The 241006-nt window shown below is 43.3% G+C and overlaps 4 protein-coding genes across 25 annotated transcripts; 2 read left to right on the forward strand and 2 right to left on the reverse strand.

Moving 5' to 3' along the window:
- Positions 1-4332: 4332 nt before the first annotated feature.
- Positions 4333-123272, forward strand: RNF19A (ring finger protein 19A, RBR E3 ubiquitin protein ligase). 4 transcript variants are annotated; one of them, XM_075920297.1, is made up of 12 exons: positions 4334-4672; positions 8004-8150; positions 63345-64113; positions 76554-76762; positions 80059-80203; positions 81080-81242; positions 95527-95641; positions 98665-98826; positions 101482-101695; positions 106060-106203; positions 106660-106859; positions 123000-123272. In XM_075920297.1, exons 3-12 carry the CDS (start codon positions 63494-63496, stop codon positions 123113-123115), a joined length of 2088 nt encoding a protein of 695 aa, XP_075776412.1. In that variant the 5' UTR covers positions 4334-4672; positions 8004-8150; positions 63345-63493; the 3' UTR covers positions 123116-123272. The 4 variants fall into 4 exon arrangements, with proteins under 4 accessions (XP_075776409.1, XP_075776412.1, XP_075776411.1 ...); XM_075920295.1 differs by lacking the exons at positions 4334-4672; positions 123000-123272 and adding exons at positions 4973-5074; positions 6371-6414 and having other exon boundaries at positions 106660-108906; XM_075920294.1 differs by lacking the exon at positions 123000-123272 and having other exon boundaries at positions 4333-4672; positions 106660-108906.
- SPAG1 (sperm associated antigen 1) lies at positions 114814-205377 on the reverse strand. 17 transcript variants are annotated; one of them, XM_075920284.1, is made up of 21 exons: positions 205077-205353; positions 202047-202117; positions 201591-201662; positions 201330-201471; positions 200128-200287; positions 198865-198990; positions 195010-195071; positions 191546-191664; positions 190321-190426; positions 188126-188256; positions 187300-187406; positions 182954-183110; positions 170152-170562; positions 169669-169768; positions 166787-166939; positions 154897-155072; positions 145187-145328; positions 143481-143607; positions 131420-131584; positions 128733-129107; positions 127899-128576 (listed from the first exon to the last, which is right to left on the reverse strand). In XM_075920284.1, exons 4-21 carry the CDS (start codon positions 201467-201469, stop codon positions 128445-128447), a joined length of 2889 nt encoding a protein of 962 aa, XP_075776399.1. In that variant the 5' UTR covers positions 201470-201471; positions 201591-201662; positions 202047-202117; positions 205077-205353; the 3' UTR covers positions 127899-128444. The 17 variants fall into 17 exon arrangements, with proteins under 17 accessions (XP_075776407.1, XP_075776399.1, XP_075776402.1 ...); XM_075920287.1 differs by having other exon boundaries at positions 202047-202126; XM_075920292.1 differs by lacking the exons at positions 127899-128576; positions 201591-201662 and adding an exon at positions 114814-122432 and having other exon boundaries at positions 202032-202117; positions 205077-205357.
- A 1468-nt stretch (positions 205378-206845) lies between these two features.
- Positions 206846-215460, reverse strand: POLR2K (RNA polymerase II, I and III subunit K). 2 transcript variants are annotated; one of them, XM_075920300.1, is made up of 4 exons: positions 215413-215460; positions 209749-209812; positions 207415-207507; positions 206846-207021 (listed from the first exon to the last, which is right to left on the reverse strand). In XM_075920300.1, exons 2-4 carry the CDS (start codon positions 209807-209809, stop codon positions 206999-207001), a joined length of 177 nt encoding a protein of 58 aa, XP_075776415.1. In that variant the 5' UTR covers positions 209810-209812; positions 215413-215460; the 3' UTR covers positions 206846-206998. The 2 variants fall into 2 exon arrangements, with proteins under 2 accessions (XP_075776415.1, XP_006122483.1); XM_006122421.4 differs by lacking the exon at positions 215413-215460 and adding an exon at positions 214433-214772.
- Positions 215461-215577: 117 nt separating this feature from the next.
- Positions 215578-223924, forward strand: FBXO43 (F-box protein 43). 2 transcript variants are annotated; one of them, XM_075920299.1, is made up of 5 exons: positions 215578-216688; positions 219274-220820; positions 221535-221637; positions 223199-223387; positions 223487-223924. In XM_075920299.1, exons 2-5 carry the CDS (start codon positions 219298-219300, stop codon positions 223733-223735), a joined length of 2064 nt encoding a protein of 687 aa, XP_075776414.1. In that variant the 5' UTR covers positions 215578-216688; positions 219274-219297; the 3' UTR covers positions 223736-223924. The 2 variants fall into 2 exon arrangements, with proteins under 2 accessions (XP_075776414.1, XP_075776413.1); XM_075920298.1 differs by having other exon boundaries at positions 215578-216684.
- The last annotated feature ends 17082 nt before the right edge of the window (positions 223925-241006 follow it).

The following is a 241006-nucleotide window of genomic DNA, read 5'->3' on the forward strand; positions in this document are numbered from 1 at the left end:
ATACATATGCACCAGCAGCAGACACAATTTTCTACACTCTGGGTGCTAGTGGTGCCCATCCACAGTCTGGCACCTGAGGCAGCCGCCTCAGTTCGCCTCATAGTAAGGCCAGCCCTGTGTATGATCATGAATAGGAGTGATCTTGCCCCCATAACAAAAACAAAACAAAACAAAAAAACAAACAAAACAAAACCCAACAACAAAAGACCCCAAACCAAAACACTACAACCAACCACACTCTGAATCATTTACATGTACACAATTTATATCGAATGCATTTGACCTCACCATTACCACTGAAATGGCCCAATGCTTGAATAAGATTAGTTCAGGGATGATGAACAGTTGGCTGCATTCTTCCACCCTCAAAACTGATTTCCTAGAGAATTTTGAAGCAAGTTCAAGTTATGGTCCTTATTTTGAAGTTGTTAAATGGCCTGGTCCAGTATATCTAAAAGATCTCCCAAAGTTAAGCAATGAAGACTTTGGTTGACAGCTATGCTTCTCAGATACAAATTGGAACTTTCAATGTTAAATGGAAAGCTCATCTGTGCAGGAGACAGTTTTCTCCGGGGTAATATCAAGACTAATGAACTCCGCCAGGAACTAAGGGCTATCATAAACCTTACTACATTCTGTTCCAAGTGCAAGGTGCATTTCTTTGACCTTGTCTTTTCTAAAATAAACATATAGCAACATATGTATTTAAATCAAATAAACCCCCAAATTACCGCTTTCTACCAACCTGAAACAAACAAACGCTAAAACCAATACCCTACAAAAACAAGACAGTCCACTGCACATGCTTCTCTCCCTGGGGAGCAGATGAGAGAACAAACAACATGTGACAGATGTGTAGTCATATTGCTTAATGCACTACTGGAAGGCAATCAGATACTACAGTGATGAGTATGATATCTAAACCTATGTAGAACAGAATATTCCTAACTGCAATATTTAAGAAATAAGTTTTTCCAGTTACAGACTAACAAAGCTATCCACACAGCTACCCCTCTGAAACTCTTGCAATATTTGACAGTCATGGAGGAAAGGTCCAATTAAAGAACAATTCTGGAAAGGATGAATATACACAGAATAAAGAAAGGCTAGAAAAAGGCAGGATGAGTGGCAAAGCACATCCATGTGTATCGTATTGAAAGTGATTCTTGTATCTCTGAATAAGATCATAGAAAAGTAGAGGGATATGATAGCACAGGAGTGGAGGCCAGGAGTGGTAAAAAAGCAAAATAAGTGAGTTTTGAGGACAGGTTTGCAGAAAAGTGAGCACACTTGATAGAGATTATGATTCCAGACATAGGGTGTGTGTCTAGACTGGCAAGATTTTGCGCAAAAGCGCCTGCTTTTGTGCAAAACCTTGCCAGCTGTCTACACTGGCCGCTTGAATTTGCGCAAGAGCACTGACTTTGTAATGTACAAAATCAGTGCTTCTTGCGCAAACACTTTCACGCTCCTGCTCAGGAAAAAGCCCTCTTGCGCAAGAGTACTTGCTCAAGAGGGCCAGTGTAGACAGGGAAGAATTGTTTTGCGCAAAAAATCCCCGATGGCTAAAATGGCAGTCAGGGCTTTCTTGCGCAAAATCGCGTCTAGACTGGCCACAGGTGCTTTTGCGCAAAAGCACTTTTTGCGCAAAAGCATCCTTGCCAATCTAGACGCGCTTTTGTGGAAATACTTTTAACGGAAAAACTTTTCCGTTAAAAGTATTTCTGCAAAATCATGCCAGTCTAGACACAGCCAGGGAGTAATGTGAAAGAAGGCATGAAGGTCAGAGTGAGAAGAAGAGATAAATGGAGAGACAAAACAAAGGGAATGGACAACTTGCATAATGCAGTGGGTAGACAGGAGATGAGATATAGGCAGATGAAGTGCTAACCAGAGTCTTGAAAGTGAGGCAGAAGTGTTTGAACTTTGTCTGAAAAAAGTCTGAGTATTAGTTAAGGAACCTGAATGCTGTGATACGGTAGAAGGGGCAGATGATTACTTGGGTTGCCAAATGTTGAAATGTGAGAGACCAGAGAGATTACAATAAACCAAGCGAAAGAGAACTGAGGTTTGAATCAAGATTTTGACAATGAGTACAGAGAAGGGACAGATTTGAAATTCTGCAGGAATTGATAGAAACATGAAATACTAGGGATGTAAGTGACTAATTGACTGTCCAATAAGCAAAAGTTTATTGAGTAGTCAACACATTAGTTGCTCCCTCCCCCTTGCTGCCTCTATCTCAGGGTATGTCTACACTACCCCGCTAGTTCGAACTAGCGGGGTAATGTATGCATACCGCACTTGCTAATGAAGCCCGGGATTTGAATTTCCCGGGCTTCATTAGCATAAGCGGGGAGCCGCCATTTTTAAATCCCCGCTGCTTCGAACCCCGTGTAGCGCGGCTACACGGGGCTCGAACTAGGTAGTTCGGACTAGGGTCCTATTCCGAACTACCGGTACTCCTCGTGAAACGAGGTGTACCGGTAGTTCGGAATAGGCACCCTAGTCCGAACTACCTAGTTCGAGCCCCGTGTAGCCGCGCTACACGGGGTTCGAAGCAGCGGGGATTTAAAAATGGCGGCTCCCCGCTTATGCTAATGAAGCCCGGGAAATTCAAATCCCGGGCTTCATTAGCAAGTGCGGTATGCATACATTACCCTCCTAGTTCGAACTAGGAGGGTAGTGTAGACATACCCAGAAAGAGGCAGCGGGTAGACGGGGGTGGGGGAAAGAAGAGGGAGTGCTGGGGGGGTTGGCTTAAAAGCTGGTTCCCCCCAGCTCCATGGGACAGAGCAGGGGTGCAGCGGCGATGCTTCCTCTTTGAAATGTAGAAAAGCCCCATTAGGGGCTCTTGTGCATTTCCAAAATTGAAATGCCACCTGGAGCTTGAGGCCAGCGGGTCCCCAGCTGACCCCAGGCTCCATGCAGCACTTCCTCTTTGAAATGTACGAGGCGCCCCTGCGGGAACTCTTGTACATCTCAAAGATGGAATGCTGTGTGGAACCTGGGGCCAGCGGGTAGTCCCCCACTGACCCCAGACTCCATGTGGGCGCTTCTTCTTTGACATGTACAAGAGCCCCAATTTAAGAGGAAGTGTTGCATGGAGCCTGGCATCAGCGGGGGATGCCCTGCTAGCCCCGGGCTCCACCTGGTGTTTCAATCTTTGAAATGTATATTTCAAAGGCAGAAATCCAATCGACTATTTGATTGATTAATCGATATTTAACATCCCTATGAAATACATGCTGACAGTGTGCCCCTGATTGTGGAATTGTGCAAGAAGAAACACACCTTTTTTAGAATAATTTTGAAACAGGTTATTTTAGAAGCAACAATATGAGGGACAGAAATTAAGGAAAATACTATATTTTGCAGCAGGTAGCTGGTGCTAATCAGCACTCAACAATGTTGCCCTACAGAAACGTTCCAATAGTTCATTCTTCTCACTGAATTTTTACATGTTAATGGGTATGAAGTCCACAGAATAGTAAATAATTACTTTGTGTTGGTGCTGCTGCTGGCAAAACTGTGAAGTCCCTGCATGCTTGTTCAGTAAGTCAGTTTCATGCTTGGATAATTAACATTAACATTGCCCTAAATACCCTTGCAAATAAATTAAACTGCTCCCTTTCCTCCTTTGTTTTCAGTTACAGCAGGGGTGGCCAAAATGCAGCGTATGGAGTTCTACAAAGCAGCTCCAGGCTGCTTGGCTGGAGATAGGGCATCACATGCTGGGAGCTGTAACCTCCTAAATGGGTTAGCACTTTCTTGTTTTGAGTTTTTCTAGTGGGACCAACTGATGTGGTATGGTATTGCCAAGTAATGCTGTGTCACTAGGCCTCCTCAACACAGCAACAATCTACTACTAGGTGGCAAGTCAGGACAAGACAGGATTCTGGTTCCAAAACTGGGTGGAGGAGTGCTAAGTGGGGGCTGCCTGCGAGTGGTGCTGGATGGATGACTGCGTGCACAGCTTTAAGGCTTCTTCCTCCTTATAGACAGGGAGCACAGCCAGCTCTTGATTTTTATCGTGGATCTTAGGATATTTGGTGTTTTCTCTTAAAGTAACAGCTCTTGGTGCTGTGTTTGTATTTTACAAACCAGGGTATTTTTTAGACCTAATTGTGATGGGGGGAAAACACATGAAATGATAAAATAGGGTCTCCTAATCCAGCAGGTAAACATAATCCCCCCCCCCCCGGAAACTGCTTATTTTCTAACTGTTCATCATTTGAATCCAATAGAAAGTGTGATTAGGGGGTGGGTAAGGGACGACTTCTGGCTTTTGAACGGCAAGAGGCCTGTGCTGTGGCTGAGGGGTGGTAGGCAACAAGTCCCCGCGATGGGAAGTCAGTGAAGCTATTTGGTGTGCGTGGAGCGAGGTGGGGGCTAGCAGCCGGTGAAACGAGCCAGCTCCCCGCAGCTCACGTTACCCCGCCCGCAGCCAGGCGGCAGGACGAGCGGCCTCGGGGCACAGGGCCCCGCCGAATGCGAGCTCCCCGCGTGGGGGTGGGGGCTCGGAAACCAACCAGCCCGGCCCGGCGCAGCCCAACTCGGCCCGCCCCGGGCCCAGCAGCGCCGCCTCCTGCCCCGCCCGCCTCACACACAGACGCTCGCAGCACGGGCCCGGGCCGGGCGCAGCGGGGTCGCGGCGGCTGCGGAGTGAAAGGTATCGGGGTGGGCCTGGCGCGGCGACAGGGGCCCCTGCCGCGCGGGGAGCGGCCCAGACGCGGCCTCCGTGGCGTGCCCGGCAGGGCGCTGCCCGAAGCGGGGAGGCGCGGGCGGAGCCGCCAATACGCGGGGCACCTCGGGCCGGGGTCTGTGGTGAGAAGCCGGGCAGGGAGCGCGCCCCCAGGCCCCGGCCGGGATCCCCGCTCCCCCGGCGCCAGCAGCGGAACAGCGTCCTGGCTGCCGGAGGCGGCGGCGGCTCCTCACATTACTGGCGGGTGAAGTCATCGTGTCCATTGTCTCCCGTCAGCTCCTGGCCGGGCCGCCAGCGGGGGGAGCCCGGGCTGCGGCGCCAAGGGGGGCCCGTCCCTCCCTTCCTCCCCCGCCGCAAGCTGTGCAAGGGGTGGGTCGGGGCCGCTAGCGGGGGTCGGGGCTCCCGCAGGGCGAGGGGCCAGGCCACTGGGTGGGGAGACGTTACCAGCCCCCTGTCCCGCTTTGCCGTTAATCCCCAGGCGGAGAGAAGCTGTAAGACGTCCCCTCCCCGCCCGGAATGGTTGTGGGGAGCCTGTGGTACCCCCACCGGAACGGGCCTGCTGCCGACACTAACCCTCCCCCTCTTGAACCCTAAACATTGTCCCCGGTGCAGAGCGGGAGGCACACGAATGCCCCCGCCGCACGAGATTGGATTGCACCTACTTAAAGCCACTAGCACGGTGGCGTAATGGGACTCCAGGTGCTGTTATTGGCATGTTTAACATGTAGACCTGTTCGGAGTGTGTTTAAGTGTGTTAGTGCCAGTTGTTGCCTTGTCTACACAGGCATTTCACAGTGGGTTTGTACTGGTGGTAATGTAGGAGCAGATTTTCCCCAGGAAATCTGGTGTAGACACAGCCATAGAGCCCTAAAATTAGCAGGCGAGGGTCTGGGTGGAGTAGGAAAATAGAGCTGGAAACAGATAACCTTAAAATTAAATATGCCGGGGAGGGGGGTCCCCTGGAGGTCCACCTATAAATAAGGACATAAGGAGCAGGTCTGTTTCAGAGTCTCCTATGTCTTTTGGTTATAAGAGACAGATGTAGAATGCTGAAGCAAAATGCAGGACAATGTAGCACTTTAAAGACTAACAAGATGGTTTATTAGATGATGAGCTTTCGTGGGCCAGACCCACTTCCTCAGATCAAATAGTGGAAGAAAGTAGTCTTCCACTATTTGATCTGAGGAAGTGGGTCTGGCCCACGAAAGCTCATCATCTAATAAACCATCTTGTTAGTCTTTAAAGTGCTACATTGTCCTGCATTTTGCTTCAACTACCCCAGACTAACAGGGCTACATTTCTATCACTATGTAGAATGCTGGTATCTGCATTGAGCAAACAAGCAGGAGAGGAGATTGGCATTGGTATTCTTGAGGATTCTTAATAGAATTTGACTATTTCCACATGGTGGGCACAGCAGCTTTCCTTTCACTTAAAAGTTTTAACTGGCATTGTTTTTGAGTAGTGTTTTATATCAGCTGTTACTCAAAATGGGATGCTAATCGCCAAGGTCAAATTTATGAAAAAGGGCAAAGCACTTTTGTGGAGAGGGGAATTGCAATACTGAATGCAGCAAATAAGTCTAATCAGGACCTTAGATTTTTTTTAAATTATTTCCATCAATATTTTTCATTTCTGTCTCTTTCCCTCACCCCCCAAATAAAGCTTCCAAAAGTATTGCCAGTGAAAAGGGTGGACTTCAGCATCTGGTGAGCTGCTTTTCACTTTGTCCACTGCAAAGGAATGTTTCCAGTTTAGTATTATGATTACGAATAAAGTGTTCTAATTAACTTTTTTCAAGAGATCTGTCTGTTAACTGACTGGTGGATCAAATCTGAGGGATCCAAATGGGAGTAAAATATAAAATGGAATTTGCTTAAATTGGCAAAATTAATTTGCATCAACAGAAAAATGATGATGGCCATATGTAGCTGAACTGTTTTGCTAAATTTTTCTCTTGTTCAGCTGTGAAACTGTTTAAAACAGTTTAGGTAGCCAGTGCAAGTGTAAATGGAGTTAAAAATCAGGAAAATATGCAGGCATTTTGTTTTAGGTATTCCTGGAAAATTAGTATTGTTTTGCATTTTATTCAGATTCGAAAATGAAAATAAGCCAGTCAGTTTCACTTTCTTTTGTACTGGCAGTAATGCTCCTGTTCTTTGTGACTACAGTTACACAGAAAAAAGGCTTACTTTTAAAAATAAGTTTCTCTTGAAATCAGAGAATCTGGTAAACATTTGTAATATTTTATCAAATCCTTTTAAAACAAAATATTAAGATAGAAAGTAGCTGTCACTTTTAAATGGTTTGAAGTCTACTGCTTGTCTCTGCATTCCCAGCCATTTTTAGCTTTTCAGAAATGATAGGTTTGATCATTAATTCTAAAAATGGAACTGAAATTTTTTTAAATAACTGTGTCTTATATACATAAAATGGCAGAACTTGTCATTAGAATTCTTACATTTCTATTTAGCGATAACAGCAGTGGATTAGGAAGAGGGAAGATATTTGACAGATGTAAATGTGTACATTTATGTAGTATGTCTGTCTTAACCCTTGAGTTAACCCTTTCTTATTTGTCTGTTAAGTAGATTGCTCTTCCATATGTTTTATGGTCCATTCGCTCTCCTCACCCCATTTGTTTGCAAGACAACTGAAAGCCATCTTAGCCTCAAAGTAGGATTTTTAGTAATGCAGTATGCTGTTAATGAGCCACCAGACTTTGGAGAATAAATTTTAACAAAACCTGAGCATAGACACACAAGCACTTAAATTCCTAAGTACAGGCAGTCCCCAGGTTACGTACAAGATAGGGATTGTAGGTTTGTTCTTAAGCTGAATTTGTATGTAAGTCGGAACTGGTACATATTGTAGGGGAAACTCTAGCCAAACATTTCTCCAGAGCTCAGTTTTATTCTCCCACACCTCACTTCCCTCAGTCCTTTATTCTTAAGCTGAGGTGTCTGCTGAGAAAAGCCGCTCCACGTCTCCCTGGTCTGCTGCTGGGAGGGGTTGGGGGAGGCGCTAGCTTCTTGTCTCCCTGATATGCTGGGGGGAAGCAGCTACTACGGGGTTGCCTCACCCCGTTTGTAAGTAGGGATCCGATGTAAGTCAGATCCATGTAACCCGGGGACTGCCTGTATTTGGTCTGACTCCTAATCTGTAAGAGGAGTCAAGATTCAAACTGGTTATTGCTAATTAAAGTTCTTCAAAGAACCAATTCTGAGGTTCATGTTTATGGTTGTTTACTTATAAAGGAGCTAATTTTTATTTTCCTTTCCCTCTGCATTTATTTCAGCTGTAAGTTTCCATTGTCACTTCTGCGTTAGCTGATGGAAGATATGTAACTGTGGATGAGCCAATGCATGTACACAACTTCAAGATAGGAATGTTGTATTGCTAAGTACATTTGACTTGCACATGGAGATAAACTTCCACCAAGAAGGTAACAAGAAACTTTAGGCTTTATTATTTTTCAATGACTTGTGATATCTGTTGTTGTTTTCTGTACTTCGAGGTTATACAAATACCTAGTAGAATACAAATTTTTCAGTATGTTTGATTAGTGGCAGAAGGTGACTTTTTCTTTTTCCCCTCTTAAATTAAAGTGTTTCTTTGACTCATGAGTTTTATATGCAATTTGCCTTCTTGATACTCTGTTTTAAAAAAAATCTTAAATCTTTCATTTTCAAGAAACAGCTGTTTCTCCCGGTAGCGTGTTTTGTTTCATTTGTAGATTTTCATTAGTCTGTGCCATACAATTGACTAAAAATACAAAAAATGGGAAAAATTCAGTAGCTGTGTAAGTACTACACATTGAACCTCTCTTAACCTAGGAGTGGGGCTGCCTGGTAGTGCAGCAAAAAGCCTGGAAGCCTCTCTCTTGCTCGGTGGAGTGTCTGGTGAGACCAGGAGGTAGCGGGACTGCCCAGTGAGGCTGAAGCCCAAGCAGAAGTGCCACCTGGCGGTGCAACTGGTCCTCAGCCCAGGAGCTGCCCCTAGACTGGCAGTGGGGCTGTGCGTGCGGTGGCGGGGCTGCTATGGTGGGGTCAGGAACCCTACATGCAAAGGGGCCTGCGACAGTAGATGGGCTGCAGGGAATGGTGGCAAGGAGGAGGGGGCAGAAATTACCTTTCTTGATCCAGCAAAGTCCCTGATCTGGGACTGGTCAGGTATCAAGGGTTCCTGACCAGAGAGGTCCAACCTGTATGTATGAACTTATCAAACATAAATAAGTGATTCCAGCTAGAATCCTCGAAACTAAAGATCATTGGTAAAAAGAATACAATGGGAATCTCCTATAGCTACTAACCTCAGTACTTTCCTTGTTAGAAGGGAAGGTTTGGTAACATTATTAAAGTATAACTAAATTCTTGGGTTCTGAAGAGTTTTTGTGTCTGGAAACAGATAACTTTTGAACACTTGTTGAACAGACATATTTTTACTTTCTGTAGCAATGTATTCTATATACAAGTTCTGTGGTAACATGTTAGTCTATTGATGTTTATTTTTTCATCTGATCACTTCTAATCTTCTAACCCTTACACATGAGTTTCTCCTTGTCTGTCAGAGAAGCAGTAGCCAGTTTAAATGAAGAGTTTTTGTGTGTCTGGAAGGGGGTCTGTCTATCTGTCTTCAGCAGCTTTCCCCTCTTTAATTGTTTCACTTTTATTTTTGGCAGTTCTCATGCATTACCTGTAATAAGTTTTACTTTCAAAATGGTGCTTCAGTACTACTCAGCATTTTTTCCTTTAGTGAAGCACCACTCTTTTCATTTTTTGGCTCAAGAAATGAAAAGAAAGAAGACTTACATGTGCTTCTAGCTCTCTTTGGATCAGTAGTGTATTACCAGAGCTGCAGGTTCTTTTATGGCATTTACACTAGGCTGCCATTCAGAGGAACCCAATGGGTCTTCCCCTGGTCGAGCCCCCAGTGTGTGCATTACCACATATTCCTCTGCTGAGGTATTGGAAGGGCAAAAAAAAAATCCCAATTCAGTCCTTTTTAGGATTAGGTGGATATGAGATAGAAAAGGCATGGTGTGATTTTTATAGCTGAATGAAACTTTTCTAGCAGCCAAGGTTGAACCTTGGGAGGGAGGAGGGGTTTGAGCATTGGCCTGCTAAACCCGGGGTTGTGAGCGCAATACTTGAGGGGGCCATTTAGGGATCTGGGGCAAATCTGTCAGGGATGGTACTTGGTCCTGCTGTGAAGGCAGGGGACTGGACTTGACTCAATGACCTTTCAAGGTCCCTTCCAGTTCTGTGAGAGAGGTATAGTTCCATATATTATTATTATTTTAACCTTCACTCTAATCCCTTTACTTGACTTTCATAGAAGGTGCAATAAACATAAATCTAAGGAAGCCACAAACTCTACCTTCAGGTAAAGGGTTTGTTGTTGGACATAGAAAAGGCTAAAATGCTTCCATTCCCTTAATCATTTTCCAAGAAGTGAAAAGTTTAGTGACCCTCCCTCCTTTGAAAGGATTGCCTGCTGCATGACTATTACTCTCCTGTTAGAAAAATAGCTAAAACACTGCATATAGTCCTTTACAAATTTAAAAATAGCTATAAAAGGATTTTTTCTGAAAAATAAATATCAGTACAAATTCTCCTGATGTAATAGTTCTAGCCAAAATCATGTTTAGTACATATGTGTAATATGGCTAACAGAAATTTTAGTAATTTGGTATATGGAGCTGTTTTTTCATGTTTTACCACATATTCTCTCTGGAGGTCGGTATATCTTGAAAGCGAACCACAGCCAATGGGAGCTGCGAGGCTCCATGCCTATGGTTGCTTGGTAAACAATGTCTTGTGGCCTGCCAGAGACTTATCTGGGCTGGCCTACAACCCAACTTTGAAAACCCCTGCTCTAGGGCACCCCACCTTTACTCTTCTGTGGTCTCAAGATGTACCCTGGTTAATTTTAGGCACCCCACCCATCCTTTCTTATTTTTGAGAGCTCCAGGCAAAAGGCATTTACCCATACCCTGTTCTCAAGGCTAAGGGTATAATCTTCTGTGGGATCGCAAGGCCTTTTAGCAGTGAAAGAGCCTTTATATGCTAATATTCTTTAACCTCCATTTGTTACAGTTACTCAAACAGAGTGCACATGTTAAGCATGGAGTGCTAACTAGGGATGTTAATGAGTAGTCGATTAAATGGTAAATGGGTGATGCTTACAGGGTAATGGTTAACTGGTACCCCAAAGTAGCCCCACCAGGCCCCCCGCTCAGGTCTCCCAGGTAGGTATGTTAAAATGCATTTAATTAAGTAACTGTGTAGCCACTGAAAATTTCAGCGGTTACACGATTACATGCGGTGGGCTAGAGTGGGGCAGGCAGCTCCTCGGGAGCCAATGTGCATGGAAAGCTGGCTCCTTGCATGTACCAGGAACCTGCATGTAACTGTGAAGGCTAATTATGCACAATTGCATTTTTAAATCCCTACTCCCAGCCTATGCAGGCTGGGAGACTGCACAGGGGCTGGGAGCTGCAGTGGCTAGGAGCAACTGGGCTGGAGTAGCACCTGTCTACACTGGGGGCTGCTCTGTCTTGATCTGATTCACTGGTGGGAGCACTGTGTTTACCCATTTAACCAATTAAACTGGATTTTACATCCCTAGTGCTCACCGCTCCCAATAAGGCAGATGAACTTTTCCTGGTGATCAGCCAGGAAAAGAGTGTTGAGCTCTGGCAGCTCTGATCTTGGTCTCTGTCCTCAAGTTGATTCCAAAAATTTCCTTTTGGACCCCAGTTTATGCAGTAATAGCTAAGCAGGACTCAAATTTATCTTAACCAAATCATTTTAAATGGAAGTACAGGCAGTCCCCGACTTACGTCGGATCCACACTTACGAACGGGGCTTTCTCGCCCTGGAGCTCGCAGGCAGAGGTCCCGCCTCCTCAACCTCTGGGGCGAGAAAAGCTGCTCCCGGTGCCCCTGGTCTGCTGGGGACCGTCTCCAGCAGACCAGGGGCACCGGGAGCAAAGCCGCAGCCGCGGCGGGTTCCCGCGCTTCTGAGGCTTTGGCAGAGCAAAGCCTCAGAAGCGCGGGAACCCGCCGTGGCTGCGGCTTTGCTCCCAGTGTCTCTGGTCTGCTGGAGACAGTCCCCAGCAGACCAGGGACACTGGGAGCAAAGCCGCAGCCACGGCAGGGTCCTGCGCCTCTGAGGCTTTGCCAGAGCAAAGCCTCAGAGGCGCGGCACCCCGCTGCCGCTGCGGCTTTGCTCCCCGTGTCCCTGGTCTGCTGGGGGGGGGGGGGGGCGCAGCTAGTGTGCCCCCCCCCCCACCAGCAGACCAGGCTTTTGTTGTGGACCCTGGGGCAGAGCAGCTGGGGCGCTGCCGGTTGGTTCCGCAGCGCCGCTCTGGGCACTACTGGACCAACCAGGCAGCACCCCAGCTGCTCTGCCCCAGGCGTCCTGATTCAGCCGCTGCTGGTCAGTTTCAGCAGCGGCTGAATCAGGACGCCTGGGGAAGAGCAGCTGGGGTGCTGCTGGGTTGGTCCAGTAGCGCTGAGGAGTGGTGCTACTGGAGCAACCCAGCAGCACCCCAGCTGCTCTGCCCCAGGCGTCCCCAAGTCAGCCGCTGCTGAAACTGACCAGCGCTGACTACAGGAAGCCCGAGGCAGAGTTGCTCTGCCCCGGGCTTCCTGGAATCAGCCGCTGATCAGTTTCAGCAGCAGCTGACTTGGGGACGCTTGGGGTTCTTAAGTTGAATCTGTATGTAAGTCAGAACTGGTGGTCAGTTTCAGCAGCGGCTGAATCTGGATGCCAGTTCCGACTTACATACAGATTCAACTTAAGAACAAACCTACAGTCCCTATCTTGTATGTAACCCGGGGACTGCGTGTACTACAAAACTGTATTGTTCACCAATCCTGGACCATTATGAAACAATTCTTTATCCAGTCCTACCCCACCAATTCAGTTGATATAAATCTTGCAAAATTAGTTAAGCAACTGACAGGAACAATCAAACAACCAGACAGAAACCATATAGATCAGTAATAGAGAAGAAGAGACCAGAAAGGCAAAACAATGGTGTCAATTTCACATTGACAACTTTGGTAAAAGCATTCTGTCTGGCAAGGAATCAATCAAACAGTGTTCTTCAAACATCTTAAGAACTGTTTCTTTATCTGGTGATGATGGGTACTATTGAGCCTTTTTTAACAGCCTAATATTTCATTGTTTTAATGTAGTTTAAATGGGACATGATTTTCTGATCCTTGGTTCATTGCTGCTGCTGTCCTAATGTGGTTGCAGAAAAAGACCTTACAAAATGCGCTGAAAAAGAAAATTGAAAGGTGCCCATCAGAATTATGAGCTGGTTACAGTTTTGCTTATCATAGCAGTTCATTTAGGTTTTCTAAGTGGTTCTTGCTTGGACATGCACTTAATTTTATCTAAACAATCTAGAAAATACTCTGTAAAACACTCACTCGCTTTCAATGTGTTAATTGTCATAGCTCTGGATTTCTAAAGTTGTGAAACAGTGTTATAGCCATCTCATTTGTAGTCCACTAGATTTTTTTTTTCTAGCAAAATGAGGGATTGGGGGAGATGGGCTTTTCTTTTAAACTAAAGCTCACTGTCCTTTTCTTTAATAGTCCGACATATTTTGTGGAGGAACTAGACTATGCCCTAAAAGCTCTTTTGGAACAAAGGCTTTTCTTTCCCATTGCATCATTTCAGAATAAAAGGTGTTCCAACAAGAGAACTATCTTTGAAAAATTTGCGTCTGAAATAGGAGAGCCATACCAATATTCTATGGACTTCTTTCATTTTGTCCTTTTCACAAGTCTTTAGTGTCACTCCATTTTAAAAAAAATCCTAAAAAAACCCAGTTTTATCAGTTGACCTCTTAATCAGATGATTTCATTGAGAACAGATTGGCTGTTTTGATGGAGCTTGGGCAAAAATTATTTTAAATCCGCAATGCCTTCTAGCTTTGAGGAAAGGGTACTTTACAGAATTTGACTCTTTCTCAGGTAGCAAAAACTTCTTAAACTGCTAAAGTTCCAAGACTTCAGCACATGCATGTTCCTTTTTCTGTACAAGTGGTTCCTAGGAGCTAGCTTTACCCATTTACTAAAATGATCAACTTGAGGTTTATAACCATTATAATTCACCTGTAAAGCTGTTTCTCCAAAAATTAAAGACTAGCAGTTCGGACTGGAAACTCTTCTACATGATCCTAGATTATTGAACATGAGGATTTTGTAGTGCTTGTCAATTTAAGGAAAGCTTTATGTCATTTCTATCATTATAGCACCTGCGTATACTAGCAGTATTATTTTATTGCCTTCTTTCCCATAGAAGCTCATCAGACTGTAGAACCTTTAACCTCAATCATGACGACAGTAGTAGCATATCAAAAAGGGCAGATGTTGACGGAACCCTACCTAGATACTTTGCTCATCCAGTTCCCTTTCTGTGAATGAACAGAAGGAGGACACAGAACTTCCATTATACTTTAGTTAATTACCATAGTGGTGAACAGGAATAAGAGGGAGGGAGAATGCTCACTGATACACTATTCCAATAAGTCTTTTTCTGGAGACCCCGATAAGACATTAAAGTAGAAAATGTTTTTCCCTTAATGAAGAGAGTGGCATAAACTGATAGCCTTGGTCCTCAACTACCCTAGTTCCCCAGAGCTGCAAATTTCCTTTTCAGAGTTGAGGATTTGGTACTGTACACTGTCCAGACTTCAAATGCTGAAACTCTTTCTGTCAGTAAGATCTCCTCTTGCAATCCCCCTCATTCAGTGATAAATGTATCTTTTAATAGTCAGACATGTTAAAAGAGCCTTCTTGGTTATAATTTGATTGATGGCATGTTATAACAAACAAGAAGGCTGTTTGGAAATCCACTTAGGCATCAGCATGACCTAGGCCCTTTGCTTCATCAGCGTCCTGGAGATAAGGATAGTAAGGCAAGTTGTCCTGTCTTCTAGTCACATAAAACCACCAGGACATCTAACTTTGAACAGACAGTAAGGCCTTGGTAACCTAGCCCAATTGGCAAAGAGATTAAAGAGTAAAGCCCACTCAGAAAGTGGATCTTTTGATCAATTGTGCAGAAATTTCCTCCCTTTCCACATCTGCTCTTCATTGCTGATCTGCAGACTCATTTAGATGTGAGTTTCAAAGCTAAATTCTTTAATCTTGACCGATTCGTAATGAATCCTCAAGGAAGATTCCTTTTGCACAAAGGAGTCCTAAGGTCCTGCACCAAATACTCCACTCCTGGAGGTCTAAATCAGTATGCATTTTTTATCCTGTTGCCATTCAGTCTAGGAATATGATGCTTATTTGTTGCTTTTCTACAGGGAGTACTTTGTACTTGTTCCAGCTTCCTGTCAGAAGTGGTCTTTTTCCCTCCCTTCTCCATAAGGATATAGCCGTTTACTTTTGTTGTTTTTATAAATTAAATATCAAGATACAGTACTTGTATTCTTTTTTAATATTAGGAGAAACCTAAATCATGTCTCCACAGGAAGTCAGAAACTTTGTTCATTCAATTTGAAGATCATAAAAGGAGCTGCCACATTCAAAGCCAAAGTGCTGCATATAAGGCCAAAGTGCTGGTGTGTCTGGTAATATGTAAGATTCTCCATTCAGCCATCCTATGCATCCTATGCTAAGAGTATATAGAAAGGAAAGGTGCAAAGCTAGCAACCGATATGTCTTCCCTCATTTTCCATAACTGACTTGAATGTCCACATTGGAACTGGTATTGCATTTGGTCTTTGGATGCCAAGAACCTTTTTCATAGAGTTTCTACCTGACTGGTTGTTCTTGCCATCTTTGCCTGTTTTTCCTTTAGCTGCTCACGTTTACATTTTCTTGTGGACTTCTAGTCACAACTCTTACTTGTACTGGTAGCAGAGAGACCCAGAAAAATGAACCGTTCTGCCATCTGACACCATTGCAGACAGTCAACCGGAGTAAGAATACAAAAAAGCCTCCTCGACTTAATGAAAGAATACAAAGTGTTTCCACTATTAACAATTTAAGTGACCATTCCAGGATAAAGTAGCCCATGAATTAACTAAATCATTTTCGGCTATGGAAAACGCAAGAGGAACAAAGAGAAGGATGCATGCTGCCTTGAAAGAATGCAAAATATCTCAGGCACGGTCTGCAGCTTGCCTGGAAGAAAGAACAAAATCTCTTGTTTTCTGCACTTGTTTGGCCAGATCTTAGAAAACAGCTATCCCGTTGCAGATAAGCTTCTCGTATACTGCCAGTTCAAGGTATTAGATGATATATGTTTTTTAAAAAAGGACAAGAATATGTTCAAACCATGGTTTCCACCATACTTGTAGTTTTTGTTTTCATTGCCTGCAGTATGACTAGTGTACTTTTTAAGCCAGTGTTCTGTTTTCTATGGATTTGCATGAGTAGTCATGCAATAATACTGCCATACATTTTTAAAACCTGATAATGCTTTTTTAAAAATTATGTGACTGCTGTTGCTGGGGGCTTACCATTCCTGAAAGTAGTGCCAAGATATATGGATAACTGAGTAGTAAACTGCAGCATGCTGTTTTCTATAGGCTATATTCTCTTTTGGCTAAGTTTCTTTGACTTCATTGAAGTTATGCTTTATTTAGTCATTTTTGTTTCTTGATACATGCATTTGCTTTGTGCAGCCAGCCACCAGAGCAGTGCAAAATAGTAAGAAATGCTTTGACGTGTCTTAGCACTCGTGAAATATGTAGGCAGTTTTGATCATTTAATTGTATAGATTGAACCTCCAAAATGCAGGATTCTCTGGTCTGGCAACATCCGTGGTCCAGCAGGAATGCAGATGTTGCTGGATCAGAGAGCCCTGACATCTGGAAGTGTGAACCCCGTCCCTGGTGAGCCCAAGTCAGGTACGGGAGAAGCAGGACCATGCGGCTGGGTAGCTCCATCTGCGGGGAGCCGTGGCCGGGAGGGGCAGCAGCAGAACCAGTGAGCCCCGTCCCCGGCAGGGATCCCTGGTTGGGCAGGGGAGAAACGAGGCAAGAGAGGCTGGGGAGATCTGTCCCTGGGGAGCCCTGGCTGGGCGGAGCAGCAGTGGGGCTGGTGAATGGCAGAAGCATAGCAGCCAACAAGTCCTGTCCCTGTGGAGCCCCAGCCAGCGGGGCAGCAGCAGGACTGGCAAGCCTCATCTCAAGTGAGGATTCCCAGTCGAGTGGGGAAGAAGTAGGGCCGCAGAGGCTGGGGAGCTCCATCCTGGGGAGCTCCAGCAGGCCAGAGTCCAAGTCCAAGCCCTACAGGATGGAGCCCAGTGGCAGTGGGGTGGGAGCAGCGCCAACTGCAGGAAACGAGAGTGTCCTGGGAGTCCAGTGGCAGGGGGACCTCCCGATATCCGGCAAATTCCCTCATTCGGGCTGGGTCAGGTTTCGAGGGCGCCAAACAAGGGAAATCTAATCTGTAGTGTGTTTGGGCATTGAAAGGAAAATAATTTCACTATGCTTTAAAAAGTTCAGAGAGGAAAATGTTTAATGAGAGCAGGGCTTGGAGCTCCATCTAGCAATGGAAGTTAAAGGAAGCTTAAGCAGATTGTTAGGAGACACTCAATCCTGAAAAAGATTGACACACATGCTGAACTACACTAATGCAAATAGTCTGTTTCATCTATGACCCGGTTTGTGAAGTTAAACTTCTTCCTAGGTGCACACTTTTCTTGATCAAAATTATTTTAAAGAAGCTGTAAGAGATGAGTGATTGGAAGATAAACAGTATTTGAGTCACTTCCAGTTTTGTGCATTTAGTTCATTAGTCATTGATGTGTGGACCCAGTGTTGCATTCATTAGTAGCTGATTTGAGTACATAGTGCTCAAATCACCAGACAAGCCAAACTAAGTAATCCAGATATGGATTTGAGCAATAATTCTTCTTTGAGTAATCACATGCCTATGTCATAGTAGGGGTCTGCATGCCTCTTACAGAATTGTCAGAGAACTTTTTCCCTTAGCATTACCCATGAGAGTGGCTTGAGTGCCGTCCACCATTGTGCACCACTGCCTTCTGGTATCAGAGGGAAGAGCTGCTCAAGTTATGTCAGTTTCTTCTGACTGCTAGAGAGTGATGGTTATTGAATAGTGATAGAAATGTAGCCGTGTTAGTCTGGGGTAGTTGAAGCAAAATGCAGGACAATGTAGCACTTTAAAGACTAACAAGATGGTTTATTAGATGATGAGCTTTCGTGGGCCAGACCCACTTCCTCAGATCAAATAGTGGAAGAAAGTAGTCACAACCATATATACCAAAGGATACAATTAAAAAAAAAAAGAACAAATATGAAAAGGACAAATCACATTGCAGAACAGAAGGGGGATGCGGGGGGGTGGGAAGGGGGAGGAAGGAAGGTAAGTGTCTGTGAATTGCTGATATTAAAGGTAGGGAGAGTGGGATGTTTGTGAGTTAATGGTATTACAGGTGATAATTGGGGAAACTGTCTTGGTAATGGGTGAGAAAGTTCAAAGTCTTGTTAAGTCCTTGTTGGCAAGTGTCGAATTTTAACATGAATGACAGTTCAGAGGATTCCCTTTCAAGTCCAGATCAGTGGCACAGCCATGGGTACACGCATGGCCCCACAGTATGCTAACATCTTTATGGCTGACCTAGAACAACGTTTCCTCAACTCCCGTCCCCTTTCACCCCTCCTCTACCTACGGTACATCGATGACATCTTTATGATCTGGACACATGGCCAAGAAACACTGGAGATATTCCACAGAGATTTCAACAACCTACACCCCACCATCAACTTCAGCCTGGACCATTCTACACGAGAGATCCACTTCCTGGACACCACAGTACAAATCAACAATGGAAAATTAGACACCACTCTCTACAGAAAACCCACCGACTCATACAGTTACCTACATGCATCCAGCTCCCATCCAGAACACACCACACGATCCATCGTCTATAGCCAAGCCCTTCGATACAACCGCATCTGCTCTAACCCCACTGACAGAGACCAGAAGCTTCAGGATCTCTACCAAGCATTTATAAATCTCAACTACCCACCCAGAGAAATAAAAAAGCAAATTGAAAGAGCCAGACGAATACCTAGAAACCATCTACTTCAAGACAGACCCAAGAAAACCAACAATAGAACACCACTTGTCATCACCTACAACCCCCAACTTAAACCTGTCCAACACATTATCAATAAACTACAGCCTATATTGGAACAGGATACCATACTCAAAGAGGCTCTGGGAGACAGACCCATAGTCTCCTATAGACAACCACCTAACCTCAAGATGATTCTTACCAACCACCACAGGACATACCACACCAATACCAACCCTGGTACCTTCCCTTGCAACAAACCCCGTTGCCAGCTTTGTCCACATATTCATTCTGCTGATACCATTATTGGACCTAACCAAGTGAGTTATAAGATCAAGAACACATATTCCTGCGCATCCAGAAATATAATCTATGCTATCATGTGCCGAAAGTGTCCGTCTGCTATGTACATTGGACAAACATCTCAGACACTTCGCCAAAGGATTAATGCCCACAAAACAGATATCAGACAAGATCTCAAAGAGAAAACAGTTTCTTGCCACTTTAACCAGAAAGGACACTCTCTAAATGACTTAGCCACCTGCATTCTGCTACAAAGACCTTTTACATCTGCACTTGAAAGGGAATCCTCTGAACTGTCATTCATGTTAAAATTCGACACTTGTCAACAAGGACTTAACAAGACTTTGAACTTTCTCACCCATTACCAAGACAGTTTCCCCAATTATCACCTGTAATACCATTAACTCACAAACATCCCACTCTCCCTACCTTTAATATCAGCAATTCACAGACACTTACCTTCCTTCCTCCCCCTTCCCACCCCCCCGCATCCCCCTTCTGTTCTGCAATGTGATTTGTCCTTTTCATATTTGTTCATTTTTTTTAATTGTATCCTTTTGTATATATGGTTGTGACTACTTTCTTCCACTATTTGATCTGAGGAAGTGGGTCTGGCCCACGAAAGCTCATCATCTAATAAACCATCTTGTTAGTCTTTAAAGTGCTACATTGTCCTGCATTTTGCTTCATGGTTATTGAAGTGCTTCCAGACAAGTTCATTTACTTCGCTCTGGCTATGTCTACACTACAGGGTTTTTGCACAAAAAAAGCAAAAACCTCAAGCATGTTTTTGCGCAAGAAAACCTATAGTCAGATGACAGAACAGAGGCCTTTTTGTGGTTTGGTATACCTCCTCCTACGAGGCATAACTCATTTTTGTGCAAGAACTCTTGCACAAAAAGATGTGTGTGGACACTCAATGGGGGTTTCTTGCGCAAAAAGAGCCTATCACAAAAAGCACAGGTGCTCTGATGGCAATCAGAACTGTCTTGCACAAAAGTGTCCATGCAGTGTGGATGCACTTTTGCGCAAGAAGTTTTTGTGGAAGATTTCTTCCACAAAAAGCTTCTTGCGCAAAAACTGTGCAGTGTAGACAAAGCCTCTTTGTCTATGGTATTTTTCTTACGTAGTAGTTATAGATGGATTTTACCCAATTTCATTTTTGGTATTAGAACCATACCTTGCTTTCTGGGGTCCAAGCCCTGTTGGTTATATGCCAGACTGGTGCCAGTCATTGACCCACATCCCAGTTGCCCTACTTGTCACTGAGCTGTGATATCCCTAGACAGTAAATTTCACTTTTGCAGTGGGTTTAATACACAAAGACAGAGCAGCAAAACTTGCGTGTTTTGTTATGAAAGTGGCACTTCCCTCTTTCCCCTTCGGAGTTGTCAAGTTCAGAGCATTCTTAGAGTATGGCACTGTTGGAGCACAGTGCGCCTCCAAGGAATCTGCAGCACCACATTCTCTGTCTCCACTACCAATGAAGAGACTTGGATCTGCCAAGGACACAATATCTCATTACTTACATCCCTACTGTGGACTCTGCAGTATAAAGCTTAAATACTGAAGAGCCTGCAGTGAAGTCTCCCTAGGAGTAGACCTGTCAAGTTTAGGATTAGGGACAGTGTATAACCTGCAATGGGGGTATGGAGGGTAATTGGCTGGGCCCACCACAGACAGGGCTGCTCCAGTGGGCCCCACAGGGCTGGAATAGCTCCCTGCCTGAGGCAGGCAGGAAACAGTTCCAAGCCCCACCAGTTAACCAAAACCAGGCTAATTGGTTAACTTTTTACATTGCTGTTAAGAAATGTCAGAATTAAGGAAGGTTGTGTGTCCTTAATTCATTCCCCTGAATGGCTACAATTTTTAATTACATATAACGTGTTTTTCTCAGGTTCTTTGAATCATATAGTGGACACTTACAGAGCAGTTAGTCAATATTTTGTTTTCTTCTTGTTCAGTATGTGACTGTCTTTCTCTCTGCATGCAATTATTCAAAGACTGCACTGCACAGATTATTGAATTTCCTTGGTCTTTGTGGCTCTTATCACTACAGTATTTAAGTGCTTTACAAATATTTGTTTATCTTCACAAAATTTGTGTTAACTTCACTGTACAGATGAGGAACTGAGGACAGATTAAAGTCAAAATTATTCAGTTTGAGATATTTAAGACCTGATTTCCCCCCCCCAGAGTATTTAAAGGGCTGGAGTATGCTCAGTGTAGATAGAATCTTTGGAGATTTTGTTTGTTTAAACTCTAAATATCTGCTGAGCATTTGTGAGCTGATTTTTTTTTTTCCCCCCCTGATGCTTATAATGGGACCAAATTTCCCTGGATGTTCACAGGGATGGCCAAAGGCATGTCCTTGACACAAGGGTCCCCTGTACCAAATTTCAATTCTCTGTTTCCGAGTATGGAGATAGTAGAACCTTTCAAAGAAAAGGTTGCAAACATATTGTTTTGATGTAGGCAAAATGCATTTTTTCTTGCACTTGTTCTTGGGACTGGCTGACATTGTTAGTAACAATTAAAAACAATTATGCCTGAGGCAGATGCTCAAATGGTTGATGTTTGGTGAAGTAATAAGCAATTTAAAGTGGAGTCTTAAAATGTGAAGTGTAAGGCAATCTTAACAGGTAGCACTTTCGTTCCAGCCTAGTATAAGAAATACTGTTGTTGAGCTGTAGAAGTTGGGTGAGTCATAACATATTTGATTGCTTGTTACACTGGCTTCCAACTTGAATAGTGCAAGATTATATTTTTTTCCAGTTTAGTGTATAATTATTTGCTTAGCCTCCCTTCAGCCATAGAAGGAGCTGTTGCTTAACTATAGTACACTACATCCACCCATATTGTAATCCTGCTGTTGCCTTTTGGAGATAGCCAGCTTCGTAAGTGCTGCTTCACTCCATCATGTGTTGCACTTTGCAGCCATTTAAATGTACAAAGTAGTACGCTATTTTCACATGGCAGCCCTAGATCATACAACATAAAAAAAGTCATATTGCGAGCTCATCAGCTTACTCTGATGTGAGCCATGAACTGCAAAGTAAAACTTGCCAAATATTTTATAAAGTTCTAAAATGCAAATATAGCACAATACTTTGAAACAGAGCAGGACAGAAAATAATCCATAAAATAGTTTTAGAAGTCAAGAAAAAGTACAAACACTCTTCTTCTCCACTCCGTATATTTTTTAAAGTTAATATTATGTATTTATCTTTAAATACATTATAATCCCTTTGTCCACCTTCAGTTATCCCTATTAACCAAACAACCATTACAGCAGGTGATCTCTCCTGTGGCCATAAATTGGTGCTACAACTTTGCACATGTGTATTTTGGGATTATCTGAATTTTTGATTATCCAATCTGGCCCCCATCCCAAGTGATAAGATGAGGGGTTCTCAAACGTCCTTGCGCTGCCACCCCCTTCTGACAACAAAAATTGCTATGTCCCCAGAAGGGAGGACTGAAGCCGGAGCCCAACCATCCCTTGCCACCCAACTTGGTTTTGGTTGTGGTCGTGGCGGGGAGGAAGGAAGCCAATGCTAAAGTTCAAGGCCTTCATCCCCAGGCAGAGGGCCTGGAACCTGAGCCCCGTTCCCAGGGCTGAAGGCTATGTACTTCGGCCTTGGGCAGTAGGTTTTGGATTTGGACCCAGGCAAAACTAACGCTAGCCCATTAAATGAGATTGCAACATACTTTGGGGTCCTGACAATTGTTCCCTCTAAGTTGCGTGGCAGCACACAGGTGATTAATCTGTGCATGGAGCCCTGAGCCTCTGACTGAGTGGAACTGATTGATCACCTGTGAAGCTGTTTGAGAACTGCTGGATTAGGAAAATTGGGTTCTGTTGTACTTATTTTTCTTTCTCCATCATCTATCTTCATTTATTCTCATCAGGCTTTTCTGTTACCTTTCCATTTGCATTTGAGTTATCCAGTGATTTGCTAAAGAGTAAGGTATTAAAATATCAGTACTAATTTTAGTTTTCTGTAAACTACCTCATTGTAAAAAATTCGCAGTCCAAATGCTTTCATAAAAATTAAAACATAAATACAGCCCAAGCCCCAAAATGTTGTGCAATGTTTCTTAAACTTTTTAAGACCCCGAGGAACACCAAACAATTTTTTTTTTAATACGGAACACCAAGGATTTTTTGTTGGGGGGTGGGGGGGAGTTGCCTGCCCCTTTAAGGGTGGCCATTTTGAACTGTCTAGGTTGGACATTAGGAAAAACTATTTTGTTAGGAGGGTGGTGAAGTACTGGAATGGGTTACATAGAGAGGTGGTAGAGTCTCCATCCCTAGAGGTCTTTAAGTCTCGGCTTGACAAAGCCCTGGCTGGGTTGATTTAATTGGGATTGGTCCTGCCTTGGGCAGGGGGCTGGACTTGATGACCTCCAGAGGTTTCTTCCAGCTCTATGATTCTAACTCTGTTCTCTGTGGCACACCTCCGACTGCTTCGCAGCACACTGGTGTGCCACGGAACACAGTTTAAGAAATACTGGTGTCTGCAGTGTTTGAGCATTTAAAAAAAAAAAAGAGCTACACTAGTCTGTCTAGTTCAGTATCCAGTATTTCTGGAGGTGAGTAGTGCCAGATTCTTCAGAGGGAATGAACAGAACAAGTCAACATCAGGGCTACGTCTACACTGGCCCCTTTTCCGGAAGGGGCATGTAAATTTCACTAGTCGTCGTAGGGAAATCCGCGGGGGATTTAAATATCCCCCGCGGCATTTAAATAAAAATGTCCGCCGCTTTTTTCCGGCTTTTAAAAAAGCCGGAAAAGAGCGTCTAGACTGGCCCCGATCCTCCGGAAAAAGTGCCCTTTTCCGGAGGCTCTTATTCTTACTTTGAAGTAAGAATAAGAGCCTCCGGAAAAGGGCACTTTTTCCGGAGGATCGGGGCCAGTCTAGACGCTCTTTTCCGGCTTTTTTAAAAGCCGGAAAAAAGCGGCGGACATTTTTATTTAAATGCCGCGGGGGATATTTAAATCCCCCGCGGATTTCCCTACGACGACTAGTGAAATTTACATGCCCCTTCCGGAAAAGGGGCCAGTGTAGACGAGCCCCAGGTGATCTGCACCCTGTGTTCTTGTTCCAGCTTTTGGTAGTCAGAGATTTAGGGACACCCAGAACATAAAGTTGCATTCCTGACCCTGTTCTTGGCTAATAGCCATTGATGGATTTATCTCCCCTGAGTTTACTGATGCTTCTTTGAACCTAGTTATAGTTTTGACCTTTCACAACATTCCTTGCTAACAAATTCTACAGGCTGGCTGTGTGTTATGTGAAGTAGTACTTCCTTTTGTTCATTTTAAATGTGCTGCCCGTTTATTTCATTGGACAACAATTGGTTCTTTATCTAGCACAATGGGATTTCTAGTTGCTACTGTGGTCCATATAATAAATTAAGTTATTTAACTTGAAGGTATTTCCTATTTATAAGGCAAAAAGTATATCCAGACTAACGCTCATTCCTTTGTACTCAGTTTATGGTTGTGGGTTAGTAACTGTAAAGCACTTCTGTGTTCTGGTTGACATATTTAACTGATCATCTTAATTGCACTGATAGTAGGAACTTTCTTTGTATAAGTAAGATTTCATACAGTGATTTGTTTAAAGTGCTAAAGAAAACTGATTGTAACACATTTGTGGTGTTGGTTGTACAGGAATGGCCCAGCTTTTACTCAAGTTTCAGAGGGGTAACCGTGTTAGTGTGAATCTGCAAAAGCGACGAGGAGTCCTGTGGCACCTTATAGACTAACATGTATTGGAGCATAAGATTTCGTCGGCAAAGACCCACTTTGTCAGATGCATGTAGTGGGCTTTCCAGAGGCGGGTATAAATATACAGGCATAAGAAAAGAGTAACAATCAAGAGTAAAGCTAGAGATAACGAGGTCAATTCAGTCAGGGAGAACAAGGCACACTTCTAGCAGTTAATGTGGAGGTGTGAAAACCAGGAGAGGAGAGAGTGCTTTTGTAGTTGGCTAGCCATTCACAGTCTTTGTTTAATCCTAAAATTATGGTATCAAATTGCAGATGAACTGTAGCTCAGCAGTTTCTCTTTGAAGTCTGTTCTTGATGTTTTTTTGTTGCAGGATGGCTACCTTTAAATCTGCTACTGTGTGTCCAGGGAGAATGAAGTGTTCTTCTACAGGTTTTTGAATATTACCATTCCTGGTATCTGATTTGTGTCCGTTTATTCTTTTACACTAGAATAGACTGTCCATTTTGGCCGATGTGTATAGCAGAGGGGCATTGCTGGCACATGATGGCATATATTACATTGGTAGATGTTCAGGTGAATGAACCCGTGATGGTGTAGCTGATCTGGTTAGGTCCTGTGATGGTGTCGCTGGCTTGTACTGTGGAATTTTCATATTTATTTAACTGTACAATGGGAGGAGATGTATATTAAAGCTGTTCACCACTGTGTGTGTGTGTGTGTGTGTGTGTGTGTGTGTGTGTGTGTGTAAAATAAATATATATATAAACTTAATTGTATAAAACGTTCCTTTTAATGTTACTGCCTTTCAAGTGGAATTTATATATGTGCTTGAAATAAATGGCTTCAAGTAAACAGTGAGGTTCCTGGCTTCAAGGAGAATTTCCTTCAAAAGCAAATAACTATTTTGTGTTTTGCAAGTAAAACAACTTTTTTAAAATTTTTGCTACATGCTGTCTACATCTAGATTGTAGACAGAGACATTTTTCTTCCTAGTCCTTTATAGAAGGAATTATTATGGGAGGAACACCACTAAATTTATTCCCATATATCATGTTATGAAGTTTAAAAAGCCACACTTGCTCGAGGAGATGAGTATAAATGCAGGAAAGAGACAGTCCACCAAAGTTTTTCTGTAGTGATGTTGCATGTTGTACAGTGGGTATGTCTGCATAAGGGAAAGTGGACTAGAATAGCTATGCCAGCATAGACCCATAGTGTAATACAGCATACACTGACTGACAGAAGGGATTTTTCTGCCTGTTCAGGAAAACAGAGATCGTAAATCATACTTGCATTTCTGTTGACATAACTTTGTCCATGCAAGCTTTGTCCATCCTGGGTTTATATTGGTATAGTTATATCAATTAGTGGTGTGGAAACTAAAGGAACTCAGCACTATTTGTTAACTAGTGGGGACTGGAGCAACTCCGCCCTGCTGCAGGCAGTGGCCAGTTCCAGCCCTGCGTGGGGGCCCACCAATGACCAGGGCTGCTCTGGTTGTTCGGAGCAGCCTCTGTCTGCGGTGGGCCCAGGTGTCCTGCAGGTCGGGGCTGCTCCAGTATAGTTGAAGCAACCTCTGCCAGTGACGGGGAGAGAGTGTGTGCTTCAGCCCAGCGGGAGCCCCTCCCCTTAGTCAGTTAACCAATTTACCAATTAAACCGGATTTTACATTCCTTCTCAACACCTTTAGTTTTTAAGTGACTTCAGGTAGAATTTTAGATATTGATAGATATCTTTTGAAAATCAGGTCCCATAATGTCTTTGGGATACTCAGACACTGAGGTTATTTTTATCTCCAATCAATCCCATTGTTAAAGTTGGGTTAGCAAATCATACTGCTTTAACATCATGTTATAATCGTTCAAGAATTACTGATAGTTTGTTTTCTTCAGATTTAGAAATTCTGTGTTCTTTCCAAATCGTTAGTTCAGGTGCACTTCACTGCAGTTTGTGGAAATATACTTCTTTATGTGTTAGACCTATATAATATCTTACTGTGTCACCAAGCTGGTTTGTTATGAATTAAGTATATCAATGTGAGAATCATATTTAAGTATAAAATGATCTCTTAGGTTCAGTAATTTTGCTAGGTGGCCTTTGATAACTTTTCAGTTGGGGTGCCCTGATTAAAAAATTAATGGAGATTGCCTATCTTCTAGAACTGGAAGGGACCTTGAAGGTCATTGAGTCCAGTCCCCTGCCTTCACAGCAGGACCAAGTACCATCCCTGACAAATTTTTGCCCCAAATCCCTAAATGGCTCAAGGATTGAGCTCATAACCCTGGGTTTAGCAGGCCACTGCTCAAACCATTGACCTATCTCTCCCCCCAATAGATTCTGTTGTAATTTCAAAATCACTGAGCTGTTTAGAATATGAAGACTAGATCAGAATATGCTCCATTTAATTTATCTAAGCCAGTGTTTCCCAATTGATGCTCCGTGGAAAGCAAGGGTTCCGCAAGAACCCGGCACTCCTCCGCTCCTCTGCCCCCTCTTAAAGAGACGGGAGTTGGCTTTTTTTTTTTCTTGACAAATTTTACCCTGGCAACCCTAGGGGTTCCATGGCCAAATAAAATGGGGAAACACTGATCTAAGCTATTTAATTATTTTAAAAATGATTACACTGGGGTGGTTTTACTTCAAATCGTTCAGCAGGTTTTATATCTCCACAAAATAATTATTTTCCATTTTATAACATTACATACAAAAACTTAACTGCAATGGAAAAGTGAATACATGTTTTCTTTCCCCCAGTAGGCTATAGTTAATTACTAAAACAGGCATGTGTGGATTATTACTGCTAAAATTAGAAACTATTCATAGTAGGGACAGTCACTTTGTTTTGCAGAATGCTAGCACAGTAGGATCCTGATCCATGATTGGGTCCTTGGGCAATACTACTACAGTACAAACAATTAGTGATATTAAAATATAAAGTAAATATTAGCGTTTGTATCTTCTGCAGGCATTCATGAATTAAATAAGTTACTCAAACGTTGGAATTTTACAAAGCTTGTTGGCTCTAACCAGTTTAGAACTACAATAGACTATGGATATCTCTAACTATTCTTAATGTACAGAATTTTTAAAAATCAGACCCCTTAAACTTCATAAGTACTTTTCTGTTCTTTTTAAAGAAATAAGCCAGTTGCCAGGGAAAAGCAATTCCGTCCCTATTGTAATGTTAGAACTTGCACTGCGAGTATTATAATAAGTCTTGCACAAGTTAATTGCCAAAAGAGATGATTGTAGGCATCATCAGTGAAGGCATCATTGAAGTTAAAGGCATCATCATTGAAGATACTGAATTAAGTCAGTTTTGAAGGGTTGCTCAGTACTTCCTAGGATCAGACCTTAGGTTGCTGTGATAGTAACTGATATCCTATCAGTTACTAACAAACACAATTTCTAACAATAATCTTTATAATTTTTCAAGTGAAATGATGAAATTTTTCCATGAATTTGCAAATGTATGAAATTATGTTCAGTTACATCACTTTCAGAGCTGAAATGAAGTTTCACATATCTTTATGGTGGGATAAGCTCATTTTAACACTTTTCTCCTCCTTCTATCACTCTGAGTACTCTGAATTTTAAGAAAGTCTGCCTTCCTTTCCTGCTGAGCATGGTACAATTGAATTTAAACAGACTTCACTTCTTTTCATTATAGTATGTTTGTTCCTGACGCCAATAAAGGAAAGCATAATCTGAAGAGTTCTGCGTGTCGGGATGACCTTGTTCTGACTGCATAAAAGAAACAGGCACACACAGTTGACACATTTTAAAATACTGAAGTAGAGCCTAGTTCTACAGAAAACACTTTTCTGCTCCTCCTCAGTTGCCTACAGAAGTAGCCATGAAAACAATATTTAGATTGTTTTGCCTTTTCTTTTTTCCAAACCTTCATCCTCTCTCCTGCATACTTGCAAACATTTAACAGTAACAACTGATCTTTTTATTTGACTTTTGTGAGATAGTGAAATGTCTGACTTGCATTGTTCAACCAAACTCTGAACAAATGAAGACAGTCTCTTCCCCTTCTGGCTCTGTAGGCAGAGGGAAGAGCACGCTCATGGGACAGTATTGTTCCAAAATAGAACAGTCACATTAAGAAATGCACCTTTTGTGTAGGCATTCATCCTTTATCTCCTCAACTCTAGACCTATATTTAAAAAAAAAACTAGACTGTTTTCCCCCCAAGGTTTCACTCTCTCTCTTTTTTTTCTATAATATCAGAGCTTTAGGTAACCTGATAGCTTTTTAAAATACAGCATTATATTTTTGTAAACAAAATTGTGCTTTCTCATATTTGCAGCAGAGAGTCTGAAGTTTTCTTTCAGTAAATATTTTTTAACCGTGGTTGAGGGAGAGATTAAAATGTCAACTGCTTTATTGACTTCCTGAAATAAAACACATTCGTGTGAGTTTGGAAGACCCACTAGATCTATGCTCTGACTTTTTAGTAGCTAAGAGCATATTAACTTCCAAGTATTTAATTCTGAACATCAGGTTCTGTGTTTAAAATACACAAAAAGTTGCCTAGTTAAATGTAAGTCCTTAAACTTTTTTTTACAGCAGTGTGCCGTGAATTGCATACGTTTCCATAGAACCTTGCTAAACTGTACTCTTTGTATCTGTACAAAAATTGGTTGTTTCTCATGGGTTTAATAGCAGATGCTGGAATGAGATTCTATATTAATAAGGCATTATTTTTATAAACATACTAAATGCACTTAGTAATGTACTATGAAGTATAATAAATGTAAAGAAATTTGTAATTCCTCACATCTAACTCCCATTATTATTATTAACAAGGCTCGCTGAACCGCGGCGAGCCCCGCTTGCCAACTGCGCAGATCACCTGAACCCGGCTCTTCCAGGTTGCAATCTATTCGCCACGGGCGAGTATATTGTATTATTTGTCGAGCCCTGATTATTAAATTGGTCAGGGTTTGGGTCATATTGTACTAGGTAATATACTGAAAATACAATGAAATGAAATGCCTGTATCAGAGAGCCTGGAATTTAAGAAAAAGGCATAAAATGAATACCAGCGGGGTGAGAGGAGATAAGGGGACAGGATGGGATGGGACAAAACAGGAGAAACAAACGGATACAATTTTAAAAAGAAAGTGTATAAGTAGAATAGTTGGCTATCTCCATTTGTCCTTCATCTGCCCATAGTTAACTGACTGATTTCTTACACATATCATAGTAGATGATGATGTTCTCTTGCTAATTCACCAAATTGAGATTGGCAGTCATTAGTTTGATGGAGGGCTAGCCGGACGGCTGCTTGGGGCACCAATCTATGGGGGGCACCTAATGGCAGCTGTAAGGGGTGCCGCATGCCCAGGGCTGGGGGTCGCTTGGCGCCCCTTAGAGCTGCCATCAGGCGTGGTGCTCCCAGGGCCGGGGGCCGCACGGTGCGCCTTAGAGCTGCAGTCCGGCACCGCGTGCCCGATTGCAGGTGTAAGGTGCGCCGGGGGGTGGGGTTGCGCATGCGCCATGTGCCTGAGGGCGGAGCCGCGCATGCGTCGCACACCTGCTGCCCGGGGTGCAGGAATGGCTCGAGCCGGCCCTGGTTTGACACTTACGTTAGAATGCTAATACTGAGGGAGCAATGGTGCGACAGTAATAGAACAACTTCATCCCCCTGTCTCTCACTACCCAGAGAATAGGAGTGGAGTGGAGTTTAGGCTAAAGCATAGCCTTGGTTGGGTATACGCCTTCCTGGAAAACAAGCAACTCTTAATAATGTATTCAAGGCTAAAACACGTTTATTTCATATGTTTAGTGTAAGCAGACTTGCACTGCTTGTGATGTACCTGGTCAATCAGTTTAATGGATTATATCTTCACAGTATTGTATAGGCATGAAAGGAGATAAAAAGCAGATGAGAAATGGAATCTTATGCCACAGGTATAAAACTCATATTTTAATGTGACATTACATTCGGTATTACATGTACAAAAGTCATCACATTAAAATAGGATTCCCACTGCAGTTGGAATTTAACCCTCTAGTATATATACAATATTTCAGGAATTTAGGAGAGGGCCAAGTAATGGTTTCTGGGGGGAGCGATAGCATCAGATTTTTTACTTTTTGCGCACTGAAAATTCGAGCCATAATGTTACATATTCAGTTTAACTTTCTCAACCGGCCTTTTTAAATCTCAGAACACAGATTCCTCACTGAAGACTTTTTTTTATATACACTTAACTTCAGATGCAGATTTTAGCATATAAAGAGATCTAAGCCAAGGCTTCTTAAAGTATAAAATAGTCTTCCTTTTCACACGCCTGATAACTCAAATGGCTGAACATGCTTTACCAAACAAGTTTCTTACAATATTTAGAATAAACATAAATATTTTAGTGGTGTTTTTCCAGAAAGATTTAAATGCCCCCAAAATGGGTTCTTGAAAATAATTTCTCTGAACAATAGTACCAGAGTTGCTATTAAAATTTAAAAAGTAATTCCAATATTTCAATAACGTTTGTGAATTTATAGACATCACTAGATGTTTTGTATCTGGTCAGAGTGGCTGGAAGATAATTACTAAACAGAATTTCAGACCGTAAAAAAATCATTTATAAATTAGTGCAGTACATGGTAATTTGCTTAGGAGTGAAAGATATGTACTATCAGTAAAAAAAATTAAGTTGCAGAATTAGGGTACAATAGGGTTTTTTTTGTTTTGTTACAATGAGAGAGAAATAGGAAACCGATCACTTTGCTCTGAGAAGCAACACATATTTCCAGCTATGGATTTGATCATATCACCCAGTACTATTCTTGACCACTCCCATAGATCATTTTGATATTCATCAAAATGTGTGCAGTTTGAGATGGCAGTTTATGATGGCAGTTTATACAGACAAAAATAAAAACATAAGCAACCCTTCCTGCTCTCCCCCAATAATTTCATGGTAGGACCAAGCACTTCCATGGTGTGTTTCAACTTTTCAAGGTTTATTATTGCGTGTAGATTCATTTCCTGTTTTTCTGTAATGTGGTGCCAAAAGTAGAAATATGTTACCTCTCCAAATTCTTTTGTTTGTTGTTTTTAATTAAATCTAGCAAGCTTGTAATTTACAGGAAGAGTTTAGGATTTCTAATGAAGAGAAAAATACCCCCTCGCTTCAGATACAGTGTCTTTACCCACCCAGTCCTGGCTCTCCACACCGAGTCCAGGAGCTACCTCTGCTGCAGCTCTGCAGTTTAAATGTAGTAAGAGCCAGGCAGGCAGGAAGCAGCCTGGCTCCTACTACAGTTAAACTGCAGAGCCGCAGAAGGCGTAGGTCCCGGACCCAGCGCGAGCCAAGCTTGCTTAGTCCCAGCTTGTGCCAGATCCAGCAGTCCCTGTTTGAAGGAGATTCCAGCGGGGAGCTGGGACCCCACACGAGGAGAAGAAGCTGCCGAATATTGAATAGCATAAAGCATTATGAAAATAAGATTGTTCTGTATTAGGAATATCAACGTGTAATCAACTATACAATTAACCGATAAGACTATGCTTATCGGTTAATCTTGTCAACTGCACACATTCCTCCCCCCCACTTGCTGACTGTATCAGCAGCAGCAGCCAGGGGGAGAGGGAAGGAGGAGCTGCCTGCCCCCCTTGCTGCTTCCTCTATAAGAGACAGCAGTGGGAGACTGGGGGTAAGGGAGGCTGCTGCGAAGCAACCTCTGTCTCAATCTGTCTCCAAGTTGCAGCCACTGGGTTCTGTCTTTTCCTCTCATCCAATCTCAGTGTTCCTCCCTCCCTGGTTCCCTGTGCCAGTTTCAGTTCTTTCCCATCCCACACTTCCTCTCCATCCTCTGCATCCAATCTAGGTGCTGCTACGGTTCTGTCAGTACACACCAAAAATTCTGGTATGCAAGTGCAGTTAGCAAAACTACCCTATCCCAGGAGACCATCTTGGTTACGACAGTCTTGCAGCGAGGGAGATGAAGGAGGTTTACTTATGCAGCCTAGGATGCTCATCACTGCTCTAGTGCCACCATGCTTTGGAGCAGGGACTTGAAATTTGACAGAGTTGTTGCCCTAGAGTCAGAAAGCGGTATTTTGTCATCACTGTGAAGATCCACACACATTTAGCAGAAGGATAAACCTTTGAAAAATCTGGCACGTGTTCAGGGGCGTGTTTGGCAACTAAATTCTTAAAAGATTATTTCTGCCTTACACATGTTCCAACCAAGGCTGTTGAAACTGAGAACTTTCCTTGCAGTGGCTCCTCCCATGTGCCAGAGGGTTGCTGAGATTCTGGGCTCCAGAACTGAGTATTAGAAGACTCTCACAAGTATTAGAAAACTCTTGCTGGTGTGCAGGCTGTGAGGAAGCAGCTTGTTTTAGAGGGAGGAAGGGAACAGGGCCAGGGAGCTGATAAGGGGAGAGGGTGATGAGAAAATGCTAAGTAAGGGGCAGACCCAGAAGGGAACATGCTGGGGGAACAGCATCAACAGAAGGGTTTGTATCCAGTAGAACCCTGGAATAGAATAGAATTCCTAGGTTCCAACATTAATCTGTCTAGCAAATAGCTTTGAAACCCACTGGTAAGGTGTTTGTCATCTTTTAGGAACTGATGCATATAGTAGTAAAGCTATTATCCTTTAACATTTTCTTCCTTAGTCAAATTGTTGAGGTCTGTATTAAAGTTCTTGAGTTCCCAACACTGCTGATAATCATTGTGGGAATAAGGATAGATTCCAGATGATGGAATGTGTGTTTGCTTTGGAGGTGGTGGTGGTTAAGATTGAAAATTACATATCTCCTCCCTATGTTAAATTAATGGTAAGGCAGTAAAGCCAAGCGCTCAAAAATTAGGGTATGCTGCAATTAAGGGTCCATGAAACCAATGTTCTGGCCTCTTTGAGCCATATGCATAATGGTGCATCTTTAACTAGAGGATCACATACTATTTTTCTGAAAGGTTACCTGTTACATTCAGTGCTCAGGATGGTTTAGTAGTGAATGAGGCTATTCTTTGAAGAATCTGTGCCTCAATTAGTTCAGAAGTTAGAGCAAGGGTTCTCAAACTTCATTGTACCAGGACCCGTTTCTGAAAACAAAAATTACTTCATGACCTCTGAAAGGAGGACTGAAGTTTGAACCTGAGGTTTTATATTTCCTTTTAAAATAGGCTGAGGTACCTACTTACACAATGACATTTGTGGATTTTGGAACTGATGTTGGAAGAGGTGCTCCTCTAACCTCTTGCTGCTATTTGACATCAGACCTTCCCCCTCCTTTTTACCTGTTCTCCTCTGCTTTTTAAAATCATTTGCATACTATGATATCATTAGTTGGATGAAATGAGTGAATACAGTAAACTTCCGATAATCCGGCACCTTTAGGACCCAGGGGGTGCCGGATTATCAGATATGCCGGACTATCAGAAGGGGGGGCTGAGGGGGTCTGGAGTGGGGTCGGAGGGGATGCCACCCCACCCCTCATAGCCCCCCCTTACGATAGTCCGGCTCTGCCCCAGGCATCCCTGATTCAGCTGCTGCTGGTCAGTTTCAGCAGCAGCTGAATTGGGGATGCCTGCAATAGAGCAGCTGGGGTGCTGCCGGGTTGGTCTCGCAGCGCCAAGGGGCAGCGCTACGGCACCAACCCAGCATCACTCCAGCTGCTCTTGGGGATGCCTGGGACAGAGCAGCTGAGGTACTGCCCGGTTGGTCCAGTAGCGCTGCCCCTCGGGGCTGCGGGACCAACCCAGCAGCACCCCAGCTGCTCTTGGGGACACCTGGGGCAGAGCAGCTGGAGTGCTGCCGGGTTGGTCCCGCAGCGCCGTCCTTTGGTGCTGCGGGACCAACCCGGCAGCACTCCAGCTGCTCTGCCCCAGGCGTCCAGATTCAGCCTGCTGGTGAAACTGACGCTGCTGGTCAGTTTCATCAGCGGCTGAATCCCAACGCCTGAGGCAAAGCAGCTGGGGTGCTGCCGGGTTGGTCCCGCAGCACCAAAGGACGGCGCTGCGGGACCAACCCGGCAGCACTCCAGCTGCTCTGCCCCAGGCGTCCCCAAGAGCAGCTGGGGTGCTGCCGGGTTGGTCCCGCAGCCCCAAGGGGCTGCGCTATGAGACCAACCAGGCAGCACCCCAGCTGCTCTGCTCCCGGCTTCCCCGATTCAGCTGCTGGTCAGTTTCAGCAGCAGCTGAATGGGGGAAGCCTGTCCGGCTGCCCCAGCACTTCGGGGTTCTTGATGGTGCCAGACCATCAGGAGTCCCGGAGCATTGGATGCCGGACTAATGGAGTTTTACTGTATATGAGGTTGCATCAAGAGCTCACATGCCAACAATACCATTTGTGTATAGACTTGCTGCTACTGGAGTTCTATGACTTTGGAGGTTGTTTGACCTTTTACCTGAAGCCCCTTCTGTGACGGCGCGTTGGGGGTTCCCCGTCTCCTGCACCCCGAAATGGCACAAACAGACTGCACCAGTCAGTGGAATTGAGGGTGGTTTATTGCTCCTCCAGCACAGCGCAGCACAGATGTAATCTGGTTACAGGAACTGGGGCTAAGAGGCCTCAGTGCCCCCCCTTGAGATAGGGGAGTCCCAGCCCCCTCCCCAGCTCCTTATGCCCTGCCTTCCAGATAGGAACTAACTAACCCTCTCCAAGCCCTGCCCCCCAGCCAGGGCAGCATCCACCTTCCTTTGTTCCTCTCCATGGGGGGTGTCTGGCCACTGGTTCAACAAGTTTGGCATTACCTCTGCCTAGTGAGGCTTTCCCTGCTGGGTCTTGCTCCAGACAGCAGGGGTCACCACAGCCCAGCAAGTACCCCCACTAAGTCACACCTTCATCTCTCCCTCTTTCTCTTTGTCCCTTCCCCTTTTTTCGACCACCTGTTCTTAGTTGTTATACAGCACTATGACATCACAGGTAAGTGGATTTGCAGCTGGTAGTAGGAAGATGTAATCTATAGATCAGGAGTGGGCAATGAAAGGCATGCAGGCCAGGCACAGTTCTTCAGGATTAGTCGCCAAAGGGCTCCCAGATGCTTTATTTACCTGAGTGTCCACAGGTATGGCTGATCGCAGCTCCCATTCGCTGCAGTTCCAGTGGGAGCTGCGAACGTCTATACCTGCAGACACTCAGGTAAATAAAGCTTCTGGTGGCCACCAGTGACTAACCCTGGTGAACCATGTCTGGCTTGCATGCCACTTATTGCGCACCCTTGCTACAGAATGTGTGGAGATTGTATCCACATTGTCAAAGCTATTACATTTTAGTAGCAATCTCACTGGCCAGTTAAATTTAGCCTCTGCCTTATTTTCTACTGTATTCACTTTAGTAATAGTCACTAATCTAATTGAAGGTGTTCTGAACTTTAGTAGGAAAGTCAGCTGATCAAAAATATTGTACTTATAATTTAGTGTAGATTAAAATGAATACAAGTAGAAGTGTGTGTGTGTGGTGGGGGTAAGGGGGTTGTTAAATGTAACTGCTGGTTTGTCAAGTATGAAACAATGTCAGCCTGACCCACAGTTATTTAAAAAGCTTTGCTCAGCATACATTATAGTTTGAGTTAAAGCTGTTAGAATTAGCAGACAAAGAAGGTCTTAGGATCCAAGACAGAACAATTCATTATTGAGTAGTAGAATTGTGACACCAGAGTTAGCTTGGCAGATCATTAACTTGACACATTATTATTTGTATTAGTACACATAGTGCACTTGTATCAACTAAAATATTCTAAGCGTATCTATCTGCTTTTTGTTAAACATAGTCCCTTTTCATGACTAACGTCACAGTAACGGAACATACTTCCCTGGTAGCTACGAGGTGAATCTCTTTATTGGTCTAGCTGAGAATTGTATCTCCTTCTGTGAAGTATCTTTTTGTAATCTTTGTTGTATATTTGTAACAAACTGTTACATTTTGATCCTTTTTGAATAACATTTTGTATAACATGCAGTGATTGAATGCCCTTTTATCGGTAGAATAGTTCTGGGCAATTGCTAATTGTGAATTAACAAGGTGAGGGAAAGGGAGGTGAGAGAACTTTTCTGCTTCTGTATCATCACCACCCAACAATGAGCATTTTTAGGCAATAGCAGACCAAATGGCAGAAGATTTGGGAAAACAGAAGAAGAACAGCATTGATCAAATTTGTCCCAACAGGCTACCAGACATCCTAGATATGATATAGTGCAGTGGTAACTGACAAATTTATATAAACATTATGCATTTGATCCCTCTTATACTCAATAAGCACATGTGATCTTTTTAAGCAAAAATTTTTTTAAGTGTTGCTGGTTAAATAATTACTGTTTGATGCATTTTATAATATTTTTGATTAAATTATGTGACAGTTTTTTTCAGATTCACAGATTTTTATAGAGCCAAGTGAATAATTTTAAAACTTCCATAAATTGAGCCCCTTAAAAGAAAAGAAAATCTCCTGTTGACCATTTCACAAAGTATACAGTTTTAATAAGGACAAACTTGAATTTTGCAGATCGTTGTCAAACTCTAAACCTTAGAATTTCAACAGGAAAGTCACATTACAATTGACGATTTTTAGAATCTTTTATTTATTTTTGTAATTTTCAGGTCATTATTTTACACACTTTTATATGAAATATTAGTTAATTTGAAAATAATGAAATAAATGTGATTACCATGTTCACCATGCTTTCAGTCTGTATGCAGATGGGCCACTAGATTTTAGCAGAAAGTTTCTGTTATCTAATGTTGAAGTTTAAGGCCTAGTAGAATTCTATTTTATTGCATGTAAGTTCTTGTATAGCATTTTAGTGCCATATAGCATTGCATTAAGCAATGTGACTAACATCTGGCACTTGTGATTCATTTTTTTCCTCTTATCCCCATCTCAGCAGGGGAATTGTGTACATTCTAAGTTTTGATAATTAAAAAAACCCCTAAATTGGTATCTACTGCTATGTGTTTATGTTGGGGAAGACAAGGTTAAAGACGTATATCTGGAATTTAGGCGCAGAATGTGAGTTTGGTGTAGTTCTTGGTTCCCATGGATGTTTCTTCCATAATTCTCAGTGAGAAATGCATCTCTTGCACAGTTATAATTACCCTTAAAAGCTGGCTCCCGCCTGCCCCCTACCACTCCTGCAGCTGCCTCTGATAGAGAGGCAGCAACAAGGTTGGGGGGAAACAGGTGGCTTCACAGGAGCTGATGCACATGGGGAACTGGCTTGAAACCATCACCTTCCATGCTGCTCCCTCTCTATCAGAGGCTGCATCATGGAGTTGTGGGGGGCGGGGGTTGCTCCACAGGATCCAGTGCTCCTGGGAAGCTGGCTTTTAAGCTGAACCCCCAAGCACTGGCTTTTGCCTGCCCCCCACAATGTTGCCTCTATGGGAGGCAGCGGGGGCAGGGAGGGAGACAGGATGGGACAGGGCAGCTCCACAGGAACCAGCACACATGGATTCCCCCTTCCTCCCCTTGTTGTCTCTGATACAGAGGCAACAAGGATAGGGGATTGTATGTAGTCATTTGAATTAACTGATAAGCCTAGGCTTATCGGTTAATCGTTTACATGTCTATGCTAACATTCCTAGTGTGTGGCGGGTGTGCCACAGGCAGGAGCTGATCTGGCTGGACTGGAGCAGCCTGTCTGCGGCCCCGGGCTGCTCCAGGCCGGCTGTCCTTTAATCAGTTAACCAGTTAAACATCAGGTTAACCAATTAAATGGGATTTCACATCCCTAGTTGTCTAGGAGATTGTGTCATGACAAATGCTGATCTTTGTTATAAAATACCAGAGGTTTCAGTAACTCTTTGATCAGTCATTACTATAGATGTGAAGTCAGGAAGGAATTTATTATAGCTTTGTAATTCCAGAAGTTTGATATTTCCGTTCAAGATGTTAGGAAAAGTACTGATGGTGAAGCATTTGTATTTATACGGGACTAAACTCTGATTTATTAGCTAAATTGCAGCCAACCTGTGTATAAGCGTAATATTTCGTGGTATTTTTATGATTAAGAATGAAATGCAGATGAACAAATTCAAAGGCACAATCTTTAACTCAAGCAATGTAAAAAGCAATAAGAATGGACTGTCAGCTTTAATTTGGCAAAATGAAAAATAATCTTCGTACTAACTAAAAACCTGCACCAGATCTCTCATTATGTTCTTTTTCTTTGGGTTTTTGTCAAGACTGGATTAATGAAGTAGTTAAATTTTTGGTCCTTTTTGTAGGTGCCTTACGATCAAGATTCCTATTGCCCTAAGAACCTTCTCAGAAAAGACAAGCTCTATTTAAATTTCTTAGCACCATTTTCCACATGGTCTGTATATGTAGCTAATTAGGATTTTAAATGTTGAATTTGCTGTAGATCCTTCTTTAGTGTTCTAACTTGGCCTACAAGAAATTCAAACAAGAAAGAATTTCTTCATTGATACAAGATGGCTGCTTTTGCACTGATGGGGGAGGAACAGTTTGTGTTTTTGTTTTAATGAAAGTATTGCTACAGTTGGGTTTGTATTCTACTTGTGCAGTTTTAGATTGGTAACATTTTCCTGACACATAGCTAATTAAATGAGTTAGGACACTTTGTAAGTATTATATCTCCACACAGCGCAGAGGTGAAAACACTTGACCATAGTCACAGAAGGATTAAATATACACAGGCATCTGGTGGCTTAGGCAGGAGAAGGCTCTGCCTTCCCAAACTGCCACCCCGGCCCCGCCCACAGTCTGCCCCAGAATGCCTACTGTAGGCATTCTGGGAGCAGAGCGTTACCCCCCCCCCCCCACCAACTCTCCTCCCCCAGTGCTCCAGGAGCAGCGCTGCATGCACACTCTCCTCACCTCTCTTCCCTCCCGCCGTGCTCTAGGGAGGTTGGGGAGTGCTTGGAGCGCTGCTCTGCTTCTCTGCCTCTCTCCAATGCCTGCAGCGCTGCTCCTGGAGCACTGGGGGAGGGGAGATGCTGGGTGGGGGGGGGGGGACTGCAACGCTCTGCTCCCAGAACGCCTACACTCTGCCCGACCTTCTCCCCTCCCCAGTGCTCTAGGAACTGTGCTGTACGCATGCTGCCTGGCTTCTCTGCCCCTCCCCAGTGCTCCGGAGAGGCTGGGATGTACGTGGGCACTGTGGCTTCTCCTCCCCTGGATAAGCGCATTTGGTGCACTGCCCTGCCTCTTACCCGCCCCATGAGGGGTTGGGCCTCAGCCAAAGGGGTGGGGCTCTGGCCCACCTTCCCCAGCCTCAGCTGCACCAACAGCCCATGCAAATATATGCTTGTCATGTTTTGGAGTTTAATGGAAGAAAAATCCAAATTGTGCATAACAGCTTTTATTTGCAGCGGTGCAACATTGCACAGATTTATACATTTTAGTTTTCTCTCTGCCTTCGCTAAATAACTGGCTGATCCCCTTTTGACTTTGCTATGTGTTCATGTTTATCTGTTTTCAGCAGGGGCGGGCAGTAATTTCTGATATGGGGGCCACTCCAGGGTTTTCGAAAGAGGTCAAGGGCCACACACTTCCATAATATTAATGGAGAGATGCGGGCTCTGGGATGAAGATTGGGCGCAGAAGGGAGCTTTGGTAAGTGATTGGGTTGCAGGAGGGCCTGTGAGATCTGGGAAGGGTGTTTGGGTGAAGGAGGCAGCTGTCACCTGGGGCCTGGCATTGGGTGCAGGGGTTGAGTTGTGACTTAGGGCAGAAGGGGTTGTGACCTAGCACAGGGGATTAGGATGCAGGGTCTGGGGGGGTGTATGGTCTTAGGAGGGGGCAGAGGGTTTGGTTTATGTGAGGTAACAGGGCATAGGGCTGGGCTGGGAGGAGGGACTGGGGGGCAGAGGCAGGTTCTGGCCAGGAGACTTACTTGTGAGACTCGCGGCCATCAGTCCAGCATGTTCCTCAGGCAGGAGCATGCCCTGCCCCCTCACAGGCTGCAGAGCCTGAAGGGAGGAGGAAAGGGTGCTTCGCGCACTGCCTGTTCTTGAAATAGGCAGCTGAGGCTTAGTCTTTTTTTCCCGCGGCCCGGTACCGGGTCGCGGCCCATAGTTTTGGAAACGCTGCTGTAGTGTATCAGTGAATAGTTAAATGTTTATTTTAAATCTTCATGTCATAATTGGTTCTTCATGGAGGACTTGAAAATAGATGCATAATTCTGTTGCATATTATAGGTTTGCAGCCATTCTGCAAACGGGGGACAGGATGGAAGAAGTTGGAGAAATAGTTGTCAGATGTCTTGAAGAATGGACATATGAGTGATGGCAGGACAGGAGGTGATGCAGAGTGATAAGGATGGCTATGTATGTATGGAGGGCACACTTATGTAGAAAACCTGAAGACAAGGGCAAGAAGCTTAAATGTGCTGCCTTAGGAAAAGGGAGCAGTGTATGGTTATCAACAGGTTAGGAGGGTGATCTTGGCAGCACATTTTGTGTGGATAGGAGTGGACAATGTAGGAGTTGGGAAGCCCATAGAGGAGGAGGTGACAGTAAACAGGAGATGAGAGCCTAAAAAAGAATTTTAGCCTTAGGAATGAATATAAAAGAGTGTATTATGTAAATGTTATGGAAGACACAGTGGTCAGATTGGATATGGCCTGTGTATGTGGGTAAAGGGAAGGAGAATTGCAAATGCATAGGGTACTTCTCCAACTTCTAGTCTGTCCTCACATGAAGTCAGTCTGAATGCATTATTTGCAAAGTGTCCATCAGCAATTATCGTCAGATAAATCTTCACATCCAGTAGAAATCAGGCTAATTAAGCACATTTTTGTGGCATAGTGCAGAAAATAGAGAGTTGAGCAAGGGATAAAATTAATTAGAGAACATGTTTGTATGTTAAGAGGTTCCTTACAGACAAATATAAAACATGGATCCTACTCAAAAGAACTTACAATTTAAATTCAGAGTAACATAGCTCATGAGTGATAAATGTTGGTAGGCACAGAGAAGAGAGTATTATAGATTATAAATTCTCTTATTTCTGTTGATTTGTGATGTATGCTTTGTTTTTGTGTTTTGGTTAACATTAGGGATGTAATAGTGTAGCCAGTTAAATGATTAACCAATAAGCGCATGTTTATTGGTTAATGCTACCAGATAGGTGCAGTCCCTCTTCCCCAAATCACCCCTTCCCACATACCTCTGTGAGTAAACTTTTCAGCAGGCTGTCCCGGAGCCTGGATCAGTCCTGGCTTGCGCTGGATCCCAGCAGCTACCCCGCTGTGGCTGTATACTAACAGTGATTTAGGAGCTGGCGGACAGGCAGCCTGGCTCAATCGTTCCCAGCTTGTGCCAGATCCCAGGAGGGTACCCCTGATAAAGTTTGGAGTTTGCAAATAACACAAATATTGGGAAGTGTTAAATAATACAGGGCAGATTGTTGATACATAGTGATCTTTGAATCAGGCCAACAGTGTGTGTCTGAACACAGCTAAATATAAATGTATACATCTAGCACCAAAGGTAGGCTATACTTACAGGACTGAGGACTCCTGTTCTGGGAAGCAGTGATTCTGGAAAAGATTTGGGGGGTATGGTTGGTAGGAATGTTAAGAAGCATGTAATTTATTCTTAATGCCAGGACCTGGCATCAACCCCGCTGCACCTCTGCAGTGCAAGCACTAAGAGCTGGCCTGTGGGCAGGCTGGCTCAGTCCTGGATTGCTCCGGGACCTGGCAACTACTCCCACTGGCGCTCTGCACTAAAAGCACTAAGAGTCAGTGCAGGGGTTGATGCTGGGTTCTGGCACGAGCTGGGACTGAGCCTGCCTGTCAGCCAGCACACTAAAAAATTTACTTGGGGAGAGAGACAGGGAGTCTTGCACGTAGTCAATAGCGTTAACTGATAATCTCCCGCTTACAAGTCAACCGGTTAGTTGACTGCACTGTTACATCCTTAATGGTTGAATAATCAGCTCAACATGAGCTCCCACAGTGATATTGTAGTCAAAAGGCCTACTATGAGCTTTGGATGCCCATACAAGGACATTCTAATAGGAGTGGTGAGGTTATCTATCTCTGTACCTGGCACTGATGTGACTGCTGCTAGAATACTATGTTCATTTCTGGTGACCACATTTCAAAGATATTGAAGAGGGTCTAGAAGAACATGACTGCGTGTTGCAAAGCCAGGGAGGAGTTTAGGCTACCTCTGTGGGGCTTGCCTGCCCCATTCATCCTTCTTGTGATGGATGGTCCTTCAGCTTCCACACACGTCTCTCCCTGTGCTCCTCATTGTTTCCTCTTCCATTCTGCTGCACATCTGAACTTTGACAAATCACCTTTGGTCAGTTAGATTAAAACTTTCATCTGGCAAACCACAAAGAGTTAACCAAGAGAGGTTTCCATCAGAAAAGCTGACATCTGTGCTCCTCACAGCCCCTCAGGAATTGACTCCACTGGTCCACTTCAAATATCACAGATGCCAAAGATCTCTAGTGGCAAAGTGGCTCTTGAGAGGCTATTCTCATCTAACAGCAGCTTCAGCCTGCAAAATATCTGTGGTCTGCTGGCTGAAAGTCTGTTTCACAAGCCGTAAATAATTTGTCTCATCCAGATTTGTAGCAGGGATTGTAAAGGCATGCAGAGGGACCTGTGGGGTTGGAGTAAAGTGATTGTTTGCCTCTGTTGTCTTTACAATGTTTTCATTTAAAAATAAACTAGAGGGCTGCACCACCTGCTCGCTGTACTTGCCAACCCCCTCTCTCTCTGGGGGTAGGTGTCTGGCTGTGGGGAGGGTGAATGGCCAGGGGAAAGGGGACAGGAGCAGGATAGGGGTAGGTGTCTGGCCAAGGGGAGAGAGCAGGAGCAGGCTGAGGGTGTGGGGTCTTGGCAGGGTGGTGAGTGAGGTTGCTGGGGGTGTGAGGTCTCGGCAGGGTGGGGAGTGAGGAGACTTGGGGTATGAGTTCTCAGGTTGGGGGGGGTATGCGGGAGCAGGCTAGGGGGCACGGGGCCTCGGCCAAGGGTGTGTGAGCTGACTGGGGGTGCAGGGTCTTGATTGAGGGGCTGTGTGTAATGGGGCTGAGGGTGCGGGTGGGGGGGGAGGCCTCACAGTAGGGATGTGATAGTTTAGTCAAAAGCTTATAGGTTAATGCTATAGACTACATGCATTTCTCCCTTCCTCCTGCCAGTGTATTTTTTTAGCAGGCTGGCTAGCAGCCTGGCTCAGTCCTGGATTGTGACGGCTCCAGGACCTATCCCTAATGCTGCTCTGCATTTAAAGTGTAGTAGGAGCTGGGTAGGCAGGCAACCAGCTCAGTTACCGCTCAGGCTGGGCCCCGGAGCTCAGATCCCCTAGACAGGGGCTGCTGACACCCCACACTGCTGCCTCTTTATCATAGGCAGCAGCACAGGGCGACAAGTAGCCAGTCCACCAGGGGAGCTGGTTTTTAAATTCTCTCCTCGTGAAGCAGCTCCCACGTGGCACCCCCTGCTGCTGCCTCTGATACAGAGGCAACAGTGTGGAGTGGCAGGGGGCTCCTCGGTAATGAGGCCAGAGTGCACTGACTGCCGCCCCTGCCCCCGGGGACTATAGAAATAGTCAACTAACTGATAAAAATTCACGAGGTTGTTCAACTATTCAATTAACTGATATTTAACATCCCTACCTCGTGGCTTGTTGGGGAGGGAGCGGCTCCTGCCCTCCCTCCCCCCCCATGCTAGGAGGGGAGGGTGGGTGAGTGGTTCCTGGTCCCCCCCTGTGCAAAGGGTGGGCTCCCCCCCCACAAGGGGGGAGGGCATGTGGCTCCCGACCTATCGCACCGGAGAGGGAGGGAGGGAGGAGGCAGGGCAGCTGAGGGCAGAGCAGGCAGTAGGATACAGTCACTCTATCATCCCACAGGAAAAAAATGTTATGTATGGAGAGAGAGAGAGAGATGAAAAACCTAAGGAAAATGAAATAGGCACTATTTGCCCTCAGCAATTGTAACTCTTTTACTGAAGGTTTGCACGTCTTTGTTTTTTCTCTTGTTTCCAGTGGCCTCCTGCAGTCCTATCTCATTTTAATTCAAAGTACTTGTACTCTATATGGCTGTATAGAAGTGAGTGCACGTCTCAAATTTTAAATGATCCTTTTGACATTTAAAATATCTATTTCATTTCTAAAAGTTAAATGCTTATTGCACTTCCTGCTGTTCTCTTCACCTGCCTTCCTGTCCCTCGTACACTGTTCTGACTTTATTTTCAGCTTTATTTTTTCCTCCCTCCCTTCTGTTTCCTGTAGAATGTCTTCTTGATCTCCCCCACCCTCAAAATAAGTTCTTATATTAGATTGTTCTTATATTAAAGACTCGAACACTTATTTTTGGTTGCAAGAAAGGCTATTAAATCAGATGTAGCTTTTTCTAGCTGAAGGGCTTGAAAAATGGGAGAGATGTGAACACTTGCAAGAAAACGATATTTTATCTGCTGTTCACAAGGCAGACACAAACCCTTATTGATCTGTACCCATATTTATTCTTTATATTTCATTTTCATTATTAAATTGCAATCCGCATATATACATTTTAAATCATGTTATTAAATGTTATACTAAAAACTGGCCCTCCAAGGAGGGATTCTGAGAGTTTAGTTGAATTTTTTCATCCGCCTTCTACTTTGGAACTCAGGCTGCCTTTCCCAGCCACTGATTTCTCAGTGGGAAAAATACTGCCCCCATTCTAAAGAAACTAGATAAGATAAGAAATAAATAAGAGGTAGATAAATTCATGGAGAATAGGTCCATCAATGGCTATTAACTGGGATGGGCAGGGATGGTGTCCATAGCTTCTGTTTATCACCCATTCCCAGCCCTGACAAGGAGGATGGATCCCTTGATAATTATCTGTTCTGTTTATTCCCTCCAGAGCACTTGGCACTAGCCATTGTCAGAAGACAGGAAACTGGGCCAGATGGAGCTTTGGTCTGACTCAGTATGGCCATAGGTACATTCTCCACAGGTCCAGAGAGCCCACTTGAAGTAGAACTGGCACAGCTCCATATATTGTGTAATTTAGACAGCATTTACTCCTTCTGTGGATGGAACCCTTGGGGCTCCCTTCAGGCTGTCCTATCCATATGGAGGAGAAGCAACTGTGGAACCAGAGAATTAGGCAATATAACAGCAAGAAGAAAACTATACATTCTTGTTTTCTATACCAAACTGTTTTCTCTGGAGGTGGGTGACGGGAGGGATCATGTGAGGGTTACCTGTTGTGATCCCTCCCTCTAGGGCATTGGCCACTGTCAGCAGACAGGATACTGGGCTAGATGGACCTTTGGTCTGACCAGTATGGCTGGTCTTATGTTCTGATATCTACAGTTCCATCAAGATTTACATGATTAACCGAAGAAACACAATCATCTTAATTCTTGCTCTATCTTTTCCTTCCTCTTCAACCCTGTCTGTTTTTCACTCTTTGATGCTACAACTGAGGACATTCTGTAAAATTAAACTGCAATCTCCTTGGGGCCAGGATTGTCTTCTGTAAAGCACTTCGCTAATTGTAAGAGCTCTTTAAACAAATAATAACAGGAATATGATTATCTTCAACCACTACACATCCTGGCCTGCTTATATTTTAGCAATTCCATTGCCTCACTTAATTGTGGGAATTATTTTTTAACCCAGAAAACTAAAGTAAATAAAGTAATTTTCTGAAATGTTGATTTGGCGTCACATGTAGAGATTTGCAAAATCCAGATGTTACCCCAGAATTTTACTTTTTAGGTCAAAGAGCTGCCTTTTAAATTTTAGTTCTATAGGTTTTTAAACTAAGAGATGGGGGAAAGCCGATTGGTGCGGAGATGCACATAAATTGGATGGAGACTTCTCTTAGAGGAGAATCCATTGATAGAGATTCTCTAAGCTGTAGTCAGAAAGAGAGGAGGGGAGAGGACAAAGCATGGTCCAAAGCAGACAAACAACCGCATATAAAGGAATCCAATGCATCAGGGAAGGGCAGACAAATAAGCAGTGGCAAATTTTTAAAGTGCTTCTACACAGATGCTAGGAGTCTGACTAATAAGATGGGTGAACTAGAGTACCTCGTATTAAAGGAGGAGATTGACATAATAGGCATCACCTGGTGAAATGAGGAAAATCTGTGGGACACAATCATACCGGGATATAAAATATATCGAAAGGATAGAGCAGGCCTGGTGGGTGGCGGAGTGGCACTGTATGTAAAAGATAATGTAGAATCAAATGAAATAAAAATATTAAGTGAATCAACATGTTCAATAGAATCGCTATGGATAGTAATTCCATGCTCCAATAATAAGAAATGATCAGTAGGGATATATTACCAACCACCTGACCAGGACAGCGATACTAACATTAAAATGCTGAGGGAGATTAGAGAGGCTACCAAAATAAAGAACTCTGTAATAATGGGGGACTTTAATTATCCCCATATTAACTGGATACATGTCACCTCAGGAAGAGAAGCAGAGATGAAATTTCTCAATGGCTTAAATGACTGCTTCTTGGAGCAGCTGGTACAGGAACCCACAAGGGGAGAGGCAATTCTCGATTTAGTCCTGAGTGGAGTGCAGGATCAAGTCCACGCTACAGGACCGCTTGGGAATAGTGACCATAATATAATAACATTTAACATTCCTGTGGTGGGAAAAACACCTCAGCAGTCCAGCACTCTAGCATTTAATTTCAAAAAGGGGAATTACACAAAAATGAGGCGGTTAGTTAAACGGAAATTAAAAGGCACAATGACTAGCGCCAAATCCCTACAAGCTGCATGGAAACTTTTTAAAGACACCATAATAGAGGCCCAACTTAAATGTATACCCCTAATTAAAAAACATAGCAAAAGACCTAAAAAAGAGTCACCGTGGCTTAACCACCATGTAAAAGAAGCAGTGAGGGACAAAAAGGCATCTTTTAAGAAGTGGAAGTCCAGTCCTAGTGAGATAAATGGGAACATAAGCACTGTCAAATCAAGTGTAAAAATGTAATAAGAAAAGCAAGAAGATTTTGAGGAACAGCTAGCCAAAAACTAAAAAAGAAATAACAAAATGTTTTTTAAGTACATTAGAAGCAGGAAGCCTGCTAAAAAACCTGTGGGTCCCCTAGACGATCGAGATATAAAAGGAGCAATCAAGGACGATAAAGCCATTGCGGAGAAACTAAATGATTTCTTTGCTTCAGTCTTCATGGCTGAGGACGTTAGAGAGATTCCCAAATCCGCACCGTCCTTTGTGGGTGATGAATCTGAGGAACTGTCCCCGATTGAAGTATCATTAGAGGTGGTTTTGGAACAAATAGAAAAACTTGATGTTAACAAACCTCTGGGACCGGATGGCATTCATGCAAGGGTTCTAAAAGAAATCAAATGGGAAATTGCTGAACTATTATCTATGGTTTGTAACCTATCCTTTAAATCGGCTTCCATACCTAATGACTGGAAGGTAGCCAACATGACACCAATATTTAAAAAGGGCTCTTGAGGCGATCCTGGCAATTACAGACTTGTAAGTCTAACTTCAGTACCGGGCAAATTAGTTGAAACAATAGTAAAGAATAAAATTGGGAGGCATGTAGAAGAACATAATTTGTTGGACAAAAGTCAACATGGTTTCTGTAAAGGGAAATCATGTCTTACTAATCTATTACAATTCTTTGAAGGGGTTAACAAACATGCAGACAAGGGGGATCCAGTAGATATAATATACTTATATTTTCAGAAAGCCTTTGACAAGGTCCCTCACCAAAGGCTCTTGTGTAAATTACATGGTCATGGGATAAGAGGGAAGGTCCTTTCTTGGATTGAGAACTGGTTAAAAGACAGGAAACAAAGGGTAGGAATAAATGGTAAATATTCAGATTGGAGAGGGGTAACTAGTGGTGTCCCCCAAGTATCAGTCCTGGGACCAATCCTTTTCAATTTATTCATAAATGATCTGGAGAAAGGGGTAAACAGTGAGGTGGTAAAGTTTGCAGATGATACCAAACTGTTTAGGATAGTCAAGACAGAAGCAGACAGTGAGGGACTCCAACAAGATCTCACCAAACTGAGCGATTGGGCAACAAAATGGCAAATGAAGTTTAATGTGGATAAGTGTAAAGTAATGCATATCGGGAAAAATAACCCCAACTATACGTACAGTATGATGGGGGCTAATTTGGCTATGACAAATCAGGAAAGAGATCTTGGAGTTATCGTGGATAATTCTCTGAAAACTTCCACACTCTGTGCAGCGGCGGTCAAAAAGGCAAATAGGATGCTAGGAATTATTAAAAGAGGGATAGAAAATAAGACACAAAACATCTTACCGCCCCTGTATAAAACTATGGTACGCCCACATCCTGAATACTGTATACAGATGTCATCTCCTCACCTCAAAAAAGATATTTTGGCCTTGGAAAGGGTTCAGAAAAGGGCAACTAAAATGATTAGGGGTTTGGAACGGGTCCCATATGAAGAGAGGTTAAAGCAACTGGGACTTTTCAGTTTAGAAAAGAGGAGACTGAGGGGGGATATGATAGAGGTATATAAAATCATGAGTGGTGTGGAGAAGGCGGATAAAGAAAAGTTATTTATTAGTTCCCATAATAGAAGAACTAGAGGACACCAAATGAAATTAATGGGTAGCAGGTTTAAAACTAATAAAAGAGAGTTCTTCTTCACACAGCGTGTAGTCAACCTGTGAAACTCCTTGCCAGAGGAGGCTGTGAAGGCTAGGACTATAACAGAGTATAAAGAGAAGCTAGATAATTTCATGGAGGTTAGGTCCATAAAAGGTTATTAGCCAGGGAATAGAAATGGTGTCCTTGGCCTCTGTTTGTCAGAGGCTGGAGAAGGATGGCAGGAGACAAATCGCTTGATCATTGTCTTCGGGCCACCCTTTCTGGGGCACCTGGTACTGGCCACTGTCGGTAGACAGGCTACTGGGCTAGATGGTCCTTTGGTCTGACCCAGTACGGCCGTTCTTATGTTCTTATGTAGGTAAACTATAGATCGTGTTAATAAATGTATTCCATGCTGCTCTGCTAGAATTTGTCCAGTATAGAAATATTAACACATATATGTATGTATATTAATATATATTAATACTGGATTACTTCCCACAGACTTGTGTGTTTTTAGTCAGGATTAGACTTCCACATAGAACTACTGTATTTTCGTTTATTGTTTAAAAAAAGTGTACTCTTGTCAGTTTATCATGAGTTTAAAGACATTTCACTGACTTTGGCACTGGTAGTAGAATTCCATTTCGGACAAATTCAAGTGTACTGTTAATACTCTAATTTTCAATTTTTTAGTAAAAACGAGTAACAAGTATTTGGTTCACATATAATGCAATAAGTATATTCTATTTACAATAAAAGATGAATGGCACAACTTTCTGACATGAAGTCTTATTTTCCTTTGTAAAATGGAAAAATGCTAGTTATCAAAGTTCTGTAAGATTGTTTTATAGGAAATAGAAGAATTCTACAAAGACTTTGTTTTCACTTAATTTATAGATTTACATACAGTTACTTAATAGCTATGGGTATGTCTACGCTACCCCGCTAGTTCGAACTAGTGGGGGTAATGTAGTCATCCGCAGTTGCAAATGAAGCCCGGGATTTGAATTTCCCGGGCTTCATTTGCATGAAGCCGGCCGGCGCCATTTTTAAATGCCGGCTAGTTCGAACCCCGTGCCGCGCGGCTACATGCGGCACGGAGTAGCTAGTTCGGATTAGGCTTCCTAATCCGAACTAGCTGTACGCCTCGTGGAACGTACAGCTAGTTCGGATTAGGAAGCCTAATCCGAACTAGCTACTCCGTGCCGCGTGTAGCCGCGCGGCACGGGGTTCGAACTAGCCGGCATTTAAAAATGGCGCCGGCCGGCTTCATGCAAATGAAGCCCGGGAAATTCAAATCCCGGGCTTCATTTGCAACTGCGGATGACTACATTATCCCCGCTAGTTCGAACTAGCAGGGTAGCGTAGACATACCCTATGTGTCTGACAAAGTAACCTTCATTTACTTCAGGAGATGTGATATTTTGCATCTGAACACGTTTTTTTTTTTTTTTAGCATCAGTTTGTCATAGGCCATAGATGGGCAAAATGGCAAGTCAAATCATATATGTCAGTATATGTAATGAAGGGCTATAGTTATGTTGTTTCCAGGATATTAGAGAGACTAAGTTGGTGAGGTAATGTATTTTATGGATCAATTTCTTATATAACAACTTATTATAGAAGGAATTGTAACTTTAACCAATGTGAAGTGAGGCATGACACAAAAGAATAGTAATAATTCAACCAGCAACAGTACAATTTTGTTGAATTTCAGCCATGAATTTAGTACTAAGATATATGATGCTCTGAAGTAGAAGCTCTTCTTAAATATACTTATTGTAGCATTTTAAATATTGTACTTCAGACACAGTCTATAGGGTTGCCACCTCTAATTTCAGGTAACCAGACCCATATCACCCCACCCTTGCCCCTTGCTTTTCTTCCCAAGGCAGTGGCTCACTGGATCATCTCCACTTCCCTTCCGCCTGTGAGCTGTGCTCCTTCTGCTCAGGGGCTGAGATGGGAATGCAGCCCGACAACCTTCCAGCGGGTAGGAAACAGCCTTGGCTGAGCAGAAGCTGGCACATGTTAATGACTTACCTATTTCCTCATGCCTAGTGATAACCGGACTGTTGGTGTTCAGTCTGTACACTGGTCACTGCCAAGTCCCCTTTTCAACCAGACTTTCCAGGTGAAAATAGGGCAGCTGGCAAGCCCAAGCATCCTATCAGTAAAAAGGCAGAAAAAATTATGTTTTTAACAATGCATTGAATAGATTTTGTTTATGAAATTCCTCTTTACCAGCGCCTTGCGGCCTTCTCCAGTTTGCAAAAGAGAAAAAGGTTTCCTAGTTCATGTTGTTTACATCCGTTTGAGTGTAAATGGACTGTTAACTGGAAATGCAAACAATAGTATGAAGCTGCAAGGTGGTGTTTTTTTTTTTTTTTTTTAAATAGGCCTTCCTTTACGCACTTTGGCAACAAAGTTACTATGGAAATGACTCTCCTAGATTTTTTTCAACCTGCATCTTGCATGTAAATGCTAATGCCATTGCAGTAGAGGAATGATGAAGTTATTGTAAGATCTCAGGAACCTGTTCTTGGTAAATCAGTTTGTGAGTGCATAATACAGTAGCTTAAATACTTTGTTCCATTTAGTTTATTAGTATTGTTTATGTGTATTGAGTCACTTCAGAATTTGTTTGCACAATTTATATAAATCTTATATTTAAACAGTCCCATAAATGCAGGACTTGAAATATACCAGGTTTGAAAGCAATACACTTAAAAGCATTTAACCATGGTTCTTGGTGCTAGTGAAATCAGCTCTAATTTAATTAATCTTAAGTATTTGCACAACATAGCAGTCACATATTGGCTTACAAAACTGTCAGTACAATGGAAATAAATAAATACTAATACTAAAAGTATAAAATGTGTGTGGGGGTAGTGAGATGTTTGGTTTTCCCTAGAGTAATCACTGTGTGCTGTGTTAGTGGCTGTTTTGCTACTGATTGAGGAGAGGTTATTTTTAGAGGGTGTGTCTTTATTTATTGTTACAAATGTGAGAGAAGCTAGCAAACACATTTGGGGAAGCAAAACCATGAGGTAAGTGGCTGTCTGTAGTGTGTGTTTGTGTTTGTTTGGGGGTTACTTGCTAGTTGCCTGAAAGAAACGGTGTGCTGAGCTTGTGTTTATCTGTTTGTATGAAGATTAATGTGCTGAGCTGTTTGTTTGAAGGACTATGTGCTGTGGCTGGAAGTTGGAAGCTGTGAGCTTCCCAATGAGGATTTGAAATCTAGAACCTTCTGATCATTGGTCAAGCCTTAGCCAGAGGCATGGCTGTCTGCAAGGCCAGGACTTTATAAAGCCTGTTAGTAAGTGACCAGGGAGGTTAGTAAAGGGGCAGCTAACGGAGTTTTGTGAGGGAATTGGAAGAGTGCGAGGTAAACTTGCCATTCTTTACAACTTTTAAACTAAATTAAAACCAAAACTATCTGATTTAAATAAAAACCCTAGTAATAACCTAATTATAGGAGAGAATGCAGGCAGAAGCCCAGGCAGCAGAGTGGGGGCTATCCTGTTTATTGCACCCAATGTAGCATGTATGATTACCTGCCCTATGGACAGGTGGCATATGTGTGCATTCACTGCAAGGAGCACCTGGCCCTCAGAGACCACATACTGGCTTTGGAGGCCAGGGTGGCTGAATTGAAGGAGCTAGAGGAGGCTAAGAGGTACGTAGATCAGGGCCATCCTTAGGCATAGGCAGTTGCATAGGGCACCAGTATTTCTGGGGCACCACTCTGTCGGGACGGTCGGGAAGCAGTGGAGCAGTGCGAAAAGCTGGCACTCCCCCATCCCCTCTGAAAGAGAAAGCGCCGGCTAGCCAGCTGCTTAAAGAAGCAGCAGACTTGTTTCCTGTTCCTCCCAGGTGACGCAGAGGCATACGGAGGCGGGGGCAGAGGGAACAGTTGCTCCGGCCGGCACACCAGGGGGTGCAGGACAGGAGTGACTCCACGGGACCCATAGCGGGGAGGGAAGCACTTCCCCTCCCCAGAGGAGCAAGCGCGAGTTACCTGAACAGCGTGGGCTGTGGAACTGGGCAGCTTAGTTCCGGGGCCTTTCTGTATGGTGCGGGCAGGTCAGGAGACCCGGGTCTGCACAGTTCCGACTGTGCAGGCAGTGTGCTCGCCCCACACCCTCTCCTCTCCTCCCCCTGCAGGACAGCATCACAGAGGTAAGTTGCTGGGGTGCAACAGCCCCTGCTGCTCAGGCAGCATGCATGCCAGCTGTTTGGGAAGGGGAAGTGCAGTCGCACAGGTACTGGTCCTAGCTGCCCCTGTCTCCTGCCCAGACCTCCAACAAGTAACCTGTCCCCTCCCCCGCCAACACTGTCACCAGTACCACCCTGTCCCTGGCGCCAGCATCCTTGGGATGGCATTAGTGAGGCTTGGGTGGTGGGTTGTTTGGTTTTTTTTGGCATCTCACTGACTTTTCTGTGGGTCAGTGACCCTTGCCTCAAAACCGGTTCCCTGCCCCTCTCATAAATAAAGACAATGCTAAAACCTTTTGAGTTTAACATAATATTTTATTTAAAAATGAAGCCTGGCCAACATGCCCCCAATTGGGGCCAACATGCCCATCTCACTGCAGCATCATAACACTCCTGCACCACCTAACCCCAAATCTGAGCCTATCATACACTGGAACCCCTGTCCTGAGCCTCTTACATCCCCAAACTCCTGCATCCCCACATCCTCTGTCTTCTGCCACAACATTCCTGCACCATCCACACATGGCAAATATGTGTCCTGAACCCATCAGACTCACAACCTTCTTGCCCTGAGCCCCTCACATATCCAATCCAAACTCCTGCACCCTCACATCCACAAGCCTGTGACTTGCTCAGCACCCCAACCTTCCAGCTGAGCCCAACACTCCCCAGCCTGGAGCCTCCTCCCCGAGCCAGCATCCCCTTCTCCTACATCAAAATTCCCTCCCAGAGCTTGCACTTCTCACCCCTTCCCAAACCCAAATCCCTCATTCCCACCCCAGAGCCTGCACCTTCTGTCTCAGCTCAGTGAGAGTGTATAAGGGCTGGGGATAGCAAGTGATGGAGAGGAGGGGAACAGAGAGGATGGGTCCTCAAAGGGGTGGGGTCTCGGGGAAGGAATGTGATTGTAATGTATTGGTGGGTTCCTTTTTTTTCCCCCTGACAAACCTAGCGGTTCCTTGAAATTCTGAAAAGGGTCCCATGGCCAAATAATTGGGAAACACTGCAATGGAGCAGGGCTGGGTCCTAGAGAGAGCCGAATGCACTGCCTGCAGCACAGTCTGAGGGAGGGGATTGGCTGCTGGGGTGTCGGGGGGGGGAGGGAGTAGGAGTGGAAGAGCATGTGAGGCATAGGGGCACCAGTTTAATAATCCCGCGTAGGGCACCATAAACCCTAAGGATGTTCCTGACGTAGATTGAGGCTTTCCAGGACACTGTAGAACTGTGCCACCTCCAGTTAGACAGCCCCAGTGCTGTTAAGGAGGCTGAAAGGCTCAGGGAAGGAGAACATTTAACTGGAGCAGAGGGAAATGATCCCATAGTTGGAACTCTCCTTCCAGAGCATGTTATGGTATCCTCTTGCACTGAGGATACATCTCTGGGAGAGGGAACTCCAGTCATTAGAAAAAGGCAGATGTTCGTAATGGTGGATTCGATCATTGGAAACATAGATAGCTGGGTTTGTGATGACTGAGAGAACCGTATGGTGACTTGCCCGCCTTGTGCAAAGGCTGTGGATCTCTCGAGACATCTAGATAGATTTGTGTGTAGTGCTGGGGAGGAGCTGGTGGTCGTGGTACATGTAGGTACCAATGACATACAGAAGAGTAGGGGAGAGTTTCGGGGGGTGAAATTTAGGCTGCTAGGAAATCCAGGATCTCTATGGTAGTGTTCTCTGAAATGCTTCCAGTTCCACATCCAGGGCCAGGTAGGCAGGCAGAGCTTCGGCATCTCAATGCGTGGATGAGACGATGGTATAGAGAGGAGGGGTTTAGATTTATTAGGAGCCTGGGGAAACTTTTGGAACAGGGAGAGCCTACACAGGAAGGATGGGCTCCACCTAAACCAAAATGGAGCCATACTGCTGGCACTTAACATTAAAAAGGTTGTAGAGCAGTTTTTAAACTAAGAGCTGGGGGAAAGCCAATGGGTGCAGCGGAGCACATGGATTGGACAGAGACATCTCTCAGTGTAGGGTCTATTAATAGAGATGCTCTATGTTCTAGTCAGGAGGAGAGGATGGAAGTATGGGTCAGATCAGATGAGACCCAATCAAATGAAAAAGTGTCTAACACATCGGGAAATGGCAGACAGAGAAATAGTGACCAATTATTAAAATGCTTATACACAAATGCTAGAAGTCTAAATAGTAAAATGGGTGAACTAGAGTGCCTCATTTTAAAGGAGGATATTGATATAATAGGCATAATGGACATTTGGTGGAATGAGGACAATCAGTACGACAGTCATACCAGGGTACAACATATATCAGAAGGACAGAACAGGTCGTGCAGGTGGGGGAGTGGCACTATATGTAAAAGAAAATGTAGAATCAAATGAAATAAAACCCCTTAAATGAGCCAAAATGTTCCATAGAATCTCTATGGATAGTAATTCCATGCTTCAATAATAAGATGATACCAGTAGTGTTATATTATCGACCACCTGATCAGGACAGTAAGAGTGACTATGACTATGATTTTTGAAAAATCATGGCAGACGGGAGATTCCAGAAGACTGGAAAAGGGCAAATATTGTGCCCATCTATAAAAAGGGGAATAAGAACAACTCAGGAAACTACAGACCGGTCAGTTTAACGTCAGTTTAACGTCTGTCCCAGGGAAGATAATGGAGCAGGTAATTAAGGAAATCATATGCAAACACTTGGAAGGTAATAAAGTGATAGGGAATAGCCAGCATGGGTTTGTGAAGAACAAGTCATGCCAAACTAATCTGATAGCTTTCTTTGATAGGATAACGAGCCTTGTGGATAAGGGAGAAGCGGTGGATGTTATATACCTAGACTTTAGTAAGGCATTTGATACGGTCTTGCATGATATTCTTCTTGATAAACTAGGAAAATATAACTTAGATAGGGCCACGATAAGGTGGGTGCATAATTGGCTGGATAACCGTAGTCAGAGAGTTGTTGTTAACGGTTCTAAATCCTGCTGGAAAGGGATAACAAGTGGAGTTCCTCAAGGGTCTGTTTTGGGACCCGTACTGTTCAATATCTTCATCAATGATGTAGATATTGGGATAGAGAGTACGCTTATTAAGTTTGCAGATGATACCAAACTGGGTGGGTTTGCAACTTCTTTGGAGGATAGGGACATAATTCAAAATGACCTTAGCAAGTTAGAGAAATGGTCAGAGGTAAACAGGATGAGGTTTAATAAAGAGAAATGCAAAGTGCTCCACTTAGGAAGGAACAATCAGTTCCATACATACAAGATGGGAAGCGACTGTCTAGGAAGGAGCATGGTGGAAAGGGATCTAGGGGTCATGGTGGACCACAAGTTGAATATGAGTCAACAGTGTGATGCTGTTGCAAAAAAAGCAAATATGATTCTAGGTGTGTTGTAAGCAAAACTCGTGAAGTCATTCTGCCGCTCTACTCTGCACTAGTTAGGCCTCAGCTGGAGTACTGTGTCCAGTTCTGGGCGCCACATTTCAAGAAAGATGTGGAGAAATTGGAAAGGGTACAGAGAAGAGCGACGAGAATGATTAAAGGTTTAGAGAACATGACCTATGAAGCCAGGCTTCATGAACTGGGCTTGTTTAGTTTGGAAAAAAGATGATTAAGGGGGGACATGATAGCGGTTTTCAAATATCTAAAAGGGTGTCACAAGGAGGAAGGAGAAAATTTGTTCCTCTTGGTTTCTGAGGACAGGACAAGGAGTAATTGGCTTAAAGTGCAGCAGGGGAGGTTTAGATTGGACATTAGGAAAAAAATTCCTAACTGTCATGGTGGTCAAATATTGGAATAAATTGCCAAGGGAGTTGGTGGAATCTCCCTCTCTTGAGATATTTAAGAACAGGTTAGATAGACATCTGTCAGGGATGGTGTAGATGGAGCTTGGTCCTGCCTTGAGGGCGGGGGGCTGGACTCGATGACCTCTTGAGGTCCCTTCCAGTCCTATGATTCTATGACTCTATGATTCTATGAAATGTTGAGGGAGATTAGAGGGGCTATCAAGATAAAATACTCAGTAATAGTGGGGGATTTCAACTATCCCCATATTGACGGTACATGTCAGGACGGGATGCAGAGATAAAATTTCTTCATACCTTAAATGACTGCTTCTTGGAGCAGCTGGTTCTGGAACCCACAAGGGGAGAGGCTATTCTTGATTTAGTCCTAAGTGGAGTGCAGATTCTAGTCCAAGAGGTAATTATAACCGGACCTCATGGAAATAGTGACCATTATGTAATAAAATGTAAAAATGTAACATCCCTGTGCTGGGAAAAACACCTAGGCAGCCCAACACTGTAGCATTTAATTTCAGAAAGGGAAAGTAGACAAAAATGGGGAAGTCAGTTGAAACGGAAATTAAAAGGCACAGTTGACAAAAGTAAAATCTCTGCAAGCTGCATGGAAACTTTTCAAAGATACTCTAATAGAGGCCCAACTTAAATGTATACCCCAAATTAAAACACACACAGTAAAAGAACCAAAAAAGTGCCACCATGTCTTGGCTTAACCAAGTAAAAGAAGCACTGACAGATAAAAAGACATCTTTTAAAAAGTAGAAGTCAAATCCTAGTGAGGAAAATAGAAAGGAGCATAAACTTTGTTAAATAAAGTGTAAAAATATACACTAGAAAAGCCGAAAGAGCATGAAGACCAGCTAGCCAAAAACTCAAAAAGTAATAAAAAACATTTTGCTAAGTACATCAGAAGCAGGAAGCCGACTAAACAACCAGTGGGGCTCTTGGATGGTAGAGATACTAAAGGAGCACTCAAAGATGATAAAGTTATAGCAGAGAAGCTAAATGAATTCTTGGCTTCAGTATTCACGGCTGAGGATATTAGGGAGATTCCCAAACCTGAACCATTCTTTTTAGGTAATAAATCTGAGGAATTTTCCCAGATTGAGATGTCATTAGAGGAGGTTTTGGAACAAACTGAGAAACTTAATTTCACAAGTCACCAGGACCAGATGGCATTCACCCAAGAGTTCTCAAAGAACTCAAATGTGAAATTGTGGAACTATTAACTGTGATTTGTAACCTATCCCTTAAATCAGCTTTCATACCTGATGACTGGAAGATAGCTAATGTGACACCAATATTTAAAAAGGTCTCTAGAGGTGATTCTGGCAATTATGGACTGGTAAGTCTAGCATCAGCACTGGGCAAATTAGTTGAAACTATAGTAAGGAATAAAATTGTCAGACACATAGATGAACATACGTTGTGGGGGGAAAGAGAGCACGGTTTCTGTAAATGGAAATCATGCCTTACTAATCTGCTAGAGTTCTTTGTGGGGGTCAACAAACATGGACTCCAGTGGATATAGTATACTTAGATTTCCAGAAAGCCTTTGACAAGATCGGTCACCAGAGGCTCTTAAATAAAATAAGTTGTCATTGATAACTGGTTAAAAGACAGGAAACAAATGGTAGGAATAAATGGTAAGTTTTCAGAGTGGAGAGAGGTAGTAACTAGTGGGGGTCCCCCAAGGTCTGTCCTGGGACCCATCCTATTCAACTTATTTATAAATGATCTAGAGAAAGGGGTAAATGGTGAGGTGGCAAAATTTGCAGGTGATACCAAACTCAAGATAGTTAAGACCAAAGCAGACTGTGAAGAGCTTCAAAAAGATCTCACCAAACTAAGTGATTGAGTAACAAAATGTCAAATGAAATTTAAGGCTGATAAATGTAAAGTACTGCATATTGGAAAAAATAATCCCAACTATACATACAATATGATGGTAACTAATATTTGGCTACAACTACTCAAGAGAGATATCATGGAGTCATTGTGGATAGTTCTCTGAAAACATCCACTCAGTGTGCAGCAGCAGTCAAAAGAGCAAGTAGAATGTTAGGAATCATTAAAAAAAGGGATAGAGAATAAGACATAAAAGATCTTATTGTCTCTATATAAAACCATAGTACGCCCACATCTTGAATGCTGCATACGAATGTGGTCGTCTCATCTCAAAAAAGATATACTGGCATTGGAAAAGGTTCAGAAAAGGGCAACAAAAATGATTACAAGTTTGGAATGAGTCCCCTATGAAGAGAGATTTAAAAGACTTGGACTTTTCAGTTTAGAAAAGAGGAGGCGAAGGGGGGATATGATAGGTATGTAAAATCAAGACTGATGTGGAAAAAAAATGAATAAAGAAAAGTTATTTACTTATTCCTATAATATAAGGACTAGGGGTCACAAATGAAATTAATAGTTAGCAGGTTTAAAACAAACAAAAGGAATTTTTCTTCACTCAGTGCACAGTCAAACTCTAGAATGCCTTACCAGAGGATGTGGTGAAAGCTAGGACTTTATAAGGTTTCAAAAAAGAGCTAGATAGATTTATAGAGGTTAGGTCCATCAATGGCTGTTAGTCAGGATGTGTAGGAATGGTGTCCCTAGCCTCTGTTTATCTGGAAATGGGTCACAGGAGAGGGATCATGTGAGGATTACCTATTGTGTTCTCTCATGTGGCATCTGGTATTGGCCACTGTCGGCAGACAGGGTACTGGACTAGATGGACAGTTGGTCTGACCCAGTATGGCCATTCTCATGTTCTATGTTCTTATGATATGACCATATTGACTTAGTGTTTCTTGTTGTACATACATGGAATGAGATCTTGCTGTCAGATTGATGAGTTCTCCTAGTAGTCAGTCTTCCTTTGAAGCCTTCCATGTTTTATCTTGCGTTCTAAGTTTACTGGTCTGACTGTTGTGGGAAAGGTTTCTAGACATGCACCTAGGCATGTTCTACACTAAACAGGAAGGTCAGTGTAAGATATGCAACCCCAACTACATAAAATGTGTAGCTGGAGTCAGCTTAACTTAAGCTCAGCTTTGGTGGCATCCAAACTGCAGGAGGCTAATGGGAGCAAATGCTCCTGTTGGTTTTCCTGGCTCCTTGCAAAAGGAGGAGTACCGGAAGCTGGCTAGTGCTACATTCAGTGTTCAATATATGGGTCTATACTCTCTACTTGCTAAATCAAATACCAAAAGATTGACTTCCAGAGCACGGATCTTCAGTTAAGTGTAGACATACCTCTAGTGTTCAAACAGTGATTGTTCCTGTATCTAGAATATAAAATGTGTTATGCCATTGGCTCAAGGTTTCCTGTTCAATATGCCAATATTTAACAGATTCCTAAGGCTCCTAGCTACCAAAATGTGATATATTACTAATTGTATTTGTTTATACATTATGAACACCCTACACATTTCTATTTCTTCTTCCTGTTTATTTTTAGCAGTTATCTTCAGTATCATGCATTAAAAACCAGTTGCACTCCTCCTTTTCCATATTGAGATAAAGTTTGCATCACTGAGAAATAAAATATGAAGACCAATGATGTGGGATTTGACAGTTCACCTTAGCAAGCCAGCATATCCAATTATACATTTAAATCTCCCAGGAAACACCTCCCATTTTCCCTCATTATATTATCAGGTGCCATGTTTTCTGAGATCCACATAGTCCTCTGAATGGAAAAACCTGTGGGAAGGATGGGAAACGGAGATATCCTTGCTGCTGCGTTTTTCTATAACTGGCTCCTTTTGCTAGATGACAGTGAAAAAGGGACATTGTGGATCTTAGATGCCATGCTCCCTCCCAGTCTCATTGAGCCTGAGGAAGGGAGACCCATGCTGTCTTGCACGGGTGACTGCTGCTGTGCTGGTTCCCCTTTTGCCTGGAATCAAGATCCAGTGAAAGAGCCATGCCGACATCGGCTGGGTCTTTTAGCCTTTTATTTTAATTTATAGTAAATTTTGTAATGTGGTATGACATCACCATGGACTTGGCTCTGGCGGCTACAGTTTCAAGCTTAACAGAGTGAAAATCACGTTGGTTACTTGTGTTGTCAGTCAGGCGGAGTCCTCCCGATAAGTTCCTAACAGGTCTCTGGCTCTGTTGATGATGATAACCAGAATGCTGCTTGCATGTGTGCTCAATGGTGTCGACTTATTCAGCAGACCCTGAGAGAGCCTCCACAGACCACAAATCAGATAAGGATTGAAGGTGCCCGGCCAGGTTTATTGTTAAGCCAAGCACAGTAATAGTTGTCAGTAGACTCTACCGAATCACTACACACATGTATTCATTACAGTGGCCTCAGCAAAACCAGTGGGAAACTCCCACTGCTCCCTGTCTGGACAAAGACTGTGCCCCCCAAAACAACATTTTCTATAGAGGTACAAACAAGTTACACATCACTCCTGATGTGTCAGGTTACCACTCTCTGATGCTTCTTAGATCTCGCCCATCACCCTGTACCTCGTGGTTTGATTAGATCATATCTTTCCATCATGCTGTCATTTTAGACCTTTCCTGAACCTGGGTCTGTATCTGTGTGGAGTGTGTACCAAGATCTTTTTTAATGAGCTGGTGTTACCATGTGCTTTCAACTCATGACCAGTACCAGTTTTTTGTTGTTGTTGTTGTTGTTTTTACACCTGGGCCTATTACCAATTATTGTTTTGCACACTCAGCCCTGTTCTGTGAGCAGGGTCCTGTCTCTTGCTCGCAGCTTAGCTTTGCTTTATGTTTTGTTCATTGTTAGCTAGGTATCATTTATTTCCTGTTGTCACGTAATCTTACGGCATTGGGTTATTTTTTGGTCAGTCATGTCTGTCTGTCTTGTCTGCAACGCCAAAAATAGCTAGGCTAAAGTCTTGCAGGCATCAGCCTACAGATTCTTGCATTTCAGCTTCTCTTACTTGTGTCTGGTACAGAGAGAGGCAAATATCGGTCCATGGACCAGATCCACTGTTATATTTACCTGCACCTCTCCAGGTACAGATCATTGCAGCTCCGATTTGCCGTGGATTGCCGTTCCCAGCCAGTGGGAGCTGCGGGAAGCAGCACAGTCTGGGACACCACTTCCCGGAGCTTCCATTGTCTGAGAACAGTGATCTATGCAATCACCTATACCTAAAGAGGCGCAGGTGAATATAGCAGCAGTGGCCCACCAGAGGCTGGCTACTCCTGGCAAACTGCTGCTGTTTTATTGCCTACTCTTGATTTAATACATAACTAAAATCATTAGCTACAGTCTCCTGTCAGCTGCTTAGTAGACGAGACAGAAAGAAACTGAAGGAAGTATAGCTTCCATATCCTGATTGGTTTTCAACATAGGAATCCCATGTTTGTTCTGCCCTTCCTGCCCTGTTTTCAGAAGTCCACAGGTCCTGAGTGGAAGGATATCCATATAAAATCATAGAGCTGGAAGAGACCTCAGGATGTCATCAAGTCCAGCCCCCTGCCCAATGCAGGACCAATCCCAAAATTTTATTTTATTTTATTTTATTTTATTTTATTTTATTTTGTTTAGCTAGCTATAATACTTCTATGATTGTTTTCCCCAAGCTATAAAGTATTGTAGCCTTAATAGGTTAAACACTATAAATCCACCAATTACATTATATTTCTTTGTGGAAGAGTTCTTTATATTTTATTTTCTGTCATTTTATCATTACTTGTATTATGCTGGTACCTATGAGAGCTGTTGCCCTATTGTCTTATTTGCAGCATAGTGTAACAAAAAGACAAGAACTTGCAATCTTGGTAAATGACAAAGATGCAACAGGTGAATGAAACAAACAGGCCAGGCTGTTGGAGAGAAGGAGGATTTAGCAGTAGTATGTATAATATGAGTCATAAGGTGCTCAGCCATTATGTGCTCCTTTTTATAACTAGCTAGAGGACTGAATGAGTATGGTTTTAACTTGTCTTTTTTTCCTCTCTCTCTCTCTCTCTCTCTCTCTCTTGCTCCTTCTCCCCTCTCTCATTCAGAGAATTTCTATGAAGAGTTGGCAGGAAATAAACAAGTGTGAAGAGAAGAAGTTGCTGCATGAAGACTGACCAGTATAGGATTACCTGACATCATGACTTAGGGTATATCCTCTTGTATTGAATTGAGCCTTAAAAATGATCAGGATTACATGTTAACTTTTAATATACTTCTGATGAATGTCCTAGACATGAGTTTGCATCGGCAAATGGGTTCTGATCGGGACCTGCAGTCTTCTGCATCCTCAGTGAGTTTGCCTTCAGTTAAAAAGGCACCAAAGAAAAGAAGAATTTCGTTGGCCTCTATCTTTCGGAGGAAAAAGGACACAAAACGCAAATCCAGGGATTTAAATGGAGGCGTGGATGGCATTGCAAGTATTGAAAGTATACATTCGGAAATGTGTACAGACAAGAACTCCATTTTCTCCACATATACCTCTTCAGACAGCGGAACCACCTCTATCAGCAAACCGAGTGGAGACTTTATGGAGTGTCCCTTGTGTCTTTTGCGGCACTCTAAGGACAGGTTCCCAGAAATAATGACTTGTCACCATAGGTCTTGTGTGGATTGCTTACGTCAGTATCTCCGGATAGAAATTTCTGAGAGCAGAGTTAATATCAGCTGCCCAGAATGCTCTGAACGATTTAATCCCCATGATATTCGTTTGATATTAAATGACGACATCTTGATGGAAAAATACGAAGAATTTATGCTTCGACGATGGCTAGTTGCAGACCCGGATTGTAGGTGGTGCCCAGCTCCGGACTGTGGGTAAGAGCACTTTTTTCTAATTTCTTTCCCATCTGATCCCAGAGGACAAATTGAACTTCTAGTAAAACCACTGTCACAAAATCTATCTAGTAAAACCACTGTCACAAAATCTTCCCCCATTATCCATCTGCATTATTGTTTGAATTTGTAAGAAGTAAATTACAGTAATTCTAATGTAGTAATAATTTCCACATTATTGATCTCTTAATCTCTAACTAAGAAAATTGTGGTTAGAAATTGTTCTAGTTTGTGACTAGAGGATACACAGTATATCAGGTGACAAATTAGGTAAGGTGTATGGAGCTCTAAGTATTGAATGTCAGGCTATTTAAAAGGAGGGATGAACTGCTGTGCCTTAAAGCACAAGCACTTTATGACTATTAGACTGGGGAAAGCAGAATTCTCTTAACAATGACAGCAACAAAGTCCTTCAAAAAAAATCCTATTATAAGCAGAATTCTGACCTGAACAAGGGAGAAGTGCTAGAGACTCTACACAAGGGACATTACCATTGCTTTTTATTTTAAGGGTAAGGCACATAGATATTGTGGTGAAGTAACAGTTTAAAACTGTAATAGTTCATTTGTTGTGATAATGAGATTAAATGGTTTTAGGTTTTTTTTTGAGTTATGGTAAGTACATCCAACAAATTAATTTGCTGAGTTAAACTAAAATGTATTATAAATATCTATTATTTAAAAAACCCCTGAGAAATATGCTTGTAAATATTTTTAATTAGCATTTTCTTCACTGACTGACCAACACCCATCTTCCTGTTTGGTTCTTAGACACACCAAATGCTGTTAGGGCCTCCAAGCATCTGTTTTTGACCCAAGTGCCTGCTTGAAAAGAGATGCTGGTGGCACTGGTCAGCACCGCTGACTGGGCCATTAAAAGTCCAGTTGGCAGCACAGTGGGGATCTCTGCCTCCCCTAGGACTGCGTGGCTCTCTGAAGTGGCCAGTGTCTCCCTGCAGGCCCTATGCACTGACTCAGAAGGCTCCATGTGGTGTCTGAAGTGCCAGCTCCGCAGCTCTGATTGGCCAGAAATCACAGCCAATGGGAACTGTAGGAGAGATGCCTGAGGGTGAAGGCAGTGCATAGAGCCCCCTCACTGCCCTTGTGCCAAGCTCCTACAGGGATATACCAGCTGATTTCGGGAGTTGCTCAAGGTAAGCGCTGCTTGGAGCTTGCACACCTCATCTTCTCCGACACCCCAGCCCCTGCTCTAGCTCGGAACGCCCAGCCCCCCTCTCCTCCCGACCTGCAACCCTAGCTCACTAGCTCTGAAGCCCCCCCCCCCCACTCCTTAACTCCTTCCCAGAACCAGCAACATGTCCCCTACACACACACACACACCCACCCACCCACCCACCCACCCACCCACCCACCCTCTCCTTGGCCCCAGCTCTGAGGCCCCTCCTTTACATCAATCCCTCATCCCTAGCCTCAAACCATATCCTGCACTACCATACAGAGCCCTCAGTCCCTGCCAAGAGACCACTTCTGTACATCTAGTCCCTCATTACAGGGCACACCCCAGAGCCTACACCCCCAGCCAGAGCCCTCCTCCCACACCCAACCTCCTGCCTCAGCCCAGCCCCTTCCTGCACCCCAAGCCTCTCATCACTGGCCCCCACCCAGAGCTCACATTGCAGTCAGTGCCTTCACCCCCTCCCACACCCTAACTTTCTGTCCCAAATGAGTGAGCCAAGGGTGGGGAAGAGTGAGTAATGGAGGGAGGGGAGGAGAGAGTGAGTGGGGGCAGAGCCTTGGAGAAGAGGCAGGGGGCAAGGCAAGAGTAGAGGCAGTGCATGTGACATGGTAGGTTGAATGGAAGAAGGGAATGTGCAAATTTGTACAGAGGCTTGAGGCCAAAAACAAGAAGTCTGCTTTTGATTAGGGGTGTTAAAATGCAGATAATTAGGTAACCTCTGGAAATCTCAGATGTATACAGTTACACGCACCCACAGCGTAGGATGGCAGCCAGCTCCCAGCATGCACCAGCTCCTGCCCTCAGCTCCGCTAAAGGGAGGTAGGTAGCTGCTGCCCCATGCTTCTGCCTCTGATACAGAGCCAGAAGTGCAGGGTTGCAGCCAGCTCCCCAGAACCAGGGCGTGAGCCTGCATGTAATCATTAATGGTAACCCATAAGCCCAGGCTTATCAGTTAACCATTCAAATGGTCATACTTTTACATCCCTACTTTTGATGTAGTGGTATAGGGGGAGAAAGTATTCAATAGTTTATGTATGGAGAAGTACTTCTATTCATGAATTTTGAAATTGCTGTTTCCTCAGTAGAATAATGTATTGTAGAATTTTTGTTAATTTGCATTTGTGCTAATTCCATACCAGAAATTTGCATGCAGTTTCTCCTGGCTTTTAAGCAATGATTTAAGAGCAGAAACAGAACTGCAGTGAGAATGCTAGCCTAACAGCACTGCAGCGAATGTGCTTGTGTAATCTGGAGCATTATCGTAAATAAGTTCTGCTACGCTTTTGTTATCAAATTATCTCAGTACATTTTGTGACCTGGAGGAGGTTGGGGGAGAGAGGGTATTGGCCAATGGGAGCTGAGAGATTAAACTTGCTAATAAGAATAAATTTGCTACTTCACAAAATGTAGCTATTTATCAAACACGTCTTGGATAATGCTTTAGGTACCTTGCAGAACAAAGACATTTTCCTTGACCAAAGGAAGTGGGCTTAAAAACAAGAGGGGGACAGGGGAAGAAGGGTACAGGAAGGAACCCGGAAGGATAAAGGCAGCAAACTATAAGATGAAAAAATAAGTAAAGTAGTACATACCAAGAGTTTATTTACACTAAAAATGTTACCCAAAAATTCTCTTGTAGGAATTTTAGGCCCCTGATCCTGGAGATATTTATATGCATGCTTAAATTTAAGTGTGTGGGTAATAACATTGACTTGAATGAAAGTTCTCATGTCTTTAAAGCTAAAAACGTGTACAAGTGTTTGGAGGATCAGTATCATAGAACTGGCAAGTCTTCTTCAGTTCTTATCGATTGTTGGTTTAAAGCTGTTGAAAAGCAGGTTTTATGGACATAGTAATAAAAATGAATCTAGTGATAGTTCCTTTATTTGTACTAGAGCTCCCACTAGTTGGAAGTTTTACAAAGAATTCTTAGTGTAGACAAATTTATTTTAAAAGGATCTTACTTTTTTGTGACCATCCTTTTATTCCCTCCCCTTTTGATTGTTCAGTTCTGTGATAAATTTCTTGATCACTACTGCAAGTTAAGGAACTTCTTCAGTGCTCCTAACTTAGCCTTTTTTTTTTTTCAATTAAAATATAAACCACTGATTTAAAATTTGCTTGCATAATAAAAACTTAGCAAATTAAAATGAATACTTGTAAACGCTGATAGTTATTACTTAGTTCGTACTGAATGGTGTACAGAATATAAAGAATAGCTTTACATGTTTGTCATCATGCATTGCCATGGTGTTACAGTGTTGTAAGTGTTGCAGGGGAATGTGTACATCCAAACAAACTCCTTTTTTTGTGTGTGTGTGTTTGGAAAACTTTTATTATATTCAGTATGAACCCTCTTTTAATGAACAACTGTATTTTGGAATATTAAGTATCTTTTAGAAGAACATACTTTGTTTGCAAATTTAATCTGGGTTTTTTCCATCTAGAGCCTCTCTGATTAATTGTATCAATTCAGTGCCACTGAATTTTATCAACAGTGGGTTTTGTAAAATGCTTTGTTTTAACTGAAAAGTGCCATTTGAAAACACAAACGTTAAGGATGTTCACACTGTGTCTTAGGAACACATCATTATGAACAAATGTACAGTACTTTAGCACATATACTTCTGTAGTGCTGAGTGTTTTCATCTGTTTTTCAATTGGAACACAGTATCCGTTGAGCCTAACTAATTTTCTGTATTTTATAGGTGGTGCTAGTAGCCCTACCTGTTAGGTTTGTCTGACAATTTTCATTATAAGATCCTGTTTTCAGTTGTTTATAACTTTTCTAAACTTCCATCAGTTGGGATAGACTTTTCTATGCTGGGTATCTTTGGTGTCAAGAATGTGCCTTTTGCTTTCCAAGTGAAAATCTCCCGAATTTAGCTAAGTTACCTTTTTAAAAATTCATGCTCTGCAGACTTTCTAGGGTTGAACGGCTAAAATATCCTAGTATTGTATTCTTCCATGGTCTAGCACACAGGCAATAATTTTTAATGGGAGGCTACTCCAAAATTTTAAGTGATCAACGTCCACACTTCTGTGGAAGGAGTGCGGGGTCTGGGATGGAGGTTGGGTGCAGAAGAGTGCTTGGGGTAGAGGAGTGGGGTGCAGGAGACGGTGTGGAGTCTGAGAGGAAGTTTAGGTGAAGGAGGGGGCTGTGATCTGAGGCAGGGGAATGTGGTGCAGGGTTTGGGAGGAAGTACAGGTGCAGGAAAGGATTTTGGCCTGCAGGAGGGATGTAGGAGGAGAGGGTGCAAGATCTGGAAGGGAGTTGTGACCTGAAGGAGGAGATGGCAGGCATTACAAGCATTATCAGAGAGAGGCAGCAAGGGGAGGGGGTAAGATCCGGTGCTGGGGGGAGCTGGCTTAAAAGCCGGTTCCCCCCAGCACAGTCTCTGTGGAGAGAAGGGCAGGAGCACAGCAGGGAACTGGCGGCACTTCTGCCTTTGAAATGTAGCCAGAGCAGGGCTCTGGCTACAATTCAAAAGCAGAAGCACTGTGGAGAGCCTGGGATGAGCTGGGGACTCACAGTCCATCACTGGCCCCATGCTCCCTGCTTTTGAAATGTACAAGAGCCCTGGGAGAGCTCATGTATATTTCAAAAGCTAAGCACTGCAGGGAGCATGGCCAGAGGAGGACTCAAGCAGTCCCCCGCTGGCCACATCTTGCTCACCCCTGTTGTAGCACATTTCACCTTGTGCTGACCAGATGGCACTTGTGCCATCCTCACACAGCAAATGAACATGCTCCAACCCAGGCAACAGAGTTCCCTGAAATGCTTTCTCCCAGCTGCTCTGAGCAGGGACAGGGTCTAGGCACCGGACCTGTCTGTCTTGTCATCTCACCCTTTTCACTTCCTTGGTACATAGGTAGTAGGCGGAGTAAGCAGTCCCATTGAAATGCAGAGAAGAAACAAGATTGGACCATTATAGAGGTAAAGAGTAGATCTGGAGAAGGAGTCTGGTGACAGTGGGACTGCCTAGGTGGGGAGGTTGGGAGTGTGAGCCAACAGGAGGCTGGAGCTGATTGGGCAGGGAGTATAAGAATTCTGAAATCTGGGATTAGGGATCCACTGAAGAAAACCAGAAATATTTTACAAATACATCTGTGCTATTTGAGTGTACAGCAAGAACATTGTATTGAATACTTGTAAGTTAAAAATTAAGTGGAGTGATTGCTAGGTGCTCCATAGTAATTCTGGTATTGCAGAAAGTAATTACAAGGATAGATTTCTAAGAAATACACTCTCTCCAGATGAACAAACATGCTTTTTAACTGTTACATGGTGCAGCACTAGGCATTCTCTTCTACATCTGTGCTTTGACAAACTGCAGAGTATAAACTTGCAAAATTATAGATGTATTTTTCTCAAATTAGTTTATTGCTGTGGAATGTGTCACAATTCAGGGCAACTGTGCCTTTGTTCCTCCTTTCATGGTGTCTCAAGAGCAGCCACTCAAGGCTCCTGGCTCCTCAGCTGTCCCTGTTCCTGGGTGGTGAGCTGCATCTCTCCTTTCTGAGAGGGGTTTTTCCAGGCTGCACAGTTTTTCCTGCTTACACTGTTAAATCTCTAGCAAGACAGTGTTATACTTAAAAGAAACACATGGGATCTTTTTATGGGGGATATGGCAACATGCCGTATTTATTGATAATATAACAAAGTAGCATATGCATTTTTACACGCATGCATGCGCACACGCACACACCACCCACCGCTGATGGAATAGTTACCAGTCTGTTGCTTGGCCCAACCTACTGGCCAGATAGGTCGAGTGCGAGGGAGGGAACCGAATTCTTGTCAGTTCAGACTGATGCTCCACTTGGTCTTTGAAGGACAGAACCCGAAGAACCATACCAGACACCCATTCCTTTATAGGATTTTCCTTCCATGCAAGTCTATGCATTTTGCCTCGTCAGGCCTTAATCAGTCACTTGGCATCACAATCAATCTTCCTACCACATAAGCTTTATCGGGAAGAAGTTGTTCTCTCAGTCATTTGATATCCGTATGCTGACGACCTCTCGGGGGTGTTATCCTTCCAGCGAAAGTTGCTATTGGTTCCCTATCAAGGGGTGCTTGCCACTAACTTCAGGGTTCGCCAGTCTGCCCTGGTAGTCTGCGACTTCAGTGTGTTTTCACTTAGTTGATGATTATTTGGTGCTTATGAGTCTCCCGCCCCTCCTCTGTCCCTTTGAGCATGCAGTGGCCTTCACACTTACCTCTCCTAAAACATTCTCTCATTCACACAAACAATACATTTACAGAATTGCAGCATGGAACAAAGGGGTACTTCTAGTCACTTTAACAAAGTTACAAAGTCTTTCAACATTAAACTTCTTTCTATCCATTACAAGGCCTCATCTAACAGTAACATCACTATGTAATACAATATTCCATCTCTTCTCTTTAACATGCTAACATCAAACAGAGCTAAAGCTAAGTTAACAAAGCTGCCTGGCCTGTCTGAGGCCTACATCTTGTATTTAAGTTTAATCCAAACTTTTTGCTACAACATACATTTATTATAACTGACTTCTTAGTTACAAAATTCTAATTCCAGTGCTACACCAGACTGCCTGAAAATTAATGTATTCAGGGTTGTAGCAGTATTGGTCTCAGGATTTTAGAAAGACAAGATGGATGAGAGAAAATCTTTTATTGGCCAATTTCTATTCAGGAGAGACATGAACTTTTGAGTTTACACAAGTTCTCACCAACCTTGCCTCTTTAAAAATTGTTATGTTTAATTTCACTGTCCTGGCTGAATTCTACTTTGGGGAATCAATATTGCCAGACCCAAGCACACAGAAATCATGTATCTTTAAATGCATTTTCAGTTCTTTTATGTTTGGCTTCTGGTTTTTTCACTTAGAATTCATTTGGTTCACATTTTCAAGCTTTGTTCACGATAGGGATGTCAACGTGCAGTCGACGATGCGATTAACCGACAAGCCTGGGCTTATCGGTTAATCTTGTTCACTACACGCACTCTGCCCCTTCCCCCGCTGCCTCTGTATCAGAGGCAGCAGGGGTGGGTAGGGGTGTGTGTGGAAGCTGGTGCCCGTGAGGAGCTGGCTTTAAGCAGACTCCCTGTGAGCAGTAGATCCATCTGTCCCTCCTCTCCCCCATCTGCACTTTTGCCTCTGATAGGGTATGTCTACACTGCCACCCTAGTTCGAACTAGGGTGGCTAATGTAGGCATTCAAAGTTGCAAATGAAGCCTGGGATATTTAAATCCCGGGCTTCATTTGCATCTTGCCGGGCGTCGCCATTTTTAAATCCCCCTTAGTGCGGACTCCGTGCCCGCAGCTACATGCGGCACGGAGTAGGTAGTTCGAATTAGGCTCTCTAATTCGAACTACTGGTACACCTCGTTCCACGAGGAGTAATGGTAGTTCGAATTAGAGAGCCTAATTCGAACTACCTACTTCGTGCCGCATGTAGCTGCGGGCACGGAGTCCTCACTAAGGGGGATTTAAAAATGGCGACGCCCGGCAAGATGCAAATGAAGCCCGGGATATTTAAATCCCGGGCTTCATTTGCAACTTTGAATGCCTACATTAGCCACCCTAGTTCGAACTAGGGTGGCAGTGTAGACATACCCATAGAGAGGCTGCAGTGGGGCGGGGGGGGAGGGGAGGCTGGAGCTGAAATGTGTGGGAAGAAGGCTTTCAAGCAGGCTCCCGACATGTACCTGCTCTGTGGACCCACCTCTCCCCCCCACCTCCACATGGCTAGTGGGGGGGCAGGCAGGGGAGCAGCCTCTATCCATAGCAGCCCGGGCTCACTACGGACAGAGGGAGGTCCGTACCAGCAGCCACTGTCGTGGGAGGTCCAAGCTCTTCACAGACAGAGGCTGCTGCTACCCCGCTGCTACCCCGCGGCACAGCCTCTGTATCAGAGGTAGCAGGGGCAGGAGGTGGGAGCTGGTCTGCGCAGGTAGCTGGATTTTAAACTGGCTGCCCTGATAGACTGGCTCCTGCCTGCCACCCTGGGCTGCTGCCTCTGATACAGAGGCAGCAGTGCAAGTAGCAGGAGGCTTCCTGGATGTGGAGCTGGGAATGTACTGGCTGCCGGCCCCGCCCCTGGAGACTATTGAATTTCATGCAGTTACACAACTGTTCAACTACATGATTCCTAACATCCCTAGTTCATGACCCTTATACATTTTATTATGAAATAAAAGCAGATATCATTATATTATTCCAGAAGCTAGGGCTTCAAGAAAAACATCAAATATCCCAAAACTCATAATAAAATTAAAGGAGTCTGCAGTAGTGAGGAGTTACCGTTTGCTTCTCAAAATTTACCCTTTTATAGGCTTCAAGGCCAGAAAGGAGTGTTGTGATCTGCTAATCTGACCTCCCGTACATCCCAGACAACACAACCTCTCCCACTCACTCTTGTACTACAGCCCTGAGCGCTAGCTGAATTAAAAAATTTCAGGTTGCAAAGAATACACCATTACTCTAGTTTAAACCTACAAATGTCCAGTCCTCTGTGCTGCAGAAGTAAGCAAAAAATCCCCAGGGTCTCTGCCAATCTGACCTGGGGGAAAATACTTTCCACCCAAATATGGTGATCAGTTAGACCAGAGGTGGGGAGGGGATCTGGCCTGCAGCTTGCCTGGTTCTGGCCTGTAAGGCCCAGCCCTCCCCTCCCCAGCATCGTGGAGCCAACACTGGCACTCAGCTCCATGCCCTTCTCTCCCCTCTCCCCATATGGCAGGAGCACTAGCTCCAGCTTCTCGTTGTAGGGGCAAGCCCCGGGCCTCACGGGACAGAGCCAGCAAGCTGCAGGATGGAGCCAGTCTGCAGACTCTGCTGGCAGCAAGGGAGGAAGTGGCTCTGGACCAGAGGTAGCGGGACCGGCGCCCAGGAGCGCAGCTTGGACTGGAGCCCAGGAGTGCCGATTGGGCTGATGGTGAGAGTGCAGCCCACACCAGGGTCAGCACACTGGGGAGCATAGCCCCCAGTCAGGGCTGGGGGCAGCAGGCCTGTAGCAGGAAGCAGGGCCAGCTTCCAGGAGGGGAACCTCCCCTGGTCTGGCAAACTCTGTCATTTGGGATTACTCAGATACTAAGGATGCCAGGCCAGCGAGGTTCCCTCTGTAGTTACGTTTGAAAATCTTTAATGTTAATATTTCCATGCCAGCATAAATATTTTCCCCCATAAATATAATGTATTTTTATAGATATACTGATTCCCTCATAGATATACTGATTTTTTTCATTCCTCCAGACCTACTTGAGGAACTCAAGAGCTTCAATTTCCTTTCTTTCATCCTTCCAATCTTGTCCAAGCTGTGTTGTATCTGGATTGTCAGTATTATCGGAGGAGATGTACTCTCTGTGAAACCTGCAAGACAGCAGTTTTTACCTTGAGTGGATTAGCGAAACAGCAATTTGCATCTATCTTTAGCATTCTGAACATGCTATTTCTTCAGTATTCTTGATCTTCATCAACCTAGGAGTAAGGGAACGGACAGGATACTTGAACTTGGATCTCCTTTGTAGCAGCATATGTTGTGCTACCGTTAGACCTCTCTGGGCTGTACTTAATTTGATTTTTGTGGCAGTATGAAGATAATTTTGTTGTAAATAAATGTTGTTATATGCATTCTGAAAATACTAATGCACTCAAGTGCTGTGATAGCCTTTAGGTTTTTTTTAAAAACATCCAATAACTTTTTATGGTAACTATACTCATGTAAATGTTTTGATTGTCATTAGAGACTGTAGGCAAATGGACAGTTGAGTTTACCAGTTGTTTAGTCTTTGCTTGACGTAACTGCAGTTCATGGAAATTCTTAGAGGCAAACCCCGATCCCATGTCTCCGGGATGCAGAAAGCCCTGAACAGAAATTGTGTGACTTGATGGACATAGAGGGAAGAGAATGAGGTTATATGGCATTTGCTATTTTAAAACTCTGTTTTAACATTTGGGTATGCTCTTAGGCCTGGATATTTACTGGTATTAGTCTAGGGATGTGGTAGTGTGTTCGAGTAAATGGTTAACCGATGAGCCTGGGTTCATCAGTTAACTTTCATGGTTACACGCAGCCACTGGGCCCCGCTTCCTCTGGATCAGAGGCAGAAGCAGGGGATGGGGGAGCTGGCCCCCCATGGGCACCAGTTCCTGTGGAGCTGCCTCCCCGCCCTCCACTCTGCTGCTTCTGTATCAAAGACAGTAGCACAAGGGTGACAAGTTGTAGCTGGTGTTTGCAGGGAGCTATTCCCCACATGTAAATGTGTAACTGCTGACATTTTCCTGAATACAATTTTTTAACATCCCTAATTTAGACTTAAAGAGCCTAAGTGTCATTTACAAAAGGGGTTTAAGCTCTTAAGACAAGTCCCATTGTGGCTCCTAAATCAGTTAGGCCTACAATGCTGAGTGCAGCAATGCCTAAATACTTTAAAAAAGCTGCCTTACCCTTTAGTTGCTAACCCCAGATGCATATTTGCCCCTAAAAGAGAACTTGTTTTTAGAAATTTAATTTGTGTTCTGAAGAAACTTATTAGATATCCAGAAAAGCAATATATTATTTATCTTCTTTGTAGGTGCTGCATCAGTGTGTCATACATGCTGGAGTACTGACTTTTCCCCCAAGAAATAATTGCTGCAGGACCAAACCACTGCATTATTATAAATCATGTTTGTTTGTTGTTGTGCGTAGACAACAACTGAGATTGGGGACCAGTTATGCTACGCACTGTACAAATAGAGTAGTAAAGAGTCCTTGCCAGAGATAGTTTATACTATCATTATATAAGACAAAGTAAGGGAAGGAAAACTAACACAGAAGCAAAGTGCTTATGTGAGGATGGCAAACATTATGTTAACTAGCCAATTAGGGTAGGTCTACACTACCACCCTAGTTCGAACTAGGGTGGTTAATGTAGTCATACCCTACGCTAGTTATAAGACGGGATTTTCATGTCTCTCCTCCACGTTGCTCTTCTCTCCTGAGCTTCCGGTCTCTCTCCTCTTCCTCTTACTGCCTTCCCCCTCCCCCCCTCAGCTCTCCTCGGCCTTCTGCCTCTCTCCGTCTCTCTCTTTCTCTTTCCCTTCTCCCCCTCAGTCTCTCTCCACTCTCCTTTGCACTCTCGTCCAGGTCATGCCCTCTGGGCATGTACATCACCGCTCTGCCCCCCTTCGCCTCTTCGCCATGTGCCACTCAGCTGGGCCATCGTGTGGGAGCAAGCAGCGCAAACAGCCTCTCTCTTCTCCTTCTACTTCCTTGCCCTCTCTCTCTCTCTCAGCTCTCATCCACCTCCTGCCTCTCTCTCCATCTTTCTCTCTTTCTCTACTCCCCTGCCCTCCTCTCGCTCTGTGTTTCTCTTCTCCTCCTGCTGCTTCTCTCTCACTCTCCTCCGTATCCTCTGTGTCTGCTCCACTTTCCTCCTTTTGCATCTGGCACCCTTTCCTGATGTCAGAGACGCACGCTTGTCCAGGCCCCACCCCCTGGCTGTTCCCTCTGGGCAGTGCTATTGCCTCCCGCTGTGCTTCTCGGCTGACTTCTGCGCTGCTCAGCCGGGTCGCCACGCGGGAGCAAGCGGCCGTTTGAGGTCCGTGCTCCCCATGCAGAACCCTGTGCTGCATGGGGAGCACGGACCTCAAACGGCCGCTTGCTCCCATGCAGCGGCCCGGCTGAGTGGCGCAGAAGTCAGTCGAGCGCCATGGCGGGAGGCAACAGCGCCACCAAGAGGGAACAGCTAGCGTTTCAGCATTACAGAGTCACAGACATTGGGCTATTTTATATATATATATATATATATATATATATATATATATATATATATATATATATATATATATATATATATATATATATATATATATATATGATGCTACAATTGTTATTTTGTGGGGCAAAGCTGTAGAAAAATATTTTTAGTATATATCTGTCCCTGCTTAAACTGCTCTTCTGCAAGAGTTCTGCCAGTTTAGTTTCTAGCTGCTCCTCCCTGTAGTTCCCCCCCCCAAACCTAAATTGCAGGGGAAGAGGTGACTCTGTGTCTGTCTTAGTGCCTCTGAGGGATGCTTTGAACAGTTCTGGGTCTCAGAAGGTAGGTGGGGTGGCCTTAGCTACAGTCCCCATTCTTCCCCAGCAAAGAGTACATGCTTAAGCTGCTTTTGTTAGTGCCCTTCCAGCTTGTCTAGAGATACTATTTTTGTATTAACAAAAATCTTTCTCCCACTCTTCTTGATTATTTAAGATATGCTGTGATTGCTTTTGGCTGCGCCAGCTGTCCCAAACTTACCTGTGGGCGTGAAGGCTGTGGAACTGAGTTCTGCTACCATTGTAAGCAAATTTGGCATCCAAATCAGACCTGTGATGCTGCTCGCCAGGAAAGAGCCCATAGTCTACGCCTGAGAACAATTCGTTCTTCATCTATTAGCTATAGCCAGGAGTCTGGAGCAGCAGGTATTTATGATCATGTGTGTCTGTAGAATGTCTTTGTAATACAATTACAGAACTATGTACCTGATGAATATTATAAACCAAGAAACATATGACTTCATTAGCTCTGTCCCTCATTCCTTCTTTTTCATACCTGTTCCATAAAACCGTAAAATATTAATACAGCTTTATATTAATTTAAAAAAAGCTGAGACTTTCTAATATGGGAAATTTTTGGTTTTCAATAATTGTAAAATCACAAAGATGCTAGGGATGTCATAGTGTGAACGTGTACATGGTTAACCGATGAGCCTTGGCTCATCTGTTAACCTTCATGGTTACACACATCACCTCCCCACCCGCGCTCCACTTTGCTGCCTCTACTACAGAGGCAGCGGCATATGTGGGGGCAGATGGTTCCATGGGAGCTGGTACACATGGAGAGCCAGCTTAAAAACTGGCTCCCCATGTGCACCAGCTCCCATGGCACTGCCTACCCCTCCCCAATCCGAGTGTAAACATGTAACTGCTGAAATTTTCAGCAGTTCAAAATTTTCAGAATTTTACCTAAATAAATACATTTCAATAATCCTAAAAGGTGCAAAGCTGACAGTTTCAGTTGTTACAGGCCTTTTAAGGTTTTGAATTCTTGACTCAGTTTGTAGTTTAAAACTGTAATCTTCAGTGAACTTGTAGCCAGGCATTTTGGATTACTTCTGTCTGACTAGAATCACACTCTTCCCACTTGTCTAGCTTCCATGGCTAAAACAGTTTTTTTACCCTGTCAGTGGAATTTTTGACAAGGTTTTAAAAACTGGTATAATTAGACTTTAAAAAGCAGGGTGCTTATTGATTTTAAAAAAGTGTTTTTTCAGGCAGGTCTGCTACCAATTCCCATATCTGGTAGATTACATGTAAGAATGTTAATCTGCATGAGGCATGCATCAAGGTAATTTCTACTAATCGATAAAGTCTTTCTACACTGGGCAACCAGAAGATTTCCGATAGACTTAGTCTTCACGCGTCTGTTATTGCAGCTCTTACTGAGTAAAGAGGGAGATTTGATTAATCAGTGGAGCAATGATTTGGTATCGCTAAGAAATGCCTGTTTTGTCTGACACAAACTTGGTCAAATTAAACTATTGCTGGTTTATTTCTCCGACAGACTAATTAGACATATGGGAGGAAAGATTCTCTACTGTATCATGTGTCTAATTATGTCTTCCTGATTCTGTGACCTAATTGTAGCCTATGGACAGCCCTGACTTAAGCAGTCTGGATCTGGTCCCCTCGATACTATAACAGGGGCGGGCAAGATATGGGCCACGGGCTGAATTTGGCCTGCCAAGCCTTTTGATATGGCCCGCACCCGCCCCACAGCAGGGAGCAGCACCAATAAAAGTGGCTAGCTGCTCCATGTTGCTCTCTGATCTGTAGGGAGAAGGGTGGGAGGTAGAAGCTTCAGCATGCTGCACCCGCCACCACCCCCCAGCAAGATCTCTTAATTTCTATAGGCCGGAAACCAGCGAATGGGAGCTGAGAGATTCTGCTGAGTGTGGGGACAGTGCAGTATAATTTTTCAGGTCCCATTGGCCAGTTTCTGACCAATAGGAGCTGAGAGATTTTGCTGGGGTGGGAGGCACCATGTGAAGCCTCTCCCTCTTTCCTCTCTTTCTTCAGTGCAGAGAGCCATATACATAGCCAGTCAGTGGCCTGGGCTGGGGAGGAAGCCTGCTTGAGAGTGCTGCTGACTAGAGCCTCTGACACCCCAGCCCTTCCCTCCCCCCAATCCCTCCCAGATCCCACACCCCTCCTAAACTTTCCCCCAGGCCAGAATCCTTTTGTACCCATATCCACATATGGACCCTGCAACCCAATGCCTTGCCCCAGTTTACCACCCAAACCCTCTGCACCCTCTTCCCTCCCATCCCAGCTCCAGATCACCTTCCACCCCCTCCTATACCTCTTCCCCAGGCCAGAATCCTCTCTTGCACCCATACCACCTACCCAACCTTGGACCCCATTTCCTTGCCCCAGATCGCAGCCCTCTCCTTCACCCAAATTCCCTCTGATCTCACACCCTCTCCCAGCCCTCCACCCTGAGTTTACTTCACCCAACCTCTGTCACAGACCCCACAGCCCTTCCATAGAAAAGTGCCGCACTTGACCATTTACCAAAAATCTTAGAGTGGCCTCCCCTCATCAAATATCATTCCCCACCACTGGAATACATGCCAGTCGGTACATGCTGTCTATTGCCATATTCTCATCAATCCCTATTCCTGTGCCCCAGGGAGGATGGTGTAGAAGCTGGTTATGATGTTTCTACACCTGCTGCAGATTCTCCCATGCCAGATATATCTACAGCAGAGAGAATCTGCAGTTTTTCACAGCCTCATTTTCTCCATCAAAAGCCTATTGGCCTTCACCTTTCTTCTGCACCAGCAGGTTATTTCTGGCTAGTTAACCTGTGAGGTGTGCTTTACATAACTAATGTTGCTACACACAGGTGATTTATAGTGCTATGGTGAGTAAATTGCTTGTCCTGTAATTCTGAATCAGAGTAGCAGTCTCGGAAATAGTCTAGGTCATAACAGAATCTTGTCAGTATGCCATGCCTTGTCTTTCCTATCATTAAGGTTCCCCTTTGGGAAGTGCTGTCCCTCACTTGTCTGTGCAGAAATAAACTCTTAGAGATATTTTCAGTGGTAAGTTCATTTAAGAGCATTAGGCAGATTCTGATTTTTCTGAACAAATATAAATTAACATTTTCTGGTTTGGGAAGCAAGAGCATTAAGGGAGGCCATGCAGTGGAGTGAAGCAGAAGAGTGAAAAAGAGAACAAAAGATATGGAATAGTGAAGGTGACGTGCATAGTCAGTGTGAAGAAGAAATAAGGATTGGGGAGTGAGGACTCATGAGTGAAGATTATGAAATGAGGAAAGGATTATATGCAGAGTTTGCCTGTCATCATTCATGTTTATTAATGTGTGCCTATTTAATATCTCATTGATTTTGAAAATCTCTCTTAAGGGTGTGTGTTGTCTGAAACACTTGAACTATTTAAATATGATATATTTTCTATGTTTTAATTTATTATTGTGATTAGTTCTAGTTTATAGATGGCTTGAAATGGTCATGATTAAAAACTGCCTGTAATTTAGGATTTAGTGAAGCATACTTTTATAACAAAGATTTAGATAGGTCTTCTTCAGAACTACCATAGATCAGTCAAATCTCATAAGTATTTTTTTTCCTGCATTTAGATGAATTTCACTTTTTCATAGAAATGGTATGATCCTCATGTTTTGTTTTAAACAGCTGATGATATAAAGCCATGCCCGCGTTGTGCTGCTTACATAATAAAAATGAATGATGGAAGCTGCAACCACATGACTTGTGCAGTGTGTGGTTGTGAATTCTGTTGGCTGTGCATGAAAGAGATCTCAGATTTGCATTATTTAAGGTATGTTTAGGAAAAATGGTTATTGTCAAAGGGTATATGAGACAAATATTTTCTCATTTTGTACGTTCAGCAATTACATACATCCTGTTTCCTGATTTTACATTACATTACTTTCCCCTGTTTTGACTTCTTGTAACTTCAGGAAAAACAGGTATATTATACTAATGCAGGCTGAGTTAAAGTTCTGATTGGATGGATAATTGTTCTGTGCTAAATATGTAGGGCCAGGTTCTCTTGTCAACCAGAGGCAATCTTGTATCTCAGCAGAGCAGAGGAAAAGCCTCTAGTGTATATGTATGAGAAATGGATTTTTTTTTCATTTAGGTACTTAAAATAGTCTATTTGTTAATCTTATTTCAGAAAATAAAAATCAAATGTTCTCTAACTTTGTTTCAAGTTCAGAAAGATAGATGCAGCTCATATTTAGTGTCACACAATGAAATGCTGTAGATCGGGGTTCTCAAACTTTGTGATACCGCAACCCCCCTCTGAGTTGCTCGCGACCCCCCAGGGGGTCAGAACCCACAGTTTGGGCAATGCGACTGTAGATGTTAACAAAGCTACTTTTATTGCAGTCCTAGGTGCTGACCATTATTTTTGAGTGTTAACTGGATATAGTCGGAAGTCATAGTTTCAGTGTAGAAGTGACAACTTGCTTTAGCAATGAGCAGCACAAGACTATGTGGTGTATGATTCATAGTGCCTTGCAAAGGACATTGGAGCATCTGAAAGGTCAAAAGAAATAAGTTTGTAAACAGTCACCATCTGTGTAACATAAATTTTATTAGATATTGTCATTGTAATGTCTTATAGTAACTTATCATTGGCTCATTTCTAAGCATCTGTATGTATTTATTTACAATTTGTTTCTATTAGCCCATCAGGCTGTACGTTTTGGGGAAAGAAACCATGGAGCCGTAAGAAGAAAATACTATGGCAACTGGGAACACTTGTTGGCGCTCCAGTAGGAATTGCTTTAATAGCTGGTATTGCTATTCCTGCTATGATTATTGGAATCCCTGTGTATGTGGGGCGTAAGGTAAAGTGCACTGTGCTTTTTACCGTGCTTCTGGTTTTAAAATGCAACACTCTTGAACATATGCATTGATGTGCTTTCTGTTGGCGCTGTTCATGATTCCTTGCCAAATATGTTCAGGCATAACTTGGAAAATGGTTATCAGCTTCATTTTATTTGTCAGAAGCCATGTTTTTCAAAATGAGGTTCTTCTATTTGCACACCCAAAACCAGTTCTCAACCCTTGCATAAGAAAAGAAGAAAGACTAATTTTGAATGTCCACACAATTACTAATAGCTCTTCCATTTGTTTCTCTGTGTTCTTATAAGAGCCTTATCACTTAAGCTCTACACACATGCAAATGAATTGTACATCAAATAAAGAAGCTTCAGAGGGTAGCTGAGTTAGTCTGTACAGGAAAAAACAACAAATGGTCTGGTAGCACTTTATAGACTAACAAAACATGTAGATGGTATCATGAGCTTTCGTGGGCACAGCCCACTTCTTCAGATGACCACTCATCTGAAGAAGTGGGCTGTGCCCATGAAAACTCATGATACCATCAAATAAAGGACAGCTCATTTCCAGTAGAGCTAGGGGAGTGTTAGTACCATTATACTAGCACTAGTGATACCTAATCTGGAACATTGTGTGCAATTCTGAGCTCTTTTGTTTGAATTCAAACTGGATGGGGTGCAGAAGAGATCTACTAGAATGATTTTAGGAATGGAAAACTACCTTATTGAGAGGAGACTCCAAGAGCTTGACTTGTTTAGCTTAACCAAAAGAAGGCTATGGGGAGATATGATTTCTCTGTACGAATTCATCTGAGGAATAAATACCAGGAAGAGAGGAGGAGTTATTTAAGTTAAGCATCAATGTGGGCACAAGAATAAATGGATATAAACTGGCAATCAGCAAGTTTATGCTTGAAATTAGGAGGTTTTTAACTGTCAGAGGAGTGAACTTCTGGAGCACCCTTCCAAGAGGAGCAGTGCCTACTAGCTTCAGGACTGAGCTTCATAAGTTTATTGAGGAGATGGTAGATGGGACTGCCTACATTGGTATCTTATAGACTAACTGAAGTGTTGGAGCATAAGCTTTCATGGACAAAGACTCCCTTCGTCAGATGCATGACTAACACGGCTACCCCGCTGATACATTGGTATGGAACTGATCTGCGACTGCTAGCAGCAAATATTTCTGACAGTGATAGAGACACTGAGGGCTTTGGGTTACTGCAAGAATTTTTTCTCATGTGTCTGGCTCCTGGGTCTTGCCCACATGCTCCATATCTAACAGATCACCATATCTGCAGTAAGGAAGGAATTTTCCTGGATCAGATTGGCAGAGATTCGGGGAGGTTTTCATCATCTTCTGCAGTTTGGGGCAGGGTCACTTGCAGCTTCATTATAACTAATGTTGCTCAGGGATGTGAATAATTGCAATGAAAGTTATACTGATCTAAACATTGGTGTTGACCGTGTGTGACAAAGGGGGATTGCATTCGCTCTATTCTCTTGTTATGGTACATGTCATTTCTACTGGCCTGTGGTAACTCTGTGTACGTGCATGTGTGTGCCTCAATGTCCCTGGGCAATGCACCAATACCTAGATGGTGGTGGGAATTTTGGTGACAGCCTTTCCCACGTACACAATGGCTGATGCTTTCTGTAACCTGAGTGTGAGGTGAGGGGATGTAACCAGGTGACACTTTTTTTCCCAGGAAGCTGGAAAAGGGGGAAGACAGGTCTGGCTGCAGAGCAGGGCGGGCTGGTGCATGTGTGAGTTAGTCTTGCTGGCTTGAGGTGCAGAAAGGGGAGGACTGGGCCCTAGACTCTGGGCCCCCTTTCCACAAGATGGATTGTACTGACTGCTTCTGGTTACTGTGCTGACAAGTCTGTTCTACGCAGTTTCCCTGTGGACTAATAAACCATCTGTTCTACCTGTTGGCTGAGAGTTGCCTCTGACTGCAAATGGAGGTACAGGGCCCAGTGACTTCCCACACCGCAATGACACAGTGCTATGTCCGTGAAAGAACGTTTCGCACTGACACAGCTACTGTCTCTATTGGAGGCAGGAGTTAAGCCAAAGGGAGCGCTCTGTCCTTTTGGCTTAGAGCAGAGGCAGAGAATCTCTTTTTGGGTTGGGGGCCACTGATTCACAGAAAAATCAATCAGGGGCTGCACACAAGTGAAAAGCAAACAAACAAAATATTCACTGACATGGCCCCTAACAGAGAAGAAGAAAGACACTCCCCACATTCCCGCACACTGGAGCCTAGCAGGGCCCAGGCTAGTAGATTCTGTGTGCTCCAGCTCCACAGGGAGACAGAGGAGTGGCTGAAGTGCCAGGATAGGCTCCCTAATGCTGTGGGGAGTCCTTTGCCTCAGAGGCTGGATCCAGGCAAGCCAAGGGCCAGATGTGGCCCCGGGGCCTAAGGTTCCCCACTCCTAGATTAGGGTATCTCAACCACCAGCACTACAGCAAAGCAACTTCACCAAAGTGTTGTAGTCTAGGCATAGTCTGAGTCTAACTCTGGACCATAAGAGCTATGAAGAGTTTGGTTGCCAAGTTTTGTGGCACAGTTTGCACCAAGGCCTTGCAAATTCATATAACATTTGCTACAGACAAACACGTGGCCTGGAAAATTTCTAAAGTATACAGCAGGCCATAAATAAAGGGACTGGCCCTGCAAACTCCTTATACGTAAGATAGCAATAAGACATAAGGGAGTTGAAATATCCCTGTCCTCACGCTCATCACAAATGGGCACACAGGCACTGGGCACAATTCCTGCCCTATCCTTCTCAGTTGAACCTTGGTAAAGGCTACACTGCTGAAACCCCTTCTCATCTCCCACTTTATTAAAACTATGGAAAAAATAAGTCTCTAATAAGATTTTATAATTTCTTAATATTTAATAAAGATTATTTTAAAGAAGAAACAATAATTAATCTTTCTTTTTAAGTTGATTACAGCTACAAAATAATATATGTAAAAGGCAAAGTGTGCCTGTCATGGCAGTCTGTTCACCCCTTTAAAAGACTACGATAATGTTATACAAAGTATGCCTTGTGAGGTATCATTTGAAAACTCACAATATGCTGACCATTATTATCCTGGTAAATATATATGTGGCAACATTGTATGTAAAGTTATAAAATTCTACTGTAAGACATTACTGAGGCATATTCCAAGTTTACAGTAAGTAGCAGGCACAAATTAGTTACTTGAAGACAAAAGGCAAACTGATGCCTCAGTCAGGTGTCCAGGTGTCAACAAAATCAGATGAAATATCACCTGATCAAGCGACCATTCTTTGGCAGGAAAAAGGTTGTAAGCAAGGATTTTACCTCTTGACCGACCTTCCCCCCCCCCCCCCCCCAAAAAAAAAAAAAAAAAAGCTGGAAATGAACGTTATGGCTCCTGAACCTAAACTGGAGATGGTTTTCTAAGAAAAAAATATAAAGAATGAGGAATAGAAGTCCTAAATCATCTTTCCCTTCATCTTCACTCGTGGCATCTACAACACTTAAAGGACAAAGAAAGCGTCATTGGACTGGGAAGGGATTCTGGCTGAAAGATTCAGCCAGTAAGACTTTACAGCATATGGTAAGAGACCTTTTTTAAATTCACTTAGCCTATTAAGTTAGGTATTAGTTGCGTTTTACTTTTACTTATTTCACTGTAACCAATTCTGAATTTTAAGCCTGATTACTTGTCATCACTTACAGTCTATCTTTCTGTAAAGATAGTTGCTTTATTACTTTATCTAAACCAGTGTGTATTTGGATTGAAGTGTTTGGGAAACTTTATTTAGGACAAAAAGATTTTCTATTAATGAAACAATGGACTTTATATGATCTTGTATTGTGCAGGAGGGTGCTGAGCAATACAAGATGCACTTTTCTGGGGGTCAGGAGTTTGCTGGTGTTGCCCTGCATTGTAATACATGGGTTGCTATGTATAGCACTTACACAGTATAGCTGGGAGTGATTTACAAGCTAGTGGCTGTGTGTGGGCATGATAAGAGTGGTTTCTCTCTCAGCGAAGCCGTATAAAAGGCACACTGGGTTGGAGAACTGAGGGGACACAGCTGTCTCTCAGTCCAGATTGTACCCTGGGGATGCCTCATTGGTACAACAAGGGGCAGGGTATATTCACAGCTGCTTGTTTTGAGTGAAGTTTACACTTTAAGCACTTTAGTCTCAAGTGTGGTGGCTGGAAACTGTCCAAGGAGGGTTAGTTTGTTTTTCTTTTTGCTTATTTCAGGTAAGGAAAATAGAGACAGTAAAGCATAACAATGAGTGAAAGTGACACAATTGCAAAATTAGAGCTGGCCAGAGGGAGTGCAGCAAAAGGAGAGAGAGAAGAGCAGGACCAAATGTGGAAGGCAGAGATGAGACTGAAAGAAGCAGCTGCTACATACGAAGCTGCCTGTAGAAAAGCTGTGGAGCTGAAGGAACAGGAAGTTGAAGAATCCCATAAGTGAAGCCATTAAGCTGAGACAACAAGAAGCTTAAAGTCAGAAGAGAACCAGGGAGCTAGAACAACAAGAAGTTGAGGAGAAGCAGAAGAAATATAATCTAGAGCTGATATAAAAACGTGACAGCATCAATCAACATCATCTCCTGTCATTGAGGAATCCACAGCTAGGGTCAGCTGGGTCCTGCATACAGAGAGACAGATTGCACTGAGGAAAACATCACCACTTTAGAAAATTTGTGACACACTCGTAAGATTCCAGAGGAAAAGAAACTCCCCATGCTGGTTGCAAAACTGTCTGGTAACGGTTTGAATGTATTTAACGAATTTCCAATTTAGTAAGCGGTGATAAATTCTTAATTTAAGCAATCTGTTTTACAGAAGTTTCAATTCACTCCTGAAGTGTATAGGGTGAAATTTAGAAATCTTAAAAGGAGTGTTGGTATGAGTCATAGTGAATATTTGTAAGATGTGTGACCTAATAAGAAAATGGGTAAAAGGAAAAGGTGTTTGCTTAAGAACATTTCTTGAGCATATGGTCTGATGTAAAAAATTGCTCATTGAATAAGTCTGTAAAATTGTTCTCCAAGATAGCTACACAAGTTCATACCTTCGTGCAAGCCCAGATGTCTCATGAGTAGGGCCCTATTAAATTTACAATCCATTATGGCCAGTTTTATGTTGGTCGGGAGACTAAGCACTCCCTGCCATCACTTTGTCCCCTGTCTCCCCTCCTCCCTCACCCCCCAGGCAGAATCAATCCTCTACTGGTAATCCCCATCATAGACCTCCTGTGAAGGTGCCACCAGTGTAACTCCACTGATCATCCAAGAAATCAGTGCCCTAAGGTGAAAGAAACTAAACCCTAAGCCAATCCATATTAGTGCAGCTGTCACAATCACAGAACACCAGAGGTGCCTAAAGTTTATCTGAAGGATTGGTACCTGACCCTGCAGAGCTAGATATGGAACATATTAAGTTTGTCAAGATAAATGACAAGGAGGAGATCAGGTGGGAGAGACTCAAGTGGTAGTGGATTGCTACTAGATATTTTGAAGCGCTAACCCTGTCTTAACATTGAAGCAGAAACTGTAGCAAGAGCCATTCTCACTCTCTTTAGCAAAGCTGGTTTTCTAAGGAGATGGTACCTGATTGTGGGTCAGATTTCATGTCACACCTATTCTGCAAGGTATAGAAGTTATGTGGGGTGAAACAACAAAAAACTACTTCATATCATCCAGATAGCAATGGTTTGGTGGAAAGATATAATGGGACCCTAAAATCTATTCTGGGAATATATGCAAATCAAAGGGGTTCAAAATTGAGATGGATTGTTACATTCTTTGGTAATAGGAGACTTGGTGTTAGCATTAAGCCCTGTGAAAAGGTACAAAATGCTGAATTCTTGGGAAGGACACTTTGAGGTGATAGATTCATATGTTAAAAATCCTTATGGTAATGCTGTCACACAGCTAGTACATGTATGACAGTTCACCCTCCCCCATGCTTTATGCACATTTATGTCCATAAGTCCATTTCATAACTCAAAGGTGCTTTGAGCAAATTATTTCATGTTAACCTGTCGATCTTCATGTCGTAATCCGCTGGGTATGTTTATCTTATTTTGGTGTATGTATCACTGTTGTGTGTAAAATTAGACATATGGAGTAGAGAACACTTTATGGGTTTGAAATGTGTGAATGAAAGTAATCAAGGGAGGCCTAAGTGTTTGGGAAATCATGCAAATAGCCTTCTGTGATTAAGTCTTAGCAGTAGTTGGTAGGGAACGACGAAGTGATTCCTTATGCTATCAGGGAATTCATTATAAAAAATAGGAAGGTAGGGAGTCTTTTGGTCTTTGGTTGGCTGGACACACCCGAGGAGGGTGAACCAGAAACCCCAGGGGGAAATGGAGCTTTTCCTTGGTTTGAAGGTGCACTTGGAACAGAAACAGTTTCAGGTGAGTTCATAGTAAGTTTGTGCTGAGGATTCAAATGTTAGAATTAGCTAAGATTTTTGTTACTTTTGATTTGTAATCTACTTTGCTCTGCTTGTTCTCACTTAAATCCTTCTGCTTGTACTCAATAAAATCACTTGTACTTACTATCAAGCCCAATGTAAACAATTATTACCCGGGGGAGTCATCAGTGTGCACATTCCCCCTTTCATTGTTAAAGGGGGCTTACCCAAATAATTCTTTGGGATTTGATCCAATTTGGGGAGTGGTATCCCAGGAAGCTGGGCCCTAAAATGCACTTTCCTTGGACTAGGGATGTGAAATTTAGATTAACTAATCGAATAGTCGAAGGGATTTCCATTGACTATTTCATTAATCAGTAAGGGCGCCTCCACCTTTGAATTGTAGCAAGAGGCCCTACTGGTTCAAAAGCAGAAGCTCCGCTGGGAGCGCAGGGTCAGTGGGGGACTGGCCCTGCACTGCCTGCTGTGCCTCAGCCTTTGAAATGTACATTCCCTGCAAGGGCTCTTGTACATTTCAAAAGCAGAAGTGCAGCAGAATCGGCATGAGCAGAGACTGCTTCAGTCCTTGCTTGCACTGTTTCCTGCTGTGTGTCTACCTTCCCTGCCCCCTGTGGAGCTAGTGCTGGGGGGAACCAGCTTTTAAGATGGCTCCTCCCAGCACCGGCTCCTGCTACTCCCCTTGCTGCCTCTCTCTCATAGAGGAAGCGACTAGTCGCATCACTAGTCAACTATTGGACAAGCTTATGCTTATCCAATAGTCAACTAGTCACTTACATCCCTACCTTGTACCTGAAGAGATTTATTGTCTGTACTGCTTCTCAGGGGGTGGGGGCAGAGATCTCAGCTTGGTGCCTTGGCTGCGGGAGACCAGTGGAGCTGGCCCAGCAGGACTGAGTGGTGAGAAGCCCCAGGGAACAGGAAGGCAAGTGACAGTGGCCTTGTCAGCACCCCAGGAATCACCCCCAAGAGGTCGTCTGTGACCTCACCTTGTCCCAACATGTACACACACTTAAAGCCTATCACACCAGGGAAGCTGTGGTAAACACAATCTGCTGTGTAGAAGGGGAAACTGAGGCACACCATCTCATTGATTTGATGACTGACTGACAAAATGACTTAATTCTGAAATGCATTGTTGTCTGCAGTGAGTTAATACCAGTTGAAAGAGCAGAGGTGTTGTCAGTGCAAAAATACTAAGAGGTGTTTTCTAACAAGGAGAATACAAAATTGCTAGCACACAAAAACAGTACTAAAGGACCACAGCGACCTCCCAGCAGATAAAGTATTAGATTTTGGATTAATTAAAGAGTCTGACTGCTCTGATGCATCACCTGTGTTCTTGATCCTTAAGAAAAAAATCACTATAAGGGTTTGTGTTTGATTATAGAAAATTCAATGCTGTTATTGTACCAAATATATATTGCACCTAGAACTGATGATATGCTGGGCATTTTAAGGAAAGCTAAATATCTTAATTCTTTTGATTTAATTCAAAGTGATTGGATTTATGAGGATGCACAGAAAAAAATTACTTTAATCACTGATACAGAACTCTGAATTCACAGTGTTACTGTTTGGTGCAAGTAATCCGGAGACCACATTCCAGAGGCTGGTCAACAAAGTTTTAAATTGTATACAGTAGGCACGTGAATGGTTAACTGGTAAGCATCACCTTTAATGGGTGATGCTTACCAATTACAGCTAACCGGTGGGGGCTGGAGCAGGCTGGGGCATACAGTCTGCAAGGCCACCAGATCCGGGATGTAGATGCAGCGGGGAGCCCCAGGCAGGCTTGCCTTACCCCATCTGCACACTACTCAGAAAAGCGGCTGCTGGGTCATTTCTCTTTCGAGGAAGCAGACCTAACTGTAAAGGCTTCTAATGTAAAATTTGAGCAGCAAGAGTCCCTTCTTTAAAATGCTGGGTCATACAACACTGGGTCATAGGGGGAAGTGTCAAATATCCCCATATCTTTTGAAAGTTGAAGCCATTGTAAATTGGCTGGTACCCCAAACGAAAAAAACAGGCCCAATCTTTCATCAGTATGGTAAACTGCCAGAGATTATATGATTCATTGACATTGTATCTCCATTCACAGATGTATTTAAAAACACCCAGCCCAAATAGTCATTTGGGTTATAAAAGCATACCAGAAAAAATTTGATAAGATAAAATCTTGTCTGAAAAGCCTGCTCCAGCTCGTCCTGATTTTCACAAAATGTTTGAACTGTCTACAGATGCATCAGATGTTGGTCTGGATGCATACAGGATAACAGCAAGAAGCCTTAAGTAAAAAGTTGATCTCAACTATTCTGTCTCAGAAGAGGAATGCTATGCTATGGTGTGGGCAGTTAAGCAGCTGAAAACCTACCTTTTGAATAGAAAGTTCAGGTCTTAACAGATCATTGACTGCTGATCTTGCTAAACAACCAAAGCCTCAAATTCCAAGCTTCTACTTTGGAGCTTCATACTTCAAGGGTTTGATATGGAAATTGTGCAGAAAAAAGGAAAAGAAAATGTGGTGGCAGATGCTCTGTCTAAGAAAGAGGATCCTGACCTATTGCCCATGGATCATCCAGTGGCTAGCCCTCCTGCACCTTTTTAAAGGAGGAAGCATGACAGTCTGTACCCTAATGTTCACCCTTTTTAAAAAACTATGGTAAATTTTATACAAAGTGTGCCTTGTGAGATATCATTTGCAAACTCATATGTTGCTGACCATTAATGTAGTGGTATAATAGGTGTGGTAAAATTGTATGCAAAGTTATAATATATACTGTATGACATCACTGAGGCATATTCCAAGTTTAGAGAAGCAGGCACAAACTGGTTCCTCAAAAACAAAAGGCAGATTGAGACCTCAGGCAAAATGACAACAAAATCAAACGGAATATTACCTGGATACATGGCCATTCTTTGCAGGAAAAAGAGCGTAAATGAGGAATTTACATAAGGGCGGGGGGAGCTGAAGGTACCTATCACACAGACTTTGTCTCCTGAATCTAAGCTGGAGATGACTTTCTAAGAAAAGTATAAAGAATGGGGAACCGAAGTCCCAAATCATCTTTCTCTTCATCTGTATTCATGATATCATCAACATTTCATAGAATCATAGAATACTAGGACTGGAAGGGACTTTGAAAGATCATTGAGTCCAGTCCTCTGCCCTCATGGCAGGACCAAATACTGTCTAGACCACCCCTGATAGACATTTATCTAACCTACTCTTAAATATCTCCAGAGATGGAGATTCCACAACCTCCCTGGGCAATTTATTCCAGTGTTGGACTACCCTGACAGTTAGAAACTTTTTCCTCATGTCCAACCTAAACCTCCCTTGCTGCAGTTTAAGCCCATTGCTTCTTGTTCTATCCCCAGAGGCCAAGATGAACAAGTTTTCTCCCTCCTCCTTATGACACCCTTTTAGATATCTGAAAACTGCTATCATGTTCCCCCTCAGTCTTCTCTTTTCTAAACTAAACAAACCCAATTCCTTCAGTCTTCCCTCATAGGTCATGTTCTCTAGACCTTTAATCATTCTCGTTGCTCTTCTCTGGACCCTCTCCAATTTCTCCACTTCTTTCTTGAAATGTGGTTCCCAGAACTGAACACAATACTCCAATTGAGGCCTAACCAGCGCAGAGTAGAGCAGAAGAATGACTTCTCGTGTCTTGCTCACAACACACTTATTAATGCATCCCAGAATCATGTTTGCTTTCTTTGCAACAGCATCACACTGCTGACTCATATTCAACTTGTGGTCCACTATAACCCCTAGATCTCTTTCTGCCATACTCCTTCCCAGACAGTTGCTTCCCGTTCTGTATGTATAAAACTGATTGTTCCTTCCTAAGTGGAGCACTTTGCCTTTGTCTTTATTAAACTTCATCCTATTTACCTCAGACCATTTCTCCAATTTGTCCAGGTCATTTTGAATTATGACCCTATCCTCCAGATTAGTTGCAACCCCTCCCAATTTGGTATCATCTGCAAACTTAATAAACATACTTTCTATACCAATATCTAAATAGTTGATGAAGATATTGAACAGAGCCGGTCCCAAAACAGACCCCTGTGGAACCCCACTTGTTATGCCTTTCCAACAGGTTTGTGAACCATTAATAACTACTCTCTGAGTACAGTTATCCAGCCAGTTATGCACCCACCTTATAGTAGCCTCATCTAAGTTGTATTTACCTAGTTTATTGATAAGAATATCATGCGAGACTGTATCAAATGCCTTACTAAAGTCTAGGTATACCACATCCACCACTTCTCCCTTATCCACAAGACTTGTTATCCTATCAAAGAAAGCTATCAGATTGGTTTGACACGATTTGTTCTTTACAAATCCATGCTGGCTGTTCCCTATCACCATGCCACTTTCCAAGTGTTTACAGATGATTTCTTTAAATACTTGCTCCATTATCTTCCCTGGCACAGAAGTTAAACTAACTGGTCTGTAGTTTCCTGGGTTGTTCTTGTTTCCCTTTTTATAGATGGGCACTATGTTTGCCCTTTTCCAGTCCTCTGGAATCTCTCCTGTCGCCCATGATTTTCCAAAGATGATAGCTAGAGGCTCAGATACCTCCTCTATCAGCTCCTTGAGTATTCTAGGGTGCATTTCATCAGGCCCTGGTGACTTGCAGGCATCTAACTTTTCTAGGTGATTTTTGACTTGTTCTTTTTTTTATTTTGCCTTCTAAAACTACCCCCTTCCCACTAGCATTCACTATGTTAGGCATTCCTACAGACTTCTCGGTGAAGACCGAAACAAAGAAGTCATTGAGCATCTCTGCCATTTCCAAGTTTCCTGTTACTGTTTCTCCCTCCTCACTGACCAGTGGGCCTACCCTCTCCTTGGTCTTCCTCTTGCTTCTAATGTATTTATAAAGTCTTTTTGTTTCCCTTTATTCCCGTAGCTAGTTTGAGCTTATTCTGTGCCTTTGCCTTTCTAATCTTGCCTCTGCATTCCTGTGCTGCTTGCCTATATTCATCCTGTGTAATTTGTCCTACTTTCCATTTTTTGTATGACTTCTTTTTTATTTTTAGTTCATACAAGATCTCATGGTTATGTCAAGGCAGTCTTTTGCCATATTTTCTATCTTTCCGACACATAGCTTGCTTTTGGGCCCTTAACAATGTCCCTTTGAAAAACTGCCAACTTTCCTCAGTTGTTTTTCCCCTCGGTCTCAGTTCCTATGGGACCTTACCTATCAGCTCTCTGAGCTTACCAAAATCCGCCTTCCTGAAATCCATTGTCTCTATTTTGCTTTTCTCCCTTCTACCCTTCCTTAGAATTGTGAACTCTGATTTCATGATCACTTTCACCCAAGCTGCCTTCCTCTTTCAAATTCTCAACCAGTTCCTCCCTATTTGTTAGGATCAAATCTAGAACAGCTTCCCCCCTGGTAGTTTTTTCAACCTTCTGAAAATAAAAAGTTGTCTCCAATGCAGTCCAAGAACTTATTGGATAGTCTGTGCCCTGCAGTGTTATTTTCCCAACATATATCTGGAAAGTTGAAGTCCCCCATCACCACCAAAGCTTGGGCTTTGGATGATTTTGTTAGTTGTTTAAAAAAAGCCTCATCCACTTCTTCCACCGGGGTAGGTGGCCTGTAGTAGACTCCTAGTATGACATCACCTTTGTTTTTAATCCCTTTTAGCCTAACCCAGAGACTCTCAACACTTCCGTCTCCTATGTCCATGTCCATCTCCACCTCACTCCAAGTGTGTTCATTTTTAATGTATAAGGCAACACCTCCTCCCTTTTTTCCCTGTCTATCCTTCCTGAGCAAGCTGTACCCTTCCATACAAACATTCCAATCGTGTATTACCCCACCAAGTTTCTGTGATGCCAACAATGTCATAATTGTACTTATTTATTAGCACTTCCAGTTCTTACTGCTTATTTCCCATACTTCTCGCATTTGTATACAGGCATCTAAGATCCTGATTTGACCTTGCCTCCCAGTTTTGCCCTGATCCTCCTTTCTCTCTGCCATTGTAGCCCACGCTCTCTCCCATTTCCGACCTATCTCCCAGGTTTCCATGTTCTCCACTTACCTGTGGGCTTTGCTCACCTGTCCCCATCGAACCTAGTTTAAAGCTCTCCTCACTAGGTTAGCCATTCTGTATCCTTCTGTATTTGAAGGACAAAGGAAGCATTGGACTGGGGGAGGGATCCTGACTGAAAGATTCAGCCAGTAAGACTGCTAGAATGTAGTGAGAGAGACCTTTTGCTTTGAATTCACTTACCTTGTTAACCCCTCCAATGCATTATACACAATCTATAACCCATCTTAGAAAATGACCCCTCACTCTCAGAGGCCTTGGGAGAAAAGCCTTTTCTCACTTACAGAACCCCCCCCCCCCCCCCAACCTGAAACTAATTCTTTCCAGTAACCATGCCACACAACCACATCATATGTATCCCGGAACCCAGCCCTGCAACCAACCACATTGCCAACTCTGCCCACATATCTATACAAATGAATTCATCACTGGAGCCAACAACATAAGCTACCAAATCACAAGGTCATTTGACTGCACATCCAGTAATTTGATCTATGCCATCAAATGTCAACAATGCCCCACTGCTATATATATATATATATATATATATATATATATATATATAGGACAAACTGGACAGTTCCTATGGGATAGAATCAATGGACACAAATCAGATATACGTAAAAGGAACATACAGAAACCTGTTGAGGAACACTTTAATCTACCTAATCGCTGTTTAAAAGATCTTTAAATGGCTGTCTTGTCACAAACCAATTCTACTAGCTAAATACACAGAGAGGCGTTGGAATTACAATTCATCTGCATGTTCAATTCTCATGGTAATGGTCTCAATCGTGATGAGGGATGGTTGGGACACTATCAACCTAACATTCAATGAAGGTGCAAACAGATTCCTGTTATTGCCTTTGATTCTTATCTGCTTCGTTTTAACTACCCGATCTTCAGGTGTTTACTATTCCCAGTTCTGCCTTCCTGTTTTTCCCTTTGATATTTCTATACCCTCTGCTTCTTGTTTCCCACCCTTCTCCCCTATTTATTTTAGGTCTGCACATCCTAAACTCAAAACTCTGGTCATCTGAAGAAGTGGGCTGTGCCCACGAAAGCTCATGATACCATCTACATGTTTTGTTAGTCTATAAAGTGCTACCAGACCATTTGTTGTTGTTTAAGTTTATCCTGTATAGATTAACTCGGCTACCCCATGAAGCTTGTTAAGTAGGACATGAGTTGCATTTTATCTTTTTATTTCATTGTAACCAATTTTGACTTTTATGCCTCATTAATTGTAATCACCTTAAAATATTTCTGTAGTTAATTAACGTGTTTCATTGTTTTATCTAAACCAGTGTTGGTTTGAACTGAAGTGTATGGGAAATAAGATTTGTACATGTAATCGTCTATTAATGTTTTATAGGAACTTGTATTGTCCAGGAGGATGCTGGGCGGTACCAGATGAACATTTTGGGGAGAAAGTGCAAGTCTGGAAATTTGCTGCTGTTGCCCTGCAGTGTAATTCATTTGTGGTTTATTATAGCACAGAGTGTATCTGAGAGTGATTTAGATGCTAGTTGCTGTGCGTGGGCACACCAGGAGTGGCTTCTCTCACAGCAAAGCAATATTAAAAAAACACCCCAGGTTGGAGAATTGAGGCAACACAGCTGTACATGAGTCCAGACTGTACCCTTTAGAATGTCACACATGGGAATTATAGGGATTTCTAATCCTTATGCTTTTTTTGCAGCAGTTTATCAGTGATGTGCAATGTATCCTGAAACCCTCTTCTTCCTTTCTTCTTCCCTCAAGATTCACAATCGATACGAAGGCAAGGACATTTCGAAACACAAACGAAACTTGGCTATTGCAGGTGGTGTAACCTTGTCTGTAATTGTTTCTCCAGTTGTAGCTGCAGTAACTGTAGGTAAGCAAATACTACCACTGCATAAGAATAGTATCTTGCAACCAAGCATTTGAGAAGACGTTTACACACACATTAATAAATGAATTAGAAGTATTAACTCCATTTTATAGATGGGAAAATGGAGGAATAAAAAGTTATGACTTGCCCCAGATTACACTAAGGCTGTGTCTACACTACACAGTTATTTTGGAATAAGCTATTCCAGAATAGTTATTTGGAAATAGCTTACTTTGAAATAGCACATCTACACTGCAGGGAAGCCTCAAAATGAGTCCGAGGCAGGCTTCCCTACTGGGCCCCAGGAGGAATAACTTAGCCCCTTACCAGGGCCATTTTATTTCGAAATGGCAGAAGTGGAGCGTCTACACACACCTTATTTTGAAATAGCTATTTCGGAATAGGCGTTATTTCTTGTAGACTGAAGTTTACATAGGTCAGAATAAGCCGTCTGTTATTTCAAAATTATTTCAAAATAATGGAATTGCTGTGTAGACGCTCACATAGTTATTTTGGAATAACAGCCATTATTCTGAAATAACTTTGCAGTGTAAACACACCCTAAAAATTGCACTGAAGCAGAGACCAATGTCAAGACTTTAAAGATGCTGTCTCTAAATGAAAAACTGTAGAACACTTCTTTACTCTTATTTTTATATTTCACAATTTAATCTTTTTCTTTGAAAAGAAAATCTCATTTAAAACTGTTTTTAAAAGTTATTCTAAAAATGTCACCATGGGTCCTTATGTGTGTGCCAGTGATTCAAGAGCAAATTTGCTCAATTTTAGTTTTTAAAATGTATTTAAAAATTAATCATTAAAAATTAATTAATAATATATAAATAATAATTTATATCTGCCACCGCAACCTCAAGTTTAGTTTTTGGGAGAAAAATTGTTTTTTTCCTTCTCTCTCATACTTTCTGTAGATGACACTGAGATTTGCATTAGAAAAAAGTAGGGTTGCAATTGGGACTAGCAGGAAACTCCAGCCAGTTAAGAGCAGAAGCAACCAAAGCAGGGAATTCTGGACCAGTATTTCTCAAAGTGGGCCATGGGACTGCTTTAGGAAAGACACTAGTGGGCCTGTGCTGCTTTGTTTACTTTAGCCACCGAGCCTCGCAGTCCTGGTTCACCATTGGCTCCGGTTTGCCGTTTCCAGCTATGGGGAGCTGTGGGAAGGGGTGTGCCTGGAAACAACGAACTGGAGACAATGGGACCTGTGAGGCTCTGTGGCTAATATAGAGCAGTGTGGGCCCACTAATAGCGTTCCCAAAGCAAGCATGCAACTCACTTTGAGAAACACTGCTCTGGACAGAAGAGTTCTTTCTCTCTCTCCCTCTCCCTCCCTCCTTCTATTTTTACCCCGCCTATTTTAAAATATTCAACTTCCTCTTCCTTTCACTGATTACCTGTCTGCTCTAACCCTACCCCTGCCACAGTTTCTTCATCCCAGCCTCAATTCATCCTATCCTCTTACTGTCTTCTCCTGACTCTGTCCATCTCACTTCCCTTCCCTGTGCTTTCCCTGGTTTCTGTAGTTTACCCTCTCCTAAGTAAACTCTCCCACACAAAACAAAAATCATGGAATGCTATTTACTGCTATCACATTGTTCATTCTGCTCATGCTGCCTGTAAATTCTGCCCCTTTCCTCAAGCTGGGTCTGTCCTTTCTGTTTTGTTTGTAAACTCTTCAGGGCAGGGACTGTTTACTCTGTGTTTGCGCAATGCCTAGCACAGTGGGTCCCCAGTATTGACTAGTCCTGTCATTACTGTAATAAACATTGTTGCTGTTAAGTCAATGGTACCGTTGGCTGTAAACGGGGAAAAAAGAACCAAGTTTGTGTCTCAGATCCTAGTATAGGTTTGCAAGGCTAGCAGGAGGGAAGATAATATTTCTCCTACATTGCTATCTGTTGCCCTGGACTTTACTCAAGGGTTACAGCTCTTCATTCTTCCTTCACAGAGATAACAGGTTTTTTTTTTTCTCCACTCCTTTTACTTTTGATAGCCTCTTGGAGCTTGTTGTACTACCACACTCCTATCTAGTTTACTTTGCCTCTGAGAGTAGTGTTACGCATGCTGCTCTCCACAGTAGAGCTCTTGAATGAATTTCCAGAGAATTGGATTTTCAGTAATGGGAACCTGTTGACCTTCCTTTTAGAGCAGACGGAAGAGCCTCTTTACTGAATCTCTGTTGAAGCCGGTTTTTTGCTCCACTTGGGTCAGTTTGGACTGGTGTGGCCTGCCGCTTTTACTACCCTCTCACAGGCTTCCATCAGCAAAGCTGCAGAATAGTCCAGTGCATAGTTCTAGAGTGCCTGCCCCAAATAATTCGCTCTCACAGTGTAAGCGAAAGGGTGCTCTGTGTGTGAGTGCAGCCTAGTGCAGGCTGCTTTTCTTTAAATAATACTTTTCACTGGCTTTTGCCCATCAGTTCACTTGGAAACTGAGATAATTTTATATGGAAACAGTGAGATTCATAAACCACGCAATGACTCTCTGACTTTAGTAGGACCAGGACTGAGCCCTTAAATTGGCATTGGTAGGCATTTCTGGGTTTAATTTGAAATAGCTCCATGCTCTTATATCCGAAAAGTTTTCAATAATCTCCTTTCTCCATTGTTGGTAGGAGAACCTTCTTTGATTGATCCCAGATGGGTGGTGTGCATGTGCGGCATGCCCTAGAATTGGAAGGTTTACATAGCAGTGCCTGTTGACGTGCACATGTACCCTGCATCCTCCTTGTGTTTACTGCTGAGGCTATAATAGGGTGTATGGGTTCATGCTGCTCTAATTCCTTCCTCTTTTGCTACCTGGAACAGCTTTCCTGTTTCACTCTACTTTAGTGACTTGCCATCTATTCTCAAATCTCACGTGAGCACCAAATCCTTTCTTTCTCTTCTATAGGTTTATTTTAAATGTGCATTATTAAATAATATAGTTACAAAACCTGGGATAGTCTTATAAAAGATGCTGAAGGAAATAATTATATTGAATATAAAGATTTTCCTCCTTCTTTGTAGGTATTGGCGTGCCTATTATGTTGGCTTATGTGTATGGAGTTGTTCCCATCTCCCTCTGTCGCAGTGGAGGCTGTGGGGTATCTGCTGGCAATGGAAAGGGTGTCAGGATAGAATTTGATGATGAAAATGATATAAACGTTGGTGGAACAAATGCAGCAGTAGGTAAGAGAACTCAGTTTTTTCTTTTTTCTGTAAATTTAGTGTTTTAGTGTAATAGTTGCCCCACTTGAAACCCTAGGACACTGGAGCTCTTTCTTTGCCGCCAGTAAGCAGTTGCTCAGTCTGGCTATGTCCCTCACCAGTTTCTGGCTGCCAAAGACACTCAGCGACACCAAGGAGAGCCTCTGATCCTTGTCTGCCTCAACATCTTCATCTACGATTTCTTCCTTGGGGTTAGGTCCTCTGTTTACTGCCTTGATGTCCTCTGAAGTATCCATGGGGTGGAGGTGGGGTCTCCATGCAGGAAAGTGTCCTGATCCTTATAGAAATGGCAGGTCTTCAGAGAAGTGCCAGAACATCAGTTCCCTTCACAGACCTTATGTTTGTCTGAGTTCTTTAATCTTCACTCTGCACTGCATGGGCACCTAGGAAGATATCATGAGACCATTGCACACTGAGCCAGCCTGTAGGGTAGGAGAGGAGTCTGAGTGCTTAGGCTGCATAGGGCACCACGATTTGCAAGGTCGGCCCTGGGTGGTGTACCTACCTCACTGATTGCATCAAATGCCGCGGTGATCATGTGGATGAAACCAGATTGTCACTATCATCTCCAATAAACTCACACAGAAAAGCCAGCCAGTAGGAAACGGGATTTAAATTTTGTGGAGCTTGCAAGGGAGAGGAGCAGGTAGCTGGTCACTTGGCTGCAGGGCAGTGGAGTTGCAACTGCTGACCAGAGCTGCTGATTGGGAATTGTGGGCCACTTCCTGCCGGCCAGAATTGACAACAAAATGCCTTGAGGTATCTACAGTGCATGCTTGTCAATCACAAAGGGAGGGGAAAAGAGATGGAGAAGTTCTCTGTTGATGAAAATAGCCATGTTTCCTGACAAAAGTTGCGTTGAAGTGTGAATGGTCACGAAGTTTTCTTTCCCAAAAGGCACTCTTCTTGGACAAAACTTGCTAGTGTAAACAAAGCCTTAGTGATGAAAAGCATTCTACTGCATTACCATTCCCTTTGTAACAGCCACGCCCGTAGAAATAATTTAACAGTGAAAGTTTTAGTCAAAATAAGCATATTTTAATTTCTTGAGCCCTGATCCTTGATCTGTGTGAGTGGACACTTGCATGAAGCCTCTTTATATTCATAGGAGCACTGCAGCAGCAAATGGGTCATTTGCAGTGTCCAAGTCCATAGCTTATTTAGACCTAATGAGAGAGAACTAATACCTAAGTACCTAAAAGGGTCTTATAAGGAGGATGGGGGAAAGTTGTTGATAGGACAAGAACCAATGGACTTAAATTACAGCAGGGGAGGTTTAGGTTGGACATTAGGAAAAACTTCCTGTTTGTCAGGGTGGTTAAACACTGGAATTGCCTTGGGAGGTTTTGGAGTCTCCATCGTGGAGGTATTTAAGAGCAGGTTAAATAGACATCTGTCAAGAATGATGTAGATCAGTGTGGGCAAGAGAGCCTTCATGGGCCAGATCCGGCCCGCCAAGCTGGTTGATCCGACCCACAGCTGCCCTGCTGCACCCCTGCCCCAGACCAATCACGGCCTGGGGATTGGGGGAATGTACAAAGTCTCCTCCCCCAGTCAGGGGCACAGCTCCTACAGTGAACCACCAGCTGTTCTGAACAGCTGGTGGTTCACTCTAAGCGCCATGTGCCCCTTTCAGTGCAAGGAGTAAAGACTTCATGTGCTGCCCTCCCTGTAGGCCCTAATTGGCCTGGGGGTGGGGAGAGCACACAAAGTCTCCTGGTGCTGCCTCAGGCGTGCAGCGCCTAGAGGCAACTGCCAGCTGTTCAGAACAGCTGGTGTTTCTCTCTGGTGCGGGGTGAGGCAAAGACTTCCCGCACTCCCCCACCCTCAGGCCAATCAGGCTCTGTGGATGGGGGAGCATGGGAAGTGTCCTTGTCCCACCCCTTCTGCCTGAGGCCTTGCCCCTTCCAGGACCACTTTAAAAATTTGTGAAGTAGCCCCCCCCTTCGACAGTTATTGCCCACCCCTGATGTAGATGGTGCTTGTCCTGCCATGAGGGTAGGGGACTGGAGTTTGACCTCTTAAGGTCGCTTCCAGTTCCAGTGTTCTATGATTCTATGAAATGCTTGTGTTTCTTTTCGAACAGCTAGTACCGACAGAGCTAATGCCGCTCCTCACTGGGGCTAGTTTAATTATGCCAGCAAAGAGCAGTTACATGAGAGACTTTACAGTGACACAGCATTAGCAGTATAGCCGTGCCCCTGTAAGGTCTGTAGTGTGGACATAACCTAATAGTCAAAGCCAAATCCTGTCAGATGTTCTGCTGCTTTTTGGAATTTTATTACTCTTTTTTTAATCAGAGTGAGACCCCCCCCTGGTGGCAGGTTGCTACAGTTAAGGCAGGTTACCATTCCTGTGTAGACTCAAGTATTTTAAAGCCTTTCAGCAACTTACCAAAAAAATGTATGGCTGTACCCTCTGGCAATTCCAACCCAAAGCCTGTTTCGTTTCGTATTGTAATCTTCCCATGGTGCATAGCATATGTTTTCACAAACTTGTCTGGATTCTTTCTCTGGCACTCTGTGTTATTCCAGAAGCAGTTTTCTGATCCACATTTAAGACGAGTTAAAACTTTTTATTTCCCTTGACTTTCAAGCCTGTTACATTTTTATCTAGATACCACTTCAGTCGCAGAGGCACGTAATAATCCTAGTATAGGAGAAGGAAGTGTGGGAGGACTGACTGGGAGCCTGAGTGCAAGTGGCAGCCACATGGATAGAATAGGAGCCATTCGGGACAACTTAAGTGAAACTGCAAGCACTATGGCACTAGCTGGAGCAAGTATAACAGGGAGTCTGTCCGGGAGTGCAATGGTCAGCTGTTTCAACAGGTAAGAACCACACTTTCTGTTCTTCTGGTACCTAACTTTAAATGTGAGGAAGGTGCATATCAGGAGCAAATTACAACCCACGAGCCACATCTGTTCCACCAGAGCCTTCTGTCCAGCCACCAACCTCCTGCCCAGGGAGGCTGGCCCTGGCCCCTCCCCCCAGTGTTGGGCAGCGCAGCCCTGATGCTCCAGGCAGTGCAGATGTGAGCTCTTGCCACATGGCACAGCTGTAGTGCCACCCTTCCCCTGTTCTCCAGGATGCAAGGAGCAAGGTGGGGTGGGGATTGAATAGGGGTCAGGGAATCCCTGGGGAGAAGTCAGGTAGGGAGCAGAGGGGATCAGATAAGGAGTGGGGGAGCAGGGGGTTGGGGATGGGCCACACCCTGCTGTTTGGCAAGGCTCAGCCTTCCATAGTTTTCCCTGCCTGGCCCTTCCATACCATTTCTGAACTCTGATGTACCTCTCGGGCCAAAACATTTGCCTACTCCTGGTATATATGGAGGAGTAACTATTATTCTTAGTATTTAGATCAGTTCAGATTTAAAGTAAGCTAGAGTAAAGTAAATTAATGATCGTTTCCCATAATTTACCTGTATCCATGATGTCTCAATTTTTAATATCTTTAATAAGTGTGTTGCTTGACAGGTTAGTCAAGTTGCTATAATTGTTGACACTAACCCACATTTAAAATACCCAATGAAAAACTTACCAGCATCTGTCTAGTTTTATAATGAGCATTTTAATTATCTCGTCAGCACTTTCACATTGTAATTTTTAAAAGAATAAGACTAGTGTGCACATGCCTAAACTGAGTAACTGCACAGTTATATTTGTCCTCACCTCATTATGTCCCACCTGAAATGTAGATAGTAAGTGTTCTGGGGTCCAGGGACTGTGTCTGCTTTTTGTGAAGTATCTAGCACACCTTTGGGCACAAGGCAATAATAAATAACAAGCACAGTGATACAGTTTAGTTTACCAATATTATATATGGCAAGAATATTTTGCATAACACTTCGTTCACTTAAACAGTTAAATGTTAGTGTGCAAAGTCACACTGAAATCAGAGGGATTTGACTAATATCCATGCTGCAATCTGTACTGAAAGCCATCACTGCTTAACAAGAGTATTAATGAACATAAATACTGAACATGTCTGACAAGTACTCTTCAGAATTAACTGTTTTTAAAAGGCAGAAAACCTGCATAATGTAGGGAGTAAATTATACCAACACCTCATTTTAAATCAAACTAGTTTTTGTATGTGAATAAAAAGGTGTGGTTGAGAGGATTTTTCTGATGGGGCTGAACGTGGAAATGGCAATTGTAGCTGTACTGCTGTCTTATATAGATTACCCTCTTGGCTTCTGAAATCACAAGTCAATTCTGAAATGTGTGCCTCCCAGAGGAGGATAAATTCCATATGCTGAAGCAATGTAAGATGCAGTAGTATCTTCTGGCTATTTAGTTATTTGTAACCCAGGTTATAAAATAAATTCTTATCATTTGATGTAATTATGACTCATTATGAGTCTTGTGTATGCCCACCAAAGTCAAAAGAAAGAATCCCAGACACCACATATGTAGGATCAGGACTTTGCCATTTATAAGTATTATAATTGTCCAAAATACAAAGTGTTAACAGTATTATAGTACCCACTCACTCTACCATCAACTAATCTTCATATGTCTGTATAACAACACAAACCATTTTCTTTTACTGGTAACAGCATGGTGCTATTATATAATAATTGGCTGCTTCACCTTCATACCAGATCCCAGATATTGTTACCATTATGGCCTCACATCACAATTACCTTAAATTTTCCAAGAAAGACTCTGGAAACTTCTTTTGGGACTCATAATGTCACTGCTTAACTGATCTCCAGAGCAGGGGTGGGCTATAATTTTTAATGGTTGGGGGAGGGGAGCATGATATGACTGGAAGAGGTGCGGGGTCTGGGATGCAGGTTGGGTGCAGGAAGGAGCTTGGGGTAAGGGATTGGGGTGCAGGAGGAAGTGTGGGTCTGGGAGGGAGTTTGGGTGAAGGAGGCAGTTGTGACATGGGGCATTGGACTGAGGTGCAGGGGTTTGGGGTGCATGATCTGGGGGGAGATACGGGCTCAGGAGGGTGGCAGAGGGTTTGAGTTATGTGGAGTGGGGGAGCAGAAAGTTGGGAAAGGGAGGGACTGGGGTGCCAGAGGCAGGCTCTGGCCAGGAGACTTACCTGGGTGACTCCTGGTCAGCAGCCCAGCACATTTCTCAGGCAGGAGCCTGCCCCACCCCCACACAGGATACAGAGTTGTTTGAATAACTACAAGCTGGGCAGGGGAGGGGACGTAGTGCTTCGTGTGCTGCCTGTTGTTTAAACAGGTAGCTTCCATTGGCTGGTTTCTGGCTAGAAACCAGGCAATGGGATTGTGCTGGGATCCGGGGACAGCGCCTGAAGCATCCCACTTCCCCTTTGCATGCTTACAGTTTTGAAAGAGAAATGATCCAGTAGCTGCTTTTCTGAGAGGTGTGCGGGTGGGGCGAAGCAAGTAGGGAGCCTGCCTAGGGCTCCCCACTGCATCCGCGTCCCGGATCTGGTGGCTTGGTGGGCCGAATGCGGCCTGTGGGCCGTATTTTGCCCCAGCCTGCTCCAGAGGAATCACTTCTGAGCAGTCTGAACCACTTAGCTGCTTTGTTGGCCATGTTCTATTCTCCACCCCAGAGAAGGTGGAACATCTCTTGAGAAGTGTCAAAGTCCAGCAGTGAAGGGGGAGCTCAACTTGTTTCTTTAACCCTGTTTTTTTCTTTCTTTATTTAACCAATTCAGAAATCCAGGATATGTTGAATTGGTATGGACAGGATAGAAATCTTCTCCTTTACAGCAAACGAAAGTGCTTTTTAAACAGAAAATCACCAAACCTTTGCTGCCAGTCCATAGTCAGACTATATGAGTAGACAATAATTAAACTGAAATAAACACAAATGTGTATTAACCTAATTTTTCTGTACATACTTTGCTCACAACTGAATGTGGCTGGTCTGGTTTCTATAATTCTCCTCTGATTCATATAAAGCATCGCTACTGCAGAAAACAGAACAAGGAATGCAGCTCCTGGGCCTGCATTCCTTGATGAGCAGTATCTTCTACTGTTGCAGGAGGAACTAGGGTTGCCAGGTGTCCGGTATTCAACTGGACAGTCCGGTTTTTGGGCCCTCTGTCCAGTAAAAAAAAATTCAGAAAATACCGGACATATGCAATGTCTGGTATTTTCTGGTTTTCCAGCTGGAGACCCAATGGAAGCCTAGCGTGGATGGGGGGAGTGACTGGGAGGCGGGGCACGATTGGTACTGGGAGCCTCTGATTGCCTGTGACGTAGGAGTGATGCCTTGGGGAGGAAGAGAAGCCCTGTCCGTGCTCCTGAGTGCTGTTCAGGCATGTTGTGGAGCAGTAGCTGGACTGGCTCGTGCTTCGGCGGGACCGTGCGACAGGCAGCGCCCTGGGATCTGCATGTGCCCGGGTCAGTTCCGCTCCCCGCTGGACGATTTCTTCCCCCCCCCCCCCCCCCCCCCGGGTCAGCCCTGCTCCCCCTGAAACCCTCCTGGCAAGCCCTGCTTCCTGCTGGCTGGTTCTCCTCCTTCCGATCTCCCCTGGCCAGTCTCGCTCTCCCCAACCCCCCCGATATCCCCCAGCCAGCCCCGCTGCCCCCTCCCCCCTCCCAGCCCTGCTTCTCACTGCCCAACCACCTCCCCTGCAACCAGCCCTGCTTCTCCCCCCCCCCCCCCGATCTCTCCCTGCTGCTCCCACCCCTGTCAGCCCTGCTTCCCATCTCCACTCCCCTCCCAGCCAGTCCCTCCCCCCCACGTCCCCGGATCAAGTGTATTTTTTCTGAAGCTACTTGGTAACCCTAGGAGGAACATGGAAAATGTAATGGCTTGAACTTAGATCTTGGAAGGTAAAAAAGTTCTTTGAACTTTTTAAATTGTGGTAATAATCTCTTGGTTACTATACAGTAGAAGTGTCTGCAATAGGACCATACCTTAGTCTGGAAAACTCTCATAATGATCAGTTTTCCTCCTTGGCCTGCACCATATTCTTTTGGTTGGAGGTTCATTTTTAGTTTGCAGTGAGTTTCATTTTTCAGAATTGACAAGACAGCATTTGTGACTGATGGAGCAAAAGAAAAGTGTCCATTTCAGTAAAGAAAAGAAGTGTCTTGCAGTGCTGGGGAGATACTTGTCAGCTGTTCTTGATAAAACATGGTGAGGGATGATACAAGATGACACTGACACTTAACCCAGGAACTTCAGCTGTGGCAATAATATTATAAAGGTAGCTTCTGAAATGTTCTTGTATTTGTTTTACTCTCTCCAAGGCTGGAAGTTCAAGCAGATGTTCAGAAAGAACGATACAGTCTGAGTGGAGAATCTGGCACAGTTAGTTTGGGAACAGTTAGTGATAATGCTAGCACCAAAGCAATGGCAGGATCTATTCTGAATTCCTACATCCCATTGGACAGGTAAGAACCATATGATGAGAACAGAGAAGACTAATGCGTCTAGTTGATATGAGATATTACCAGTATATTAGGCCAAATGACTTACCTTCATAGAGGATTTCATCTACAAGATTTACCTCTAGGATTACACATAAATATGTATCTTATGAGGTGTTACATGCTGCCAGGCTAATGATAAACAATTGGGTGACCCTGTGTTCCCATGGGAATACTGTCATGATAGCATAATAAATAGTTAGAGCTCAGATTTTATTTGGTTTTAATTAATTTTGATTTTTTAAGAAAACCCTTTAAAATGTATAAAATTATTCCTTTTAAAAAAAACCTTGAATATTCAAGTTTAACATTCTTGTCATGTCATGCACATAGAATCTTGAGCATGTTTTGCTTTGATGATTTTTTTTTAAGTTGTCTTAAAGATGGAGACTTAACCTAACCATTTATTTCATGTTTTAGGGAAGGCAACAGTATGGAGGTGCAAGTGGATATTGAATCGAAGCCTGCTAAATTCAGACACAACAGTGGAAGCAGTAGTGTTGATGATGGCAGTGCTCCAGGTCGCAGTAATGCTGGTTGTTCGTCTTCCTGCTTGCCAGAGAGTAAATCTAGTGCCACCAAGTGGTCCAAAGAAACAACAGCAGGAAAAAAATGTAAAGGTAAACTGAGAAAAAAGAGTAGCATGAAGATAAATGAGACCAGAGAGGACATGGATGCTCAGTTGTTGGAGCAACAAAGCACAAACTCCAGTGAATTTGACTCTCCCTCTCTAAGTGACAGTATCCCATCTGTAGCAGATTCCCACTCAAGTCATTTTTCTGAGTTTAGTTGCTCTGATATGGAAAGTATGAAAACCTCATGTAGCCACGGTTCCAATGATTACCATACTCGCTTTACTACAGTTAGTGTTCTCCCTGAGGTAGAGAATGACCGTTTGGAAAACTCTCCACACCAGAGTGGAATTCCTGTGCTTGCTCCCCCTGCCCCAAGCACGGAAGTTCCACAGCTGAGTTACATTACTGAAGAATGTGTTAATAATGGAACTTCAACTGATGTAGGTGTAGGTCTTGGTGAAACACTGAAAGAAACAAATAATAACCATGCTGTGGAATTAAACACTGCACTTCAGACTGAAATTTAGACCTACAAGTGCTGCAAAAATATTTACCACTAAAGAACCCTGTCTGAAAGCTGGTTGAACTACATGTGACTACTATAAGTTTCTAGTGGCCAGCAGAAGCAAGGTTTTGATGCAATTACATTTTATATATGCCTGTCTAGTAAGGCAGAATGCTTCATGTGGATCTTTGTTACAGACCTGTATGAAGTATATGAAGGCTTTAACAAGTGCATTACAACAGGACAATAAGTTCATGTTTTGTATTGTTGCCACAACTTTGCTTGAAAGTATATACTTGTGTAGTCAGATAAAAAATTGGCTCAATTATAATATGTTAAATGCTAAATTGAATAATATGTCCTATACTGTTCACTTGAAAAATGTGGGGCTTGGGATAAGTGGGTTTTAGGTCAGCAGTAGTAACTTAATGAGACCGTTTTAGGGTGAACACTAGTTAGGGGAAACGAGAATGTCGCAGAGACCTTAGCGGTAATAAATACTTGTCAGTAATAAATATTTTTCTGACCATTTTGCCTCATAACTGGACACAAATTTCAAATGTTTGCATTTAGAATGAATCGCATATTCAGAGCTGGATGCAGCCTGTTTCAGGAATGCTTGTATACTTGTACACCTTGAGCAAGGTTATGGCATTTTGCATAATTCTGACATAAAGAAAATCGGTACTTACTATGTGGCAGAAAGGTGACATTTCCTTATGAGGAACAATCGAGGTAATTAAATTATATATGCATCAGATGGCAACAGATACAGCTACTATATACTATATAAAAACTGTAAAATAAGAATCCATTGATTTACAAACATTGCAGAGAAAGAGATACAGTCATCTTTCATTTGTGGAAGAACAGTGCCCCTTTGATTCTTGGTGCCTTTGGAATAGACTAGGTTGTAAGTGCCTGGTCGTTTGAGGATTTTACTGTAATGTTTTCCAGAATGTCCTCTTGGGCCACCTTGGACTATAAAGGAAAACTTTATAGAAAATAAAATGACTGTGGTAGATAATGTGTATAATAATAATTAAGTATTAGCCTACCAAAGACTCACTCAGGCTTTAGTGGATAACATTTACATGACATCTGTTTGCAAAACACATGAACATCTTCTGTCACAGAATTAAAGCACAGTGCAGAGCTTGCACAAGTACAAAGGAGAGGTTCCAAATCTGGCTGGCTTTTCCTTTTCCTTTTGCTTATGGAAGATATACAATAAACACAAGCTGAAGTTGGCAAAAGCGCCTGCACTATTAAAATTTTTGCTGCATAATTCATTAAACTGAAAAAAATGTGGCTACCAGAATAACAGTTAACAATGTTCTGTCTTGTGTTCCTTGTAAGTATTGCATTATGGTGCTACCAGAAGTTTGGTATGGTAAAAAGAAAAATGCCATGGGCTGCAGTTCTCTTCCATGACTTATCCCCACCAGTTTCATTAATATGCTTATAACACTAGTGCCAGTTATGTTATTTGATAATGCTTGTTATGGTATTTGTATATTTGCAATTCAGTTTTGCTCAATAATATGCGTGTAAACTGCATACCTGAAATAAATGTCTATGTAATAACTTGTAATTGTAATTTCTTATAAGGCCAATTGTGCACTAAATAATGTGACTGTTCATCAGTGATTCTTCTGCAAGGAGTGGTGCCCTCCCCTTTCCCATTGCCTTTCTTTGCAATCATTTTGCTAGGGATAGCTTCAATGGAAGTTGAAGGTTTCTGGCACCTCATAGGATGGCACCCAAAATATTTTTTCATACTATTGCAAGGTGACTTCACTATTTTCTTCTCCTCCCTTGCTTAAGTAATGACTTGCATTGACACTTCAGGAGGCAGAAAAGTAAATTGCTGACTCAAAGGACAGAAATGTCATACTTGTTTGTTACAGTCAAATAATTAAAAAGTGGGCTGATGGCTAACTAATCAAATTTCTGATCACATTTTATTTTGAATTTTATTTTGGTGAACATCAGGATTGACTGAACTATGATAAATTGACTGAAGTTAAGCTGTCACTGTTCAGCTAAATGTGAAGTTAAAATTATATTTTGGATTTTATTTTCAGAACTATTCTGAAATCGCTCCATCATGGTCATGAATTCAAGTGCAAAAATCACATGGCTGTCTTTAGTCATATCTTCTTGAGGTCATAGATTCTTGTTGCATTTAACAAAAGATTGTAAACCAGTTATTGGCTTTTACTTATTCTAAGATTAACTTTGCATTCATCGTTTCATATAATAGCAATAAAGTAACTGCAATCTAAGGGTATGTCTAGACTACATGCCTTTGCCAACAGAGGCATGTAAAATAGGCTACCTGACATAGTCAATGAAGCGGGGATTTAAATATCCCTGGCTTCATTAAAATAAAAATGGCCTCTGCGCCAGCTCAGCTGATCGTCGGCACAGCGCGCGAGTCAAGACATGAATCGGTTGACAGGGGAAGCCTTTGTCAACCGCTCCCTTATGCCTCGTAAAATGAGGTTTACAGGAGCGATCAACAAAGGCTTCCCTTGTCGACCAATCCGCGTCTTGACTCGCGGGCTGTGCCAACAATCAGCTGAGCCAGCACAGCGTGGCGGCCATTTTTATTTTAATGACGCCGTAGATATTTAAAACCCCACTTCATTGACTATGCTGGGTAGCCTATTTTACATGCCTCTGCCGACAGAGGCATGTAGTCTAGACATACCCTAATACTGCTGCTGGAACTAACCACCATTGATGTCCCTTGAAATTAAATTCCATATTTTAAAATTCAGGTATGTTCTCTAAGCTGTTTTACAATCGGAGCTTAGTTTTGTATTAGAAGGAAATTGAATTCCTACTAAGGTCCACTATATTGGAGAATCGTTGATAATTGTATAGCAAAAACATGTAGAGTATGGATTAGCATTTTATTATTTGATGGTCACAAGTAAAAAATAATTCAGTATGGAAACTTCAAGATGACTTTTACTCTTGTTCCAGTGACTTGCACTGGAATTTTTCCATTTTTGAAAATTGTTTGTGTTTCCTATAAGTAGATAAATATTAATTGTCAAAATACCTGTTCTGTTCATGTTTGGATATGCTTCTCAATTGGAACATTTGAAATGTTGCCCAAAAATTACACCATAGATTAACTCTGCAAAATTATGCTCCATGAGAAGAGCAGTTTTTTGTGACAGGTTGTAGAGATTCCGACTCCCCCTACAGCATCGCCCATTGTCGATTTTGGGGAATTGGCTCTGACGGCGGTGGCGCTATTCTATTCGGGTCACTGTCCTCCGACAGTGCCCACACAGCCTGGGCTTTACCCCTTCCGGGGATAGTTTGGGACGTCCGAGCGCGGGCAGAACAGTCTGGTGCCCCCTTGTTCCGCGCCTTTATTGTCGCCCTCTATGACGTGCTTTTCTTGCCAGTTCCCGGCGGCACATGTCTAAAACGCCCCTTAGCTGCTCTGGGAGGGCGAGAAGGGGAGAGAGGGGCCCAGGCCGACCCTCACTTCTGGGCCCCAGCCCAGGGCCCTAAAGGACATGGACTGGTTTTGGTCCGGGTCCGGCTGACAGGGGTGTCCTGCCAATCTGTGGGGTTCTTATATGACCCCGCCCTGGGCTACTTCCTCTCCGTTCCGTCTCCCCTCCCCTGCTGCTGGCTTACCCGGCTCTCCATGGGCCAGCCGCTCGTCGCTCCGGACGACCTTCTGGACCCCGTTGCTCCACGGGTATCCGCGATGTCCTGCCTTCCGCGGCCGCTGGTGCTTGCCCTCACCCATCCTCCGGGGTCAAAGGCTCCAATCTCAGCCGTTTGTCTCCCCGCCTCATCCCCCCCTCCTCCACACAGCCCGGGGTGGCGTTTAAAACTCCCAGTGTGCCCAGCGCCGGAGGGGGACGTCATCCTGACGTCACCGTCTAGCTCTGCCCCTCCCACAGCATCCGTGCTGCAGCTGCCGCGCCTGAGGCTGCCAGCTGGTCTGCGGTGCGGGAACACCCGGCACAATGCCGGTGCACGCTTCCCCGCCACCCGAATAGGGCACTTGCCGCGGGGGCTTTAGTGCAAGGTTGCAGGGCCCTGTCACACAAGTAAACATTTTTTTTATTATAATAATTGATTTTTGTTCCCCCCCCAGCAATATCAAATTTTTCCTACATTTATACCAGGCTGAAGTAGTTACTTGTTCAAGCATAGAACCTTTCTTGTGAGTGTTAAATAGAGTATGGTTTGTATCAATGAGAGGGAGATACTTGGCCATTTATTTTTGTGAAAAGGGGAGTGATAGGGAACAGCAAATATTGACTGGAATGGAAAAGAATCACTGCTGCTTTGCATATGTAGCGATAAGAAATCCTAATTAAGAAGATGGCCAGGAATCTGTGACTCTGCTGATAGGGACTATTTGATTCTTGCTGTTCCTATGATATTACATAAATTTCTGCCCTCCCGCCCTCATTATCAGAAAGACTGTCACCAGTTGGAGGAAATTCACAGAAAAATGGGCTATAATGACTTTCTTTATAGATGGAGAATATGTAGAGCATGAATAGACACTGGGGATGTAGAGGAGATAATTGCTTTAGTATTGACATTCTAAAATTCAGAGGAGAAATTGTGTAGTAGCACAACAGTAAAGAGTACATGAATAATGTGGCTGGAGCAGACATAGCTTACATTGAATTAATGTGGGGTCTGTACCTTGATGGGAGACACTCTCCCATTGACCCATTTTTCTTTTCTCATTGGGAGAGTGCAGTGTCAACTGGAGAGCAATCTATGGTCGATATGGCGAGTCTTCATTAGACCCACTACATCGATCACTGGTGGATCCATTGCAGAACATCGATCCCAGCTATAGTATAAACAGAGTCGAAGTTGAAAAAATATGTAGACTGAATTCAAACAGCAAGAAGTGGAATTATTCTTCTTAGGGAAATGGAGGATGTCTGAGCACTTAAGCTGGACAAAGCATTAGAGAATTTAATATAGGGAATAAGTCTGCCCTGACAGAAGACTGGAGTAAATGAACTAATAAAGCTCCTCTGTCTGTGTCTTGTAAGGATAGGTAAAAGACATATTGGTCAGTGTTTCTCTAACAGGCAATAATTTATGCAGACAGTTCATCTATTTTCTGTGTGGGTCAAGAGATGCCAATGTTTTGATTCAGAATTGCTATACAGGCAGTCCCCGAGTTACGCGGATCCGACTTATGTCGGATCCGCAGTTACGAATGGGGCGTTCCTCTCCCTGGTCTCCAGCAGACCAGGGAGAGGAAGCAAAGCGGCGGAACACGTGGGCAGCGGACAGGGCTGTCCGCTGCCCACACGCTCCGAGGCTTGGCTCTGCTTTGCCCCCCCCCCCGTCCCCCTGGTCTGCAGACCAGGGGGACGGGGGGGGAGGGGGAGGCAAGGCAGAGCCAAGCCGCGGAGCGCCCGGCCAGCGGACAGCCCAGACGCGTCTGGGCTGTCTGCTGCCCGCGTGTTCCGCCGCTTTGCTCCCCGTCCCCCTGGTCTGCAGACCAGGGGGACGGGGAGCAAAGCAGAGCAAAGCCACGGAACCCGAGGGCAGCAGGACAGCCACGGCGCGTCTGGGCTGTCCCGCTGCCCCCGTGCTCCGTGGCTTTGCTCCGGACACCTGTGGTACAGCAGCTGGGGCGCTGCCAGTTGGTCCCGTAGCGCCGCTCTGGGCGCTACTGGACCAACCGGGCAGCACCCCAGCTGTTCTGCCCCAGGCGTCCTGATTCAGCCACTGCTGGTCAGATTCAGCAGCGGCTGAATCAGGACGCCTGGGGCAGAGCAGCTTGGGTGCTGCTGGGTTGGTCCAGCGGTGGCACTACTGGACCAACCCAGCAGCACCCCGGCTGCTCTGCCCCAGGCGTCCCCAAGTCAGCCGCTGCTGAAACTGACCAGTGGCTGACTACAGGAAGCCCCTGCCCCGGGCTTCCTGGAATCAGCCGCTGATCAGTTTCAGCAGCAGCTGACTTGGGGATGCCTGGGGTTCTTAAGTTGAATCTGTATGTAAGTCAGAACTGGCGTCCAGATTCAGCCGCTGTTGAAACTGATCAGTTTCAGCAGCGGCTGAATCTGGATGCCAGTTCCGACTTACATACAGATTCAACTTAAGAACAAACCTACAGTCCCTATCTTGTACGTAACCCGGGGACTGCCTGTACACAATTTCATTTCAACAGTTGTCTAGATCAGTAGTTCCCAACCTTTTTTTTATACCAGGGGCCGGCAAACCCATTCACAAACTTTTGGCTGGCCAGTAACAATTTATTTGCATGTTCATTATGCAAACCATGAATATGCAAATAAAATGTTATCAGTCTAACAAAAGCCCTGGTTCCCAGGGCACCCCCGTGCCAGCCCTAACCTCAAGAGCTCTCCTACCCCTCAGCACCAGCCACTGCTCCTAGAGTCTCCTGCACCCGACCCCCCAGGGCCAACCTCCCACCCTCAGAACTCTCCAGTACCAGCTCCCCATCCCAAACACCTCAGTGCAATCCCCTTGCTCCTTAGAGCCCCACACCACCAGACCCCACAGTGCCAGCCTCCTGTTTCCAGAGCCCCACTGCACCCAACCCCTCCATAGACCTTCTCAGTGCCAGCCCCCATCCCCAATATTAGTCCCATCCCCAGAGCCATCGTGTCAGCCCAGCCCCCAGAGCCCTCCCACTACTAGTCTCACTCCTAGATTCCCCACCCCAGATGCCCTGGAGCCCCCCCAGCGTCAGCCCCCTGCCTCTTAACAACCCCACCTCTTAGAGCTCCCTAGTACTAGCCTTACACCCAGAGCCTTCCAGTATTAGCTTTGCCCCCAGAGCCCCTCAGTGCCAACCCCCTCCCTCTTAGAGCCCCCCCAGGCCTCCCAGCTGAGCGCTGCTGCCTGGGTCACGGCTGCTCTAAGGCTGCCGTGCTGGGCTCCGCACGGCCTTCCTGCCATGCAGCAGAGTCTTTATTTTAAGCTAATATCATTAACTTTCACAATGCTCAATAAAATTTCTAAGTTTAGAGCATATTTTATACTAGAGATAAATTCTTAGTGGTTCTGCAGTTTCTCTTTTTAATCCTTTTTGTAACAGTTCTAACAAGATTTTGTATTAGATAAATGCTTATTGCTCTAATTCAGAAGTCTAGGGACCAGTGAGACCCCGTCATGGGACCTAGTTAGGAGATCAGGACCTAGGGGTCATAGTGGACCACAAGTTGAATATGAGTCAACAGTGTGATGCTGTTGCAAAAAAAGCAAATATGATTCTAGGTTGTATCAACAGGTGTGTTGTAAGCAAAACTCGTGAAGTCATTCTGCCGCTCTACTCTGCACTAGTTAGGCCTCAGCTGGAGTACTGTGTCCAGTTCTGGGCGCCACATTTCAAGAAAGATGTGGAGAAATTGGAAAGGGTACAGAGAAGAGCGACAAGAATGATTAAAGGTCTAGAGAACATGACCTATGAAGCCAGGCTTCATGAACTGGGCTTGTTTAGTTTGGAAAAAAGAAGATTAAGGGGGGACATGATAGCGGTTTTCAAATATCTAAAAGGGTGTCACAAGGAGGAAGGAGAAAATTTGTTCCTCTTGGTTTCTGAGGACAGGACAAGGAGTAATGGGCTTAAAGTGCAGCAGGGGAGGTTTAGATTGGACATTAGGAACAAATTCCTAACTGTCAGGGTGGTCAAATATTGGAATAAATTGCCAAGGGAGGTGGTGGAATCTCCCTCTCTGGAGATATTTAAGAACAGGTTAGATAGACATCTGTCAGGGATGGTGTAGATGGAGCTTGGTCCTGCCTTGAGGGCGGGGGGCTGGACTCGATGACCTCTTGAGGTCCCTTCCAGTCCTATGATTCTATGATCATCATGGGTCAACTCTTGTGAACAAGGAGGGTAAAAACGTAGACCTTCTGGGGGGGGAAAGGTTTTCTCCAGACCTCAGGACAGCCAATTATCAAGTGCACCTGGCTAAATATAATTTCGTGAGCTAAGCTAAGACTGAAGGAATTAACAACAGTATCCCACGGCAGGATCATCCTCATTTCCAAGTTCTGATGGAGAAAGGAAAACTTATAACCAGGACCGCCCTGCAGACTGCAGTCAATGTGGCTCTTGAGCCATGGCTAATTCCATTGTTATGCAAGGGATGTCCTGACTCCATGTCTCAGGATTCTCCAGGAAGCTTCAGAATGCTATCAGGGTCCTCCCCTTTGATGATCATCTCTTCAATTAGAAGACAATTGAGCACCTACACATCCTGAAAGACTCTAGGGCTACCCTTGAATCCTTGGGTCTAAACACACTTGCCCACAAAGAACATCCATAGGCAATTGACCTTTTTGTGGGATAGGGTGCAACACTTCTACCTTTAGAGACCCCCTTTCCCTATGTTCTCCTACATCAGCATTGACATCTCAGTTCCAGCCTCCAGCCTGATATTTTTTGAAGTGAATTTGGGGAATCACTGAGCCTCCATACCCCATTCAGGGGTTGTCTGGCACTCTTTTTTGATACCTGAAGAGCAATAATGGGAAATTGGGCACTGAATATCATCCATTGTGGCTATACAATTGGTTTTGCAATGCTACCTCCTCCACAAAATACCTCCTCATCCCCCTTTGGGGAACACTCTCATGACGATGTTCTCACTCAGCAGATGAAGTCCTTACTGCCATGAGGAGCAGTAGAATGCATTCCTCTACAATGTCGAGGGACAGGTTTTTACTGAATCTACTTCCTCAGACCCAAAAAGAAGGGTGAGTGGAGATCAATCCTTGACCTCCACCAACTCAACTGCTTGATTCGCAAACTCACATTTCTCATGGTCACATTGGCAGGGACCATTTCATTTTTAGAAAAGGGCAGATGGGGTCACCACTCTTGATATGAAGGACATGTACTTCAAGATCAATATTCATCCCACCTACGGACTTCTCAGATTTACAGTGAGCTCTGACCATTTCCAGGGTGGTACAGAGTTCTACCCTTTGGGATAGCCATTACCCCAGTGTCTTTACCATGGTATTTTCCATGATAGCAGCTTAAGCCTCTTAATCTTTTCTTACCACAATGTCTTGCTCACCGGAAAGCTTTCGCATTGACCTCTGATGTTCCATATCCTTTCCTCACTTGGAATCAGTGTTGAATATTGAAAAATCCATTCTTACCCCCTAATCAATCTTTGAACTTTATCGGGGCAACCTTGAATGTTGTCATCAAAGGGAGTATGTACCCACAGACAGGTTCCAGATCATGAACAATAAAATAGCCTACACACAGACAATGCGCAAACCTTGGGTAAAGTCAAAATATGTCTTGTTCCTCCATAGTTTTGGACACGTGTACCTCCATTTGCAAGATTCCATCTTCGCTGCCTTCAGGCATGCCTACAGTCTGTTTGCTATGGAAGCCACCATTCTATGAACCCCACACTGACAGTTCCAGCCAAGGTCCTGTCTTCCCTCCTATGGTGGACAAATCCACATCATGTATGCATAGGAGTCCCCATTGCCCTTTCTTCACCAAACTGTACTGCCATTACAGATGTGTCCCGTACTAGGTTGTGGAGCCCATAGGAGCAACCACGTGGCGTAGAGGATGTGGACATCTTGAGAATCCAGAATGCACAATATCCTGGAATTGAGCTGTACCAAAAGGCGTATGAGTCCTTTCTTCCATTCATCTGCTCTCTCCATGTCCTCATAATGTTAGACATCACAATTGTCTTCTACATTGACAAAAAAAAGAGGTGTGAGATCTGGCTCCTGGGGTGCAGAAGCAGTCAATGTCTGGACCTGGTCTATCAGCAATCAAATCGCCTATCCACAGCCTTCTTTCCAGAAACACTGCACATGCTCACACACTTCCTCAACAAATACTTAGGCCAGGTCTACACTACACCAGAAATTGGGCTTAAGATACTCAATTCCAGCTACGAGAGTTGCATCACTGGAGTAGAAGTACCTTAAACTGAATTTCTGAGGCAGCCCCACTGCAGGAGGTCAGTGGGAGGAACTCTTTTGTCAACTTCCCTTGCTCCTTGCAACCCTGTGGAGTACCAGGGTCAATGAGCGTTCTATCAGCTTTCAGTTTAGTGGGTCCTTACTAGACCCACAAAATAGAACCCTGGAATATCTATCAGTGGAGTGTTGATCTCTGTGTAAGTATAGACAAGGCCCCAGCAATCGACCATGAGTGGGAACCTAATGACATGGTGCTTCATGACTTTTTCTCATAATGTGGAACCCCAGGCAGGGATCTGTTCACTTCCCTGGCAAATAAGCGTGCCACATACTGTTCCGGGGAGCCCTAGGTTACCACTCTCAGCGCAACACTCTCTTTCCGCGGTGAAATCAGTTCAACTATGCATTCCCTCCATGACCAGTCCTGCCATGAGTACTACACAAGATCTGACAGGACAGGGAAACAGTTATCGTGCTTGCCCTTTTCTAACCCAGGTAGTTTTGTTTCTCCAACTCCCCAATCTCCTGCACCTGTCTCATTTCCCAGTTATCCTCCCTGAGCTCCCGCCCCAGTGCCGGGGAAGGGTTAGACACCCCAAGCCACTACTGCTTCACCTCAGGGTATGGTATTTGGATGGTGGTCAGTCCTAGAAGAGGCATGCTTCTTGGCCATGTGAAACATTCTCTAGTAGCAGGAAGGACTCAACTCAGAAATTTACCAATCTAAATGGAAACATTTCTCATCCTGGACAAGGAGAGGCATTCTATCAGAATTGATGGGTATCTCATTCCTATGCTATATCCTATCTCTGAAGGCATCAGGCCTATCCCTCAGTTCCCTGCAGGTCCACTTGACAGCTATCAGAGCTTTCCACCCCTTATGGAGGACTATGCTATTTTCACAAACATGCTAACCACTCAGTTCTGGAAAGACCTTAAAACTTCCCCAGTACCTACAGCAGCATGGGTCAGAGGGCACGCCACCTCCACCCAGAGAAGTTCCACATGGATATCGCGCTGTATTCAGCTTGGTCAGATCTTGAACTGCCCCCCTTCAGTGATATGAGCACATTCCAGGAGAGCCTAAGCCATGTCAGTGGCATCCCTTCAGGACATTCTAGATAACTGTAAGGCACCACATGGAGCTCTGTCCACACATTTGCAAGCCACTACAAGGTGTATATGCTGCTACATTTGGGATGGTTTACTTCATTGCTCAACCCTATGGTCACATCCTCCTACTTAGGTACTGCTTGTCAATTACCCACAGGAATACAATCGGAGCCATAGTTTCAAAGAAGAGGGAGGTTACTTATCTGTAACTGGAGATTCTTTGTGATATGTGGTCCTTATCAGTATTTCACTACCTGCCCTTCTTCCCCTCTACTTTGAATCTTATCTGATTTGTGGTGGTGAAGGAACTGAAGAAGTGGTGAGTTCACACTGCCTTTATTGCCTCAGTTGGGGGCACAAGGTAAACCAGAGTGCATGTGAGAACCAACAAATGCTAGTTTCAAATGTTCTGTCTCCTGAGGCATGGTGCACATGTGTAACCCACTGTAGAGTACATAAAGGGACTGTACAACTTGAAGAAACCTCCACTTCCAGGTAAGTAACAACCTCTTCTAGGTTTCCTCCTAACGCCTGTTCTGCCTCTTGTGCTAGTTTTTGTAATTAGCTTCTGTTGCTGTTAGAGGTCAGTTTTCAAAGCATTATTATTACGCAATGGAGACTTTCTACAGAAATGAAAAGAACAGGAGAATCTATGAAACTTGAGATCTCTGACATTGTTGAATTTCATCACTTCCTCAATTAAGTACCTGGATTCTATTCCTGGCAGTGCCAAGATTCCTGTGTGACCTTGTTCAGTTTCACTTATGATGCACAAGATTTATTTCAGCCTGCTTGAAGCATTCCTTCATTGGCTACAAGCCACTACTGGAACTGAATCATAGAAATGTAGGGCTGGAAGGGATATCAAGAGATTATCTAGTCCAAGACCAAGTAAATCTAGATCATCTTTGACAAATGTTTGTCTAAGCTGTTGTTTAAAATTTTTAATTATTAGTCATTAATTTTTTGTGGAAGCCTGTTCCAGTACTTAACTACTCTTATAATTAGATTTTTCCCCTAATATTGAATGTAAATTTCCCTTGCTGCAGATTAAGTCTATGACTTCTTGTCCTACTTTCCATGGCTATCAGAATGACATGTGAACTGTGTCAAAAGCTTTGCTAAAATCAAGATACAGGCAGTCCCCGGGTTACGTACAAGATAGGGACTGTAGGTTTGTTCTTAAGTTGAATTTGTATGTAAGTCGGAACTGGTACATATTGTTGGGGAAATTCTACCAAACATTTCTCCAGAGCTCAGTTTTATTCTCCTACACCTCACTTCCCTCAGTCCTTTATTCTCAAGCTGAGGTGTCTGCTGAGAAAAGCCACTCCACGTCTCCCTGGTCTGCTGGGGGGAGGGCGCTAGCTTCGCGTCTCCCTGGTCTGCTATCACCATTTGTAAGTAGGGATCCGATGTAAGTCGGATCCGTGTAACCCGGGGACTGCCTGTATATCACATCTGCTTCTGTCCAGCCACTATGCCAGTAACCCAGGCAAAGGAAATTAATTTGGTTTGGAATGAATTGTTCTTGAGAAATCCATGCTGGCTATTACTCACTACCCTATTACCTGCTAGACGTGCGTACAAATAGTTTAGTAAGTTGTTTCAGTAGCTTTCCAGGTATCAAAGTACGGCTGACTGGGTTATACTTCCCCACGTCCTCTTTAAAGATAAGTACTGTGTTTGCCATTCTATACTCAGGACCTCATGCATGAGATGTAAAGTTTCAAGATTGTTTCAGCCACTCCTTAAGTAATCTAGGCTGAATTTTTTTCAAGCCTTACTAACTTGAACACATCTGATGTATCTAAATATGCTTTAATCTGGCCTTTCTTTAGTCTGGCTTGTGTTCCTTCCCTTTTGTTAATATTAATTGGGTTAAGCATCTGGTCACATTTAACCTATTTAGTGAAGACAAGCAAAATAGGTATTAAATTTCTTAGCCTCCTTGCTCTCATGTTATTAGCTCTGCTTCCTTGCTGAGTGGTGGATCTACAGATTCCTTAGTCTTTCTCTTGCTTCTAATGCATTTCTGGTGCGTTTATGTCCCTTGGCAGGTGTAACTCATTGTATGCCTTTCCCTTTCTGATTTTGTCCCCACATAGGTGTACTTTTCTTCTGTACTCAGCCGTTTACCCGTTATTCTACTTTTGATAGGATTCCTTTTTTACTGTCAGGTAATTAAATGAGTTGTATCGACAAAGCATTCTTACCTTGTTGATCATTGTCTATTGAGTTCAGCCATCACAAGTATCTGAGGTATTTTGGCATTTCCCAGGTGATACTCAGTGTGGAGCTCAGGTACTAATACAGTGGATGTGGGGCTGATTTTCAATGTCAATGTAGTAGTTGACTGTGTCTTTGCTCAGAATATTGTGTTGCTCTGCCCTGTACTTTAAAAGGTTGGAAGCAGCATTTCAAGTTTAAATCGGTTGCTCAATTTACGTGGACAGAGATTTATATTGTGTGTACTAAGCTCTTGACCATGAGCAGAGACTCCTAGATGCTAAGTCTAGTCCACATATTTTTCCAAGATACCAGCATTATACAGGGGATAGAAAACTGGGAGTTAAGAAAGGAGAGTCTGCCACTGACTCACTGTGGCACTTTGGGCAAGTCAGTTGATTTGTCTGCTTCATCTCCCCAGCTGTGTTTCCCTTTCCCTAGGAAGTGCTTTGAGCTCTGTGGATGAGAATTACTTTAATAAAGCTAAGTGTTTACTGATCTTGCTGTCTTTCCTATAAAATGTAGCAGTCCCTGCCCACCTGCTTTGTGAAATTGAAAGTATTTGAGACATACAAACTGGTGAGACTTAAGGCCCTTCCCCTGAGCCCAGGAGCTCATCCATTTGTGAAGCTGTGCAGAAAGCACCCTGGAAGGGCCTGGCACTTTTGTCAGTTCAGTTCTCAAGCTAGAGAACATCTTGGTCCCTTGTATATATTGTACAATTATTAGGGATTAAATGGAGTGAATGTTCCCCAGAGATTTGTTTTGACTGCATAGGAAAGGTCTTTCTCATTTTCACGGGCTTCTGCTTCCTAAAGGAACTCCACACAAACTGCCCAGCTCTAGTTCAGTCCCCATTTCAATGTAAACACAGCGTATTAACACAAAGCGAACACAAGCACAATAGGTCTCAAGTCATAGTGGGGAAGGTGTAGGTTGGATATTAGGAAAAACTATTTCACGAGGAGGGTGGTGAAGCACTGGAATGGCTTACCTAGGGAGGTGGTGGAATCTCCAGCTGTTGAGGTTTTTAAGTCTCGGCTTGACAAAGCCCTGGCTGGGTTGATTTAGTTGGGATTGGTCCTGCTTTGGGCAGGGGGCTGGACTTGATGACCTCCTGAGGTCTCTTCCAGCCCTAGGATTCTATGAGCAAGGAGCGGCAGGATCATGCAGGGAAGGGGCTGGCAGTAACGGCGAGAATGTGTGCATTCGTGGGGGCTTGTCACATTTTCTGTTTTATTAGTCTCCTTTGAGTGCTGCTGTTTCTGACCCTAGATACAGAAAGAGGGCAGGGGAAGGGGCTCCAGGGCTGTCTGTTAGTCATACAGGTGGAGGCTGCTGACCTTTAACAGTGGGCCAGGGCTCTGCAGGTCAGTGCATATTAGACAGGGACGGAGGGCAGGACTGGCACTGGGCCACTCCTCCAAGGAGATTTAGGATGCAGCTTCTTGTGTCCTTTCCCTGCTGGCAGTGTAGGGGCCTGTCCTAGTGCCCTTCCCCCTCTGCCTGGCGGGGGTGGGGGTGGGGGTGAGGAGAGAGAGCCCTGTGTGGATATCCAGATTAACGGATGTGCAGGGCTCTGATTGCAGGAGTTAGCTGAGTCTACTTCATGTGACTGCTTTTCCCCACCAGCAGTAGTGGTGTCTCAGTTCCTTCTGCAGCCGCTGCTTCACTTGCTTTGTGTTCTCATTACCTGATGTGATCCCATGGCTGTGGCTCGAGGAAGAAGCCAAATCAGGAGTGCAGGTGGAGAGAATTCTCACCCCATTGGGGACCAGGGTTTACCTCATCCCGGGCTGGACTCAGTCTCCTTAGCCCTGTGAGAACCAATGACAAACAGGAGGTGGGCTTTGTGTTATGAGCAGGACAGTTGTTTTCAATCTGCCATAGTGTGACCATATTTTAAACTAGTTTTGGTTCCTTTCCCCCATGCAGCCATAAAGAAGTGGAGGGTGATCGTGCCTTTCTTCTGTCTGCTTCTGATGTAGGCTATTTGGAACCACAGTTGCACGGAGCCAGTCAGTGTCTAAGCCTATTTTAAGTACAGAGACTGTCACTCTGATCAGTAGAATCCACCAATGTAGAATGAAGTGATTGTGCTTATTGGGTATTTCTAGAGCAAATGGGGTGGATGCACAGAGGACAGGAGGGGAGGTTGGTAAAATAAACAGCTTTCCAAATAGAGCAACCTGACATCCAGCTGATGAGTCAAGCTCTTAGGCTTTAATGGCTAAGTCCTGGCATGGCTCCTGTGCCAAACTGGAATGAACCAGCTGTGCAGTGCTCCCAGTTGCTAAATATTGTTACTGAAAATCTCTCACTAGCTTGTACAATGCTGTTACCACAGATGATTATTCAGCATTTGTGTTTCTATGTGACTACAGGGAATAAAATCAAGCTCAAGAAGGGGAAGAAGCAGAGGCCTAAATGCAGAGCAAGCAGTTATGCCAGCTGTGACTCATCATTGCCTCTGGAATCGGACACTGTGAGGCATCAGTGAATGCGGAATTACTTTGGGAGCTGCACAAGTTCTGAATGGTACCACACCTGGCTTGTGTTCTCAGCAGTCCTATTGTAGTAGGATAGGCCAGCCAGGACCCTGGCCGTACTTAATCCCTTCACAGGCCTCTGCTTGCAACATAAAATAGATATTCATGCTCCAGTTTTCCTTCCTTGCAGTGCTCTGAGTTTAGAGCAGTGGTCACCAACCAGCAGATCAGGATCTACTGGTAGATCTTGGAGCCTCTGTCAGCTACCCCTCCCCCTACTGCTGCACATCTCCTGCCCCTTTGCCTTGGAGCAGTCTCCCCCCACCTCAGGAGCCTCCTGCTTGCTGGGCAGGGCAGGGGAGGGATAGCAGGTGCCCCCTCTCCTACCCTGTATCCTATATCCACAGAGCAGTGTGGGGGGCACTACAGGACTGGGGATGGAGTTTGCTAGCTGCTTTTGGGAGGGGTGAGCCGGCCTTAGCCCCACTCAACCACCACCCAGGAACCACCTCACGTAAGCAGTGTCCAGTCAGAGCCTACATCCCAAAATCCTACCCAGTCAGAAACTGCCTCTTGTACCCCAAACCCCTGCGCTAGCCTCGAGTACCCCCGTATCCAAGCGCCCTCCCAAAGCCTGCACCTAGAACCCCTTCTGGTATCCCAACTGCCTGCTCCAAGGTCAGCTCAGAGCCACTCTCAAATCCCTTAATCCAAGACCAGAGCCTGTACCCCAACCCTCTGCCCCTGTCTGGTGAAAGTGAGGGAAGATGGGGGTGGGATGGAGGATGTTGGGAGGATGGAGTGAGCAGGGATAGGGCCTTGGAGAAGGAGCACAAAGGAGGCAGGGCAAGAGTATTTGGGTTTGAGGTAGATCTTGGATTGCATTTAAATTCAAAAAGTGATCTTGTGCTTAAAAATTGGAGACCACTGATTTAGAGGTATCAAAGAGACCACCCATTTAGCCAGGAGTCGTTAGCACAGAGGAAGGCTACGTCTGCATTGGCATGATCTTGCGCAAATACTCTTAATGCAAGAACTCTTGCGTTGAAGTATTTGCTCAAGAGAGCATCTACACTGGCATGTGCCTTTGCGCAAGAGATGTACTTTTGTGCAAGAGCATCCATGCCAGTGTAGACACTCTCTTGCGCAAGAAAGCTCTGATGGCCATTTTAGCCATTGGGCTTTCTTGCGCAAGAAATTCATGTTGCCTGTCGACACTGGCCTCTTGCGCAAGAACAGTTGCACAAGAGGGCTTATTCCTGAGCGGGAGCATCATAGTTATTGCGCAAGAAGCACTGATTTTATACATTAGAACGTCAGTGTTCTTGCGCAAGAACTCGCGGCCAGTGTAGACAGGCAGCAAGTTTTGGCGCAAAAGCGACTGCTTTTGCACAAGATCACACCAATGTAGACACAGCCGGAGGGAAGCCATGCCATGTGCATTCAAGACCTCTGGGGCCCTTACTTTGTCACTCCTGCTTCATGACTGCTGAGTTGGAGAAGTCTCCCTCTGAAGAAGTGGGTTACATGTTTTGTTAGTCTTTAAGGTGCTGCTAGTCTATTTGTTGTTTAAGTTTTTCCTGTTAAATTCAGCTACTCAGCTGTAGATTTTTATTGATGGGGGGTGGGGAAAGTTGACTTCTCTCCTAAACTAAAGTGCCTGGGTTTGAGGCTGCTGGTGTCCAAAGCCGGAAAGTGGCAGGATTGCTACTATGTTCCACACCACAGCAATGGCACTGTCCAGTTGTTAAATTCACTCTGCTTCAGAGCAATAGTGATGCTAGGCAGCTGCAGCATGTACACTTGGAAGGTTGTCTCTACAGTCAAAAGGGCTGCACTGTTTTATTATGAAAACACGATTACAGTCTACAGCGGAGGTGAGCAATATTTTTTGATTGGGGCTATTCCAGGAATTTGGTAAGTGGTCAAGGACTGCAATTGTCCATAATGTTAATGGAGGACGTGCAAGGTCTGGGATAGAGGCTGGTTGCAAATGGGAGCTGGGGGTGTGGGATCTGGGAGGAGTTTTGGGTGGAGGAGATAGATTGTGTCTGGTTGCAAGAGGCCTGGAGTGTAGGTTCTGGAAGGAGACTGTGACCTGGGGCAGGAGATTGGGGTGAAGGGTCTGGGTGAGGGTTAATAGGGGCGGGAGGGGATGCAGGAGTTTGGGTTGTGACTGGGGGTAAAGGATTGGTGTGGGAGGCAGTTAAAACCTGGAAGAAGGGTGCAGGGTCTAGGAGAGGGTTGTGACCCTGGGGCAGAAGGGGATTGCATGGGTTTGGATTATGACCAGGGGCAAGGGATTGGGGTGCAGGATCTGGGAGGGGGTATAGGTGCAGAGGGTTTGGGTTACATGGGATGGGGGACAGAGTTGGGGGAGGGAGGGGCTGGGGTGCCAGAAGCAGGCTGTAGCCAGGAGGTGCTTACCTGAGCAGCTCCTAGCCAGCAGGTCCCTCGGCCAGGCTCCCTGCCTTTTGCATGGGCTGCAGAGGGCACTGTTTCTCTGAATGCTGAGAGCCCTCGGGGAGGGGCACTTCATGCATTGTCCAGCCTGCAAACAGGCAGCTCCCATTGGCCACTACTGACAGTATAATGTCTGTCACACTGGGGTGGGGGGGCGAGGTGTTTGAATGGTACCCTGAGCAACATAAGTTACACCAACAACTGTGATGTGTAGACAAATCTCCTGACTTAGCAGCCAGCTGCTAAAAGGTTTTTAAAATGTTTTGGTGTCCTCCATTTGGGCTTTCAGGATCACATCTCAATAGCAAAATGCATCACATGCTGCTTTAATGATTTAAAGGGAGGAAGAGTAGTTGCTTGATATGTAGCAGGTTAGATGTTGAACACTGATGTCAGTGAACTTTGCATTAGCGAAGTTCTGCTAAAATGTGGTCTTTGCAGTTGAGTCACGGGCCTGGGAACAAACTGCATATGAATTATTTAGCATAAATTTGACCCCTTTAGAAAAGGCACGTTCTGCACCCCTAGCAAGCAACAGGCACAAGAGTAGCTCTCAAATTCCATTGTCACGACAGCCACAGCAGCTGCACCACTAGTGAATTATAGGTCTTGCTCTTGATGATTCCATACCCAAGAGAATCATCATTACATTAGTCAGTAACAGACAGGATTGCTGAATCAGGCTGGGGCTGGAGCAACAGGAAATCTTGGTTTGGGTAAGAACTGGTTATCACATTTTGCAACATCAAAAATTACAGCAAGGGCGGAGAACTTCTAGCCCACAGGCTGCTCACAATTCATCAAGTTGAGAGAGTTCCTATATGATGGATGTATGAACAGGTAGAAATAGGTGTCCTGCGATTCTAGAGCCACAAACAAGTGATGAGGATCTAATGAAGGGGATTACAGAGGTCACAACCATCATCTTGAACTTGAAACAACAGACGAACTCACTGAGGCACTAAAAGTCTGTCGTCTTTGGGATTAGAGATAAATAAGAGTAGAAACTCACCCCCAACCCATCTACTTCCTGCCCTCATCACTCCTCTGCCACAGATAGAGAGGGTTACAGTACAGGAATGTGCTCCCCACCTTCTCAACCTCCATGCCTTTGGATACTTACTGAGCCCCTCCCCTCACAACCAGACTACTCCCCAAAGTCTCCCTCACTCCAACAAGTTGTAACCAGCTGCACCTCTTCCCCCCCCCCCCCCCCCCCCGGCTGAGCCCCAACCACCTTCACCTGGACTTCCCCGCAGAGTCCCATTTCCTCTCCAGCTGGAACCCCCAAAGGAACACCTGCGCATCCAAATCCCCCACATTTAGGCCTCCACATTGCATAGTGTGCACTAATATTACCCAACCCAGAACACTCTCACGCCACACCTGAACCTCCCCCAACACTAAGCCACTCCACATTTGTATCATGCTGGGTAGAGCCTGCCTGCCTCATACCTGAGTTGGGACTAGGGCCGGGAGTGAGAGAGACTATCCTTTTCACTTGCTATATTGTGGCAGCTAGCATTGAGGAACAGGACCCTGGGCTATTTTGAGGGCAGACCCAGCCCTTGTGCTGTGTCAGGGTTGAGTGAATCCTCACTGCCAAGTGTGTCTCCTCTTGGGTAGAAGTTCTAGGGTGATCTCCAACCTTCATGCAACCAGTAGTCTAGCTTCTCCCTGCCAGGCTGGATCCTGCACTTTGACAAAATATGCAGAATTTTGCATAACCTTAAAAAACTGTGCACATAATTTAATTTTTTTGTGCGGAATTCCCTCAGGAGTACACATTCTCCTCATAAATTAAGCCAAAATTAATTACAACCAAATAAAATATTAAACTAGCACCTAGTATTTCAATAATAGCATACTATGAAGGGTCAATCACTACAACATTGTCACCACAAATAAGTACTGTTTTCAAAAGTATCAGCAATCCTGTCAAAAAATTTCCCCACATTTGACAATAAATTATTCTCCTCTTCCCTATTTCAGAAACTTCACAATTTAACAATTATATTGCTTTAAAGAGTTCCATGACAAACTAGTCTACTTTGATTCATCTTTGTTGTTAACCTGTGTGGCACAGAGTATAAAAATATGTTTTGTAGATTCCAAGAAAGATGTAATTATTTAACATCAGAAAAAGTTAACAGAATATTTTTTGCAAACACAAGGCTTGTTTATGTGATGTGTTAGCACTAGAGGAGTGCGAATTGTAGTGCACACTAGTATATGGTGCACTAATTAGCCTGCACTGACTCTGCCAGCATGGACTAAAGGTTCTCTAGTGAGCGTTATTGTAGCGCTGTTTCAAACAACACAACATTAGTGGGCATTAGGAAATTTTTAATACACATTACAAGGCTTCACATGGGCCACAGTGGTGCACATCAATGTGCAATAGAGTTTACATGCCTCTAATGTAGACTAACTCACCATGTAGACAAGCCCACATTTTAGTAAAGCTATTTCTAACTAATAACCCACTTATCTTGAGGACACTTCTTAGCATTAGAAAATATAATCTGACCTAAAATGAGGTGACAAATGAATGGCTAGAAGTCTGACACATGCTGTACCATTAGAATGTTTTTACACTCTCTATATAAAATCAATATATTCTAATTTAATCATTATATCATCAAATAATATGACCTATGTATTAAATATGAAGATGTGCATTAGCACACAATAGGTTACAAATATATACAAATGCAAGATAAAACAGCAGCAGATTTTAAATGTGCACATACTGTAAAAAATACAGCATGTTCAACAATCCAGGTAAAAGACTGACTTTATCCCCTACAAGTCTTCATAGTTCATACATCCAGTCTACCAACATCAACTATATACATGTAAAAGTTAACATTCTGTTTAGAGTTCATAAACCCTTTTAAGGCTCTCCAGGTCTTCTAAAGAAAATTGGTGATTTTGCTTTTTTGACAGAGAGTCAAACAACTCCTGAACCTGCTGTTTTTCATTCTTGCTAAGAAGTGTCAGCACTACCTGAAAAAATATTTTGAATAGTTAGTGCAGATAGGTGTAATCTCCTGTTTTTCTGTTAAGTGCTAAATTTAACAATCTTTATACTGAATTGAGTTTTTTACATTTTGAGTTTCTTGACATTGCCAGAGAGAAACTGCATTGAATATATGCTCTTACCTTAAACCTCTCAACTTTACTCAGATAAAGAAGGTGCTGATACACAAGGCCAGGGTTTTTTCCAAGTAGATGACGTTCCAATGCCTGCATGAAGATCAGAAAGGTATTCCCGTCTAGTTTGTTACTTAGCAGCACTGGCAATTTTTGGGGATCAATAATGGTTAAAAGATCTGCACAGGCAGCTTCATCCCTCTTGGCATTCACTGCATTTACAATCTGACCAAACTCATAGGCATTAGATGGTTCTGAAATGAGTAGTTTTTCAGAGATTTTCAATGGCACACTGTTTTCAGCTGCTCCTTTGGCAACATGGCAATTCAGCACAGCATCGTCTGAGGTATTAGCCTTGCTTTCTTCTTCATTTATCTCATTAACCTTCATAGGAACACAAATCATTTTAGTTTTGACATATATATTACCTCAAGTTTCATAAATCATCTGACAATATGTCCTGCACTGATGCCACTAAATTAGAGTTTACCACTTTCCTCATCTTGTGGGAAGACTTTTTGGAACAGGATGGCTGTTCTCCTTTTTATTTTCCACTTTTCCCTTTCCAGAAATGGTATCCTAATATATTCATGCATGTTAAAAGGTTGTTTTTCTTAGTCCACAGTGCATATTTTATACTTATCATTAGTATGTTGTATCTTTTTCTCAAGGAAAGAGCTGTAAGTTGTTGGCAGAAACTAAATATACGATCAATAGCGTAATAATTTTAAATATACAGTGAAAGCTTTGTTATCCGGCACGCTTGTTAACCAGAAAACTTTAACTGGCATTGCCCCCAGCCACAATACTGTCACATCTTCAGGCGCACAGGCCTGGCTTGGTTTACCATGACTGGCTTAACAATTTTTTATTTAAGAAGTACTAATCATCTTTAACTCAAAATAGAAATGTGAAACCAACTGCCTCACACTACAAACCTACCAATATTAAAAACTTGAGTTTTACTATTATTATCCATTGGTTTTTCGTAGGTTGATGGGACCCTCATATAACCAGAACGCTCTAATCCCCTGGCATGCCAGATAACACAGGTTTTACTGTACATACTATCTATTAAATAGTAGATCAAGGGTAGAGCTATATTTTAATAATAGTAAATATCTACTAAAAACATTTTTATTTTTTCAAAACATGAAAAGTCATGAAATTGAATTAATACAAATTCAGGGGGTGGTGGTTCTTGAAATGTATATAAAACTTTTCAGGAAAGTTTTCGGGTATGATATAACAATTTTGTGTTCAATCTACTAGTATTTTCTCTCTTCAATAATCTGATTGTGATCTTTACTTCTTACTATTAAGGGAGGCTTCTTGATCTCATATGTAGTACATTTTGGTTAAAATGAAAAAAACAACCCCTAGGTTTCAATGGGGATTTTCTCTCTTCAATAATCTGATTGTGTTCTTTACTTCTTACTATTAAGGGAGGCTTCTTGATCTCATATGTAGTACATTTTGGTTAAAATGAAAAAAACAACCCCTAGGTTATGCCTGTTACACAAAGTTATCAAAACCCCTTTGATTTTGATGGGATTTCTGCTTGGGACCACTTGTACAAGGGGCTCCCTAATGGTTTATATTACCGTCTGCAATTCCAGTTTTATTTTAATAAAAAAGTTATACAACAATTTTAAAATGAGAGGGCCAAATTCTAATGTCACATACGTTAGATCAGTAGCCACATTTCTTGTAATAAAATAAGGAAGAAAGATATACATTCTTACAGGACCACAATCTTTTAGTCACAGTGAAATCTCACCATGAAATGACTCATTATTTAACAACAGTGACTCAGTATTCTTTGGGCACCAGAAACTCAGTGTAGTTGTTCTGACCTAGTAATATTACATCACTTGAGTCTTAATACAATATTAAAAAAACATTCTCTGATGATTTTGTAGTTTTTTTCACCCACGCTCTACTCCAGTGCATATTTAGTGTTCCATTTTCCCACCAAACTACCCAAATCTAACTGAAGGCATAGTCTCTGACAAAAACACAGAGCCACAGGGAACTCTTGGATAGTATGGCCTCTTTCTGGACCCCTAAAAACAACATTTGAAAGAGACCCGAAATGTTGTACTATCAGATGAGACAGATATTTTCACAAAAAAGTGTTTTGTTTTGTTTTAAAGGAACATGTCCTCAAATTTAATTCCATCTGAAAGTTTCTTGTTTAGGCCTAGGTCAGTTTACTTCTGCTGGATTTTGGATGTACCATGAAGCATTATAGACAAGGACACCAAACTAGGGATATTAACCAGTAAGCATACCAGTGAGCATAAGGCCAGTTCACTGGGCCTTGTTGGTGAATTTTGGAGCCAGCCAGCCATACTGGGCCAGTGCAGCCTCAGTGACAGGGGGCTGGCAGGCTGAGCAGCAGGTCCCTATGGCCAGGTAGTAGGCCAGGTGACAGGCCCTAATTTAAAATGGTTAACCAGTTAAGTGCTAGTATTAAATTGATTAATCATTTTAACATCCCTACACCAAATACACACCACATTTAAGATGTGAGTACACTGGAATGTTTTTAAAAACTAGCAAGCACATGAACAAACACACTATATGTAAGTATTATTAGCTCAAAATATCTGCCAACATTACAGAAGAAAACCCTATTTTAAACTTAAGTGTGTGATTTCAATATTGCCTGCTCTGCAAAAGAATGGAAATACCTCTTGTATTTTGATTGTCTTTCTTTGCTTCTGTTGGTTATTGGTTCCAGCATCATTTTTAAAGTTAAGCAACTGGGTGATCTTTTGTAGTTCCCTCTTTGCTTCAGCCACAGTTGGATCTATTATAAGTACTTTGCTAAGATCATCAACACTGGCTTGGTAATTCTGAAAATCAAAATGGGAAAAATAAGTTGTTTTCAGAAAATAAAAAACGCTTAATTACCTCGTAACTGTGATTCTTCGAGATGTGTTGCTCATGTCCATTCCAATTAGATGTGTGCGCGCAGAATGCACACGTCGTCGGAAGTTTTTCCCTCAGCAGTACCCTTAGGGCCAGCAGGGAGCCCCCTGGAGTGGCGCTGGTATATCGGCCCATATATACCCCTGCTGGCCCCCTCACCCACTCAGTTCCTTCTTAGAATCATAGAATAGTAGGACTGGAAGGGACCTCAAGAGGTCATCGAGTCCAGTCCCCTGCCCTCATGGCAGGTACAAATACTGTCTAGACCATCCCTGATAGACATTTATGTAACCTACTCATAAATATCTCCACAGATGGAGATTCCACCACCTCCCTGGGCAATTTATTCCAGTGTTTGACTACCCTGACAGTTAGGAACTTTTTCCTAATGTCCAACCTAAACCTCCCTTACTGCAGTTTAAGCCCATTGCTTCTTGTTCTATCCCCAGAGGCCAAGATGAACAAGTTTTCTCCCTCCTCCTTATGACACCCTTTTAGATATCTGAAAATTGTTATCATGTCCCCCCTCAGTCTTCTCTTTTCTAAACTAAACAAACCCAATTCCTTCAGTCTTCCCTCATAGGTCATGTTCTCTAGACCTTTAATCATTCACCAGGAGAGACACCTTATAAGACAGGTATAGAAGGGAACATGTCGCTAAAGATTAAAACGGGGGGTCCCATAAGTTTGGAAAGGACCGGGTTTAGGTCCCACTTGGGGACGGGTTGGCAGACATGTGGGTCGAGCCTGTCCAACCCTTTCAGAAACCTGTTGACCACTGGGTTGGCAAACAGAGTTTTCTCCCCTTCCCCCAGGTGGAAGGCCGAAATGGCCGCTAAGTGAACCTTGATGGAGGAGGAAGAGAGGTCCTGGAGACTGAGGTCCAACGGGTAATCCAGGATCAAGGGACTCACAGCTCGCCTTGGGTGTACCCCTTTCTGGGCAGCCCAGATAGAGAACTGTTTCCACTTAGCCAGGTATGTGGTCCTAGTGGAGTGCTTCCTGCTACCCAATAGGACTTCCTGGACCCATTCTGAGCACTGAAGTTCCTTGGCCGTTAGCCACGGAGCTTCCACACTGTCAAATGCAGTGAGTGCAGGTCTGGGTGGCGGAGCCTGCCCAAGTCCTGAGTAATCAGGTCCAGGAGTAGTGGGAAGGTCATGGGTCTCTCACATGACAGGTTGAGAAGGGTTGAGAACCAGTGCTGCTTGGGCTATGCTGGGGCGATTAAAATCAGAGACGCCCTGAACTCCCACACCGTGAGTAAGACCTTGTGGACTAGCGGGAGTGGTGAGAAGGCATTTAGTAGGCCCTGCAGCCAGGGGAGAAGGAGAGCATCTCCCAGTGAGCCCTGTCCCATGAGGGAACAGAATCGGTGGCATTTCCTGTTCTGCCCTATGGCAAAGATGTCCAGATGGGGAGACCCCCATGCATGAAAGATAGATTGGGCTACATCCCATCTCAATGACCATTCGTATCTTGCAAAGGACCTGCTCGGTTTGTCCACCAGGACATTTTGGGAGCCTGGGAGGTACTAGGCCATCAGGTGGATATCTGCCCCGATGCAAAGTTCCCACAGGTGAATTGCTTCCAAGCACAGGTGAGGGAACAGGCCCTGTCTTGCTTGTTTATATACACCACCACTGTCGTGCTGTCTGATAGGATGAGGACAGACTTGCCCCTGAGGTGGAGAAGGAAAACCGCACAAGTCAGTCAGACTGCCCGGAGCACCCTGATGTTGATATGCAGGGAGATCTTGTCCGCAGACCACATACCTTGCATATGAAGGTCTCCTAAGTGGGTTCCGCAGCCGGTGTCCAACGCGTCTGTGACAAGGCGGGTGGACGGTAACGGCCTGGAAAATGGTACCGACGCAGAGACCTCTGCCTGGTTGGTCCACCAGCTCAGCGCAAGAAGGACAGGGGCGGGGACCGTCACCACCCTGTCCCATGAATGGATGACCGGGTTGTGGACTCGCGATAGCCACATCTGTAGCGGGCACATGCGCAGCTTGGTGTGTTGCACTACATAAGTGCAGGCGGCAATGAGACCCAGGAGGTGCATGCAAGTCTGGGCTGTGGCCACTGGAAAATTCTGGAGTTCCCTGACTGTCGCCTCTTGTGTGAGAAACTGGGAATTGGGTTGGGAGGCTCTTGCCGAGGTAGAGTCCAGGGTGGCTCCCACAAACTCTATTATCGGAGCAGGCGTTAGGGTTGACTTGTCCAAGTTTAACAAAAGATCTAGATCATCGAAAAGTGCGCGCAACTATGGTGATGTGGGTTCGCACATGCAACTCCGAGTCTGCCCTCAGGAGCCAGTCGTCTAGGTAGAGGAACACCTGGATACCCCTTTTCCTGAGCACAGCGGCTACCACCGCCATACATTTGGTGAAGACCCAAGGGGCCGTGGAAATACCAAATGGGAGGGCCATGAATTGGTAGTGGTCTGGGCCCACAGTAAATCTGAGGAATTTGCAGTGGTGGAGAGCAATGGAAATGTGAAAATAAGCGTCTTTTAAGTTGAGGGCAACGTGCCAGTCTCTGGGGGCTAGTGAGGGAATTATGGACGCCAATGTTACCATTGTGAATTTTGCTTTGGCGGTGAAGGAGTTGAAGGACCTTAGGTCCAGGATGGGACGCAAGCCCCCTTTGGCCTTCGAGACCAGAAAGTAACGGGAATAGAATCCCCTCCCCCGAAACTCGGGGGGAACGCGTTCTATTGCCCCTACTGTAAGGAGATGTTGGACCTCCTCTTGAAGCAGAGGGTCGTGAGAGAGGTCCCTGAAAAGGGACGGGATGGGGGTTGGGAAGGAGGAGGGGCGTGGAAAGGGATTACATAACCTCTTTCCACTATCTCGAGCACCCAGCAGTCCTAAGTAACAGACCTCCAGGCTGGGGTAAAATGGGATAAATGGTCCCGGAAGAGAAATGGGGAGACTGGAAAGTTGCCCTCGTAGGTCTCGTCAAAACCCCTGACATGGACCAGAGGGTTTGTTGGGGGGCTCCTGGTCATGGTCTGGGGTTGGGCGAGGGCGACGCCTTTTGTTCCTGCCATTACTGCTTCTGCTTCTACAGCGGGAGAAGTCGGTACGTGGACCCTGATGAGGTGCTCTAGGAACGTTCCTAACGGGGAAGGAGCGCCTCTGGGTAGCCGAGGTGGGCATGCCCAATGATTTTAGGGTAGCACGAGTGTCTTTCAGGCCATGGAGCCTCTGATCAGTTGGCTCAGAGAGGAGTGAGGGGCCTTCAAAAGGGAGGTCTTGTATGGTGTTCTGGAGGTCTGGGGGAACCCCAGAATCCTGGAGCCAGGAACTGCGGCTTAAGACCACCCCGGAGGCCATTACTCAGGCAGCAGCATCAGCCACATCTAAAGCCGCTTGGAGAGCTGCCCTGGAAATCACTCTCCCCTCTTTGTGGAGAGCTATGAATTCAGCATTGGAATCTCGGGGAAGCAGGTCCACAAACTTGTCCATCGAGGCCCAGGTGTTAAAAGCATACCGTGACAAGAGGACCTGTTGGTTTGCAATGCAGTACTGGATACTGCTGGATGTATAGACTTTCTGGCCTAGCAGGTCAGTTTTCTTGGCCTCCCTGTTCTTAGGAACAATGGCAGGCTGACCTTGCCTCTCCTCTTTGGTTCATGGCTTGCACTACGAGAGAGCCCAGTGGAGGCTGGGAAAAAAATGCTCATTACCTGGGGGACAAAGTATCTCCTTTCAGCCCGCTTATCCATAGGGGGGATGTATGCAGGAGTGTGCCACAAGGCTTTGGAGATCTTGGACACCGTTTTGTTAATCGGGAGGGCCACTCTAGAGGGTCTGCGTAGAGGATGTCCACCACGGGAACGGAGTCATCAGACACCCTATCCATCTAGACTCCCAAACTTTGGGCCAGACGTCGGAGGAGGTCCAGGTGGGCCCTGGCATCCATAGAGGCCATAGATGGTCCAGGGTCTCCCAGAGCCTCATCAAGGGAGAAGGATGATGATCCCTTTCGGACTTCTTTGACAGATATCCCCAAATGCGCCGGATCCTGTAGTGTGCCAGCAGACAAGGGTGGGGGAGGTTGGCTCACCGGAGCCACATTCCCCGAAGGACCTGGTAACTGCTGGCCGGAGGGGCAATGACTGGCCAGAGGTTGGCGATCTGACCAATGGGGTCGCCGAAAGAGGGGCCTGAGGACCCAAAGCGACCGAAGCCGACCTGGAAGGGGTGTTTCCCTGGGCCTGGTGATATGTCCAAGGAGTCCAGAAGGGCCACTGGGCCGGAGATTGAGGAGGCCACGATTGCTGGAGCACCGGTACTGGGACTGGTTGTGTCCATTGCTGTTGGTATGGACAAGGCAGACTATGGTGCTGGGAGCAGTGCCGCAACTGAGACTGGGAGCCCCAAGAAGACGAGATGGATTCTGCCTTGGAGTCAGACGTATACTCCAAGGTGGGTCAGGGAGGAGCCGACACAGACACCTGCAGAGCAGCTGCATGCCTGGCCACAGATTCCAGTTTCCCACGGTGCCAAGGTGGAGGTGGTGGCATGGTGATACAGACGTCTGGTGCAGAGGTAGGTGCCATAACAGTGTAAGCCAGTGTCAGGGCATGGTACCAAGGTGTATCCAGTGCCGCATCCTGATGTGGCACCATGGGTAGTGTGCCACTGATCGGTGCCGCGAACGGTGCTGGTGGAGCAGGGAGGGAGGGGCAGTAGGCCCGGGCCTCCAGTGCCATGGTCTCAGATTGTTTCGACTGCTGGTGCCGTGACGACCCGTGTTACCTGGAGGGTGCTGGAGTGGGGGGCGGTGAGAGGGAAGAGTCTATAATCACTCTTGTCGCTTCTAAGGCCTCCAGTGTGGAGGGTTCAGGGAAGTCCTCCAATGGACTCGACTCCCTATGCTGGGAGGAAGATCCGCCCGACCTAGAAGGTCCGGGCTCCAGACTTGCTGGCACTACGTGTCCCACTGGAGGGAAAACAGAGGGCGTATGTCTAGCAGGAGACCATCCCCAGTTGGGCCTCCTCTTCTTCTGCAGTGCCTGAAACTGAGACCGGTTTCGGGGTCTCCATGGTGCTGGTGAGGCATGGTGCAGGGGGGAGTCCCACACCACGCCAGTGCACTTTGAGGATCTCGTGCCGACTCTGACGCCGGTACCGGCCGGAGAGCCACCTCCATAAGGATGATCTTAAGATGCGACTCTCTCGCGCGTTTCGTGCGCGGCTTAAATGGCTTGCAGATTTTGTAGGCTTCCATGAGGTGCATCTCCCCCAAGCACTTGAAATACGAGGAATGAGGGTCGCCGCGGGGCATAGGCTTGTGGCACTTTTTTCAGGACTTAAAGCCTTGTGGGCTGGGCATACCCTGCCGCAGGCACACAGCGCGCCGCAGTAGGGAACAGTAACGAAAACAACAAATGAGTCTTTAACTTAACTGCAGGTATTTAAGGTAACTGAAGAAACAAAGAACAATACTGAAGAAAAATATCGCTAGATGAGCTGAGGGTTGTTCCAGTGACCATCACGGCGGTAAGAAGGAACTGAGTGGATGAGGGGGCCAGCAGGGGTATATATGGGCTGATATACTTGCGCCACTCCAGGGGGCTCCCTGCCAGCCCTAAGGGTACTGCTGAGGGAAAAACTTCTGACAACGTGTGCACACACCTAATTGGAATGCACATGAGCAATTACTCAAAGAATTATAGATGCCCTAGTAGAATTAGTTAACTGCTACACTCTCGTTCACAATTATTCAGAAAAAATGCTGGGATACTGACTGCAGAGGAGTAGAAAGAATCTAGATTTGGATTCAAAATGTATAATATTGCTAAAGAAAAAAAAGCTAGGAATATGTTCACTGTTCCTTTAAACTAATATTAGGCAGCTAAATATTTATATATGTAAATATCCAATTTGTGAATAATTTGCTTTCAGAAAATCCACCCCCCATTAGCAAATGAATTATTAAACAATGTTTTATGTATATTTGTATTTCTAATTTGCTGTCATGATGGTACTTAATGTCACGCCATTTTCAAGATTAATATAATATACTTAATATATTCATTCTGAAAATACACTTAGCTTTAAACAGATATTTTAAAAAACAAACAAGTTATCATATGTGCCAAAAAAGCTAGAGGCTACAGCTTCATAATCCAGAAACAGCTAGACGCAAAGAGCTAGATTCTCAAAGAAATTTCAGCATGGTGATGCTGAGCATTACCATGCCCAACTTTTTAGTGCCTAGAAATTCATTAGGGTTCACAAAGCTTGAGTTGTGTAGTGTGTCTAGGCACCAAATGAATGGGGGACAGATATACACCTTATAATGGGATCCACAAAAGCCAGCATATTAGGATGCTTTTCACCTAAGGTAGCCAATGGGAGATAGCAAGATGAGGGGTATAAGGTAGTGGCAGATTTAGAGTTAGTGGGGCACTGTGCTCAGCTTCATTTTTGCCCCCTCCCCCCAGGGACACAGCCAAGAAAAAGAACAATCACTCTTCCTGCCCCTACCATTTTTCATTCTTTTTTCTTAATCCTCTTCCTATAAGTAATAAGTAGTAAATAAAAATGAAGTGAAGTACCTTGATTATTTTTGTAGTCTAACTTTTTTTCCACAGACCACTTGAAAATTGCTGAGGGTCTTGGTAAACCACTTAATGATCTTTCCGAATATTGTTTGTACCATGACCTAACTATTGCAAAGTGCTTTGGATAAAAGCGCTTTATAAAAAAAACATAACAACCTTTCCTCAGTCCACCTGAATGGAGTTCTCAGAACACAGTTTGAGAACTTCTGGTCTAGATGAAAGCTTGCATTTGCATTAAGCTAACATGAAAAATATGTTAAAAAGATGTACAGATGACAAATAAATGGAAAAATAAAAATGAACTTACTCTGAAGAAACTTAATCAATGTTTAAAAATATTTATTCACATAGCTTTCTTTCAATACTTTTTCTTTACAAAATATTACTTATGATGACTTAAAGATTTTGTAAAGAGGCACTTTCAATTGTAAATATTTCTGAATGTGTCAAATGTTCCTGACTCACCGTATTTTGCAAATAATTTAAACTCATATCCATACAGAAAAAGAATGTTCACCAGAAGCATCCGTGACAGGTATTGTTAAAAATATTTTCAGAATGGTTTCTGAATTTGGAAAGATTGCCTGCAACCAGTCATGTACAAGTCTATACAAATCATATGGTGATCTGGAAGCACAGAACTCATCGTTTTCGATAAAATGAATGAAATATTTCACTTCATCTTCAAAAACATCTGTGTCTATGTTCTCTCTAGAGATTCACCTCTACTCTGCAATTGTACTATTATTGCACTGACGATCTCAATGATGATCTTCTCTTTCCCTTTTAAATTGATTTCATTGTCTCTTGTTTTTCATTGCAAAATAATTTCCTGGTTTTTTTTTACAGTTCTCATCAGATATATATCAGAAGAATCTATATTTCCTATTAATGTTAGTGCTTTTGCTTCCATGGAACTATAGCCATTTCGAACTTCCATGACAAAACTTGTAACTGAGGCTAACAATTGTGCAGCATTCAATACATTTGTATTAACTTTTTTTCAGTGATTTGCTGATGGCATTAATTCTTGGAAGTAAATGGTTCCACAAAATAGTAAAAACAGCAATAGCATACCATTTCAAACTTTTCTGCTAAGGATGTTATTTCAGTTTTGCACGTGTTTTTTCAGAGTTTGATGTGGTAATGTCTAATAAGGTTCTCTGTATAACATCATAGCTCATTTTCAAAGACAAAACAGCATCTGCATAAGTAGACCACCTAGTGTCAAAAATTCTTTTCATTATCAAATGTTTTCAATTTGCCTGCTCCAAGCTTAATTGTAGCATATTCCACCGATGTGTGGGGGAGAAAAAAAAGCATGCATGTTTTGAAAGAAGTCAAAAAAATGTTTAGCTTCATAAGATGTTGCTGCAGTGTTGCAAATTAAATTCATGGAATGGCTGGAACATGGTATGAATAAAGCAGAGGAATTTGCTTTGTTCAGTCTTTCCTGTAGTCCTAAATATTTTCCTGCCATATTTGTGGTGTTATCAAAGCACTACCCACAACAATTTTTGATGTCCAAACCTAAATTTATAATGATTTCTAAAACTCTAGTTTCTGGACATTCAAAAGTCTGGGATTTTAGTGGGACAAAACAAAGAAAACACTCTACAATTTCACCATTTCAACATTAATCTTAAAATTAATGTTAATTGGTCTACATGACTCGCAATCTGGTGTTGAATCGACCACTATGGAATAGTACTTGGCACCCTTTACTTCTTCAGTGAATTGGTATCTGAGCTGTTCTGCCATTATGGTAATGAATTCATTGTAGGTTTGGTGCATTAAAAAGTTGGTTTTCCCTGAGTGACAATACAGATAATTTTTCAAATGCTCATTGAGAAAATTGTCAAATTCACTAAGATATTCAAGGCAGGTTAAAAAATTACCTTTTCAATTTGACACTGATGGCTCATTGTTTCCTCTTGGAGGTAGTCCCAAAGAAGACAGCAGTTTCACCATGGCAACAACACGTCTCAGTACTTTCCTCCAATAAGGCTACTCCTTGCCAAACTGAGCCAATAACACAGACAATTTACATCTTTGGAAGTTTCATAATCAGCAATGTCTCTTGCAACATTTCTCCAATTAGAGTGCCCATCATCAAATGTTTGTTTTCCTTTAGTATGGTCAGGGAATAATTTGCAAACATAATAGTAGACTTCCTTGCTGGTTTCCAGAGGAAAAAAATCAACCAATTTCTGTGGTCCAATTTTTCTTCATCCTCAGAAAGCGGGACACATGAAGACCTCTAAATTGCTTTCATCCTCCAACATCATACGCTTTTCTCAAATTTTCCATATTACCTATGTTTTTTGGTTAATTCACTCAGAATTATCATGTCCAATGAAACAGATTTTGGCCATAATGCAAGGCCTTCAGGGTAGGCTTCTTCCAGTACTTTGACAAAATTGCCATTATTTGTAGTTCCATTGCCACTTCAGAGTCCGCTTGTTCAACTTTTGCAGTCATCATGGTATCCCCACCACTCGGCAAGTGATCAGATAAGTGAGATGTTTCCTCACCCATACTTTTTGATGAATGTCCTCTATTCACTATTTCAAGATTTTTAAAATAAGATAATAAACTGTCTTTCTGCTTCACTTTGTCTTTTTGCTTCATCTTTTTTTTTGCATTTTTGACTGCCAGACTCATAGTATCGCTTCATTATTGCTAAAAAAGTTTACCTTGATTTTTAGGCAGATTAAAAATATCTGAAAGAGGAGAGGTGTAGCTATGGGTGGGCCTGAGTGGGCGGTGGGCTGGACCACCCATTCCCTAATTAGGTTTAACACCAGTAGCACTGGACCATTTTTAATAGTTGAGTGCTGAAAGCCAGTCTCTCTCCTAGGTGTAGGTCCAGACCTGGGTGCAGGCCACCGACACAGGAACTATGGGATCAGGAAGGGCTGCTGACAGAATAACCAACCCCCATGGCAAGGTGTGTGTGGGAAGATCTGGGACCCCAGGAGTGCAGGGCCTCAGGTGGAAGGGGCGGAACTGGGGGCTCAGCGCAGGAGCAGATCCGCCATGGTAAGGCTGGAGAAGACCGACAGAGAAGATACAAAGGTCTCCATGGCTGCAGGGGACAGCGTGATGCGCCCCCAGTGACTCTGCACTGGCCTGCCTGGAGAAGTGGGCACAGACCCACGTGTGCTCCACCTGAAGGCAAGGGGGCCTCAGTTCCATCGGCCAACTGAGCACCCCCCGCTCTGGCACTCCATCCCCAGTCTGCTCTCCCCTTCACTGGTGGCAGTCATAAGGAAAAGGCGAGTGTTAATAATGGGGGAGTCAATCATTAGAAACATAGATAGCTAGGTTTATGATGACTGGGAGAACTGTATGGTGACTTGCCTGCCTGGCATGAAGGTTACAGATCTCTTGAGACAGCTAGATACAGTTATGTATAGTGCTGGGAAGGAACCGGTGGTCGTGGTACATGTAGGTACCAATGACACAGGAAAGGATAGGACAGAGGTTCTGGAGGCCAAATTTAGGCATCTAGGAAAGAGATTGAAATCCAGGACCTCTATGGTAGCATTCTCTGAAATGCTTCCAGTTTCACATGCAGGGCCAGGTAGGCAGGCAGAGCTTCAGAATCTCAATGCATGGATGATATGATGGTGTAGAGAGGAGGGGTTTAGATTTATTAGGAACCGAGAAACTTTTGGGATGGGGAAGCCTATGCAGGAAAGATGGGCTCCACCTAAACCAAAATGGAACCAGACTGCTGGCACTTAGTTTAAAAACTGCTCTACAACCTTTTTAATGTTAAGGGCTGGGGGAAAGCCGATGGGTGCGGAGGAGCACATAGGTCGGACAGATATCTCTTAGAGGAGATGTCTCTGTGTTCTTGTCAGGAGGAGAGGATGGAAACATGGGTCAGATCAGATGACACACAATCAAATGAAAAAGAGTCTGATACATTGGGAAATGGCAGACAGATAAATAGCGACAATTATTAAAGTGCTTATACACCAAAGCTTGGAGTCTAAATAATAAAATGGGTGAACTAGCGTGCCTTGTTTTAAAGGAGGATATTGAACCAAAATATCCCATAGAATCTCTGTGGATAGTAATTCCATGCTCCAATAATAAGAATATAGCAGTAGGGATATTATCGGCCACCTGATCAGGACAGTGACAGTGACTATGACTATGAAATACTAAAGGAGATTAGAGAGGCTATCAAAATAAAAAACTCAATTATCCACATATTGACTGAGTACACGTTACCTCAGGATAGGATGCAGAGACAAAATTTTTTGATGTGTTAAATGACTGCTTTTTGGAGCAGCTGGCTCTGGAACCCACAAGGGGAGAGACTATTAGTCCTAAGTGGACTAAATTTAATGTATTAAAATTTAACATTCCCGTGATGGGAAAAACACCTCTGCAGCGCAACACTGTGGCATTTAATTTCAGAAAGTGGAACACAAAAACGAAGAAATGAAATAGAAATGAAAAGGTACAGTGACAAAAGTAAAATCTCTACAAGCTGCATGGAAACTTTTCAAAGACACCATAATAGAGGCCTAACTTAAATGAATAGCCCAAATTAAAAACATATAGTAAAAGAACCAAAAAAATGCCACCATGACTTTACAACCAAGTAAAAGAAGCAGTGAGAGATAAAAAGACCTCTTTTTAAAAGTGGAAGTCAAATCCTAGTAAAGAAAATAGAAAGGAGCATAAACTTTGTCAAATTACCGGTAAGTGTAAAAATATAATTAAAAAAAAGCCAAAATGGAGTTTGAAGAATAGCTAGCCAAAAACTCAAAAAGTAATGGCAAAATGTTTTTTAAGTACATCAGAAGCAGGAAGTCTGCTAAACAACCAAGGAGGCTTTGGATAATCGAGATTAAAGTGCTCAGAGATGATAGTCATTGCAGAGAAGCTAAACGAATTCTTTGCTTCAGTCTTCATTTTGCTGAGGATATCACCTACTACATTAGAGGCTCATACAACAGCATACAGGGTGATATCTTTTTTAACTCAATTCCAGTTAACCTTAACTGAGTTACTTCCTGACATTACTGCATGCATGAATCAATTACATGAAATTGTTATTCAAATTATTGTTATAGACTCAAAATACTTGTGCAGTGCTTTACTTTTGCCAAGTGCTTTACCAAAATTAATAATCAAAATACCATACCTCTCCTGTATTTGTATATTCACTGTAACTATTTAAAAATATTTAGGGATACCTGTCTCAATCTTTTTTCTTACCTGTAGTCCTTTGTATGCTAGAGCTCTTCTATAAAAAGCTTTGATGTTAGAGTTTTCTATGTGAAGAACACGATCACAATCCTGTTTAGCCTCTTCATATTGATACAATTTTAAGTAACAGAGAGCCCTAAAATAATACAATAAAATACAACTCAGTTTAAGGGAATTGTGTTGGTTGTTAGAATTAAGCATAACTTAAAAAAAATGGATTTCTTCAAAAATGCTTATGCTATAAGTTATCACAGCACTGGATTTATAATATTTTCACATGGCCAATTCCTGCAATATTTTCTCAAGCATAACTCAATGAGACTTTCACAGCTAAATTAAACACAGGGATAAGTATTTGCAGTATCAATGTCTATGTCACTATAATACACCTAAATACTTCAATGGGACATCAGTTAAATAATGGCTAAGGAAAAACAGAGGGCCACCTAGTAAATCATTACCTCTACTTTCTGCAGCATTTTGCAGCTAGGTATTACTTGGAGGTCTCATATCTAAATACTCTCCCAGTAAAATCCTTATTAATTTGTGGGAGCTGATAGGATTACAGCATATTTGGAACCAATGAACATACCAGAGCCAAGTGAACCTGAGCTGCCAGGGCAGTGGAGCTCCTTAGGACCAAGAATATAGCTGGAACTGACTTAGGGACAACAATGTATTTGAAGAAGTGCACAAAGTCAGATCCAATAGTATTCATAAATCCATATCTCTTAGGCTGTGTCTAGATTGCCCCCCTTTTCCGTAAAAGGGATGCAAATTAGACACAGCGCAATTGCAAATGAAGAGGGGATTTAAATCTTCCCCGCTTCATTTGCATAAACATGGCTGCCGCTTTTTTCTGGCTCGGGGCTTTGCTGGCAAAAAGCGCCAGTCTAGACGGGGATCTTTCGGAAAATAAAGCCTTTTCCGAAAGATCCCTTATTCCTCTTAAAATCAGGAATAAGGGATCTTTTGCAATGATCCAAGAGCCAAAGGGGACAGAGAAGCAACACAAGGAGATGGAGACTGGCAAAGCAGCACAGCCTGCAGCTGGGTGTGGTGAGCAGCTGGGACCAGCGAAGTAGGGGGAGAGTCTCTGGGCAGGGAGACACCACCAGCCAAGAGGCCCTGCAGGCCAGACTAGGCCTGCAGCCCCCCTGCAGCACAGCCAGGGCCTGAGAGAGAGCCCTGTGACCTATAAGGAACAGACTATGAACTGTCCTTACACTCTGCAGACTGCTGTTTGTGATGTCCCCATGCTACAGAGCAGGACTGTGTGTTCTCATTTAACCTTTGTCATTTTTTCTTATTCTTTTCTCTTTAATCAGTTGATGTTTAATAAATTGTATTTACTTTGAACTGTATGAAATGATCACTGGGTCAAGAAAGCATGCAGTGTGAAGAGAGCACCCCGGAGTGGGGACACCCTAGCCCCTGCCCCAAGTGACTACAAGGTCAGAGATTAAGCCCCAGGAAACCTGGGCCCAGCCTTGTTGGGATTTCGAGGACTCTGCTACTCAGGAGAATGGAAGGGGAGCCCTCAGGGTCAGGGAGGCTGTTGGGTAAAGGAAGTGGGAGCGGGGACTCAGATCTTTTCGTTGGTCCATTTCACCGGGGTACTATAGAAGCGAGGAAAGTTCCCCACAATAGCGGGACCATTCCCCAGCTTACATTTAGTATACTTATAAAATATGGCAGAGATTTCAGCTCTTTACCTGTTAGTATAGATAGCACATTCCTTTGAATTTAACTTCATGCACTCATTGTATTTCATTAGAGCTTCTTTATATTTACCCTTCTTTACAAATTCATTTCCTTCATTCTTAAGGATCTTGAAATTCTCCTCAGCTTTTTTACCTTGGTAACAAAAGGACAAAAATATTATTTTTAAAATGACCAGTTTATTAATAACCCACCCAGATTACAATACACTGGCCCTGTAGTAGCTTAAAGATCATGATTTTGATTCCTTGAGTCACAATCTCTCTTATCTCACTGGTCCAAGGAAAAAACAAACTGTACCAGACATAAACCTGGCACAGTGTATCCTCTCCAAAAGTTGCTATATATTGGGAAAGAAGGCAGGGCTAAGGTTCCACACATTCACCACTTCTACCTTCCCAATCATGTGTGCATACTCAGGAGGGATGACATAGCTGCATTGCATTGCACTGCAGCCCTACCAGTGATGTTGGTGGATGGAGTAGTGGTGTAATAATCCCTCAAATAACTGCACCACTTCACTATCCAGTCTACAATTTGTTTTGAAGACAATCTATCATAATGCTTATGGTAAACTGGCAACTAGGTAGGATGTTAGTAAGGATAAATCATACCAATTTTTTCGTTTCTAGCTTACTGAAGAAAACAATTTCGAATGCAATGAAGCAAACTATCTGTGTGCATAATTTCTCTCTGTGACAATGTGTTCCTATCACATATGGTAGATAAAAATCAACTACCTTTTACATAAAACATATTTTCATTGTAATTAGATTTTTTTTATTAAAAACAGATCTTATTTTTTAAAAATAAACGTCTAAAATTAAAATTGAAAACCTGCATTAAGACCAATACTTATAATCTTACACCAAAAATAAAATTAAACAATACTTGGTGCCCAGTTTTAAAGAAAGTCAAAACACTGAACTGGTAGAAGTTACTAGCTAAGCACCTAAAACCTAAGTTGCTGAAGTGCTAAACCAGTTTTTGATAGCAGTATCTTCTTCCATAGGTAAACAGAAAATATTTTCTTTTCTGTTTATTTAGGTCCGTGGTCCCCAACACGGTGCCCGCGGGTGCCATGGCGCCCGCCGGGGCATTTGTGGGCGCCTGCCGACAACCTGGGCCAGCCCCGCCCCCGGTGCACTGGAGGCGCCGGCCCCAGGTGCGCAACACGCACTGGCGCTGGGTGCGCGGCGCTCGGGCAGCCCCAGCCCTGGGGCACATGCAGGCGCTCGGGCGCGTGGTGCTTGAGCGGCGCCAGTGCCGGCCCCAGGTGCATGGCTCGGGCGGCATCGCCGGCCCCGGGCCCACGGCACAAGGCGCTTGGGCGGCCCCAGCCCCGGCCCTAGGGCACACGCCGGCGCCGGGTGCAAGGGCATCCCAGTCCCCTAGCGTGCCCCCAGACGAGTGGCCCCGCCCCCGGGTTCCCGGCACGTGAGTGGCCCCCACCTCCCGGGCGCCTGGCGCGTGAGTGGCCCCACCTCCCGGGCGCCCGGGACCCTCTGAAGGTTGGGGACCACTGATTTAGGTCAATTAAATGACAAATGCATTCAAAATTAAGAAACCAAGTTGGAGTTGAAAAAAGCAATAAGGCTTGTTTTCCTCTTCCAATCTATGAAATAAATGCTCTGACATGCACTATTTCTAAAATCCGGAGAAAATAGTGACCAGAAATAATCAGTTCAATTCACTAAGTAGAGATTATAAATTCCTTTGTTTAATATGGGCATGTAAATATTGTTTAAAAGTTAACTGCTTAAATTATTAAAATGATATAATCAGGTAACTGATTAAAGGGAAAGAGTCTGGGACCACTCCAGAGGGCCGAGTTAGGGTGAACTAACTAGTCAGTTCAAATGCAAAAACAAAAAAGTTTTTATTACCTTATGTATCTAGCACATTTAATGTAGGTTTATTTGCTAATTTTAAAAATTCTGATTTTTATATTAATTTAATCTGAATTCCAATTCAAATAGACCTTGATACAAATCACAAGTAAAATATTAATCTAATAAACAGAAAATGTGAATGATACATTTCTTTACGTAACAAAAAATAAAAAAATTAGGAATCTGAATAAATGCAATTTAACCTATATAAAGACTTAAACAGATGTATACAGAGGCAAGTTTGTTTACAGCCAGGCCCTAAAATACAACTGGATTTGCTCCAATCCCACAGACAAACACCTTCAATTTATCAGGCATTCTTAAAACTTAAATACCCACCTGGGGAAGTGAAGAAACACTTCTGACAGAGCCAGATGAGTACCCAAGAATTGCCTCTCCAAGACAGGCCCAACAAGAAAAAATAATAAAACACCAATAGTCATCACCTATAGCCCGCAGCTCAAACCCCTCCAGCACATTATTAAGACTCTACCATCTAGCCTAGAAAATGATCCCTCATTCTCACAGGCCTTGGGAGCAAACACATATCACACCTTAGACACACTCACGCAGGAACCAAATCCTGCAATAAATCCTGTTGCCAACTCTGTCCAAACATCTATACAAGCAACACCGTCATAGGACCTAACTGCATAAGCCACCACATTAGAGGCTCATACAACAGCACATCCTCTGTGACATATGCCTTCTGCCATGCATACTGGCTAAACTGGACAGACCCTACAACAAAGGATTAATGGACACAAATCAGATATTTAGAATATTAACACGCACAAACCTTTAGGGGAACATTTTAACCTACCCAGGCACTCATTAATGGACTTAAAAGTAGCCATTCTTCTACAAAGTAATTTTACAAGCCAACTACAGAGAGAGAGAGAGAATACGGAATTGACTTTCATATGCAAATTTGACACCTTCTCACTTTGTTTGAACAAAGACTTGAACTGGTTAATATATTATAACACCCTATTGACACCAAAAGCTAAGTATGGGACATTTCCAGCTCACTCAATTAGCCTCATTAGCACCAGGACTACAACTGACAGGGTTTTTTTCTTTCCTCTCTCCCTTCTTATTCTGAGGGTCTCCCTTTTCCCCCCACTCAAAATCATTTTATCTAAAGAAGTGGGTTTTGCACACCAAAGCTTATACATATATTTTTGTTAGTCTCTAAGCCCCAGGAAACCTGGTTTTTTTAAAGTTGTTTTTAAAGTTATAGACTAACACAGCTACCCCTCAGAGTATATAGATGCAGTGTCTCTCTCTCTCTTCAAGCTTAAATCTGTATGATTTCTTAGTTTCATTAAACCAAATATAAAGAGACCTACACGCTTAAAAGACTGCATACACGAGGATCATTTTAGCCAATACTGAAATGAATAAACTCTAGGAGGAAAACATGGCCTCCATTATGCACCGGAAACTCTACACAATAATGTACTTGTGGGAAAATAAAGAGTAACTTATCCAGTTGAAATCAGATGTGAATTAGACAAGCAGCATGCAAACAGACTGAGTCAGAATGGGGCCAGGATACCAGGACTAACTCTTTTAACTGTTGCACAGAGTGCCAAGAAACTGTATGCTTTATATCTTTCCTTAAAGAAGTACTCTCCAATAGCCTGTGTTCAGGGGTTAGCCCAACTGAGCCAGCTAGTGATGTTAATACCAATGAAAACAGCACAGCATGGGCTTCAGAACAGACTAGTGAGACAAGTACATATCCAGAGTCCATGCCAAGCTTGTACTACCCTGTAAGGAAGCCTATATTTCATTGTCTTCACTAAAGACGTGACTAGTCAACTACCCGATAAGCATATGCCTATCGGATAGGTGAGTAGTGACTTGATTAGTCCTATCATCAGAGTCAAGGAGAACAATTTTTCTCCCTCCTTGTAATATCCAGTTAGGTAATTGAAAATTGCTATTATGTCCTTCTCAGTCTTCTCTTTCCCAAACATAACAAACCCCGTTCTTCTAGTCTTCCCTCATAGGCCAGAGGTGTAGTGAAGGGGGGGTAGGGAGAGGCAGTTGCCCCCGGGCGCCACGCTAGGGGGGCGCCAGGCTGGGGTAGAAGCGAAGCGTACACCGCGCAGGCCTACTTGACGCTTAGAACAGTGAGCCGGCAGCTGGGCCATGTGCTGCCTCCCGGAATACACTGCAAGCAAAGGTATCCAGCAGGAGCAGCCTCTTTTAAAATAAAGATTAACTTACCCGACCAGTTCCTCCCGTGTCTGGCTCTGAAGGAGGGGGATTTGGTTGGGGGGGGGGGCGCTGTGTTGCTTGGCTCTGAAGGAGGGGGATTTGGTTGGGGGGGCTGAGGTTGCTTGGCTCTGAGGGAGGGAGCTTTAGTTGGGGGGCACTGGGATTGCTTGGCTCTGAAGGAGGGAGATTTAGTTGGGGGGTACTAGGGGTGCCTGGCTCTGGTATCAGCTGGCAGAAAACCTGCCAGTCTCCAGTGGCAGCCCCTGGTTGGGCAGACCAGGCCCAGAAGGCATGGAGCGGGGATAGGGGACCAGAGGTGTATAAGAGCAGGCAATGGCAGAGGGACAGCACAAGTGTGGGGTAGGATCTTGGGAGGAAAAGGTAACTCAGAAGCATTTTGGAGGGGGTGGGACAGTGTGTGGGTGGGACCTTGAGGCAAGAACAACAGGGTGGGGGATCACAGGTCCGGGTGCTTGTGGCCCCCCCCAACCCCACTTTTTGGGCACTTCTATGATTCTGGGCTAGGAGAGCTGGGCCCACCCTGGAGCAGTGCCCAGCCAAGGCAAGGGACAGCACATGTTAAGAACCCGCAGTAAAGTGATGGCTTGGCTGGTGGGGAGCTTTGTAATTTGTGAACTCCGCCCGCAAGTGCTGGGTGCTAAGGCGTGGGAAGCCCCCCTTCCCCGTATGCTGAATTTGCCAGTGACCTGATGCCTGACACCAGGTTCCCTGCCCACTGACTTTCAGCCACTCAGCCAGCTGTCACTAAACCCCCTCACTTGATTTCATATGGACACAAAGCGCTGTCAAGTAACTGACACACCATCTGCCCACTGGAATGGCATTTAATCCACATCAGCCCCCGCTCCACCCATTGATAGCACTCAGAGGGCTTTCCCAAGGAGGCCACCATTGTCCCATTTTATAGCTGGGGAAACTGAGGCACAGTGGGGGCTGTGACATGCCTGAGGTCACACACCAGGCTGGACTAGAAGCTCAGTTTCCAGTGGTTCAGGGGCTGTCTACACGAGTAGTGAAGATGTGACCGCAGCACAGCCTGGCATAACCCGGCTCGCTGCAATCTGACTAATGTGGGGAACAACCGCGGGGTGGGCGGGGGCTTCAGCAATCACACCCTGGCTAGCTTGTGCTGCAATCAAGCCCCCCCCCCCCCCCCCCCCGTTCAAAGGAGACAGTCCTGGGAGCTGCCCGCTGGCCCAAAGTGCAGCTCAACTAATGACAGTGAGGGGCAGAGACTGATACCTGGCAGCCATCCCTTGCCCCTGATTCTCCATCTGCTCAGCCCCGCCCCCCCAGGCTTGCTGAGCCCTGTGGGGAAAATGTTTCTGACCTAGCCAATTCACACCCCTCGCACTGTGACCCTGGAACCCCACCATGTGGGACTGAACAGGGCTTGATCTGACCCCCAGTTCAAGGGATCCACTTGAGGGAGGGGCCTGGTGCCAAAATCCCACTGTGCACAAGAAGCTACAGGCCTCTCTAGGGGGCGCTGGCTCCAGTTCAGTCCCAGGGTAGGAGGCACAGGCACAGGCACAAGTCTGGATGGGCTCTGGGGACCTGTCCTTTCTAGGGGGCACCAGCTCCTATCTAACCCCATTCAGGCCGTACAGAATCACAGAACACTAGAGCTGGAAGGGGCCTTGAGAAGTTATAGAGTCCAGTCCCCTGCCTTAATGGCAGGACCAAGCATCCAGGGCTACTTAACACATGGCCTGTTGGCCGCATGCTGCCCATGGTTGGTTTGCTTGCAGCCCGTGGTATGGGTTGGGTTTATGTGGGGATCAACACGCAGCTGGGAGACAAAACAAAAAAGTAGTCAATGTAATGGTCGTCTGTTGAGATGCATAGTTTTAATTCTTGGACTATCATTGCTCGTGAAAAGTGCTGTCATATGGTGCATGTTGGGAAATCGGGTAAATGTTGCATTTTATTAATATCAGCAGAACTGACTTAAATGTGACCTGCATGTTGTGTAGTCTTGCCTTAATCATGGTATTCATTCCTGTCAGTGTGAAAGAAGGTATTTGCATATATATTTGCTTGTATATGCAACCACACTTAAGTTGAGGCCCTCAGCATGTTCTGTGCGTATCAGTGAGGCTCCCAGGGCTTCCAAAGTTGAGTTGCCCTAGCTCAGTGGTCACCACTGCTAGATCTTGGAGCCTCTGACAGGTGATCCTGACTGGTTTGGCCAAGAGGCTATCAAGTGCCAGCACTTCAGCTGCCTCTCCCGCCCTCTGCCTTGGAGCTGTTCCCTCAGGAGCCTCCTGCTTGCTGGGCAGGGGAGGGACAGGAGGGTGCCAATGTCAGGGTGCTCCCCCTCCACACTCTGTATCCCATCTCCACAAAGCAGAGAGGGAACACAACAGGACTTGGAATGGAGTTTGCTGGCTGCTTTTGGGAGTGGTACAGGGCTGGGGTGAGCCTGCCTTAGCCTCACTGCACTACCACCCAGGAGCCACCTGAGGTCAGTAGGGCCCGGACGGAGCCCACATCCTGAAACACTACCCCAGTCATGAACCCCCTCCTGTACCCCAAGCCTCTGCCCCAGCCCCAAGCACCTCTGCATCCAAACACCCTCCCAGAACCTGCTCCTAGAACCCCCTCCAGCATCCCAACTGCCTGTCCCAAGCTCAGCTCTGAGCCTCTCTCATACTCCAGATCCCTTAATCCAAGACCAAAGTCTGCACTCTAACCCTCAGCCCCAGCCTGGTGAAAGTGAGGGAAGAAGGGGGAGGGAGGATGGAGTGCACAGGTATAGGGGACCTCAGAGAAGGGGCACAAAGAAGGAAGGGCAAGGATATTTGCGTGAGACGTAGATTTCCGATTGCACTTAAATTGAAAAAGTGATCTTGTGCTTAAAAAGGTTGGAGACCACTGCCCTAGCTCATCCGTGACAGGTGTCTGCCTAACCTGCTCTTAAATATCTCATGATGGAGATTCCGCAACCTCCCTAGGCAATTTACTCCAGTGTTTAACCACCCTTACAGGTAGGAAGTTTTTCCTAATGTCCAACCTAAACCTCCCTTGCTGAAATTTAAGCCCATTGCTTCTTGTCCCAACCTCAGGGGCCAAGGAGAACCATTTTTCTTACTCTTCCTTATGACACTCTTTTAGATACTTGAAAGCTGCTCTCATGTCCCTTTTCAGTCTTCTCTTTTCCAAGCTAAACAAGGCCAATTCATTCAGCCTTGCCTCACAGGTCATGGTCTCTAGACCTTTCATCATTTGTGTTATTCTTCTCTGGACTTTCTCCAGTTTCTCCACATCTTTCCTGATATGGCACCTAAAACTGGATGAGATACTCCAGCTGGGGGCCGGGGCCTAATGTGGATGGCCCATTCCCTGCCTAGGGGAAGTGAGACTGGGTGGATTAATTTCCAATCCTCCTGTTTATTCTTTTCCTAGCCAGGTGGGCACAGAGGTTCTGATGAGGGCTCTGCAGGAAGGCAGCCCATGCTGCCCCCTGCCTGAAACCCCTTGTGAAGGTGTTAAACAGCTGTCCAGCCCCCCCGAGGTGACTGCATTTCAGCATTCCTGAAGCAACACAGCACCAGCAATGGACAGGAGAATGACTCCCAGGCATGGCTTACTCATGACTGCTTCAGTCCCGGTGAATGGACTTCAGCCCCTTTCCCTCCCCTCCCCCTCTTTGCAATGGGGCTGTAGACTCTGGGGAGAGGCGTGGAGACAGGCAGAGGTATCTATCTGCAGCAGACGTAGACATGTTTCTGTATTAATCATTCTCTCACTGAAGTTTTTAGCTTTGTATTGAGTCCTTTTACATGGAAACTTTGTATTACATCTTGGTAGAATAGTCCCTAAAACAAGTGAGGTAGAGACTGTCCCTGTGGGGTGAATGAGGTGGAAATGGATAAGCTGGAAGGCGAGCACCTCTGGGCAGTTACAAGGGTTGGAGAGGGGATGGAAGCCAGATCCAAGACCAATGAGCCCTGAGAAGTGGGCCCAGTGAAAGGAGAATGAACCTGTGGATGCCTTGTGGGTTAGCAGCCAGGGCCTACTTTGGAGAGCCCCCTCTTCGGAGGTGAATGTGGCAGCATTGAGGCACCCCCCAGAAGCAGGCCCCACAAACACTAACTGCAGCTGCATGGGATGGCTCTCTCAGATCTTGCACATGCATAAGATGATAGATCTGCAGTAGGGGGAAGCAGTGGTGTAGTATGGGGGCTGGAGGGGTCAGTTGACCCTGGGCACCATGCTAGGGAGGCGCCAATTTAATCCCATTCTGCTCCCCCTGTCATCCCTCGGCTCGCCTGCTCCTATTCCACCTGCTGGAGTCTCCTCCCTGCCTCTCTGCTCCTAGCCCGACCCTCCTCCATCTCTGCCGGTGGGTTAGTGCTTGTGGGACCCTGGCCTCAAAGGCTGTGTCCAGACTCAGGGTTTTTTTTCGAAAAAAGTAGCCTTTTTTCAAAAAAACTTCACCTGCGCCTAGACTGCAGCCGTGTTCTTTCGAAATTAAATCGAAAGATTGCGGCTTTTCTTTCGACGGCGGTAAACCTCATTCCACGAGGAAGAATGCCTTTTTTCGAAAGTGCTCTTTCGAAAAAAGGCGTTCTTGAAAGCAAACAGGGCTTTTTAGAAAGAGAGCATCCAGACTCACTCGCTGCTTTCTTTCGAAAAAGCGGCTTGCCTTTTCGAAAGTTCCGCGTGCAGTCTAGACGCTCTCTTTCGAAAGAGGCTTTTTCGAAAGTATCTTTTGAAAAAGCCTCTTTCGAAAGAGGCTTGCAGTCTAGACATAGCCAAACTGGAGAGAGCGGGGGAAGAAGCGGTACAAGTTCCATCCCCCCACTCCTCCCAAGGTCAGGCTCAGCTGTGCACCAGGTTCGGGGCCCTGCTACATGGCAGTGGGTGGGTGGGTGTGTGTGTGGCGCAAATTTTTCCTTTGCCCCCGGACACATAATACCCTCGCTACACCTCTGTCACAGACCACATTTTCTAGACCTTTTATTTGTTGCTCTTCTCTGCACCCTCTCCAAATTCTCTGTATCTTTTTTGAAATGTGGTGCCCAGAACTGGACACACTACTCCAACTGAGGCCTAATCAGTGCAGCGTAGAGCATAAGAATTACCTCGCATGTTTTGCTCACAACACTCCTGTTAACGCAAAAATGCCCTGAGTTTCCTGAAGACAGCACATGTTAGAAAAAAATATTTGCCATTCTTACAAATTCAGTATGTACATTTATCCTTGATCTAAGAGGTAACATTTATTGTGGAGAGAGGTTATGTAAAAGTCACAGCATACAAATATTCAAAGAAATGCACATTGAAAATTCATCCAGGCATGCAGGCAGCCCAGCTCCTACTACATTTACAAAGAAAACTCAACCACCAGGTGGTAAAAAAAAAAGCTTATGGATCTACACAGGTTATTAAATCCAGTCTTGACCACTGTTATCCAACTTCTTTCAGAAATATTTGGGGTTAATATTATTTAAATATATTGGGTCTTCAGATAATATTCTGAAAAGAAATGGTATGTTTAACTTTTGTTAAACTATAATTCTAATTTTCTACCTCTGTATACTTGCTATACATACTGTTCATCTCTGATTGTCTGTCTCCACTGAAGTCTGCAGTCTTATTTTGCTTAATCTCTGACGTAAAGCTTTTCCCATCCCATTTGTGTAGATGAGCAGAAACAGGGACAACTGGAATTGGTGATAACTTGTCTCTCCAATTTGCACCATCTTGATCTATTAAAGTTCTTGTTATTCTGAAGACAAAAACACACATGATTTTTCATATATATATATTTTTATATATAACTTCAATTTTAAAAATATCACTGCCCTTCAGTTCTTTTACTACAATATTTAAGCAATTATCAGTAAAGGGACAATTTGAAAAAAAAATCCGATAAATGGTAGTGTAGACGTTGCCTATTTTAGTTGTCAGAGATGTGAATAAGCCATCTGACTGACATAAGTTACATTGACATAAGTGCCACTGCAGACAGCACTATGTTGGCAGGACAGCTTCTCCCACCACCACAGGAACTGCCTCTGGTGGAGGCGGATTTATTATGCCAATGGGAAGCTCTCTCCTGTTGGCATAGAGCATCTTGATCAGATGCACTATAATGGAGAAGCTGCACTGGTGCAATTGCATCCATGTAGTGCTTCTAGTGTAGACTAGTCCATAGTACCCAGTTTAAGTAGTAGTGTCCTCAATTTTTTTTAAATCCTTAGTTTTTCCCCTTAGAGTTTTATGCTCTTCGTTGGTATTTTTAGGGGTCTTTTCAGTAAAGGAGAAACTCATTTAGGCCTGATACAGTAAAGCATTTAAGTGCATAATTAAGTATTTCTCTGAGGCTCAATACCCAGCCAGCAGGTATTGAAAATTCTGTTTCTTGCAGGACTTGAAAAGAACAGAGAATAGAAAAAGATAACGACTCAAGGATTCCAAATCAACTATAGCCAGTCATTGCAACTAATAGCCAGATGACCAAGATCTTAGACGTTTGGGTCACATAATCAAAAGCCAGTATGATTCAGAGACACACAATAGAGTTATACATATTAAACTTCAAAGATAGTGTGATAGTGTAAATATTGTATGTGGAAGGAATATATAGGTTAAAGGTGGGAAATATAATACAACACTTGTTCAGCCACTATGTGGCACTATGTGTGACATACCTTATTTAAACAAACTTTCATCCATATCTGAGATATCTTTAAAGGCTCTTATGATGAAGGCATCTCGTGTATATGCAAGCTTTATTCACTGGACAGGATGAATTAGACATTGTTGTAATAAGACATAAATCCAATCTGTAATGTACTACACCAGTGGTCTCCAACCTTTTTACACCCAAGATCACTTTTTAAATGACAGAACAAGCCAAGATCTACTGCTCCGTCCCTTCCTTGAAGCCCCGCCCTCTCTCTTCTCCTCCCCTCCATCACTTGCTATCCCCAACCCTTATACTGCTGCTTTTTTTTTTTTTCAATTCTTCTGTAGGAAGAGGTTTTTCCAATATTTGGCCTGTCTAGACTGGACCAAATATCAGAAAAACCCCTTCTTTTGGAAGCCCCCTTATTCCTCATGGAACGAGGAATACAGGGGTTACCAAAAGAGCATGTTTGCTCTTCCACTAAAAAAAGCTGAAGAACAAACGCATCCCTGGATGCGGAAGAGTTTTTCTTGGATATCTCTGGAATCCTGAAAAACTCCTAGGGTGCATCTAGACTGGCAAGTGCTTTTGTGCAAAAACTTGCCAACTGTCTACACTGGCCGCTTAAATTTGCGCAAGAGCACTGACGTGCTAATGTAAGAATTCAGTGCTTCTTGCGCAAATACTTTGATGCTCCTGCTCAGGGATAAGCCCTCTTGCGCAAGAACACTTGCGCAAGAGGGCCAGTGTAGACAGGCTCCTTAATTTTTTGTGCAATAAAGCCCAATGGCTAAAATGGCCATTGGAGCTTTCTTGCGCAAAAGCGCGTCTATACTGGGCACGGATGCTTTTGCACAAAAGCACTTTTTGCGCAAAAGCATCCGTGCCAATCTAGACGCTCTTTTGTGGAAATACTTTTAAGAAAAAACTTTTCTGTTAAAAGTATTTCCACAAAATCATGCCAGTCTAGACGCAGCCCTGCAGTCTAGCCGTACCCTCGCTGGGTTGAGACAGGATGTGTAGGCTCTGGGGTGGGAATGAGGGATTTGGGTGTGGGAAGGGGTGAGAGGTTCAAGCTCTGGGAGGAAATCTAGATGCAGGAGGAGGTGGAGAAGGGGATGCTGGCTTGGGGAGGGGACTCTAGGCCAAGCAGTGTTGGGGTCAGATGTAGGGCTGGGGTACTAAGCAAGCCACAGGCTTGTGGATATGAGGGTTCAGGAATTTGGGTTGGGGTATGTAAAGGGCTCAGGGCAGGGGGTTCTAGTGTATGATAGGCTCAGATCTAGGGTCTGAAGGAAGGGGGAATGCAGAAGTGTTCTGATGCTGTGGCCAGATGTGGGCTTGGCCCCAATTGGGGGTTTGTCGGCCAGGCTTCATTTTTAAATAAAATACTATGTCAAACATAAAAAGTTTCTGCATTATCTTTATTTATGAGAAGGGCAGGGAACGTTTTGAGTCAGTAACCCCTGTTTTGAGTCAGGGGTTACTGACCCACAGAAAAGTCAGTTGGGCCACACAAATGAGATGCAAAAAAACCCCAAAAACCAAAAAACAAAAACATGGTACTGGGGAAGGGTGCTAGTAGGTAGTGAGGCAGGGGACAGGGCTCTGCAGCTGGGGGCAGGGGAGAGCGAACAGAGTGCCAGGAAAGCAGAGGACAGGTTTCTGCAGCAGGGGACAGGGTGCCAGTGGGGACAGGTTTCTGCAGCAGGGGACAGGGTGCCAGTGGGAGCAGGGTTCTGTGTCTGGGGGCAGGGGAGAGAGAACAGGGTGCAGGGGGGGCAGGGGACAGGGTTCTGTGGCAGGGGACCAGTGAGGGCAGAGAGTCCCCTGCACCAGCCTCCTCCCAGGATTTCCCCTCCCCCCCAGAGAAGGGAAGCCCTGTCGCACGCCTCCTCCCGGCCCGACTCCCCCCTCCCGTGGAGCAGGGAAGCCCATGCATGCGCCCCCTTGGGGCCAACCCCCTCCCCATGGAGGAAGGAAGCCCTGTCATGCGCTTCCCCCCGGGATTCCCCACCCCCCCAGAGAAGGGAAGTCCCAGCGCAGCAACTCCTACCTCCTCCCCCTGCGCAGCAAGTCCCCGGCACGCCACAAACCTGGAGGAGGAGAGCAGGCAGCGCGCTTCCAGAAACCCTGGAAGTGGCGTGCAGCTGCTGGACTTCCATCCACCCCGCGGGAAGCTGGCACTACCTCTATTGTTGCTGGAGGTAGGTAGTGGGGCTTCTTGGAGGTGGGGGGAATTGGCGGGGCCCCGAACACCTTGTGATCAACTGGTCGAGCCCTCCCGATCGACGGTTTGGTGACCACAGCACTACACACTACCCCTTGATTCAACAAATGACTGGAGGGGTGTTAACAGACGACTTCACCTTGAATGGTCCCTTGAAATAGTTTACTACTATGTTAAACAATCTGTTACACCTTCTATTTAGCTGGGACACTCTGAGTATATTTCCCAGACCTGAAGTGCCGCTCCCACTAACAGAAGTTGGTCCAGTAAAATATATTTCCTCATCTACCTTGCTTCCTATGTAAGTATACTTCCACAATATATTTTGTGTAAAGCAAGTTATAAAATAACTGAATTATTTGACCGATATGCTGATTTGTGTGAGGTACTGTTTTATGTACTATATGTAGGTGCTACGTTGATTTATGCAGCTTTTCCAAATATTTTAAAAAATGCTACAGATTGAATCTCCCTAAGCTAGAATCCTTGGGACCTGATGGGTGCCAAACCATGAGAGATCAATATTGTCTAGCAGCATTACCAACACTTCCACTGCTTACTGGCTCTTAGAAGATATTTAGGACAGTGGTTTTCAAACTGTGGTCTGCGGACCATTCCTTTAAAGGTGGGCCCATGGCTCAAGCTCAGCCCTCTTCCCTCCCCCTGCAGCAGGGAGCCCTTGCTGGCACTCTAGCCTCATGCAAGATTGGAGCATTAGCACCAGCTTCCTGCAGGGAGGGGGAGAGAGAGAAAGCCCTAAGCCTCGCTGCATGATCCAGCTCACGGGGAAGAAGAGGATACAAGAGGCTCTGTGCACTGCCATTCCCCCTCCCCCGACTGGCGGAACAGCAGTGCACAGATGCGCTTCCTGAAGGCTTTCTTTGGTACTTCCATTGGCTAGAATCTTGGCCTTGCCCCCCACTCCCCCTCATGCCCAGACCCTGCACCCGCACCCCCCCACACACACACCTTCCTGCCAAGACTCCGTTTCTCCAGCCCACTCCTGCAACCTCCCTTGTTCTTGCACTCTCCCTCCTGGCCACACACTGCACCTTCCCTTGCTTTTGCCCCCACCCATTGGTCAGATACCTTGCTCCCAGCCTGTTCCTGCATCCCACCTCCCACCCAGACCTTGCACCCTCACCTCCTCCTGCATCCCCCCCTCGCCCAGATCCTGCACCCTCATCCTTTATCCCACTTATTGGCAGCCCTGTCCCACACACTGAACCCCTCATTGTGTCCCCACCACAGAGCCTAGGGGATCCATAAAATCCACTAACCCTGGAACCCCAGAAGAGTAAATTTGACCTGAACCTCAGTTCTCCCTGTTCATCCCCCTTGTGTCCCCACCACAGAGCCTAGGGGATCCATAAAATCCACTAACCCTGGAACCCCAGAAGAGTAAATTTGACCTGAACCTCAGTTCTCCCTGTTCATCCCCCTTGTGTCCCCACCACAGAGCCTAGGGGATCCATAAAATCCACTAACCCTGGAACCCCAGAAGAGTAAATTTGACCTGAACCTCAGTTCTCCCTGTTCATCCCCCTCCCGCCATGGGGCTGGAGCTCCAGGGGACTGAGGTGTCTCAGCTGGGGGCCACATCAGTGAGGGTTGGGGTTTTTTGGAGGGGATCTTTGCTTCTGATTTGTGTGGTACCTAAATGCTTTTACTGTGTCTTAGTGGGCCCCAACCTAAAAAGGTTCCCCACCCCTGCTATAAAGAAAACATGGAAATCTTTTGCATTGGACATAAAGTAAAATATTAATTTATTTAAAATAAAATTTGATAAACTAACTAAGGATGTTAAGAAGCAGGTAACTGTATACTCGATAACATTTATATTGAGTACACGATTAGTCAATAAGGGGCCCTACTGCAGCTCTGCAGTTTAAATGTAGTAGGAGTCGGCCATGCGGGCAGCCCAGCTCCTACTACATTTAAACTGCAGAATTGCAGTGGGAGTAGGTCCGGACCTGGCAGTCCCAAATCGCACAGGGTCCTGGATCGCTGCACCTCTGCCTTTTAAATGTAATAAAAGTGTCATGACTCTTACTACATTTAAAAGTCAGAGCCACAGACAGAGGCAGCAGCTGGGCCAAGGGGCAGGCAGCACTGCAGAGAAGGCTCCCCGCATCACCGGCTCCTGTTTCTCCCCCCCCCCCGCCCTTGCTGCCTCTGAGAATGAGGCAGTAAAAGGGGAAGAAGCAAGTAGTCGAGTACTCAACTTGACTACCTGATAAGCTTAGGCTTTTCGGGTAGTCAAGTACTCAACTACTCGCGTACATTTCTAAAACTAACACGAGAAAGTTAAGGTTCTCAATCTGTTTAATAATTTTAATTAATATTTCCTTTCTTACTGGCTATTAAACTGTTCTCCGTAGCTGCAGCACTAGCAAAATGGCTCAGGTGTAATTATGTAATTAATGGCCACTTTCCATTAGCAACTGTTGGTTCACAGAAAAGTTTGCATTGAGCCAGGTGGGCCATAGTCCAAAAAGTTTGAGAACCGCTGATTTAGGGATAAATTAGAACTAAATAACATCAAAGAATATTGAGAGGTTGTGGCTGTTAAACTTTATGGGACCATGGGAAACTTGGCCACACCCATAAGTGGACATCCAGCTAACTAGAATCATGCCAGCCCATGGATGTTGCCAGATTAGAGAGATTCAAACCTGTATTTGCATCATGCACAAAATACAGGCGACACTCACTAATTCCACATTGTTACCTAACTGATTAATTTATTTTCAAATTAGAGAAAAATATTTTTGTTCTTTAAACTAACAATAGGGTGTCTTTCAGTAAGGGATGTAAAGAATACATGATGGTGTTAGATCACTGAGCTGTAATTTTATTGTAATCTAGGCACAATATTTTCCTCACTAATACTTGAATGAACTAGCTCATATAAAATTAGGGGTACTATGCATGTTGATCAGCCCTGGCCTTTTGTTTGGTTATTTCACTGTAAAATAAGCTGTGTTACACAGAAGGCAAATCACCATACTTTGTTATTGTTCTAAATAGAGAGTAACTTCACATTGAACCCTGCTTCCTTCCTGTCTAGCCCCTCCATTTGTGGCACTGTGTCCCCCCAATCATGCACAGAAAGTCAAAGAAAAGACTCCTGGTGACTTCTGTGGATACTGAATCAGGCTCAAGAAGATCAAAGACTATATTTTGTTCCTGGTACTTATAAAGGATGAATGTGCTGGGGAGCTAGTTCCTTGTAACATGATCCCTACCCAGTCATTCAACTATGCTAGGAACAGTCTTGCACCAAAAATGGTGTTTAACAAGAAAACATTCTGGCATTCATATTGCAAAGTTGGAGTTTACTAGTATTTATCACTAAGTTCTAAATTGCATGTAGAGCCCTACCAAATTCATAGCCATGAAAACTGTGTCACAGACTGTGAAATCTGATCTCCCCCATGAAATCTGGTATTTTGGGTAGTTTTAAACTATGCTACAGGAAGTGTTTCTGAAAATGTGGTTCCTGACTCAAAAGGGAGAGAGAGAGGGAGAGGGTGAGGGAGAGAGATATTCTGCCAACCTTCCCTCTGTGCTACTGCGGGTAACAGCACTCTTTTCAGAGCTGTGTGCCCAGCTAGCAGCCACCACTTTTCAGCCACCCAGCTCTGAAGATAGCACAGAAAGATGGCTATAAAATGTCACCTCTACAATAGCTTTCCAACCTACTTTTGGGTCAGAACCCCCAGTTTGAGAAATGCTCACTTAAAGACTTCAGAGCTTGATATTTTGCCGTTTTGGAAGTGCATATACACATGTAGGCTTATATGAGTTCAGAAGTCAAGAAAAACCCCACAATCACTGCATCAGAAGTAACCCTGGCATAGGGACTCTTCACAATAATTAAAAAGGAATGGTACAAATATGAGTCAATCCAACAGAAAATTGAAAAAGAAACTCGCCACAGAAACTGGATGGTATGCAGTCAGTGGTAAAATCCCACTGATTAAAGCCTTGCTGAAAAGAAGCTTGCCAAATCTTAGTACTTCTGGAACACCATTAAAGGGAACAGTTTCCATGAGCAAGGTCCCTCAAATAAGAGTGCTTGGTACCATTCCTGCAGGATAGCATATCAGGACATCACAAAAGATCCAACATATTCTAATAAACATGAATAACCCTCTTATTAGTGGTGGACTGCAAAGCAAAAATAAATAAATTGTTCACACTCAAATTCTTTCTTTATGATGTATACAGATGTTTTTTTAATTGTTTGTCTTTTTTTTACATGACTAATAATCAGAACCTCGGGACCTGAACTCCATTTTAACTTGTAAGATTTTGGAGAATACTGTTATTTAGGTCAACCTCTAGAACAGGGGCGAGGAACCTTTTTTGGGTTGGGGGCCACTGACCCACAGAAAAATCAGTTAGGGGCTGCACACAAGTGAGAAGCAAACAACACAAAAAACAAACAAATAAACAAAAAAAAACCCTCACTGACATGACCCCCTACTGAGAAGGAGAAAGACACTCCCACATTCCCAACCCACGCACGTTAGCCTAAGAGAGCCCAGCCTAGTCGATTGTGTGTGCTCCAGCTGCACAATGGTGCAGCGGGGGTAGGGAAGGGCTGGAGTGCCAGCATCGGCTCCCCAATGCTGGATGAGGTCCTGATCCTCCAGGGCCAGATCCAGACAAACCAGGGGCCACATCTGGCCCCCAGGCCAAAGATTCCCCACCATTGCTCTAGAACATAACCTGAATAGGATTCTATTAATCCTGTCTTTCACCTAAGGTTAAAAGACCAGCAGCTCAGATAGCTTCCTATAATGTCACCATCCAGATCCCCTGACCATCTTATAAAGTCCTTATAAAGTCCTCCAGTAAAAACAGGAAGCCAGGACCTTATACACCCAATATAAAAGTCAAGTAGAAGATACATTTAATAACATTTTTAAAATTATCTACAAAGGTAGAAATGCCACTTTTTTCTGTTTGTGTTTCATTTAAACAATTTTTAAAGAAAATTTTTCTTCACTGAAACAGTGTTTTTTTTATCTGGTCAGCTATTTAAACTGAATTTAGAAATTATAAAAAATTCAAAATAAATATATTGTATTTAAAGCCCAAGAGGACTATGTTTTAAAAACAAAGAATCTGAAAGCCAAAAATGAATTACCAGAAAAGGAGGAGAAGGAAGAAGCAGCTGAAATTAGATGATAGGTTGTCAAGGAGGAAAGAGTAATGAGTAGTGAAGCTAAAAGCATAAGGAAGGCCTAGAGAGAAAAAAAGGAAAAATATTAAAGAAGAAAAATGAGAAGCTTAAATACTAAGCAAGTTACAAGAATGTCAATCGGGAAATTTCTACAATGCCCGTTTATAAATAAAAGATAAAGAGATCCAGAGATAAAACCAAGCACACAAATAGTACGACATCCATGATTTCACCACACCAAGAGCTCATCTTGTAGCAGATGTAGACATGGATGTACTATCAAGTTTACTCTGCAGTTAAATATAACATTCTTTACAGAAAATGTTACACTTAGGATACGTCTAGACTACATGCTTCTTTCGAAAGAGATCATCTAGACAGCCACAACTTTTTCGAAAAAGCGATCCGCTTTTTTGAAAGAGAGCACCCAGGCAATCCGGATGCTCTCTTTTGAAAAAGCCCTGTTTGCAGTCAAGAATGCCTTTTTTCGAAAGAGCTTTCAAAAAAAGATGTTCTTCCTCGTAAAATGAGGTTTACCGCTGTCGAAATAACCACTGCATTCTTTCAATTTAATTTCAAAAGAACATGGTGGCAGTCTAGACGCAGGTGAAGTTTTTTCGAAAAAAGGTTACTTTTTTCAAAAAAGCCTTGTAGTCTAGACACAGCCTAAGATCCCTTCTGAGGCACATACACTAACAGGTAGAAGTTAAAGCCATCATGAACTTTGCAAAAAGCATAGGGAATAACGTCAATGCCTGTCCCTCCCTTATAAAATACATTCTATATTGAAAGTTGAATGTATGGTGGCCTCTGCTCAATGCATAATGGATTCTCTGCAGTCATACGCAATATTTAAAGTAGAAAAAAAGCAAATACTGTTCTGTGATTCATACCATTACTTACTATCAAGTAAAAGGAAATGTAAGTATGACAATATTTGAAGTATCAAGCCCAATCCTATACACTTTTGTCATAAATATAATCACAGAAATTAATAACCTGCAGTTGACATCAAGAAAGATGGGATTTTGAAACTAAGAAAAAGGTTAGAAAAATTATATTTCTAAGGGTACGTCTAGACTACATGCCTCTGGTGACAGATGCATGTAGATTAGGCTACCCGACATAGTAAAATGAAGCGGCGATTTAAATAATCGCCGCTTCATTTAAATTTACATGGCTGCCACGCTGAGCCGACAAACAGCTCATCAGCTGTTTGTCGGCTCAGCACGATAGTCTGGGCGCGCAGATGGCGACATCAAAGGTATTTGTCGACCACCCAGGTAAACCTCATCCCACGAGGCATACCTGGGTGGTCGACAAATACCTTTCATGTCGACACCAGTGCGTCCAGACCATCGCGCTGAGCCGACAAACAGCTGATCAGCTGTTTGTCGGCTCAGTGGGGCAGCCATGTAAATTTAAATGAAGTGGCGATTATTTAAAATTCATTTTACTATGTCGGGTAGCCTAATCTACATGCCTTTGTCGCCAGAGGCATGTAGTCTAGACGTACCCTAAGACTATACACCGTGTAGACAGTGACTATAGCTACCCCTATATTTGTACAGCCCCAACACATCAGGGCCCCATTCCTCAGCAGGACCTCTGGATGATAAAAGAATATAAATAACATAAGAAGGGTAGATGTTAAGTGTTATTTCACCTGATAAACACAAAAATTAAGGGAGCAAACTGAACCCTACCCCAAAACAATAAAGCTTTGCAAACATAAAGAACCACACATATACAATTTTAAAAAAAACTGCCGTTCCAAAAAACTCATATATTAATTAACTCATATATTAAGTTTGTCCAGTATGTTAAAATCAATAACTAAAACATTTTTTTCAAAAAGGTGATACTATACTCATGAGATGTATGAGGTACAAATTTCATAGCTCAGAAAAATATTGTTACACAAACACTGATACATAGCTCCTCACAGTTCCATTTCATTTTTACTGCTAGCAGCTGCATATAAAACACTATACATTTTAGCATTTATGAACTTGGTCTTGAATATAAGGAGCACTTAAATTATATGGCAAAAGGTTGAGCATCTCTCTTGTATGCTGCAGTGTTAAATGGATGACTAATGCAGACATTGGAACAAGAGAGATTGGGAGACCACTAGCTTAGACACCTTTCTGTCCAGAACATCATACGAAATTATCATTCCACTCCAGCCAAGATAGTATTTTGTCATCTACAAAAAAAGTTATTTAGACCCAATTATTAAGGGCAAAAATTCTCAGACACACATAGAAGATCTCACTTTTAACATTTTGCTCTCTCCAGATACATGCATCTCTCATTGAGTCCAGAAGAGAAAGGAGAATATTGAGAATTGATATCTGCCATGCAGAACTTGCAGGAGATTTTTGCCTTAGGTTAAAAAATTTAAATCACACGGAAAAGGATAAAATAGCCATCGCAAAACAAAAAAGCATTAAATTTTGCTTACAGGCATTAAGATCAACATTTTAATATAATCCCAGGGAAGTGATACAAACTTGGAAAAAAAGGACAAATCAGCCATCCTAGATATGGCTAGGATAATTAACAAGCCACTAATAAGCTACTGTTGACAAGTGGTAGCAAAGTGAAACATCACAGAATGTGGATCTCTGTGCATACTATGAAGATGTAAAACATTTGTCTGGAACTTCAAGGATCAGGAGTCTTACAGGTTTCATTTTGCTGCTGTCTTCACACTGACCAGAACACAGAAGAAATTCAAAAGAAATGAGAAAGCCTAGAACAAAAAAGGAGGAACTATATAGCATGGACAAAGGACAAAGGACAGAACAGTAGAAGAAAGAAAAAAAGATGATATATTCAAAGCAAAAGAAAAGTCAAGTTACATTCATGGTTTATTTGTAGAGTGAAGGCAACAAATGGGAAATGACGTTACAGGTTGAACCTCTCTAGTCTGGCACTCTTGGGACCTGACTGATGCCGAACCAGAGAATCTGCTGAACTACAGGAGCCAAACTACTACATTGTCTAGCATTACCAACACTTCCTCTGCTTACTGGGCTCTTAGAAGTCATGTAGGGGTAAATTAAAGCTAAATAACAGCACAGACCAATGAGAGCCAGGACTAATGGGCAGTAAACAAACTTTATGGGACCATGGGAAACTTGGCCACCGACATCTAAAATCATGCCGAACCATAGATATTGCTGGACCAGAGAGTTATGGACTAAAGAGATTCAACCAGTACTGTAAACACAATTAAAAACAAGCAATTGGTGCTTCTGTGTATGATACTTCTAACCCTGAGGCACACAGAGGAGAGGAATAGATAAAAGAGAACAAAATAAAATCCTATTTCTCTAATTCAGTATCTCATAAGAATACAAAAATCACAATTAATGTTACCTATTAATGCTGTCATTTGCTGCTTGGATCCCACTGTCTATCTGTAGTACTGTTTTATAATCAACATATGCCTGCCGATATCGCTCCATGGACTCGTATGCCATTGCTCGTCGCAGAAGAGGTTTAAGGGAAAATGGATGAAGTTCTAAAGCTCTTGAGAAATACAAAAGAAAAAGAATAAGATTAGAAGCAGTACAGGCCTGAAAACAGAATTGTCATGTAAACCTAATGAAGCTATCCAATGACATAAAGAACTATACGCAGTATGTCCATTATTTCATATGGGGGTTATCTTGACAAAATATGAGAGCAGATCTAAAGTGATTTATTAGCAACTAAATAAAACTCCAAAATGTGTTTGCGCTAATATATTTTATTACCAGGTATTAAATTCAAATGTGTTAATTACGCCTGATAACCTATTTCCTTCACAGTAAATATATTTAAGGCCCATAATGTTTAATAGCATCTTACATCATTATTCTGCTTAATCTTAATGGGATAATTATTCTAAAATGGTGCCTAGATTTGTGTGGATCTCAACTTTATGCTTGTTAGGTCTGCTTGTTCCTCTAACAGCTTTCATTTCCTTTATAGTTGTAAAACACAAAGAAAATATTTAGAAATAAACAAAATGGACTGTTCCAGTTGCATGATGGGCTAACAAAAGTATAAAATGTCCACAAAGACATGACTTTAAAAAGTGTATTTTATTAATGGGACAATAGGAATATTACAATTTAGAGGATTCCAAGCAGATATATACAGGACTACATATCCTAACATATATCTAAATAATGAAGACAGATATATTTAAATGCTTCCAAGAGCTCTTCTACTGCTAAATACAGTTTACAATTGCAATTGTGCATCACTACATAGTACATACCAGGCTCAACTACTGCTCTTAACTTCCTTTTAATCTTGAGCACACTAATAACTGAACAATCACTAATTACTGAACACTAACTGCACAATTTTCAGTTTCCTAACACCTAAAAATTTGGTTTAATCTAAAAGGATTGGATACAGTCAGATTAAAGGGATGCATTTCTTAGGGACTACCAGCATCTGGGAGGTGAAGCCAGCCAGCATCCATTTCCAGGGTATACCTGCAGGGTAATAGCAACCAGGTGACTGGGTATGCAGCAGCAGTAATATGAAGAAATGGAAGGTAATACTGTATAAGGAAGCTACATGCTACCTTCCACAGATAAAGGGTAAATTACTCCAAGCCAGAGCCCTTATGGGGAAGAGGAGCTAAGAGAATTCTTGAAGACTCTCAAGAAACAAATATTAGAAGGCAAATGTGTAATTTTTTTGACATCAAGAATACAAGCACTATGCCATCCATGGCCTTGCTGAAGTCAATCATAAATCATTATTAAACCTTACCCTTTTCTTTCTGTTAGACTTACTACAGCAAATCTAGTTGATTTTTAATTTTTTAATATTGTTTCTATTTCCCATTCTTTCCAACTCTGCCTACTTTTTTGTCACTGTTCTTTGTGGCACGAACCATACCTCTCTGTTTATACAAAAAGCACATAGCATATTATGGGACGTACCATAAATTAATATTGTACACATGATGATGAAAATTATGATATAGGTTTCCACTTAGAAAGAAAACAAAAGACAGGTCCATAGTATTGTTTTTAATGGCAGAGTTATAGTCCAAGAAACAAAAGAAGCAATTTATTGCTATAATTCTGTAATTTTATTTGGACAGCAAACGTGGTTTTCAGCTCTCTTATATCTTCGTTAATTACAACAAAGCCTTTAAATTACATAGAGTATTATAAAGTATATGAAAAAAACTGCTCATTCTAAGAAAACTCCTAAAGCAGAGGGTAAACTATATATAATATGCTAGCAGCTTAATTAATACAAATTCAAAGCTAATCTACATTATATCCAGTTAATATTTTATACTCTATTTGTGCATGTGTCACATTCTGGGGTACAATCCGGAGCAGTGAAGAATTATACCATCTCTTACTGTAACCCCAAGTGCCTCACAATATGTGGTTACTATGACTCTCTGCATGGGTCAGCAACAAATGTGCACTCATGTCTATATATTGCACAGGATTGGTCCAATGCTTAGGGTCCCTAAGCCTGCCTGATAAGGCAACGCCATACTTTCTACAAGTTTGGACTGCACTCCAGAATGTTACAGCATAGCATTACAAAAGAGGAAATTCGTTTGGATGATGAGAACACTGACTATATGATATCCTGTTCAACCCCTGAAGCCTCGTTAATCACTACTTATTTTAGGGAAAACGGTAATATTTGAAGAAATATGGGGGGGGGGAGACTTGGGGAAGGGGATTTAGACTACCTTACCTTTAGCCAGTGGTGCCGTGCCCTACAATTATGCACCATAAGCAGACAGCAGAATTCTAGCTCAATTTCTGAAAGGAGTTGTAACATAGATTGCGAATATACTGAGTGTATATGCAAAACAATTTCTATAGTATACAATCTTAAAAATTATTTCAAACAAAGTTATCAGTCCTAACAGGAAAACAGACTATATATAAATAACTATGGAGCACTGATGAACTATTCAGTAAAGAGCCTGTTTTCATGTAATATTAACATTTTGTAAATTTGAGCCTTCCCTGCATTTCTATGTACATCTGGAAAGATTTAATTACTTCTACACATCAGCTTATACAATAGTCTAATTATCTCTCCTTTAGGAGTAAGTGATTCACAACATATTTTAACAGATAAAAATTCATGTCAATATGACAAGAAACTGGCCCATCCTTAGAATGACTTAATTAAATGGTATTTTAATCATGAGAAACCAATTAAAAATGTTTATCAGTAGGAATGTTCTTTCCCTACAAAGAAAGTGTGTGGTTTACCTGCTACAATCTTGAATGCAGTCACTGCAGTTGCCTTCCTTAAGGAAACATGCTGCTCTATTTGAATACAAGATACTTAGATCATCTTGACTTTTCACTCCTAAAAAGATATGCAAGCACAATGAAAATTCATTATTTAAATATAATGTATGTTCTGAGTTACACTGCACTACTGCCGTTTGCTAAGGATGCAAAGCTTCAAGGAACTATTATTTATTCGGTATATCACCTACAATATACATAATTATTCTAATATGTAAACATATGCAAACATCCCTGTCATGAAGAATTATCAATCTTTCTATTCATTTCACTCTATTGTACCTTATGAGTCATTTTGTAAACTGACTTTATTATTCATCACTGAGGAATTTACAGGCTGTCTGTTTCTGTCAATCTGTGGCTAGGCTACAAATGGTTAAATTGTGGTTCTTTTAAATAGTAACAGTAAGTCTACTCTTTTCATAAAGTATCACAACTCACCTAAATTAATGACATTTTCAATTGCCTCTGAGTACTTGGCCACAGCTTCTCCAAACTGTCCATTCTTAAATAACTCATTTCCTTCACTTTTCAGTTTTGCCGCAGTAGGTGGAAGCAAATTAAAACTGCTTTTCCCAGCTGATGAAGATTCTGTACAACATGAACTGGAGGTCTCCTTAACATCATTGCTTTCATTCTTTTTTTTACCGTTGTTTAGATAACCATTAACTTCACCTTCACAGTCCGGTAAATGTTCAATTGCCTTTTTCTCAGATATATCTTTTTTTACGCTACTCTCTGCCTGCTTCTGACGACTTGCCTTACAACCATCTCCTTTGACAGAAAACTTTTTTTGTAGATTCCCCATTTCACTTTTCCTCGCAATCTTGTCTTCCAGTGATACACCAGTTTCTACAAGGAAGTTAAATAAGCTAAGTTAGAGTTTGCATCATCAGATGAAACTATTGTAAAACCAAAGGAGGGGTGTACTACTAAAGTCCACAGCATACAATACTTCAAGAGTCTTTGTTTATAAAAATTAATTTCCACAGAAAACACTCTGTAAACACAGATTAACATCTAGCTATAAACATTTTGTAATATGTAATAAGAATGTAACACTGTCAAATGTGTTTTCTCCTTGCTAATGAACCTATGGCCCCCTTTTCTTAAATAATGGAGTGGTAAAGAATTCACCTTGAATTTAACCATTTAAATGCTAAATAAAAACTGATACTTTATATGAAAATACAGATCCAGTTTTTCCTTCAGAAAATCACAGTGCCTTGTTATGTTTGAATTAATACATCAGCACCAAATTAAATTGTTTTACTAATAATTAATGAGAAAATATTAGGGTTCTCAAGCAATAAACTTAATCACAATTAATTGCACTGGTAATAACATATACCATTTATTTAAATATTTTGGATGTTTTCAAATATTGATTTCAAATACAACACAGAATGCAAAGTGTGCAATGCTCACATTTATTTTTATTACAAATATTTGCACAGTAAAGAACTAAAGAAAAAAGAGTTACCTTGTGCAGTAACAGTGGTTCTTCGAGGTGTGTCCCCCCCATGGGTGCTCCACTCTGGGTGCTGGTACATCCTCGAGCTGGCAATTGGGGATTTTTCTAGCAGTGTTCGCTGCACCACGCATGTGCCGTGGTGCCCCCCTCGTGCTGTTGGTGTCCATTAGGTGTACGCGCATTGTGGCTCCCTCCATTCCTTTTCTACCCATGCTAGTAGAGCATGGGGCTCCAAAGGAGGGGAAGGTGGAAGGGTAGTGAGCACCCATGGGGGACACATCTCGAAGAACCACCATTATTGCACAAGGTGAGTAACTCTTTATTCTTCTTCGAGTAGAGTCCCTTTGGGTGCTCCATTCTGGGGGTATGGCTAGACTATGTTTTTCTTTCAAAAGAATATATGCAAATTCAGCTTTATTTTGCATATCTTCTTCTGATTGCTTTTTCAAAAGTTTTTTCGAAAAAGCAAGCAATTTAGATGCAGTTCTTTTGAAAAAAAATACTTTTTTCGAAGGAACCCTCTTCCTCAAAAATTGAGGTTTACAGGTTCTTTCGAAAAAAGGGTTTTTAAAAAAAAAAAAAAAAAAAAGAACCATGTTTAAACTGCTTGCTTTTTCGAAAAGAAAAAAACACTTTCGAAAAAGCGATCAGAAGATATGCAAATTACCACCGAATTTGCATATCTTCTTTCAAAAGAAAAACGTAGTCTAGACATACCCTGGGTGACCATAAAGCAGTAGTCAGCTCATGAAGGTGGGTTTGGAGCCCTATTGTCGTCAAGAAGGATAATACTGTGTGTCTGACAGCCATGGATGACGCTATGGAGGATGCGAGAGCATAATGTTGTGCAAATGTGGGTCTGATGACCAAGTGGCTGTATTGCAAATGTCCTGTAGAGGTACATTTCTGAGGAAAGCGGTTGTAGAGGATACGGCTCTTGTGGAATGGGCTGTGATGTTGCCCGGTGGTTCTTTGTTGTGGATGGTGGAGCATGTGTGGATGCATGAAGAGATCCACTTGGAGATCCTTTGAGAAGAGAAAGCCTGCTCTTTGGATTGTTCCGCAAAGGATAGGAAGAGTCTAGGAGATATTTGCTGGGCTCTCGTATGATCAATGTAGAACATGAGCGCTCTGCGGACATCGAGGGTGTGACATGTTGCATGTGATGGATCAGTGTGCATTTTGGGGGAAAACGCAGGTAAGTGTATCAGTTCATTGATGTGGAAGAGAGAGGGAACTTTCAGGAGAAATTTGGGGTGAGGTCGAAGTGTAACCCTGTCCTTGGTGAAAATTGTAGAGGGGGAGGGGGAATCCACCATTAGGCAGCAAGTTCCCCCACACTCCTACTGGAGATTATTGCAACTAAAAAGGAGACCTTCATAGATAGGTATCACCAAGGGCAGGCTGCCAAGGGCTCGAAAGGTGGCTTTGTCAGGCTCTTGAGTAAGCGGTTTAGGTCCCAAATAGGAACTAGTGGGCAAACGGATGGAAAGATGTTTTGTAGACCAGTAAGGAATCTTTTGGTGATTGAATGATAGGTAGAGGCTGCAGGGGCGCCTTGCTGGGCCCCCTGGATCCCTATGCTTCTGGCACAACTCACAGCTTCAGCAATATTCCCTCATTGACCTGAACATGCAAGGCCAATAGAAGTTCTGCTCTAGCCTGTCACAAGTCTTGCCTACACCCAGATGCCCTGCAAACGGACCGTCATGGGCCAACTTCAACAATTCCTCACGATATGCTTCGGGCACCACCAGCTGCCTGGGAACCCTTCCTCCCCTGGGGGGCTCCCTGTATAACACCCATCTTGTATGCGAAACTTGCCTCTCTCCTCATTAGCAGGGGCCTGATTCTGTGCATCATCCCTGTCTCTCTCCAGGGATGCATCACTCTGCTGTGCCTTAATGAACTCCTGCTGCGTGTCACTCAGATCCAGAGGTATGTCCGATCCCTCGGATAATCGCTCTCCATCCCCCGTCAGGGACACATTCTGGGCTGGTCCGCCTTCCCCCCAGCTGCTACCTGCTGGGGTGTCTGCCTCACCCACATATTCCTTCTGTGATCTGGTTACCACATTAAGCCAGCTAGGCACATCCATTATGTCATTCCCCACCAAGACATCAGCTGGAATCAAGTCCCAGTCAGCCCCCAAGACCTGCCCCCTAAAGCCTCCCCACTCTAGATGGTCTTTAGCCATGGGCAGGCTCACCAAGTACTCAGACAAAGCCATTATCGTCACACATTCCCCAGGCAACATGTCCTCCGGTTTTACCAGGTGCCCCTTAACTATTGTGATATCAGAGCCAGTGTCTCGCCAGCCCCTACATTCAACTCCCATTGACCTTCGCCTCCCCCATAAACTTTTCGCTGCCCTTCCATGCCTCAGTCCTGACATACCGGGTGAACTCACTGCCTTCCCCCACACCATCATACGTCACTGGGTTAACATTAACCACTGCAGAGCTCACACCTGGACTCATGGTGGCATCAGACGCCTCGCTGGGGTCTGTGTGACCTGCTTGTGGGCACACTATGACAGAGTTGATGTTTATGGATCAGTCAGGAGTTGCTGGCCTTGGCCTGCTCTTTAGGTCTGGACAGTCAGGCCTTATATGGCCAGATCTGCCACAGTGGTAGCATTGGGCCTGCTTATCTTTGGGGTGAGCACTCCTGCTTCTCTGAGTTCCTTTGCTAGATTCAGGGCTGGCTCTGCTCCTGAACCCCTCTGTGACAGGGTGCTTGCCCTGCACTGGCCCTTTAAGGGAAAACCTCAGCCCGGAGCAAGGGTTGGGAGTAACGCCTCAGCTGAGGCAGGCCTCATTAATTAGGGCCCAGCTGGGGCCTATAAAAGGAAGGACTCCTGGAGGGGGGAGGAAGACGGGCTGCTGCTCTGGGAGGAGAGCAGAGAGGGCCTAGCTGCTAGGAGAGCAGGAGGCTCCCTGGAGTGAAAGCAGCACTGGGGAAGCAAGGCGGGGTGAGGAGGACTCGGGCCAAGTAAGCTCCTTGGCTGCCAGGCCTGAAACACACAACCCATGGAGTAACAACTACCCCTGGAAGGGGGCCCAGAGACTGGTGCAGGCAGTTGGGTTCTCTGTCTAACTAAAAATACAGTGAAATGTAGAATTGAAGAAATGGCGAAAAATATTGAAGAAACTCTCATTGATCGAATACAGAATAGTCAGTTTTTTGCATTACAAGTGGATGAAAGCACTGATATAGCTGATGCTGTTTTGTTAGATACGATTATGAAAGCTCCATTCAGGAAGATCTCTTATTTTGTAAACCACTTCCAACAAGAACAACGGCTGCTGAAATTTTTAAGCTAATCAATTATTTTATTATTCAAAGCGATATTGACTGGAAAAAGTGTGTTGGACTGAGCAGCGATGGGGCTCAAGCAATGGTAGGGTCTTGCACTGGGCTTGTCCCGCAGATCCGAGCTGTAGCACCTGACTGTGTATGGGTGCACTGCAGTATTCACAGAGAGGCACTAGCTGTGAAAACTATGCCATCACTTTTGATTTCCACTCTTCAAGAATGTGTGAAGTTTATAAATTAAATAAAATCTCGTCCTTTAAATTCCAGAATCTTTACTGCTTTGCGTAACGAATTAGGAAGTGAACGTGAGCATCTCTTACTACACTGTGAGGTTCGATGGCTGTTGAAAGGAAACATTTTGAAATAATTCTTTGAAATGAAGGATGAAGTTCGATAGTTCTTGGAGCGACACCCCTATCAGCAAAAGATGTTATGTTTACATTTAAAGACAGGTTTCATTAATTTGATTGGTTAATAATGGTGGCTTACTTATGTGACATATTTTGTCTTTTAAATGATTTAAATTTGAATTTACAAGGCACTAAAATTAGTATTTTCAAAGTTCATGAAAAAGTTGAGGCAACAATTAAAAACTTCATTTATGGGCACAGCGAGTTAACAAGAGAAACTTTAAGTCTTTTTGTACTTTAACTGAATTACAAGAAAAATATGCTGAAACTAATATCTCAAATGAGATTTCTGCAGCAATCCAAGAACACCTCTTGGGGCTAACATCAAGTTTAAATGAATATTTTCCTCCAATTGACACCAGTAAAATGTGGATTAAGAACCCGTTTACTGTTGACACCGAAAATGAAGAGGTACTACAATTGAGTGCATCAGAAGTGGATTCATTAATTGAACTTTCCTGTGACTCTGCCATAAAAGAGAACTTTGATAAACTTTCCTTGATTGATTTTTGGTTGAGCTGTAGAAATGAATATTCACATTTATCTGAAAAAGCAGTCAAATTCTTAATGCCTTTCGTCACGACATATAAGTGTGAAACTAGTTTCTCATCTTTGGTTTTCTTCAAAAATAAATATAGAAATAGATTGAATGTTGAACCAGATTTGAGGGTAAAACTTTCTTCTTTTGCTCCTGACATAAAGTTGCTATGTGATGCAAAACAACATCACCCTTCCCATTAGTTCTCTTTTTAGTTATTTAAAAGCTATAAAGTGCACACAAATGACTTATATTCAACTCATTCAATTATAAACAAACAAACTTTACAACTGTTAAAATTCTACTGGTTAAATTGTAATTAAGATTTATGTTATGTACTGTTATTATTGTGAATAAAAAATACACAGTGAAAATGTATTCATTTTTCATTTTTTTAATATGCATTTATATTTTTGGGCTGCAAAAAACAGTACTAAAAAAAAAAAAGGTTCCAACTAAAGTAAAAAGTTTGGGAAACCCTGGTCTAGCCAGCTTTCTATCCATCTTACAGTCCACGTATCCAATCCATATTCCCTTAACTTTCTGGCAAGAATATTGTGGGTGACCGTATCAAAAGTTTTGCTAAAGCTGGCACTGACGGCTTTGGGAGGACCAGAAACATATTTGCATATTCATCATTTGCTTAATGAATATGCAAATATGCAAATGAATGGTACCGGTCCTCCAAAAGCTCCTTAATGGATTTACTGGTCCCCGTGTCAAAAAGTTTGGGATCCCCTGCTTTAGAATCTAAAATCTAAAGGTTTATTACTAAAAGAAAGAAAAGCATGAGAGTAGGCTGTTAAAGGATAATACATTACGTGCATCGAATCACCCAGTTCTCGATGCAGGCTCTTCGCAGAGACGTTATAAACGGCAATCTTAAAAGTCTCTGGTGTACATCCTATTTCAGGATGGGTCCATGTTTCTTTCCAGCTCGTTGTTCCCTGCAAGGCTGCATCGGGGATCAGGAGCAAAACTGAAGACAAGATGGAGGGTGCCACATGGCACTTGTATACCTCTCCTGGCATCTTCTTGGCTGCAGCAGGTCACCTGGTCAATGGCCTATCCCTGTGTTCCATGCTGGTAGCCCTTAGGTATCAGTCACATTCCTGAGATGTGTATTGGCACCTAGAAATTCACTGTCTCCTTTCTAATTAGCATAGCCATAGGCTGAGCTTTCCTTGACCCTTTGCTCTGCCACAGACAGAGAATTTTCCAGCATCCATATAGAGTACATTTCTAACGCCACATACAGATATTATACCGTTACATGAATAGCACATACAGAATCAATAGAACAGAAGCTTTCATTTGACACCTTACATGGCCCCCTTTGTATACACTTTGGGGCAAACACCCCCTCATGGGTGCAGCATTGATCTGGCTGCTCCCCTTTAAATCCAGTAACGTGACAGATGGGTAGGGAGGAAGAGAAAGGAAAGGGATGGAGTGGCCATAGTGGATGAGCTCTAGGACCTATTTGTCCAATGTGATTTGAGCCTATTGTTGAGAGAACAGGCGGAGGCGGTAATTGAATTGCAGATGGTTGGTTGATGGTGTAACCACAAGGAGAGTTTCTTTCTGGCTCCCGAATGAACCTTCAAATTTGCTATCTGGATGTGGAGGGTTGGGCTGGCGCTGTTTGGTGTTGCTGCTGACGTTGAGGCCTACATCGTTGGGATCTTTGCTTTTGTTGGAAGTCATATCTTGGTTGCTGTCTGCATGGCTCCCTGGGTCTTTGGTAATTATTGTATCTGGCTCTCTTAAATGGGGGCATATACATCCCCGGGGTCCAGAGGGTGGTGCAGGAGTCTTTCATCGAGTGAAGAACTTTGTCGGTTTTTGCAGCAAAGAGGTTGGTCTAATTGAAGAGTAGGACTTTGACTTTCTGCTACAAATCCCTAGGCACCCCTCAGCCAAGGGATTTGGAGCCAAGATATTCTCCACATCATAACTGCTGTGGCGGTGACGTGCAGCTGTATTTGTCACATCCATCGTGGACTGTAGTGCCGTGTGAGAAATTGTATGGCCCTCCTGTATAATGTTTAAGAGGATAGGCTTCTTATGTTTGGGTAAGTATTGTGTAAATTGTTGTAGTTTGGATTAATTGGAATAGTCATAATCTGCTAACATGCTGGTATAATTTGTTGCCCTGAGGAGCAGAGTGGCCGAGAAATATACTTTGTGGCCCATAATGCCCATTTTTTTGTGGTCTTTGTCGTGTGGCATTGATGATCTCATATTTGGCTGGCTGGCTCTGTGTCTGATTGAATCGACGATGGAGGGTAGGTAAAAAGAAAATCCATTCCCTTTGGTGTGACGAAGTATTTCCAATCGACTCTCTTATTGGTTGGAGTGATGGATGCTGGGGTCTGCCAGATATTGTCTGCTGGGTCCATAATCACCTCATCCATGGAGGAGGTAGGAGGCTTGGGGGTGGTGCTGGCGGTGCCAAGGAGGAGCTCAGTGCCAGCATATCGCACGGTGCCGGCAGTGCCGCGGGCAAGACTTACGAATTCAGCGCCAAGGGGGTTAACCCCGCCACAGCCAGCGCCGCTCGAACAGCCGTTGGCAGTGCCGGCTTTCTCGCCGCTGCTGGTGCCGACGCCTGAGCCAGGGCTGAGAGCGCGGGCGGCAATCTCCTTGCCCTGGGAGCCTGTTGATATTCTGGGGTCGTTGCCCCGGATGATTTTTCAGGGCATCGAGTAGTCAGTGGCAAGGATCGAGTTGGGGATGCCTTCTTCTTCTTTATAACGACTGTTCCAGGAGACGTTGCTCACCATTTATGGACTGCTGTCTCAGAGACGGAAACAGTATCAGACTCCAGCGCCTTGCCATATAGGATCAGTTTCAGGCGCAGGTCCTGATCCTTTCTTGCTCTTGCAGTTAACTTACTGCAGTGGGTGCATTTCTGGGGTACGTGTCTCACCCAAGCACCTCACACAGGAGTCATGTCCGTCTGACACTGGCATGGCTTCCCGGCAGACAGAGCATTTCTTAAACCCAGGGGATGCTGGCATCGCTGAATGTAGCCGGGAGAGAGAAATTGACCAGCTGCTCTCTCTCCTCCGTCTGTCCCCTTACTTTGTTGAATTGCGGTTTATTAGACAGGTAGCGGCAACGGCTTGCCTGAAACATCTGAGGAATTTTTTTTTAACAACTAGATAACTATTGAAGAAAGAAGTAACTGATGAAAAGGCTCTGAATTATTTACAATTGTTTTTGATGAGTTTTGAAGAGAACAATCAAAACTGAAACTGACAGAAAGGGAGCTCCGTCCACGACCAGGGGTGGATGAGAGGAATTGAGCGAAGCAGGACCTCGCGTAACACATCAAAGGCAAGAAAGCTGCTGGAGGCAGCCACACATGTGCAGTCCGGCGGACCACAGCTCTGATAGCTCTCCGATTTGCGGCACCGGGACGGGACCCGACACCAGGACTGGAGCACCCACGGGGCCACTCAAAGAAGAACCCAATGATCCCACAAGAATTTTTAATGCCCTCATATCTTTAAGTATTGATTCCAGAGTGTTCAAACTAGTTAATATTTTAAAATATTATATGAAAATACATAATCTAGAATGCCTAATTTATTCCTGATTTAACTTTTTTAAAATTACCTAAATCAAATCAAACATGACTACTAGAGTCCTTGAGATACAGACAAGATCATTTTATTTACCATGAGTACATAGAATCCTCTAGGTTTGGGATACTTAAGATTAGAGGAAAATACCGATTCTTAAATCTGATGAAGGAAGCCATACAGCAGGGAACTGAGGGAGATTCTATGCAGAAGTTCTACAGTAAAGCAGAGAGACAGAGCAGCTTTGGGGTAATTTCTTTTTTCTTTATTCAAATAAAGTTCCTTGTTCAGCCTCAGAGGAAAGTGACTCATACCCACTTTCAAGAGTTTGGTGAATACCCAGGGTGCCACATGCAAAGCAAAGGAAGGAGTAATAAACAAGCTAGAACAGAAAATACTTTATACCAATGCTGTTTAACCATGTTGGCTCCAAGGGTATGTCTAGACTACATCCCTCTGTCGCTAGAGGGATGTAAATTAGACATACCGACATTGCAAATGAAGCGGGGATTTAAATCTCCCATGCTTCGTTTGAATAAAAATGGCCACCGAGTTTTGCTGAGTCACCAGTTTGTCGGCAACATTCAGCTGTCAAGACAGGAATCGGGCAACAAAGAAAGCCTTTGTTGGCCAATCCCTTATGCCTCGTAAAATGCGGTTCACAGGATCGGGCGATAAAGAAAGGCTTTGTCACCCGATCCCTGTATTGACAGCCACTTTTTGCCGACACACTGCTGATTCAGCAAAATGCGCCAGCCATTTTTATTCAAATGAAGTGCGGGAGATTTAAATCCCCGCTTCATTTGCAATGTCGGTATGTCTAACTTACATCCCTTTGGCGACAGAAGGATGTAGTCTAGACATACCCCAAGATACTCTAGAGACGAGGCAGAATATCTTTCAAATGAATATCTTTCATTTGACAACTTCTGTTGATGAGCTTATCTCTCACCAACAGAAACACAGAATACTAGAACAGGAAGGGACTGGAATGATGACCTCCTAAGGTCCCCCTGCCCTCACAGCAGCACCAAACACCATCTATATCATCCCTAATAGATAGATGTCTATCCAATCTGCTCTTAAATATCTCCAATGATGAAGATTCCACAATCTCCCTAAGTAATTTATTCCAGTGTTTAACCACCTTGACAGGCAGAAAGTTTTTCCTAATGTCCAACCTAAAACTCCCCTGCTTCAATTTAAGCCTATTGCTTTTTGTTCTATCATTAGAGATCAAGGAGAACAATTTTTCTCTTCTTGTAACCCTATTTTAGGTACTTGAAGACTGCTATCATGTCCCCTCTTCTCTTTTCCAAACTAAACAAACCTAATTCTTTTAGTATTCCCTCACAGGTCATGTTTTCTAGACCTTTAATAATTTTTGTTGCTCTTCTCTGGAACCTCTCCAGTTTCTCCACATCTTTCTTGATGTGGTGCTCAGAAATGGACATAGTACTCTAACTAAGGCCTAATCAGCGCAGAATAGAGAATAATTACTTCTTGTATTTTCCTCACAACACTCTTGTTAATGCATTCCAGAATCATGTTTTGTTTTGGGGTTTTTTTTTTTTTTTTGCATCAGTGTCACACTGTTGACTCATATTTAGCTTGTGGTCCACCCCCACCATCTCCAGATCTCTTAATGCAGTATTCCTTCCTATACAGTCACTTCCTATTTTGTAGCGTGAAACTGATTGTTCCTTCCTAAGTGGAGTACTTTGCAACTGTCCTTATTAAACTTCATCCTATTTACTTCAGACCATTTCTCCAGTTTGTCCAGGTCATTTTGAATTATGATGATATCCACCAAAGCACTTGCAACTCCTCCCAGCTTGGTATCATCTGTAAACTTAATAAGCATACTCTATCTCTAAATCGCTGATGAAGATATTCAATAGAACCGGTCCCAAAATTGAAACCAGTGGTATCCCACTTGTTATGCCCTTCTAACATGACTCTGAGCCATTAATAACTACTCTCTAAGAATTGTTATCCAACCACTTATGCACCCATCTTATAGTAACCCCACATAGGTTGTATTTCCCTGGTTTATTGATAAGAAGATCATGCGAGACCATATCAATTGCTTTACTAAAATCTAGGTATACCGTGTCCACTACTTCCCCCTTATCCACAAGATTTGTTAAACTATCAAAGAAAGCTATCAGATAAGTCTGACATGATTTGTTCTTTACAAATCCATGCTGGCTGTTATCTATCACCTTATTATCTTCCAGATGTTTGCATATGAATTCCTTAATTATTTGATGAAGTTGGTTTAAGAAAACCTATTACCACACCATCTTGTGTCTTCTTTATATCAACTGTTATTTTCAGAATGTAGAAAACAATATTCTGAAGATGAAGAGCACAAAATCAATTCTGAAGAAAAATTATAGCCTTTGGGTCACCTTGATAAATATGATCCTGCACAAATGACAGCCTGTGTACGAGCCATAGTTATGCAAACAGTTGGGCTGTGTCCAGACTCCATGCCTCCTTCGACGGAGGCATGTAGATTAGCCACATCGGAAGAGGGAAATGAAGCCGCGATTAAAATAATCGCGGCTTCATTTAAATTTAAATGGCTGCCCCGATCTGCCGATCAGCTGTTTGTCGGCAGATCGGGAGAGTCTGGACGCGATGCCCCGACAAAGAAGCCTTTTTTCATCGACACAGGTAAACCTGGTTTCACGAGGCTTACCTGTGTCGATGAAGAAAGGCTTCTTTGTCGGGGCATCGCGTCCAGACTCCCCCGATCTGCCGACAAACAGCTGATCGGCAGATCGGGGCAGCCATTTAAATTTAAATGAAGCCGCGATTATTTTAATCGCGGCTTCATTTCCCTCTTCCGATGTGGCTAATCTACATGCCTCCGTCGAAGGAGGCATGGAGTCTGGACACAGCCTTGTAGTTTTTCTTCCTGAACTGCATTAAGGAAAACCTATTAACAACAACATTTATATGGTAGTAGTGCTTAAAGGCCACAGCCAGGTTGGATCCCACTGTGGTAGGCAAGGTACAAATAATAAAAATTATAGTCCCTGTGCCAGTTTACAATTTAAAAAAGACATGATATAATTAGAGATGTAAAGGGATAACGGGTTAACCAGTTACTCAATAAGCATTTCCTTACTAGCATGCTTACTGGGGTAACCAGTTTATTGGCACCCAGCCCAACCAGAGTATCTCCTGCCCATGGCATGCCACGATGGGAGGTTGTTCCAGCCCAGCTGGGCCCACTATGGCATGCAAGGAGGGGAAACTGCTCCAGCCACCCTGTGCCCAAAGCATACCATAGCAGACCTGTTAACCATGTAATTTAGCCGGTTAACAAGCTAAAATTTTAATTTTAAACAGGATTTTAAATTCCTAGATATAATAGCTGGATGAGATGAACAAGTGTACGGAAATGGAAGAGAGGGAAAAAAATAAATGCACTGGGTCCCATAATGAGTAAATGAGGGTAAATCACCATTTAATCCTTTTACCTTTGCCTATTATTTTAATCAACAGAAAAGCAACAAGTTCTCACAGATACTTGCAAGAAGGATCTTTAAAAAAGGACTCAGATTGGGCAGAGGTAGAATTCAGATATGGAATAAAGGCCTAAAAATAGATGAGATGGAGATGTACATAAGATTTAACTGGGCAGATGTGTCCTTTTCAATGATCAAGGACTCAGTATTCTAGGGCAATGGAAAACCATATTGGAAATAAATGGGATCACTATCCTCAAAAAGAATGGGAAAAAAATCAAAATTGCTTCTGCAGCCTTGGGTGCCACTTCAAAGTTAGGAAAAAAAAATGGGCTAAAGATATAGTGAGAGTAGGACATTAACACTGCTCACAACTTTCAAATTGCAAAGACTGGTACCACAGGTAACTATTACATAAACAATCATATTACTTTTATCTCCACTGCCATTTTCATGTTCTTCATTTTCTCCTCTTCCATCATCATCTGACTCCTCTATATCTTGAATAAGTATTCTTTTTCCTTTGGTGTAAATCTCAGAAACAGGCTCTAAATCGTTCAGCTTCTGTTCAATATCTGACAGATTTTTCTGTGGTATAAGAATAATAGCTATTTTAGAAGTCTTCCAAAATTAGCATTTAGATAGTGCTTCACCTTTGCAAAGCATTTTCCATTCTCTAAATAATGCCTACAACAAGCCTATGAAGTGATTAATCAGTATTACCTTAAAAATAAGAAAACAGACAACTTCTTGACTAAACAGTGAGTCAGCTCCAGAACTAGGATTAGAACTAAATTGTTTCTGGCTTCCATTTCAATGCTATATCCAATACCTACTGCATATAAATATTAAACAAATGTATAGGTACCATTTATTAATAATTCTTTGAAACATAAATTGTGTCTACCTCTGTGTGCAGACAGTGCAACAGTGACAATTGAACCACTGACATAGTCTCTATCCTTGTAGACTAACAGATTTAAGGCCTAAAGACAATGGATTACTACACTGGAATTTAAGAAAAGGCCTAAAAATAAATATAATCAAAATCCACAGTATGGAGTACCCAATGTTTGCCAGAGACTTTTGTTTTCTTTTCAAATAGTTAAACTAACAGCTAGGAGCAAATTTAGGAAATTATAATTTCTTGGAGAGTTTAGAAGAAGTGCACTGCTGACTGATGAAAAGCTGTGCTGATTTTACAAGAGCTTACAATTCTCCCACTTACTTCATTATCATAACAATATGAAAAATACTAGAAGAATTCAAAAGCTGCTATTTTCTGTTTTAAACAGCTCCTAAAAAGCCAAATTTGGCATGTGTCTTAGAGGTTACAGCTATTTATTAGCATTCAAGAACTTTGTTCTTTTATTACAAATTAAGTCAGTAATTGCATTCTCTTGGGCAAACCACTTAACTTAATCAACCAAACTGTAAAACTTGCCAAAGCAAGATTTGTCTGCAAACCAACTGCTGCATTTGAGTAATCTGGGGTGGGCAATATTTGGTGGGAGGCCACTCCAAGATTTTGGAAAGTGCTCAAGGGCTGCACTTTTCTGTGGAGGAGGTGTGAGATCGAGGATGGAGGTTGGATGCAGGAGATGGTCTGAGAGGGTGTTTGGATGAAAGGGGGTTGTGACCTGGGTCAGGAGATGGCGGTATAGGGTCAGGGAGGGAGTGGGGGGTTCAGGAGAGGATTCTAGGCTAGAGGAGGGGTTTAGGAGGTGTGCAGGGTCTGGGAAGGAGTTGTGACCTGGGGCAGGAGGTGCAGAGCATTTGGAAGGTAACTTGGGGGGAGCTGGGGTGCTGGAGGGACAGGGGTACCAGAGGCAGGCTATGGCTGGGAGGTGCTTACCTAAGCATCTCCCGGCCTGCAACACCTCCAAGGCAGGCCTGGCTCCCTGCCTGCTATAGCTCCAGAGCACTGAAAATGCAGCCTGCTTCCTCCAAGTGGCTCTCAACCCCAGGGAGGGAGGAGAGGCTCGCGCCGCCCCCATCCCCAGGCCAATCTCTCAGCTCCCATTGGCTGGCTATTTCTGGCCAACAGGAGCTGAGGATTGGGTCGGGGAGATCCTTCTGGAGTAGAGAGTCACACTGAGCAACCCTGCATTTAAAACAGCAGCTGCTGCGTTCCTGAGGGTCCCAGGAGGGGTGTCTGCAGGCCGGATCCAGTGGCTTGGAGAGCCGAATCTGGCCAGTGAGAGATATCTTGCCCACTCCTGGAGTAGACCTATCCTGAGTGTGTATTTTCTTCAATCTACCATTCACATTCTGAGGTTGCTGGAGGAGAATGCCCCTTTGTTGATTTCATACTTTTGACTACATTCTCTCTCTCTGTCTACACTAAGTCTCCTAAAGGAAAACAAGAGAAAGTGTGTTTTAAAAAGAAATTAATGCAATATCTATATTCTCTAATATTTTCTGCATGTTTAACTTCTGATGTAATAGCTTTATCTGAGATGAGGAATTTGTGATTTACCTGATATCTAAAGGACAACTTAATGTCACAATTACCACACACACACACACAAATAAAATCTGTCAAAAAAGTTTGACAGAAAATTGCATTTTCAATCATTTGCAACATTTCTATTTAATTCTAAGAAAACATTACTATCACAAATCTCCACAGTAATAATGAGATTGAAGCACAGCAGAATCTTGATAATTTGCACTGATGGTTAGTCATGGCACTCAAGCCAACAGCTTGTTGGTACATATGAGAAGGATGCATGCTGGGTATTGGCAAGAAAAGAATTTCAGTTCTTGAGCAAATTTCCTACCTCAGACAACAAAACCCTTAATTTGTTGACTTAAAAGTGCATACTGACAAAGACAATCTATTCTTCGGGACTTTAAAAACAAGGATGGGGAGAGAGTTGACTGTAATGGATTTATTTTGTACGCTTTCATACTATGCATGGATTTAGGGCCTGACCCGGTGAAGCTGCAAAGGAATCTGGTGCACTCCACACCCATGAAAGTCAATGGGATTTGAAGGTGCTTCAACACCTTCAGAGATGCTCAGAACCTTGCAGGATGATCAGAACATTAAATCCTATTATAACAACTGGAAATTCATGGGAAACTACTTATTTTGTGAAAGCAGTGAATCAAATCTTGGCTGAGAAGAAGAGGAAGATTGCCATTCTATGTGAAATAGAGAAAGCAAAACAGTAAAGCGTGAATTACTCCGTTATAATTTTTTAGATAAATTACTAGTAAAATGTAAATATTAATAATGGTATGAAAACAAGATAACAAGCTTTAGTTTTTTGTGTGGGAAAAAAAAAACACCAAAATGATTCAGCAATGTCTCCTCTAGAACTAATTATATGACTGGGAATATAAATCAGTCACACATTTTTATTATAATTGGCGGCGAGGAGTCCTGTGGCACCTTATAGACTAACTATACTCCTCGCCACTTTTGCAGATTCAGACTAACACGGCTACCCCTCTGATACTTATTATAATTACTATCTCATCTATAGTCACAGAGTAACATATTAAGGTATATTCTAAAAATAGTTATTTAAAATATGTATTATATGTTAACATTTTAACCAGTGTTTTAAGCTAGAATCTTCCAGTTCACATCTATATATTTGCAATTTAAAAAAAGTAGAAGCTCAGCCAGATAGAAATTCAGTGAAGTTTGCCTGAATAAAAAAGTGAGTAGATATATGTGTACTGCTATACAGGCAGTCCCCGACTTACGTGGATCCGACTTACGTCAGATCCCTAGATACGAACGGGGTGAGGCAACTCCCGCACATGCGCAGCAGCATTCCCGGGGCTCGCTCACCTGGGTCCTAGGATCCTCCTCCTCCTCGGGCCGGCTCCGACTGGGGTCCCGCAGAGCTGCCGGGCAGAGGAAAAGTGCCTCCCCACGCCCGCTGCCCCCCCTCCCCTGAGCAACAGGCTGCCGAACAGACAAAAGCAGCCTCTCTGCCCCTCCTCCCCTCTATACATGCCGGGCTCCCGGAGCGCAGCAGCGTCCCCGGGGCTCGCTCACCTGGGTCCTAGAATCCTCCTCCTCCTCCTCCTCTTCGGCCGGCTCCAACTGGCCTCTGCCTGCAGCAGCTGGCCACAGGGACAGGGATCCCGCAGAGCTGCCGGGCAGAGGAAAAGTGCCTCCCCACGCCCGCTGCCCCCCCCCCCCCCCCCGCGGCCTCGCATCCTGCACGCCTCCCCCCTCCCCCCCCCTGCCAGCAACAGGCTGCCCCCTCCCCTGAGCAACAGGCTGCGGAACAGCAGACAAAAGCAGCCTCTCCGCCCCTCCTCCCCCTATACATGCTGGGCTCCCTGGGCAAACAAAGACTCCACCAAAACAAACAAAGTGCTGGCCTCATTGTGTTAGCAAAAAAAGGAAATAAAGCTATTAGCTCAAAGCATGGTGCAGAGCTGTTTGGTATTTGATGAGTTACTCCTTTAGTCCTGAGTTTGTCACAGGGACAGAAATAGATGTGAAATCTTCTGAACAAGGGAACAGACAGCAAAACAAACATTAGAGGGGAGTTAACCTTTCCCTATGCTATCCAAAACTAAAAAAAATGTTTGGCTAGAGTTTCCCCTACAATATGTACCAGTTCCGACTTACATACAAATTCAACTTAAGAACAAACCTACAGTCCCTATCTTGTACGTAACCCGGGGACTGCCTGTATTGTAGTATATCAACTTTATCTTGCATCAAACACATATAACACAAGCAACATGCATCTTGTTCTATAAACACATCTTTGTTCTACAAATACAAAGTCATTGTCTTTACCTTAGCTATAGCATTTTCTGGTTCAACGTGTAATACTTTGGTCAAATCCTCTATAGCTGCCTGGTAATTCCCTAGATACTTGTGTACAGTGGCACGGCGCATAAGAGCTATAAAAAACAAAGAACACACTGTTTAGAATGTATTCTTGTAAATTATTCTGCAGACTACAATTAATTCACACTTAGAGAAAGTACAATGTGAAATGTAAGGCTAAATTGTTTTAAAGCCTTGCATCCATTTCATAATAGCTATGTATCTAAGTTACAGATTTTTTTTTTAAATTCTGATAATGTAATTTCATATAATGTACCCTACGTATATATATGGTGATACATGAACTGTCATTCCTCTTAATTTTTCTACCTGTCCCTCTCTCCCCTTATAAGTTTAGTTAACTGTTTTCACTTACTTAACTTAGTAAGAAAACATGCACCAAGCACCTTTCACTGCTGTTTCAAGGCATCTTAAAGATTGTTAAGAGTTCTCTCCTGTGATGATTGGGAGACATCTCCACTTGATGTGAATAACAGTCATCATTTTGAGAGCATGATGTGACCGCACACCACTATCCTACCGTCACTTCAGCACAAGAATCTTGATCAAGGATAGGCAGCACTAACCAGCACAAATCTCCAAACCGCCATTTAAACTAGCATAGGAAGAGTTAGTCTGGACCATTTTCCTCACACATTTGAGATCTGACAACTGAAGTCAACGTTCTCCCATTGATTTCAATGAATGCTAAAAAAATCAGGCCTGTGTTTCAAACCCCAAAAAAGACTTTTTACTAGAAATAAAATTCTGAGAAATGCCAGTTTACTTTCACCTTTTAGGTTGTCAGGCTCCATATCTAACACTTTTTCACAATCCTGAAAAGCATTGTGCCAGTTCTGAAGTTTGATTTCTGCTTGAGCTCTGTTGTTATATGCTGCCACAGTGGGCAATACTGATATGCTCCTGCAAAGGACAAGACAAAGTAAACTGTATGCTAGAAAGAAAATAAGATTATATAAACTCTTTAATGAAGTCATCAAAATCAGTTTTAAATTATAAAGAGTTATAATAAAGTTAAAATAATGAAGCAAAGCAATTTCAATTTATCAATTTATTTAAAATCATGACAACATAGAACTGCACCAAAGCATGCTTTGTGCAGAAATGTTGCAGCACTTAAAACAATTTAGAGAACTTTGAGGCTTCTAGTCTTTTATTAAATCTTTCTTGTAAATTATGCCAATTAAAATAAAAATCTATTTTTTTCCATTTGAGGTGGTACAGCTGGGTAGATGATATACAGGATAAAAAAAGTTGAAGTGCAGTATAAACTAATCAGGTTGTAATGATCTTTTCTATATAGCTGTGCACTAGATAGGATTGTAGCCATTTAAAATTACTCTCAATCCACTCAAACATATTTTAGTCAAATTTTAGAAATTTTAGAAACTTAAGTAAATAAAAATTGCCATACTAGGTCACACCAGAATTCCATTTAGCATATTATCCTGTCTCTGACAGTGGACAATGGCAAATGTTTGAGATGAAGGTGGGAAAAAAAATAAAAAATAAACAAAACATTATGCTCAAATATGGAATAACTTGTTCACTGGGGAAGTTTCGTCTTGTTCCTACAAATTAGCAGTTGGCTCAGGCCCTCAAGAATGAGTGTTTATGTTTCTTTAAAAAAAAAATCTTATCTAATGCTACCGTGAATGTTCTTGATATCCATATGTTACCCAAAAAATACATTAAACATTTAAGATTGCAAACAGAAGCACTCAAAAGATATAACATCAGAATTAAGTTTGCCTGTGCTTCCTCTTCTGTGCACGCATTATGATACCCTCTTTAATTAACCTCCCTGGGCACTCAATCATGAATTTAAAAGCAGCCATTCTTCTACAAAGGAATTTCACAAGCCAAATGCAGAGAGAGAGAGAGAGAGAGAGAGAGTGCAGAATTGACCTTCATATGCAAATCTGACAGTTTCCCTATGCCCGAACAAAGACATTGACTGGATGGCCCATTATAAAAACAAGCCTTCCTTACATTTGAACTTCCCATTGACGTCAAAAGCTAAGTATGGGACACTTCCAGCCCATTCAGTTAGCTTCATTAGCACCAGCACTACAACTGACAGGTATTAACTCTCCCTTCTTTTTCTGTTATAAATTCTGAGAGTCCTCCTTTTTTCTCCACTCAAACTGGGGTTGTGCACATGAAAATTCAAACAAAAAACAGGACTATGTAGCACTTTAAAGACTAACAAGATGGTTTATTAGGTGATGAGCTTTCGTGGGCCAGACCCACTACCTCAGATCAAATTGTGGAAGAAAATTGGCATGACCATATATACCAAAGGGATACAATCAAAAAAAGTGAACACATATGAAAAGGACAAATCAAATTTCAGAACAGAGGGGAGATGAGGGAGGGAGGTAAATGTCTGTGAGCTAATGATATTAGAGATGATAATTGGGGAAGCTATCTTTGTAATGGGTAAGATAATTAGCATCTTTGTTGAGACCTAGATTGTGTCCACCTGTGAAAATTTTGGTTATTGACTTGCCCAGACTCATACACAAACTCTGTGGCAGAGGCAAGGACAGAATCTAATTCTCAGAGTAACATTCAATTGCCTTAATCACAAGACTATCTTTTGTCTTCCTGCAATTGTGTGTCCTGTGTTGCACATCACCTCCGCATAATAAAATTCATTCTGCTCAGCGGAGGAAAAAGTTATTGGAACACTAGTGCCTCAGGAGTCTCCTCTAGTATTGAATAACCTAAACAGTTGTGTGTCATCTGCAGATATTGTTACCTCACCTTTCACTCATTTTTCCTGGTCGCTTATACATTCATTAATCAATATGCAGAATTTTGACATAGCTCAATGAGAAATTTTTTGCCATTTTTGTAAGTTGCCCATTTGTTCCTTCAACAAGAAAGATCCTGAGCTATATTGATATATACATAATATTAACAACCATTAATTAAAGAATGGTTCAAATTGCATTAACTCACCGAGTGTAATATGTCACTGCTTCTTTATAATCCCCAGTGGCAAAAGCTTCATTACCTTTTTCTTTTTCACGATTAGCAATAAATTTTTTTTCTTTCTTAGTCATACCTAGAACATAATCTTTAGATATAAAAATAGCTAACTATTAACAGAAGCAAAATATAACATTTTAACATACAAGTATTTTTATTTAATTATATTGTACAAATTGGTTTCAGAAGTCATAAAAGGACTGGACTAAAAGACAATCTTTCTATTAAAACATGATCCATATTATAAAAATTTTTGGAAACTCCCGAAATAAAAAAGAAGGAAACTGTCAGAACTCTTATATTTCGGAATAAAAGATTTTATGTTGCTATTTTGTATTCATCAACAAAGACGAGATTTTTCCCAACTCTTCTCAGTGGAAAATTTGCACTGAAATTTTCTAGGATCAACAGAATCCAAGGGCAGTGAAAACTGGGTGTGCTTTAGAAAGGTAATACTTGAAAAATCTGTGCCTCTTGGCAGCATTTGGAATAGGACTTCAGATCCTTGCCATCCCTCCATACCAACAAGTTGCCTATACTATAGATTAAATAAATAAGTGAAGTGAGTATCTGGACATCCAACAAGAAATTCTCTCTCTATAGATACACACACATTACTAGAAGCCTACCAGGCATGGGCTGTGAATGGCTCAGGACATCAGGGACCACACAGCCCGCCTGCCAGCTTCTCCCCAGGATTAGCCCAGAGTGGTGGGAGCCTGCTGTCTGCCCACCAGCTTCTCCCTGTGAGAAGCAGGGGGGACTGTGCAGCCCACCTTCTGGCTTCTCCGTGCGGCCATCCTGAGGTGGGTGAGGAGGAGGTGTCACACAGATCACCTGCCAGATACTCCCTGGGTTGGCAAGGGGAAATCAGTCCTGAAATTATACTTTTCGTCAGCATCCCCAACTCCAATTTAATAAGCTTATATTTAAAGCAAACATTTTTCTATATGCATTATTAGAAGGCATATTAAATTTTCTGCAAAATGAACCTTTTCTGGGATGACTTAGGATATGTTTTACTTTTATTTTCTGTGATGGCTGGGGAAAAAAACCAAGGAAGAGATACAGTATATAACAAAAGCACATTTTCCCTCTATAATATTTCTTCAGTTTGTATGAACATTCTACTGAGCAATGTTAATTCGGTATCTAATAAAAGAAAAGACAATTTTGATATTAAGTCACAATTTACCTGCTGTGTCTATTTCCTTTTCAACTACAGGTAAATCTGAACTAATATTGCAACATGTTTTTGAATTATTTTCTTCATTGCCCTCATCAACTTTTGAACACTCCTTTTCCACATCAAACCTTAAAGAAAAAAATATAAACCTATATTACATATGCACACAATAAAATGCACGTAACGATATATGTCAGTTCAGATATAAACTAAATCGTGTACAAAGACTTTGTCAGTCTGTTCAACAATCAAAAATTATTCAGCAGAAACACACAATTTTAAAAACAATTTATATTTCCTTTGTGTGTGTGTTCCTCTTTCATGCTGTCCACTCCAAAATACTCTTCAAAGTCAGTGTGGCATTCTAATAATCAGGCAAAATTCAATAGACTGTTTTAAAGGGCTGAACCTAACAGTTAATGAGCATTTATAATTCTCACTGAAGACAACTGGGGTTGCAGGTACTCTGCACTTCTCAAGAACAGTCTGAAAGTGATTAAATATTGCAAATGGAAGACCAAAGGGAAAACAGTATTTTAGCCACCACTTCACAGCTGCTATCAAGGTGTTTTTTCTAAAGACCTTTCACTAATTAATTGCAAGTAAATGTTACAGTTGTAACACAATCCATCAAAAGAAATGTATTCTGAACCAAGTGATCCACTACTTGTAAACAATAAGGACCTAATTAGAGCTGAGCATGAAACAATCTCAGCATCTAGCAAAAATTTTCAAGATTTAAAAAAATTATTCCTGTCCCAAATCATGATAAAAAGATCAGTTTTGCAAATTTTTGTACCAAAAATAAAAAAAATGATATCAGGTCAATCAAATGTTCCATTTTGACTTTGACCTTATACAAAAAGTTTACCTTAAATTTACTTAAATTTCAACCTGGAAAATGGAACTTTTGAAATTTAAAACATGTTAAAATAAGATTTTGACTATTAGAGTTTATTATTTTCCAAATGTTTTCATAATGGGAAATGCATCAGAAATTCTTTCGCATGAACACTTTCAGTTTCTACAGATTTTTCTGACCAAAAAAAGTATTGTTGAAAAATGTTCAACCAGCTATAGTTTTAATTATTTTCTGAAGGCAGAACAGATAAGTAAAACTGCAAAAATTATAAGAGATATAACACTGAAGTATTATAATACATCATTTTTTTTTCCACAGAAGTAAAGGTAAGAACAGCTTTCTAGTGTGTTGGTCAACAAAGAAAAACAAAAATACTTACTCCATTTATTCTTTTGCACTTGTAACCTGGGACAGGTTATTTGAAAATTAAATTGATTATTAAATCAGTCTGCACAAATGCCACTGATTAGAGGGCTCATGACAAAAAAAGTAAATTTCTGTCAAAATTATTCTGGCAACATATTTTTCTAGAACGTGTAAAAATCTATGCTCTGTTTTTGTAAATATTTATGCACTTAAATACATTTTGTAACATCAGAAACTTATACAATAGCAAAATACCTATAAGTAAGGTTGTGATTTAGTCATGGAGATTGCGGAGTCACAGAATTGTGACTTCCATGGTCTCCATGACTTCAGCCTGTGGTGGTCAGGAGCTGCAGGGTCCCTTGCTACTAACTAGACAAGAAGCTGTGGGGTACCCCTGCTGCTCCAAGTTGCCACCGCTGGCAAGGTTATCTCCACAGCTCCCTACCACTATGAGTGGAGCAGCAGGGGATCTCTGACCTCTCTGCCACTGACAGCAGTGAGAAACCCCCAGTTCCTGGAGGGTGGCAGTGAGAAACCTCTGAGCTCCCTGCTGCCAAGATTGGCAGTGGAACCCTGAGCTTCTAGATACTGCAGGTCATTGAGGATGGCAGACAGCTCCGGGCTGCTGTGAATAAACCCAAAGCTTCTGTCCACATACGAGTTGCAGGGAACCTCCAAGCTTCCACCTCCCATAGGCAGCAGGGGACACCCTGAGCTGCAGGCCGTAGGGGTAGCCTCTCCAGCTACCACAAGCAGCTTCTCATCCCTACAGCTGTCCCGTGTAAAGCAGATCCCCATTTTGACAGGGATTTTTTAGTAAAATTTAGGGACAGGTTTTGACTTCCATTAGTTTTTCTATTTTTCTTGTGACTTGTCCCTAACTTTTATTAAAAATATCTATGACAAAATCTTAACCATACCTATAAAGACCTCTGATTGTGTGAGGACAAACTGTTGTGCCTGCACCAAGCCCACGCCCACTAAGTTAATGGAGCTCTGCACAGGAGCAGGAATCCACGAAGCACCAAAAGCATGCACACACACACACACACACACACCCCCCAATTTAGGAACATAAAATGAATACTGTTTGGTTTTTAAAGTTAGGGTAAAAAAAAAATCACATTTTAAATGTCCTTCCTTGTTCTATTACTGTCTCATTAGACTTTAAAGTCTTAAGATGTTTAAAAATGAATTTAAACAATTAAATTACAATGAAAGTTTTGTTATCCGGCACTCTGTTAACCGGAAAAGAGCCCTGGCCCCAGTCATAAAACCACTGCATCTTCGGCACACACATGTCTCCTGCCTGCCCAGCCAGCTGTTGCGGAGCTTCTGACAGCCAGCACTGCTGGCTGACATCATCAGCATGTGCCTCCTTCCCCCTCAGCCTGCCTTGACCTGCTGGGAGCCAGATTTGATAGTAGGAGATGGAGGCAGAGCAATAAGCTTTGTTATCACAGGAGACAGCTGCATGAGGAAGAGAGTGACCGGCTGGGGCTCACCATCTTGCCAGCCAGCAGCCCAGGTAAATAAGTGGTCCTCCTACCCCAAACCCATTCCCCTGGCCTTTGGCTGCAGTGCCAGACAGTGGAAGGGGGGAAAGCCCTACCGGCCCCACTGCTGCACCCACGCCAAAGCGCCACCAGAACCAGGCAGCAAAGCCCCAGCTCCCACTCGTTGAGGAGCCATAGCCTGCCCTCAACCCAGCCTGGGCAACTCCCTTCCCCACCATTTGGACCAGTTCCTGGGAGTGCTGGCGTATGTTTCCCAGTCCTCCTCTGGTCCCCAGGGAGAAGCCAGTGGGCAGAGTTCACAGACCCCTCCCTCACACCCTGGGCATTCCCCAGGGAGAAACCAACAGTCATCTTCACCCCCTGCCCTGAGCTCTCCCTCCTACCCACCCCCTGACTTGAGCTCCTCATCATCTCCCAATCCTGACTCCTGCACTCCCCACATCCCGAGCCCCCTGTCCTAAGCTGCTCCTCAACCCCCACCCTTACTCCTGCAGTCCTCACACCACCAGCCCCCTGCCTTGAAGGACTGGGGCAACACTGGGTAAGTCTTCTAGAATAAAAAACAAGTCTCACCTGTATTTTTATAATTTCATGAAATATTAATTTTAGGTGAAACATGTTTTTTTTTAAATCAAAATTAATTGGTCCATATTACCTAGTAGTATTCTACTATAAAAATAAAGTTACAAATTTCAATACAAAATTAAAAGAATGATTTAACATACTTGTCCCATTCCCTGTAATCTCGTGGTATATTTTTCTTCTTTCTTTGTTTATATTCTTTGCTCTAAAAAGAAAAGAAAGAGGCTGAGAATTCATTATTTACCAAGTTACTTGATTGTTAGCTTCTCTTTTTGTTCCCCTAGATCAGTGGTTCTCAACTGGTTTCAGTTCATGGACCACCTCCAGCACATGCAGCACAAGACGAACGACACAGCAACCGCTCAGCATGACGGCAGCAGCCACACTGACGCTCAGAGCCTCAGACGGAAGTTACACCACGCAGTTGCATCCTAGGTGATGGCTATGGATGATGCGCCGCATGCTTGTGAACACGACGTAAAACAGCCTAATGGCAGCACCTGCTCACACCATGTGACTTTGGACAATGTTCCTGTGGACCACAGAAAAAGTCACCATGAACCACAAGTGGTCCATGGACCACCAGCTGAGAACCACAGCCCTAGTTAGTATCTGGGGTCAACAGTATTCATGACTGGTCTCCAGCCTGTAGCTATTTTCAAAAATTCACTAGTTTTCAAGCCTTTCCTAGTTTTGACTTTTAAGGAAAATCTATTAGGTGCTTCATATGTATGTTTCCAACACTACATACTCACTCATATCAATTAGCAGGGTTTTTTTCAACCTGAAAGTCCTACATTTAAAACAAAAGGACAAATCACAGGGCGAAACCCAAAGTAAGGAAGCTTAGTGAGATTTCACTTACACAGTTATCCTCATATTGTTTCAGCATGTGAAGATGGAAACAGGGCTTAACTTTTGGGTTCATTCCACAAAAGGGTAAGAGCCCTCAATAGAAAGACTCCCGTGCTCTTGGGAACCTAACATCCACATCCACAATTGCTGCCTCAATAGAACCACAATATCAAGGACACCTCAGCTCTGATACCTCAAAACCTGACCTCCTATAACTTTCTTCTGGTAATTGCACTATACATAGGTAAAACTATTCAAAATCACCCTCCTATATATATCCTGCTTGAAATGCACAAGAAATAGATTTCTTTCCCATAACATTTTTTGAAATTTTAGGAATTTTCCCTTTCTGCATTAGAACAAATCTGAGACCTTTCAAAGTTTCCCACAACAAAATATAGAGAGAATCATAAAACTGGAAGGAACCTCGAGAGGTCATCAAGTCCAGAGACCCACACCACAACAGACAAATAGCTAACAAACTTAAGTACCTGCCCTGAAACAAGCAGAGCACAGACTTAATTAAACATAGATTTCCTATATCGCAGGTCTGTACCCTAGTCACAGGACTACTCTGGGGTGAAGGCTAATCAGTTTCATCTCAGTCTGTGTCTCAAGTTTTGATCAGAAATTCCACCTTCAACCTGAAAAGTCTTCCCTACTAAAGTGGCTTCAAAATTAGAGATATGAATAGTTAATCATTACCCAGGAGTAACCTCCTGCCTGCAGCCTACCCCCACCCTCCTGCCTGCCACTTCTATCCCCGTGCGAGGCTGCCAACTCCCACCCCTCAAACCTGTGCGAGCTGGGAGCCGGTTCCCACACCCCAGTACAACTCCCAGCCCACATGGCCAGGGAACCAACAGCCCAGTGTGTGGTCAGAAGCAGCAGGACTGGAGCAGCCCCATTGCTTGCTCCCGTTTAATCAGTTAACTGGTTAAACATTAAGTTTGACCAGTTAACTAATTAAATGGAATTTTACATCACTACTAAAAATTGATTTGTTTCCAAGAAAGTTTCCTTTTAATAAACTTTGTAAGGAAAAAGTACTTGTGAACCTGTTGTGAGGATCTGTTAAGTAAATCTTACTATTATAATCTTACTATTATATATACTATTATATCAGGAAGATAGCTGTTTCTTAAAAAGCACTGGAAATAACTCAGAGTATAAAATATATAGGTGGAGTACTGTATTCAATAGGTAGTTTTGGTTTAATTTTGGTCATTTATGTGACAGGTTAGATCACAAAAATCCCCTGGGGCATCCTGCCCAGAGCAGCCCCTATAAGCAGCGGAGGAAGGGAGGGTGCAGGAAGGAGCTGATTTGACTGGGCTGTAGCGGTCCCTCCGCCAATCAGTTAACCAGTTAAACTATGTTTATGTGGTTAGCCAATTAAATGGGATTTTACATCCCTAGTGCTAATCAAGCACTAATGCCAGCCTTCCTGACCTCTATGTCTCCACACTAACTCCTGGGCCAAAATCTCTGGTCTCCCCCAGCCAAGGCAGAGAGTTGGGGTTACTGCTCTCCTGCAGAGCAACTCAAACACTGAACCCCATCAGCTCTGGTAGGACTCAACTATAAGATCTTTGACAACACCCAGGAAATCAACTCCCAAAAGGGTACTAAACCCCAAATAAATCCATCTTACTCTGTGTAAGTTTTATACAGAGAAAGTTCATGAAGATGTTCAGCCCCTTTATCAATGAAAGAGAAATATGCACAGTGATTGCTCCTCCCAAATAAGAATTACTTACACTGGGCTTGATAATAAACAATCGTGTTTTTATTAAGTATAAAAAATAGGATTTAAGTGATTGTACATGAAAACAAGCAGATCAAAGTAAATTACTAAGCTAAAATAAACAAAACACACCAGCTAATTCTAATATACTAAGACACTTGTTACATGGAAAGTCTTGCCCTAAACAATTGTTCTTATCTCAGGTCAGAATTGATCTTTTTTTACCTGGGCCATACAGCTTTGCCTTCACTCTTTCGCTATAGTTTTTTGTTTTTGTTTCCAGGTTTCTTCATGTGTATCCTCTTAGGGTAGGGAGGCAATTCCAAAAGCCAGCCGAAGACAAAGACCTGATTGCTTTCCATTCCTTAATCAGACTTTTCCCCAGAACGGGAACCCTTTGGTCAGTCTTCCCATTCCCATGGGAAAGTATCAGACTCAAGATGGATTCCACTACCAGGTGGTATGATCACATATCTTTCTAGGATCAGTTTGGGCTTACAGTAAAAATAAAACCATTCATGGGCCTTTGGTTTAAGTATGAGCTGTTAAATTCCCAAAGTATTACTAATAGCCCTCATTAGCACATACAGAATTAAACACAAATGAATGTTTCATATTTCTAACTTCACATAAAAAATGCTACCTGCACAAAAATAGGATATACAGATTCAGCAGACTGTAACTTTAAAAATGATGTGTTATATGATCTGTTTTGCATAAAGCTTCTTCAAGTTATGCATATTCATAAGACAATTTTCATAAAGCATGGGGGGCCCTGTAACAACTTACCTTTCAAGAACTGTTAAGGGAGGCAGGAGAGAGTACTGGCTCCCCAAAGTGCAAGCTTCAGGCACCACTGGGGATGGGTGAGCTCATTTCTGCCATCCATTTGGCCCTGTTCCATCTTTAGGTCCCACCACACCACCTAGGGCTCCCCAGTGGATAATGGAGGTACAGCCCCTAGCAATACCCCTCCCTGTATCTTGAGCTACACTCCTCCTAGTACACAGCCCCTAGCAACCCTCTCATTGCCTCCTGAGCAGTTTTCAGACTTTTTGAGCTGACTCTTCTGCTTTCAATTATAATTTTTGGGTCCCTGAGACCCAGACAGGCTGGGTGGCCTGCCAAGGCGAGTCAGGGGATGGCAATGGTGCTCTCTTTGGACCTCAGCATACAAAGCTAGCCTGAGCTCCATTAGGCCGTCTCCCCACCAAAACCAGAAACCATGCCTAGTCTTTCTAGGGAGCATATACTAAGCTCATCATTATACAGTTGATTACAACAAATAGTCAAGAAAGGCTCAAATTAACACACTACTTATGTTTAAAGGTACACCTATATCATAGAAATAACAATTTAAAATGAATTTGTTACACATTTTTAAGAAAAGAGATACCTGGCCATCATGAAGGCAGCAATTTGAACCACGAATTGCTGGCAAATTGTCTAGTCTCTCATGAAGTGTTTCTGTTATAGGAAATTGTATTTTATAATCATCTTCCTTCATTTCTGTTACCCAGCTCTGAAAAGAAACAGACAATATCACTATACTTCAAAACAGTGAATGCAGACCTCTCAATGGTCTAATATACTGCCCTGTATATACCCAAATCAAGGAATGACTTGGATGGATTTCAGGTCTAGCACTTCTCTGTTGGTGTGATAGTCATCATAAGCCGTGCTTTTGGAGAGTAGTAGCAGGAACAGGTTTTTTTAAAAAATATATTTTTTACAAGAGCTAAGAGAATCATCTTTGGGGAAAATAGTAATAATTAAACAAAACCAGAAACCATGTAAATGTGATTAGGATACAGACTAATATGCATATGACTTGTCACCAAAAAAATCCAATAGTATCACAAAACATCTACCCATACATACTATTGTAAGGAATCGCTTTCCAAGCGATTTCTCACCATGTTAAAACTCAAAATGTTGTAAAATCTCTAACCAAAAAGAGAAGACCTCAAAGGGGTCACAATATGAAACTCAAAACATTCTAAAAGCATTTGATACATCTTAGGCTGAACCCCAGTATGACTCAGTAAGTGGCAAACTTAATTCCAGGCCAGAAAATCACATTCATATTTCACATTATGACTTAGACTTGCATCCAGTTTTGACTTCGGAGGTGTCACACTACTGTGTAAGAACTGTTGTCCTTACAATGAAGTATTCAATCTAAAGGCTCTTCTACCTAGCTACATATGGAATTCTTCAGTTCCTGTCCTAAAATGTGATGCCGTGCTGCTGTGCCACAACACAATCAGAAACTACATTTTTTTTCACTTGATAGTGGGATGTTTCCCTCCATGTAGCTTGTAAATGCTTTCTGACTCTTCAAATCAAAGATGATATATAAATGTGTCATCATTTGTTGTGGCTGTTCTGATAGAAATTAAAGATTCAGGGGTCCTATTCAAATAAAAATAAAAATTAAGGGTGTTCTAGTCAATATTTTCTAACTTAGTTAAACAGGTTTTACTGTGCAAGGGCAAATGAACTATTAGCAACTGTAAATTGCTGCATTAATTGATATGTAACCAGTCTCAGAACAACAGTGACATCAAATTCTAATTAGGTTTACTCAAAAAATCAGAGCACTAATTAATTAATAACTTTAATATATATTTACATCGCCATACCATATATACTTTACCTTCATTTCATCATTAATTTTTTCCCATTCTTCAGCTGTAAAATCAGACACAGAGGCTGGAGGTTTATCTTTTCGCAGGGCTCTACTCCCCGGAGCTAAACATTCAATGCGTTTTTCACAGAATAATGTAAGATCAGGATAATATCCTTCCTCACCAGATCTTAAAAGGTAAACAAGACAATTTAAAGGTGACGAAAAACCAATAAACAATATTGCATTCTCCTCTAATTTTATATATGAGATAGAGTAGTCACTATTGTGGTCTCTTTTACTTCCTAGGGTACGTCTAGACTATAGGCTTTTGTCGACAGATACTGTCAACAAAGCCTCTGTCGACAAAGAGCGTCTAGACTACAGCCCGTTCTATTGACAAAGCAAGCCGCTTTTTTGACAGAGAGTCTAGACGCTCTCTTTTTAAAAAGCAGTGTGGATGTAATAGCGCCTTTTGTTGACAGAACTCTGTCAACAAAAGGCGTTATTCCTCGTAGAATGAGGTTTACTGCCGTTGACAAAACTGCCACGCTCTGTTGACTTACTGTCGACAGAACTTGGCGGTAGTGTAGACACAGGTAGTTTTGTTGACAAAAGTCCACTTTTGTCGACAAAACCCTATAGTCTAGACACACCCCTAGTGATTGAAAATTGTTATAACCATTTTACAATAGTTTGATGACAACTGTAAAATGAGCTGGCAGCCTTGGTCCAGTGTCTAATGAGCAAATGTTCACATTACAAAAACCATTGCAATTAGTATTAACTGCAAATATTTTTAGTGGATACACATGGCTACATAAACCACGCATATATAACTATTGTTGTCACTCTCACCAAAAATTGCAAGAATTAAATCAGCACGCTTTCTGAAATAATCACACCTCTTCACAGGTCCTTCCTTGCCACAAATAAGGTACAATAGTGGTAGAATCGGAAGACTTTTCTGCTACTCAAGCTGTACCCTTTCTGAAGATTTAACATAGAATTTCTATTTCCAAGGTTGTCAAATAATGAACCTTTCACAAGCATTAATGACTCATTAATTTTAATTTAGAGATTTAACTTATGTTAAGACACCAACACTTTTAAGATAAGTCAAGTACTGAGCCCAATCCCTTCAATCTTACCAACAGATAAACTATTAGCTAAAAACAAAGCAAAAAAGCAGTAATATAAATATTAATGAAGATAGAATTTTAAATGTTTACCTCAATATCCTGAGAATTTTTTCCAGGTGTTTAACATCTGAGCACTTTTCAATGAACTTGTAATCAAAATGATTAATAGGAATTTGATATGTTTTTGTTGTTCCCTGGTCCCACAAAGATGAAACTGGCTGGTCACTCATTTCTAAAATATTTAAAGAATCAGCCTAATTATTCTGATACCTGAAGTGGTACTCAGATACACTTTGATGCAATTCCAATGTTAGGAAATAGCCTTGCTGCTAATTCATATCTAATCCTTACATAGATGCATAGTCCCGCTAACATGATGAATAAGTTGCCATCTTGAAGTCCTTGTCTTGCAAACTGTTCCACCTGTTGAGAGTCCCACTAACTTCACTGGGGGTCTGAGTGGACATAAGGATCTCAGCTTGCAGGACTGAGATCCAAGATTGTAAACTCTTTTGAGCAAAACTAGTCTCTTCTATTGTAACCACAAAGTGCTACACACACAGATAGCATTACAGAAATAATCAACAATTATAACAATGAAAGCAAAAATTAGAAATATCATATATTAAATATTCAAGTTTCACCTTTGCAAAACCTTTTGGCTTCTGTTCCTCTCATGCAGGGTAATATGTCTTTTAAATGAATATTGCTATTTTATTCGGTCCCTCATAAAGAAAAGCACTGAGGAAAAATCATCTTAGAACAACTAACAAGTTGATGCAATTAATTTACCTTCCATGGACTTACGTGAGGATAACTCTGAGGAGCTTATGTGGGATCACCTCACATTTTTAAGTGGAGTTGCTGCTGAAAAACATCTACAGATGCTGTTAATTTGAATCAATATTGCTGTAATTCAGATATATATTTCTTGTGATATTTTTAAAAAATTCAGATGGCATGCTATTTTAATAGGAAATACTTAAATTATAAAATTTGGAAATTCCCAGTGGCAGATTAAGACTCACCAAACTAAGCACATATTATACAAAAAAGGCATTTCATACTTCCTTCACTAGCTCTTATCTTCCTCAAAATCCTATCTTCAACCTTCCCTTTGCCGTGATGCTTTCAAAACTCTTGACAAAGGTTAGGCACTGTGTACTAATACTACCACCTATCATGCTGACCGATGTTGTGTCAAGGTTTCCTGATACTCCTCATCAATCTAAGGAGTACTGCAGAAAGGGATCTAGGAGTCATAGTGGGCCACAAGCTAAATACAAGTCAACAGTGTGACGCTGTTGCAAAAAAAGCAAATATGATTCTGGGATGCATTAACAGGAATGTTGTGAGCAAGACATGAGAAGTCATTCTTCCGTTCGACTGCACTGATCAAGCCTCGATTGGAGTATCATGTCCAGTTCTTGGCACCACATTTCAAGAAAGATGTAGAGAAATTGGAGAAGGTCCAGAGAAGAGAAACTAGAATGGTTAAAGGTCTAGAGAACATGACCTATGAAGGAGGACTGAAAGAATTGGGCTTGTTTTGTTTGGAAAGGAGAAGACTGAAAGGGGGCATAATAGCAGTTTCCAGGTATCTAAAAGGGTGTCACAAGCAGGAGGGAGGAAAAATTGTTCTCCTTGGCCTCTGAGGATAGGCCAAGAAGCAATGGGCTTAAATTGAAGCAAGGGAGAGTTAGGCTGGACATTAGGGCTACGTCTACACTGGCCCCTTTTCCGGAAGGGGCATGTAAATTTCACTAGTCGTCGTAGGGAAATCCACGGGGGATTTAAATATCCCCCGCGGCATTTAAATAAAAATGTCCGCCGCTTTTTTCCAGCTTTTAAAAAAGCCGGAAAAGAGCGTCTAGACTGGCCCAGATCCTCCGGAAAAAGCGCCCTTTTCCGGAGGCTCTTATTCCTACTTCAAAGTAGGAATGTTAATCCTTTGTAATTTGTTTATGTTAATCCTTTGTAATTTGATCTAGTTTCTACTTTTTATAGGAATCCTTTTTTATTATTTCTAGATTATTCAAGATCTCCTGTTGAGCCAGGGTAGACTCTTGCCATACTTCCTATCTTTCCTCTGCAGTGATCGGGGCCAGTCTAGACGCTCTTTTCCGGCTTTTTTAAAAGCCGGAAAAAAGCGGCGGACATTTTTATTTAAATGCCGCGGGGGATATTTAAATCCCCCGCGGATTTCCCTACGACGACTAGTGAAATTTACATGCCCCTTCCGGAAAAGGGGCCAGTGTAGACGTAGCCCATGAAAAACTTCCCGTCACGGTGGTTAAACACTGAAATAAATTGCCTAGGGAGGTTGTGGAATCTCCATCTCTGGAGATATTTAAGAGCAGGTGAGATGACATCTATCAGGGATGGTCTAGACCAGTGTTTCCCAATTGATGCTCTGCAGAACCCTGGGGTGCGGAGCAAAAGTAGGGGTTCCGCGAGGAGCCAGCACTCCCTCGCCCCCTCTGAAAGAGAGAGAGCCGGCTAGCCAACTTCTTAAAGAAACAGCACACTTGTTTCCCCTTCCTCCCTGGTGACACAGAGGCATAGCGAGGCGGGGGCAAAGGGGAACAGTTGCTCCTGGCCAGCATACTAGAGGGGTGCCGGACAGGGGTGACCCCATGTGACCCACAGCGGGGAGGGAAGCACTTTCCCTTCCCAAAGGAGCCGGCGCACACCGCCTGAACAGCAGCACCCAGCAACTTAGTTCCGTGGCCTTTCTGCATGGTGGGGGGGAGGGAGGTCAGGAGACCAGGGGCTGCGCAGCTCCGACTGTGCAGGCAGCACGCTCTGCCTTGGGACTCCCTGCACTCTCCCCACCGCAGGACGGCATCGCAGAAGTAAGTTGCTGGGGTGAAACAGCCCCTGCTGTTCAGGCAGCACGCATGCCAGCTGTTTGGGGAAGGGAAGTGCAGTTGCACACTTCCGGAACCCAGAGTTGCAAGATTGCCAGGTACTGGTCCCAGCTGCCCCTGTCCCCTGCCCAGACCCCCCTCCAGGAGTACCCTGACCACTTCCCTCACCAACACTGTCCCCAGCACCCAGCAGCACCCTGTCTCTGGCCCCAGCACCCTGCCACCCACCCCAGGAACCTGGCTCCGGCCCCAGGAGCTTGCCACCTACCCCAGTGCCCAGCAGCACCCTAGCACTGGCCCCAGCACCTGCCACCCACCCCAGCATCTTGTCCCTGGCCCCAGCAGGCCAATAACATGAGATAATAATAATAAAAATAATAATAGTGTTTACTCTTCTTCTACACAGAGGGATGCATACAGCTTGACTAGTCAAAATTCATTCTAATGCACATGTATTTATGCAACCAGGTTTTGTTTTTACAATTGGACTTTTCTTAGTTTTACCCTTTATTGATTAAAGACAAAGGGCCGCATTCCTCTCCTTAAGCAGCATAGGGACAATTCCTGTCAGCGTAAGTGTCACCAAGAAACACCAGCAAAATTGAACTCAAACGTGTGTGTTTGGCAATTTTTGCACCGCTCTCACAACAAACGGAATAAACCCCGCAAAACTCCCTCCGCCCTCCCCTAGCAACTGTTTCTATGTACAGCATGGCTCCTGGAGAGTCCCAGCAGCATGGGCTAAGGACCAAGCCTCACCACCCAGCCAGGTCGTAACAGGGGAGGTAACAACACTGTAGTTTGGCCCCTTCCACAGAGCATGGGGCCGCTCCAGGAGTTAACCCTCCTCACGCCGCTCCTGCCATCGCCCCCTTTCACACCGCGGGACCGCACGCAGGGCGCTACCTGCTGTGGGAGACGCCCCCGGCCCGGCCCCGAGGTGCAAGAGCTTCCCGAGTCTACTTACCGCACGGCGAGCGGTTACCCTATCAGCTCCCCTGGCCCAGGCACAACGGCGGGCGGAAGGGTCAGGAATCCCGCCGAGAGCGAGACACCGGCGCTGTAGCAGCCCAGCCCGCCCCGCTCTAGCTCTCGAGGGACGGCGACTGCGCCCCCACGCCTCACCTGCCCGCGGAGGGCTACGGGACTCAGGCGCCCAGCCGGAGCCTCCGGCGTCCACTCAGCGCATGCGCAAAGGTGGGGGGGGGGGTCAACGCTGCAGCGCTACCGTTGGAATCGCCGGGCTACACGAGCGCGCGCTCACACACGCCCCAAGCTAGAGCCTGGTCTAGGCCGGGCCGGCTTGTGCCCCCCCCCCCCCTCCGAGAGCCGCTAGTGGCGGCAAGTTGCCCGGGACACGCTGCGCGAGGCGTGCCTGCTTGAGATGGGTAAACAACGAGAAGTCCTGGGGCACCTCATAGACTAAGTTATTGGAGCAAAATCTTCCGTGGGCAAAGATACCTGCCTCTGGAATTTCCACTACAGGCATCTGACGAAGTGGGTCTTTGCACAGGAAAGCTTATGCTCCAATACATCTGTTAGTCTATAAGGTGCCACAGGACTTCTCGTTTAAGCAGATTCAGACTCACACTGCTACCCTTCTGATGCTTTAGATGGGGTAGCGGGAGCCTGCCCGGGAGGCAGAGCTGAGCAGGGCACCTTGTCCTCTCTCCATGGGAGGATAGTGAGGGAACTTATGGCCTGGTGAACCTGAGAGGAAGAGGTCAGGCTGATCTTGCAAACATTATGGTGCAATAGCATCCTATTGCAGGATTTCCTAAAGTCTGGGACAAGCCTAGTATTTTAAGAGGGAAAAAAAACACTACCCCCTCAGCAGCTGTTATTGTATTAGCCTATCCTACACAATGGAATGTATTTTGGCAAGAGTATTTTGAAAGAAACTGAGCCATCATTATCTTCAGCAGCAATCCTTCCTCAATGTAGCAAGGTGCTCAATTTTTAATAGGACAGTATATTTCCAGAATGTTTAGTTAGCGAAACAAAAAAGTGGGAAACAAAATACAGTGGAGAAGCTACTAAGGAGCTCCTATATTGTTTCCCTTCATTAGCCACTGAAAGTTGATTACTGAAAATGTATCATTTACACATTTTGGACTTTTTTAAAAGCAAGAAAATTAACAGTTAAAAACATTGGCTCAAAGCCAGGGACGTATGATGCTCAGTGTCACAATACCTAATACCAAACTTTAGATGCCTAAAAATCATAGGAACACTAGAATTCATGCAGGCTGAATGAGTTGCTTTGGCTCTTTGTACAATGAATGGGGCAGGTAATTGCTTTAGAATGCAATTCCCCAATTCCTACAACCTGCCTCCAGGTGCTCTCTCCTTATAATACTAGCTGTTGTAAATGCTTCCCTTTCCATGGGAATCTACACCTCAGGTCACAGGTAGACACCTCTCTCTTTGCAGTCAGGTCACATAAGTGTATAAAGTATTTCTTGTGAAGCCTTGTAAAAAGCTCAAGGAGTTAGTGTTACTTACCTTATAAACTACATTTATGTATGCTTAACTTTCTACAGAAATTCCAGAGCGTACTTGACGGGACTACTACTCAGTACATAAAGTTAAACATGTTAAGTCTCTACAGAATTGGTGCAGTAGTGATGTTCTAGGATGGGAAAAGAAAAATCAAGGAACATGGAGATATGGAGCCAAGCTGGGCTCTGGTGTAAGCAAACATAACTTGACTAAATTCAAAAGTGAAGCTGAATATTCGATATTAAAATCTTTATTTAACTACTTGAATAATTTACAACTGATCAGAATGAAAATGTATGTATTTGTACACAACAGATATGTATGCAAACCGAAGTTATCAAAATACTGAGATGAACCAGGTCATAACAGCTACATCTTGAGTCCACGTTACCGAGCATCAAATACAACCACTAATAGTTCAGAGTTAAAGAAAATGGAATGGGGAAAAAAAATTTAAAATGCAATCACAAGTCAGTCATGTAAAAATGTGTTGAGGCTCAGTTACCACCACAATTAGCATTTGTTTGTATGTTTTTAAAAATGAATATGCATTGCATGCACAATAGTATCTTCTAGCCACGTACTTTTTACCTGTTTGCACTGTAATACGTGACTACCAAGTTTGTGTTTTCAATTATTTTCAGTGGTGACCCTGTTAATTAAGATACTTCCTCATATGTACTAGTAAGACTTTTTCAGCACTGGACCAGTTCTTCAGTACTACCCCAATTTCTCATTTTATTTATAGCCACCATCTTCCCCTACCCACTCAAACAACTGAAGAGGTAAATGCAAAAGGATACATCTTTTTGTTCTTTTTTTGTACATTATTCTGTACCCACATTCTCGACACCTTATAGGATCTCTTGCTTTTATTTCATTTTCTGTGTGACATTCTACAAGACAAAAACCAATATTATTAGTCCACTGTAACAAGAAATACAAGATTCAAGATGTTATACCTTCTCCAAAAGTAAAGTAACAATTCAAAACCTGCATTTGTGGCAAACACCACAATGTTATTGAATTTACTTTAGGAGTAATATTAAGTTCTTGATTTCTCTTACTGGTAAACAATTCACCTGTAAATTTGCAATTTAATGTTCTATTATCTTTACTGATGACAAAATGTGGTAGTCAAACTATACTATTGACATATTACAAAAATGTGCTCATAAATAATTTTCCGTAATATGTTAGCAGTTGAGAGGTATTAATGTATTGCAATCCAAAATTGATGTATTGCAATCCATATTACTAGCCAGTGACTGTCAACCACAGACCCTTGTTGAAAACAGCCATTCCTCACACTAAAAGGTTGGAGGCATTAAGAAAGACTGTTTCGTGGAGTACATCATTTGAAGGAATGGCTTCTCCTTGTATCAAAGATACTTCTGTAGGACAAAATTATTTTGCCTTTTGATTACTCCAAATGGAAGACACTGTATTTCAAAAAATGTCCCCAGAAGGATCAGAGTCAAAAATGTAACAGTACTGTAGAGGGATTAAAAATGATTGCATTTCAACGCTACCAATAACAATTTTAGCTAATAATAAAAAGTGACCACACCAGCTTTTTCTGAGATATGATGGCAATTTTATTCATATTTACACATCTAACATAGGGGCATACTGTGCAAATATACTCTACAGACAATGCACCACATGAACTGCAACATGTGACCTGTGTGACAGAATTTCTAAAGAGCTATTTCCAATTACCTTCACTCCATGAAGCAAAGATCCATCATATTAGCTTATGTCTATACTACTGCAGAAAGTTGACCTAAGATACACAACTCCAGCTACATGCATAACGTAGCTGAAGTTAACATACTTTAGGTCGAGTCACCACGGGGTCTACACTGCAGGGGATCAACAACAAAAACTCTCCCATCAACTTACCTTACTCTTCGTGTCTGGGGTAGAGTGTAGGGATTGACTGCAAAGCAATGTACAGTTGATTTGGCAAGTCTTTGCTAAACCCACTAAATCAACAGCAAGTGGATCAAGTCACACTGTTGCGTAGACGTAGCCTTAGTATAATTATTCTGCACCATTTACAGTTAATGGCATGCTACCCTTAGAAAATACCACAATTTACTACTAACAAGATTAGGTTCAACAGATATTATTTCTCTCTTGTACACAGCACAGCTACATAGCAACATTCTGTAAATACAGTTGTAGGTAATTAACCCATTTCAAGGCCTCTATGATAATGTGGATGTCAAATTCACCTTTGAATCTATATTTGGGGCACTGGATTACAATGTGTTCAATGATTTGCATGTTCTCACTACAGTGACAAACAGGGATGATTTATTTTTGTTCAGATGAGATTCAGTGTGGTCCATAGTCTGCATCGCAGGTTGAAACTGGGATGGCAGCTAACTGAGTGAATGATGTGTTGACTGGAATGGTAGCTAAAGACCCTGGCGAGATCCAGAGATATGAGGTGGTCATGGGTAGTCCACAATAGTTTTCACAATTTCAGACGTCGTTGGGGGACGTTGTCCATAGCCTGTCAAATGTGAAGTTCTGAGTAGTTTTCGGCAGATTTATGTTCATGTTGCAGCTACACCTCAACGGATAGCAAACATCAAATCTCCAGCTAACTCAGAAAGCTACGGTAGATATATTGATTTTAAAGAGCCCGGGATGTTTCACATGGTCTGATTCAGCTGCCTTTCTGCAAATTTGGCATGGCAGCTTTTTGTCCATGATATGGATGCACAATATTCATCAAATAGGTATATTAGGGCCAAGGCCACTGTTCAATAGCACTAGAGCAGTGCACTTGCAACTCAGCCCCATAGTTTTAAAGAACCTGACATGACGCATCAGACTGTAAGATCATGGAGGAGTACTTTCAAATTTGGCAGCTGAGACCAAAGTCAGTAGTATCTACTTTTCTCCATCTTGACAACAGAATCACACTTACTCCCATTGACAAATTTGGTGGTGAAACTGTACATTATGAACCAAAGCCAACATACCTTAGTGTCATTTCTAACCATACACCCACTTCCAGAAAACAGCCTCTAAAGCAAAGACTTTCATGAATGTTATACAAAAGTTAGTAGGACCAAGCTGGAGAGGAGTAAACATAATTAAACATTTGATATTATTCTTACCTCCACAAATGTAAATCATTGGCTGCTGCTTTGGAGGCTGAACATCCTTTTGGGAATCCATGTTCTATCAATTAAAAAAGACAAACCATGCTGTTGGATAATGAAGAATTAGGACAGAAAAACCTCTGGAAACAAATTTAACACCAACCTCATCTTCCTTCAATGTGTTAGATTATCTGTCTTTGGATAAAGCTTGGAGAGCAGTAGTCTCTCCCACTAATGAAAGATTTTGCTGTAGCTACAAAAAAAGATATGATCAACTACCTATCAGTAATTTATTTTGGGAATGGACAACATCACTACTTGCATATATTGGATAAAGCCAATCACACTTAAACCACTGCTTAATCCTGCACTATTTCTGATGGATAAACTGGACAGAAATCTTGGGGTCAGAATGAGGGCAGAATAGTAGTAGTACTTTCCCTTATAATTCCAGCGTAACTAGAACTGACTACTAAACCAATCAACACTGAAATAATTAATAGGACTTTTTAAATAATCATTAAAATCTAATAATATTTAATCAGTTAGTTTAAACCTTATTTTAGGACTAAGTCTATCCCTATGATGTCAGAAAAAGATATTTTTGAATAGAGGATCTATACCACATCTACTCCACAGGTTTTTAACATTTGTAGAATTATTGGCTCTAAACAGTTGTATCTATAACCATGATTACTACTTGTATAATAACTGGTAGCAAATAGTGCTTCCCATGAGAGACTTCAGTTAGCAGGAACTTATTTGCTTGTAGCTAGTTCAAGTCATTAAGGGCTCTTTGGCAGGGGATTATGGCTGCATAACCAGTATAGCTGGTTCTCCTCTACCAGTGTTACTCAAACTTTTTGATGCTAGAGACTGGTTGCTGTCTTCCTAAACTGTGTCAAGGAGGTCTCAGTGACCAATCCCCATCCAAAGACTAGTCATTGAGAAACACTGTCCTAAAAAATAGGACAACCCAGATTGCACGGCTTTATGTACCGACTGCCATGGTCTGTATACATATCCTGCAGGTACTCTGGCCCCTACTGAAGCACTAAGGAATTGTTTTTCTAATCTTCCCAGAACGCACATATAAATATGCCTCAGCCATGACAAAAAAGTGGCATGGTGGAAACCACTAAAACTTTGCTTGCAGTTACCTGGACAGATGGAGTACGTCACAACCGTTTAAAATATTACTCCTGTGCCCCGGGGGGGTCATACATTCTGATCTGACCTGATTACAATGGTTACCACTATGCAACATCAGGGATCAAGGGAGAGGCTAGCCTTAATCCAGTCTATGAGACTCGGGGCACTCCATCCCCCCACCACAGCAGGGGAAGCCCCACAGAAAGTCTCTGAACCTCAGCGACCCTTGCTAGTGTGGCTGCAGTGTCAGTGCTGGCTCTCTGCTGCAGCAAGGAGTACTACTGAGCCTTGTGGCTGGATCGAGACAAGCTGCAGACCTCATCCGGTCTTCAGGCTCTGCCTTCCGGGGGAGGGGGGGAGGGAGGAAGCAGCTGTATGTGATGCCATTCCACATCCCCACTGGCTGGGGGAATGGCAACAGAGGGAAGTTCTGTCACTGTGCTCACTTGCAGGCTTTGCCCCCATCACTCCCACTGGTTGGGAATCACGGCCACTAGGAGCGGCAAGCGGAGTGGCAGCAGTGCTTTCAGGGGAAGGGTGGCATAGAGCCACCTGTGCCCCTGAGAGCTATGCCAGGTAGGCACCCCAAGCTCCTGCCCAGACCTCACACGCCTATCCCCCATCTGCTCCTGCACCCTCCCTCCTACCCAGTCACCTCACCTTTATTCTGACTCCTGTACTTTACCTCTCACCTAGACACCACACCCTCATCTTGGCTCCTGCACCCTACCTCCTGCCTAGACGCTGCATCCTTAACCGCAGCCAACTCCCCAGCAATCACTTCCTACACAATGAACCCCTCACTTATGGTCCCATCCCAGAACCCGGGAGGGGACAAGATCTACTATCCCCAGAAAAGTTAATCTTCCTCTGGTGCCTGAGCCTTGGCACCCTCTTCACTCCCCCCCATGGGGTTGGAGTGCCAGGGAAGTATCTTACCCCTCCCTCCACTTCTCAGTTTGAAGGTTGTATATAAGAGGGTTTTTTCCCCCCCCTCTCCTGACTTGGAAACCAGGTGAGTGAGGGCTTTTTTGGTTTTGTTTCTCACTTGTGCGCAGCTGCCAACTGATTCTTCCGTCAGTCAATAGCCTCCAACCCAAAAAGGAGAGTAGCAGGGGCTCCGTGGGCCAGATCAACCTGCTTAGCGTGCTGGATCCAGCCCACGGAGGCCCTTTTACCGACCTGATCTATCCTACTGTACAAAGATCTGAAAAGAGGACAGCTAACTCAATTACACAGGAGATCCCAGCAAAATAATATACTTGATATTGGTAGACAAATGAATCCACTAGCAAGAGCTGCAATAGTTTAACCAAACATTAACCACACTAAAAGATTTACCTGGAACTGCTCAGGTCCTTAACTCACATACATTTTGTTTTTCTTCACTTAAATCATTGCTCTGGGGTGGGGCAAGGGATAAGGGATTCAGTATGCAGGCTGACCCAGGAAGAGAGGACAAACCCAATCCTCTCTGGGTCAGGTAAGAAGAGCATATCCACAGCCACTGCAGCCCAAACAGGCACAGCCAGGGGAGGGGTGCATGTCCCTGGGTTGGGGGAAAGAGACAATGTCTAAAACAGGGGTGTCCAAACTTTTTTCAAAGAGGGCCAGATTTGATGAAGTGAACATGCGTGAGGGCCGACCATTTTGCCTGACATTCTTTGAACCATTAAAATTAAATGCAAATTAACTATTTTATGCAAAGTTTATTGCAAACAGCATACTTTTCATTTTGTCACATGGATGACAAATCTAAACAGGTGTTAAATCACTCTGCCTTTCATATCTGAAGGCCAGATGACAAAAAAACCCCAGGAAGCTGAAATATATGTCAGGAACATTGTAAAGTACATTACATATTATTGGTAATAAAGGCTGTCTGTCAACTTTTAAGTTAAAAAAATATGAACAGGAACATAACACCAAGTATACATGTGGTGTCCAAATATATTTATAACTGATTTAGACCAACTGACATTAACTGAGATTTTACAATGTGTTCATCTCAATACATATGGATTCGTTGGGGGCCATAAAAGATAGATATTGCCAAATTACCTGGGGGGCCATATTAAACCGGAACACGGGCCGCAATTGGCCCGCGGGCCGGACTTTGGACATGCCTGGCCTAAAACATATAGTAGATAGCTGTCCCTTTCTCCACCCCTGTCTCCTGCTGGCCCAATGAGGTTATAGCTGTTCTGGGCCCCATCTCTGGCCCCCTGCTGCCTGCCCTTCCCGCCCCAGTTATTCTGCCATTTCACTCCCTCCTACCAGACTGTTTCTCATAAAATGGAAAGGGAACAATCACATTCCAGGCAAATCCATTATCCTGGCGCAACTAAACCCTGACCTTGCTTTAAGTTATAAGAGGAAGCTGCATACCAAATTTGGTGGTTCTCTCTCTCTCTTACCATTTAGGAGTTCTTGAACAAACAGACGCACATTTCTAAAATATGTAATAAGATGATTGTGTGGATACAAACCATGTTTAAAGTCTGAGCCTGTAACCATTAATGAAGTGTCTTAACAATGCATGTTTGGTAGGCAAACCACCCACATGAATAATTGCTCAAAATACACTGATATGAATGCAGTTAGGCAAAGTGATATGGTCAGACACACATTACAGTGGCACAACTGTGATAAGAAGATACTTTCAGTATGGATGGAAACACTGCTAAAAGTACTACAAACTGGCTTGACTTCTGTGCATCCTATGTGCCTACAATTGGATGGCTTGTATTTTCACAGGCCCAGAGGTAAAGATGTGAAAGGTTATTCAGTTATCTGGTTAACCAGTAAGCATCACCTTAAATGGGTAACACTTACTAGTTCCAGTTAACTGGTGGGGGCTGGAGCATCTCCCCCCTGTCACTGCGCCAGCCCCACAGGGACCCACAGCAGACAGGGACGGCTCCTGCAACCAGAACAGCTATTATGTCCCTAGGAAGCCTGGGAGCCCCACAGGCAGGGCTGCTTCAGCTGTCCACAGGGAGCCTAGGCCCGCCTCCTACAGGGGTTGTTCCCGCAGGGACTGGGGGGCAGAAGCCCTGCAGGCAAGTGGCCCCCAGCCCCGATCCTGCTTAAAGAGTTCAATGATTGATCAACCTAACATTTAACCGGCTAACTGACAGGCTTGGATTTTGCATCCCTAGCTAGAGGGAGGCTGCACCACTTTCCAACACGCCCGCTGCGGAGCACCCTCCCCGTGCACAGCTGAGCGGCCCCGGCAGCTTCACCACGTGCTCGGAACCTGGCAGGCCAGCGAGCAGCGCGTGCCCCAGGGCCAGGGGCTCTGCTCCGCAGCCTCCCGGGCGGAAGGAGCGCGGCACAGACCCGTAGCCTCGCTCGCTCGGAGGGGAGCCGGGGGGGGGGGTGTCAGGCCACCCCTGGCTGCTGGGGAAGACGGGGAGAGGTCTCGGCGGCTACTCGAGAGCAGTACGGCCAAGGAGAAGGGGACTCGGCAGGGACCCGTCTTCGCGGCGGAGGAATCAGGGAGCTGGGGGGCGGGGGAGAAAGCGATGCCCAAACCGCTCCGTACCTCCCCGGAGCGGGACCCCGCTCGCCGCGCCGCTCGCCCCAGACACAAATCGCTCCCGAAGCCCTAGGCCGAATCGCGTCTCTACGCCGCGTCTTCCCGAAACGCGCAGGCGCAGCAATGAGGGGCCAACTCCACCCCAGGCGCCCTGACGCGAGAGGAGGAGGAGGAGGAATGGAGCGCGGACTGGTCCTGAGGGAGGAGCTATTGCTCCAGCTGGCACGGGGCTGTGACTGTCATTCTAGCTGCAGATCCCTCGTGCTGGGGCTCTCTCTGTCCTCCTCTGAATGCTTCCAGCTCCTCGGGCTGTGACCGGCCTGGCCCTGAAACTCTGTCTGTGTCAGCCCCCTCCGCCTAGCTTTACTGACTGCCCGCCTAGCTCCTTCAAGAAGCCAAAGGATCAGCGCAGAATACCAGGAGGTGTTGCCAATTTACAAGATTATTGATACAATCATGAGAGAGTTGATGATTTCCTCTAGGTGTCAGGTGTTGAAGTCAAGAGTTTGGATGGGACTCTCAGGGTTTTTTATTAATTGACCTCGGCAAATAGGTTTTTAGCTTTCATAATTGTGGAGAAAAGTTTGAAAATAGGAAGCAAGGGAAGTATCCCTTAAAGATACAGACCGCAAATAAAAAGAGCATCATGGTTGTTACAATGTTAATTTCCTGATGGGTAGGTACGTGCCGTTGCTGGGAATTGGGGGGAAGGGCGGTCAATCAGGGCAGAGGTGCAGGAGATGCTCTGGCTGGAGGTGCGGCCATGCCGCGGACTGGATGGGGCACACTGTAACCTCGCTGCTAGGCCTCCCGAGCTAAAGGAGTGGAGCCTGGGGTGCTGGCTCGGACCCACCAGACCTGGGGCCTCGACCCCAGCCGTCTGGCACTATGGCAAAGTGCCACAGGGTGATTTGAGCTCCTGTGGGGGAGAGAGCGAGCAGCATAACATGGGCAGGCCAGCTTTCCATAGCAACGCCGGACCTTACCTGTGAACAGCGGCCAGCAGCATTCAGAGCCCCACCATCAGCCGGTCACTTACGGGGTCCACAGCCGGGCCCCGGTTTATTTTATGCTATTATAACAAGCTGCTTCAGGTGACGAACCGAGAATTTGACCAAGTTTCCCCTGTTAAGTGCACATAACTATGTTTTTTAACCCAAGCACAAAACTAGAAAAGTAGAGAAAGCCAAGGTAAGGCTTTGCCAGCAGTGCTTTCAACTCTTGGTTTATACATATGCACTACGATAACATTTTGCATTATGATCAATCATGCTACCTATGTGCATTGAAGTTTATAGCAAGCTTAGGTCATAGGAGTCAAAGAAGGTACATTAGACCAAAACGTTCCCTAGAATGTGATCAGACAGACTTTGAAGGGGGAGAATGCAGTCGCGCCCGCCAAATCATAAGAACACAAGGGCGCTAGTGCAATTACACTACCAGGCTCCCGAATCAGAAAAAGGATGTTAGGAGCTGACAGCTTGGGGGAGCGGGTTACAGCTGTAGCTTCCCTCTCTTCCCCCAGTTTAACTGGTTTCGTTCGTGAGCCCTGCTTCGCTCTGGCCCCAGGTGCCCGGACGCAGCGCTCCGGGGGAAGAGAAAAAAGCAACAGACAGCAGTTGATAAGGGCGGGCAGTTCAAATCCAAGCGAGGGAAACCAAGAGCAGCCGCACGCAGAGACCTGGTGCTGGCTTGAGGCGGCGGCTCCTCACCAGGGCAACGCGCTAGGGCTGGGGGCTAGGGAGGCTCGACATTGCCGCGGCAAGAGGCAGAGAGCAGCGGGAGCGGTGGCCCTGACTGTTCCCAGCACTGCCTGCGGGATGTTGTTAACTGCACCCCCCATCACTTAGCCCCACTGACTTCTTGAAGAAGCTCCATTGTCAAGGGGGGGAGGGGATAGAGCTTTCCCTTTGCCCCCCGAATTGCCTCAAGGAGTGCGGGGGTGAAGCTCCTGCCTTCCTGGTGTCCATCATTCAAGGTGACTGGGAGCCCTACAGGTGTTATTCCTTAGGTGGTTGGTCTAGTCAATTAGCTCCATTACTATTGTGATAGGCACTAACTGCGGAGGTCACGGCTAGTAAATACATAGACTAGCTGCATCAATTATTTTGTGACTGGAACGGATTTTGCCTCTGAACTGCCTAATTCCCAGGAATGCATTGATTTACTTTTGCTCCTGCCTTTACCCTTTTCTGGAACACTGTCTTCCAGAGTAACACTGCTGTTCACATCTGAGGGTCTTAAAGTGCTTCACACAGGTGGGTAAGTAACATTCCTATTGAGGGGAGAGTGTTTTGGTACAACTTCCTTGATAGATAATAATAAACGTTGTTGAGTTGCAATGACTCATTTTGGGTCAGTTACACTGGGATACTTGCACAGCTTGATGAATGTAGGAGAATCTTTAGGTAAAGTTTGTTTGCTTCAGAGATTAGACTTGATTTAAATACTGGAGAAGGCTATTCATCTCAGTACCAAGAAGTCACCTCCATCCTTTTGCTTTAAAAAAGCAGGGCACTGAGGAAAAGGGGACAGAAATAAGTTTGGTGATGCAGGTAATGGACACCTTTTATAGTAACTAATTTAAAAGAGAGGCTTGTGGCAGAGTCAGTTCAGGACCCACTCCTGGGACTGATAGGTTTTAGTCACTACGCTCTTTTGTTTTCCAGTAATCAATGCATCCTTGGGCCACTTCATAAGAGGGATCGTCTCATGAAACCCTTTCTCTAGACATCCTAATCCTTCCATAGCTTGGTTCTCAAAATATGTTGTAGACTGTCAGAAAACACTCACTGCTGGTCCATAGACCACTTTTGAAAACCACTGTATGAGTATACTTAAATTAATAAACCATGATATATAAAGGAGGTAGAGTGGGCATCAGAAGATATGTATTTTGTTCTTGGCAACTGACCTGCTATGTGACCTTGGTTAAGTCCTTTCAGTTCTATGCAGAGGCAGATTAGTACTTTGTGGAGCCCAGAGCCACTCCCCTTACCTTCTGCCTTTAGTGGTGTCTTATCCCACCCTGTGCTCCTGGTGGTGAGTGGGGTCAGGTTGAGGGGGCTTTCCCCACTCTGTGACAGAAGAGCAGGCAGGAAGGTGGAATGCTGAGTCTCTAGAGTCTAGCTGATTAGTAAGGATTATCAGCCACTAGGGCTCCCTCCTTTCTTTAAACAAACCAAAGCCTTTGTGGCAATTTTTCTTTTCTCCCATCTTTCCATCAGCACTAATAAAATAGACTAATTCGTGAGTTTTAATCCCTTGTTGTCTCTCAAGAACTGAAATGGTACATGGAGGGTGAAATCCTGATACTGTTGAAGTCAATGGGAGTTTTGCTATTTACCTCAATGGGGCCAAAATTTTGCCAACTGTGTCTGTGATCAGACAGAACCTATTTCCATGGATGATGATGGTTGGTATATGAGCTAGCTAATCAGATATGTTTTTTCACTTAATTTCTCTTATGGCATGTTTTTAAGCTATTCATCCCTGTTGTTTTACATCAATAAAGTATTTACCAACAATTTATCTTTTTAAATATATATAGTGCATCCATCATGCTCATGTGTGAATGCTATTTCCACAGAGATGCAGTTAAAACAGAGGTGGGCAAAATCAGGCCCAGGGGTCAAGCATTTTTTCACTGGCATGACCAGTTGTTTAGCAGAGGTTCATACTTACATTTGGCAAGGAATGTTTCACTGCCCCTCTCCACCATTCTGCATCCTGCAGCTGAGCTACCCCCAAGCTTCTCCTGCTAGCTGTGCAGAACAGGGATGGGGTGGCACTGAGGGGAAAGGGAAATGCTGAAGTCAGGGTGTCCCCTTGTACTCCATCTCTGAAGAGCAGAGGTCATGGAGAGGGAGAGACACAGAAGAACTGCTCCAGGCTGAAGCATGGCTGGTAAGTGACTCAGAGAAAATCTTAAGATGTTTCTAAGAGTTCAGTGCTTGTGTGCTCTCTCTCAAAAGCGCATACACTTCCCCTCCTATCCCATTTCTACCGAGCAGGGGAGGGGGAAAACAACAAAGCAAGACAACTTTCCCTGTTTTAGAGACAGAGTGTAGTTTCTCTTAGAAACTTACCCAGCAGCAGCTAGCATACACACTCTCCGTATCACTGTCCCACACTCCCAGTCTGTGCCACACTGTCCGTGTCTCTCTCTCTCTCTCACACACACACACACTCTATCACATGCACATTATCTCACACACTCAATCTGTGTTGCAAAATTTGTGTCTCTTACATACGGCACGACTAGATTGCCGTGACTTTCGAAAGAAGATATGGCAATTCGGCACAAATTTGCATATCTTCTTCCGATCCCGTTTTCGGAAGAGTGTTTTTTAAAAAAAGAGCAGTCTAGAAGAACCCTTCTTCCTAAAAAAAATTAGGTGTACAGGGTTCTTTCGAAAAAAGGTTTTTTTTAATAACCGTGTCTAGACTGCTTTTTTCGAAAAAACTCTTCCAAAAACGAGATTGGAAGAAGATATGCAAATTTGCACCGAATTTGCATATCTTCTTTCAGAAGCCGTGGGCAGTCTAGATGTGCCCGAAGTGTGTCTCTTTCACACTGTAGCTGTGGCCCTACACCTTCTGCTAGAGGCCCCACTCCTTCTGTGGGGACAGAGCTGGCATAACCATGTACGAAACAGCCCCCCTGCAAAAATTATTGCCCACCTCTGAGTTAAATATTTTTCACTCTAGTTACTGTTTTGATGCTGAAAGAACGTTACTTCAATATAAATAAATAATCTTAGATACAATTATCAACATATCAAATTATATTTAAAATAAGTTCTTTATGAATCATTTGTAGAGATAAAATACTCTTTACTTTACAGAATCAGAGAAATTCCAAGTGAAAGATGTCAGAGAGCTGCTCAGTGTTGTCTATTCTTAAAAGAAGCAGATTGACGTCTAGCAACAATGTGAAATATTCCAGCTTTAAAGACTCTTATTCCACTTCCATATTTCATGACAGCGGATACAATGCATCATTAAAAGACTCAAGTTTTGATCATACTGATGCAGGACATAAAGATGAACTGAGCTCAAGAGGTGTATCATTACTACATGAGTATTCCGAACATATACACCCTAATTTAGTAATTCCAGTGTTGTCTCCCATTGAAAATGAAAGGAATTCTATCTCCTTAGCTGAAAGAAAAGAGGTAAATATAGGCACAGATTTTTTTGAAACTCCTAAAGTAAGTAAAAAAGACTCATCACTGCGTAGGAGACTGCTTCTGTCTAAAACTGCGTTGGGAGGCTCTGTAGGATGCTTTGAAAGACAAGCCAATGCTTCAGGTTGCAGTAGGAAAAAAACATTATCTCATGCTCTCAGTTTTGAAGAAAGACTTTCAAAAAGTTCTTCACATTCTCCAAGAGATAACACTTACAAACCTCTAGCTACTAGCACTTTAAAAACTGAGGAGTCTAGTCCTGCTTGCCAAAAATTGAGGCTTTCCTTTTCACAGCAAAGGACGTCTACAGTAGATGATTCCAAATGTAGAAATGACTTCTTGTCAGAACCTGAATGTTTATCTCCAATTCACCCTAATACTTCTAAAGACATTATTCTTGACAAGATTCCTAATGAGTTCAATGATAATGCCCTTACAAGTATTAATGATGAAAGCACCTATCTGGAACTGCTCACCACACCTGCATGTTGTATGTTGTCTGAAACAAATGAAGATCAATTTCTGACTCCAGTCAGCAACCTAATAGCAGATTTTAACTTGGATTTACTTGACATAAATGCTCCTCTCACTCATGTGGTAAGTGACTCAGACCTTTCAGTGCCTGAAGACAGTGGGTTTAATTCTCTTGGCTTGGATAAATCAGAAGATTCCTCTTCAGATCATGAGGGATCTTTCCAAGAACTTCTTCAAAAACAGAAGGAAGTTTCTGAACTTCTGGATGTTAAAAGAACGTTAAGAAAATTAGACCGAGCAAGGAGGTTATCCACCCTTCGGGAACGGGGTTCACAGTCAGAGACAGAGGAAGACTATGATATTACACTAATTAATTCAGAATGTAGATCAAAAATAGCAAGAGACCCTACCAGTGAAGACACTGGATTGGTTTTTAATGAGGAGAATAGTGAAGATTTGGTTCTAAATCTTGGGGACTTATCAAGAACTCCTGCTTTACAAATAGTCCATGAAATCTTCATGCGAAGCAAAAGAAAAAGACCACAACAAAATGGATCCTTGGAGAACTCTGAGAGAGAGAAAATGTCTGTAATAGAATATATTCTTGCTGGACTTATAGGCAAGAAAATGGGCCTTGAAAAATTAGATATTTTAACAGAATTAAAATACAGAGATTTAAAGCATATTCTTGCTATAGTTTTAGGTGCTTTGACTGTGGAAAGTCTATGCAGGTAAGAAATACAACTATATATATATTCTTTTTCAAAATTTTGAAAATAAGGGTTTTTTTTCCTGCTAATGCGCTGGGGAGCTGAGCAGTGTAACCCATATACCAAAAATATTAAGTTAATACGGACACATTTGAAGTAACAAAGAGATGTAAGAACATAATTACAAGTGACATTCTATCTAATAATACTTATTAATTACCATACTTTTGTAATTTAGTGAAAATATTCATAAATGTTAAGCTCTGCTCAGTTCCAGGCTTCCATACATTGGACACTGTTATGCTATGTAATTCTCCCCCATGTTTGTCCCCTCCACTTCCACTCCAGCCCTCCCCTTCCCATGCTCAGAAGCTCTGGTACAACTCCCTAGTTCTGTGCCAATTCTCTTCCCTTCAGCTCTCAATCTCCCCTCCTCTCCTCCATACAAAGTAATCAATGAGTTTTATATTGTGTTCTATTTTGAGTAAGAGAGTCAAATTTCCTATCTCCTGTATTTAATTCTACATTGTGATTCAGAAGAATATATGAGGCAATATTATGTTTAATGTCAAGTGTATAAAGTGAAGTTTGCAATGTTCTGCAAAATAATCAAGGTAACAGTTTGTTATGATAAAATTTGGAAGGTTTAATTTGAGTATTAGGATCTTAAAATCTAGCATTAAACTAAAATAAGACTTGAAAGGGGGATGATATTTTATTTTTTATTTGATTCAGTATTTGGAAAGTAAGCAAGAACTGGCGTGAAATTGTTATACAAGACAAAAATGCGTATCTCAGGAGAAAGCTGTACATAAAACAGCTGAAGGCAGAAGCTGGGGTAACGTATCACACAAATGCAGTATTGTTCTAAATATTGGACATGTTAGAAAGATTTGGGTTAGAGGAGGAGACTATAAACATCCTAGTGAACTGCAGACACATCCCAATTGACAATGAGAGTTGTAAAATCTTTATGCAGTAACTTTGGCTCAGAATGCATACAGAGAACCATTCTTAGTAAAAATGTCATTTTTAGTCTTTTGACTCTAGCCCAGTGATCGCCAACCTTGTTAGGCACAAGATCACTTTTTTGAATTTAAGTGCAAACCAGGATCTATTGCACACCCAAAAATCCTTGCCCAGCCTCCTTTGTGCTCCTTCTCCAAGGCCCCACCCCTACTCACTCGTCCTTCCTCCCTTTCATCAAGCAGGGGCAGAGGATTAGAGTGCAGACTCTGGTCTTGGAGTTGCTCTAATCTGAGCCTGGGGCAGGGAGCTGGGGTGTAGGAGGGGGTTCAGGGCACCAGTTCTGTAAGGGAGTTTGGGTCTGGGGGGGCTCAGGGCTAGGACAGAGGCTTAGGGTACAGGAGGAGGTTTGACTGGGGCAAGGGTTCAGGATGCAGGCTCCAGCTAGATACTGCTTACCACAGGTGGTGCAGTGGGGCTAAGGCAGGCTCAGCCCTGCCTTGGTTCTGCACCACTCTCAAAAACAGCCAGCAAACTCCTTCCATCCCAGGTCCTGTTGTGCCCCCCTCCTTTCTGTGGAGATAGACTACAGGGTGGGAGAGGGGGCACCCTGACCTCAGCACCCCCTCCTTTTCCTTCCCTGCCCACCAAGTGGGAGGTGGCGGAGGCAGCTCTAAGGCAAAGGGCAGGAGATGCACAGCAGTGAGGGGAGGGGCAGCTGAAGTGCCAGTATTTGATAGCCTCTTGGCCAAACCAGTCAGGATCACCTGTCAGAGGCTCCAAGATCTACCGGCAGATCCTGAACTACTGGTTGGTGACCACTGCTCTAGCCCCACTTCAAGGAAAATGTTTTAAACGTTTAGTGCTTGGAAGTAATAAGACTTCAATTTAAAGTAAATCAGGACTTAAAATTCCATCTCTTCCTCTTAATCTTTCAAATGCTCCGTTTCCATCCCTCCTTTCCCCCTCTTCCATACTAATCAGTGTTTGCAGGTCCAATAGGACTAAAACTGTGATTCCTTCCCAATTGTTTGATTTGTTTTTTATTTGTGGTTTAATTTGCCTATAGGGTAGGGGTCCGTGAAGTGACTATCCTATAAACATTTGGAAGCATTTACCATTCAAATTTCTGAAGTAGGAAAGATATCAGAGGTGCAGGGAGAAGATGAGGTCTTGTAAGTGGGAAAGTAGATTTGATTTGGTCATTCTGAACTGATTTTTATAGACCACAATATATTTCCTCTGTGTCCTATTTTGTCTGTCTATTAGATACTAAACTTTTACCTGAAGAAATTTACACCATATGTTTTGTACCATGTTATTGTGAAAGCTTTAGAACTATTTTTAAATTTAACATATGTTAAATATAGCCCAGGTTATCTTGGTACTCATTTGAAGCTAATTTCTCTTCTCATGATCATCATCTGTAACAGGGATGTCTCTTGCATGTTGAAGATGCTGCCACACGACTTAATATTCTAAGTAGATCTGCTTTAAGGCCTGTTCAAGCTCAAGCTAAAACTGCTGTATTGCAAACGCCACCTTCTTGCAATGAACTTTTAACGCCTATAATATGCAGTTCTGTTCCCCAGTCAACTAGTAAACAGGAAGAGTATGTTAAGGTAAGCAATGTAGACAGTTATTTGCACTGACAAACGTTTCTTAAGCTGTACAGTCAACAACTGTAGATATTTAATGTCGTTTTTCCCCTCTTGAAACAGATTGCCAAAACCCTTTTTATTGATGAAGCTTTAAAACCTTGTCCAAGATGTCATTACCCAGCTAAATATCAGCCTTTAAAGAAAAGAGGACTATGTAGCCGAGAAGCCTGTGCATTTGACTTCTGTATTTTGTGCTTGTGCTCTTTCCATGGGTCAAAAGAGTGCAGAAGTGCATCTGCAAAGCGACGAAATAAAAAGGATGCTCTTCCAGGAAGTGCCCAAAGCAAGAGAAATTTAAAACGACTCTAAATTTATAAGGAAAATAGGTTTCCCTGCTCTCTCTCAATTTCTGATCTTGTCTATATTTTTATTAATATGCATATTTTGAAAATAAGTGTCATTTTGCTCAGATTAATCTGATTTTCATGTACATATCTTAAATTAACAGTGTATTTTTGATAAGTTTTTGAAAAAATTAAAAAAGATTTTAAACTTTTATGTCGTTTTACCCATCATGTAGTCAGACACTTCCAACATCTTAACTTTTCAATAAAGTATGTTTAATATAGTATTCACTATCTATTTTACAAATCACTTGAAAATTTAAAGCTGATTCTTGTCTCAATGGCAAATTAAAGAGAATGAACCATTAAAGCTTTCTCTTCTATGGGCTTTATTATGAGAGACTGTTAAAAATTACAACTACAGTTTTTTAAAACATGCTATAATGAGCATTAGATAAGCTCTGACTTGGAGGAAATATCACCTATTCAATTGACAATGCTGCCAACGTAAAATATTAGGCTTTTTAAAAAACAAGATAGGACCATTTATGATTATTTAATTTTATATCCTGTATTACACAAGCTGAAGAACCTCACTCAGTAACTTCTGCCTCAAGTCCATAACTTCTTTTTTTAGCTATAACATCTTTTTAGAAAGATATCCAATCTGGATTTAAGGATTTCTGGTGACTGGAGACTCTACCACATCCCCATTGTTCTGGCAGCTAATTACCTCTACTGTTTTAAAAATATAAACCTTATTTCCCATCTGAATTTGTCTAAATTCAGTTTCCATACATTGGACTCTGTTATGCTATGCATTTTTCTGCTAACGAGCCATCTATCAGTTTCATGGTAGCTGTAACTTAGCGTACTTCTTGCCTCCAGTCTTTCTCAAGGGCACCCACTTAAAGTTTCAGGCTCCTAGCTGTCACCTCTGTTGAGAAGGAACCTTCATCTCTCTCCCTCAAGAGCCGGTGCTTATGCTTGCAGTCCCTCTGCACCTCACTGTGATTTCCCAAGCAGGTCTGATCTGCAACCAGCACCTGTGGTTAATCTTCCTCCAGGTGTTGCAACAGTGTATACTAACCAGCTTTCTTTAAATACTTTGGGAGCAAGAGACAGACCAAGGAAAGCGTAGGTCCTCTACTTAGTGGGGAAGGAGAGCTAATAATTGATAACATCAGCAAGCGTGAGGTGTCTAATGCCTATTTTACTTCAGTCTTTATTAAAAAAGTTAATGGTGAGCAGATACTCAGCACAATTAATATTAACAAAGGGGAAGGAATGCAAGCCAATATGGGGAAAGTAGAGGCTAAAGAGTATTTAGATAAATTAGGTGTATTCAAGTTGGCAGGGCCTGATTAAATTCATCCTATTGTGCTTAAAGACCTATTTGAATCCCAGGTGGTGGACGGGCACCAGCCTGCCTACTTCGAAAAGCCCCTCCCCCAGACTTGTGGCAGGGATGACTGGACCCGGGGCTCAACTGATTCCAGGGGACAAAAAATGAAAAACAGGGTCAAGGGGTGCAGGTCAAAGGTTTAAAATGAGGGAACCAGATGGAGACCCCAAGCAGAGAACCCCAGACAGTGCCCACTGTTTCTCAAAGCTGTGCAGGGAGCCAGCGGATGCTGCCTAGAGGAACTCTGCCCAGATGTGTGAGACCAGGGAAGAATGGAAGTAGGCCCCACATTATTGTATATAACGGCTTTTGCCAAGGCCAGGAGAAGATTGACGAGGAGGTCTCGTGACTTTGTGGGGCAATGGATGGAGTGTGCGTATGTAAAAAGGTGAGGGGAAAAAATGCAGCCAGAACCTCAAGAAGAGGTTCCCGAGGAGCTGGAATAGGGGCTGCAACCTGGCACATTCCAGGTATGCTTAAAGAACAAACTGAGGCAATCCTGGAACCATTAACAATTATCTTTGAGAACTCACGGAGTTGGATAGGGTCCTCAAGGGCTGAAGAAAGGCAAACGTAGGACAATTTTTTTTTAAAAGGGCTCAAAGAGAACCTAGAGAATTATAGACAAATCAGCTGAACTCTGATACTTGGAAAGATACTGGGGGAAAAAAAACAATTTGTAAGCATCTAGAGGAGACCAGCATTATAAGGAACAGCTGCCATTAATTTATTAAGAACAAATCATTCCAAACAAACCTCATTTACTTCTTTGATTGGGTTACTGACCTAGTAGATTAATGGAAAGGAGGAGATGAGATCTGTCTTGTTTTTTAGTAAGGCTTTTGACACAATCCCACATGGCATTCTTATAAGTAAAGGAAATGCGGTCTAGATGAAATTACAATCAGGTGAGTGCACAACTGGTTAAAGACCATACTCAAAGAGCGGTTATTAATGGGTCACTGTCAAAGTAGGAAAGTATATCTAAATAGGTGTTCCAGGGGTCGGCCCTGGGCCTGATACTAGTCAATATTTTCATGTAAAGACATGGATAATGAACTGAAGAGCAGTATTTCCTCTAAGCTGTGTGGCAGCACAGCTTCACAGGTGATTAATCAGCCCTGCCTAGTCAGAGGCTCAGGGCTTCCTGCATGGAGCTGATTTACCAGGCAGAGCTATTTAATCACCTGTGCAGCTGTATTCCCACGCAGCTTAGAGGGAACACTGGTGGAGAGAGGATGTTTATAAAATTTACAGAGTACACTAAACTGTGAGGAGTTGCAAATACTTCTGGAGGACAAGATTAAAATTCAGAATGATCTTGACCAATTGGAGAATTGGTCTGAATTCAACAAAATGGAATGCAATGAAAATAAGTGCAAGGTACTTCATATACCAAGGAAAAATCAAATGCACAACTACGTAAGCAAATAACTGGCAAGGTGGTATTACTGCTGATAAGGATGTGGCGGTTATAAGTGAAACAAACTGAATGAGTCAATACTGATATAGTTGTGAAAAAGCTAATATACTTTTGGGACTTATTAACATAAGCTTTGTGAGCTCGCTGTTCTACTCTACTGTCATGGTGAGGCCTCAGCTGGAGTACAGTGTATGTCCAATTCTGGGTGGCACACTTTAGGAAAGATATGGACAAATGGGGGAGAGTCCCGAGGAAAGCAACAAAAATGATTCAAAACTTAGGAAAAGTTAAAAATAATATTTAACTGAGCAAATAAGACTGAAACAGGAACTGATAGTCTTCAAATATATTAAGGGCTCTTATAAAGAAGACAGGGATCAATTGTTTTTCTTGTCCACTGGAGAATGAACACATTACTTCTTGCCCTGTCTTGTTTAGGTCATGTAGTTGGTAAAACTTTGGGTACTTTAAGTTTGGAATAAACTACCAAGGAAGGTTGTGAGTACCAGAGCTTGGTCACAGTATTCCAATAATGCTCATGCCAATGCAATATATGGAGCGTAATTACACCTCCCTATTCTTACTTGATATTTTTCTGCTTCTACATCCAAGGATCACATTTACCTTTTTAGCTATAGCACTGCACTCAGTGCTTGGGTGCAACTGGTCACCTACCATGACCCCTAACTTACCTTCAATGCCACTACAGTCTATCATGCAGTCCTCTGTGTTGTGTGATCTATGGTCTCTATTCATAAATGTTTTACTTTACATTTGGCTGTATTAAAATGCATGTTGTTGAAAAAAGCGTGTCTCTATAACTGACTTGTTCCCATAGGGTATGTCTACACTACAGCATTAATTCGAGTTAATTCAAATTAAGTATTTTGAATTGTTAAGCTAATTCAAAATAATGCATCTATACACAAAACCTATTTCGAAATAGCGCGTCCACATTGAGTGGACCCTGAACCAAAGTTAAGGCTGGCCAGAACCAGTGCAGCAGGGCATTAGGTTAGGACTTAGTGTGTGGGGCTGCTGCCTAAGGCTAACTGAGCTCCGTGCCCCCACCCCGGACAGATATTCTCAGGGTTCCCTGCTTGCTTGTCTACCTCAATGAGGGGAAGCTCTGGGCTCAGGTTTGGGGGTCTCGCCGTACCAACTTGAGTTTCATGCCAATCTGCTCATGGGTTCGCATGTGGCCTTTGGAGGCCAGGCTGGCAGCTATCCTGCCATAGATGGCTGTGTTCCTCCATCTAGTGTGGAGATCATGGACATTGGGGGCATCCCCCCCAAACCTGAATAAGGTCCATGATCACCCTGGACCAGGAAGGCGCCCGCCTTCTCCAGTCCCTGTCAGGCTCCTGGGAGCTGGCAGACTTCTCCTGGGGAGTGGTGGAGGGCTGGCTGCCAGTGGCTTGCTGGCTCATATTTTGGGGCCACTGGGTCAGGGGCCCTGGTAGCCACTGCTGGCTCTGGACTAGTAGGCTTGGAGCTGGCACAGGCACTGTGGCCAGGGTCTATCCCTTTAATGGTTCCGGGGCTGGGGGAGAGGAGAGTAAGTTTTCCTCGTTGTGCCCAGAGTGGCCACCAGGGCTCCCTGGGAAGGGCTGGAGGCCCCTTATTTCAAATTAAGTGTCTATACAGCACTCAATTCGAAAAAATTATTTCAAATTTGGCATTACTCCTCATAGAATGAGGTTTACCAAACTCGAATTAAGGCTCCGCTATTTTGAATTAAATTCGAAATAGCGGTTTGCATGTATAGACGCTATTAAAGTTAATTCTAAATAACAGCTGTTATTTAGAATTAACTTTGCAGTGTAAACATACCCATTGTTATTCATAATTCCCCAATTTTTGTGTCATCCGCACATTTTACTAATGATGATTTTATATTTTCTTCCAGAAAATTGATAAGAATATTTAATAGAATTAGGTCAAGAACAATTCTTGTGGGACTGCACTAGAAAATACTCCCTTTAAATCACAGTTCCCCATTTACAGTTACTTTTTACAATCTATCAGTTAACTAGTTATTAATCTATTTAATATAGGCTACATTGCTTTTAAGTTTTTTACAATGTCATTTGAGACTGTCAGGTGCCTTAAGAAATCAACATATGTTATGTGAATACAGTAGTAAGCTTTATTAACTAAACTTGTGATCTCATTAAAAAAGACACTGACAAGACCTATCTTGCATAAAACCTTGTTTATTGGCATTAATTATGCTAGCCTCTAATTCTTGACTGATTGCATCCAATATCAACCTTTCCATGTATTTGCTCAGAATCAATGTCACACTCTACAGCTACCTGGTTCATCCAGTTTGCTGTTTATTAAATACAGTATTGGCACAACATTAGGCTTTCCCCCCCGAGTCCTCTGGAAGTTCCCTAGTGTTCCAGAATTTGTTTTTAAAAATCAACATTAATAGTAAGTTTATTTTAACATTCTTGGGTATGAGTTATCTGATTCTGCAGCTTTAAACACGTTTAAAGTTAATAATTGCTGTTTAATATTAGGTTACTGTACTCTGCGGGTACCATTGTTAGGTTTGGGTCCCACTTGGAAAACCCTTCTCTAAACAATTACCAATTTTAAGCCCCCAAATTCCTTCATTACTCTAAAATGGCTGCAGCAAATAGTAGTATCAGCTATGTTTGTGGTACAAGCAAATGTGATACAGGGGCATAATACAGTAAAAGCTTTGTTATCCAGCCTGATGGGGAAAGGATGGGTGTTGGTTAGTCAAATATTCCAATTAATTAACAGTTAACCAAAACAAATGTGGGAGACAGTGAGACATCCATCTGGGTGTGTGGGATTTAGAGTGAAGTCAGGGATGAAGGCTTTGGGACTCAGGAGGGTTTTGGGGTGCTGGATCCAGGTGGTGCTCATCTCAGGAGGTTCAATGAAATAGGGTCAAATCCCTGTTGCTGCTAGGTGCCTCCAAAGCCCCCTCCCCAAGTGATGTGGGAAGTGGAGTGACCTGGCTGGGAGATAGCAGCAGCACAGAACACATTGCAGCATCACTCTGCTTCATGCAGCTCCTGCCACCTTGGGGAGAGTGGGAGTAAGAGCATGGGGAAGGAGTTCAAGTCTTGCTGCCACCCCATGCCAGCCCCTCTCCCAGGTAAGCCCCCAGGCCACCCTGGGTTCCAGGGCTAACATGGGAGAATATCCCATCCATAGGATGGGTGAGGTGGTCACCATGGGGGCCCTGAACCGAACCATCTTATGGACGGGATGGCTCAGAGAGAGAAGAAACAGCAAAGGTGAACAGGAACTGAACAGTAACAGTGCTTAAAGATTTAAAATGCAGCAATAGTGATTTTAATGGGATACTAATGGATTTATAAAGTATTCTTGCTAATTTTTATATAGTTTTTAGAATAGCATAATCTTTAATATGTGTATGCTTGGAATGTGTGTGTTAATTGTATTTTAAGTAAATTGTACTTTAAGTTTTAGGAATTGCTGTCAGCAATTTGTTGTAAAATGACCACTTATAACAAATAACTTCACTTAGAATCATTTGAACTACATTCTATTGTAGTTTGAACATTCTATAACTTGGAATAAGGAATTAGTGTAATGGATTTTGTGTCTTTTTAAAGATTTTTAGATCATATTGTAGTACAGGTTATTGGTTACATTAATAAAAATACTTTGTTTTGAAAAGAATACTGCCTGCCTCAATTACTTTATTGGAGGTTTATCTTCATGTCCTTTATTGTTTCCTTAATAACTCCAGGACCTTATCTACCTTGGGAAGAACAGATTAAGGGGATGACAGGGAGATTATAATATTGTCCCAAAATCCAATTTTTTGGGGAAACGCACTGGATCCTACATTGCATTTCATTTTTTTTAAAGTGCATGTTGTAATGGATACATTTGGGGCTCAATACAATTCCCGTCTAGTCAATGGGAGTCTTTCCATTGACTTTACTGTTCCTTAGATGAGGACCTTGATGCAATGTATTACAGTTCCAGCATTTGCTGATTCAGTGAATACCTTATGTATTGACAATTTGAACAGTAGTTCTCAGTATAAAGAAGATGCTTCTGGAATACATATGCTCTTGAAGCAGTAAGCTGCATAGACAATTCACTCTTAAGAGACAAGATTACTGCTAAGTAACGGTAAAGAAAATACCTAATGACATTTAATATATATAGAGAGATGAAGATGGATTCATTTAGACCAGTTAAATACCGAATAATACTTAATTATAGATGAGCCATGAAAAGGCTGTGTGAAGTTTGTAGTTTTTTGTATGAAAGGGATAGCTTGAAAATGAAGGAAAAACATTAAAATGCTTCACAATTTATAGAGAGCTTTTTCTATGTTGTTTATTTTGGTTTTTTAAGTATTTTTCTCTTACTCTTTCTCCAAAATTTCATGTATTTCTATGTTTTGAGTTCTGTGCCTCTTGTGTGATTACAACAAGCATACTTCATAATTTATTTTCCAATGCTTTGGCATTCTTCTTGTGAAGCAGAGTTGTAAACCTCAGGTAACTTGGATGAAAGAAAATGAAATGGCTTCACTGTCTCTGTTCTTCTTTCACAGACGGGAACAGAAGAGCTTATATAAATCAGAGTAAGATTGCAGGGCAGGGGGGCGACAACACCACACTAATCCAAATTGTGTCTTGGTGTGACACATTCTGGGCAGAGGAAACCACCTCCCCTTCCCCCTGCTGAGCATACTCCAACATCTACTGCAGTATAAAAGGGAGCAGCGCAGCTTATTCTAGGCAGACTGCCAGAAAGGAAGGATATATGCCACAGGTTCCAGCCCAGGAGCAGCTGAAGCCACAAGCCATGGGAGCCAGAGGGGCCGAGACCCAAGCAGATGCTTGCATACATATGGATATCCAAGAAAGGCCAGAACTACCAAGAGCACAGTTTCTTCTAAGTCCTCTGCTACCCCGCATGAGGTTGCTGTTAGAAGTGGCCTCAGCCCCAGCAGGGAGCTGCAATGGCCAAGGGAAAGTGTGGATGCAGTCTGGTAGGCCCTACTACTCTGAGCCTGAGGTTAGATAGGCAGACTTAACCACAGGAGTGTGACACCAATGCCCCTCCCCCAAATAGAGATGGGGTGTACTTGCCCCACAACACCTGTTATGTAACTTTGGGCACTGAGAAAAGCCTTCAGTGTGCTTTTGGGCTAAATGCTGATTGGAAAGAGCCTTGTAACTTGTGAGCAAAGAAGCTATCTCCTGTTGTTTGATTCCTACTATGTTCAGAGAAGCAGGACTCATATGTTTTTTAAAATAAACAAACAACCATGCATCAAATAAATACCCAATTCCATCAATTTCTCTTCCTAACCAAAACAATCAGCTGAACCCCAAATTGTAGCTAACTGGATCAACAAAAGGGTAACAATATCAGGCAGTGTTAGTAATGGGAAACTGTGTCTATTATAAACACTAAGGCTTAGTCTATACTGCTACTTGAAAGTAGGAATAAGAGATCCTCCGGAAAAGGCTTTATTTTCCGGAGAATCACGTCTAGACTGGCGCTTTTCTCCGGCTTATCTCCAAGCCGGAAAAAAGCGGCAGCCATGTTAATGCAAATACCGCGGGGGATATTTAAATCCCCCGCGGATTTGCCTATTCTAAAGTGCTACATTAGCATCCCTTTTCCGGAAGGGATGCCAGTGTAGACACAGCCCAGGGTTTTTGCGCAAGAAACCTTTTGCGGAAGAGTTCTTGCACAAAAAGGAGTTATTCCTTGTGGGGAGAAGAGTAACTGTACCGGCAAAAGCTCTCTGTTCTGTCAATTTTCTTGTGCAAAAATGCGCTTGAGGTGTGGCCGCTCTGCTGGTTTTGAGCAAAAATCTTGTAATGTAGACATAGCCTAATGTACTTCAAAGAACTTTCCAATATACCCAGCAAGTGGATATAAAATATTCTGCAAGTTATTGATGTTTAGTATTAATATTCATGTCCTCAGCTGGGCATGATTTAGTAGCAATTACCTGAGTCAGTAAAGAAACATTTAGTTTTTTGTGCTATATGTCAGCCATTAGCCAGACTGTGCAGACCATTATCACAGAAATAAGCTTATCTTAAATTTTAAAAGTTCACACACTCAATCCTCTTTCTCTCTATCATTACTAAGACATCTTCTTAGTAATTTCTGATTCAGTAAAGCTATCACAAATGCATTTTCTTTTAAAATTGCAAATGCTATGAATTGCAATCAGTTTTCCAGACTCTAGTCTCTACCTGGGAGAGGATGAGAGAACAAATGACAAGTGACAGAAGTACATGCATTTTCTTAATATACTATTGTAAAGCATTCAGTGTGGATCAGAGTGCAATATATGATCCTATATAGGTCAAAATGTATTTAACAAGAAAAAAAGCAGTGTTTCACATTCATAGTCTAACTTCAGTGAATGAGACAGTACTGTACCAACTATATTTCACAGATGAAGAAAAAAAGTTAGTTAAAAAAATGCTAACATTTATTTCCATTCTAATTACCCGTGCATCCTGCTTACTGGGAACATTACCAGGTTAAATATATGACAAACTCCATTGTCATATATAAAATGCAGGTTATAGCACTTTAATGCATGTCTTTAAATCTCACTGCATTAATTCTCCTTACAGGCCTGTAACAGCATCTCTTACTATTTTTACTAGAAGATTTACCAGGCATTGTCCAGGTCCTTCAGAGTAAGGGGCTGGCAGTGGAGGGAGAGGAAATGCAGGAGTCAGGGCAGGACAAGATGCCAAGGAATGGGGGTTGCAAGAGTTAGGATTGGGGAGTGAGGAGGGGCTCAGGACGTGGGGTCCAATCTGGTGGGGCTTTCTCTTTTCCCCATGGCCAGCAGGGCCTTTTCTCCCCTCAATGCCCTCAGCTGACAGAGTCTTCTGTCTTTCCGAGCTCCTCTGGCTGCCAGGGGCCTTCTGTCTCCTCTCACCCCTCCAGCCACCAGGGGCCTTTTCTCTCTTCCCTCCTCTGGTGCTGTGCCCAAGGGAAAAGGGTTTGGGGCAAGGGAGCTACTTACCCAGTTGATGGCAGGCCAGATTGTAGAGCCCCTCCCCTACTGGCCTCTCTTGATAGTGCAGCTGCCTTCAGTGGCCACTCTCAGGGTATGTCTACACTACCACCCTAGTTCGAACTAGGGTGGTAATGTAGGCAACCGGAGTTGCAAATGAAGCCCGGGATTTGAATTTCCCGGGCTTCATTTGCATAAAGCCGAGCGCCGCCATTTTTAAATGTCTGCTAGTGCGGACTCCGTGTCGTGCGGCTACATGCAGCACGGACTAGGTAGTTCGGACTAGGCTTCCTAGTCCGAACTACCATTACTCCTCGTTTCACTAGGAAGCCTAGTCCGAACTACCTAGTCCGTGCTGCGTGTAGCCGCGCGACACGGAGTCCGCACTAGAGGACATTTAAAAATGGTGGCGCTCGGCTTTATGTAAATGAAGCCCGGGAAATTCAAATCCCGGGCTTCATTTGCAACTCCGGTTGCCTACATTACCACCCTAGTTCGAACTAGGGTGGTAGTGTAGACATACCCTCAGTATCCTGGCCTTCCTCTCCGTGCCCTTCCCTTTTCTGTCCCTCCTCTCTCTGCCCCTCCCTTTCCTTGTTATGGAAAATAGTCCCATCCCTGGCACTGCCCATTTTCTTGGCACAACCAAACCCTGACCTTGCTTTAAGTTAGGATAAGAGGAAGTTGCATACCAAATTTGATGGCCCTACCTCTTACTGTTCAGGAGTTCTTGAACAGACAGATATACATTGCTAAAAATATAGGTAGATGTTGAGGTAGATGGTAGAGACTTCAACTGAAATTAGGACCCTGTTGTGTTACATGTTATCTGTACGCATATTAAAGTGATAGAACATTCATTCCTATTTAGTTTACAGTCCAACTTGTTTGGAAAGACAAAGGGGGGAAAGTAGGAATAGCCTCATTTTACAGATAAGAAACTAGGGTCAAAGATCAAATGGAGTCTGTAGCAGAAAAGGGAATTTAAATTGAATCTCCTGAGCCATACCCCAATGTCCTAACAACAAGATCATCCTTATATTGATCACTGTTCTTCAAATCAAGCAAACATTTATATTGAGGGCTCAATACAATACCCATTTTAATCAAGAAGAATTTTTCCATTAATCTTAGTAGGAATTAGATCAGTCTCTAAGGCTAGGTCTACACTACAGCTGGCTTTTTGAAAATTTTTTTACAGAAGAGGCTTTTCTGAAATTTGGCCCATAGAATGAGGAAGACAGGACTTCCGAAAGAGCGCATTTTCACTTCGGCAAAAAAAGCGGGAGAACAAACATGTTCCCTCGACGCAGCAGAGTTTTTCCAGGATACCGGAGGTCTATACTGCGGAGCTATTTCGGGATACCAGAAATATCCTGAAATAGCTACTCTGTGTCTATTGAAGCGGCGAGGAGTCCTGTGGCACCTTATAGACTAACCGAAGTGTTGGAGCATAAACTTTCGTGGGCAAAGACCCACTTCGTCAGATGCTGTGTCTATTGAAGCAGCCTGTTATTTTGAAATAGATTTTGAAATAACGGGCAGCTTATTCCAATGTCCCGGTAACACTTATTCCACAAGGGATAAGGGGAATTTTGAAATAGCGTGTTATTTCGAAATACAAATTGCATAACTCAGTGTTTCCCAAAGTGTGGTTCACAGCCCAGTACCAGTCCTCAGAAAAAAAATACCGGTCCTCAGATAAATTTCTATGCACAATTCTTGGGAGAGAGCCCGCCGCCTGCAGCGTCTCTGCCAGGCATGCTTCCGGGCGGTGGGACTAGATCCAGCAGGCGCTAGGACCCAGAGAGAAGGCCGGGCGCACTGACGCAGAATGGGAGCTGGTGCTGGCTGATAAAGTGGCCGGGATTGGGTCCAGGAGGCAGGGTGACCACACTGATGTTATCTCCAGGGATCATGGAGGTAGCTTGGGCTTCCTGCGGGGCAGTTCTGCAGCTGCACACCAGGTCCTGGAAGTGTGTGGGCTGCTCTCTCCCCTGCCCCAACAGCCAGCGTGGTACCTAAAACACCAATCCATCGTGCGCTGGGGAGAGGATGGGGATCTGGGATTGCGCTGGCTCCAGCTGCTCGGGAGGTGTGCGCTGCCGTGGGGAGCAGAGGAGCAAGGTGCGCACTGCCCCAGCAGTTGGGGATGGTGCGGTCCAAGACTCCTCCTCTCCTCGCAGGAAGGCATCATGCGTGCAACAGACCAGCGTTTCAGGTACCACGCCGCTGTTTGGAGATGAGGGAGCAGCCCACACACTTTCTGGGCCTTGGCGTGCAGCCACAGGATCCCCAGGTATTGGTCCCTGTTTCCCCCCCGCCCCCAGACTCCCACAAGTACTCTGCCCCAGCACCCACTGGTACCCTATCCTCTGCCCCTGCACCCACAAACACCCTGTCCTCTGCCCCAGCACCCATTGGCACCCTGCCCCAGAACCCTGTTCCAGCACCCACAAGCACAGCTGGGGCCACATTAGTGAGGTCTGAGGGGTTCGGAGGGTATGTGTTTTTGTATGTCACTTGTGTGGCCCTGACTGACTTTTCTGTGGGCCAGTGACCCCTGACTCAAAACAGGTTCCCTGCCCCTCTCATAAATAAAGCTGATGCTGAAACCTCTTGTGTTTGACAATATTTTATTTAAAAATGAAGCCTGGCAAACAAGCCCCCAATTGGGGCCAAGTCGTCATCTGGTCACAGCATCATAACACTTCTGTACTCCCCACCCCAACTCCAAATCTGAGCCTATCATACGCTGGAACCCCCTGTCCTGAGCCTCTCACATCCCCAAACTCCTGCACCCTCACATCCACAAGCCTGTGGCTTGCTCAGGACCCCAACCCTCCACCTGAGCCCAACACTCCCCAGCCTGGAGCCCCCTCCCCGAGCCAGCATCCCCTTCTCCACATACTCATGCATCCAAATTCTCTCCCAAAGCTTGCACCTCTCACTCTTTCCTACACCTAAATCCCTCATTCACACCCCAGAGCCCGCACCTCCTGTCTCAACCCAGTTTATATGCATTTATATTTTTGGGCCACAAAAAAAGGTACTGACAAAAAGCAGGTTCCTATATAAAACTATATAAAATTTGGGAAACCCTGGGCCCGACAGTCTAGCCAGCTTTCTATCCATCTTACATTCCATTTATCCAATCCATGCTTCCTTAACTTGCTGGCAAGAATACTGTGGGAGACCATATCAAAAGCTTTGCTAAAGTTGGCACTGGGGGCTTTGGGAGGACAAGAAACAATTTATTTGCATATTCAATATTTTCTTAATGAATATGCAAATAGATGTTACCGGTCCTTCAAAAGCTTGTGAATGGGTTTACTAGTCCCCAGTATCAAAAAGATTGGGAACCACTGGCATAACTTATTTCGAGTAAGGGTGCTGAGTAGATGTACCCTCAGTGAAATGAATGAAGACACAGAGGAAGAGGATATTTTAAACCTATCAGTTTAGGCTATTTCATTTTTTAGGTAGTATTTAACCGAAAAATTTCTATTTAATTTAATAATTCTTAAAATTATGCGTATTTTAAAAAAAGTGCCTAAGTAACTATGAGTATAAATTCTACTCTCAAAAATGAATTAGGAGCATGGAAAGGAGGAAAATGAAGAACACAGGTCACAGAAGATTGTTCAGTTAATCAACTTAGATATGTTCACATTGTGGGGTTTCAACATGTGTTTTTTCCCCCTGAATTTTACATTTAATTTGAAATTAATTGGCTGTTGCCTATTGTGCAATCAAGAGTGTGTTTGAAAGATTTTGCCACTAGGGGACACCAAAGATTTGTGAAAGAAAGGAAACTATTTAGTACTTAGTACTGTACTTAGTCCTGTATTTTATTTAGTTCTTGTAATTGTTTTTCTTACTTGCATTAAGCCAAGCAAATTAATTTAATATTAACATAATTTTATACTGTAAAATCTAAATGCTCTCATATTTGCTGCATTTGGAAAAATTGCCTGATTAATATTAACCATGCATGTATTTACCTACTACTGTTAATTTATAGGCAATGCATACAATTACCATAACTGAAGGAGTTTAGGGGAAAACCTTTTTGCAATGTATACATTTAATTATTTTGCATGTAGTTATTTTCCCTATTATTTATCTTCCACTAGCAATTTGGGAGAGAAAAACATTTTTAAAGATAGGAAAATAGGTAAATAAAAATAAAGTGGGTAGGGGTCATTGTTTCAGGAACTATGCATATCCCTATCTACCTAGTTAATTTTTTAAAACAACTGATTAGATATTAAGATGATAGCATCCCTTTAATTTTATTTTATTAGATGAAAATTTGGTTGGAATTTAGAAAATTAAAGTGTTAATCTCCCACCCTCTCCTTACTTTGAAACAAAAACTTAACTAAATGTCACTGGACTCTAGGGCTACATCTACATTGCAATGCTATTTCAGGATACCGGAGTAGCCCAAAATAGCTATCCCGTGTCTTCAGAGCAAGCCTGTTATTTTGGCCTCGCTATTTCGACATCCCTGGACTGAGCTTTTGCAAATGGAACAATTTAGCAGTGAGGTGAGATCATGAAGGAGTAAACCAGACAGCAGCTGAAACGGAGTTCCAGAATGGATGATCTTTAGGGCAGGATTTGTGTTTTCTTATGTCATTTTTTAAATTGATGAATACATTGAGGTCCTGATCTTGATTAGGACTTTCAAACATTACTAAAATCCCAAATAATAGTAATAATAATAATACTTACTTAATAGTTATGATTATTTCTAATAATATACACAAGCCTATTCAGAGTTGTCACTAAATTCCATGGTCTGCAGAAAACTAAAAGTCCCCTGCAACTCTACTTCCTAGTCTCCAACGTTATGGAGGGCTTTGAAGTGACCTATGTCAGAATGAATTTTTTCCATTGAAAATATAAGAAACCTGTATAAGAAATCTGTTATTTCCTGATGGGTGAGCTTATTTGAGGCTGCATTTCTAAGGTACTTCACTTACACTGGAGTTGATATGTAGCTTTCACTTTTTATTTTCAAAAAGGATATAATAACCAGTTTCCATTTATTATCATTATTTTATTATCATTTATTTATTATTGATTATAATTATTACAGTGCTGAAGTGGAAGAATTCAATGCAGTTTAATGCTGTCTGTTGAAAAGAACTGTATATAAATTATATTATATTAAAATATTGCAGGTATATTCTCTCTTCCAAAGAACTGTTTGGGAGAATTAAATATTCTTAAAACATTTAAGGTGTTTCTTTTTAAAAAGTTATTTTATAATTACAATACATATGCCAAATTGTTTAACAGTGGTGAATAAAGTATTTAGATGCACATTTTTCTGCATTAACCCCTTGGTCTGTCATGTCTCATCTACTGTATATTTGAGAGAGAAAGAGAGACTCTGTCTGTAAGTTCATTTGCTCAAGAACTCCTCCTGAATTGTAAGAGGTAGAAGCACCAAATTTGGTACACAGCTTTCTCTTATCTTAAATTAAAGCAAGGTCAGGGTTTGGTCATGTTTTTAATCAAAAGGAAAGGGAGGGGCTGCTAGCAGTGACAGTCATGCTGTTGAATGACCACAAGGAAATAGCCACACTGAGAACAAGTGGCAGGATGAGGACACAGCTCTGGTTGTTGCTGGACACCATATCCAGTGGACCCCACCACTTTGCTTGTCCTGAGGACCTGCTGGCCAGCTACCAAGGCCCCTGCAACCCCAGCCAGCCCCAGGAAGCCACAACCCAGCCAGCATAGCCCCTGCTGCCCTGGCCAGCTCCAGATCTGGAGGCAGCAGGCCAAACAGTGTGGTTTCCACCATCCCAGCCAGTCCTGGAGAATCACTGTTTGGCCAACAACTCCCCCAACTCAATCCTCTACCCTGAGCCCCCACAACACACCCAACCTTCTGTCCTGACTCCTGCACCCTCTATATTTCTTCCCTGAGTCCATCACTCCCTGCCCTGACTCCTGCATCCCTCACCTCTTTCCCTCAGCCCCCCCTCCCAGACTCCTCCCACGCCCTGACTCCTGCACCACCCAGCTCCTTCTCTAACTTCTCTGTTCTCCCGACATGCTGCCCTGACTCCTGCACCCACCATACCCTGCCTAAGTTACTCCACACCTCCCAACTCCCTGCCTTGAACTCCTGCACCATCCATCCCCTTCCCCTAGCCCCTACAAGGACCTGAGCAATACTGGGTAAATTCTCTAGTTGCTTATAAACTACCTACATGGAACTCCACTTACAAGTAATTAAACACTTTTCAATCAGGTGCTAGAATACGGATTATCCTGACATTGCAATTATCTATAACCCCCTTAATTTGGGACGATTGCAATTATTTACATTTTGTGTTACATTTGTTTTAAATAATATACTTCTCCAGTGTAACAGAAGCACTTGACATTACCTTTGTTTGCACTGAACACCTCAGCTATATTATTCAGCACTACTGTACAGTCTATGCCTTATTGCTTAAATAGCTGGTAGTACTTTAAATGAACTCCAGTTATAGCTAACAATTTCTCATCTAGACAATTGGAAGTATTATTATTTTAATTACCTGGCTTTCATTTCCATTTAATTTGGGAAATTACTAACATTTTCCTTCCAGCACGAGGCCAATCTCATTTTAATGCTTTATTATCCCATTTCAGATTCCAGAAGCATTGTCACCCAAAAGCAATCATACCAGCAGGATTTCTCTGGCTAGTTCTCAAGGCATTACTTATTCTCAGAAGGAACTTCCAGTTGAAAAATAATATTCAATAAACCATATTTCATATTTGGAAAAACACCCAGTTCATCTTAGAAAATAGCATCTTTGAAAACAACCATACTAGACAAAAACTAAGGCTGCCTGGGTACCCATCTAAAGTAAATGTACCTATGCAGAAGATCTCTGTACTGAAGAGAGAACAACATATATCCTTAAGTGCATTTTGCTTGATTTAAAGTTTGCAGGCTGAGATTTTATCAGGAGCCAATGGGAGTTGGGTGGCCCAAATTCCATTGATATCTGTGGGAGCTGGGTGCCTAATTTCCTCAGACTCCTTAGAAAATCTCAGGCTATCTGGATATTTCATTACTAATACATTGTAGGCTAAGTTGGCTGTTTTGTACATATAAAGCTTTTTTGGTCAGGGGGACTGTAACAACAGTTCTTTCTATTAGGCTTCAAGTCATTACCAGGTCAATAATTTCAGGCGCAAAAAGAAAGATAATCAATTATTCACAGTAAGGATATAGTCTATATAGATTGGCTACTTATTTTATTGCAGGTATATGAAATGGTCTCTGGTGTCTATTTCAAAAGTAAGGTTCAGTCTTTCCTTTCTTTTTCCAGGGTGTTCTCCTCAGGGAAGGGAAAAATTAAAATTAAAAATCCTTAGATCATGATCACTCCCTCTTTTGCCTCCCTTGGTCTCTTCCTTGC

The sequence above is a fragment of the Pelodiscus sinensis genome, chromosome 2, assembly GCF_049634645.1.
Source record: "Pelodiscus sinensis isolate JC-2024 chromosome 2, ASM4963464v1, whole genome shotgun sequence".
NCBI classification, from domain to species: domain Eukaryota; kingdom Metazoa; phylum Chordata; order Testudines; family Trionychidae; genus Pelodiscus; species Pelodiscus sinensis.

Bases quoted from the DNA above. Each gene is read 5' to 3' on its own strand.
- RNF19A (XM_075920294.1), top strand. From the start codon at position 63,494: ATGTTAACTTTTAATATACTTCTGATGAATGTCCTAGACATGAGTTTG. The intron at 64,114-76,553 runs GTAAGAGCACTT...TGATTATTTAAG, and splicing joins TGCCCAGCTCCGGACTGTGG to ATATGCTGTGATTGCTTTTG. The intron at 101,696-106,059 runs GTAAGAACCACA...ACTCTCTCCAAG, and splicing joins ATGGTCAGCTGTTTCAACAG to GCTGGAAGTTCAAGCAGATG.
- SPAG1 (XM_075920279.1), bottom strand. The intron at 145,329-154,896 runs GTATGTATAGCA...TTTGTTACCAAG, and splicing joins CAGACAATCAGAGATGAACA to GTAAAAAAGCTGAGGAGAAT. The intron at 128,577-128,732 runs GTAAGAGCATAT...ATATTTTTTCAG, and splicing joins GTAAAGTTGAGAGGTTTAAG to GTAGTGCTGACACTTCTTAG.
- POLR2K (XM_075920300.1), bottom strand. From the start codon at position 209,809: ATGGATTCCCAAAAGGATGTTCAGCCTCCAAAGCAGCAGCCAATGATT. The intron at 207,508-209,748 runs GTAAGAATAATA...TTTGTCTTGTAG, and splicing joins AATGATTTACATTTGTGGAG to AATGTCACACAGAAAATGAA. The intron at 207,022-207,414 runs GTATCCTTTTGC...CTGAACTATTAG, and splicing joins CAAAAAAAGAACAAAAAGAT to TGGTTGTATTTGATGCTCGG.
- FBXO43 (XM_075920299.1), top strand. From the start codon at position 219,298: ATGTCAGAGAGCTGCTCAGTGTTGTCTATTCTTAAAAGAAGCAGATTG. The intron at 221,638-223,198 runs GTAACGTATCAC...CATCTGTAACAG, and splicing joins AGCTGAAGGCAGAAGCTGGG to GGATGTCTCTTGCATGTTGA. The intron at 223,388-223,486 runs GTAAGCAATGTA...CTCTTGAAACAG, and splicing joins AACAGGAAGAGTATGTTAAG to ATTGCCAAAACCCTTTTTAT.